Source organism: Malaclemys terrapin, chromosome 14, assembly GCF_027887155.1.
Source record: "Malaclemys terrapin pileata isolate rMalTer1 chromosome 14, rMalTer1.hap1, whole genome shotgun sequence".
Lineage (NCBI taxonomy): Eukaryota > Metazoa > Chordata > Testudines > Emydidae > Malaclemys > Malaclemys terrapin.
The window spans coordinates 39,004,788-39,251,319 of NC_071518.1; the positions used below are offsets into that span (position 1 = coordinate 39,004,788).

At 56.9% G+C, this 246,532-nt stretch overlaps 9 protein-coding genes across 16 annotated transcripts; 6 read left to right on the plus strand and 3 right to left on the minus strand.

Annotated features, from left to right (window-relative positions):
* The first annotated feature begins 3,583 nt into the window (after positions 1-3,583).
* Positions 3,584-21,438, plus strand: LOC128848884 (SNF-related serine/threonine-protein kinase-like). Its single transcript, XM_054049132.1, has 6 exons — positions 3,584-4,272; positions 7,365-7,994; positions 16,049-16,190; positions 16,629-16,841; positions 17,564-17,701; positions 18,279-21,438. The coding sequence occupies exons 2-6, from the start codon at positions 7,406-7,408 to the stop codon at positions 19,426-19,428; spliced, it is 2,232 nt and encodes a 743-aa protein (XP_053905107.1). The 5' UTR covers positions 3,584-4,272; positions 7,365-7,405; the 3' UTR covers positions 19,429-21,438.
* A 7,760-nt stretch (positions 21,439-29,198) lies between these two features.
* Positions 29,199-52,368, plus strand: LCAT (lecithin-cholesterol acyltransferase). Its single transcript, XM_054049097.1, has 6 exons — positions 29,199-29,415; positions 42,640-42,796; positions 47,812-47,927; positions 48,539-48,634; positions 49,043-49,267; positions 51,574-52,368. The coding sequence occupies exons 1-6, from the start codon at positions 29,262-29,264 to the stop codon at positions 52,209-52,211; spliced, it is 1,386 nt and encodes a 461-aa protein (XP_053905072.1). The 5' UTR covers positions 29,199-29,261; the 3' UTR covers positions 52,212-52,368.
* A 4,671-nt stretch (positions 52,369-57,039) lies between these two features.
* On the plus strand, positions 57,040-106,192 carry MATCAP1 (microtubule associated tyrosine carboxypeptidase 1). Of its 2 annotated transcripts, none has more exons than XM_054049094.1 (7): positions 57,040-57,122; positions 62,518-63,156; positions 74,892-75,035; positions 93,045-93,177; positions 95,355-95,660; positions 98,785-98,882; positions 105,031-106,192. In XM_054049094.1, exons 2-7 carry the CDS (start codon positions 62,587-62,589, stop codon positions 105,193-105,195), a joined length of 1,416 nt encoding a protein of 471 aa, XP_053905069.1. In that variant the 5' UTR covers positions 57,040-57,122; positions 62,518-62,586; the 3' UTR covers positions 105,196-106,192. The 2 variants fall into 2 exon arrangements, with proteins under 2 accessions (XP_053905069.1, XP_053905070.1); XM_054049095.1 differs by lacking the exon at positions 57,040-57,122 and adding an exon at positions 61,887-62,084.
* Positions 106,193-106,519: 327 nt separating this feature from the next.
* On the minus strand, positions 106,520-122,295 carry TMEM208 (transmembrane protein 208). Of its 2 annotated transcripts, none has more exons than XM_054049371.1 (6): positions 122,226-122,295; positions 119,774-119,869; positions 118,731-118,790; positions 118,162-118,298; positions 108,284-108,368; positions 106,520-106,985 (listed from the first exon to the last, which is right to left on the minus strand). In XM_054049371.1, the coding sequence occupies exons 1-6, from the start codon at positions 122,229-122,231 to the stop codon at positions 106,848-106,850; spliced, it is 522 nt and encodes a 173-aa protein (XP_053905346.1). In that variant the 5' UTR covers positions 122,232-122,295; the 3' UTR covers positions 106,520-106,847. The 2 variants fall into 2 exon arrangements, with proteins under 2 accessions (XP_053905346.1, XP_053905347.1); XM_054049372.1 differs by lacking the exon at positions 122,226-122,295 and adding an exon at positions 119,985-120,800.
* A 1,199-nt stretch (positions 122,296-123,494) lies between these two features.
* On the plus strand, positions 123,495-133,963 carry LOC128848966 (F-box/LRR-repeat protein 2-like). Of its 2 annotated transcripts, none has more exons than XM_054049275.1 (7): positions 123,495-123,696; positions 128,634-128,735; positions 129,609-130,592; positions 130,790-131,005; positions 131,299-131,511; positions 132,082-132,299; positions 132,410-133,963. In XM_054049275.1, the coding sequence occupies exons 1-7, from the start codon at positions 123,670-123,672 to the stop codon at positions 132,576-132,578; spliced, it is 1,929 nt and encodes a 642-aa protein (XP_053905250.1). In that variant the 5' UTR covers positions 123,495-123,669; the 3' UTR covers positions 132,579-133,963. The 2 variants fall into 2 exon arrangements, with proteins under 2 accessions (XP_053905250.1, XP_053905251.1); XM_054049276.1 differs by having other exon boundaries at positions 131,365-131,511.
* A 344-nt stretch (positions 133,964-134,307) lies between these two features.
* Positions 134,308-154,724, minus strand: ELMO3 (engulfment and cell motility 3). 3 transcript variants are annotated; one of them, XM_054049174.1, is made up of 21 exons: positions 154,660-154,724; positions 151,038-151,169; positions 150,836-150,876; positions 150,243-150,315; positions 150,088-150,138; positions 149,529-149,698; positions 148,468-148,567; positions 148,223-148,374; positions 146,453-146,531; positions 145,412-145,462; positions 144,985-145,107; positions 143,710-143,841; positions 142,452-142,556; positions 141,178-141,286; positions 140,773-140,909; positions 139,825-139,988; positions 139,393-139,505; positions 138,299-138,403; positions 137,516-137,598; positions 137,033-137,113; positions 134,308-135,947 (listed from the first exon to the last, which is right to left on the minus strand). In XM_054049174.1, exons 2-21 carry the CDS (start codon positions 151,113-151,115, stop codon positions 135,735-135,737), a joined length of 2,160 nt encoding a protein of 719 aa, XP_053905149.1. In that variant the 5' UTR covers positions 151,116-151,169; positions 154,660-154,724; the 3' UTR covers positions 134,308-135,734. The 3 variants fall into 3 exon arrangements, with proteins under 3 accessions (XP_053905149.1, XP_053905148.1, XP_053905150.1); XM_054049173.1 differs by lacking the exon at positions 154,660-154,724 and adding an exon at positions 154,063-154,122; XM_054049175.1 differs by lacking the exon at positions 154,660-154,724 and adding an exon at positions 152,707-152,730.
* Positions 154,725-156,118: 1,394 nt separating this feature from the next.
* E2F4 (E2F transcription factor 4) lies at positions 156,119-173,823 on the minus strand. Its single transcript, XM_054049252.1, has 10 exons — positions 173,669-173,823; positions 169,516-169,625; positions 168,565-168,753; positions 167,795-167,871; positions 164,592-164,653; positions 164,011-164,296; positions 163,159-163,350; positions 161,015-161,062; positions 158,423-158,467; positions 156,119-158,109 (listed from the first exon to the last, which is right to left on the minus strand). The coding sequence occupies exons 1-10, from the start codon at positions 173,792-173,794 to the stop codon at positions 157,994-157,996; spliced, it is 1,251 nt and encodes a 416-aa protein (XP_053905227.1). The 5' UTR covers positions 173,795-173,823; the 3' UTR covers positions 156,119-157,993.
* A 28,029-nt stretch (positions 173,824-201,852) lies between these two features.
* EXOC3L1 (exocyst complex component 3 like 1) lies at positions 201,853-222,939 on the plus strand. Of its 3 annotated transcripts, none has more exons than XM_054048533.1 (13): positions 201,853-201,960; positions 203,720-203,880; positions 206,535-206,754; positions 207,466-208,144; positions 208,324-208,441; positions 211,306-211,431; positions 212,383-212,483; positions 212,954-213,064; positions 213,394-213,535; positions 216,521-216,643; positions 217,929-218,084; positions 219,959-220,083; positions 222,653-222,939. In XM_054048533.1, exons 1-13 carry the CDS (start codon positions 201,915-201,917, stop codon positions 222,837-222,839), a joined length of 2,295 nt encoding a protein of 764 aa, XP_053904508.1. In that variant the 5' UTR covers positions 201,853-201,914; the 3' UTR covers positions 222,840-222,939. The 3 variants fall into 3 exon arrangements, with proteins under 3 accessions (XP_053904508.1, XP_053904510.1, XP_053904509.1); XM_054048534.1 differs by lacking the exon at positions 201,853-201,960 and adding an exon at positions 203,357-203,401; XM_054048535.1 differs by lacking the exon at positions 222,653-222,939 and having other exon boundaries at positions 217,929-218,128; positions 219,959-220,077.
* Positions 222,940-239,604: 16,665 nt separating this feature from the next.
* Positions 239,605-244,797, plus strand: CTRL (chymotrypsin like). Its single transcript, XM_054048520.1, has 7 exons — positions 239,605-239,715; positions 240,588-240,691; positions 242,020-242,099; positions 242,808-242,889; positions 243,517-243,697; positions 243,894-244,027; positions 244,489-244,797. Exons 1-7 carry the CDS (start codon positions 239,664-239,666, stop codon positions 244,648-244,650), a joined length of 795 nt encoding a protein of 264 aa, XP_053904495.1. The 5' UTR covers positions 239,605-239,663; the 3' UTR covers positions 244,651-244,797.
* Positions 244,798-246,532: the final 1,735 nt, after the last annotated feature.

Below are 246,532 nucleotides of genomic sequence, written 5' to 3' on the forward strand. Positions count from 1 at the left end.
GCTGCTCCAGATGGACAGTCTGCACCAACCATCACACACCCCGTTTGTATGGTGCATGCATGAGATGGTTTGGATTGAACAGGGGTGGGACTAGATGACCTCCTGAGGTCCCTTCCAACCCTGATATTCTGTGATTCTATGACGTGCTTTGGCAGATGTTCTGGAGCTGATAACAGCTTTTGGAAGATGGGCTCTATAGGTCTGTGGCCTGTGCCCACATGGCTTAGATCACAGCCCAGGAGGGACTGGTCAGACTTAGTGCATACAAAACCAATGGCTAGGCTTTCCTTGTCTGTGTGAGCAGAGTTTGGCTCTGGTACAAACAGTGTCCTAGTCGCAAAGGCTAGACTGGCCATCTTGTAATAACGCCTCTCCCAATCCATGTTCACTGCATCCCACGTGATAGTTACAGGTTCCTTTGCATCATACTCTTGCAGGACCAGTTGGCTAATCACTACCTTTTGGAGCTGTTCGAAATTCCCAACACCATCTAGCATTTTCATTGATCAGTCTCCTTGTGGATTCCCTGAGCAGGGAGGTGTGTCAGGTACTCGGACAGATCATTAGCAAATCCCCCAGAGCTGTGTGTGTCTTGCACATTGTGTGCACAGGGCACGTCCAGAACTGCTCAACCCTTCCCTCTCCTGGCAGGAGTCCGATGCACAGCACAGCTGACAGGCAGTCTCACGTGTTTCTTATTCGGTGTGGGATTCACATAGGGCACTCTGTTGTATCAGGTTAGGATCATGATCAGGAGCGTCTGCACAACCAAATGCTCAAGTGCAAATACACCAACCCCTCTAGTCCCATTAGTGCTGCATGGCAACATCTTGGGCACACTTCTGGGAAAGAGAAATGCCAAATGGCATCTGCAGTCATCTCTGCCTGCCAGAACAAGCCCAGAAAGTCACCCGAGTTTTCTTCAGCAAGTTTTACCTGCCTGAAACCACCTTTGGCACCTAAACCAGAACACACCTTAACTTTGTGAGTCTGGGCAGGATCTCTTCATCTATTGGTAAGGGGTAATGGAACATTGGAGAGCTTTGCAGAGGGGGAAGGGGTCAATACGTACACAGAAGAGACCTGTTTTTTAATAGCTACCATATTGCTGTGCCTGTCTGTTGGTCAAAAGAAGAACAGGAGTACTTGTGGCACCTTAGAGACTAACAAATTTATTAGAGCATAAGCTTTCGTGGACTACAGCCCACTTCTTCGGATGCATATAGAATGGAACATATAATGAGGAGATATATATACACACATACAGAGAGCATAAACAGGTGGGAGTTGTCTTACCAACTCTGAGAGGCCAATTAATTAAGAGAAAAAAAAAAACACTTTTGAAGTGATAATCAAGCTAGCCGAGTACAGACAGTGTGATAAGAAGTGTGAGAGTACTTACAAGGGGAGATAGAGTCAACGTTTGTAATGGCTCAGCCATTCCCAGTCCTTATTCAAACCGGAGTTGATTGTGTCTAGTTTGCATATCAATTCTAGCTCTGCAGTCTCTCTTTGGAGTCTGTTTTTGAAGTTTTTCTGTTGTAATATAGCCACCCGCAGGTCTGTCACTGAATGACCAGACAGGTTAAAGTGTTCTCCCACTGGTTTTTGAGTATTTTGATTCCTGATGTCAGATTTGTGTCCATTAATTCTTTTGCGTAGAGACTGTCCGGTTTGGCCAATGTACATGGCAGAGGGGCATTGCTGGCACATGATGGCATATATCACATTGGTAGATGTGCAGGTGAACGAGCCCCTGATGGTATGGCTGATGTGATTAGGTCCTATGATGATGTCACTTGAATAGATATGTGGACAGAGTTGGCATCGGGGTTTGTTACAAGGATAGGTTCCTGGGTTAGTGGTTTTGTTCAGTGATGTGTGGTTGCTGGTGAGTATTTGCTTTAGGTTGGGGGGTTGTCTGTAAGCGAGGACAGGTCTGTCTCCCAAGATCTGTGAGAGTAAAGGATCATCTTTCAGGATAGGTTGTAGATCTCTGATGATGCGCTGGAGAGGTTTTAGTTGGGGGCTGAAGATGACAGCTAGTGGTGTTCTGTTATTTTCTTTGTTGGGCCTGTCTTGTAGGAGGTGACTTCTGGGTACTCGTCTGGCTCTGTCAATCTGTTTTTTCACTTCAGCAGGTGGGTATTGTAGTTTTAAGAATGCTTGATAGAGATCTTGTAGGTGCTGGTCTCTATCCGAGGGATTGGAGCAAATGCGGTTATATCTTAGAGCTTGGCTGTAGACAATGGATCGTGTGGTGTGTCCTGGATGGAAGCTGGAGGCATGTAGGTAAGTGTAGCGGTCAGTAGGTTTCCGGTATAGGGTGGTATTGATGTGACCATCGCTTATTAGCACAGTAGTGTCCAGGAAATGGACCGCTTGTGTGGATTGATCTAGGCTGAGGTTGATGGTGGGATGGAAATTATTGAAATCATGGTGAAATTCCTCAAGGGCTTCTTTTCCATGGGTCCAGATGATTAATTAATTAATTAATTGGCCTCTCAGAGTTGGTAAGACAACTCCCACCTGTTTATGCTCTCTGTATGTGTGTATATATATCTCCTCATTATATGTTCCATTCTATATGCATCCGAAGAAGTGGGCTGTAGTCCACGAAAGCTTATGCTCTAATAAATTTGTTAGTCTCTAAGGTGCCACAAGTACTCCTGTTCTTCTTTTTGCTGATACAGACTAACACGGCTGTTACTCTGAAACTTGTCTGTTGGTCGTGTAACCTTTTTCAGAACTCCCATCTCCACGAGCTTGTCAATATGTTTTAAGTTTCTTCTTCAAAGGAATCACTACTCTGCCAGGTGGCTTTTGTAGCAGTTTCACCCCAGGGTTGATTTCCAAGTGATGTTCTCCAGGAAGGTATCCACACCCTTGAAAACCATCCCCAGATGGACTGTGCTCTTTGTCTCCTTGGGAGAGGCCTGTGGCTGGAACGGTCCACCGCGTCGTGTGTCAGTCCATCATCCGCCACCTGCAAAAGCCCCTATTTTCCACTCGATTCTGCTGAGCACAGAGGTGCTTGTGGCATTTCAGCGATTTCAGTCTAGTTCAGGGGTAGGCAACCGATGGCTGATTTTCAGTGGCACTCACACTGCCCGGGTCCTGGCCACCCGTCCGGGGGGCTCTGCATTTTCATTTAATTTTAAATGAGGCTTCTTAAACATTTTAAAAACCTTATTTACTTTACATACAACAATTGTTTAATTATATATTATAGATTTGGAGAAAGAGACCTTCTAAAAACGTTAAAATGTATTACTGGCACGCGAAACCTTAAATTAGAGTGAATAAATGAAGACTCGGCCCACCACTTCTGAAAGGTTGCCGACCCCTGCTCTAGTTTGTGGTGCTTGCCCTTGTCTGGACCTGTCAGTTCGAGCTGCTTGGAGATTTTCTGATTGAACAGATGCTGGCTGGAGAACGCTGGCTCGTCCAACCCAACATTTCTCATGAAAACAAGTTGGATTCAACGAACTTTTTCTGACTCCCAGGCAGGATCCCAACAGAACCTGGCTGGCTGCAGGGGAGCCAGGGACCGCAAGGTTCTAGGGGCCTTGGCTCCAGGGCAGCCCCCCTCTTTTCCGGCTCCTGGCTGTGGAGTTGGGAGCCTAGCAGCCCTGCGAGCCCCTGCAGCAGGGAGACTGGAAGCCCAGGGATCCCCAACTCTAGCTGGGGTTCAGCTCCTGGCTCTGCCGCAGGGAGTCTAGAAACCTTGGGGACTCTCGGGGCTTCCTGTCATGGAGGCTGAAAGTCCTGGGATGGGCTCCCAGCAACTGAGCCTCTGGGGCAGCCAGACCCCAGGCTTCCAGACTCCTGGCCCCTTGCTCTCTGGGCTGCCTGCCTGGCATCCAGGGGCATCCAGACGCGGTGCCGCTGCTCAGTGAAACTGACGCTCTTGAATGTGAAGGACAATGTCACTCAGCGGCGGCCCGTCCCCGGGGAGCGATCGGAGCCGCGGCCAGCCCGGGTCAGGCGCTGCGCGGATCTGTGCCGCGCCAGGCGCAGCGAGACAGACCCCCCGCCTCCTGCTCTGCGCAGCTCCGCGGCAGGGGCGGGCTCAGCTCTGCCCAGCCCGGGACTCCGCCGCCGCGGGCAGCTCGGAGGCGGCTCCCGCAGAGCGCCCGGCTCCAGCCCGGCCCTGTGCGCGCAGGGCCCCCCGGCCCCTTTAAGAGCCGCCGCCCGCCCGGTCCCGACGTCAGCGCGGGGACCCTGCCCAGCCTGCGGCGCGGGGCGCAGCCCGACCCGCCTGGGAGCCGGGTAAGTCGGGGGCTGCGCGGCCTGGGCCCCGGGTCCGGCAGGGGCTGCTGCCAGGGGGCACCTCTGCGCGGCCGGGCCCGGGGGCAGCTCCGGCCGGGGCCTGCGCGGCTGCTCTGCCCGGTGCGCCGGGACCTGCCAGCTGCTGCGCGGCCCTCGGGCTCTGCGCGGCTGCTATTTATAGCCCCGCTCCTTGCGGACCGTGCGCGGCCGGGGCTCCCTGCAGCCGGGGAGCGGGGGGGCCATGCCACAGCCGGGGCTCCCTGCAGCCGGGGAGCGGTGGGGGGGGGACATGCCGGGGCTCCCTGCAGCCGGGGAGCGGGGGGGACATGCCGCGGCCGGGGCTCCCTGCAGCCGGGGGAGCGGGGGGGGACATGCTGGGGCTCCCTGCAGCCGGAGGACGGGGGGGACATGCCGCGGCCGGGGCTCCCTGCAGCCGGGGAGCGGGGGGGGACATGCCGCGGCCGGGGCTCCCTGCAGCCGGGGGCATGCCACAGCCGGGGGACGGGGGGGGGTTATGCCGCGGGGCTCCCTGCCAGGCTGCCCGGCCCGCAGAGCAGGAAGCGCAGGAAGGGAGCCGGCTCCATGGGGAAGCTAGGCGGGGAAGGCGAGGCTGGGAGCCCGGCTCTTGGAGCCGTGCTCGGGGTGTGTCGCAGTGTCCGGGAGCCCTGTCCTGCTGCGAGGCTGGCTGGGCACTTGCTCAGAGAGAGGCGCAGCCCCCCGGAATCGCTGCCCCCCACCCCCAGGACCCAGGTTTTCCTAGCAAGGCCCTCGCCCAGGTCCTGACCCAGCTTGGCTATGCTTGTGTGATGCATTGGGTTGCTGACCCATGGCTGGGGGCGCCCAGGGCCCAGCCTGTCGGTCAGCCCATCCCAGAGGGTGCTGTGCCCTTGCCCTCCCCCTTAGAAGAACCCGGCCTGATTCCTGCCATGGGAGAGCCGCACTGCAGCCAGTGCTGGAGACGGAAATCGGCTGGCGGATGCCAGGAAGTCCCCCTCCCAGCAGCGTGTGCCGTGTGTACCAACACAATGCGCACAGGGAGCCCGCCAGCCAAACATGGGCACGCTGCCAGCCCGAGGAGCTGTGCTTGTTCTGCACTAGTGTCTCAGGGCGGCAGGCCCAACCCCACGCCTTGTTCCCAGGGCACGGCCCCCAGGCGATGCCCCTCCCATCCTGGGGAACCCCAGTTCCCTGACATGCAGCTGTAATGCCAGGGGTGGGTCAGAGCCCCAAGGCAGCGAGGGATTTCCACAGCCCCCTCCCCTCTGTCTGCGGGGTTACCCTGTGCTGGGCTCACTCCCCTTCATCTCCCAGTGACCCCAGAACCCCAAGTGACCCAGGCTGTGCCCAGGTGATGGCCATTGACAACAGCTATGGCTCAGGGTACCAATCAACTGGCCACATCCCCCACCTGCTAACCACTGGCTTCCAAGCGTAGGCCCTGGCCCTGTGAACACCCCCTGCTTAGTATGAAAGCCCTGGCTGGGATGATTTAGTTGGGGATTGGTCCTGCTTTGAGCAGGGGGTTGGACTAGATGACCTCCTGAGGTCCCTTCCAACCCTGATATTCTATGATGCCGGCCCTTGCTGTTGGCAGCCTGGCGTGACCTGTCTGGCACCAAGGTGCTCACTGCCTTTAGCCCTCAGTCTGAAACCACCTAGCTGCCCTGCACACCGAGGGGCCTGGCAGGACTGAGGGGTGTCAGCAGAGCTGTGAGCGTACATGAGGAGGGCATGGCTGGAGTAATGGGGGGGCTGCAGGTCGGGATTGAGGGGCATTGACCGGGGAGTGGGGGGCTAGGACTAAGAATAGTTGGGGTGGAATTAGGGGGATCCAAAGCGCTAGGATTGTGGGCAGAGCTGGGGGTGGGGGGCCCACTGCCAGGGTAGTAGGGGAGCTGCAGGTTGGCAGTGAGGGGCAGCGGCAGAGCTGCCACCCCCTGCCCCTCTGCTGCCAAAGGTCGCTCGCGCCAGTGGTTTGTTTTGGGAAAATATTGAAAGCCCCCAACCCTCACCGGTGTGACCAGGAATTGGAACCACGCGAACTGGGCCCCCTGCCCCCCGGGACAGCCTGCTGGAGCAAGAACATGCCTGGGTGCCTGGGTAGGGAAGCTCCTTTAAACACCCCACTCCATTGTAACCTGCAAAGGGGGAAGCTTCTTCTGCACACACACCCCTCCCCCAGTGGCACTGGGCCAGCACTGTGGCTCCCATAAATCAGTAACACCCCCATGGGGGGGCTGGGGCTGCCCCCCCGGCTTGGTGGGGAAGTCTCTGGGCTGACATGTTGTGCGGGTGCTGGAGACCCCATCCCAGCATGGCTACATGTACAGACTACTGGCTGGGGAGCTTGGGGCAGTTATAGGCTCAGCCCAGAGGGGAGAGGAGGCCCCGGCTCTGGGGGTCAAGGTGTGACCCCATAGGAACCCAGAGCAAGAACTCAGGCCTGGTCCAAGCTGGGCAGCAGCCCAATGCCCACAGCATGGGGGCACCTGGCCACATGCCATCCTGCACAGGCCATGGGCATGAGCACACAACGCACAGTCAACCTGTGGAACTCCTTGCCAGGGGATGTTGTGAAAGCCAGAAGTATGGGTTCAAAAAAGAACTAGATCAGGTCATGGAAGACAGGTCCAGCAATGGCTATTAGCCTAGATGATCTGGGACACAACCCTGTGCTCTGGGAGTTCCTCAACCTCTGACTGCCAGATGCTGGGACTGGGTGACAGGGGATGGGTCACTTGATGATTCCCTGTTCTGTTCATTCCCTCTGGGCACCTGGCATTGGCCGCTGTCAGTAGACAGGACACTGGGCTGGATGGACCCTTGGTCTGACCCAGTATGACCATTCTTATGGCCCCGGACAGCTCCTTGCACTGTGAGAGTCAGCGACCCGTGGCGTGTGTGAAGGAGAGCTGGGCTTTGTCTGGGCAAGTGTAGGCCAAGGGGGTGGCGTCCCTTTGCTCAGGGCACTCTGGGGTGTGGGACTGCGCACATGGATGGGTGTGGGGCTGGAAAGGTCAGGGTTCCCCCTGTGCAGGGCAGGGAGTGTGCCTGGTGTCCCCTGTGCTCAGTGGCTTCTCTATTGTGCCCAGCCTCCCTGATGCCCGGCCCCCTGTGACGCTCTGGTGCAGCCATGGCGGGGGCCAAGGGCTGCTACGAAGGGAAGATCGCCGGCCTGTACGACCTGGAGCGCACGCTGGGCAAGGGCCACTTCGCCGTGGTCAAGCTGGCGCGGCACGTCTTCACGGGGGAGAAGGTGGCGGTGAAGGTGATCGACAAGAGCAAACTGGACGTGAGCGCTGCGGGGCAGCTGCTGCAGGAGGTGCGCTGCATGAAGCTGGTGCAGCATCCCAACGTTGTGCGGCTCTACGAGGTCATCGACACCCACTCCAAGCTCTACCTCATCCTGGAGCTGGGGGACGGCGGCGACATGTTCGACCACATCATGCGGCATGACGGCGGGCTGGCCGAGGGGCGCGCCAAGCACTACTTTGCCCAGATCGTCCACGCCATCTCCTACTGCCACAAGCTGCACGTGGTGCACCGCGACCTCAAGCCCGAGAACGTGGTCTTCTTCCGGGAGCAGGGCGTGGTCAAGCTCACCGACTTTGGCTTCAGCAACCGCTTCCAGCCCGGCAAGATGCTCACCACCAGCTGCGGCTCGCTGGCCTACTCAGCACCCGAGATCCTGCTGGGGGATGAGTATGACGCCCCAGCCGTTGGTAAGTGACCAGGGCCGCCCGCTTCTGGCTCCTGCCGGGTTGTTTGGGCGAGGCTGGCACAGCCCGGAGCGCTGAGCGGGCACGTCTGTGAGCGTTGGTGATGGGAGGCTGGGGATAGGTCCTGCATTCTCATTACCAATGTGTGTATAAGGCTCCGGTCAGCCTGAGACCTGAGCATCTCATGCATGTTTATGGACATTCCCTCCCAATGTCCCTGCGAGGCGGGGGCAGGGGGAATGGGGGGGCCTGAGGCATGCAGAGGCTAATATAGCATGGGCAACAAGGGAGGAATTAGAGATTGGCTATGATTGGTGTCACTCAGCCCTGTGGGAGGAGTCACACGGCAGGGATGTTGATGTCACTGGATACACCCTGGTCAGGAAGGACAGAGTGAGCCGAAGGGGTGTGGCCTGGACATCACAGATCCTGCCCCCTGCACTAGTGACTGACAGCTCAGTTCAGAGGGACAAGAGTATTAACTAGGTCAGTGTATTAATGACGTGTCACAAGGCAGGATACTGGGTGGCGTCTGTTACAGAGACCAGTCGGACAAGGGAGCAGGATGAGCAGCTGCTTAAACATCCATCCCTAATGTGTAGAAAGAAAGACGCTGTTATGGGGGGGGGGAATTTCATTGTCCGGGGGAGACATGCTGGAGCTTTCGTGCTGCCTCTAGTAAGATATGCTTGAAAGGGTCTAAAAATTATAGATGACTTTGTAACCCAAGAATTCTTACAACCAACTTGGGGGTCGTTCCTCATACAGATGAATTAAGCATAGAATTAAATTGGATGGTTGCCTAGGTGTAAGCGATCATGACTTAATGTTATTGGCTAGGTGCAGACCGAATGTAGTCCCATCCAGGAAACTATAATATATATATATATATATATATATATATATATATATATATATATATATATACTTGGTTCTTTAAAAGGGCCAACTTCCCAAAACTGAAAACAATCATGAGCAAAACAGAGTAGGAGGAGATATTTGAATATGCAAATATGAATGATTGGGAGTTTCTAAAAATTATAGCTGATAATTTTCAGACTCAAAAGGTATTGCAACCAACTTGGGATGGTTCTGTATCTGACTTTCATTCTGACAGGTAAAGAATTGATCACTGAATTAAAAATTAGCAGTTGCCTAGGTGCAAATGATCATGATCTAATTTAATCTATTATGTTCAAGCAGAAACTAGTCTTCTCCAGGAATGTATGTACTTAGTGCTTGAAATGGCCAGTTTCCACAAACTGAAAATAATCATGAGCAAAACTGAGTGAGAAGAAAAATTGGAACAGAACATGAACAGTAATTGGGAGCTGTTAAATAATTTACTAGATGCCTAAAAAAACCACAATCCCAAAATCATGAAAGAAGGCTTCTTCAGATTAAAAACAAAAACAAAAAAACAGATTAAAAGGGTGAAAGCAGCAATAATTATATATATAATATGGGGAAAGTTGATGCAAGTACTATAAATTAGCAGTTATGAAATGCAGACAATTGATAAGGGAAGCTAAAAGTATCAATGAAAAATCTATGGCCAGTAGGTTAAGGACAATAAAAAGGAAATGTTTACTATATCAGGAACAACAGAATTCCTGGTAGTGTCTCGGTCTGATAGTAGGTGGGGATGGTACAGTTGTCAATAATGATGCAGAAAAAGCAGGAGTGTTCAGAAAATATTTGTGTTCTGTATTTGGGAAGAAGCTGGGTGATGTATTCATGGCTCACCGGGGTAATGAATTCTTTTTATTATAGTAGTAACTAAGGAGGATGTTTCACAGCAGCTGCTAAAGTAAAACCTTTTAAACCTGCAAGACCAGATAACTTACACCTAAAAATATAAAAAGCATTAGCTGAGAAGCTGTCTGGGACACTGATGTTCACTTTCACCCAAACTTGGAATGCTGGGGAAGTTCCAGAGGACGGGAGAAAAGCTATTGTTGTGCTGATGTTTAAAAAGGGTAAATATGGTGATCTGGTAAACTACAGTTCAGTTAGCCTGACACTGATCCCAGGCTAAATCACGAGGAGGCTGATCTGGGATGCAGTTTGTAAAGAATGGCAGCATAACTAATGCCAGTCAACATGGTTTTATGGAGGCTAGGTCTTGCCAAACCAAGTTGACATTTTTGTTTCTTGATGAGATCACAAGTTTGGTTGATCAGTAACTGTATACAACTGAATTGGGCTTCTGTAAAGCATTTGACTTAGTTCCACATGATTAAAAAATTAGCACTCTTCAAAACAAGTGTAGCCCATGGTAAATAGACTAAAAACTAGCTAACTGATAGATCTGAAAACAGAACTGTGACTGGGTCTCCCAGGGATCTGATCTTGGGCCAGTGCTGCTCTATACCTTTTATCAGCCGTCTGGAAGAAAACATAAAGTCGCTGCTGGCAGAGTATGGAGATGACCGCAGATATGTGCGTGGAGGGGAAGCGCCCATGTGTTTCGCCCTTGCTGCCCTGGCACAAAGCCATGCAGGGAACCCAAGTGCCGTGGGGTGCAGCCTGGCCAGGTGCTGTTGACTATGGGGGAGGGCAGAGGGGCATGTGGCTTTGAGGCCCACTTGGTTCAGTTCTCAAAGGCTCTTATCCCATGGTATCTGAACGTTCTCCAGTCCTGCATTAAGTGACATGGCTGACCCCGATCATCACTTGGGGCTTGTTCTCTCTACATGTGCCAGGGTAGAGCTGTGCGTGCTCTGTGGGGTTTGTTTGTAAGTGTCTGGGCTGATAGCGGAGCAGCACTGGGAGCGGGAGGTCTGGGATGGCCCTGGGGGAACTGAGGCTTGGGGCTGGCCCCTGAGGAAGCTGTTTCCTCCTGGTGGTGGAGAGTCCCTGGGCCTGAGGTGCAGGAACTGTCCACCCCAGACCTCATGCTCCTTTAGATCCGCTGGGCCCAGCCATGGAGCACATGAAGACCAGGAGCAAGCCCTTGGACTCTTCGATGCGGAGTGGCGGATGGGCTGGAGAGGTGGAGTGTGACACCGGATGGGTGCCCCCGCCCCGCCCCCCCCCAGTGGGGCCTGTCGTGCCGAAGAGCCGCGGCAGAGTTCTGGGCTAGCTGGAGTGCCTAGAGCCTGGGCTGGGGTGCGGAGGGGCCGGTGGAGCTGGGCTGAGGTGACAGGGCCCCCTGACAGGTTAGGTGGAGCTGGGCTGGGCTGCAAGGGAGAGGGTCAGGGCTGGAGCTCACCATGCACTTGCCCCGCCCTGTGGCAGGAGCTGGGGGGAGGAAGCAGAGCATGGCCATGCAGGGAGGGAACAGGATGGGACGGGGTGTGTGGGGAATGCCCAGGGAGTGGGGGGTGGGGCATGGTGAGGCAGGGCGGGGCAGTTTGTAGCCCAAGCCAACCAAGCAGCGAGTATGTGGAGCCCAGTGCGGGGCTGGCTTGGGGCGGAGGAAGCTGTGCTGGCACGGGGAGGCGTGTGGTACCCAGAAGGAGCAGGAGGAGATGGTCCCAGTGTCCCTCCTGCTCCAGGCTGCAGTGCCCAGGGTGGCATTGGCCCCTTGGGCTGTTGCTTCCCTGACGCAGGGGCTGGCTCCCGCTGGCCAGGCTGGGGCGAGAGCTTGCTGCCTGCTGAGGTCGGGTTCCTGCCCTGCATGGCTGGAGGCTGCACGCAACAGGTAGCAGCTGCGAGAGGGTCAAGCTGCCCTGGCCCCTCTCCAGCTAGTAACGCCCAGTCTCACAGGTGGGGGGCCCCGCCAGCCCCACCCCCAGCAGGAGGAGTCACACAACAGGCCCCACCCCCCATGTCAATACACCCCAGCTGCTAGGGTGCCTGTCCAGAGGGGCCCTGCTGCTGCCCCTGCCTCTGGGGGGAAGGCAGCCCTGTCACCACCCCCGAGGGGGGGCCTTGTAGCATGGTGTGCCAGGGCCCCCCTTTGCTGGCTGTAACGCAGAGCCTGGCCCAGCCTTCCGGCCTCCTTGAGCTGAAGCCCTGGCAGTCGTGGGGACATCCCCAGTGTCGCCAAAAGACCTGGTCTTGACTCCCCCTCCCTTCGGGGCAGGCAGCGTTTCCCTCTAGCCCTGCCTCTGCACCATCCCTGTGCCCCTGCCCCCATCTCTGTGTGGCACGGAGGTGTGGGCTGGGCCTGGGTAGAGCCCGGCACGGCTGCTGGGGCCGCTCGGGCGTGGGGTCACTGGGCCACAGGAAGTGCTCGGGAACAGTCTGTGCTGAGCTGAGCCCGGAGGGTTATGGCAGGAAGGGCCTTTCTTGTTCCAAGGAGCCTGGCCGGGCCCTGCCCTTCCCCAGCTCTGCTGATGTACAGGGAGCCCCCTGCCCTGGCCTCTGTGTGTGTGTGTGTGGGGGGGGGGGGCAGGAGTCAGCGCTGCTGGGCCAGCAAGGGCACTGCTGCTGGGGGGATGGATGGGGGACGAGCCCTGGCACAGAACTGCACAGCCGGCTCCAGCTTGTGGGGTCCCCATCTCTATTGACCTGCGGAAATATGGGGCCAGGCTGGTGTCCATAGGGGAAACAAACAGAGCCACTTTTCACCCAAGCCAGCCCCAGGCCATTGCCTCCAGGACAGCCAGGCCCTGCCCCCCTCTCATCTTTGCATCGCACAGGAACAACCCCCTGTCCCTCCTGAGCACCTTGAATGGTAATGGAAGCTCCAGTCCCCAACAGCCCCGCAAGCTCCCCAACGGCGGGATTTGGGCCCCTCGTGCTCCTGCACAGCCACCCCCACAGCCTCTGGGGTCCAGCGCTGCACCCCACACCCCCGACTGGCACGGAGCCTCCAGCCCCAATGTCCCCCTCACAGCCCCCCCCCCCCCCCGTAGCCCCTACTGGCACAGAGCCTCCCCCCCAATGTCCCCCTCACAGCCCCCCCCCTGCAGCCCCAACTGGCACGGAGCCTCCAGCCCCAATGTCCCCCTCACAGCCCCCCACCCCTGCAGCCCCGACTGGCACGGAGCCTCCCGCCCCAATGTCCCCCTCACAGTCCTCCCTCTGGCACCCCCGACTGGCACGGAGCCTCCAGCCCCAATGTACCCCTCACAGCCCCCATCCCCGACTGGCACGGAGCCTCCCGCCCCAATGTCCCCCTCACAGCCCCCACCCCCCGCAGCCCCGACTGGCACGGAGCCTCCAGCCCCAATGTCCCCCTCACAGTCCCCACCCCCCGCAGCCCTGACTGGCACGGAGCCTCCAGCCCCAATGTCCCCCTCACAGCCCCCACCCCCCGCAGCCCCGACTGGCACGGAGCCTCCAGCCCCAATGTCCCCCTCACAGTCCCCACCCCCCGCAGCCCTGACTGGCACGGAGCCTCCAGCCCCAATGTCCCCCTCACAGTCCCCACCCCCCGCAGCCCCGACTGGCACGGAGCCTCCAGCCCCAATGTCCCCCTCACAGTCCCCACCCCCCGCAGCCCTGACTGGCACGGAGCCTCCCGCCCCAATGTCCCCCTCACAGCCCCCACCCCCCGCAGCCCCGACTGGCACGGAGCCTCCAGCCCCAATGTCCCCCTCACAGCCCCCACCCCCCGCAGCCCCGACTGGCACGGAGCCTCCAGCCCCAATGTCCCCCTCACAGCCCCCCCCGTAGCCCCTACTGGCACAGAGCCTCCCCCCCAATGTCCCCCTCACAGCCCCCCACCCCTGCAGCCCCGACTGGCACAGAACCAAACAGCACCTGGGAGGCACAGATGCCCCTGAGCAGTGCTCCAATAGTGGGTGCCAGGATCCAGCCCGTGCTCCCCTGGGGGCCTGGCCCTGTCTGTGTGTGATGCTGCTGCCCTTCCCCCACCCCACCAGGCCTCACTCCCCCACCCCCTGGCTCTCCCGCCTGCAATCCGCTTTCCCAGAGAGCCTGAGCAGCTTAAGGCCCTGAGAGGCGCTGATGTAATCCCTGCTCCTTTATCCCTTTTCCCAGCTGTGGGGCACACACATGCTGCTCTGCCCCACAGCTCCCTGGATGCTCCCCCCCAGCAGTTCCCGCTGCACGCGCCCCTGCTCAGCAAAGCCTTCCACACGCTGAGCGTGAGCAGATGCACAAATCCCAGGGCCTGGACAGCTAAGCTGCCCCCGCCCCCTGGGAGAGACAGCCCCGTGCTATAAATAACCGGTAATCGCTTCAGCTGGAGGTTGGGTTCAGTAATAGTCAGTGTCCATGGAGCAGGGGGGGACATGGGACTGAAACACGCTGGCTGGAGACAGGCACAATGCAGTTAGGTGCAATGCAGGCTTTCCTCTCACTGCTCTGTTGGTGCCCCTCAATCCCCACCCGCAGCCCCCTGCTATCCCTGCCCTGGTTCCCCCCCTCCCCAGTCCTTCCATCCTGCTTTATCCCAGTCCTGGGTTTCCCACAAAGCTGGGTTACAGAGCAGGACCTGGTCAAGGAGCAGCAAACAAAGGGCAGGAAGATATCGTTTCCTCCTGGTGAAAGGCGGCAGGAAGTGCTCCCTGGTGTCACGCTGGCACTGGTTCAGTGTTTATGTGTGATCTGAGCGGGAGGGGGAATGAAAATACAGGCGTCACTGCGTTGGTTACACGCGGGGCAGCTCCCCCCTCTCAGAGCAATGGGTTCAGGCTCTCTGCAGACCCAGGCAGCGTCACTGCATCGGTTACACTCAGGGCGGCTCCCCCCTCTCAGAGCAATGGGTTCAGGCTCTCTGCAGACCCAGGCAGCGTCACTGCATCGGTTACACTCAGGGCGGCTCCCCCCTCTCAGAGCAATGGGTTCAGGCTCTCTGCAGACCCAGGCAGCGCCACTGCATCGGTTACACTCAGGGCGGCTCCCCCCTCTCAGAGCAATGGGTTCAGGCTCTCTGCAGACCCAGGCAGCGTCACTGCATCGGTTACACTCAGGGCGGCTCCCCCCTCTCAGAGCAATGGGTTCAGGCTCTCTGCAGACCCAGGCAGCGCCACTGCATCGGTTACACTCAGGGCGGCTCCCCCCTCTCAGAGCAATGGGTTCAGGCTCTCTGCAGACCCAGGCAGCGCCACTGCATCGGTTACACTCAGGGCGGCTCCCCCCGTCAGAGTGATGGGCTCAGGCTCTCTGCAGACTCAGGCAGTGTCGGTTGCACTTGGGGTAGCTCCCTCTTTTACCCCATCAAAGTGACAGCACCGGCTCTACCCTGTGAGCAACACCACCATGCCGCTGCAAAGCCCACTCATTCTGGACTTCCTGGCTCTTCCCTTTGGGGTTTCTGGAGCAGTGCACCAGGCTGCTGCTGGTATTTCCTGGGCACCCACCTCGCCTGGCATGAGCTGGTGAGGATGGAGGCTGCAGCAGCAACTCTGCTGAAGGGCTAATTTTCCAAATGCTTTCCTATTCCTAGGAGGACTCAGATCAGTTTGGAAATGGCTCGGCCAGCTGGGGGCCTGCACATTGGGGATACAGGTCTCGAGTCTTGGCTCAAGATGCAGCTCCCTGAAAGGACCGGCTGTGACTTTGCAAAGTGCTCTGAAATTAGGGAGACCAGACAGCAAGTGTGAAAAATCGGGACGGGGGTGGGGGGTAATAGGAGCCTATATAAGAAAAAAATCCAAAATTGGGACTGTCCCTATAAAATCGGGACATCTGGTCACCCTATCTGAAATGTCCGTGCAGAGCCCGATGGACTGGGAAGCCAGCAGGGCCAGGCCAGAGACGGAGACACGTGGTCACGCAGTCGTGGCCCAGGGCTCCCAAATTCCATCTTACAATACAGCAGGCGCTGTGTGGGGCGCAAGCAGCGTGCTGGTTGGAGGGAGGCAGAGCTGAGAATGGGCAGGCTCAAACCAGGCCACGGGCCAGGGCAGGGAGCCCCTCACTGGCCCCATCACATGCTCCTCACACAACTCACCTGTGCAGGTCAGGCCTGAGACCTCTCCAGGCCTCCGGGAAGCTTCCCTCCTCCCAGGGGTTGCCTGGTTCACACCTGTTGGTACTGCAGAGATGGGGCCGCGGCTGCAGGGGAGGAGACCTGGACATGTGTGTGCCTGTGGCTGGCTCCGTCCCCCCCTGCTGGAGCCTGTGCCCCATCCCAGCTGGACACCCTTGGCCCAATGCCGCAGTGGGCTGAGCTCTCTGTGTCCTTCTCTCTGCAGACGTCTGGAGCCTGGGGGTCATCCTGTATATGCTGGTGTGCGGCCAGCCGCCCTTCCAGGAGGCCAACGACAGCGAGACGCTGACCATGATCATGGACTGCCGCTACACCATCCCGCCCCACGTGTCCTCGCAGTGTTCTGAGTATGCACCCCCAGCCTCCTCCGCCCCCTCTCCTCCGGGCTTGCCCGGGTGCCACCGTCTGCAGGGGCATGCGGGGGGCATGGGGCAGGGTGTTCACACCCCTGCACAGCCCAGCTCCGTGCCAGGGAGATCTGAGGGCTAAGGGTCAGCAGGGAAGGAGGGTGCAGATTTTTACCAGGAAGGGGAACCAGTGGAACAATCGTCCCAGAGGCGTGGTGCGTTCTCCATCTCTTGGAGAAAGACCCCCAGTCTCCACAAGAGGCCTGGAGCTCCGGGCTGCCCCAGGGAGCGCTGGGTGGGTTCTCCAGCTCAGACTTCATGGTCCCATCTGGCCTTGGAGCCTGTGGCTCTGTGCATCTCCGCCGCGGGTGCTGCTGCGGGCCTGGGGCAGCGTCTCCCGGCTGGCTTGTGACCCTGCTCCCCTCTGCTCTCTGGCAGTCTGGTCAGCCGGATGCTGCAGCGGGACCCCAAGCAGCGGGCCTCCCTAGAGCAGATTGAGACGCACCCCTGGCTGCAGGGCGTGGACCCCTCCCCAGCCAGCCGCTGCCTGCTGCCCCTGACGTCGCACAAGCGGGTGTCCGAGGAGGAACATGACATCATCATCCAGGCCATGACGTGTGGGAACATAGCGGACCGGGACGCCATCCAGGAGTGAGTGCCGGCCGGGCGGGCGGGGGCGGGGGGAGGTGTGCAGCAGGGTCGCTGCACCAATCTCCTGTCTGTGTGGTGCCCTGGGCCTGGCATCTCCTCCCCATCCCTCATGGACAGTGGGCAGGGAGCTCTGCACAGGGCTGGGCTGGAGATCAGTCACTCAGCCCAGCCCTTGCATGCAGCGATGGAGACAGAGAGGGGCAGGTCCTCTGGCACCAGCAATCCCCTCCCCCCCTCCCCCCCCCCCCCCCCGGAAAGCAGGGCAGTTGCTCTTTTGGATGTGAGAGGGCATTTCCTTCAGGGCAGGGGGCAGGCCAGGGGGTTTCCTGCAGGCTGGGGGACAGGCCAGGAGAGCGGGGGGGGGGGGGAACGACAGAAGGCAGGCAGGCTGTTTTCTACAGACTAGAGCAGCAGGGTGGGGGGTGGGGCAGAGCAGGGGGTTCCCAGCAGACTGGAGGAGCAGGGTGGGGGGCGGAGGTTCTCTGCAGATCAGGGGAGCAGTGTGGGTGCAGGGGGAGGGCAGGCCAGGCCGTTCTCTGCAGACCAAGGGGCAGTGGGGTCATGCCCGGGGCTGGGAGCTCAGTGCTCTGGTGTGCCCCATGCCATGAGCAGCCAGCATGCCGCTCGCATACGCCGCTCTTTGGTAGCGCCCAGAGCCCTGTGCTGGGGCCTGCTGGGTTCCTCCGGGGTGCGGCTCTCACCTGTGCCTTGCATCCCCCCAGGGCCCTGGAGGCTGACCGCTACAACCACATCACGGCCACGTACTTCCTGCTGGCGGAGCGGATCCTCCGGGAGAAGCAGGAGAAACAAAGCCACAAACTCAGCTTGGTCTACAACCTGGCCCAGCAGGTGCAGAACAGGTGAGCCGGCGCCCTCCGGCTGGGACAGGCCACGGCTCAGCACCAGGCCACCGCCCCGGGGGCCACCGGCACAGCCGGCCCCGCCCGCCGGCGAGGTTCCCCGCAGGCGTGCTGTGCGGGGGGAGCCCGCGGCGCTGGCACCAGAGTGCTGTGCGTGGCACCACATCCCTTCACTGGAGCTGCCCAGGGATGTGGGAAGTGTCACCTCACTGGGGCCCAAACTCTCCCTGACTCCTGTCGGGGGGGGATGGCATCCAGCCTGGCATAGAGCCGGGTGGGGGGTACCCGACACCCAGGTTTTCCTGTCCATGGCCCTGGGGATCGTGCCAGGGCCTGGGAGGCCTGGCTGGGCAGCTGTAGTACCGATCCGCTGCTGGCTCCGGCCTGCTGCACCACCACGCCCGCAGTGCCACCCAGCTGCCACAGTGATGGGCTCTTCAGGCCAAGCCCCCCCCAACCCCAGCTCTGGATCCATGCTGCGGGTAGCCCAGGGTCACTCAGTGCCCCTGCCACAGCTACTCCCGGCTGGCAGCTCCCACCCTGGGCCTGATCCTGGGCACGCTCCCCTCTCTTTCAGCGCCAACCTGTCGGACCCATTCAGCACCATGGGCGACACCCGGGACCTCTCGCCCTTCGCAGAGATGCCGGATAGACTGGCAGCGTTCTCCAGTCCCCAGCCCCGGGCTGCCGCAGAGGATTCTGGGAAAAGAGATGGCAGACCCATTTCCTTTTCTGCCCTGGGGGAAGACGACGCGCCCCCCGGCCTCCATGGAAACGAGCAGCTGGTCCGAGCCCTGCTCAGTCCCGCTCTGGCGGATGCCCCCATGGCCAAGAGCACCCCAGCCCTGCAGCAGATCTGCGAGGAGGACGAGGAGGACGAGGAAGAGGAGGGGAAGGCCAACGCAATGGGAAGGAGAAGCTCTTCGCTAAACCAAGAGCAAATGCGAGATTTCCAGAGCTCCAAGGTCTCCCTATTGTTCTGCCGTGGTGCTGTGACCCACAGCAAGGGGGAGAGGAGCCTTGGAGCCACCAAGCCAGGCCTCTTGGAGCAGGGCCCGGGGAGCAGCTGGCAGCTGCCACCTCTCAGGGGGGCGCCGAGTCCCAGGAGCGAGCCGGGTCAGCCCCGAGAGGCGACAAGCCACGGTGCAGCGCGGGAGGCCACAGACCACCTCAGCGTGAGCGTTGGGGAGAGCGCCCCCAGCCCCCTCCCTGCAGGGACGCCAGCGGCACAGGGGGACGCAGAGCTCCGGGAGGGCGGGGGAGTGGGTCTGGAGAAGGGCCAGGCTGAAGGCAGCTCGGGGCCAGAGGAGGACACCACCACAACAGAAATGGAGGATGGGGGCAGTCTGGGGCAAGTGGGCAAGGCCCTGTATCCAGGTTGCTGCGAGGGCCCCGTCGCTGGCTCTGCCGGGAGCCTCCAAGCCACTTCACGTGGGACGACAGTTCCAGACGACAAGTCCAGGAAACTTGACAGGCCCCCTGAGACAGGCTCCTCCACCAGGCCCGCGCGCCCAGCTGAGAGCCCTCACTGCGGCAGCACCGCCGGCGGCGAAACCACGGCCGACAACGTGATCAAGTTAGACCCTGCTAAAAACAAGAGCACCCACCTGAAGGACAGGCTCCTGCAGTTCCCGCTGTGCGAGAAGGCTCTGGCCTTCAAGATCAGGCCCAGCTCCAAGGAGAGCCTGCTGTCCCTGGGGCAGTTCAACTGCTGTCACGTCATCTAGACGGGGCCCGGGCAGGAAAGTGGCGGCGCACGGCCCCAGGCCAGGGGCTGCTGGCAGGTGCAGGGCTAAGGAACACCATTCTCAGTCTCTTGCTCCCACAGAGCAGCCGTTCTCCTGGCTCCCTCGGGCCGGACTCTGAGACCCAGTCCTGCCCGCTCTCCCTTCCCTCGGCCCAGGGCCCTGCCGTGGGAGCACGTTGAGCACCCGGCTCCTCCCGTGGCCATGCGCGTGGGCCGTCGGACGGCGACGGAGCGCGCTGGCCGGGCGGGAGCCACCTGGCTGGCCGGTCTCACGGAGAGCGCCCCCCCTCGCCCACCCAGGATGGCTGCCGGTGCTCTGTCAGTTCCCCCCTGCAGCAGCGCATTGGGCTCCTGCAAAATTCCTGCCTTCGTGCTGACCCGCGAGCCCCCACAAAGGTAGGTCCGACATCAGCAGCTGGCAGAGGGCAGCCGCAGGCTGGGATCCGCACACGGTCTCCAAGAAGCCCTGTCCTGTCCTAAAGACCAGCGTGGTTGCAGCTGCACGGGCCAGCAGCCGTGCTCCTCTGCTCCTGAACCAGAGTCCGGGAGTCTGACTAGAACGTGGGACCCCAGGAAGCACAGCCACCCAGATCCCCAAGGGAACGCACCGAGGGCCAGCTGCACTGCTCCTCCCTGGGGCCGGCATCTGCTGGGGCAGAATCTGGGCCAGTTACCAAAGGGTTAACAGCGGAAGCCAATGCTCCTGTTCTGGGGAGGAACCCAGCCTCCCCTCCACTGCAGCCATGCACCAGAAGCAGCCCAGGGCCAGACTTCAGCTTCCCCCAGGACCTCTTCGCACCTGCTGGCTGAAAGGATGCAGAGGGGCTGCAAAGCACCCTGGGAAATGCCTCTCCAGCTGGCCCAAAGCCATCTCCCGCTGCTGGCGTGGCTCCGGGCTAGGGCAGGGCAATCCAACACCCTGGATAGGGCCACGGTGATTGGGGCGCAAGTTAGGGTGATCCTCTGAGCTGCTCTAACCTGCTCCACTGGCCCCAGCAGCCCCAGGACACAGCCATATTCCCCCGGCATCTGCACCAGGGACTCCATCACCACCACTCCTCGGGGGCAGCAAGGTCTGCGGGAGAGCCAAAGCCAGCGCAGAGTGCCACAGAGAGCAGCGGGAGCCGTGCCCATGCCACGCACAGCCTCTTCCCCGGCGCACCGCCGGCTCCAGGGCTCCCAGCCGGGTCAGCCCGTGGCTGCCTCTGCAAGCAAAGGAAGAAAGGTGCTGATGGAATCCAAATGGCGGCACCCCAAGCCACCTGCCAGTGTGTAGCAGTGATGCCAGCGTGCTGTGCGCTGGGCTCACAGGGTGGTACAAGGGCTGGAGAAGCCCCGCCTCGCTGGGGGAGGCCTGCCAGCCCTCGATGCACCCTCTTCCTTCTCTGACAGCCAGGCTGTGCCCCTGGAGCCTGACGTCCCGCTGGTCCTGGGGACGCATTGGTCGGCTCTGTGCCCAGGCAGCCAACAGCTGCCTCAGCCCGCCTGGCTCTGCCTGGGGTGTTTTTATAACTATTAGAAATAATTTTTTAAAATAGTCTATTTTAATGGAATTTAAATAGAGATTGCTATATCCCCCTCCCCTGCCCGCCGGGGCACCGCGCCGCGCTTCCAGCCCCAGCCATGCATGGCCCCAGAAGCATTTCCCATCCCCGTACTCACCCACCCTGGAGCCAGAGGGGCCATGCCACGGCCGACAGCTCCTCTGTCTGCAAAGTGGCCCCTGCTCTGGGGCCTCACCGAGGGGGACGTGGGGGAGGGTGTATGTCATGCACGCGCACACACGTATACAATCTAATCGGTTCCCTCCAGACCCCTGTAACAATAAGCTTTCTATTTATTAGCTCTTTGTTTTCTTGCTGGCAAGAAATGAATTGTGACTAGAGTCTGAAGCCAGAGCTCGCTGCTGAGTTCTGCATAATGTGCACTGAATGGATCAGGTCCAATTGGGAAGCAAAGCAAGTCGGTCCAGTAAAATAAGCTCTTGATTTCAAAACGGCGTCTCCGTTTCCTTCGCTGGGCTGCCAGAGAGAGAGGAGCAGAAACAACCAGGATTAATGTCCTATTTTATACTGCTGCCTTCTGCCAAGCGATAACAGTTGCCAGGGCTCTGCGGGTCGGCTTCTTGTTGGAGCAGATATGGGTGACGCTGAGTCTGGGTATAGTCTTAATGCAGTTTGATTATTTTTACTTTACACAGCAGGCTTGGAGCAGAGGTGGTCACAAACAGCATGCAGGCTGGGCACAATCCCCAGTTCCCAGAGAACGGCTCTGCCCCAAGAACTGACCCTAGTTAGATTAAGCAGAGACCAAACGTCACTGCTGCTTGCCAGAGCTCCCCGTAAAAGAAATTGCATCAAAAAAATTCCCAGTGCAGCATTTCATGAGAGGCTGGTTGGTGCCCAACCTCTGAGGAAACTACTGTGCCAGGCCATGTGTGCCAGCGCCCCTGCTGTTCACTAGAGGTTATTTTCAGGTTCCCAAAAGGAGAGAAACTGGGCAGGGGGAGAGAAACGCCCTGTTCTGAGGGCTTTAGAGCCCAAATTCAGGCAGGACCAACAAGCAGGGAATCCAGGCACTGAGGAAGGAGGTTCCCCTTAGAAGGGCAAAGGAGTGTGCCCAGTCATTGGGCAGGGTAATGGGGGGTCTGTTGCCTTTAAGGAGTAGTGGGGATGGGGCCAGTCAACCCCTGTTCTGGGACATCAGGGGTTCTTTAAGGGTTTAGGGGCAGCGGTGGGCTAGGCATGGCAGAGGCAGGTGCTGGGAGAGAGGAATGTGGGGGTGGGGGGTGGGATTGTTTGTGCCTGGGGCCCAGGAGCTGTGGCGCTCAGCTCCCCTCTCTCCTCAGAGCCAGGGAGACCCTTACCCAGCCCCGTCTGGGGGTGGTTTGCCCTGGCCTCCGAGGGGTGGAGGAGCTCCAGCAGCCAGCAGGGAGGGCAGAATGATGGGAGTGAGGGGGAGTCTCGCTGCGATGGGTACTGGGGTCAGACTGGAGACTGGGCAATGCAGGGAGCTGCCTGCACCACAGCCCAGGCCAAAGGATGTGCCATGGAGCTGGGCCAGGCGGGGAGCCGGGGGGGCGAGGACAGCACCTTGCCACAGTCAGAGCATATTTCATTTCCCTTTACTTTTTCTTACATTAATTTAAAAGCAAAGTGCTGCCCTCTCATGCCACAGTGGCTTGAGCACTGCCCCCCCTCCCCAGCCCAGGAACCCCCCCCGTCCACATGCCATACTGCATCAGGCCACTGCACCCCCAACCCAGGACATACACACCACCCACGTGCCATAGTGGATCAGGGCATTGCCCCCTCCAGCCATGGTCCGGCCTATCATTAGTGGTGCCATCTTTTGGACAAAAAATGGGAAGCTTTGTTGTCGCTGCACAAACACTTGAAGAAATCATTTCAGGAGCCTGAACATTGGCTGGGGCAGGGAGAGATCATGGCAATGGCTGATGCCCCTCTCTCCACAGCACCTCTCCCTCCCCAGTGTCACACCCTGCTGTGCCGTGCATGGCACTGGCCGAGGTAAAGGGGAGGGGACAGCTCCCCCACCTGGCGGGTAATACTGCCTGAGGGCGCGTGTCTAGCTCAGGCCAGGCCTGGGGTTCTAAGGGACAGCCCTGAGGGAGGGGGCACCCCCTCAGCTCGTGGGGCTGGGAGGGCCAGGCAGGCCAGAGGCCTGGGGAGCAGCAGCTGCAGGGAGTCTCAGACCCCTCTGAGCCAAGCCAGACGCAAGGCTGGGGCCTGGCTCAAAGAGCTGGAGCGAGAGCCAGAGGCCGGGCGGGGAGACGGCAGGGGCAGCTGCTCAGAGAGCGCGAAGAGCCAGGCCCTTGGGGAGGGTGGGCTGGACAAAGCTCAGTCCTGCCGGGCGGGGCAGGACGCAGCGACGCCCCGTCCGGGGTGTCCTGAGCACGAATCACCTGTTCTCCCCCTGCCCTGTGCCAGCCTCTCCCTCGGGCAGTTTCAAGGAGGCAAAAGTTTGGCTAGAGTGGGGCAGGGTCTTGCTGGCAGGAAGACCCTGGAGAGAGAGTCTCTCTTGCCAGACAGGACGGGGCGAGCTTCCCCTCTGAGCCAACACCCCGGGGCAGGGCCTGCTACCCCTTCTCAAAGGCATGATCACCCCGGGAGGGTCAGGGTGCAGGGGCCCATGGACAGTAGCCACCTGTCCTGGTGGGAGCATGAAGCCCAGGTGCGGAGAGCAGCCGGCCAGGCCAGCGGGAGTCACCTACACGCTAGGTCCCAGGGGCAGCTGTCGGGCCGAGGGGATGTTTCATTCCCAGTTCAGGAGTCACAGCCCAACGACGCAGAGGGGGGGTCACGCTCCAGAGGCTGGAACATCCCAGCCATCGGCAGCAACGGCTGGGGCGAGGAGAGGATTTGGGGAACGGTTTGAAAGCCCAGACAGCTGCACAAGAGTGGTCTTGAGGAACGCCCCTAACCCTCGGCCCTGGCCGAGCAGCTGCTTCCCGCCGACTTCCCCTGGCTGCGGTGCCACACCCAGGCCTGCGGCAGGAGGGTGGGTGGCTGCTGTCCTGCCTCTGGCTGCTGAGGGAGAGGCAGCGTCAGAGAAACAGGCACAAAATGCCCATTGGACAGACCTCCCAGCAGCCCTTTGCACCCCCCTCAAGCAGCCCCCCGGCTTGTCTGCCCTGGAAGCCTCAGCCGCGGGCACTGTCAGACCAAGAGATGCCCGGGTCTGGGCTTCGGCCTGCCCTCCTCACCTACACGGGTGCGGTAAGCGTGGCTGCCCAGGTCCCCGAGGGGGAAGGGGAGGGAGGTGGTCCTTGCTAGTAGACGCTGTTCACTTCATGTTAGCAAACGCCATCTAAAAAGCACCTTTTCTTCAGGCTGGTCCTGGTGCAGAGCAGACAGACCAAGCCACACACGGGATGGCCCGTGCCAGCTCCGTGTGCCCATAGAACTGCCCCTACTGGAGCAGGACCTGCCTGTGTCCCCCTCATGCACCCTCTGCTCGCTGCACCGCCGCGCTTACATCAGCCCAATCGCCCACTTTGCAACCAGCGTCACGCCTGGGGGAGCTACACTGGTTTTGTTGCTCATAAGATAGAACCACGCTGGGTCCAACCATCCTCCCGCCACTATCCCACGCGGCGGCAGCTCCTACCTGAACTGCCCTGTCCGGTGACCTTTCTGCACGCCGCTGCTCTGCTGTCACCTGGCCCACGTGCCTCCCCTCTGGAGCACACGCAGCCGCCCTGGGGCCAGGCCCCATGGCAATGCTGCACATTGGCCCCCTGCTCAAACGCAACCTGCAGGTGGCCCAAGGTTCCTATTGGAGCTCGCGTCCATTGCACGCTCACAACTCACACCCCCCTGCCGCCATGCGGTCCCCTGCTGTAGCCCTCTGGGGAAAGGGCTGCAGTCAGGCCCACTGCTAGGACGCTAAGATGGACCAGCGGCTCTCAGAACAATCAAGAGACATGGGGCACTCCCAGGGTGAGGCCTGGTGCCCGCGCAAAGAAGGCAGGGCCTGTGTCTTCTCCAGCTACTCAGAGCAGGAAGAGCCAGTCCCTCAAGGGGGTCGGGGGGGCACAGCTCAGTCCCGACGAGCTCGGCAGGGCAGGACACAGACACCACAGGCGGCAGCAGCTCCTCCATCCCTGCTGTGGTGAGAACACCCACCCGGCTCCCACTGCGCTGGCAGCCTGAGCCAGGGCTGTGCCCCGGCTGAAATCCCGGTGGGGGAGCAGGCCAGAGCCCGAACTAGCAGGCCCTCTTCGCCACACCTGGGTCCCGCTATCAGAGACCCTTCAAAGCCCCCCACACGCCTACTGGTGAGGCTGCTGCGTGGTCCACCAAGGTGGAAATAGCCCTTCCCGTGGACAAACTCCACAGCTCGGGGCAGGGCAGACGCCAGGCACCATCCACCGACCCAACCCTGGTCGCAGAGCAGCCGCTGGGCTGGGCAGAGCGGGGGCTGAGCAGGCTGTGAGTGGGGCAGGGAATAGATCCCTTGATGTTTGAAAACTAAACAAGACTCCAGGAGCAGCCTCCCCCCAAGCCTGGGGTCCACCCAGAGCACTCGTTCAACTCGCCACCTGGCCAGAACACAGCAGCGGCAGGTAACTGGCCTGGCCAGCCCATCCTTCGCCCAGTGCCTGGAGTCAGGGACTTGTGCTAAACTCCTGCTGGGGACCCTGCAGAGAGGAGAGGACAGGGACCGACCCCACTGAGAGAGCCAGTTCCCTGCAGCCAGGGGGCGGGCAGGTCTGCCACTGGCTCTCCTGCCCCATGTCTGCTAGAGGTAACTCAGAGTGCGGGGCTGCTGCTGACGGCCCTGGGTTAACGAGCGTGGTGAGACAGCTACAGACGCCTCCAGTGACTGCCATTCTCCTTCCCGGTGAACCCCGACATGGTCAGCCGAGGCTGGAATCTGTGAGCACCCCCCTCAGCCATTGCTTTACTCCTCAGCACCCCGAGAGATTCGGGGCTGCACCTCGGAGAGGAGGCCCTCGTGACCCCCCCAATCCTCGGCTGCCCCAGACAGCCCCGAGGGCCTGGCTAGATGCCAGCAGCCTCCAGGGGCTGCCCTGCAGGCCACAGCGCAGCATATGGCCACACTACCCCAGCATGCCCCTGTAACGGCCTCGGAAAGCAGCTGCACGTGTCTGCCACACAGCCTGGCCCAGGGACGCCTCCCCTGGTCAGATCCGGGCTTTCCAGGGCCCCTTTCCACCACTCCAGCCCCTTTACCAGCATAACAGGGCTGGAGCAGGGCTGGGAGCTTGCCGTCAGCCTCTCCTAGAACTTGGACGCCAAGCTCTCTTAACTCCCCCCCGGACATCTCCTGCGCGGTGAGCTGCACTCCACGGGTGGCTTGTTTTGTGACTGAGCCGCCTGGTGCCGGAGGCCTGCAGTCTGCAGGAGAGACACTGTCGTTTGCTGCACTGTCATTCTGTACACGCAATAAGCCTGCTCTGGTTTGAACTGTTCCTAGACTGCTCGGGGCTGGCCTAGATCCTCGTGTGCCTAGAACTGACGGGCTGGTTCTCCCTCATCCGCCACTGGATTGTCTGTGGGGAAAGAACCGGATTGAATTATTCATCAGAAAGAGTTTTGCTTTGGCATTATTGTCTCGGGAGTACAAAACTGCTCGATGAAGCCAACTCTGCATTAAAAATAAATGATTGCATCCTCTGTTCACGAGAAAGGGCGTGTCAGTATCACGTCTGCTATTCACACTGGTGAACCAACATTCTTAGACCTGGCAAATGTTCTTAAGCATCTTGACACGCGAGTGTAAATCCCGCCCGCTTCCATGTCCACCGCCGCCACACAGAGGGACCCCACCCACGCCACGTGGACCGGATTCGGTTCTGTTCGGCCCAGTAGCCTGCAGGAGCCCGGGTTAAGTCTGCAGTGAAGACGCCCTCAGAGTGAGAAGTAGCTGAAGCCAGGGACTGATGTGAGAAGTAATTTTGGGGGGGTCACCACGTGTCCCCTGCCCCTAGCAATAAACCATCGCTCAGGGAGAGGCTGGGAGATCACAGCAAGTTCCCACTCTCTCCCCCAAATGCCCCAGAAGGGGTGTTTGCTGTTCCCAGGAACTCCCCCTCGACCCCCCCTGCCGCTAGATGATGCCCAAACCAGCCCTTCCCCATTGGCAGGAGGTTGGAGCCCCGCCCACCGCTGCCCCCATTGGCAGGAGGTTGGAGCCCCGCCCACCGCTGCCCCCATTGGCAGGAGGTTGGAGCCCCACTCACCGCTGCCCCCATGGCAGGAATCCTAGGTGCAGTAGCTCACTCAGATGGTCCACACCAGAGCCAGCTGTCCCCACTCGTCCTGGTCCAGCCCCACACACCAGAGACAGGGCAGAGACTGATTTCCTCCCAGCCGCCCCGGCCCTTGGGCTGCAGACCTGCCCAGATAGCCACAGCTCGCATGCCCCACCACCACCAGCGCCACCCGCCCTCTGACTGGGCCCTGGCCTGGCCGGGGCATCCCAGCTGCCTGCCCCCAGGCCACCAGTCGTTAGCTGTAGGTAGCCTCGTGGCACTGTGTGGAACCCATCTCCTTGGCAGTGCAGGACCCATGAACACCCCACCCCAGGGTGCTCCATCTCTGGCTCCAGGGGGCTGTCCCAGCAGAGCTCTCGGGTCTGGCACTAAGAACTAGTTCCCAATCCCGTCACTCACGAGCGCTTGGTCCGCCAGCGTGGTGTGCCGGGGGATAGTGGGGCCGCCAGCCACTCAGCTTTACTGACCCATTATGTAAGTCCAACGGGAACGAAGCCACCGCCTGAGGGTGACCAGAGCGTGCAGCTCCTGCCTTTGGGCCCTCAGTATTGAGATGTCCCCCAGGGCAGGGCTACCCAGGGCAGAGTTAAGGTTATTTGGGAGGGGTCACCTTAGCTCTGCAGGCAGTGATTTGCCTGCTGGGGTCCTGGGAATTGCACTTTCCGGGTCTGGAAGGGAATGAGCAGCAAGGGCTGGGCCCTGGAAATGCCAACTCCATGGGAGGGACGGGTTGTTGTTTTTTTGCATGTGACTGCACAGAGCCACTCCAAGCAAAAGCTATTGTGATATATACGCACAGCCGAGGAACTGCCATGCAGGCATAACCCACTGGCGGCTCCAGCACTCCCAGCCCGCTGTTTTCTGCTCAGGACTGGTGCTCGTCAGCAGTTCCTGAGGGACCGGAGTTCAGCAGCAAACGCCTTGCCAACCAAAATGCAAATGTTTGTGGAAATTCTTCGTGTCGGTGCCATTTTCTGGTTTTGAACTATTTTGTTTTGGGGGGAGCATGGCCATCCCTCCTTCTCTGTTCTTTATTCTCCTCACTGCTGTGGGGTGGGAGGAAACATTAACAAGGGAGCAAAAGTGAGTTTTGCTAACTAACGTCACATGAATTGTTTAAAAATCTTGTGTGTCCAAATTTTTCATCCAAAATATTTACAGAAAATTTAGAACAACATGAAAAACATCCATTGTGTGTGTGTGTGTGTGTGTGTAGAAGGCTGGGTGGGTTTGGGTGGAGAAGGGGGGTGGAGAAGGCTGTGTGTATATGTGTGGAAGGGGGTGTGTGTAGAAGGGCGGTGTAGAAGACGTGTGTGTGTGTGTGTGTGTATATGATACACACACACACACACACACACACGAGTCTTCTTCACCTCCCTGACTTACCCGTTCTGGAGCAGCGCTGCTGGCTGTGGGCAGACTCACCCCAGCTGTGGGGGCCGTGGGGCCTGCCCCCCATGGGCAGTAGCAGCGTGGTCTGGCTGCTGTGTTGCAGAACAGTCCCTGCTGAGCTCCCAAGAGCCTGGGCTGTGCGGGACAAGTTAGTGCAAAGGCCACAGGCAGGGGCCCTGGGGAGTGACCCGTGGCCCAGAGACACCAGCACTGTGCAGGGCCAGATCCCTGCTGCCCCAGCGCCCTGCCCCATGGGGTAATGCTCGGTAGCACCAGCCTGCAGTCGCTGTGTTCCCATGGGCGTGACCCCGCGCGGGAGGCCTGTAGTGGGGCTGGCCAGGGCTGTCAGGGAAGGGGAGCTGTCCCCAGCCCTCAGTGGGGGTCAGCTCAGGGAGATGCAGGCGTCCACTCTGGGTGTCTCTGCCATTGGGAGGCTGAGGGCTGGTTTCCAGGCGAGCCGAGAGCCCTTGGCTGCAGCGGAAGACTGGGGACGGTGTGTGCAGTGCTGTCACTCTGCCCTCCGCTCTCCCTCCCCCTCCCAGCCGTCCCCCTGTGGCTCTCCCCTCCCCCCCTCCCGCGCCTCCTGGCCCGACCCGGTGCGCTGATAAAGGAAAAGGCTGTTTGCTCCGAGGTGCAGAGGGATCCCAGACGGACCTAACATGGGGCGCGCAGGCTTCAGGGCTCCGCTGCTCGCGCTGGCGCTGCTGCTGCTCCCGCAGCCCACGGCCCACTTCTGGCTCTTCAATGTGCTCTTCCCTCCCAGCACCACGCCAGAGGCAGCCCCCTCCAACAGCACCCCGCCCGTGGTACTCGGTAAGGTCACAGCAGCACGGAGACACCCCCCATTCCCTGGGGGCTCTGCTTGAGTGCTGGGGGCAGCCTGCACCCTGCGCGCGGAGAGCTTTGGGGGAGACAGAGCCGGCCAAGGAGCCCGGCCGGGCCAGCTCAGGACAATCCTTTGGAAGGATTGTGTCATTCGCGTGCCAGACGCTGCAGCCACAGAGCAGGCAGGTCTCTGCCCTGGGACCCAGCGTGGGGACAGGACAGAGAGCTGGTGCGGGGCCTTCCTTGTGCTTTCCTCTCTCTCCTGCTGTTCAGTTATTCATCGGTCCCTCTTCCTGCACTGCGCCCCCGGCCTGTCCCTCTTCCTGCACTGCGCCCCTGGCCTGTCCCTCTTCCTGAGCCGCTTCCTGCACTGCGCCCCCGGCCTGTCCCTCTTCCTGCACTGCGCCCTCTGCCTGTCTCTCTTCCTGAGCCGCTTCCTGCACTGCGCCCTCTGTCTGTCCCTCTTCCTGCGCCGCTTCCGCACTGCGCCCCCGGCCTGTCCCTCTTCCTGCACTGCGCCCTCTGCCTGTCCCTCTTCCTGCGCCGCTTCCTGCACTGCGCCCCCGGCCTGTCCCTCTTCCTGCGCCGCTTCCTGCACTGCGCCCCCGGCCTGTCCCTCTTCCTGCACCGCTTCCTGCACTGCGCCCCCGGCCTGTCCCTCTTCCTAAGCTGCGCCCTCGGCCTGTCCCGCTTCCTGCATTGCGCCCCCGGCCTCTCCCTCTTCCTGCGCCGCTTCCTGCATTGCGCCCTCGGCCTGTCACTCTTCCTGAGCCACTCCCTGCACTGCGCCCGCTGCCTGTCCTGCTTCCTGCACTGCGCCCCCGGCCTGTCCCACTTCCTGAGCCGCTCCCTGCACTGCGCCCTCTGCCTGTCCCTCTTCCTCCGCTGCGGCCTCGGCCTGTCCCTCTTCCTGCACCGCTTCCCGCACTGCGTCCTCTGCCTGTCTCTCTTCCTGAGTCGCTCCCTGCACTGCGCCCCCGGCCTGTCCCTCTTCCTGAGCCGCTTCCTGTACTGCGTCCTCTGCCTGTCCCTCTTCCTGCGCCGCTTCCTGCACTGCGCCCCCGGCCTGTCCCTCTTCCTGTGCCGCTTCCTGTACTGCGTCCTCTGCCTGTCCCTCTTCCTGCGCCGCTTCCTGCACTGCACCCTCTGCCTGTCCCTCTTCCTGTGCCGCTTCCTGCACTGCACCCTCTGCCTGTCCCTCTTCCTGCGCCGCTTCCTGCACTGCACCCTCTGCCTGTCCCTCTTCCTGAGCCGCTTCCTGCACTGCGCCCCCGGCCTGTCCCTCTTCCTGAGCCGCTTCCTGTACTGCGTCCTCTGCCTGTCCCTCTTCCTGCGCCGCTTCCTGCACTGCACCCCCGGCCTGTCCCTCTTCCTGAGCCGCTTCCTGTACTGCGTCCTCTGCCTGTCCCTCTTCCTGCGCCGCTTCCTGCACTGCGCCCCCGGCCTGTCCCTCTTCCTGTGCCGCTTCCTGCACTGCACCCTCTGCCTGTCCCTCTTCCTGCGCCGCTTCCTGCACTGCACCCTCTGCCTGTCCCTCTTCCTGCGCCGTTTCCTGCACTGCGTCCTCTGCCTGTCCCTCTTCCTCAGCTGCGCCCTCGGCCTGTCCCGCTTCCTGAGCCTCTTTCTGCACTGCGCCCCCTGCCTGTGCCTCTTCCTGAGCCAATCCCTGCACTACGCCCTCTGCCTGTCCCTCTTCCTGCGCCGCTTCCGCACTGCGCCCCCTGCCTGTCCCTCTTCCTAAGCTGCTTCCCACACTGCGCCCACTGCCTGTCCCTCTTCCTGCACCGCTCCCTGCACTGCGCCCCCGGCCTGTCCCTCTTCCTGAGCCGCTCCCTGCATTGCGCCCTCTGCCTGTACTTCTTCCTGAGCCGCTCCCTGCACTGCACCCACTGCCTGTCCCTCTTCCTGAGCCGCTACCCGCACTGCGCCCCCAGCCTGTCGCTCTTCCTGAGCCGCTCCCTGCACTGCGCCCTCTGCCTGTACTTCTTCCTGAGCCGCTCCCTGCACTGCACCCACTGCCTGTCCCTCTTCCTGAGCCGCTACCCGCACTGCGCCCCCAGCCTGTCGCTCTTCCTGAGCCGCTCCCTGCACTGCGCCCTCTGCCTGTCCCTCTTCCTGAGCCGCTTCCTGCCTGTGCCTCTTCCTGAGCCGCTTCCCACACTGCGCCCCCTGCCTGTCCCTCTTCCTGAACCGCTCCCTGCCATGCGGCCCCAGCCTGTCCCTCTTCCTGAGCCGTTCCCTGCACTGTGCCCCCAGCCTGTCCCTCTTCCTGAGCCGCTCCCTGCACTGCGCCCCCTGCCTGTCTCTGAGCTGCTCCCCGTGCCACGCCCCCTGCCTATCTCTGTCCCTCAGCCACTTATAGAATCATAGAATATCAGGGTTGGAAGGGACCTCAGGAGGTCATCTAGTCCAACCCCCTGCTCAAAGCAGGACCAACACCAATTAAATCATCCCAGCCAGGGCTTTGTCAAGCCAGGCCTTAAAAACCTCTAAGGAAGGAGATTTCACCACCTCCCTAGGGAACCCATTCCAGTGCTTCACCACCCTCCTAGTGAAATAGTGTTTACTAATACCCAACCTAGACCTCCCCCACTGCAACTTGAGATCATTACTCCTTGTTCTGTCATCTGCCACCACTGAGAACAGCCGAGAGCCATCCTCTTTGGAACCCCCTTGCAGGTAGTTGAAAGCAGCTATCAAATCCTCCCTCACTCTTCTCTTCTGCTGAATAAGTAAGCCCAGTTCCCTCAGCCTCTCCTCATAAGCCATGTGCCTCAGCCCCCTAATCATTTTCGTTGCCCTCCGCTGGACTCTCTCCAATTTGTCCACATCCCTTCTGTAGTGTGGGGACCAAAACTGGATGCAATACTCCAGATGTGGCCTCACCAGTGCCGAATACAGGGGAATAATCACTTCCCTCGATCTGCTGGCAATGCCCCTACTAATGCAGCCCAATATGCCATTGGCCTTCCTGGCAACAAGGGCACACTGCTGACTCATATCCAGCTTCTCATCCACTGTAACCCCCAGGTCCTTTTCTGCAGAACTGCTCCTTAGCCAGTCGGTCCCCAGCCTGTAGCGATGCATGGGATTCTTCCTTCCTACGTGCAGGACTCTGCACTTGTCCTTGTTGAACCACATCCGATTTCTTTAGCCCAATCCTCCAATTTGTCTAGGTCACTCTGGATCCTATCACTACCCTGCAGCGTATCTACCTCTCCCACTCTCCGTGCTATGCCATGCAGTAGAGAGAAAACAACACCAGCTCCGTTACTGACCTCCCTAGTGCACATGCCTGCCTGGTCAGTCACAACTGTGTTTATGTTTCAAAGTAGCAGCCGTTGTTAGTCTGTATCCACAAAAAGAACAGGAGTACTTGTGACACCTTAGAGACTAACAAATTTATTTCAGCATAAGCCCACTTCTTCGGATGCATAGAGTGGAACACACAGATAGAATATATTTATACATACTGTGACAGACCCAGACCAGTGGGGTACAGGAGTCTGGTAGAGGGCAAATATACTGGTCACTGGATGAGTAGTTTTCTGTTCCCTGAGTGACCAGAGCAGGTGCTGCACTAGAGTAATCAGGAACCTGCTAGAACCAGTTAAGGCAGGCAGGCTAATTAGGACACCTGGAGCCAATTAAGAAGAAACTGCTAGAATCAATTAAGGCAGGCTAATCGGGGCACCTGGGTTTTAAAAGGAGCTCACTTCAGTTTGTGGTGCGAGTGTGAGGAGCTGGGAGCAAGAGGCGCAAGGAGCTGAGAGTGAGAGGGTGTGCTGCTGGAGGACTGAGGAGCACAAGCGTTATCAGACACCAGGAGGAAGGTCCTGTGGTGAGAATAAGGAAGGTGTTTGGAGGAGGGAAAGTAGCCCTCCATGGAGAAGTAGCCCAGGGAGTTGTAGCTGTCATGCAGCTGTTACAGGAGGCACTATAGACAGCTGCAGTCCACAGGGCCCTGGGCTGGAACCTGGAGTAGAGGGTGGGCCCGGGTTCCCCCCAAACCTCCCAATTGACCTGGACTGTGGGTTCTTCCAGAGGGGAAGGTCTCTGGGCTGTTCCCCAACCCACATGGTGAATCTCTGAGGCAAGAAAATCCGCCTATAAGCGCAGGACCCATCAAGATAGAGGAGGAACTTTGTCACAATACAGAGAACATAGGAAGGTGGAAGTACGCATACCAACTGTACGATTAGCCTCTTACAGTTGGTATGTGTACTTCCACCTTTTCATGTTCTCTGTATGTATAAATATCTTCTTTCTGTGTGTTCCATTCTACGCATCCGATGAAGTGGGCTGCAGCCCACGAAAGCTTATGCTGAAATAAATTTGTTAGTCTCTAAGGTGCCACAAGTACTCCTGTTCTTTTAACTGTTTTTATGCCAGCATGAGCCCCACACTGACAGCGAGGCCACCGTTTCTTGACAGGAAAGGCGTTTGGCACCTGGGCCCAAATCCGCATAGGTATTTAGGCACCTTTGCGGCTCTGGGCCTTTCTGCCCCTCCACTCGCTCATCTGCACTAGTGGCACGTCCATTACAGGGCCGGTTTAGTGCCTCTGACTGGTTGGGATGAGGTTCCAGCTGTCACTGACACCAGGGATTGTATGTCTCCGGTTCATGTGAAGAAGAGCGTGTCTCGTCTCCAGATTTACAGCCCGGGTTCTCGGCTTAAAGCTGGAATTTTCTGTGGATTGTCAGCTACGTTGATTCCTTAATGAGTTACCATTAATTAATAATAGGAGTGTTAAGAAATCTTGGTGGCCATCTTTCCCCTTTTCCGACTTTCTTTTGCCAGCAAGTGGCTGCTTTCCTATTGACGTTGTTCAAACTCTTGGTGCGCTCGTGATGAAAGTGTGCTTGCAGAAATGATGGCGCAATTAAGCAATTAACTGATTAGCGGTTGTTTCCTGTCACTGGAAACCATTAAATTCAATTTTCCCTTACGCAAAAGTGGCTGCAATTTCACATAATTTACATGAGGCCCAACATTGTAGCTACTCAGGCTCTCAGTAGAAAGACAAGGTGGGTGGTGAGGTAAATTATCTTCTATTGGATCAACTTCTGTTGGTGAGAGAGACAAGCTTTCCAGCTTACTCAGCAGAGAGGGCTACTGGGGGCGAGTGCCCCCTAGTGGTTACTGTCTCCCATAGTTTCCAATGGAGCTGAAGCCATTGGCAACCTCAGGGAAGATGGCTGCCACGTCTCTAAACTACTTATAGGGCCTCTACTTCCACAGTGTCTGTGCACCTCATAATCGGGGGAGGGATGTCATTAGCCCCATTGTACAGATGGAGAACTGAGGCACACAGCAAGTGCCCTAGATCACCCAGAAAGTCTGTGGCAGAGAAGTGACTGAAACCCAGGACGCCTGAGTCCCAGGCACAGGCCCTACCACTGGGCCGTCCTACCTCTCCAGCTTCAACTCAGCCAACATGTGTCAAAAGTGCAGGACACGGTTGACCTAGGCGTCACTGTTCTTTGCTGTATCTTGCACCAGCACTGACCGTTTTAACTGTAAACGCTTTTAAATGCCATTTTTTCCATTTGTGAATTATACAGACGTTGGCGCTTTCGCTTGTTTGTTTTTAAGACAACAGGCAACCAGAAATTCCATCACGTGCAGCCAGCAGGGTTTGAACCCTCAATCGTCACATCCCCCATACAGAGCTCTTGCATGTGAACTAAAGGGGTACACTTCAGGTGGAGCCCAGGGGGTCTGGTCCCACAGTTTGCCAGCGGGTTACACAGGTATTTGATACCCAGCAGTAGAGTGCTGGGGCTCAGGGCCCCTGGGTTCCAGTCCTGGCTCTGTGTTCTAGTGGTTTGAAGTTACAGTGATTAAAGACAGCACTGCTGCTAGATCAAGGAGCCCTCTGGGTTCAGAAATCTCCTTCTCACATGAGTACTTACAGACCATGATCAAATCACCTCTTAACCTTCTCTTATAGATTGAAAGACTTGAGTCTCTCACCGTCAGGCAGGTTTTTCCAGACCTCAGATCATTCTTATGGCAATGTTCTGAACCCTTGCCAGTTTTTCAACATCCTTTTTGAAGTGTGGACAACCACTGGACACAGAATCCAGTAATGATCCCACCGGTGGCATATCCAGAGGTAACATCACCTCCCTACTCCGCCCTGCATGTGCGGCACTTACCCTCTTAGCCAAAGCCTTGCCCACCCCTAGCTTGGAAGGAGCATTCCCACGCTCCACAAGGGAAGCCAGCCAGAGAGGCCTGCCTGGTCATGTTGCCCAGTGGGACTGGGCTGGCGTTTTTCGTGGAAGCTGCTGCACTGTTTGTTCTCACACTGCTGCTGGACTCTGCCCTGTTTGTCTGACCCCATGCACAGCCGGGAGGGGCTGTGTTTGAGTCATGCTGTCCCAGGGCAGAGACCGGCCTCAGCTGGAGTGATGAGAACATCCGACTGGAAGAGACCTGCTGGGTCACTGAATCCAGTCCCTGTCATCATAGGCAGCCCCATCATATTATCCCACTCATAAAGCTCCAGCTTCAAACCAGCCCCTCTCAGCCCTCCTTTGCCTAGGCCAGCCGAGCTCTTCCAGTCTTCTCTCATACGACAGGCCCTGCACTCCCCTGATCATCCTAGTAGCTCTTCTCTGCACCTGTTCCAGTTTGAATTCATCCTCCTTGAACACAGGTGACCAGACCAGCACACACTATTCCAGATGAGGCCTTACCAGTGCCTTGTACAATGGCATTAATACTTCCCTATCTCTCCGGGAAATGCCTCACCTCGTACATCCTAGAACCGCCTGTCTCTGCAGTTAGGGTGTGGGAAGAAAGCCCTCAGTCTGTGGTCGTGTGTCCGAAAGGCCACCCCAGGGACGCTGTCATCTCCCCTGAGGGGATGGCATGTGGGTGGCATGTTCCGTGTATTTGATATGTACTGACATGCGAGCAAACACCATTCTGAGCTCCCTGTGTGAGTAGTATGTGGGAGGTGTGTTGGAAGCATATGATCAGCATATGGGAGGTGCCTGGGTGGCATGTGAAGGCCGTGTAGGGCATGTTTGGGCAACATGCCAGTGGTATGTGGATGGTGTGTGGGAAGCGTGTGGATGGCATGTGGACAGCATGTGGGAGGAGTGTGGATGGCATGCTGCCTCTGAGCAAGTCGTGTGTGTGTGTGTGTGTGTGTGTGTGTGTGTGTGTGTGTGTGTGTGTGTGTGTGGAGAAGGGTTGTGTGCTCTGCCCCCAGCGGGGATGCAGAGAGATGCAGTAACTGGGGGCCCGGCCTGCCCTAATGCGTCACTGGGTACAGGCTGGGCAGAAGGGTTGTGTGCCCATCGTGTACAGGTCAGAACTCACACTGCTGGCAGACTTGCTCAGAGGGGACGGGGGCAGCTGTTCGAGGCCGGCAGTGTGCTCCAGAAGGAAACTATTTTTAAATGCTATGGCCTGGTTGGAGCATTTGAGGAGACAGGTGAGAGGGGAAACTGAGGCAGCATGCTGCAGCGCCACCCCAAGCTACAAGGAGGGGCTTGGAAGGCAAGCACCCAGCCACACTGTCCAAGTGGGGGATAAGGATGCCCCACCCGGGTCGTATGCTGCGGCATGCATTGACGACATTATCATCTCCAGGCAGAGCTGGGAAGACCACCTGAGGCACGTATCAGCCATACTACAAGCCCTTCAGGAGGCAGGGCTCACAGCCAACCCGACCAAATGCTGGCTGGCCCAGCGAGAGGTGACTTACTTGGGCTACAAAGTAGGAGTGGGGGGTTGAGACGACTCACTGACAACGTGCAGGCCCTGGCGCAATGTGCCACCCCCATGACAAAACACCAGGTACGGCGCTTCCTCGGCCTCGCGGGCTACTACCAGCACTTCATACCCAACTTCGCTACCATCACAGTGCCCTTGAGAGACCTGGCAAGGAACACCACCCAAGGAAAGTCCCGTGGTCGGTGACCTGCGAGAGGACCTCCCAGGAGCTAAAGGAGAGCTGAGCTGAGAACCCATGCTCACCCACCCTGGCGTCACCAAGAAGTTTACATCCCAAACAGAGACCTCCGAGGTGGGCCTAGGCGCAGTGCTACCCCAAAACATTGATGGGGAAAAACACCCAGAGTGTGCCTCAGCAGGAAGTTGTTCCTCTGAGAAACCACCTACTCAGTCATCGAGAAGGAGGCCCTAGCAGTGAAATGGGCCATGGACACTCTGAGGTGCTACTTGCGGGGGAATGAATGCCTTTCGGCAAGTGACCAACCATGTGCCGCTACAATGGCTGAACACCACGAAAGACACCAACCCCTGGATTATGCGGTGGTACCTCTCCCGGCAGCCGTACAGCTTTGAAAGCCTTCACCGGGTAGGGTAGGATCATGAAAACACAGATTTTTTTCTCAAGAGATTGTGGGCACAAGAACCACAGGCCCATGCCCCAGCACCGATTCTGAGGGAGGGAGGTTTGACAAGGTGTATTAACCCCTCACTGGACAGGACGGGAGTAAGGAGCAACGCTGGGCTCAGAAGGCCCCACTTCTCCGCCCACGCTGAGCATGTGCTGGTTGGAGGCAAGGTTTAAAAGGCAGCTGGACAGCTCGGTCAGGGCTAGGTAGGAAGTGACTCAGGGAAGTTGATGCACGGTACCGTGGGGTGAGCAATAGCTTCCCAGAGCCCTGGGTCAGAACCCATGGAGTGGGAGGGCCCAGGTTCCCCTACCCCACCTGAGAACTGCACCCATAGGTGGAGCTGCTGCCTGTGAACTGAACCCACTAGGTGGGGTTGCTGCTGAGAACTGTACCCATTAGTCAGCGCTGCCCTCGAGAGCAGCATCTAGTAGGCAGCGCTGCCACCCGAGATGAGCCATCGGGTGTACCTGCCACCTTAGGCCCTAACTGCTAGGCAGGAGACGCTGCCTCCTGTCCACACCCCATAGTATGTGTCCATCTGCGGTGACAACCTCACATGACCACAGGGAAACCTCTTGGGACCCCACAGCTGTTTGCAACCTTTGTTTCCCTTCACAGAGAAGCACTGTATCATTTCTAATGAAGTGGTGGTAGCTTCTGTGACCCAAAATCATGCTGAGTTTTTTATTTTGCCTTAACTGTCTCTTCATACGTCAGAGTCACTGGGGACTACAAGTCCCCAGTGACTCTGACGTCCGTTTCTACCAGTGCAGGCACTCTTGCTTTCAGTTTTCTGTTGGATGAAATGTCAGCAGGTGACAGCCCATGCTTCCTGGCATTAGAAAAGGTTCAGAGAAGGGCAACTAAAATGATTAGGGGTTTGGAACAGGTCCCATATGAGGACAGATTAAAGAGGCTAGGACTTTTCAGCTTGGAAAAGAGGAGACTAAGGGGGGATATGATAGAGTTGTATAAAATCATGAGTGATGTGGAGAAAGTGAATAAGGAAAAGTTATTTACTTGTTCCCATAAATATAAGAACTAGGGGCCACGAAATGAAATTAATGGGCAGCAGGTTTAAAACAAATAAAAGGAAGTTCTTCTTCACACAGCGCACAGTCAACCTGTGGAACTCCTTGCCTGAGGAGGTTGTGAAGGCTAGGACTATAAAAGGGTTTAAAAGAGAACTAGATAAATTCATGGAGGTTAAGTCCATTAATGGCTATTAGCCAGGATGGGTAAGGAATGGTGTCCCTAGCCTCGGTTTGTCAGAGGGTGGAGATGGATGGCAGGAGAGAGATCACTTGATCATTGCCTGTTAGGTTCACTCCCTCTGGGGCACCTGGCATTGGCCACTGTCGGTAGACAGGACACTGGGCTGGATGGACCTTTGGTCTGACCCAGTCCAGCCGTTCTTATGTTCTTATGTTCCTTGGTGCCTTTCCATAATTTAACATATGGATCAGAGTCTGACTCTGCAGCCTTTTTCAGTAGGCACTTTATAATTCTGACACCATCTGCCACCTAAACCCCTGGATTAGGGACTGTGGGGACCAGCAGTTACACGTCTAAACCTGTACTTCGCTGCAAACTGCTTAAATTCATGCCCACTAAACCGCAGCCTGTTGTCAGATATTAGCATGTCAAGTATACCACGTCTAGCAAAAATAAATCTGATATGCACCATCACCTGCTTGCCTGTAGTATCTTCTAGTAAGGCTGTCTTAGGGAAGTGAGAATCATCGTCTAGAACAAGTACAAAGTTTTTTCCAGCCAACGTAAACAAATCTATGCCTGCCGTGCTCCAGGGGGGCCAGTTTTTCCTATGCCACAACATCGGCTCTTTTGCTTGACTTTGCTTGTATTTTTGGCATATGCAACAAGCCTTGACAGGTTTTTCAATGTCCCTGTTCATTTGAGGCTAGTGTAAAACATTTCTGGCCCTTCTCCTAGAGTTGTCAATCCCTAAATAATCTTCATGTATCCTTGTTAGCATATGTTTCTGTAACACCTTAGGAATCACCATCCTGGTGCCTCTAAACAGGCCCTAGTAGTGACAAACCCACTTCAACTGGAAATCGCCTTCATTACTTTCTGCAGGGTCTCATCCTGAGCCGTCAGCGCAGCAAGCACAGTCCGCACTGCATCTGAGAGTGGACAGTCTTTTGTCCCAGGTCCCGATCATGACCTGGTCTCTTATCAGGTGCTCAGTTAAAACGGCAAGACTGGCTCTTCAGTCTTAGCTCAGTCACAAACTTATAGACTCATAGACTCATAGACTTTAAGGTCAGAAGGGACCATTATGATCATCTGGTCTGACCCCCTGCATGATGCAGGCCGCAAGACCCTTCCCTGGACTCTGCCGTTAAAGTCCCCAATCCTGTGTTTTAGTGACTTCAATCGGCTGAGACCCTCCTCTCTTGGATTCACCTTCTTTTTGGTCTCTCTGCTTAAAAACCTCTCTCCTAGGTTTCATTTGGACTTGGAGTGCACCACTCCTCACCTTTCTGAGCTACAGTTCCATAGTTAGCCTCCCCTGCCTGAGCTAACAGCGCTTCAGAACCAGCTGCTGTGGGAAACAAGGCTACCTTCTTCTTTGCTGGTGCCCATCGCCCGCAGATAGAGTCAAGCCCGGTTTAAACCTTCTCCAGTTGTTTCAGCTCTGCTAGGGCTTTGGCCTGCTCCATTCTACTCAGGGTCTCGTCTCCGTTTGTTTTGTCGCTGGTACCACGTGGGGTTCAGTGATCACATGGTGCTTGTCAGAACTCTGCTATAGTCAGTGTCTGAGCTCTAGCTGCCCCGCACTGCATAACATGAGTCTCTGCACACTCCAACAATTGGCTCTTGCCAGAGCCTTTTAAAGGTACACTTCCCCACACGCTGGGTTTCACTCATGGCACTTCCCCGGCCCCAGGAGCATCAGCAGGGCCTGGCTTGGAGTTCAACTGCTGGATGTTACACCCTACAGAGCTAGAACTGAGGCCTGTGGAGGTTCTGGGTTTCTGACACTTCCACATTGCCATGGGAGGCTTAGGTAAGGTACCCACAGGAGGACCCTGTGAGGCTGAGCTCAACAGAAAGTACCGCCCAGTGGGACTGGAGTGGCAGCCCCTCACAGTCCCCTGATTGGCCGATACCAGTATATAAACCAGGAAGCCATGAACGGGAGCTGACTGAGTAACAACACAGACTGACTGCCTGCACTCCAGACCCTGTGCTCTCGTTTCTGGCCCTGGTTTGCCCTCGACTTTGCTATTCGATTGCTATCTGTAACCTGCAGCCCGATCTCCTGGTAATCCTCCTGATGCCTGACTCGTCCACCCTCTGACCCGCCTCACACTCTGACCTCCCGGTACCTGACCCCTGCTCTGATCGCCCTCGTCCCAGTGGTGACACTGTAACCAGAGCGGCCTCCTGCCTCGTCCCCTCCTGTGCCCGGGTCGGTCTCCCTGCGGCCCGGGTGTCCCAGCACCCTAAACCCCCCTGGATGAGTTGGTGTCCTAGGACAGTCCGTGAGTCTCTGAACAGGCCGGGAGCACAGAGCAAGCACTGGGGGTCCGACTCCGGACCGGAGTCTTCAGTCTTGTCAGCATCCCCAGGCACAGCTCCTCGGGTTGCCAGCCCATCCCCCCCGTCGGGCTGCTGGCAGAAGCTCTGCCCGGCCCGCCGCCCTTGAGCTCCGTGATAACCTTTGGAGTCCCAGTTACAAATTCCCTTAATAATTATCTAATGTTCCTGTGTGACATTGTGTCCCGGCGAGCCTGGGGCTCATGAGGGCCAGACACATAGCTAGAGGCCGGTGGGCTGGTGGCATAGCATACAGCTAGATCACCACCCACAGCTCTGCTGGTGCCCCTCAGTCCCAACTGCAGCCACCCAGCTCTGCCAACAGCCCTCGGTTCCCCCCCCCCCCAAGGACCCCCCTGCCTCAGCCCTGGGCTGCTTTCCTCCTGCCAGGCTGAACTGGGGGGGAGTCGATTCGCCATGGCAGGAGCCCCAGCTCCACTGACCAGTCACAGTCTCACTGCCAGCTTTGCGCCACTGGCTTTTCTGAAGTCCCCTCAACGATTGACTAGTCCCGACCCTCCCCCCGTGTTTTGGGGAGCCAGGGATGCTTGGCCTGCCGAAAACGACTTTGGGGCTCATCCGGGAGAGGATCAAAGTGACACCCAAGTGCTGCCAGGGGAGAGCAGGCCACCACAGTGCAGCAAGGGCCTGCGGCCTGCACCAGTGCCCAGAGAGATACACCCACGTAGGGTTTCAAACCAGGGTGAGCTGCACCCATGTAAGTCACCCATTATTATACCAGTGCTGCGTGTCTACACTGAGGAGCTGCAGGGGGGCAGCTACATTGGTGCGACCCCTGTGCAGCCATGCCCGTGGGGGCGGAGCCCCAGCCTGAGCACATCCCTGCCTGGCACCCATGTGGTCCCTGCCCCCCTACAGGTGTCCCAGCCTGAGCACGTCCCTGCCTGGCACCCGTGTGGTCCCTGCCCCCCTACAGGTGTCCCAGCCTGAGCACATCCCTGCCTAGCACCCGTGTGGTCCCTGCCCCCCCTACAGGTGTCCCATTCTGAACACGTCCCTGCCTGGCACCGTTCGGGCCCCACCCACCTACGAGAGCCCTAGCCTGAGGGAGCCCCATGGTGACACGAGGCAGCAGGGATGGGCTCTGGCAGGTGCAGCCCTCCGGGCACTGCCAATGCTTCCTGAGGGCTGCTGTGGAGCCAAGGCCGCCCGGCAGCCCCCAGGCAGCAGAGCCCAGGACCTGTCGTGCTGGGCGCTGGGCTCTGACTGGCTGCTTCCCCTCTGTCTCTGGTGCCTACAGTGCCCGCGTGCCTGGGGAACCAGCTGGAGGCCAAACTGGACAAGCCGAACGTGGTGAACTGGATGTGCCACCGCAAAACTGAGGACTACTTCACCCTCTGGATCAACATGCACATGTTCCTGCCGCTTGGCGTCGCCTGCTGGATTGACAACACCAGGTACCTGCCTGACCCCACCCTGGAGCTCCCCCTGCCAGCCCTAGCTCGCTGGTGCCGGGCCAGCTGGCCCCATAACCCACTGAGGACAAGGGGAGCCCTTCGACTGGCATCAGGGGCATTGGATAGACCCACTCACCCAGCGCCTTCCACCTCGCCATTGAGTGTCGCCCTCCCTCCACACTCGCAGCCACATCAGGCCAGGTCCATCCAAGGCTTTAGTCAGGGCTGCGGGGGACCCAGTAGCCAGGGCCGCCTGGAACTCCCAGCTACCTCAGTGAAGACAGGATTCTCCTGTGAGCACAGAGCTGTGACACCAGCTCAGAGCCCCGGGACGAGAGCCCTGGCCATGGCAGCCTGCTCGGCCCCCAAGCTGTGCAGGCTCCTTGCCCTGGGGACTGAGCCCCATGAACGCAGAGAAGCGGCATGGAAGGAGGTCAAAGTGCAAATAAAGAGCTTTGCTGCACTGGGAGCGGTGGGAATCTGGAGAGTCCCTTGAGGACTCGGCTAGTGCTGGGGGTAAAAGCCCTGCTCCCGGAGGGACAGAGGAGCTGGGAGAGCCACAGTGAGACACAGCACCCCAAAGAGCGGCAGCTCTGCCCCATCCCTCTGTAGGGCCCTGGTGCAGCCATGCCTGAAATGCTGCATCCTCTTCTGGGCACCTCCGTCCCAGAAAGCCATCCCCAGGTGGGAGCGATGGAGAGGGAAGCAGAGGAGGTTCATGGGCCAGGAGGGATGGGCTCTGGGGAAGGGCAAAGTGTGGCCACTTGGCTGGGACTGGGGGCTCCTCAGAGGGACATGGTGAGGGTCTGCAAATACCTGAAGAGCAGGGAGAAGGTCTGTAGAGTGAGACAGGGTGTGGCGAGGCCTAGAAATGAGCACTAGGAAAATGGAAGTGGAATTAAGGAAAGCTCCTGGCCAGTGAGAGCTCCCATAGATCTAGCTCTTATAAATCTAGAGCCATGGGCTTGCAAAGGCAGGCCACTGAACTCTGACTAGCCCACCTCATTGAATGGTTTCTTAACCTCCGTAGGTGTTATATTCACAGCATACAAACTGAAGTTAGACATGGCTTTATTTCTTAGCCCCCAGAACCCCACCACACCAAAACCAGAGAGAGACAAAGCAGGCTGCTCCCTAAGGCAGAGGGACCCAAATTACTCTAGGTCAGCTCTTTGCAGTCTGGCTGCTGAAGACTCTGATCACACACTTCCCGATTGTGCCCCCTAGCCTGCAAGCAGGCTGGGGAAAACCCCTGAGAACATAATGTGATAGCTTATAATTTTAACAGTTTCCAATAGACCATTTCAGGCCCCGATTCTGTGTCCTTCCATCTGCATCCAGTGCGGGGTTGGGAGGACTGAGGGGCTGTAAGCAGGATCCTTGTTCCCATGCAGCAGAGATTCAAGCTCTCAATTTGCATGGAGAATACACTGCCTCTTCACCAGCTTCCATTACACCACCTGGGAGCGAGGTGCATTTCCTGGAGATCTGCAAGTGACCCATTACCTTGTTAAAATGGGCCTTTTAAGAAATGTTCTCTATCTGACCCTTTTCCCATAACCCTCTAGTTCCCAAATGGCTGGTTTGTTTTCGGTCAGTTTCCATGCCACTAAAATTTACCACCAACATTCCTTCACTGTTCATCTAAGGAAGTTAGACTGTAATTAAGCAACGTCAATCGGTGCTTTTCCTATCTTGGTCACCATTTTCCCTTACTCCCATTCCTGGCAACAGGTCTGTCTCTGCATTCATTCCCCGAGGCACGCTCTAGCCCAGGCTTTGCACGCTCCCAGCCTCTGCCCTGTGCTGTGTGGGTGTTCCACCCCGCTGGTGCAGCTTCTGGGGCTATCAACAAAGACAAAAGACATGGACAGACATGAGCTGCCCCAAGGGGGGCTAAGGCTCTCTCTTCAGCTCCTTCTGGGAAGTTCTGGCCCCAACTGGGCTCACAGGCTAATACGAAAGAATAGTCCCATCAAAAGTGGACCCTCCTTTTCTTCAGGGAGGAGTTGTAGGGCAGTGGTCAGCTGAGGAGCTCCTGCCTTACTCCAGGGGCTGAGGACCAAAGATCTGCTCTCCCACCAGCTGTGCTGGGTTTGCCCTTTTTAAGCTCCTCCCTCCAACTCTGATGCTTCTCACAGGTGTGATGGGGTGGGGCCACTCGAGCCCACAAGAACTCATTAACCCTGTGCTACCCAGTGTGGGGTCTGTATACCCCCATCACAGGAACCAAAGCTACCAAATAGGATTGAAGATTTAAAAACTAGAACGATGTAAAATGAACATGGACCACATTACATGGATTAAAAACTGGCTAACTGATTGTTTCTAAATGTAACTGTAAATGGAGACTTGTCATTGAGGAGTATGTTTCCAGGGGGTCCAGCAGGGATCAGCTCTTGGACCTACGCTATTTAAAATTTTATCAATGGCCTGGCAGAAAACATAAAATCATCACTGATCAAGTTTGCAGGTGACCCAAAAATCAGGGAAGTGGTCAATAATTACTAGGACAGGTCACTGAATCAGAGCGATCTGAATCTCTTAGTAAACTGACAAATAAACTTAGTCGTATTAAAACACATACATTAAAACATATGTTTTAATACAGCTAAATATAAATGTATACATCCAGGACAAAGAATGTAGGCCACACTTATAGGATGGGGGACTCTATCTTGGGAAGCAGAGTCTCTGAAAAAGATTTGGGAGTTGTGTAGATGATCAGCTGAACATGAGCTCCCAGTGTGAAGCTGTGGTCAAAACAGCTAATGCGGGCCTGGGATGCATCAACAGGGGAATTCTGAGTATGAGCAGAGGTTATTTTACCTCTGTATTTGGGACTGGTACGACCGCTGCTGGAATCCTCTGTCCAGTTCTGGTAGCCACAGTTCAAGAAGCATGTTGATAAATTAGAGAGAGGTCCAAAAAGAGCCATGAGAATGATTAAAAGATAAGAAGCTGCCTTGTGATAGACTCAAAGAGCTCAATCTATTTAGCCTGACAAAGAGAAGGGAACAACGATTTAATAATGTAGCAGGGAAAGGTCTAACTCGATCCGATGGCTGGAAGTGGAAGCCAGACAAATTCAGACTGGAAATAAGATGTCAATTTTTGACAGTGAGGGTAATTAACCGTTGGAACGATTTAGCAAGAGGCATGGTGGATTCTCCATCACTGGCAATTTTTAAATCAAGATTTGATATTTGTCTAAAAGACCTGCTCTAGGAGTTATTTTGGGCCAGTTTCTGGCCTGTGCTCTACAGGGGGTCAGACTAGATGATCCAAGTGGTCCCTTCTGGCCTTGGGATCTCGGAGTCTGTGATGATGCTCGTGCCCGCAGTAAAGACGGACACTATGTGGCTAGTGGAAGAGGCGTCCCTAGCAGATAGCTGCTGTTTCCCTTTGTTTCCAACGGGACTGGTGCCACAAGCTGCCTTTGGGAAAATGGCTCCCATTCCTCAGAGGTTTTGCTGGTGTTGCTCTCGGCCTTCAGTCTCTGCACTCTCAGCGTTGGACAAGCCAATATTTCAGAGGGTCACCGTAGCTCCTCTAGCTCAGGTGATAGAGGTCTGGGCTGGGATCTATTCCTGGCTCTGGGAGCGGGTGTGGGCTAGTGATTCGCGACAGTATTCTGAATGGTAACATGTCTGCGACTGGGGTCTGCTGTTAGAGACCTGGGTTCTATTCCCAGAGTGACCAGAGATCGCCTCAGTTACCTCATTTGTACAACAGGGAGGCTGGCTCTTACCTATCCCCAGCCCCAGGCGTTGCTCAGGACTCAGGGCTGTGACACACATGCAAATATAAACAGACGTGAGTAGACGAGGTGAGAATTGACCTCATGGGCTCCTGGCTCCCACCACAGTGCACCTTCCCCGAGGCTGTTTTAATGAGGACTGCTCCCCCCGATTCGGTTAGGCTGTGGTACACTTGAGGGCTCTGCTAGCCGTGTGAACATGGGGGCAGCCCTGAGGCTGCCGCTGAGTCGAGATTGCCAGATTGTTTCCAGTGGGTCTGAAGCCGCAGACTGTGCTCAGGGAAGAGGGCTGCCCCCTGTGTTCTAGGGTCAGGAAGCTGTGAGAAGAGGGCTCATGTGACGGAGCTCAGCTCGGCTGGGAAGAGACGGCCAAGGTTCCCGGGTTGAGACGCTCTGAGTTCCAGGGCCGGGGGCTCTCCAGCTTCTGTTAAAGCTGTGCAGCTTGGACGGAGACTCCTCTGCTCTGAGAGCCAGGCCTGGCCTGGCGGGCACAGGTCAGAGGTCAGCACTCGACAGGCTCTGTTGTGCTGGAGTTGGGAAGGGTAGAGATGGATTCACCAGGCCTCTCCATGCAAGTAATTAACCCCCTCTTCCCTGCAACCTCAGACATGAGTGCTCCCTCCTTGTCCCCACACACCAGAGGGGGGGTCTGGAGGGCATCCCTGCCCCCCCCCCCCCCGACCTGAAATCCTCCTACATAAACAAAACAAAATCTTTACCTTGGAGGGGTCAGGCTGGTCAGCATGGCAAACCCTGAAAAGCCAGGAAAGGCCAAGTTATGGGGCACCTCTTCCCCATCCCCTAACCCCTCACAGCAGGTCTCCTGCATTGTCACCAGGGATTTCTGCCTCTAGCTGACCAGGACTCATCTCTGCCCATTGCAACGCACCTGACCCGCTCTAGTTCACCTGGGGGGGGGGGGGCAGGGGCAGATGCAGGGATCCCTGGGTGAGATCCTCTGGCCCATGATATACAGATTGGTCACAATGCGCTCCTCGAGCCTTAATACCCATGAATAACACAAAATATTAACAGCCACCTCATCGGCTATTCAGGGCTGACACGTGCCCTGCGGTGAGCAATGGGCCATAGAAACAAGCCCTCTTCACAACTCCCATCCTGAATTCCCAAGCAGGGTGTTTCCCATGCGGGATGGGGGTGGCCTGGATTTCTGTCCCCACCCAGAGGCCTCGCCTTTGTGCCCTGGCAGGGTGGATCTGCCACCCACCTGCCATCTCCTGTCCTGTCCCTGCAGAGTGGTGTATAACCGCAGCACCGGCAAGATGTCCAACGCGCCTGGGGTGCAAATCCGCGTGCCCGGCTTTGGCAAGACCTACTCCGTGGAGTACCTGGACAACAGCAAGCTGGCAGGTGAGGGGCGCCCTTCTTGGTGTCCAAGGCGAGGGGTCCCCGTGGTCTGGGAGGAGCTCCCGAGGGTGCTGATCCTACTGCTGGTGCCCAGCAGTAGAAAAGGGTCCCTGGCTGCTGCAGGATTTGCCCAGGCCTGGCTTTGCAGGGATCTCTGAAGCCCAGGACCGTTACCCTTTATCCCTGAGTCTGTCCCAGCTCTGGGACCCTGGCACATCCAGACCCCAGAGCTGGGAGGGGGTGGCGGGAAGCTGAGGGTCAGGGGAGGCAAGATCTCTGCAAAGCCCACGGTGCAGTGACCCGTGTCTGAGAGGAGAGGGCTGTACAATGCCACTAGGCATAACCATCCCAGGGAATGAGGGGACCCAGAGCACAATGCCCAGAATGCACTGAGCCAACGCCTCTGGCCAGAGGAACCCAGACACTGGGCAGGCCAGGCACAGCCAGGAAGCAGGGAGGAATGTAGTCTGCCCCCAACTCCCATGCTATGTCTCTAGAGTCTCCCAACCCCCACCCTGTACCTCCCCAATCCTTGCCCTGTATCTCTGGGGGTCCCCCTACCTCCATGCTGTCTCTTTTGGGGTCCCCCCAATCTCTGTGCTGTCTCTCTGTAGGTTACCTACACACCCTGGTGCAGAACCTGGTGAACAACGGCTACGTGCGGGACAAGACGGTACGGGCTGCCCCCTACGACTGGAGGATTGGGCCCAGTAAGTGCAGTGTTGGGACCAGCTTCCACCTCAGCCCAGACAGCCAGGGAGTGAGGCAGAAGGGCACCCACACAGGCAGCTTGGTGCCCAGGGAGAGCCCCGTGCCCAGGAGGGAGACCAGGCCAGAAAGCCTGACAGGGAGCAGGGTGAGAGAGCCTGAAAGAGAGACACCCTTGAGGGGAGGGGGGGCCATGCTGGCAGAGATGTGGGAGGAGGAACTCTGCAGGGAGTGATTCTCTCGTGGGGGGGGGGCTGTATGAGTGCCCCCCAGTGCGTTTCCTCTTCTGCCTCCACTGGAGGGTCCTGGTTCCTGTGTCTCACTGTGCCGAGGTCTGGGGACCTGTCCCCGGCTGGGCTCCTGCTGGCCATGACTGGCCTGCCCATGGCACGCTGCCCCTCTCTCCCCAGACCAGCAGCCCGAGTATTTCCAGAACCTGAAGGCGCTGATTGAGGAGATGCACGACACCTACCAGAAACGAGTCTTCCTGCTCGGGCATAGCATGGGCAACCTCAACATCCTCTACTTCCTGCTGCAGCAGTCCCAGGCCTGGAAAGATCGGTTCATCGCGGGCTTCATCTCCCTCGGTGCCCCCTGGGGCGGGGCCGTCAAGTCCATGCTTGTCCTGGCCTCCGGTGGGTGATGGCTCCCACTGTCTGCTTCCTGCCTTCCTTTCATGCAGTAATGGGGAGGTGTGAATCTGTTGTAGAGTCCCCAGGGCGGGCAAAGGACCCCTTCGGGACCTCCATCAGGAGCTCGCCAACCACCTGGTGTCTGACGGCAGTGCCCCTGAGGGAGCACAAGTCCAGTCACAGGGAGCCCGCCCAGGGTTTGCTGTGGGTAGCATTGCCGCACTGGCTAGGGACGAGCACTTCAAAGCAGGCAGGGGAGGAAATGCCTGTCGTAGAAAGGGAACAACAGTAAAAAGACTCCCACTGAAGCTCTACCTGCTATTGCCCGCACGTACCACGCACACCCTCCTCCCAATTCACTCCACTTACAGCTCCTTGGGAAACAGTTCCCTCCCCCCAGAATAGCCCCTCGCCTGGGGGTTAGGGCACTCAGCTAGGATGCAGGAGACCCAGCTTCAAGACCCTGCTTTGCGTGATTTGAGGGCATTTGAACTAAGCTCTCCCTCCTCCTAGGTGAGAGCCCTAATCAGCAGGCAAGGGGCTATTCTGGGGCAGGACTCTCTCAGGCTCTCCTGTTGAAGTTCTTCCACTTAGTTTCTCTGGCCCAGGGATTATTTATACAGACTCTATAACCCTGCATCAGGGCACTCCCCTAGAATGGCAGAACGTGAACCTGTGTCTCCTACAGCCCAGGTGCACACCCACCCCAGTGGCCTACAGAGTCTGGTTGTTTTGTTCTCTGGCCTGATGACTTGTAGTTATACAACGGGGCCCATTGGCTGGTCTGGGGTAGGTCTCTCTCCCCACCAGAAATTCCATCGTGACCAGCGTCCTCTCCTGATGAAAGCTGCATCGCAGCCAATATGTTCCTGCAAAGAGTCCCCATCGAAACAAATCAACGTTTCCCAACAAAAAACATTTGGTCAAGAGTTTTTTTGACCAGCCCTATGCCCACCCTCACTCACCAACTGGCTCCATTCCCCCACACCCCACCCTGCCAACACAGCCGGTCCCCTCTCCATTGTGTCTGTACTCTCTTTACACCACGTTCCAACGATGAGGAAACCAACAGCTACAGCTAGGGTCCAAAGAACGAACTAAGCAAGGACTAGCTCTGTGTATACACTGCTGCTCTGGCAGGGCTCTGGTGGCTTCTGCTGCAGAAGACAGGGGGGTCTTTTAAACTATTTCCTCTACATTACAGCTCCCCACTCTAATCCTCCCCCTAGCCCTACCCCCGCAAGTTCAGAAACACCCCCCCACGCACCTTCTTCCCTGAGACACAGAACCCCTCAACTTCCTACCCAGTCTCTCCCCCATTCAGAACACCACTGAGCCCTCACCCAGTATTGTCAACCCCAAACATTCAAAAATCATGAGTTGGGCTTAACAATCATGACATTTTGAAAAAAAAAAGACATTGTGGGTGCTTTTCCTTTGCCTTCTGCTCTCTGAGCCTTTAGGACTGCGTTAGAGTCACGTTTCCATGCCTTTCTCCACAGCAAGGAGGGTCAGAAACTTACTTTTGGTTTAAAGGACGCTGATATTCTCTGGAATAATCACAGGACTCCAGGAGCAGGGTCTTTCCAAAATACACCAAATATGGCAAGATTCACAGGAAACCCAGGAGAGTTGGCAGTTCTGACCAACACTCTTGGAAACACCCTCTCCCCGCAACACCCACACAGAGCCGGCTTAGAAAACCTAACACAGGCTTAGGACCGTTTCCCTTCCTGACGGACACCCAGCACCACCAGCTGAGAAACTTCCCCATCCCCAAACCTTGTCCCCATCCCCCTCAACACACATACTTCTGGTTGGGCTTAGAGAAGTAGGGACAGATGCCCAGCAGGGAAGGACTGTGGCTGTAAGGAGTGGTGTGGGGGATTCATAGGGAGCGCTCTCCCCTTAGAGTTAGTGCTGACCCCAATGCCCCAGTGCGGTGCTACAGGGTGCTGTGCTGCAGCAGGGCAGGGTGCTCTGCAGGGGGTGCCCTCCCCACGCAGTCAGGACTGACCCCAGTGCTACAAGGCGCTGAGGGCTGTGCTGCTGGATGTTCCATCATTTGGATTAGCCCATAATCCAATAGTTTTACCTCAAAACAACATTTCTCTTGGGCTCCTGCCCTGAATTCCAGCACATCTGTTGAGCAGCAGCCTTGCCCCCCCCTCCAGCCCCCCCAGTGCTGGCAGCATTTCAGCAGGGAATGATCTCTGTAGATATAGTCTGTACACTGCTTTGGGACCCTTGGGACATCTGTTAATTTTGCTAGAGCTGCTGTTCCTGATGAGTGCCCGTGTGAATTGCAGGAGATAACCAGGGCATCCCGATGGTCACAAACATCAAGCTGCGTGAGGAACAGCGCATGGCCACCACAAGCCCCTGGATGTTCCCGACCAACATGGCCTGGCCCGACTCACACGTCTTTATCTCCACGCCGTCCTACAACTACACGTACCGGGACTACCGGCGCTTCTTCCTCAACGTCAACTTTGAGGATGGCTGGTACATGTGGAACGACACCAAGGACCTGCTGAAGGGGCTGCCTCCTCCTGGCGTGGAGACCTACTGCCTCTACGGCACAGGCTTCCCGACAGTGGAAACCTACATCTACGATGAGCGCTTCCCCTATGAGGACCCCGTGGACGTGGTCTATGGGGACGGGGACGACACCGTCAGCACCCGCAGCATGAAGCTGTGCAGCCGCTGGGCCAAGCAGCAGAAGCAGCGAGTGCATGTGATGGAGCTGCCGGGAGTGGAACACCTCAATATGGTTTTCAGCAACCAAACACTGAGCTACATCAACAAGATACTGCTGGGCAGCTTCCAGGCCAGTGCGGAGGAGCAGGGAGGGCAAAAGACCCTCTTCCCACCCAACCCAGAGCCAACACGGGCCAGGAAGAACCTCTCTGGTCAGAGGGCCACTAAGAACCCCAAAATGAACTGAAGACAGCGGGGGTCAGCTTTGCTCCCGACCGACTGCCCTCCAGCAAAGGGTTCAAATCCGAGTGCGTGTGGAGGGCAAAGCAGCACCCACTCCTGCTTTGACGGGTTTTTGTGTTGTGAATGGTGATTAATTACACATTAGAGGCTTGTTACTTGCATATTAGCAGATGGGTAATTAACTACATTGCCAGCTAATTCCATCACGCTGGCAGGTGTCACCATGACACTGCCATCACTGGCCAGCTAGTGTAACGCCGACAGACCCTGGTTGTTGGCAGGCGGGATCGAACTTGGGACCTCTGAAGTAGATGAGTCTCTACTGCATGAGCTAAAAGCCACGTGGCTCTTAGCCAAGACTGTAGCAGACTCATTAATCTCTAGATGCCACTAGCCAGAGACAGACCACCACACTCACCAGGCCACTCAGACCACCACACTCACCAGGCCACTTTGGCCACAGGGCAATCCCAGCCTGTGCTAGGTCTGAGCTGTGCCCCCTTGGTCCCTGTGCTGGGCTCTGCCGCAGGCAGGCTTGGATTTGCACCCAAGAAATCTGAGCCCAAGGGGCGCTGCAAAGCAGGGGCCTTTGTGGGGCCTCACTGAGAAGCTGAGCTGTTCAGCTCAAAGAGAACGAATCCTGCCCCCATCCTAGAGCCGGAGAGCCACAGGTAACGGAGTGCCTGTGACAGGCCCTTTAAGGCCTGTGAATGAGGCTGACTGCAGTGAGGGGCCAGTGCCCCACGTCTGGGGTCCCACCAGGCTGTGCACAGGGACCAAAGGGAGCACGTTCAGACAGCATCTGCCATTGCACACATGGTCTCTGTTCTCTGCAGTAACTGTGCAAAGTGCTCCGCTTCCCGGCACGCCCTCATTGCCGGCTGCCGCGGGCACACACCTCTGGGGCCGGGCCTTTGCTAACTGCTGCCATCACCAGCCCATGAGCACTAGGCCTAGTGGGAAGCATTGCTGCGGCAGACTGAGAGCTGCCTCTGGCCTGTGAGAGAAGCACCTGCCTGGAAGTATGCGCTGGAGCCGGGGGCTAGCCCCTGCATAAAGCACTATGAGCCCAGGCTAGGATCACTCCAGCCAGCCCAGGCCGGGGCTTGCAGAGCATGCATGGCCTTGCCGTGCTTGCCCAGGGCCCTGAGGAACACTGTGCTAACACCTCTTTGCCGGAGGCGCCCTGTTTCTCTCTCCGAAGGTGGCGGAGTCCCAGGAGAGCCTGTTGAGCATACTGCTGAGAGGATCCAAATGCGGAATCCCAGAGTGCTTTAAGCCGCTGGAGTCTGAACAGAGCCCCGGCACTGCCCTTACTGGGGGTCTCTAGACCCCTCTTGGGGTGCAGATCCTCTGTCTGAGCACCCCCTCCCCATTGCTCTTTACTAAATCGCACAAGAAATGCACAGGTCTATGCAAAAACACTAAACCTCCACGCTGTTCCCTGCCTCAGGATAATCACCACTCCCGAGCATTCTTTGAGCTGGGGTCAGAGTCCTCTAGAGGCACCCAGGGTCCTTCTCCGGCAGTGCAGGGCTGGTCTCGCTCCCCTGCAGGTCAGCGTGCTCTGACCTTAGTGGGTCCTGCACCTAAACTGGGCTCCCGTCCCACTGCTCTGAGCCTGCCCATCTCTCTCTCTCTCCTGGCCAGAACTCCCTGTGCAGCTCTGTAACTCTTCCCCTGACACACTCCAAACATTGTGGGTATTAAGTTCCAGCATCCATACCTTAGGGGCTTTCTTCTGGACTGGGGGGTCTTCCACCCTTCACATGCAAGCCCCCTCTTACAGGGTTGGGGGAAATTGATTTTCCAGCTTCAGCCAAGCTCCTTAGCATACCCTGTCATGCGGTCCCACGACCTGTAACCAGTCTGCTGGCAGTGGGCCGGGCCCCGAGGTCCCACACCGTTCCACCAGGGCAGGCCTGTGACCTCCAAGACTCTGTGGGCACCAGTGACCCCGTCTCTCTTCGTGGCTCCCTGCACTGAATCCAGCCCAGCCAGACTCCTGTGGGAGATCTGTGCTGTCCCCCGTCAGGGTGCAGTGCTCTCAGTGAGTATCCACAGCGACACAGGCAGCCTCTCCAAACCACGCACCATCCATTGGTCACCTGGCTACAGAATCTGAACGCACCGGGGTTAGCTCAGAGAGGCAGAAGTTAAGTCATAGTTCACCCTGGCTAAGCCATGATGGGCCAGCCAAGCTGTGGTGGACTCATCTCTGGTGCTAGTCTCTGTCCTTGTTCCTGAGTCCCTCCAAAACGGCCACCCCAATTCCAGCCTTCTGACACCCTCTCTCCAGCTCAGTTCCCAAGCCCCACCTGCTGGGTTTCATGTGTTAGGTGTTGATCATTCAGTCCTTGGGGCGTCTCTCTGTCTTGTTGGACCCCTGAATTGAGCCAGTTCTTCAATGACTCTCTTCATTCCAGAGACAGCGAGGTGACACTCACACCTCCTGCCCTGTTCCAAGAGCAGTGTTGGCCATTTTACACCCACGGGGTAGCAATGCAACATAGAGGGAAAGTGAGGCACGCATAGTATTTATAAAAATATTACAGAAAATTCCCACTTTGTCATATCTCTTCCCCCTTCCAAGACTGAACTGAGCAGGGTTACTTTAACCAGTGAGCTGGGGAAGTTTGAACACACAAACATTATTCATAGATGCCACAGCCTATTTCCAGTATTGCCAAATGTTCAAAAATCATGAGTCAGGCGCACCAAAAATCATGAGATTGATTTTAAAATCATTCGATTATGTAAAAATAATAGATTGGGTGTTCTTTTTATTGCCTCTTGCTTTTTGAGCCTTTAGGTTGCACTGGGGTCACATTTGGAAGCTCTCTCTACAGCCACGAGGGCTAGAAAGTTACTTTTTCTTTAAGAATGAAGGCTGAAATCATCACACCTCCACTTGACCTCAGGAGGCGGGGCTTTAAGGAAAACAATAATTATCATGAGACGCATGACAAAATCATGAGAGTTGGAAACACTGTATTTCCGATCCCTTGGTAGCTGTCCTACCAGGCACTTTCGTGATTCTTACAGCACAGTTTCTAATCAATCAAACTTTCAATACACAATCCAAAGCAGTTTCACATCCTCCCTTAGGTCTGGTCTGTTGGATGGCACCAGCAGGATGCACATGGGGAGTTTTCATTCTTTTGCCACCCCAAAGCTGTTGGGTTTGAAACTGGGATGGAGCCCTGCCACCGCCTCCTTGCCCTCGTCTGCCAGGGAGCGAGGAGGGCAGTAAACCCACATTCCTGCATGTGTCAGCCATCTTGGCTGTACCCTGGGGTGTTCTTATCTTATCCCTTGCTTGGGGTAGGAAGTGACCCCTTGAGCATTTGCGGGCGAGGATGGGGGATCAGTGTAGATTTGTCCCTCTGCAAGGTAGGTCTTAACCCAGCCATATGTCTGTGGCTCTGGTGATGCAGAGTGCCCTCCACATTGGCAGGCCCCCTCTGGAGTTGTGTTCCAACCCCAGGGCTGTGTGTATGCAAGGGACCCATTTCCCATTTTGGGGTTAATGTGTTGCCCTCACCCCCAGGACAGAGTCCTCCCCACCCCCCGGGTGGGCTGTGATTCAGGGTCTCTTGGTTAAGAGAACCCACCATGGCCACGACCACACTGTGATGATGTGTCTGTTACCAGCAATGGCCTTCCGGCTGCTTTAACTTTCTATGGGGCTTCTCTTACCTGTGGACAGGACAAGCATGTTTGGCAATCCCCCTTCCCTGCCTGTGTCTCCCCACACTCAACGGGGGGCTCAGTGACCGCAGGGCTCAACACTGCTTCTGCTTTCCCAGTTGCTCCCGTGGTCACAGCATCAGGCTTGAGGCAATTATGCCTCAGCCAGTGGAGAGGGGTTCAGGTCATTCTTCTGCCCCATTCAGACTCAGGTGTCTAGCTACAGACAGAGCAACAGAGGGTCCTGTGGCACCTTTAAGACTAACAGAAGTATTGGGAGCATAAGCTTTCGTGGGTAAGAACCTCACTTCTTCAGATGCAAGGTTCTTACCCACGAAAGCTTATGCTCCCAGTACTTCTGTTAGTCTCAAAGGTGCCACAGGACCCTCTGTTGCTTTTTACAGATTCAGACTAACACGGCTACCCCTCCGATACTAGCTACAGACAGAACGTTGTCTTGAGCGTCACAGCCTTTCCTTTGTGTTGCAAGCAAGCGGGGCAGGAATCGAGTCCTGTATCAACCGCTCCATTATATTGCCCAGGATCAATGTCAGACCACCTGGCCGTCCCATTTACGCTTTTGAAATAGTGGCACAACATTCGCTTTCTTCCAGTCTTTTGGCATTTCCCTGGTTTCCCAAGACTTATTGGAAAGCAACACGAATGGTGCAGTGCGCGCCTCAGCCAGCTCTTTTAAACTCTTGGGTACAAGTTATCCAGACTTGCACTCTCAACATCTCTAACTTTAGTGGCCCTGGTTTAACATCCTGCCGACCCACTAGCGAGGGGAGAGAGTGACCACAGCATACAGTCTGTAGGGCCACTGCACAGCGTCTATAGGGTACTTAGATGGGGCTAGGGTGGGTTGGGTCTCCAGGGGGCAAAGCGCCTATAGGCTCTATACAGGGCTGGGCAGAGTCTCTGGGAGGGGGCTGCCGCCCCTCCCCTCAGGAGGTCCCGGGGACAGGCGCGCGCGCGCGCACTGAAGCAAGCCAGGGGCAGGAGCGCGCGCCGGAGCCCCCCTCCGCAGGACAAGCATCGCGCGCGGCCCCGGTGGGAGGGGGCGCCCCGCGGCTGTGGCTGGCCAATGGGAAGGAGGGGCGGGGCGATCTCCCCCTGAGTCGTTCCGATTGGCTCTCCATTCGAGCTCGGCCCGCCATTGGCGGGAGGCGGTGAGAGGGGCCGGAATGTAGGACAGCTGCGGGCTGCGCGAGGCCTGCCCGGGGTGAGACGCGGGGCTGGGCTGTGACCGGGGCGGGGCGCGGCGGGGGTAGCGGGGCCAGGCCGTGACCCGGGGCCGGACCGAGTCTCGCTCCCACCCGGGCCGCTGCCCCAGCCCGTCCCCCGCGCGGTGGGCGCGGCCGGCTCGGTGCGAGGGATGAGGCGGGGGGCGGTGTGCCCGGCGCCGCGCGCTCTGGCGCCCCCTGGCGGGAGGGGGAGGCTGGGGCGGGGCAGAGCGGCCCTGGGGGCGGGGCGGGGCGGGGCGGGGCCTGTTGTCTCGGGGCGGGTCCGCGCGGGCCCCGGCAAGCACGTGACAGGCCTTTGTGCCCCGCCCCCGCCCCCCCCGTGGCCGCCCCGCAGCGCCCCAGTATCTCCCGCCATCCCCGCCCCGCAGCGCCCCCTGCTGTCCTCCCCCCGTCCCCGCAACGCCCCCAGTACCTCCCGCCATCCCCGCCCCGCAGCGCCCCCTGCTGTCCTCCCCCCGTCCCCGCAACGCCCCCAGTACCTCCCGCCATCCCCGCCCCGCAGCGCCCCCTGCTGTCCTCCCCCCGTCCCCGCAACGCCCCCAGTACCTCCCGCCATCCCCACCCCGCAGCGCCCCCTGCTGTCCTCCCCCCGTCCCCGCAGCGCCCCCAGTACCTCCCGTCATCCCCGTCCCGCAGCGCCCCCTGCTGTCCTCCCCCCGTCCCCGCAACGCCCCCCGTACCTCCCGCCATCCCCGCCCCGCAGCGCCCCCTGCTGTCCTCCCCCCGTCCCCGCAGCGCCCCCAGTACCTCCCGTCATCCCCGTCCCGCAGCGCCCTCTGCTGTCCTCCCCCCGTCCCCGCAGCGCCCCCAGTACCTCCCGTCATCCCCGTCCCGCAGCGCCCCCTGCTGTCCTCCCCCCGTCCCCGCAGCGCCCCCAGTACCTCCCGCCATCCCCGCCCTGCAGCGCCCCCTGCTGTCCTCCCCCCGTCCCCGCAACGCCCCCAGTACCTCCCGCCATCCCCGCCCTGCAGCGCCCCCTGCTGTCCTCCCCCCGTCCCCGCAACGCCCCCAGTACCTCCCGCCATCCTCACCCCGCAGCGCCCCCTGCTGTCCTCCCCCCGTCCCCGCAACGCCCCCAGTACCTCCCGCCATCCCCACCCCGCAGCGCCCCCTGCTGTCCTCCCCCCGTCCCCGCAGCGCCCCCAGTACCTCCCGTCATCCCCGTCCCGCAGCGCCCCCTGCTGTCCTCCCCCCGTCCCCGCAGCGCCCCAGTACCTCCCGCCATCCCCACCCCACAGCGCCCCCTGCCGCCCACGGCCCGCAGCGCCCCCGTACCTCCCGCCATCCCCGCCCCGCAGCGCCCCCTGCTGTCCTCCCCCCGTCCCCGTATCGCCCCCCAGTACCTCCCGCCATCCCCACCCCGCAGCGCCCCCTGCTGTCCTCCCCCCGTCCCCGCAACGCCCCCAGTACCTCCCGCCATCCCCGCCCCGCAGCGCCCCCTGCTGTCCTCCCCCCGTCCCCGCAGCGCCCCCAGTACCTCCCGCCATCCCCGCCCCGCAGCGCCCCCTGCTGTCCTCCCCCCGTCCCCGCAACGCCCCCCGTACCTCCCGCCATCCCCACCCCGCAGCGCCCCCTGCTGTCCTCCCCCCGTCCCCGCAGCGCCCCCAGTACCTCCCGTCATCCCCGTCCCGCAGCGCCCCCTGCTGTCCTCCCCCCGTCCCCGCAGCGCCCCAGTACCTCCCGCCATCCCCACCCCACAGCGCCCCCTGCCGCCCACGGCCCGCAGCGCCCCCGTACCTCCCGCCATCCCCGCCCCGCAGCGCCCCCTGCTGTCCTCCCCCCGTCCCCGCAGCGCCCCAGTACCTCCCGCCATCCCCACCCCGCAGCGCCCCCTGCTGTCCTCCCCCCGTCCCCGCAACGCCCCCCGTACCTCCCGCCATCCCCGCCCCGCAGCGCCCCCTGCTGTCCTCCCCCCGTCCCCGCAGCGCCCCAGTACCTCCCGCCATCCCCACCCCGCAGCGCCCCCTGCTGTCCTCCCCCCGTCCCCGCAACGCCCCCCGTACCTCCCGCCATCCCCGCCCCGCAGCGCCCCCTGCTGTCCTCCCCCCGTCCCCGCAGCGCCCCAGTACCTCCCGCCATCCCCACCCCGCAGCGCCCCCTGCTGTCCTCCCCCCGTCCCCGTATCGCCCCCCAGTACCTCCCGCCATCCCCGCCCCGCAGCGCCCCCTGCTGTCCTCCCCCCGTCCCCGTATCGCCCCCCAGTACCTCCCGCCATCCCCGCCCCGCAGCGCCCCCTGCTGTCCTCCCCCCGTCCCCGCAACGCCCCCCGTACCTCCCGCCATCCCCGCCCCGCAGCGCCCCCTGCTGTCCTCCCCCCGTCCCCGCAGCGCCCCAGTACCTCCCGCCATCCCCACCCCGCAGCGCCCCCTGCTGTCCTCCCCCCGTCCCCGCAACGCCCCCCGTACCTCCCGCCATCCCCACCCCGCAGCGCCCCCTGCTGTCCTCCCCCCGTCCCCGCAACGCCCCCCGTACCTCCCGCCATCCCCGCCCTGCAGCGCCCCCGCTGTCCTCCCCCCGTCCCCGCAACGCCCCCCGTACCTCCCGCCATCCCCACCCCACAGCGCCCCCTGCCGCCCACGGCCCGCAGCGCCCCCGTACCTCCCGCCATCCCCGCCCCGCAGCGCCCCCTGCTGTCCTCCCCCCGTCCCCGCAACGCCCCCCGTACCTCCCGCCATCCCCACCCCGCAGCGCCCCCGCTGTCCTCCCCCCGTCCCCGCATCGCCCCCAGTACCTCCCGCCATCCCCGCCCCGCAGCGCCCCCTGCTGTCCTCCCCCCGTCCCCGTATCGCCCCCCAGTACCTCCCGCCATCCCCACCCCGCAGCGCCCCCTGCTGTCCTCCCCCCGTCCCCGTATCGCCCCCCAGTACCTCCCGCCATCCCCGCCCCGCAGCGCCCCCTGCTGTCCTCCCCCCGTCCCCGCAACGCCCCCCGTACCTCCCGCCATCCCCGCCCCGCAGCGCCCCCGTACCTCCCGCCATCCCCGCCCCGCAGCGCCCCCTGCTGTCCTCCCCCCGTCCCCGCAGCGCCCCAGTACCTCCCGCCATCCCCACCCCGCAGCGCCCCCTGCTGTCCTCCCCCCGTCCCCGCAACGCCCCCCGTACCTCCCGCCATCCCCGCCCCGCAGCGCCCCCTGCTGTCCTCCCCCCGTCCCCGCAGCGCCCCAGTACCTCCCGCCATCCCCACCCCGCAGCGCCCCCTGCTGTCCTCCCCCCGTCCCCGCAACGCCCCCCGTACCTCCCGCCATCCCCGCCCCGCAGCGCCCCCTGCTGTCCTCCCCCCGTCCCCGCAGCGCCCCAGTACCTCCCGCCATCCCCACCCCGCAGCGCCCCCTGCTGTCCTCCCCCCGTCCCCGTATCGCCCCCCAGTACCTCCCGCCATCCCCGCCCCGCAGCGCCCCCTGCTGTCCTCCCCCCGTCCCCGTATCGCCCCCCAGTACCTCCCGCCATCCCCGCCCCGCAGCGCCCCCTGCTGTCCTCCCCCCGTCCCCGCAACGCCCCCCGTACCTCCCGCCATCCCCGCCCCGCAGCGCCCCCTGCTGTCCTCCCCCCGTCCCCGCAGCGCCCCAGTACCTCCCGCCATCCCCACCCCGCAGCGCCCCCTGCTGTCCTCCCCCCGTCCCCGCAACGCCCCCCGTACCTCCCGCCATCCCCGCCCCGCAGCGCCCCCTGCTGTCCTCCCCCCGTCCCCGCAGCGCCCCAGTACCTCCCGCCATCCCCACCCCGCAGCGCCCCCTGCTGTCCTCCCCCCGTCCCCGTATCGCCCCCCAGTACCTCCCGCCATCCCCGCCCCGCAGCGCCCCCTGCTGTCCTCCCCCCGTCCCCGTATCGCCCCCCAGTACCTCCCGCCATCCCCGCCCCGCAGCGCCCCCTGCTGTCCTCCCCCCGTCCCCGCAACGCCCCCCGTACCTCCCGCCATCCCCGCCCCGCAGCGCCCCCTGCTGTCCTCCCCCCGTCCCCGCAGCGCCCCAGTACCTCCCGCCATCCCCACCCCGCAGCGCCCCCTGCTGTCCTCCCCCCGTCCCCGCAACGCCCCCCGTACCTCCCGCCATCCCCACCCCGCAGCGCCCCCTGCTGTCCTCCCCCCGTCCCCGCAGCGCCCCAGTACCTCCCGCCATCCCCGCCCCGCAGCGCCCCCTGCTGTCCTCCCCCCGTCCCCGCAACGCCCCCCGTACCTCCCGCCATCCCCACCCCGCAGCGCCCCCTGCTGTCCTCCCCCCGTCCCCGCAACGCCCCCCGTACCTCCCGTCATCCCCACCCCTGAAGTAAGTTTCTTAGACCTGAAGAAGAGCTCTGGATAAACTCCAAAGCTTCTCTCTCTCACCAGCAGAAGTTGGTCCAGTGAAAGATATTACCTCACCTACCTTGTCCTGCTAATATCCTGGGACCGATGTGGCTACAACACCACTGCATATAAAAATATTATGGCATGCCATTGTTCAGTTCTCATTAATGTGGGAACTGTAACTTCTGCACTTCGTGACTTGGTTTTAACTCTGCAATCTTAACACTGCAGTAAGGCAGACCTCTGCACCTTATAGTTTTATTTTATTCTATTCTTCATTTTTCCTTTAAACCAAACCAAATCCATGCTCCTCATTGAGAACTCTGTCAGGGCCAAGTTAGCTCTAGTTATATTGAAATACTGGGTTTTTTTAACAATAGGAAAATCACATTTCCTCCACTCCCATAACTCACACGTAGGGCTTGTATCTGTGCAGTGTGTGCACTGATTTAATTAAATCAGCAAACCCTTTCTGTGGACACTTAAACCCTCAATGGGGTTGGGGGCATGGTTTGCACTGATTTAATAAGGTGCATTTAGAAACTAGATTGGTGCACAAGCTGTGCATATACTTGTGCTGACTGTGGAAATGACCTCTCGGTACATAACAAGCACAGAAAACTTTAGATCCAAAGCTACAATTTTGAGAGAAAATGAAGGTGAGGCTGTAAATCACCTGGTGCTTTTTGGTCTAATCTCTTCTGGAGAGTTGGTGGCTGTGCTGGGCTTGCCTCCACGTCTGGGGTTACTGAACTTCTGGATGTGGGGAATTTACCTGCAGATGTATGTAAGAGCCAACCTACTTGGGAAATTCAAAGAAGAGAGCAACAGACTTGCATCTGAAGAAGTGAGGTTCTTACCCACGAAAGCTTATGCTCCCAATACTTCTGTTAGTCTTAAAGGTGCCACAGGACCCTCTGTTGCTTTTTACAGATTCAGACTAACACGGCTACCCCCCTGATACTCAAAGAAGAGAGGTATATTGTTCCTCATAACTGCGGTGTCATCACAGTTGCAGCATCCTGGTGTCTAGGAGACTTCTCTTTTGAGGTTGTTTGTGCAGTTCCTGCATCTCTTTGTGTGTGTCTCTAGGTACAAGGCTGAGATGAGAGGAGAGCGCCCGGTTTGATGTAATCTCGACAAGGATTTTGGTCAAGGAAGATGGTGCTGGACTCGGGGACACAGTCATATGAGCGGCATCGCAATGTCCTGAGCGCCAGCCCCCAGCGCGAGAGGGGCGGGAAAAAGTTCTCTGAACATAATGGGCTGCGACTCTATTCCTACCTCTCCCCTTCACCATCTCCAGATTCAGACCCTACCCACCTGGGCCAAAGGCTCAAAACGCCTACCAAGCTCAAGTGCTCCAAGGTCTCAGAAGCAAGGCCCGAGGTCAGGCGGCTGTTGGAAATCTGCCCTGCTTTCCCAAGCCCCTGCAGCTGGATGCGCCGTAGCGAGAGCACCTGCACTGTGAATAGTAGTGGCCGGGCACGTGCACAGATCCGCAGTGCAGCTTCCCTGCCTCATATTGCCAGGCCAAAGGCTGAGGAGATCAACGTCAGCAGGAGGAGTCCTTGCCTGCTGGTGGCCCTTAGGCCCTTGAATGTTGACGAGGAGAGAGAGAAGTTCTTCCAGTCTCGTTATACTTACAACCCACAGTTTGAGTATGAGGAGCCTGTCCCCACGGCTGTGTTGGAGAAATACAGAGATGCATCAGACCAGTTCATTACACAGGTAAAAAACCAGTCCCTCGAGCCCCCCTCCCACAGGCAGGTTGGCTCTTTACCCTAAGGGACGGACACACAAACCCACCCACCCCTTACAGCAAAACGCCAGACTGTCTTCTTGCCCTGAGACTAAAGCCGCCACACAGCAAGGGGCCAGATTAGGTCAACACCCAGGGGATAACCCTGTCCCCCATCTAGTAAGGAGGTGGGCTGGTTTGACACCTGGGAGATAGCTTTCCCCTAAGTACAGCCAGGGCTGGAACCAGGGAATAATGCTCCTCCAGCATTGGTGGGGGAGGGGATATCCTTCTGTCAGAGCAATTCCCTGATGTCAAGGAGTCTATCACATACTGCAACAGTTAAATAATCGTTTGACTGGTTTTCTGGAACATGTCTTCATTTGAAGGACTCATACTAAGGCTTTGTCTACATTGGCAAATGAAAGACAAAACTTTTGTGAGAGGTGTTAAAAAAACTACACCCCCCTGAAAGACAAAAGTTTTGCCGACGACAAGCGGTGTGAACAGCATTTTGTCGGCAGGAGAGCTAATGTGCCGCTTGTTGGGAGTGGAAGCTTTTTGTCCTCTCGACAAACAGCAGGTGCACTGTGCGCCTTTTAGCAGCACAGCTGTGTTGCTAAAAGCTGCGTAGTGTAGACATAGCCTAAGAAACCCACCTTGTTGAATGGAATAACTGATGCCCTTGTTTTTATATTTCAGATATTTCTGTTCCGTCTCCAAGCTTGTTGGGCTTTATCTTGTCACAGAGTGCTCTTGTACACTGATGCATAGTGGTCATTACCCCACATTATAGATTGTGAAAAGTTGGTATGTTAGAATAAATAAAATGGAAAAAAGAAAGGATACGTTGGTGTGAAACTGTATGAGCCCAAAACCTCAAATTCAGAATTAAAGCGGCTAGAACAACATTAACTCTGACTTTGAGCTTCTGTTTTATGGAGCAACTGCTAATCCCTCCATAGTTAAGACTGCAACGTGTTTCTTGTTTAAAGCAGAATTTTGAATCTTCTCTAAAATCTACATGCAGTCGGATTAGGCTGGAAAATTGGAGTTATCTTTTATTGGCTCAACAACTGTTGGTGAGAGAACAAGCTTTGAAGCTTACAAAGAGCTCTCCTCCAGGTCTTTGAAAGGTACTCCCGGTGTCCCAGCTAAATGTAAAATGGAACAAATTGTTTGGCATATGTAGTTAGCACATATTCTAAGGGACCATTCAAGGTAGTAGGACAAAAAGAGGAGTTAGTCCGTTACAAATCTTTGTGATAAGCCATATATCCAGTGTCTCTGTTCAGTCCATGATAGTGTCTAGCACAAAGGTGGGTAAACTAGGGCCCGCAGGCCCGTCCTGCCCGGCCCTTGAGCTCCCGGCCGGGGAGGCTAGTCCCCAGCCCCTCCCCTGCTGTCCCCCCTCTCCCACAGCCTCAGCTCACGGTGCTGCCAGCGCTCTGGGCGGTGGGGCTGCGAGCTCCTGCCGGGCAGCATGGCTGCGAGAGCTGCCGGCCTGCCCCAGTGCTCTAGATTGCGCGGCAGCGTGGCTTGCTCCAGCCGGGCAGTGCAGCTGCCCGTCCTGGTGCTCTGAGCAGCATGGTAAGGGGGCGGGGAGCAGGGGGGCTGGATAAGGGGCAGAGGATCCCAGGGGGCAGTCAGGGGACAGGGAGCAGGGGGGTTGGATGGGGGTGGGGTCCCGGGGGGTGGCTAGGGGCGGGGGGTCCTGGGATGAGTTGGGAGTTCTGAGGGGGCAGTCGGGATGAGAAGTGATAGGGGGCGGGGCAGGCTGTTTGGGGAGCCACAGCCTTCCCTACCCGTCCCTCCATACAGTTTCGGAACCCTGATGTGGCCCTCAGGCCAAAAAGTTTGCTCGCCCCGGTCTAGCAGAGTTATGAATTTAAGCTCCTAGGCTCATCATTTGAAAGCGATTTGCAGGTTTCCTTTGAGGATGAGTGCTCATAGGTCAGGCATAGAGTGATTGCTTTGTGAAAGGTGTTCACCCACAGGTGACAGGGTGTTTTGTCTTTTATCATTTTCCTGTGTGAGTTCATGGAGAGTACAGTGAGTGTCTGGTTTCACACACGCAGTTGTTTGTGGGGCATTGAGTGCACTGGATGGGGTACCCCACATGTTGTGATAGGCATGTGCAGGGCCCACGGATCTTGGAAGGTGTGTTGTGAGAGTGTTGATCATTGTAGCAATGTTGTGAGAGCGTTGATCATTGTAGCAGTGGAGATATGTCAGCAGGTTTTGCAGCTGTTGTTCTGGAAGCGTCCAGTGCTGCTTTGAGCTGGTGTATTCTGGTCTGTGGGGAGCTTGCTTCTGATGATGAGCTTGGAGGGTTGGGGTTGTTTGAAGGCCAGAAGTGTGAATTCAGGATTCTTCCTTTCAGGATGGGGTGACCATCAAGTATTGGTTGTTGTTGTTTGATAATATCCTGTATAGGTTCCAGTGTGGGGTGGTAGGTGACAACTAGGGGTGTGTGGTTGGAAGGGGTTTTATTTCTGTACAGAAGCAGGTTCTCTCAGGGTGTTTGGGTGGCCCGTTCCATGACGCAATCTACTTCTCTGGTGGAGCATCCTTGTTTGATGAAGGTGTTTTCAAGTGTGTTAAGGTGTATATCCCAGACTTTCTCCTTGGAGCACATTCTGTGGTATCTTAGCAACTGGCTGTAGATAAGATTTCTTGGTGTATTTGGGGATCTATGAAGGTAAGTGTGGTGATCTGTGGGTTTCTTGTATATAATTGTCTGTAGGGTTCCATTGTTGAAGCTGGTGGGGGTGTCCAGGAAGTTGATGCTGGTGTGGGAGTGTTCTAGAGTTTAATTGACTGGTGGTGATTGTTGGAATTGTGATGGAAATCCATGAGCGAGTTTAAGCCATCTGTCCAGAGGATGAAAATATCATCAATGTGTCTCAGGTATATCATTGGTTTCATGGTGCATTTGTCCAGAAATTCTTCTTCAAGAAGAGGTTGATATATTGGGGAGCCATCCTAGTGTAGTACCCATGGCTGTTCCCCTGGTTTGGACAAAGTGTTTGTTGAATGTAAAATTGTTATGGGTTAGGCTGAAATGGATGAGTTCAGCCATGTATCTGGGGTGGTATCTGAGGGATGTCCATTGTTGTGTAAATATTTGAGGCAGGCAGCGATGCTGTCATTTTGAGGGATGTTGGTGTTTAGGGAAGTGGCATCCATGGTGGCGAGGATGGTGTTCTGAGGGAGGCTGTTAATGTTGTGGAGTTGTGGAGGAAGTCATTTGTGTCTTGGAGGAAGCTGGTCTTTTATGTGGTAAGTGGTCAAGATGATTTCTGTCCATTCTGGTATGCCTTCAGTAAGAGTGCTATGGCAAGATATGATGTGTCTGCCTGGGTTCCCTTGTTTGTGTATCTGCTACTGCAATACAAATAATAAATAAGAACTCCTTACTTGATATGGGGAGCGATTGCTGCTGGCTGACAGATCACACTGCACACAACAAGTTACCTCTCCTACTGTTTCCAGTGGCACAGTCGCTGTTAAAGACTAACCATGCATTAGGGGATTTCTTACAATGATTTCTGTGTAGTTTAAGTAAATATGCTCGGCACCCAAAAGAATGAATGGTGCATCTAGGAGCTGGAGGGAGATGTGGTTGTCTTGTGTGTGAAGCAGCACCTTAACAGTGCGTCTCCTGGGGAAAGATATTAAGAGCAGAAGGCTCCACTGGGTGGCAGCAACCTTAACTCTGCTATTTTTTCTCAGTAAGTATTCTAGCAGCTGATGGTTGTGACCTGCTGTAGTTAAGGTTGTATAACAGTTTCCAGCCTAGCCTCCTGTTTTGATTGCTTGTAACTTTCTGAAACTTTCACTTTATGGGCTGAAATTTTCTAGGCTTGGTCTCTACCACGCATGGTGATTGAGTATATAAGTTTGAGCAAATAACATTCAATCATTTGAATGAGAGGAGACTGAGGTAAAAATGTGCTGTGTACACGTACGCACTCTTAACTTTCTGTGTGCCTTAGTGCTGAGATGCTGGGGATCAAGGGCTGATAATTGATATGCAAATAGCCCTCCCTAAAAGAGAGGTTAAGTGTTCCTGTGAGAACTGGTTGCAAATTGACCAAGTTATGAGGATTTGAAAATGTATACTTTGTATCTGAAATACAATTAATACCTCTTTCAGAGCAGAAGATAGGTGGTTGCATTGCGCACATGTAATTTCAAACTATAGTCCCTGGAATCACCCAGAACCTGGAACGACTAATTTCCAAAAGGTTCAGGACCATCTAGGTTCTAGTGAAAGGAGGGCAAGAGTGGCTTCTGAGTTCTTCCCCACACTATCTCCTAGTCCAGGAGGCCATGCACTGGTCTGGGATCCAGGAGGTCCTGAGATCTATTCTTCCGTCTTATGAACTGCAATACTGGACCAGACCATCTAGTCTGGCATCCTGTCTCAAACAATGGCCAGTTCCAGGTACTTCAGAGGAAGAAGGTGGAAGAAACTCTGTAACAACAGACAATTATATAATCTGCACATAAGAGACGTTTCTTCCCAATTCAGAGCAGTTAGTGGATGATCTATAGGCTGAAGCAGGGTGGGTTTGATCCCTAAATATTTTTAAATGTGTCTGTCTGTGGATGTTCTCGTTATACATATCTCATCCTCTTTGAATCTTACACTGGCTCTTCTCCTCAATCGTATTTTTGTGGCAGTAAGTGCCACAGATTGGCTAGGTGTTGGGTTTTTAAAAAGTCATTTTTGATTTAATATGTTGCCTTTGGATAAGTCTACTCTAGCACTTTTGTCGGTAAAACTTTTCTTGTTCAGGGGAGTGAAAAAAACCCCACCCCTGACCAACATAAGCTTCACCGACAGAAGCGCCGGTGTGGACGGTGCTTTGTCAGTGGGAGATGCTCTCCCGCCGACATAGCTACCGCCGCTCTTTGGGGATCGTTTAATTATGCCGACGGGAGAGCTCTCTCCCATCGGCACAGGGCGGCTACACGGGAGACCTTACAGTGGTGCAGCTGCAGCGGTACAGGTGTGCCATTGTAAGGTCTGTAGTGTAGACATAACCTTTAAATGTCCTTGAATATCCCTTTGTTATTATGTGAGAGGGTGAATAGGAACTGCTGAGACCATCTGTGTCCTACTCATTTTGTTATATCTCTCCTATATCTCTTGTTCCTCTTCTATTGAAACTAATAAGTCCCAGTCTTTTCTATCTTCCTTATACAAGCAACTTTCCTCAGGCTTTGTCTACACTGCACTTTCGTTTGTAAAACTTTTGCCATTCAGGGACGTGAAAAAAACGACAGAAATTCTCCCCAAATGACAGTAGTTTTACTGACGAAAAGTGCCAGTGTGGACAGCGGTTTGTCGGCGGGAGAGCTTTCCCATCGACAAAGCTACCGCCTCTCACTGGGGGTGGATTAATTTTGTTGGCGGGAGAGCTCTCTCCTGCCAACAAAGAGCGGCTGCACTGCGCACCTTTTAGCGGCACGGCTGTAGCGGCACAGCTGTGTCGCTGAAAGGTGTGTAGTGTAGATATAGACTCACAGACTCATAGACTTTAAGGTCAGAAGGGACCATTATGATCATCTGGTCTGACCCCCTGCATGCTGCAGGCCACAGAACCGTCCCTACCCCTTCCCTTGACTCTGCTGTTGAAGTCCCCAAATCCTGTGGCTTGGTGACTTCAATTGGCAGAGAACCCTCCTGCTAGTGATCCCCGCCCCATGCTGCGGAGGAAGGCGAAAAACCTCCAGGGCCTCTGCCAATCTACCCTGGAGGAAAATTCCTTCCCGACCCCAGATATGGCGATCAGCAATACCCCGAGCATGTAGACAAGAGTCTCCAGCCTGACCCTTGTTAGCCATTATACTATTTACCTGCCATGGTAAATATATATAGCCTAAACTAATAAGCCCCAGTCTTTTCTATCTTCCTTATACAGACAACTTTTCAGCCTCTCGTCATTTCCACCACTCCTATTTCTGCTATAGCTTTGTGACAGGGAGACCAGTATCCCAAGGGAGGATGTGTTGATTTATGACATGGCATTGTGAGATCTTCAGTTTTATTTTCTCTCATTCTTCCTGCATCTAAATGTTTTGTTTGCTTCTTTTGACGGATGCTGCAGATTGAGCTGTTTGCAGTGACACACACGTCTCTTTCCTGGATGATTACCGTTAACTTACAACCCAGTAAAGTGTATGAATAATTCAGATTATTCCATCCAGTGCGCATAACTTTGCATTGTAAGACTGAATTTTAAGTGTTCAATTCAATCCGAATTTTCTAGTCTTGACTGACCTATATACCTTTGTTATCTGAAACTTTAGCCACCTCATTTCTCTCCCATTATTCCAGATAATAAATATTAAACACCTGTTCTAGTACAGAACCTTGAGATATCCTAGTGATCACTTTCAATATTGAAAATTGACCATCTGTTCCTACTCCTGAGAATCTTTGTCACTCAGCCAAGTTCTTAAGCATGAGTAGTTGCCTCTCACCTCGTGACTATGTAATTTGCTTCTTTGTCATTTTTTTTTATATCTTGTAAACTGGTTCTTTATCCACACAACAGAAGTAAAAATAGTTCAGACACAGACTGTCATTTGCAGCTGAAGCTGTGCCATCTCTACCATGTGTTATTTATGTGGTTTTATAATTCTCTTTAAGTGTAGTTTTAACCAGTTTTCCTTGCACTGAATTAAGGCTCCCAAGCCTATAATTCATAGGATCTCCTCCAGTACTATTTTTCAAGATAGGTATAATGTTTGTTTCCCTGCAGTCTTCTGGTATAAGCTGCTGGTTTTTAGGATATTGCATATTTTTGGTAGTACCTCAGAAGCTAATTCCACTTTCCTGGATTAATACATTCTGGTCCTGGTGACTCGCTGCTCTGTAATTTTTGTTTCAGAACCTCCTCTTTTGATAACTTAATATTTATTACTTGAAAAGAATAGGTAACTCCCCAACATACAAAACTACTCAAGATAGTTAAGTCCCAGGCAGACTGCGAAGAAGTACGAAAGGATCTCTCAAAATTAGGTGACTGGGCAACAAAATGGCAGATGAAATTCAATTTTGATAAATGCAAAGTAATGCACATTGGAAAACATAATCCCAACTATGCATATAAAATAATGGGGTCTGAATTAGCTGTTACCACTCAAGAAAGAGGTTTTGGATTGTGGATAGTTCTCTGAAAACATCCACTCAATGTGCAGCAGCCGTCAAAAAAGCGAACAGAATGTTGGGCATCGTTAAGAAAGGGATAGATAATAAGACAGAAATTATCATATCGCCTCTATATAAATCCATGGTACGCCCACATCTTGAATACGGTGTGCAGATGTGGTTGCCCCATCTCAAAAAAGATATATTGGAATTGGAAAAGGTTCAGAAAAGGGCAACAAAAATTATTAGGGGTATAGAACGGCTTCCATATGAGGAGAAATTAATAAGATTGGGACTTTTCAGCTTGGAAAAGAGATGACTAAGGGGGGATATGATTGAGGTCTATAAAATCGTGACTGGTGTAGAGAAAGTAAATAAGGAAGTGTTATTTACTCCTTCTCATAACACGAGAACTAGGGGTCACCAAATGAAATTAATAGCCAGCAGGTTTAAAATAAACATAAGGAAGTATTTCTTCACACAATGCACAGTCAACCTGTGGAACTCTTTGCCAGAGGAAGTTGTGAAGGCGAAGACTATAACAGGGTTCAAAAAAGAACTAGATAAATTCATGGAGGATAGGTCCATCAATGGCTATTAGCCAGGATGGGCAGGGATGGTGTCCCTAGCCTCTGTTTGCTAGAGGCTGGGAATGAGCGACAGGGAAAGGATCACTTGATGATAACCTGTTCTGTTCATTCCCTCTGGGGTACCCAGCATCGGCCACTGTCGGAAGACAGGATACTGGGCTAGATGGACCTTTGGTCTGACCCAGTATTGCCGTTCTTATGTTCTTAACGTCATCTGTGGTGAAGACTGATGTAAAATAAATCCTTTAGCTTGTCTGCAATATTCCTAACCCCTTAATTGCTTTCTTTACCTCTGGTGGTCAACAAGACTTCTAATACACTTCAAGAATTTCTTGTTCTTATGTCTCTGGGTGTTTGCTCTTCAAATTCCCTATTAGTCCTCTGACTTTCCATTTTAGCTGTTATAGTTTACGTTCTCTTTTTCCATTGCTTCACTTGGGCTGGATATCCACCTTTAGAAGGTAACCTGTTTGGCTCAGATAACCTCTCCAACCTTACCAATTAAGCATGTTGTTTATTCTTCTCTTGCCTCCTTTTCAGTGAGAGATCCACATGCCTCTTGTGGTTATGGTTGTAGAATTTGTTTACATGCTCAAACCGTGTTTTTTTTAATTCCTTCATTTTGGCTTTAAAAAGAACCACAGCTAGTCAATAGGATCATACATTCCATCTTCCTAAAGTTTTACGATCCCTTCCCTGAGGATGTTGATTTTACTAATAGTTAAATAATATAATTGCCACTTCAAGTAATCTGCGGTCCTGTGTGTTGCTTAGGCCTAATGGAAGAATAGCCTCTCCTCTTTTGGTGTAAAACTAACTGTTCCAAGAAGCAATCATTTGTAATGTTGATCAGTTGCTTCTTTAATTCTTGTTCCAGTGTGACAGATGTGACACATATGCATAACTGAAGTCACCCGTTATCGCTGTATTGTTGGAGATGGTTGCCTCTCTGGTCTCCTACAACAGTATGCTCTCCCTTTTCCTCATCAGGAGGCCACTAGTATATGTGAATTGTTAGGACTTGGGGTTGGTAGGTCCTGTCAGTTCAAAACATTTCTTTTTCATTTCTATTAAATCTGCTAGGTGCTACTCCCCACCTTTGACCTGACCTGTCCTTCCTATATAGTTTAGGGTTCCACTGGCTGGCCTTAATCATTCTCTGCCGTTCAAACCTCTTCCGTGGAGGTTGGTAAAATATGCTGCTTACGCTTTTCAGATGAAGTAGTAACTGAGGCACAAAAAGGTTAAGACCAACACTTTCAAAAGAGGCCACTAATTGGGGGCCCTTCACTATTTACGTAGCCAATTGTAACAGCTTGGGCCTGATTTTTTCAGAGTTACTGAACAATCGTAGTTCTCATTGACTTCAGCTGGAGTTGTGGGTACTTGGCACTTCCAGAAATCAGGTCCCTGGTAGACACCTTGGGTACATCTACACTGATATGGGCTTGCAGGGCTGGTGCTACAAGGCTCCTTTAGCAGTGTAGATGGTCCCGCTTGGGCTAGAGACCAGGCTCTGAGACCCGGGAAGGGGAGAGGGTCTCAGAGCCCAGGTTCCCACTTGAGCGGGAATGAATAAACATCTATTTTTAGCCTCAGAGTGTGAGCCACACAAGGCCAAGTCTGCTGCTCAGGCTCTGAGACTTGTTGCCATGGGGTTTATTTTGCAGTGCAGATGTATCCTTGAGACCGAGTTAGACTCTGAATGTCAGCAGCCTTGTGGCCTGTGGTTTGCACAAGGTCACACAAAGTTTATGGCAGATCTGAGAACAGAACCAAGATCACTGCATTAATAGACCCATAGCTGATCCACCAGATGACATTGCTTGAGCAAAAGCACTTCACATGTGAGTGGTTGGATATGCTGTCTATAAAGTGGGGCTATTTGTGTCTGTTCGTCAACTGCTTTGAGATCTACAAGTGGGAGAGCTAAGCGTGAAGGGCATGTGGCTGATCTGTAATAACTTCTCAATACTACAAATGAGCTGAAAGAACAAGGAGTACTTGTGGCACCTTAGAGACTAACAAATTTATTTGGGCATAGGCTTTCGTGGGTAAAACCCACTTCATCAGATGCAGGGAGAATCATAGAATATCAGGGTTAGAAGGGACCTCAGGAGGTCATCTAGTCCAACCCCCTGCTCAAAGCAGGTCTAATCCCCAAACAGATTTTTACCCCAGTACCCTAAGTGGCCCCCTCAAGGATTGAACTCATAACCCTGGGTTTAGTAGGCCAATGCTCAAACCACTGAGCTATATGTCCCCCCTACACTCTCCTGATTGCAGTGGAGTGGAAAATACAGTAGGCAGAAATACACTTCTACCTCAATATAACGCTGTCCTCGGGAGCCAAAAATCGTACCGCATTATATTGAACTTGCTTTGATCCACCGGAGTGCGCAGCCCCGCCCCTCCGGAGCACTGCTTTACCGCGTTATAGCCAAATTCGTGTTGTATCGGGTGGTGTTATATTGAGGTAGCGGTGTATATACACAATACAAGAAAAGATGGGAGTTGCCTTACCAAGTGGGGGGTCAGTTCTACCACCGCTACCACTCTGAAACCTGTCACAGATGAGCTGGTTAGTGGGATAGTTACTGTGGGGCTATATTGAGTGATTGGATTGTTCACTGTATGCTTGAGTGGACTTAATTTAATAGTGGAGCAGGGCTGTTAGGAAACTAGCAGGAAGGCAACCTCCTGGTAAGCATTTCCTAGCTAACCTCCTGGTAAGCATTTCCTAGCTAACCTCCTGGTAAGCATTTCCTAACTAACCTCCTGGTAAGCATTTCCTAACTAACCTCCTGGTAAGCATTTCCTAACTAACCTCCTGGTAAGCATTTCCTAGCTAACCTCCTGGTAAGCATTTCCTAACTAACCTCCTGGTAAGCATTTCAAGGGAGCTAAAAAAACGATGCTTGTGCTATTAAGCTGTGAAGACGTTCTTTCCAAGCACCAGTAAAGTTAAGAGTTTTTGGCCAAGGCTCGGGACTAGCATGTCAGAAGGACACTAAACAGTTAGTCATGCCCTAGAGCAGGGGTCGGCAACCTTTCAGAAGTGCTGTGCCGAGTCTTCATTTAGTCACTCTGATTTAAGGTTTCGAATGCCAGTAATACATGTTAACGTTTTTAGAAGGTCTCTTTCGATAAGTCTAGAACTAAACGATTGTTGTATGTAAAGTAAATAAGTAAATAACATTTTTTAAATGTTTAGGAAGCTTCATTTCAAATTAAATTAAAATGTACGGCCCCCTGGACCAGTGGCCAGGAACCAGGCAGTGTGAGTGCCGCTGAAAATCAGCTCGTGTGCCGCCTTCGGCACCTGTGCCATAGGTTGCCTACCCCTGCTCTAGAGTGAGGGGGATGGCAGGTACCGCCCATCGTGATGATTTTTGTCTATTGGCTGCAACAAAATTCCATTTGCGATTGAATTTGTTTTCTTTCAAATGCAGGATGAACCTGAGCCATTTGGAAATTGTTCATGAAAAGATGTAGGGAGGGAGCGGGAGACCCGTTATAGTCACTAGTCCACTGGTATTAGGCACTCACCAGGGATGTGGGAGACCCAGGTTCAAGTCCTTGCTCTGAATCAGACTTGAACCTGGGTCTCCCTCGTCCCAGGTGAGTGCCCTAACCTCGGGGCTATTGGCTATTCTAGAAGCTTGCTTTCTCTCTGGTTTTGACCAGAAATTCCATCCTGGACCTGAGAAACCTTCCAAAAGAATCGGCATTTTCTGACCAAAAACCCCCAAAATTGTTGAAAAATCTGTTATTCCTTTATCAGATAACATACAAAAATATATACAATGTCTTTGTGTATCAAAAGCAGTCAACTGTTTGATTCTTTTATCAGGTATTCCTTTAACGGGGCGTAGCCCAAGGAAATCTGTGTAGAGCTATGGAGGCTGCACTTGAAACTGTAGGAGATAGCTTGGGGAAAGACTGACTCTCTTTTATGTGTGTGTGGCAGGCAACTGGGATCATTCATGCCGTCCTGGAGAAGTACGGCTCTTATGAGAGCTTTGAAGTGGCCACTGGTGGAAGACTGCTGAGCAAGTGCCAAATCTGGTCTATTATCCGGAAGTACATGCAGAAAGAGGGCTGTGTGGGAGAGGTAATAATTGTCTTCATTTTGTTTATGAACACCTTCACCACAACCACTGCTAGCACAGATCAGTAGGGATAATAGAGAAAAGGAGAGTTGGACTCAAAAGTACGATGTATACTGTGATGGGTTGGATCACAGAAACCCCATTGGAAGCTGCCAACTGATGTGCCAAGACTACTTCTGCCCCTGCTTTCCTTGCCAAGCTCAGGACCCCAGCACCCTGTCTTGCTGAGTCAGACACGCCCGTCTGCTCCAACACAGACCCAGGGTCTGAATTACTTGCCCCAAAGCTGCAGACTTAACTGAAAGCAGCTAAAATAAGTGTTCTTGACTTTAACACTCAGATGCCCAACACCCAATGGGGTCTAAACCCAAGTAAATGCATTTTGCCCTATAAAGCTTATACAGGGTAAACTCATGAATTGTTCGCCCTCTATAACATTGATAGAGAGGTATGCACAGCTGTTTGCCCCACCCCCAGGTATTAATACATACTCTGGGTGAATTAATAAGTAAAAAGTGATTTTATTAGATACAGAAAGTAGGATTTAAGTGGTTCCAAGTAGTAACAGACAGAACAAAGTGAATTACTAAGTAAAATAAAATAAAACACGCAAATCTAAGCCTAATACAGTAATAAAATTGAGAACAGATAATATCTCACCCTGGAAGATGTTTTAATAAGTTTCTTTCACATACTGGACGCCTTCCTAGTCTGGGCACAGTCCTTTCCCCTGGTACAGCCCTTGTTCCAGCTCAAGTGGTAGCTAGGGGATTCCTCATGATGGCTCTCCCTCTTTGTTCTGTTCCACCCCTTTATATATCTTTTGCATAAGGCGAGAATCCTTTGTCCCTCTGGGTTCCTACTCCCCCCCTTCTCAATGGAAACACACCAGGTTAAAGATGGATTTCAGTTCAGGTGACATGATCACATGTCACTGTAAGAGTTCATTACCCACTTGCCAGCACACAGGTATACAGGAAGACTTACAGGTAAAACAGAGCCATCTGCAGTCAATTGTCCTGGTTAATGGGAGTCATCAAGATTCCAAACCACCATTAATGGCCCACACTTTGCATAATTACAATAGGCCCTCAGAGTTCTATTTCATATTTCTAGTTTCCAATACAAGAGTGGTACATTTATACAAATAGGATGATCACACTCAGTAGATTATAAGCTTTGTAGTGATACCTTACAAGAGACCTTTTGCATGAAGCATGTTCCAGTTACAATTTGCATATTTTCATAAAATCATAGAATCATAAAATCATAGAATATCAGGGTTGGAAGAGACCTCAGGAGGTCATCTAGTCCCACCTCCTGCTCAAAGCAGGACCAATCCCCATCTAAATCATCCCAGCCAGGGCTTTGTCAAGCCAGGCCTTAAAAACCTCCAAAGAAGGAGACTCCACCACCTCCCTAGGTAACGCATTCCAGTGCTTCACCACCCTCCTAGTGAAATAGTGTTTCCTAATATCCAACCTGGACCTCCCCCACTGCAACTTGAGACCATTGCTCCTTGTTCTGTCAAATAGAGTGCAATGTCACATATACCGACAAAGCCAAAATTAAACATAGCTATTGATTGAGAGGAAGCAATTTGGGAACCCATGATTCTTAGAACCCAGCAGTGAGAGTGGGTAAGTAAGTATGAGCTTGCAACACGAAGTTGCTGCAAACAAATCGGATGTAATTTTGTGCTGCAGGAGAGTCACCTAGAGTAGCAGGGTTTTAATAGCACTTCTCTATATGGCTCTGATGTCTGCAGCTGGAAATATTGTTTTCACTTCTGAGCACTTCGGAACCAGGAAGATGTTAACAAACTGTAGCACAAACAGTTCTAGGAATGTGGCACAGGAAAGACTCAAGGCATTTTGGCGTAAAAGTGATATCCAGAGTGACTACATAAATCAGACATGTTGATTCCAAAACACAGTGTTACCAAGCTGAGTTTTCACCCTTTGTGGACTAAATCCAGTTCTCGTGGAAACAAGCACTCTTGTCTTGACTACAGTGGAGTTACACCAGAGCACCACTGAGCCCAGTGGCAGCTGTAAAACATGTGCAAAAAAAATACACATTTATCTTAGTTTATACAGCTGCTCCTCTTATTAAATGTGGGAGCCAAAGATCTAACCAAATGTAGCCAATACAGGCCCGTCTTGAGCGCTAGTCATGGCTCGCAGGGTGCAGAAAGCTGCCCTAAAAGGACTGCTGAGGATTCAGCTAGCTCAGCTCTGCGCCACTCCTTCCTGGCCCCATACCGTAGGGGGCACAGATTCACAGATTTTTAAGGACAGAAAGGACCACTGTGGTCATCTCGTCTGATCTGTATAACACAGGCCAGAGAAGTTCCCTGAATTAATTCCTGTTTGATTCCAGGAATTTAGATTTTCTAAAATTAATTCCTGGAATCAAACATCCAATATTAATTAAAACATGTCTAGTGACAGAGAATCCATCACAGCCCATAGTAAGTTGTTCCAATGCTTAATTACTCTCGCTGTTAAACATTTGAGCCTTGATTTCTAGTCTGGGTTTGTCTGGCTTCAGCTTCCAGCCACTGTTATAACTTTATCTGCTAGATTGAAGAACCTTCTATCAAATTTCAGTTCCCTACGTAGGCACTTGGACTGTAATCAAGTCACCCCTGGACCGCTGTTTGGTAAGCTAAATAGACTGAGCTCCTTGCCTATTGCTGTGAGGCATGGTTTCCAATCCTTTAATCATTCTTGTGGGTCTTCTGTGAACCCGCTCTAGTTTTTCAACATTCTTCTTGAATTAGGGACACCAGAACTGAACACAGTATTCCAGCAGCAGTCGCTCCAGTGCTAAATACAAAGGTAAAATAATCTCCTTTTTCCTTCTTGAGAGTCCCCGGTGTACACATCCACGGTTCACATTAGCCCTTTCGGCCACAGTGTCACACTGGGAACTCACGAGCAGGCATGCACCAGCAATCGCCATCAGGGTAAGAGCCCCTTTGGGGCCATTACAGAGCAGGACATATGTATGAGCAGCCCTTACTGCCATAATTTGTGCCGGGATCAGAATCTGCCCTCTGGAAGCCCTGGAATTGGTCATGTACCAAGACGGCATAAAGCTGCTTTTGTCTTTACCCCACTCCGAGTCCTGCACTGAGCACAGCTTGACTGGCCCATTGTAGCCGAGCGTGTATATTGTATCAGACATGCCATATACAAAACCTATGAGGAGCTGCTATCTTTAGGCACCAGGGCCCCCTCAGTGTGATATCTTATGGTCATGTGTTTCATCTGTGATGCTGTAATTAACACCAGTTAGTGGTCAGGCTAGCTAGGGCCTGAGGTCAGTGAGTCACTGTGCTGGAAGCTAGAGAAATGTCGGAGTGTGACAGCTGCAGCGCTGCACGAGACTGCTGGTGTGGGGGGGCAGTGAGCTGCAGCTCATCGTGAATGGATTGGAAATTAGAGAGAAAAGCAACTTCAGCATCAAGGGGCAGGGGCCTAAAAGCACTGCGGGAGGAAACTCATTTCAATAAATACAAGTCTCAGCTGGGGTTTGTTCAGTGGGCTGATTGTTAACTTTAAGACGTGACGTTATGAATGTAATTCATGTTCCAATACGCAGAAGTGACACAACTCACCTAAAAAGATTTTACAGAGCTCTAAATGAAGTAACACCGCTGCATGTGCCCCCAGAGATAACATTGGCGAAGCTTTATCTCACTTCTGTGGGGAAATTCAAACAATTTGTAATATTTTATAAAGAATTTGCAGACCAACAGCAGCGTTTGATTGTGCGGACATCGGCATAGGCTGATTGAAGGGTGTAGCCAGCTGACAGGGTCTGGACGTGCTAGAATTCTTCCTGGTATGACAAGAGTGTTTGCTTCATAGTTGATCAGGCAGTATGTAGCTTGGTGTTGAAGATTTGGGTGTAAGAGGATTTTGGATTAGACATGACTCCCATTCCTCTGTTTGGCACTGGCCAACCATCAAGAATGTGATTGGGCAAGATAAGATTTACTCTCACTCCTTAAAAAGCAACAGAGAGTCCTGTGGCACCTTTAAGACTAACAGATGTCAAAACATATATACTCCAAGCATAGGCGCCAACTCTGTGGGTGCTCCAGGAAAAATTGATGGGCGCTGAGCACCCACGGGCAGCTCCCCGCCCCGCCTCCCCGCCTCTGCCTCCTCCCCTGAGCATGCTGCCGGGACCTGCTTCTCCCCCCTCCCCAGTGCTTGCGCCACGAAACAGCTGTTTCGCGCGGCAAGCCTGGGAGGGAGGGGGGAGGAGGAGGAACGCGGCTGGCTTGGGGAAAGAGATGGGGCCGGGGCGGGGATTTGGGGAGGGGTCCAATAGGGGCAGGGAGGGGCAGGGCCGGAGGGGGGGCACAAGCATCCACCGGCACCAACAAAAGTTGGTGCTTGTGACTCCAAGCTCATTTCTCTGTCCTTGTTCGTCAAAGCAGTGTGTAAAGCCAGGACTCTTAGCACCACTGCATAGACTTCTGCTGTTTGAGCCAAAGAGGTAACGCTTTTACCTAGAAGGTTTCTATCGACTCAACATGAACATCCAACACAAACTGAATCATTGGTTCACTAATCACCCGCACCCTGCCAAAAAAGCAACCAACTCAAAATCAAGCAAGTATCATTCAGCCCCTTTTTCCAGATGGTGAAAATGAGAACAGAGATTCTGCAAGCTCGTGTCCTCTTTGCCAAGATGGGTTTTTAACTGAAGAAGTATGTTTTCATAGCTGCAGAGTTTAGGAGCTCCTCACATCGCTCAGTTCTCTGGCATCCTACTACCCTTCCCTGTGGAATTGGACAGTTAAGGTTGTGAACAGACCATCTGGGATATGCCACTCCGGCAGGGTGTAGGAAGCATACACAGCTTGCAAGGGCTCCGTGGAGTATCTCCTTCTCCCACCCCCCAGTGCAGGCACTGCATTGCTCTGCCTTAGATAGCCCTACACTGGCACCCCTCCAACAGCTGAGGTGGAGTCAGGGTGGAGCCATATTGCCCATTGCTATACCCTGCTGAGGATTCCTGGAAGGCTGCCATAACTTAAAGAAGCCTCCAGGGTTGCCTGAGTTACACCGAGGGTGGGATGGGGAGTGCTCCCAGAACAGATCAGAATCGGGAGGCCACCCTACCTTTGGCCTGGGCCAGGCATGCTGGGTCTCCGCCAGTGGCAGCACAGAATCTCAGCCACACCATTTAATTTAAAACGTTGTAGTGAAAATTCAAGTACTTGAAAGCCAGGAAACAGGGAACTAATGTGGTGCGGACACAATTTCAGTGTCCTCTAGCTGCCTGTCCCCAGCCAGATCCCCCCCCTGCAGTTCTGGGGTCTCCTGTGGAGCTGCATTCAATAGCAGTAGTATATACAGTAAGAAGTGTTGATGAAGCACCACTGATCGTATCTTAGAGACAAAGCCCAGCCTCACCCAACAGCCTGGTCTGACTCCACAGCGATGGACGGCAAGTGGGCTGCAAAGGGGGCTCCTCCCCACCTAGGCTGTGTCTAAACTGAAGTTTGGGCCTGCTGGAACTCAAGGTGATTGGCAGTTAACACCTTTGCAAATGCTAATCTAGACTAAACCAGAGCAAAGTCTGGGTTTAAATCCTGGACCACGCACTTGTGAGTGTCTAGATTAGCATTTGCAAAGCCAGATTGAGTTAGTTACTGGGCGCAATCGCTCCAGTATAGCTGGTGGCAGAGCAGCAGCCCAGCTCTCTCACCTCCCCCACCCGTGCCCTGACCAGTGAGAAGCTGACTGCAGAGAACCCTAATGGCTGCTTGGGCCAAGCAGTGGTAGTGGCTTCCAGAGCAGTGAGGGCGCAGCTCCCATCCTCCCTCTATCCCTGGTCTCTGGGCATCAAGGGATATACTGATCTGGGAAGGCAGAGTACCACGGGTTCCTGCACATCGAGGAGCATTCCACTGGTAAGTCTTTTTGCATTACAATTGATGCTGAGTATTAAAGACTTCCTTCAGGATGGTTCAGGCCATAGATCCTGACCCTGTCTGGCTCTGTTCTGGCTCAGGGCGGAGGTGATGTTGCAAGAGCTCATAGAGACCTCCCCACACTGCCCATGACTCTTCTAGCTGCTCCCACTCCCTGCAGCAAAGGAACTCCTCGCCTATACTGGTGAGTACTGCACTGTTATGAAATACAACTAAAGTGGTCTTTGACGTGGCTTCAGTCAGGTTCCATTCTGCACTGTGCTGGCCTTGCCCATGGAGACAGTTGGTGTATGAGGGACAGGACTGACTGGGTGTGTCTGCCCTGCAGCTGGGAGCGTGCCTCCAAGCCCCCGTAGACAGACTCGAGCTAGCTCTGCTCAAGGCAGCACGCTAAAAATAGCAGTCTGTACACTGCAACATGGGCTAACCACCTGAGCTCAGAGCCGGGCAGGCTTGGACTCAAGCCACCACCTGAGCTGCAACCCTCCTCTCAGCTCCTGAAAGGTGCGGTGGTGAAATATCCTTCCTGTATCAGCCCTGATTGGCTGCTCCTGCCCATAAGGTGGGGCAGTGGGGAAGGCAGCCAGTCAGAGGAGGGTTTCTCTCAGGCAGGGCTGATATTCGTAAGGAGGTGGAGCTTCTTGCAGCATTGCCGACTGGCTCCAGGCTGGCTGAAATCCTGTCACTCGAAATTGTGAGAGCTGGTGACTCTATCAGCCCTGCTTTGTTAACACTTGTGTGATCCTCCCACTGTTCTGTGGTACCTTGGAAAAAATCTCATGTGGCCCAAACTTTCCAGGATAGGGGCCTGAGATAGGGACAGTTCTGTACAGTCTACAGAAAGTAGGGATTCCCCCCTTGGGGACTGATCAGCCAGGACTCCTGACAAAATACACTCAGACATGTTAGTATCTAGAATTGTGTCCTGCGTTCCTAGCCCTCAGCAGTCAGTAACTCCCCAGCACATCTTTATAGGTAGCAGCCACCCCTTTGCTACATACCCAGAACATGGAGTATCAAAGAATGCTTCACTCTTGGCTTTAGCCCCTGGTGGATTGGTCAAAGGAGGTATCTTTGTGCTGTTTGATAACCAAGGTGATTTCAGCTGTAAATATTGCACCCTCAAATGCCACTGATTGTCCAGCTGTTTCTTAAAAACAATGAGGAGTCCGGTGGCACCTTAAAGACTAACAGATTTATTTGGGCATAAGCTTTCGTAACCTCCCTCCAGTCTGATAGTTCATTTTTTAGCACAACCTGTTGTCATTTCCCCTTTAGCCAGCTCCTTAGTCACCTCACAATTCTGTACTAATCACCATCTTCTCCAATTTAACTAATAGTTTCCCACATGGTGCTATGTCAGCGCTTTACTGAAGTCCAGGTATATTAGATTTACTGCATTTCCCTTTGTCTAAAAACTCAGTTATCAAAAAAAGGCATCAGACTAGTCTGGCACGAAGCAGGTAATGAGTTATCTTTACAAGTTCCATTTAAACACCATAGTTTGCATGAACCACATTTGTGTGGAGAAGAGTCGGCTAAGCTAGAGCGGGCTGTAAAGGGCATGAGTATCCTGCAGTTTGTAGGGAAAAATTCAAAGAAGCGTTGTTCTCCTACTCAGAAAGAAATCTTTTCATTTCCTGTGGTGCAGCCCACAAAGGTGGGTTGTTTGAAAGTGGAAAATATGTCACACGGAATAATGTAAATCACAATCTCTTGTATTAGAGCTGATCAGAAATGTTCCAGTAGAATGTTTTTGACAGATTGCCCTCCCATCTCCTCAGGAGCCCACCTGGCCGGCTGCTGGTGCCACCAGAGCTCCCGGGATCCTGGGTCCTTCTGACTCCCTGGGAAGCCAGTTGCCCAGCTACACGGGGAACTTGTCAAAAAAATTGGTTCCTTGTTCCCCACACAGCCCAGCCAGAGCCATCCTGGGCTCACTCAGATAACGAGGATTTTCAGCGGTGCCCTGGGTTTTGTGGAGGAGTCATGCTCTTTGATCTAGGAAAGGTGTGAACTGCAGCTGCTCATCCAACAACAGAGAATTCAGCAGGCAAAGAAGACTGGCACAGAGGTGAGCTCTTGTCCCACCATAGACTGCACGGCCGGGGGAAAGCACTTCTTTTTAGAACAGGAGAACTTTGATCCTGGGTGGGGAGTTTGTATTCTCCTGCACGTTCCCAGGATTTAATGCTCTAAATTCAATCCTCCTTGTTTCCTTCATACAGGGGCAACTGCGAGTGACAAGATAGCACATGTGCACTTTGCCCAGCCCTCCCTGCCAGCGGAGGATTGTGCATTCGTTTATGGCCTGACAATGGAGATCTGCAGGCTGATGAGAGAATGTCATGCTCGTTCCCCCTACAAAAACAGCGGATCATAAGTGTCAGAAATACGGTGTATGTCTGGGCAGTGCACTGGACTCCAGATGGGCAGGAGAGCAGGCTAGGACTGAGTCTGGCATCAGAGTCAACAGCTGCATTGCAGGCACCAAGTTTCCTTAGAAGGTCACTGCTGCTGGCATCGAACTGGGACATCCCTGCATGGGCAGCAGGAGAACAACCTTGGTGATGCAGTGTCCTCTGGCTCCATTCCGTTTAACTCTGGCCGATCTTACCTCAACCTCAGCCCCAGGTGGAACACACCCTCACCATCACACAGACCTGGCATGAGACACTGGGTTATCAAACAGAAACTTGGTGAAATTATGTTAAGATTGCAAAGTGAATCCTTTACAAATCAGGAAATAGCTACAATAAGTTTGCATGTGCACCCTTAACTCGGTCCTCTTGTGCATATACAGTCTAATACACTGCCCTCCACCTTGTCTAACCACTTAGACATGTGCAAAATAAATACAAAGGGGAGTGAAACATTGCCAGATCAGAACTGTCCACTCGCCCCGTGGGAGTGTTTTACAGCCATTTAGCACAGGTGTCAATGATGACATGCAGGGAAGACAGTGGGGGATCAGGCAGTCTTTACCTGTACAACAACATGCTGCTATTTCTGCGGAATCACAGGTTCATTCAAGCCCCGATTCAGGAAAGCATCCCTAGTGAGGGCGGCACTTAAGGACATGCATAAGTCTTATTGCACATGCTTAAAGTGCTGTCCTGAGACACTGCTTTAGTGTGCAGGTTGGACATTGCACAGTGTGAACAGGAAGTTGCTACATTTATTTTTAAGTAACTCAGTAGAGCAGAGATGCACACAGAACACTTGTGGCCAAACCAAACTGAAATCAACGCTTTTTGCTGTGAAAGTTCCAGGCACTATTTTTCACTCTGTCATTCCGCAACCGATGATTTTTAGTCTATTAAATGAGTGCAGCCCAGCCTCGTCACAGCTCACTGTCCTGCCTGCACGCCTGAAGTAGATTATGCTCTCAGCGAGCCTGGTGCAGATTTGAAGCTCATTGACTTTAATGGATTTACTTCAGATTTGTCCTGCCTTAACAAATTTGGATTAGAACAAGTCAGGGATCCATGAGACCCTTGCCTCATTCCCAGAGCCCCATCCATCCTGTGCACTGAATGAGATAGGACTCTTGGGGGAAACAATAGCGTGTGATCATGTAATTAAAGACTGCACTGTAGTACTATAACGCACACGCATACATGGGTCAGAATTAAGGTTACTTGGGCAACCTTAAGTTTGGCATTTCTAAACTTTTGAGTGTTCCACTTTGTAACCTTAAAGTTCTTTTATCTAGATGGTTTGGCTAGCCCAGGGGTCGGCAACCTCTGGCACACGGCTCGCCATGGTAAGCACCATGGTGGGCCGGGCCAGTTTGTTTACTTGCCGCGTTGGCAGGTTCGGCCGATCGTGGCTCCCACTGGCCGCGGTTCACCGTCCCAGGCCAATGGGGACGGCGGGAACCCGTGGCCAGCACATCCCTCGGCCCGCAGCAGGTAAACAAACTGGCCCGGCCCGCCAGGGTGCTTACCCTGGCGAGCTGCGTGCCAGAGGTTGGCGACCCCTGGGCTAGACCAACACAAGAACTCAGAAAGCAAGCCAAGATTGGAATTCATCTCAAAATATCCTATTGGTTAAGGCAGAGTGCCAATTCACACTTGCACATTGAATGAAACCTGGCTCACAGTGTTTTTTGTAGGACTTGGAATTCCACATGCATGTGCAGACCAGCTCTGCTTTGCTGTGAAACACAGAGACTCACAGAGCAGGTGCAAAGAATCATTACAGCCTCATAGCTCAGCTGAATTGAAATTGATTTTTTGCTGGAAAACTGAAAGGCGCTTCTCCTCACTAAGGACTATGGCAAGCTTTGACTTTCCAACCTGAAAAGCTTCACCCCAAAATAAAACTAGTGGAAAGGGGATTTTTAATGGAAATGGTCAGCAACCTTCACTGTAAGTGTCTTGCAGCTCCAGCCATCACTGCAATCCAAAGTGCTGAGTTCACCTGGTGCGTCACTGGGCACTGACATTTGGGACACCCTGGTGGGTTTGCTGTCGGTTCTTTTCATCAGAATATGTTTTACTGTTATCATTCCCTTTGTATCATTCCCAGTGTCTGTCAAACCATTGCTTGTTCAACACGGGATTTCCAATAAATCGCCATTAGTTGAAATAACAACTTTGCCTCTCTAGTTCCTTTCCCCGTCTGACGCGCTCAGTGGTTCCGTGAGCTCACCCACAGAAAGATGTGGACTATCGTGCTGAAAGCGCCAACCCTCATTTACTCAGTTGAGCCAGGCTGTACTGGAGAAACCTGTGGCAAAGAGACCCATAGTCCGTACTGGGCTTTGACCCCACTGCAGCCAGTGGAGCGTACGACAGTGTAAAACAGCTGCCGGTCGAGAGCCAGCCCAAAGAGTGGAAGACCATGCTCTGAAAAATGGCTTTACACAATTGTGCTTGATCCATGTGGCTCCCAGGGCCTCGGTGTGATGGTTTTTTTCAAGTTCCCAGGATTGTCAGTCCCCTTGTTACCCCTCTGCCTGCAAGTCAGAGACTTGCAGGTGCTTAAAGGGATGTCAGTTCCCTGACGCCACTAGCTTGCTAGCCACCCACACAATCTTGGGGCTGTGTCAGCCCTTACTTTGCCTTAACAGTAGGTGAACCCCTTGGAAGCATTCCCCTGTGATATCCAGCCCATCACAGAAATATCAGGTTTGCTATCCCCAAGGGGACTGCGTACACACCAGCTTGTTTGAGTCAACTGAGGATCAGTTCCTATATAACATCACAGCACTGAGATATATTTATAGTGAAAACAAGTTTTTTATCAAAGATAAAGATTTAAGAGATACTGAGTAAGGCTAATTGAAACAGAAAGGTTATATATAAAACAAAACCCATACACGCTTTCTAGAGACTAAACCTAACCTTTACAGCCTAACCACTTGTCTAAAAGGAGCCTTACCTCACTTGTATGTCCTTCACAGTGCTCCCAAGCAGGGCAGGTTGGCATCCTGTTTTCAGGAATGTGATCACTCTGTCCAATTCCTTCCTCAGGTGCAGGATAAAGAGGTGTCCTTTTGCCTTCTCCTTATAACCCCCAAAATTCATTGTTTCGTCCCCAGGGTAAAGGGACTTACAATGCTTCATTTACATGTGACCCGAGGCAGAGAGGTGAACATATAACCTTTGTCTGGCCGAAACCTGTTTCTCAATCCTCCCTTGATTCAGACTTTCTTAGGAATATATTTTTGGTACACACACACACACACACACACACACACACACACACAACATTGTACATGGTATTTGTACATATATGTCACAACAATGTTAATGACCAATGTGACCCTTGCTTTTATTGAAGACCCCACCTGTATGGAGAAATACTATGTAAGCCATGTGCTAGGGGTGGTGAGATTGTGAGGCCTGTGTGATGTTAGGAGTGTGATATAATATCTCATTGGAAGGTGACAGGGCCAGAAAGAGTTAATTACCTCAGACTGACCTGCCCCAGGGCCGAACTGTAGAGACTGGTTAGGAAGATCTGTAAATGAACAGAGCTTTGAAATGCAAGTCTGCATTGTTAGAGATAGAAGGGGAGCTGTTTGCTCAGGGCTTGTGGTATAAGCAAACAAGTCTTGTCTATCGCTATAGCTTTGATTCAAAGATCAAAAAGGAATATTAACATTTAGGAAGGTACTTGAGTGAAATAGTATTATTGTCTCTATGTCTCTTTGAAGGTTGTGGTAACCTGTCTCTGAACTGTGTAATGGGTAAATGACCCTGTGCTAATTGCCATGATGTTTAGGAGAAGGAGACTTAAGCCTATTGTTTTCTCAGGCCCAAAGGCTGCAGGAAATGTATAAAAACCCTGGGACACAATCCTTCTTCATCTCAGATCTACTTTGGGTTTCAAGAGGGGGAAACCTTAAGCCATAAGGATTGAGATCCCTAGTCATTGGAGTCACCCTGAATATGGACATTGGACTATAACCTCTGGACTATTTCTAAAAGAACTTTTGGCAACTACAAGCTCACCTCTGCTATGCATCTGAACCTCAAGAATTGAATTCAAGTCTGTGTATTGATCTTTTCACCAACTCTCTCTCTTTTCTCTTTTAATAAATTGTAGCTTAGTTAATAAGAATTGGCTCTAAGTGTGTATTTTGGGTAAGATCTAAGTTATAATTGGACCTGGGTATGTGGCTGACCCTTTGGGATTGGAAGAACCTTTTCTTTTATATGATGAGATAAGATTTTCAGTCATCATCATCATATCTGACATGTGTGTCTGGATGGAGGCCTGAGGCTGGGCACTTTAAGGGAACTGCGTTGTTTGAACTTCTGAGTAACCAGTGAGGTACTACAGAAGCTGTTCTGTGCTGGTTGGTAAATCTAAGTATTGGAATATCCACCAGCGTTTGGGGTTTGTCTGCCCCGTTTTGTTTGCAGTTCACCCTAATTGAGTGACCTCAGCTGGCTCCCACAGGCAGCATCGTCACAGCCTGTCAGGAGTTGCTGTTACAGAACAGTGAACCCTTTGCCAGTTGGCAGTGAGGGGCTCTTAGGGTCACACTTGGTAGTCTCGTTTTCCCCAAGAAACTGCTTTGCCCTTTATGAAGGTGTTAAAATACCGTGTGCCTGCAGGCTTCAGAGAGCAGCCCCTCCATTGCAGACCCCAGAAAGAAGAGCATAGGAGAGACAAACATTAGCAAGAGCCCAGAGCATCCCACACAAATCTCCTTCGGTCCCCAAACCAATCTTTATAAATGTACCACGAGGGTACGTTCCTCCCTAAGTCCCCAACAGTAAGTCCTGCCATGCTGGTGCCTCATCACAGGCAAGGCCAAAGGGAACTCAGCCTGCAGGTCTCGGCCCTCATTGCTCCTAAACGAGAGATGGAAGACAGTATGGATAAAAGTGGGTCTCAAGGCGGCAGTCCCTGCCTGGGACGTGTTACTGCAGGGGAATCTGCAGGTTTGGGACCATGACACGCACAGTGAATAAGAAATAAATATTAAAGCAGAAGCAAAACTTGAATGAGCAGAGGACTTCCTTCCTGCGGCATTGTGTTGTGGCGCTGGTCTAGGTGTAGCCACTGGCACAAGTGCCAGAGGGCACTGGAGGAGGAGGAGTTCTTTGCGTATGTGAAGTTGGGCCGTGCACTGGCACATACATGACTGCTTGGGAAGGAGAGACCCAAATCCTCCACTTGGGGCACTTCCCATATTGCCCCCTCGCTCTGCATAGTTCATTAGGACAGGGAACAACCCCACGTGTTCATGAGTTAGGCCTCAAAAAGTCATTTCCACATACCCGGAGAATGTAAAGAAAATGGCAGGTGGGAGGTGTGTGGGGAAATTAAGGTAAAGGAAGAATAATAAGGTGAACAGTATTACTATGTTCATTGTAACAGGTCTATCATTGGGGCTTATGCTTAAATCAGGCAAAGGCAAATACACTATCTGATGTCCTTGAAAGTTCATCTTAGATCTGCCACACTGTTCACCCCGTGTTGGCCTTTCGATGAGGCTGAGACCACTGGGCCAAAGTTAACCTGTGTAAGTTCTGACCCAGGAGCTGGTGAGCCAAAGTGCCCGGTCAGCTATGGAATATTTGGAGTGGGCGGCACCAGAGAGTACGTTTCAGTATAGGTTAGCCATGTCTCTGGCTGTGGGGACTGTAAGGTAATTGGGAATCTCTGGCTGGACTTAGAACAAAAGTTCCCCAAGCGAGGTGAACCAATGCTGCTGCTCCTATCAGAGAGAGCAGGAATGGGCCACCTGGTTGTTTCAAGTTCACCAGCAGATGGCGCACAAACAAGAATCTAAAAATCTTGTAATGCATTCTCATCATGGATTGGCCATTGTACCAGGCTGCCGTATGAGGCAGCCAACATTCTGGCTGTGGTTTCACACAGAAAGGACCCAATGTGACAGAGTTCTACTGGCTGCCTGGATGAAATACTTATTACAGGTGTAAATGCGGCAGCTAATTTGAGAGACCTAGTCCTGTGCTGCAGTGGTTTGAAGGGTCTGTGTTTCTGGGAAAGAAGGGTTTTTTCACAAGTGGGTCATATTGATTAGCCTCTAAGGCCTCTACCAGAGAAAATAGAGTTACTAAGAATGTCACAAGTCACCACTGAGATCCTAGTGAGCTCTGGTTACTTCATTAACGGGAAAACTTCTTCTGTCCTGTCTACAGTAAAAATCCCACAAACCAAAACCCAGCGCTGTGGTTGTTCAGAATGGATAAGAGTGAAGAATGTCACAAGGCATTTGATGCAGACCAATATCCTCATTTCTTTGAAGGTGCTAGTAGAGTTTGATGTCCAGGTGGAGCCTCACCTGTGGGGAGAAGTGGGTTTGGTCACAAATGGCAGATGGGACCAAAAGGCCAGCCAGTCACTTTCAGAACCGCAAGTCAAGCAGATAAAAAAAATGTGCTCAGATGTAACACAGCGTTCTGTTAGGAGTGAAGAAATTCCAGGAGTTTCTATAGGAGAGAAATTCTACTTTAATCACAGACACAGAATCACTGGTCAAAATTCTTGACTCCAAAATGGGATGGCTGGTTTTAGCAGCTTCGGAATTACAGAAATGTGTTCTGAAGCTAACATCTTATCACTGTGCCACCTGGAACAAACCGCCTGAAAACTTCAAAAGCACTTCTGCTGTTAAAGATTAGAAAGACCCAAATCCCATTCCCAAATCCCTGTTGCTGCAAAGACTGAATGACACTTTCTGCTTATGACACATAGCAAACGTCATTACCAACTCCCAGAGTACTTTATAGATTTGTCATCACCCTCCATTTGCAGAGTGGAAAACTGAGGCACAGCAGAGGGAGGAAGGGAGCTGTCTGAGGTTACGCAGCCAAGTCCAGGGCACTTGGAGAGAACTCTGATCCTAGCAGGTGATTTGACTATTGTCAGTGAAGAATGATGTAAGCTAGAAGCAGCTCAAAAAGAGAATTCAGAGAGGGACTATAATGCGGGGTTTCCATGCAGTGACACAAGAATCCATGCCAGCTTTCAGAATTCCACTGTGAATTCAAGCCCCATTGGCAAAGCTTGAGTAAGAACTGGTGGCCAGTTCTACTGCTCTTCCCCTCCCCCACCCCATCCATAAAGCTTGTCAACCTGTCAAAGAAAGCTATTCGTTTGGTTTGACGTGATTTATTCTTGACAAATCCATGCTGACTGTTACTTATCACCTTATTGTCTTCTAGGTATTTGCAAATTGATTGCTTGATTATCTGCTCCATTATCATTCCGGACTGAAGTTAAGCTGACTGGTCTGTAATTCCCTGGGTTGTCCTTATTCTTCTTTTTATAGATTGACACTGTATTTGCCCTCTTCCAGTCCCCTGGAATCTTGCCTGTCCTCCATGAGTTTTTGAAGATAATCTGTGGCTGGCTCAGATATCTCCTGTCAGCTCCTTGAGTATTCAAGGATGTATTTCATCAGGCCCTACCGATTTGAAGACATCTAACTTGTCTAAGTAATTTTTTTAACTTGTTCTTTCCCTAATTTAGCCTCAGATCCTATCTTACTTTCACTGGCATTCACTATGTTAGATGTTCAATCGCTACTAACCTTTTTGGCAAAAACTGAAACAAACAAGTCATTTAGCTCTTCCGCCATTTCCACGTTTTCTGTTATTGTCTTTCCTCTCTCATTGAGTAATGGGCCTACCCTGTCCTTGATCTTCCTCTTGCTTCTACTGTATTTGTAGAATGTTTTCTTGTTACTCCTTATGTCTCTAGCTAGTTTAATCTAGTCCTGGTGATTTATTACTGTTTAATTTTTCCTCAAACCTCCTCTGTTGATGCCTCAATCTGGGACAGTTCCTCAGATTTGTCACCTAAAAAGATTGGCTCAGTTGTGGGAATCTTCCTCACACCCTCTGCTGTGAAGAGTGATACAAAGAATTCATTTAGCTTCTCTGCAAGGGCTTTGTCTTCTTTGAGTGCTCCTTTAGCACCTCAATCATCCAGTGTCCCATGGATTGTTTGGTAGCTTTCTGCTTCTGATGTACTTTAAACATTTGTTAGTTTTTGTATCTTTTGCTAGTTGCTCTTCCGATTCTGTTTTTGGCCTACCTACACTTGACTTTCCAGAATTTATGTTCCTTTCTGTTTTCCTCAGTAAGATTTGACTTCCAATTTTGAAAGGATGTCTTTTTGTCTCTAATCTCCTCTTTTACTCTATTGTTTAGTGGTGAAGATTTTTCAGTCCTGTTACTGTTTTGTTTTTATTTGGGCTATACATATACACCTCTACCCCGATATAACGCTGTCCTTGGGAGCCAAAAAATCTTACCGCGTTATAGGTGAAACCATGTTATATCGAACTTGCTTTGATCCTCCGGAGCTCACAGCCCCGCCCCCCCGGAGCACTGCTTTACTGCATTCTATCCAAATTCGTGTTATATCGGGTCATGTTATATCAGGGTAGAGGTGTAGTTTGAGCTTCTACTATGTGTTTTTAAAAAGTTTCCAAGCAGCTTGCAAGGATTTCACTCTTGTGACTGTTCCTTTTAATTTCCATGCAACTAGATTCTTCGTTTTTGTGTAGTTCCCCTTTTTGAAGTTCAGTGCTACGGTGGTGGGTTTCTTTGGTATTTTCCTCCCTACAAGACTGTTAAATTTAATTACATTGTGGTTGCTATTACTGAGCAGTTCCAGCTATGTTCACCTCTTGGACCAGATCCTGTGCCACTCAGGACTAAATCCAGAACTCCCCCCCCCCCCGCCCCCGCCCCTTGTGGACTCCAGGACTAACGGCTCCAAGAAGAAGTTGTCACACTGCCTGGAGTGGCTCACGACTGTGAGTGCCTCCCTCAAGGCAGACTGTCAAAAACAGGGCAAACACCCCAAACTGCTAGTATGTTCTATAATTAGATTTCACCGACTCAGTACCAAATGTGAACTCCTGGATCACCATACCAGTCTTCCCATGGGGGCACAGACAGTCCTGTGAGACTCTCCAGTCTATTTTGCCACCCAGACAAACTGAACTTAGTGATAAATGGTCACTTACACCCAAAATTATACCACATTCAGGCTGCTTCCAGTCCCAAGAGACCAGTCACTTAGCCCAGATAAATTGGTACCTAGATCTTACACCAAAGACAATGCCTGTCTCAATCCTGTAATAAACTATCTAAAGGTTTATGAACTAGGAAAAAGAAATGAGTTACATACAGGTTAAAGCAAGCAAACAACACACAGAAATGAGTTATCATCTAGATTCTGAGAGTGACAGAATTGTAGTGATCTGTCAATTCCAAGTGCCTTTCAGGGCAGACCCAGGATGTAGCCCCTGGGGATCTCTGGCTTCAGTTTGTCTTCTCTGGTCCTGTGAGAGTTCAAACAGCAAAGAGATGAAAAATCTCCCCATCAACTATTTCTGTTTCCCGCTCCCAGCATTCAAAGCCAATGGACAAGGCCGGCACGTACTGCTCCATGAGTGGACTGGGCAATTAACAAAGCTTTTGTCTTATAATGGCCCACCTAAATTTTGATAGTCCTTCTGGGAGTGCACAGTATCACCTAGGTGTGCATGGGGCTGCCAGTTGTGACCATGCCATCATCCTGACCCTTATTCTCCATCTGCCCCCAGGTGGTCGTTCATCTGACTGAGGATCTGCTGTCCCAAGCCGTGATGATGGTGGAGAACAGCCGGCCCACCCTGGCGATTAACCTGGCCGGAGCCCGGCAATACTGGCTGGAGGGCATGCTGCGCCATGAAATAGGTCAGAGCCGGGCTGGAGGCATGGGCCATGCGGGGCGCCGGGGATGTGGAGCCGCACAGGGACTCGCCTGGAACTAACGCTCCTGCTGTTGAAAGGGAATAAAATGGAGCCGCATGTTGCATGGCCTTTGTGGGGTGGGGTAGGCAGAAGGAGGCTGGAGCCTATCATGTCACAGAGCCGGGAGGCAGTCGTCCTTCCCTATAGGCCTCTGGGGTAACCACCCTGGAAATAACACCCTGAGCTGGGAGCACCTCAACCTCTCAGAGCTACTGACGATAGGAGGGAGGGAGGAGAAGAGCCAGAGGTGGTGAGGGGCTGCAGAGCCTGACCGGATCCAGTGCCAGGACCCCTTGGAGCTGGCTCTGCACAACGGCGGGTTGAGGACTCGGCACTACATGGAGAATGCCGAGGGAGGGAGGCACAGAGGGGATCGGTTAGGGCAGCAGGCGGGGGTAGGACGCCAAGAAAAACTGCTCAGAATTTTTCACAGTGGACATTTTTTTCATTGCAAAATGGCCCTTTCTTCTTCAAAGGCCTCTGTGATCCCCATGGGGGAGTTGCCCGTTGGCAGCAAGCACAGAGCCCTCTTCGAAGCCGTGTCCATTGGGGAGCAGGACCTCCCCCCAGGTGGCACTGAACACATGGCACTGATGGCTGGAAGAGCCGAAGCACTCTCGGCCGTGCCCATTGCTGTGAGGGAGGGTTAACGCGAGTGCTGGAATTAGTTGAAAAGGTGTTAGTGTAGTATTAGGACAGGGCAGGATGGTGTTAGGGCGGTGTTAGCGCAGCGTAGGAGCACTACCACTATAGTTACACACAGTTACACATGGGGGAGGGATAGCTCAGTGGTTTGAGCATTGGCCTGCTAAACCCCAGGTTGTGAGTTCAATCCTTGAGGGGGCCATTTAGGGATCTAGGGCAAAAATCTGGGGATTGGTCTTGCTTTGAGCAGGGGGTTGGACTAGGTGACCTCCTGAAGTCCCTTCTAACCCTGATAATCTATGATTCATTAAACTAGGGTTGCAAAATCAAGGCTTCAGAAGCACCAGAGTTAGGGCTCCCCCTCCAACCTCCCTTTGATCTCCTTGTGCATATGCATTAGGATACAGGCTTTAATTACAGGAGCACATGCTACTTTTTCCATAGGACCCTGCCTCATTCAGTGCCCACTGAAAGACCATTCAGAGTTCTCAGACAAAGGTGTCCCCTCCCAGGAGGTGCTTTCGCAGGGCTAGGATGGGAGATGGCAAGGAGAAACCTGACGATCAAGGAGGAGACACACATTGGAAGGGATGCCAGTGCCACCTCGACGTCCCAAGTGTGGGTGGGGGGCTCTAGCAGGGATTCCCAACCTTTTTCTGTCTGAGGCCTCCCCCAATATGCTATAAAAACTCCGTGGCCCACCAATGCCATATAAAAGCCAGAGCCAGCGTTAGAGAGGAGTAAGCAGGATAATTGCCCAGTGCCCCAAACCCCGGTGGGCCCCGCAGAGCTACGTTGCTCAGGCTTCAGCTTCAGCCGCAGGTGGCGGGGCTCGGGGCACCGGGCTTCAGCCCTGCACAGTGGTGCTTCAGCTTTCTGCCCTGGGCCCCAGCACGTCTAACACTGGCCCTGCTTGGCGGAGCCCCTGAAACCTGCTCACTGCCCTCCCCGGGGGCCCCGGATCCCTGCTTGAGAAGCACTGCTCTAGAGAGAGGCCTGAGGGAGGCTTGTTCATTTCTAGTTATTGAACCGTGGAGCCTAGAGTTTGTAAAAGTTTGTTGAACCCAGCAGTGAAGCCACCTGGCCCCGGGGGACAGTTTAGATATCAAAGGATTAATTGAGTATTATTCCAGCCCTCCTGCCACCAGTCCTAGAGCATAGCTAGCGGCTGCTGTACCTCTCAGCTCTGAGGGAGAAGATCAAATGTCAGAGGTTTTGTCAGAGAGACAAGGTGGGGGAGGTAATACCTTCTATCGGACCGACTTCTGTTGGTAAGAGAGACCAGCTTTTCTTAGACTTTTATCTGCTGAAAGAGCAGCTGTGGGGTAGGGGGAGTTTGCCATGTCCCTTATCAATGTGGGGAATGATTTCCCCCCAATGCTCCTGATTTCTTAGCCCCATTGCCCAGGGGATTTGCACAGGGTGCGTGAGACACGGGTTGTAGCTGACTAATTTCTCTCCCTCGTCTTCTCTAGGCACTCACTACATCCGTGGGGTGAACAATGCCCGCCAGCCTTGGCACAGCATGGAGGGCCGTAAGCGGTACGGCCTGAAGCCTGCTAACCCCACAGAAGAAGGCCTGGCTAGTCTGCACAGTGTCCTCTTCCGTAAGCAGCCCTTTCTGTGGCGGGCAGCACTGCTGTACTACACCGTCCACCAGGCCAGTCACATGTCCTTCAGCGCGCTCTTCCAGCACTTGGAGCAGTACGTCCAAGACGCCCGGGTCCGGTGGGACTACTGCGTGCGGGCAAAACGAGGCCAGACTGACACCTCACAGCCAGGTGGGCAGATAGCGCCACGGCAGAGCCAGGCCCGTGGGTGGGGATGGGACTTGGTGGTTAAGACACTGGGCTGGGAGGTTGGGGTTTGTTCCCAGCTCTGCTACTGCCCAGGGGTGAGTCTCTGTTCCTCTTTTCTCCTGCCCTATGTTCCAGCTTTTCTCATCCGAGCATAGAGGGTCTCTTGCTGGGTGTGTGCAGGGCTGGGGACTTGCTGTTTTAGGTGGGGATTGGCAGGAAAGGGAGGGTGAACGTGGAGGGCAGGTGGCAGGAGGGGGATGGTACAGACACCCATCAGCACAGGGTCCAGCATGAGAACTGTACAAGGCTGTGGTGTCACAGCTGGGCCCTGCTCTGGCTGGTGGAGTCCGTGGTGGCCCCTGCCAGCAGCAACTTTCTAACCTGAGCGCATGTGGCTGGGGAAGGGGGCATCCTGAACGGGGGCAGGGGGGTGTCTTCCCTGAAGAGTTCTCCCTTTTTTGTGTTGCTCTGACTAGCTTTGAAGGTGACCCTTTAAGTCCTCTGCAAAAATGAGTTTAAAAAGTAGCCTCAGGTCCTAGCCCAGCCCCTGTCGTTTGGCTGTGAGAGACCCCCATGAGCCAGAGGAGAAACTGGCTGTCTGTAGAGGGGTAACAGGGAAACTGACTAGATGGAATGTGGGATATGGGGTCTCTGTGCACAACTCATCTGAAAACCCCACGCCGGCACCTTTTTGCTGTAGCACTTGTAGAGTTGGGTCTGTCCAGGGCTTTTCAGGAAGCGTTACGCAGAGTACAAGGCAGCGCTACGGTAGCCGGAGCCCTGAACTTGGGTGATAGTAACAGCTCCCAGTCGTTGTCACAGACGGGGGAACCAGCCTGTGTGTTTATCAGACAGATACTTACACTTAACCCTCAAAACCCTTGTAGACAGTTGTTGAAATACTGTGATTACAAAGAGCACTGCCGCTGCTCATGCTTTTCATAGATTTAAGGGCTAGGAGGGGTCACTGTGACCATCCCTTCTGCCCTCCTGCATACATAGCTGGAGAATGTCACCAGGGATCCCTGTAGCAGCCCCATCACTCAGAGGGACTTAGGCGCTTGACTCCCATTGGTTTCACTGGGAGATAGGCACTGGAATACTTTTGAGCAGCTGCCCCTGTCTTTGTTTAAAGACTTAGGTGACAGTGAATCCACCACACCTCTGTGTCAGTTTTTTCAACGGTTACTCATAGAACCATAGAATATCAGGGTTGGAAGGGACCTCAGGAGATCATCTAGTCCCACCCCCTGCTCAAAGCAGGACCAATCCCCAGACTGATTTTTGCCCCAGCTCCCTAAATGGCCCCCTCAAGGATTGAGCTCACAACCCTGGGTTTAGCAGGCCAATGCTCAAACCATTGAGCTATCCCTCCCTGAGTTAATTACCCTCATCTAGTTTCAACTCCCAGGCCTTGGATTTTGTTCTGACTTTATTTGCTAGATTAAAGAGTCCTCTACTAGTGCGTCACTTGTGGGGTATTGAAAACTGTTACCATTACCAGCGCTACCACTTTAAATTATAACAGGTTTCCTGCTCCTGCTTGCAGGCTAGGGGGCTCGGTAGGGAAGTGTGTGATCTGGGCATAGCAGCAGTCAGTCTGTGGAAAGCCAGCCTAGAGCAAAGTGGGGTGAGTTAGGCCTCTCTCTGTCTTAGGGAGCAGCCTGCTTCGTCTCTCTCTGGGTTTTTTTGGTTGTTTTGGGTTTGGGATCTGAACTCTACGGGTACATCTACACGTGCAGCTAGGGGTGTGATTCCCAGCTCGAGGTAGCTCTCACCCAGCTAGCGCACTACAAATCAACTGTAGCCATGAGCTAGGCATGCTGAGTATGCGCCAGACTTTCAGCCAGGTACATACTCAGGGGTGGCTGGTCCGGCCTGCAGCTCGCACTGCCACAGCTACGCTCTGGTTTTAGCACCGTCTCTCCTCAAGCTGCGCCCCAGCTCCAAGTGTAGACAGTCTAAGAAATGACGTAGCACTACATGGCAGCCTGCAGAAAGAGTATTTCTGGTGGGTGGGTGGGTGTGCGCGCGCTGTGAACATAACAGAGAATGCTGGGACGGCTTCTTTAGGAAAGAAAAATAAAAGAGGATGACGAAGAGTAGAGATAAAATGGCTGCCTACTGCAGTCTGGAGAGTTTCCAATTTAATGGGGGGGGGGAAGGAAGATTTTGCAACATTCAGAGACTTGAGCAGTATTTTTACACGTATGCTATAGAGGATACTGATAAACAGAGGGCTGTTTTCCTAACGTTGGTGGGAAAAACGACATTTACCATGCTTAAGCTTGTGTTCTCCACAGAAACCTGCCGAGCTGGAGTATAAAGGAGAGTCTAGAACAGTGGTTTTCAACCTTTTTTCATTTGTAGACCCCCTAAAAATTTCAAATGGAGGTGCGGACCCCTTTGGAGATCTTAGCCATAGTCTGCGGACCCCTAGGGGTCCCTGGACCACAAGTTGAGAACCACTGGTCTGAAGAAACCAGACCACACAGCTTCTTTCAGAGCCCCCTAACCTGCAAGCAGGCCCAGGAAACCCCTTATAGTTTATAGTGATAGCTTTAATTTTCTCCTACGCAGATTTCATCTCCTCACTCTTCACCCCCTTTTCCAGGTCAGTAATGGACATATTGGAGACCACTGGTCCTAGTACTGACCCCAGCCCATTGGACTTGCTTCTGACCTCACACCAGCTCTGTCCTAGTCTAACTCTAAGGGCTGCCTACCCTTGGAGCGAGGGCTGCAGTGCTGAGCGTGTGTAGACGTACTCATGGAGCCAGCGCATTACAAGCAGGAGTGAAGCCACAGCAGCACTGGCTACCCATGTACAAACCCAGGGGGCCTGGGCGGGTTTGTACTTGGGGCGGCCAGCCCGTGCCGCTGCTGTGCTACTGCGGCTGCACTGTGATCCTTTTAGCTGACGAGAGCCAGCACGGTATGTCTGTGCGAGCTGGGCACTGCTCCCCTCGCGCCAGGTGCAGACACACCCCAGCTGACGTCTGTTGAAATGCTGTTGATTTGCACCAGAGTGGGATGAAAATTAGGTCCCCAGCAGTCAGCGTGTTGGGAGGTGGCTGGGCTCCCACTTCTCCTTACTCTCTTCCAGGCTGTTTCAGTAAGGATCAAGTGTATCTGGATGGAATTCTCCGGATCCTGAGGCATCGGCAGACTATTGACTTCCGGTTGCTGGCAGCACTGGGCAAGGTAACAGCCTGGAGTGATGGACAGAACCTGTTTCCTGATGTGAAATCAGTACATGGGAACGGTTCTGCTGCAGGATGGGCCATGGTTTATGGATTATTTATGTGATGTTTTTACACCCCCAGCCAGTGCGATAACCAGGGTTCTTCCCCTTGGTCTCAGGGATGTAATCGTAAACTTTGCTATTTGATTAATGTAAATACTCAGGAGATTAACATGAAAAACCCAGCTTTGGTCATTAACCCTGTTCTTAAATGATGGAATTTAGCACAAATACCGAATAGGAAATTACTGCGGAAAGGGATCTGGGGATTATAGTGAATCACAAACTGAATTTGAGGCAACAGTGTAACACTGTTGGGAAAATGCAAACAGCATTCTGGGATGTATTAGCAGGAGTGGGGAAGTGGGATACTGTGAGGAAACACAAGGAGAAAGGTACAAGATGGGAAGCCTCCTGATTCATACTGAGAAGGTAGGGCAATTGGCTAGTTATCTTAGGTGCATGTACATGGACGCAAAAAGGCTGGGAAAAAAGCAGCAAGAATTGGAAGTCCTGGCACAATCAAGGACTGGAATAACAGAAACTTGGTGGGGCAGTTCACATGACTGGAGCATTGTCATGGATGGATATAAACTGTTCAGGAAGGAGAGGTACAGGAGGAAAGGTGGAGGAGTTGCACTGTATGTAAGAGAGCCTGTTCAGAGTCTTTGGGTTAAGTTTAGAGGCGAGAGCAACAAAGGTGATGTCATGGTGGGCATGTGCTATAGACCACTGGATCAGAAGGATGAGGTAGACGAGGCTTTCTTCGGACAACTAACTGAAGTTTCCAGATCACAGGCCCTGGTTCTAATGGGGGACTTCAATCACCCTGACATCTGCTGAGAGAGCAATACAGCAATGCACAGAAAATCCAGAAACTTTTTGGAGAGTGTTGGGGACAACTTCCTGGTACAAGTGCTGGAGGAACCAACTAGGGGCCGTGCTCCTCTTGACCTGCTGCTTACAAACAGGGAGGAATTGGTAGGGGAAGTAGAAGTTGGTGGCAACCTGGGCAGCAGTGACCATGAGATGGTTGAGTTCAGGATCCTCACAAAAGGAAGAAAGGAGAGGAGCAAAGTATGGACTCTGGACTTCAGAAAAGCAGACTTTGACTCCCTCAGGGAACTTATGGACAGGATCCCCGGGGAGGCTAATATAAGGGGGGAAAGTTGTCCAGGAGATCTGGCTATATTTTAAAGAAGCCTTATTGAGGGCGCAGGAACAAACCATCCCGATGTGCAGAAAGAATAGCAAATATGGCAGGTGACCAGCTTGGCTTAACAGTGAAATCTTTGGTGAGCTTAAACTCAAAAAGGAAGCTTACAAGAAGTGGAAATTTGGACAGATGACTAGGGAGGAGTATAAAAACATTGCTCGAGCATGCAGGCGTGTAATCAGGAAGGCCAAGACACAATTGGAGTTGCAGGTAGCAAGGGATGTGAAGGATAACAAGAAGGGTTTCTACAGGTATGTTAGCAACAAGGTGGTGGTCAGGGAAAGTGTGGAACCCTTACTGAATGGGGGAGGCAACCTAGTGACACATGATGAGGAAAAAGCTGAAGTACTCAATGCTTTTTTTGCCTCGGTCTTCACAGACAAGGTCAGCTCCCAGACTGCTGCACTGGGCAACACAGTGTGGGGAGGAGGTGAGCAGCCCTCAGTGGAGAAAGAACAGGTTAAGGACCATTTAGAAAAGCTGGACATGCACTAGTCCATGGGTCCAGATCTAATGTATCCAAGGGTGCTGAAGGAGTTGGCTGACGTGATTGCAGAGGCAGTGGCCATGATCTTTGAAAATTCATGGCGATCAGGGGAGGTCCCGGACAATTGGAAAAAGGCAAATATAGTGCCCCAGGAAAGAAAGAGAACCCGGGGAACTACAGACGAGTCAGCCTCACTTCAGTCCCTGGCAAAATCATGGAGCAGGTCCTCAAGGAATCCATTTTGAAGGACTTGGAGGAGAGGAAAGTGATCAGGAACAGTCAGTATGGATTCACCAAGGGCAAGTTATGCCTGACCAACCTGATTGCCTTCTATGATGAGATAACTGGCTCTGTGGATATGGGGAAAGTGGTGGATGTGATATATCTTGACTTTAGCAAAGCTTTTGATTCAGTCTCCCACAGTATTCTTGCCAGCAAGTTAAAGAAGTATGGGCTGGATGAATGGACTATAAGGTGGATAGAAAGCTGGTTAGATCGTCGGGCTTAAGAAGTAGCGATCAACGGCTTGATGTGTAGTTGGCAGCTGGTAGCAAGCAGAGTGCCCCAAGGGTCAGTCCTGGGGCCGGTTTTGTTCAACATCTTTATTAATGATCTGGATGATGGGATTAATTGCACCCTCAGCAAGTTCGCAGACGACACTAAGCTGGGGGGAGAAGTATATATGCTGGAGGGTAGGGATAGGGTCCAGTATGACCTAGACAAATTGGAGGATTGGACCAAAAGAAATCAGATGAGGTTCAACAAGGACAAGTGCAGAGTCCTGCACGTAGGAAGGAAGAATCCCATGCATCGCTACAGGCTGGGGACGGCTGGCTAAGCAGCAGTTCTGCAGAAAAGGACCGGGGGATTACAGTGGACGAGAAGCTGGATATGAGTCAGCAGTGTGCCCTTGTTGCCAAGAAGGCCAACGGCATATTGGGCTGCATTAATAGGAACATTGGCAGCAGATCGAGGAAAGTGATTATTCCCCTGTATTCGGCACTGGTGAGGCCATATCTGGAGTATTGCATCCAGTTTTGGTCCCCCCACTATAGAAGGGATGTGGACAAATTGGAGAGAGTCCAATGGAGGGCAACAAAAATTATTAGGGGGCTGGGGCACATGACTTACGAGGACAGGCTGAGGGAAGAGTGAGGGGGGATTTGATAGCAGCCTTCAACTACCTGAAGGAGGGGTTCCAAAGAGGATGGAGCTCAGCTGTTCTCAGTGGTGGCAGATGACAGAACAAGGAGCAATGGTCTCAAGTTGCAGTGGGGGAGGTTTAGGTTGGATATTGGGAAACACTATTTCACTAGGAGGGTGGTGAAGCACTGGAATGGGTCACCTAGGGAGGTGGTGGAATCTCCATCCTTAGAGGTTTTTAAGGCCCAGCTTGACAAAGCCCTGGCTGGGATGATTTAGTTGGTGTTGGTTCTGCTTTGAGCAGGGGATTGGACTAGATGACCTCCTGAGGTCCCTTCCAACCCTGATATTCCATGATTCTATGAGTGTTGTTAAGCAAGACACAAAAAGTAATTCTTCCACTCTACTCTACACTGGTAAGGCTTCAAGTGGAGTATTGTCTACATCTGGACACCACATCGGGAAAGATGTGGACAGATTGGAGAAAGTCCAGAGAAGAGCCACAAAAATGATGAATGGTCTAGAAAACATGACCTGTGAGGAAAGACTGAAAAAATTGGGTTTGTTTAGTCTGGAGAAGAGAACACTGCGGGGATGGGAGGGGCATGAGAACAGTCTTCAAGTACATAAAAGGTTGCTATAAAGAGGAGGGTGAAAAATTGTTCTCCTTAACCACTGAGGACAGGACAAAAAGTAATGGACTTAAACTGCAGTAAGGGAGGTTTGGGTTGGACATTAGGAAATACTTCCTAACTTCAGGGTAGCTAAGCACTGGAGCAGATAACCTAGGGAGGTGGTGGAATCTCTGTTGTCTGAGGTTTTTAAGAGCAGGTTGGACAAACACCTGCCAGGGATGCCTAGATAGTCCTGCCTCAGTGCAGGGGACTGGACTAGAGACCTATCCAGGTCCCTTCCTGGCCTGAATTTCTATGAAAAAGAGAATGGATACAAGTGTGAGTGAGGGAAACAAATGGTTACATATAAAACAACCATAAAACACCAACTAGGGCTGACACTTATTACTAGTGACCTTTCCGAGCCAATCAGGTAGATTCTCTCCTGACAGTTCAGTCTTTTGCAGCATTTGCTAGTCCCCAGGAGCTAGGCCAGCATCTTCCTTGCAGCACCGCCACTCCCCCAGGTTCTTTCTCAGTGGCTGGATGCTGCAGCATGTCTCTCTCCACCCTGTGAGACACTGATCAGTCCTTTGCCTTTCTGCGGAGGGCTGTCCCCTCGCTGCCATAGCAGCCCGTCTCACTTCAGTGGGCTGATAGTTTATCGGTGATGATTTGCCACTGACCGTTTGGGCTGCTGCAGTGGTGGACAACAGCACTATAGGGTATGTAATTGGCTAGCCAGCGAGGGGGGGTGGCAATCACTTCCCACTTCAGTGGGCTTTCCTCAAGACCCATAACGGCCTAGTTTTCACTCTAGTTACATTAGCCCTTAAATATAACCCGTGCACACAGCTTGCAATGACTGAGCATCGATACATTACAAGCTTTCAGCAGAGACCTCACAAGCTGCCCTTCATGGATAAATACCTTGGACCCAGTGTATTAGGCACAGTGAGTTTGTCAGGTCTGAGCCAGGCAGTGACCCCTTTGCTGGCGCCAATGGGTCTCAGTGTCACAGTAAGTAACTCTTCTCCCTGTCCAGAGAGTTGAATTCCCAGGAGTGTCTCTTGAGCAGATCACACCGAGCCCCTCTGTACCTCAGGCCAGGTTTCAGGCAGTATCGGTCTCATACAAAGCCTGCAAAGCGTATGCTCGTGTGACAGTGAGGAGTTCCCTGAGATGTCTCGGTCACGTGGCAGCTTGCACGTACATGGCTCAGAGTGCCAGACTTCTCCGCAGAGTCCTGCCGAGGTGGTTGAAGGCTGCCTGCTGTCCCACTCGGCATCCACAGGACGTGATGACTCCCATACATGCAAGTTTCCTCTCATCCCTGGACTGTTGGCTGGACCTTGCCAGTGTACACAACGGGTTCCCTTTTCCCCAACCCTCCCCTCAGTGACCCTAGTCACAGATGCTTCATCTATTGGCCGGGGAGGACTTTCAGACTCAGGATCTCTGGTCAGCTCAGTTGGGGTGGGGACTTTGGGGAAGCGGTTGGAATGGGGGTGAGGAAGAGGCAGGGCCTCATGGAAGGGGCAGAGTGGGGTTGGGGGCAGGGAAGGGGCTGGGTGGGGTGGGGTCCCACGGAAAAGAGGGGAAGTCGGCGCCTATGCCCTCCCCCTCTGTATGGTGCTGAGATTTGAGCAGACTCGGAGGCTCACCCCGTGCTAATGGCCGTGTCAGCATTGATTCTCGCCCAGTGGAATCGGTCATGTCGCGCTCCCGTATCTCTACCGCACAGAAGAGCTTTTAGACACAGGTGTCACTTGCTACCCTGGGCCTGCGTTTTTCCTGATCACAAAGATGAGGTACCAGCAGTGTGAGGTGACAAAAAACAGCAAATTAACCAGCCTACCTGGGGAGTCTCCCAAGAACGTCACCACACCCGAGAGACTCTGTGGGTCCTTCTTTGGTTTAGCTTGGCCTGGGCAATCAGAGGCTAATATGTATTTCTGAAGCTTTGGCCTGACCCATTTCTCACTGCACGGCTCACGTCGATACATTTGCTGATGTAGGCCTAGGGTAGGTGCTCTGGTCCCTGTCATGGTGATAAGGGTGTGCTTATTTCTGTTTGTTCTATGGCTGAGCAAGGGGGTGCCGGCCCACCCTGTACTTGGCCCTCGCTGCAGCCCCACCAGGTGCACGCTGAGTTCCTGTCAGTCCAAATGAGCCGCTGTTTGTTGGGCCTGAGAGAAGGTGCCTGTGCTCTGTGTCACCTGCCTCCATATCAGCAATTTCTGCTCCAGATGGGAACCTGACCTGCCAGGCTCCACTATCTGCACAGCCCGTTGGGTCTCATGCACTGCAGCGAGAAATCAGAGTATCTGTTGGAAGCCTCTCTGTGACCCCTCCACGTCACCCCGACCCTAGAGTCTGGAGCTGGTGGGTCACAGCCCCCCATCCCTCCTGGCCAGAGCAACCATGTAGCTCAGGGTGCCTGGAATTCCTGGGAACGTTCCAGCCATTCTTGCTACCATGTGGTGCCCTCTCAGTAAGGCTCGGGCTGGTGCAGTTACATTAGCAGCCCTCCCCCAGATGCTCTAGCAGGAGGTGAGTGAATCAGAAAGCATGCGGGGCTGCGTGTGTGCAGAGATCCCTTGGATGGCTGGCCTGAGGGCCTGAAACATCTGTTTTCTTTCCACCAGGTCTCCTACGAAGATGTGAATCAGCTGAAGAAATTTGGGGTTCTGGAGAAGGCGCGAATCCCCCATTTCATGCAGGACATGGAACGGTACAGGCAGCAGCTTGACCATATCATCGCCACCAACAGACTGAATGAGGAGGAGCTAGAGCAGTTGCTGCCGGACTGACCAGGTCTGCGGGGTCCTGACCTGCCTGCCCCGTGGCAGAGTCCCATTTCCCAGGCCACACGGCCTTGTGGACGGGAAGCCTTCGGCACAAAAGGGAGTTGTCTTGTGTGCGTGTCTGACTGCAGCCGTCCAAAGCATTTAGGGTGCCCAGGGGTCTGCGTATTTATTATTCATTTTGTGACTGGTCGGCAGGTCAGTCCTCACCTGGAGGAGGCAGGCTGCCATTTCAGAGCTTCCTCCCATCCATTCAGCATCAGGTCCTGCAAAGGGAGAGCCGGTTGGGTGGATTCCTGCAGCAGGACATGGCTTAGCAGGATGGAATGCAGCAGTGAGGGTGGGGGGAGGGGACGATGGCTAAGATGCATGCAATGCCACGGGAGGGAACTAGCACCAGAGGTGCTTTGGGGGTTGTGTTTTTTAAATGCTGTTGCAGGGGGAGGGCGCTACACTGGGGGAAGGAAGGATGATGGAAGATAGTTAAACAGCCCAAATCCAAGATGGAGAAGAGAAATGTTGCTCTAGGAATCACTGAGAGGACTGTGAAGTCTGCAGATCATAGATTAAAACCCTTGGAGGGAGCGGTGGCTTGGTCAGGGAGGGTGGAAGGGCGTGAGGTGTTGGAGGAGCAGAGCTGGACGAGAGGATGAAGGAGCACCAGGTCTGTTCTAGTCTAGATTGGTTCTTATACTGTGCTCATCACTGTAGTACCTGGGGAGAGGGGAAGCCAGACAGCTCGGAGTGACTTCTCTAGTTGGTGAGAGGGAACTGGATATTATTAAAGAAATCCAATTTGGGCTGCACGCCATGAAAAGCTATTGACAGCGTGATATTTCCTCATCAGCAGGCGCTCTGGTCAGCACAGTCTGCACCAGAACTCAATCAACTGCTTATTTGCTTCCCACTCTTGTTCTAGACATTGCCTGTAAAAATGCCTTTGCCCTTAACCATTCCTCAGCTGTAAGAAGGATTTTAATTCCCACAATAAAGATTTTTTCCCACTCGTGTTTACATGGGAAGTGTCAGTGACGCTGGAGGCCTCACTAGGGGACTAGCGAAAAAATGGGGGAAGGTGTCACCCAAGAACTTGAAATCTGAGCACCAGCTTCTGGCAGTGCTGGGGGACTATTGTGAACGGTCCCAGCCTGTCAGGGATAGTTCAGTGAGAGTAGCCAGCTCCACTCTGAACATCCTTTCTCCATTGCTTAGAACTTTGTCAAACTTTCACTTGGCGGCATGACATTTTCCAGCTCTCGTCTCCACCTGCTGGTAATTTTTTTGTTGTTGCAAAGTTTGACCCTGAAGCAAACATCGGCCACCAGTCCCATCGCTTAGATTCTCCTCTTTAATATATTTCCTCCAACAAGGCAATTCCCAATCCCCAAACTCATTACACCATTGCTTGAAAAAGCTATTTACACATATCCCATCGTAACCTCCCTCCCCCTTGTCAAGTAAGGCCCCAAGTGGTGGAGCAGCCCCTGACGTGACCATCAGAAGCAGTCAAGGGAAGTCTCTGGCAGCCTTTAGAGTGGAATGGATTGATGAGAGGGTGACAGACACTGTGATGGTTTCTGATTGGTTTAAATCGCATCCCTGATGAAGTAACCAGGTGGAGATGGTGAATTAGATCGAATCCACCCCCACGTGTGTAGCTAGAAACGCTTCATCTGGCGGCGCTCCTGGCGGCGTTGCTTCTTCTCATTTGGCTCCTGGGTGGCAGCTGAAGAGTCGGCCGTGAGCCAGGGCCCCAGGATGTTCACCCACAGGAGATAGAGAGCCCGTCCTGGCACCTACGAAGCACAACAGGCAGCAGACTCAGTTACTGTAGGACGCCGCTCGGCTACCAGGGACCGCAGAGCTCTGGAGAAGCTGATTCTACATCCAGACCTGGGTCTAGTCTTTAACGACGTCAGTGCGGGTGAAAGGTGCCCCTAGATACGGGCCGCAGTCAATGGGAGCTGCAGGGGCTCCGCACTTTTGAGAACCACCCGCTTCTTTAGGGGCCTAAATATAGACTTGAGGCCTCACGATCGGAGCCTAGTCATGAAAATCTTGGCTTCAGTTCCTAAGATCTCCACAGACCAGGCCCCACTTCCCACCAACGGGCTCGCCCCCATTCCAGGAGGACTGCTCCTCGGAACAGGAGAATATGGGCTACTCCATTTCAATGCTTATTCAATTCAGTCTATTCCTCCTGACAAGACGCCCAGTACAGGGGTCAGACACGAGGCCGCTCCGCTGACAAAGGAAAATATTCTGAGTTATGTTTTAGTCAGCCAGCCATTTATAACGGGTGGCTTCTGCCACACAGACCCACTGGTGACAAAGCTAGGTAATAATCAGGTTGCGGTTTATAATCAGTCTATGCAGGAAGTTGTGTTTTGATGTACGTCTACCTGTGCCAGGTGTTAAAGTCTGATAAGTCAGAAGGGGAAAAAAATAAAAATAAAAATTGATTTTCAGGGGTGCTGAGGACTCAGCAGCTCCCCAGTTCAGTCAGGGTTGCCCCTGCACCGACATGGGCAAGGCAAGGCAGGTAAGTACTCACAGCTCACCCCTCACCACGCACATGTAAAGTATCAATGCGCATCCCAAGACATCCTGGACTCTGCCCCAAATGCCCCTCCCCCATCTCTCATGGCCCGCTGGGCCTCTCACTGTCCAAGGGCTTTCAGAGAGGTGGCACCCAAACCCCGGCAGGCCTCAGCGTTCCCGTGCATAACGGCACTCTCTTCTGGAGAAGACTGGGGGAGGGCTGCATGGTTTACCAAAAACCAGCTCTAGGCTGGGAAGGGAGGGTGAGAAATGAAATGGAAATAAGGTGTAAACAGCGAGAGTAATTAACCACTGGGACAATTTACCAAGGGCCGTGGTGGCTTCTCCATCCCTGGCCATTTTTAAACCAAGACTGGCGGGTTTTCTAAAATCTGCTCTGGGAATTCTGCTGGGGCAGGTCTCTGGCCTGTGCCATACAGGTGGGCAGCCTTGGTCCTTCTGGCTGTGGAGTCTATGAACTGGAGCAGAGCTGGAAGGGAGAGCAAGGCAAGGTTTGAATCTGGGGGTAGGGAGAAGGGCCCCAAAGACTTACCAAGAGCCAGAAGTACCAGACATAGAGGGAGACGCAGCTGAGCACTTGGACAATGGCTGTCAGTAGGATCACATCCTTGAGGTGCCTGAGAGGGACGGGAAAAGCAACAGGTTAATTGCACTGAGCCAGGGCCCGTTTTCTGTACTGAACATCTGCAGTCCAAACCCTGTCGTCAACACTACAATTCTGCTGCCACTACAAAGCTACTGGGCTCCCCTCTAGCCCTTCCCAGTTCTCCTTTGGGCAGGAACAGTCCCATGGCTTTGGGAAACCATGTGTTCAATTCCCCATTCTGCCATGTGAGTTAGGGCCTCGGAGAAATAGTGTCTTCTGAAGACTCAAATAGGGCTTTAGGCTCCCCAGCGGAGGGGCAGGGCAGGCCTGTCTGAATGGGAGAAAAAATGATCAACGCCATTACAGGCAGCTACGTATGAATTTTGGCCTGTGTTCTGCATGAAGCCTGCTCGCTCACAGGACCCTGACTGGCAGCATTAGGAGAGGTGTTAAACTTCACGGTGCAGTCCCATGCCACAGCAGCTAGCCCCTCCGCATACACACAGCTGCTGAGCTAACACGACACAGCATCCCATGGATAAACATACCCCAAGGGGCACAAACAGCCGGAGGGTCAACTGCCCATTACTCATCTGACCCCAGGCCAGGTTCCCCCCCACCACCACCCCTTTGATTTCCCACACACAAAACCATTGAGGTAACACACAAACAGCGAGAGCCATTGGCAGGGGTGGGCTGAATTGCAGCTCTCACAACAGCATGATACGTTTGTCTTCTACACAGCTCAGACACACCCAGACCGTTGTAATGTGCACAGAAGAGAAACACGACCCCCGGCACTCACGTGAAACAACACGTACTAGAGTAAGAAATCAGTAGGCTGGCATACAGACACTGCACCAGCGGAAATGAGCATATCTCACTGTATGTGCCGCACCAAGCTACCCAGCATTTGGAAACAGCTTCTCTGGGTAGTGATCTGGACCTGACCACACAGCACGTGAGCACCTCGCAAACAGGAATGAATTTCTCCTCACCACAGTCCACGGGGACTGAACCTAGATCTCCCAAGTAACAACTGCCTATACCACATCCTCAAAGAACGTACAAAATCCTCTTTGGGGTTAGACGGGACGCTGGAAATACATTCCAATCAGTACTGTACAGAAAGCAGTTTCAAGTCAGCATTTGTTCCTGTGGCAAAGTAAAACGTGACAGGACTGTCAGGTGAAAGGGAAGTGTAACAATGCTTCTTGGAGTGTTTCAAATGGCAAACTGACATGAACTGAACAGCTGAGAGTACAGCACATTAGTCCTAACACACTGCACACCTATTCTGACTCTGCTGGAAAAAAGTGCGCAGTAAAATACGGGAAAACCCAGAGATCACATCACTGGAGACTATTCCAATGCACAAACACAAGGGGGCAGAGTGGAGCAGTAAACCATAACTTTGCATTTGGTGACTTCGGTGTCTCCGGTGTCTCTTAGCACATCTATGCTGCATTAATAGTGGGTTTTTGCATGCACTATTATTCATCTTGGACAAAAATTATTCTAGGCAGTGAATTGTAGTATATCAGGCAAGTAAAAACTCTCTCTACTGCCAGGCAAAAGTAACTCAGGACAGTTGTAACAGGAGAGAGAGAACTTATATGAGCTGTGGATTCAAGGGACATATACAATCCTTTACCTTCACTTTTTAGAACAAGCCAATAAAAATCCCATCCCTGCCAATCACACAGCTTGTATTGTGAAGCACCAGGCCATGTGTCACATCTGGAGCACTATCATTATCCAGCCAAACAATTTCCGATCGTACTAGGAGGATTTCAGGAAAGATCAGGTGGTTCCGTTGTTTCACTACCGCTCTGCCCTGTACCGTGTGCGTCACACAAAGGCCCCAGCAAGCTTTCCAGAGGTAAGTGGCCAATGAGAGCGAGAGAGACACTAAGTAGTAAGGAGACAAGGGAGAAACCAAGTGGGTGAGGTGGCGATACCCAGGCCAGTTGCACCAGAAGCTATAGTGCAAGCAGCCCTTGCACCAACACATGAGCAGTTTCTTTTTCTGGTGGTAGCCAACTTCCTCCTCTTCCCCCACCTCTCCTTGCCTGAGTCCTCCCTTGCCCAGAAAGTTTGAGAAAGTCTTTGGTTTAGCTGCAATGTCAACTTTGCCAACATGTGCAACAGACACAGACGGCAACAGGAGGAGTCGCAGAGTTGGGATGGCCACAGTGCAGTCAGGTTGGGATGGTTCTGCAGTTCTAAGCCCCTGGTTCCCACCCATCAGCAGAGCCTTAACATTCAATGCTGCAGACATGCCTTCAGGGAGGGGATGCCACCCTGGGCCTCCCAGTGGAATTCAGTTTTTCCCCTCAACGTTTTCCACAGAATTTTAGTTCCAGGTTTAAAAAGGTGCCATTTCTTGCCTGTCTGTCAGAAGGGGGCCTCCTGAACATACAGCAACGCGGCGCCATCTGCCCAAGCCTGCACGTTAACCCCCCCGATTTTCCTGGCACCAGCTGACACGCCGCGACAGACCACTATGGCGACATCACCGTACCGTACAGGGTGTTGCGGATTGTGGGGGAGTTAGGGCCCTGCACCCCTCTTCCCGAGATTCACTGTGACTCTCAGCCAGCCAGTAAAGCAGAAGGTTTATTTAAGGACAGGAACACAGTCTCAAGCAGAGCGTGTAGGTACGACCAGACCCCCTCAATTAGGTCCCTCGGGGAGGTTCAGGGAGCTTGGACCCCAGCTTGGGGTTCCCTGCGTTGCACCACCCAGCCCCAACCGAAAACTAAACTCCAAACTCCTCCCGCTGCTCCTCTCCTTTGTTCAGTCTCCCGGGCAGAAGGTGTTAATTCTCCCCCCCACCCCCGTTCCTGGCTCAGGTTACAGCTCAGGTAGCTTCCTTCAAGGGAAGTCCCACATCCCCACTGCAACCCCCCTGCAACATTCCCAGGTCAAATCTGCCCTGCTCCCTGCTCCGTCACATCTCTCCCCCCTTCGAGACTGAACTGAGCGGGGTCACTCTGACCAGTGACCTGGGGAAGTTCAGGGCTCCCTCTCCGGGACAACGCGTCCGCTATCAGGTTGTCACGTCCCTTCACATGGACCACGTCCATGTCATAATCCTGCAGGAGCAGGCTCCATCTCAGGAGCTTGGCGTTGGCTCCTTTCATCTGGTGCAGCCAGGTCAGGGGAGAGTGGTCGGTGTGCACGGTGAAGTGACGCCCAAAGAGATATGGCTCTAGTTTCTTGAGGGCCCACACCATGGCCAGGCATTCCTTCTCGATGGCCGCGTAGTTCTGCTCCCGGGGTAGCAACTTTTTGCTCAGGTACACGATGGGGTATCTCTCCCCCTTTTCATCCTCCTGCATTAACACCGCCCCCAGTCCTGTGTCTGAGGCGTCGGTGAACACCATAAAGGGCTTGTCAAAGTCTGGGTTTGCCAGAACTGGGCCACTGACCAGAGCCTCCTTCAGCGCCCGGAGAGCCTCCTGGCACTCCTCGGTCCAGACCACTTTGTCTGGCTTCCCCTTCTTGCACAGCTCAGTGATGGGGGCGGCTATGGCGCTAAAGTGGGGCACGAACCTCCGATAGTACCCTGCCATCCCAATAAAGGCTTGGACCTGCTTTTTGGTTTGAGGAGCGGGCCAGTCTCTGATCACCTCCACTTTGGCTGGTTCCGGCTTTAGGCAGCCGCTTCCCACCCGGTGGCCTAGGTAGGATACCTCAGCCATCCCCACCTTGCACTTCTCCGGTTTTACGGTCAGCCCAGCCTTCTGGAGTCGGTCCAGCACTTGTCTAACCTGGGATATGTGGTCCTCCCAGGTCTGGCTAAAGACACAGATGTCATCGATATACGCCACGGCAAAACTCTCCATCCCCCTCAGTAGCTGATCCACCAGGCGCTGGAAGGTGGCCGGCGCTCCCTTGAGGCCGAAGGGCAGGGTCAGGAACTCATAGAGCCCCAGAGGGGTGACAAAGGCCGATTTCAGCCTGGCATCTGCATCCAGCGGCACTTGCCAATAGCCCTTTGTAAGATCCATGGTGGTAAGGTACCGAGCACCTCCCAGCTTGTCTAGGAGCTCGTCCGGCCTGGGCATGGGGTAGGCATCGGCTACAGTGATGGCATTGAGCTTCCGATAGTCCACACAGAACCGGATCGACCCGTCCTTTTTGGGGACCAGCACCACCGGCGAGGCCCAAGGGCTGGAAGACGGCTGGATCACCCCCAAAGCCAGCATGTCATTGACCTCTCTTTCCAGGTCCTGAGCAGTTTTCCCTGTGGCTCGGAAGGGGGAGCATTTTATAGGCGGGTGCGATCCTGTCTGCACCCGGTGGACAGTCAGATTAGTGCGTCCAGGCTGGTTGGAAAACAGCCGCTGGTACAGATGCAGCACCCCTCCGATCTCAGCTCGCTGGGCAGGGGTTAGCCGATCAGAGAGGGGAATTGCTTCCAGGGGGAAGCCAACTCTTGTCCCAGGGAATAGATCTACTAAAGGGTCATCTCCCTGCCCCTCCCACTGTCCACACACGGCCAACACCATATTCCCCCTGTCATAATATGGCTTCATCATATTCACATGGTACACCCGGTGGTGGTGTGCCCGGTTCGACAGCTCCACCACATAGTTTACCTCGTTTAGTTGCTTGACAACCTTGAAGGGCCCTTCCCAGGCGGCCTGGAGTTTGTTTTTCCTCACGGGGATGAGGACCATCACCTGATCCCCAGTGGCGAAGGTGCGGGCCCGTGCTGTGCGGTCATACCAGACCTTCTGCTTCCTCTGGGCTCTGGCCAGATTCTCCCTGGCCAGGCCCATGAGCTCGGCAAGTCGTTCCTGGAAGGTCAGGACATACTCCACCACCGACTCTCCGTCAGGAGTGGCCTTCCCCTCTCATTCGTCTTTCACCAGGTCCAGGGGCCCCCTTACCCGCCTTCCATATAGCAGTTCGAAAGGCGAAAACCCGGTAGACTCCTGGGGTACCTCCCTGTACGCAAACAGCAGGTGAGGTAAGTACTTGTCCCAGTCCTGCGGGTGCTGATTCATAAATGTTTTCAGCATCATTTTTAGCGTCCCATTGAACCTCTCCACCAGCCCGTTGGATTGGGGGTGATATGCTGAGGCCCAGTTGTGTCGGACCCCACATCTCTCCCACAAGCACCGGAGTAGGGCCGACATGAAGTTGGACCCTTGGTCCGTCAAGACTTCCTTGGGGAACCCCACTCGGCTGAAAATGGTCAGCAGCGCATCCGCCACAGTGTCTGCTTCAATGGACGATAAGGGCACTGCCTCGGGGTAGCGGGTGGCGAAATCGACCACCACCAGGATGTATTTCTTCCCAGACCGGGTCGTCTTGCTGAGAGGTCCCACTATGTCCATGGCCACCTTCTGGAAAGGCTCCTCTATGATGGGCAAAGGTCTCAATGCTGCCTTCCCCTTGTCCCGGGCCTTCCCCACCCTCTGGCAGGGGTCACAGGATCGGCAGTACTGACGGACGTTGGTGAAGACCCCGGGCCAGTAAAAGTTCTGTAGCAGCCTCTGCCTGGTGCGCCGGATCCCCTGGTGCCCTGCGAGAGGGATGTCATGGGCCAGGTACAGTAGCTTGTGGCGAAACTTCTGGGGAACCACCAGCTGCCTCCTGATCCCCCACGACTCCACTTCCCCCGGGGGAGCCCACTCTCGGTACAGGAACCCCTTCTCCCACAGGAACCTCTCCTTGCATCCTCTCCTCATGGTCTGTACCACACTGAGGTCAGCCAGGCCCCTTAGCTTCCGCAGGGAGGGGTCCTTCTGCAACTCGGCCTGGAACTCGGCGGCTGGGGAAGGGATGGGGACCTGCTCCCTCTCGTCGGCTGGGTCGGAAGCCCCAGCCACCCCGCGGCCTGTCCTTGGGTGTTCCCTCCCCACCCGGGAAGGGTTCGGTGCCTCCGGTGGGACATCCTTCCCAAGGTCAGGGCGTAGTGCCCCTCGCCGGCTCTGGCTACGGGTCACGACTAAGGCGGTCTGGGGGCTGCTTGGCCAGTCCTCTAGGTCCCCCCCCATCAACACCTCAGTGGGCAAATGGTGGTGCACTCCCACGTCCTTGGGGCCCTCCTTGGCCCCCCATTTCAGGTGTACCCTCGCTACGGGAACCTTGAATGGGGTCCCGCCCACCCCGGTCAGGGTCAGGAAGGTGTTGGGCACCACCCGATCTGGGGCCACCACCTCGGGCCGGGCCAGTGTCACCTCTGCGCCCGTGTCCCAGTATCCATAAACTTTCTTCCCATCCACCTCCAGGGGAACAAGGCACTCGCTCCGCAGGGACAGCCCCGCGCCAACCCTGTAAACGGAGAACTTTGAATCCGGAGCATCTGGCCCCCCAGAGAAGCTGGCCGGGGGCCCTTCTCTCTCTTGAGCAGTTGATAAGCTGCCAGCCCCTCTTGCGTGGGAAGCCTGCCCCTCGTCCGTCTGGGCCTCTACCAAGTTAACCCGGTGCGGGTTCGGTCTGCTCAGTCTGTCCTTGAGCTTGGGGCACTGGGCCCGAACGTGGCCTCTTCGGCCGCAGTAATAGCAGCTCAGGTCCCGTGGGTCCCCTCGAGCCGGTCGGTTGTCCCTGATGCTGGGCCTTCCCCGTGGGAGGGGATTCCCCATATTCCCCCTTTGGGAGGTCCCAGGGTGACTCTCTCTCTGCATCGCGGCGGGCCTGTTCCTTTGGGGCTCCTCCCTGCCACCCCCTGACCGGCTCTTTACAAACTCATCAGCCAGCTGCCCGGCGTGTTGCGGGTTCTCTGGCTTTCTGTCCACCAACCACAGCCTCAGGTCGGATGGGCACCGCTCATATAGTTGCTCCAGTACCAGCAGTTTAATCAGGTCCTCCTTCGTCTGGGCCCCACCAGCCCACTTGCTGCCGTATCCCTCCATGCGGACGGCTAGTTGCAGATATGAGATCTCAGGGGTTTTATCTTGACTCCGGAACCTTTCCCGGTACATCTCAGGAGTCAGCCCAAACTCTCGTAGCAGGGCCTTTTTGAATAGTTCGTAGTCCCCTTTCTCTGCCTCTCCCAGTTGGCGGTACAATGCCACGGATTTGGGGTCCAGTAAGGGGGTAAGGACCCGGAGTCTGTCCGCGGGATCCACCCGGTGCAGCTCGCAGGCCGTCTCAAAGGCCTCCAGGAAGTCATCCATGTCCTCCCCCTCCTTGTATGGGGCCATGATGCACTTATCAAAGCTCCGTGCAGTCCTGGGTCCCCCCTCACTCACCGCAGCCGGGGGTTCGCTGCCCTTCAATCTCGCCAGTTCCAGGTCATGCTGACGCTGTCTCTCATTCTCCTGTCTCTGTCTCTCATTCTCCTCCCATTCCTGCTGACGCTGTCTCTCTTCACGCTGATGCTGTCTCTCTTTCTCCTCCCGTTCACGCTGATGCTGTCTCTCTTTCTCCTCCCGTTCATGCTGACGCTGTCTCTCTTCATGCTGTCTCTGTTGTTCACGATCCTCCAGCTCTCTCAGTTTTAGCTCTTTCTCCCATTCCAGCCAATTCCGCTCCCCGGATGCCGAACGTCGCCGGGAGGATCCTCTGCTGGCCGGCGAGCTTCGCCGGGGGGACCCCCTGCTGGCCGGGGGGGTCACGGCGCCTTCGGTATTTGCTGGGCTCCTCCCCACCCTTCCCCTAGGCATAGGAAGGAGGGGTCTCGGGAAGCCCTCAGCAGCCGGCTGACCAGTCCCAGCTGGGACAGACACTGGTGCCTGCGCTGCATTTGCCAGGCTGCTTCCCTGAGACACAGGGATCAGTTCATTCGCGCGATCTTCTGCCTCCAGCTGGGCAATGAGCTGTTCTTTGGTGAGCCTCCCAATGCGCAGCCGCCTCTGCTTGCACAGCTCCACCAGGTCGCTCTTAAGCCGCTTGGCATACATCTTCCTGCTGGCCACTTACCGGCCTGTGTGCTCACAGCTCCCCACAGTTCCCAGGGGGCCCCCTAGTGTGCCAGCCCTTCTCAAGGTCACCACCTCTCTGCCAGGGTCGAGCTGCAGACTCCTCCGCCCCTGGGACCACTCGCTGCGATCCCCTCGGGGGACCCTGTTACTGCAAAAGTCCTTCTCGCTGGTCACACACTCCCAGGGGTAATAACCATCTCTCTCTCACTCTTCAGCGCGCCTGGTCCCCGTCAATCCCCCTTCGTTTTACTGTTCCCCAGTCACTTACTGCAGGAAGCGCCGTCCACGGGGTGCAGTAGATCCCGCCGCTGCCACCAGTTGTTGCGGATTGTGGGGGAGTTAGGGCCCTGCACCCCTCTTCCCGAGATTCACTGTGACTCTCAGCCAGCCAGTAAAGCAGAAGGTTTATTTAAGGACAGGAACACAGTCTCAAGCAGAGCGTGTAGGTACGACCAGACCCCCTCAATTAGGTCCCTCGGGGAGGTTCAGGGAGCTTGGACCCCAGCTTGGGGTTCCCTGCGTTGCACCACCCAGCCCCAACCGAAAACTAAACTCCAAACTCCTCCCGCTGCTCCTCTCCTTTGTTCAGTCTCCCGGGCAGAAGGTGTTAATTCTCCTCACCCCCCGTTCCTGGCTCAGGTTACAGCTCAGGTAGCTTCCTTCAAGGGAAGTCCCACATCGCCACTGCAACCCCCCTGCAACATTCCCAGGTCAAATCTGCCCTGCTCCCTGCTCCGTCACACAGGGCATCGTGGGAAGGAGTCAGGGATGTAAAAGGTTAAACGGTTAACATTAGGCTTACCGTTAACCAACCGTAACCATTAACACTCAGCCCCCGGCCCCGCTAGAGCCACCTTGGTTAACCGGTTCAATGATATAATTTTAATTGTTTAACTGGTTAACTTTTTAAACGATATTTCCATCCCTAGAAGTGAGACTTTGTGTGTACTCCCCTCACTCGGATACTTACCCAGCTCACCCCTGGAGCAGACTGCCTGCCCCACCAGCGCCTCCTACTGCCTGGCTCTCTTCCTCCTGGGAGCGCCCCGGGCCCGAGAACAGGGCTGGGCACTGAACACACACAGACACACTCAGTCCCTGCCCCAGACAGCTGACAATCGAAACACAGCAGACAGATGCAGGATGGGGAAAGGGACAGACACACAACCAGAATGCCTCACCTCGGATGGTGAGGACCTTTAACAAAGATTTGACAAATAGGTGGAGGGGACTGACTCTCTCTGGAAAGCGTGGGCTGGATCTCCGAGGAGAGGCCAGAGAGCAAGGACTTGCTCTTGACTACACACAATCGTCTGGTCTTTCCTGTAAGCAAGCTGAGGGTGCCTGAATTAGCTTAGCTCAGACATCTAATTCAAGGTCTGTTAAGTAAGCTTGCTTTTCTTTTAATTCCATTGTGTCTCTTTTTAATAGGTCTTACTTTGTTCTAAGGAAACAACTCTTGTGTAGGTGCTTCAGGCAGCCAATCCAAGGAAAAGAACTTTGGAGAGCCCTAAACATCCCCCTCAGTCAAAGGGCAGGGGAAGAGCTGTCCTCTGCTAGAGAATGTAACACCCCAGGAGAGAAGCCAAAGGGCAAAGGAGGAGTTGGCGGAGCAGCTGGGTACGGTCACCCATCCAGCCTAGTGAAGGCCCTAAGCAAGTCACTATCTCGGCCTAGCACACTTCCTGGGGTGTCCCGTTACTCACTTCCTGGAGGCGGAGCTAGACGTTCAAGCAACGAGGACAGTTCGACGGATTCTTGGGAAATGACAAGAATGATTAGAAAGTTTCCCACTGGGGAGAGCAAGTGAACTCTGTGGGATGGTCTCCGAGCTGAGGCTCTGCTATGCTTCTTCCCACGCTCTCAGGGGTAAATGGGTCTGTGTACGCGCTCAGGCAGCAGGTCCTGCTCACCTGGACTCGTGTGGGTGTGGACACTCACTCTGCCATCCCCTGCTCCATATTCAGGTCAATTCCCCCGTCAGCAAGGTTGCCATCGTCCGTGAAAGACGCCTTTGCCATGGAGCTCATGGAGCGGTAACTGGCACCGTAGATCACCATGCTAAACACAAACGCAACCTGCAACAAGCAAAGAAAGATCAGCCATGAAAGCGACCAGCCCATAGGGTAAAGCAGCAGGAGCGGAGCAGAGCCCCACAGCAATTATTTGTACTGACATTTCTGATCAGTGAAGATGTTCTCGTCTCAGCTGGGTAAAAGCCCCTCACGGGGTCTGTGTGTCCAGGGAAACATGGCTTATGCACTGCCTATCAGAGCAACCTGGAAACAATGAGGGGGCAGCAGGCCCAAGACAGTGTGAGTGAATGCCAAACTCCACACTAACCCCAACAGGAGATCTGAGGGGCGCTGTTTGAACAGCCAGTAAAGATTCCTCACAGCCCCAGGGAGAAGCAGAAGGAAGGGCGAGAGACTGGAACAAATACCCCAGCAGGTGTTACCCCCTCGCTTTCTCCATCCTGAACAGGGAAGGGTCAGAGATCAGGGACTTACCCAGGTCCAGAAGGAGGCTGTTGTGTAGAAGATCACCAGGTTCACAACTGCATAAATGGCCTGAAGACATGGGAAATAAAGCCAAGCAGTCAGAATGAGCGAGTGTGAGGGGAAGGAACACCTCAGGGACGGGACAGCTTTGGGCCTTCTCCCAATATGCTATCATGAAAAATGGCCTGAGTCTCAGACGGTCACCCCCGCTTGCACCTTGCCTTCTTCTCCAAGATCTATTGCCCTACGACGCTGGAAAAGGAACGCTCCAGAGAGCTCCCTGGCGTCAGAAAGCTGAAGCTGGATCCAGACAGTTTTCAGAGCCAGGCAAGCCACAAGCCTATGAGCTGGCTCCAGCAGAGCAGAAATGTTAGTCTGACTAGGAGTGAAAGCTTTAAGGCGAAGGAGAGCTCCTTGCTTTCCTAGTGCTAGTTCTTAGCTCCTTCATACCTCCTAGCCACACCTGCCTTTACAGTACGCAATAGGCCAATACACATATGGAGTTTGGGGGATTGTTTCTGTCATGTGGGGCTGTACATTTCTCCTCCTCCCCACAAAATAAAAACCCAAAGAAAGTCTTCCCCACCCCCGAGCTTTCAGAGCGCTGGGTGGGAGAAGGTGCACTTCCCAACCTGCAATCCCTCACTACAGGCCAGGTTTGGGTCAGCTCCCTCCCTGCTAACCCATTCCTGGAAGTTAAAACCATTCCACCTCCACTGAGAGACAGAGGTGTCAGCTCTTTCCCCAGGTCTCTGGGGACTCAGCAAGGTGTATCACTGCTCCTCCTACAGCCCCTACGTGCAGAAGTTACGTGAGGCCATACGGCCCTTTTCATGTTCGCCCTGACTGAAATGGAGCTGCCAGCCAGAGAAGGAATCCCTTCTTCAAGTCCCCCAACCCTTCGACCCCTAAGGCCCCACAAAAGGATGGGACAAAATAGGCATCTGGGAAGGAAGCAGTTTCCTGACCAATATGCTTGGATTTGCCTTTGCAGCCAATAGCCGTAGACTGGAATTCATAGCCCTGGAAGACTGATGGGGAGAGACACTCACATTAGCACCAAGGATGATCCGCAGGTAGAATTTCAGAGTCTCCTTGTTCTCTTCAAAAATCTGCTTTTTGCCTTTGGTTCCCACCTTCCCCTTTGGCTAGAAAAAGAGCGCAGCCTTTAACACATACATCCTTGCCCCCCTCTGCTCACATCTCCATCCCTTCTCCAAAGCTCCTCCTGTCTACACCCCTCCACAACCCACTGTCACTGACCCCAAAGGCAGCGCTGTTGAAGCCTGGAGTGATTCTATAGCGTAGTCATTTAGCTGCTTTGAGTGTGGAGACACCAGAAACCGAGTGCTCTTTTCATATGATCTAAAGAGAAAAAAAAATCTCCGTTCTGTCCAGCCGTCGTTGGGCGAATTCTTGTACACATGTATAATTTGCTGGCGGGACTGTAGGTTTCTTGCCCCAGCTGTTGTAGATGGCCGTTAAGGTCAGGCCCCTGGCTTTGCTTCCATATTCCAGGACGGGTGGGATTATGCTGTCAGGTCATTTTCATAGTAGTTTTCTGGTGGTCGATATTTAGCCTGTGGCTTTTGTTAATGCCACTTAAGCCCTACAGGCTTCTTCTGCTCCTGTGGTTGTCAGCAGTCTGCACTTCCGAGGCCCATCTAGGTAGAGCTCCGTGTGGGTTCTACCCCAGCATTTATAAAGCATAGTTTAGTCGGCTGGTCTTTGGGCATTTTGTAGATGAACATTTTTTGTTTATCCTAAGTTGACTTGCAAAGTCCAAGCATTGCCATATGCGTCTAACTGTTGTCAGTTTCTCTGGAGGCCAGCTTATGTGGGTGAGCATATCATCCCCAGTTTCTACCTCTGTTGTTCAGTCGGAGCCCTGGTTTGGAGAACTGTTTCAAGAGAGTTGGTCAGTCATTGATGTCTACAGGCTGGACAGGGCAAGGCGACATCTCTGTCACTCCCCTTTCTTTCCTGAAGGTCTCTATCTGCATGTTGTCTATTATAACCCTACCCTTGAGGGATCCATACACAGCTCTAAAGAGACAGTCAATCGAAGTCATGTCAATTAAATAAATGAGCATCACGTTCTACATCCACCCCCAAGATCCCCTCACCATTTTCTGTGGTTTTACAATCACCCCCCCCCCACTCCCGCTGTGCAGCCCTCGTGGGGGAGCAGAGATAGGGTCTCGCGCAGGGAAACACCCTCCTGTTTTGCTCTCAGGAGTGTAGAGGCTGAGGGCCTAGGCCAGGCCCGGGAGGGGGAAGCTAGGGGCGGACTGGGGGCACAGACCAGGCCAGAGGAGGGCAGGGGGGCGGGTGGGAGGCACAGGCCAAGCCCGGGACGGGCGGGCGGACTCAGACCAGGCCATGGCCGGACGGGGGGGCTCAGGTCAGGTCCGGACGAGGTGGACAGGAGAGCTCAGGCCAGGCATATGTGGGGGGAGAGGGCTGGGCAGGGGGGGCACTGGCCAAGCCCAGGGGAGGGGGCCGGACAGGGGGCTCAGGCCACATCCAGGAGGGCTCAGGCCAGGCCATGGGGGGTGCACTGGCCAAGCCCGGGGGGAGGGGGCCGGGGGGGGCACTGGCAAAGCCCGAGGGAGGGGACCGGACGGGGGGGCTCAGGCCATGGGGGAGAGGGGACCAGGGGGGGGCACTGGCCGAGCCCGGGGGGAGGGGGCCGGGGGGGCACTGGCCGAGCCCGGGGGGAGGGGGCCGGGGGGGCTCAGGCCAGGCCATGGGGGGAGGCTGGGCGGGGGGGGGCACTGGCCGAGCCCGGGGGGGGACCGGGGGGGGGCTCAGGCCAGGCCATGGGGGGAGGCTGGGCGGGGGGGGGCACTGGCCGAGCCCGGGGAGGGGGCCGGGGGGGGCTCAGGCCAGGCCATGGGGGGAGGCTGGGCGGGGGGGGGCACTGGACGAGCCCGGGGGCAGGGGGCCGGGGGGGGCACTGGCAAAGCCCGAGGGAGGGGGCCGGACGGGGGCTCAGGCCAGGCCATGGGGGGAGGCTGGGCGGGGGGGGGCACTGGCCGAGCCCGGGGGGGGACCGGGGGGGGGGGCTCAGGCCAGGCCGCGGGGGGGGGGCACTGGCCGAGCCCGAGGGGAGGAGGCCGGAGGGGGGGGGCACTGGCCGAGCCCGGGGGGGGGCTCGGGGGGGGCTCAGGCCAGGCCATGGGGGGAGGCTGGGCGGGGGGGGGCACTGGCCGAGCCCGGGGGGGGGGACCGGGGGGGGGGGCACTGGCCGAGCCCGGGGGGGGGGGACCGGGGGGGGGGGCACTGGCCGAGCCCGGGGGGGGACCGGGGGGGGGCTCAGGCCAGGCCGCGGGGGGGGGGCACTGGCCGAGCCCGGGGGGGGGCTCGGGGGGGGCTCAGGCCAGGCCATGGGGGGAGGCTGGGCGGGGGGGGGCACTGGCCGAGCCCGGGGGGGGACCGGGGGGGGGCTCAGGCCGCCCCCGGCGCTTTGCGGGAGTCCCCAGGCGCCCCGCAGCCCCTCACCGCCATTGCGGCTCCAGCTCCCCGGCAGCAGCGACACCAACTCAGCACTAGCGCAGCTTCCGGCGCCGGGTCCGCGTCACCGGAAACGGAAGGGACGAGAGAGCGCTCTGGGAAAGGGGCGGGGTGCTGACCCCTCACCGGACTACAATGCCCAGCAGCCTTTGCGGCGTTGCCATGGTGAACCCGGAAGTGCGGGCGCAGAGACCGGCAGTGAGTGGGACTGACGGACACAGGGGTGGGGGCGGTAGGGCCAGGGGAGAGGCGTGAGTGACAGACAGACAGACAGGGGTGGGGGCGGTAGGACAGGCAGACAGATGGGGTGGGGGCGGTAGGACAGGCAGACAGACAGGGGTGGGGGCGGTAGGACAGACAGACAGATGGGGTGGGGGCGGTAGGACAGGCAGACAGACAGGGGTGGGGGCAGTAGGACAGGCAGACAGGGGTGGGGGCGGTAGGACAGACAGACAGGGGTGGGGGCAGTAGGACAGGCAGACAGGGGGGGGCGGTAGGACAGACAGACAGGGGTGGGGGCAGTAGGACAGGCAGACAGATGGGGTGGGGGCGGTAGGACAGGCAGACCGGGGTGGGGGCGGTAGGACAGGCAGACAGGGGGGGGCGGTAGGACAGACAGACAGGGGTGGGGGCAGTAGGACAGGCAGACAGATGGGGTGGGGGCGGTAGGACAGGCAGACCGGGGTGGGGGCGGTAGGACAGGCAGACCGGGGTGGGGGCGGTAGGACAGGCAGACAGGGGTGGGGCGGTAGGACAGGCAGACAGACAGGGGTGGGGGCGGTAGGACAGACAGACAGATGGGGTGGGGGCGGTAGGACAGGCAGACAGGGGTGGGGGCGGTAGGACAGACAGACAGATGGGGTGGGGGCGGTAGGACAGGCAGACAGGGGTGGGGGCGGTAGGACAGGCAGACAGGGGTGGGGGCGGTAGGACAGGCAGACAGGGGTGGGGGCAGTAGGACAGGCAGACAGATGGGGTGGGGGCGGTAGGACAGGCAGACAGACAGGGGTGGGGGCAGTAGGACAGGCAGACAGGGGTGGGGGCGGTAGGACAGACAGACAGGGGTGGGGGCAGTAGGACAGGCAGACAGGGGGGGGCGGTAGGACAGACAGACAGGGGTGGGGGCAGTAGGACAGGCAGACAGATGGGGTGGGGGCGGTAGGACAGGCAGACCGGGGTGGGGGCGGTAGGACAGGCAGACAGGGGTGGGGCGGTAGGACAGGCAGACAGGGGTGGGGGCGGTAGGACAGACAGACGGATAGACAGGATGGGGGCATTGGGGAGGGCCAGGTGTTGATCGCTCTCTGTCTGGACTCCAGAGACTGAGGCACTCGCCTGGACGAACCGAGGGGAGCAGCCGGGCCTGAGCAGGAGCAATCCGTGCTGGGGATCCCAAGAAGGGGCAGATGCAGCTGCTGTCTCCTGGACCGGCATGGAGACGCGAAGGCTCCCAGTGGAGGTAACACCTTCTGATAGCTCAGGCTGGATGGCAGCGGGCTGGATGGGGGACCCCTGGGGCACTTCCAAGACCCGTCAGTGTCTGGAGGGTCACAAGAGTGCGTATGACTAGAACTGGGATTCAGATGAGGACAACACTCCTGTGTTTCCTTGGGCTCTAGGTTGGTAGCAGGGCCCAGCCTGCATCATCTAAATGGGCTACTAGAATGTTATTGCTGGTGTCTGTGTGACCAGTGTCGGCCCTGCTCTCCAGGGACAGGGACTCACTCCACCAGAGATGCTGCTCCCTCATGGCTTCAGAGAGGGCAGTGGTTCTTTAGGGCTCATCACATCTTTACCACACGTTATAGGATGGATGTGTATGCCTCTGTGGCCACAGCCTGCAATAAAAACACTCCAAGTGCAGTGCTTGAAGGGATGCTGATGTTCACAGCCAACTGCTATAATCCCCAGTAAGTTGTTCACTTGGAGAAGACAATGTTATAACCTGGCACAGGGCCCTTCTCTATGATCACTAGGTCTCTTGCGAGCAGGGTCCCACATGCTTCCCAGCCGGCTGGCTCTGCTTCTAGCTCAGACAGCTTACCCTCCTGGGCTCAGACCTCCTGGCTGAGGCCCTTGTTGGGATGTGGGATGCTGCCCCCCCTCATCCCTGAGATCTCCTGAGTCCCCCAGGATTCCCATTACCAAAACTCCAAATCAGCCAGCACCTCTCTCCTTGGCTTTTTTTCTTGTAAAGAGCCTCATTTATATTAAGAAACATAAAACTCTATACACACGCAGGCCCCGAGCCCCACCGTAGCTGTGGGTACTCTGGCTTCTGGTTTAACCCCTTCGGGGACAATGTGACGGGAAAGCAGGGAACACAGGCTGAGCCAAGGAATCTTTAGCCACGGTACCTCGAGAGGTGCAGATCTTTGAACTAAGGAGAAGTCCTGAGACACCCTCCTCTGTGGTCCAAACTTACCGTTGGTCTGACCCAGCATGGCCATTCTTATGTTTGTTGGTTGTGGACATGAGGGGGGACTGTAGGAGTTCTACCAACGAAGGGAGCTGTGAAACGGAGCTGGCACTCTGCTCCTGACAACACCCCTCTCCCCACTGGGGTGCTCAGCTTTGTGCCAGCACTTTCACCTGCCCTGGCATCTGGTGATAGATCCTGGTGCTTAGCCCTGAGAATGCCAGGTCTGTCTGTCTGGTTCCTTAGCCACCCAACAATCAATGGAAGCACTTTTGTGTGTAACACTAGGTATATTTCAATCATCCAAGGGAGAGCAAATGTTCCTTGTCACAGTAAAGAGCCAATCCTGCAAGGTGCTGCCTGCCTTCTATTGGGTGTTGAGCACCCTCAGTTTCCTTTTGATTTCACTGGGATAACTTTGACTTCAGTGGGAGCTGAGAGTGCTCCGCCGGCTGCAGGACGTGGCTCTATGTTAGAAACCTTTGCATCAAGAGGTTGGTGTAAGTTTGAAAAGCACATAAAGTATTCAGCCGTCTTCTGTACAGTGCGTCTAGTGCTGCTGTGGAAACACCCTTTGCTGATAAGAGGAGCTAACGTACAGCTCTGCTATGATCCAGAGTCCAAAGTACCTAACAGTAACAAGCAATAGATTTGTTAGGCAGAACTGCTTCACTAGAATTCTCCAGACTGCTTATCTGCCTTTAATACCTGTCCTCCCTCAGCTTCCCTCAATGCCTTTGATCCCCTGTGGGACTTGGTGATGATACTGTCACTCGTAGACCAGGCCCTGGGCGGCAGGCCCCTGTGGACTGACCATGCTCACCCTACCGGTGTGATGGGGTTCGGCACTTGTGGGTCTTCCCTTGGGGAGCTAGTGACCAGACAGCCTTCTCTCAGACCAAAGCAGTGTTCGTGTGACCTCAAGATCCAAGCAGAGCATAAGAGAAAAAGGGATTTTACAACAAAAGTCTACAGGTCTAGAGTCCTTACCTGTGGGGGGACAGACTGTTCCCCATAACATTTCCCCCCAGCACGCCCCCTGTCCTTAGAGCCAGCCAAAGGCCTTGCTTGGCAGTTTCCTGGGTTTGGCAGTTTGGTGAGCTCTGCCGGCGGTCAGGCTGGAACAGCCACGCGAGGGGCTCTTGCCTCCCCCCTCTTCTTAGGGCATTTCTGACAATGCTGCTATTGAACTAGCTCAGCGACCTGGCCTGCTGCAGTGCTCAGGTGTGGCAAAGTGGGACTGGTCTGTAATATCTGTAGGAAGGACACGCATGGCAGTAACTTACTGAGCGCGGGATTGCCACCCCGTGCTGCAAAAGGGTTAACTCTACACCTAGGGCAGAGCAGGAGCGTGAGGTGTGTGTGTCACAGGGGTGGGATGAATGGGGCCTTAAAGGACTGGCTGAAGCTGACCCATCTCAGTGGAGGATCTAGAATGACAATGGGAGGCCCGAGGTGGCATCTCTGGCAGGTGGAACATGTGACCTCACCTCAGCATGGGTTGGCAGGAGGGGGATCAGAGCTGGCTTTTGGAGAGACTCGGCAGCTCTCACCTGGGACTGACAAAGGTGACAGAGGGAGAGGGCCAGAAAAGGATTCCAGGCAGCATGGCTGGGTGAACACTGGCTTGGCCAGGATGGACCATGTCTTAACCTTTGCTTGACTGTACTAACCTAAGGACTTCCCGATGCTGTCTTCTGGGGGACTAACAAACCCGCCTCTGCCTGGTGTCACTGCAAACAGTGGCTGAGGTGTGCTGGTCCCAGAAGAGTGTAACGGTCTCTGACCAGGAGTCTGTCTCAGTTGGACTCGCTGGGCGGAGTTCATGGTGTGACACAGGAGTGCTGGAACCCAAAGCTTCAGTCTTGGAAGCGTTGAGGCGGCCGGGTCTACCCTAGAGGAACAGTGAGACCCCTTGCGGGTCTGGCCCAGTGAAGGGCTCCTTCAAGGAGCTGTTTAAAAGCTGGAGTGGATCCATGAAAACAGGCAGCTCCAAATCCATCCCAGGCCACGTAGGTTTGTTCGTCCTGTAAGCAGGCCACGCTGTTTTTACTTAGGCTTTTCTGACCACTCTTGGGCCTCTCTGTCCTTTAGTGTGGAGTCACGAGGTTCTGATCAAGGAATGAAAACAACACGGATGTTTCAGACTCAGTAACTACAACTTCTCTGCTGGAGCCAAACAAAATCCTAATCCCAACTGGCCTTGCTCCCACTACAAATGTAGTATTCCTCCAGTCCTGTCAGTTAGTGCCCACCCTTGAGACAGCACCTGGCCAAAGTGGACATGAAATATTACAGGGTGCAAAGGAGGTTGGGAACTGTGCCTGCAAGCATACTAGGATAAAGCATTCCTCACTTCCTGTCCTAAATGCTTGGGGAGCGTCTCTGTGCATGCCCAGCTGCTGTGTCCCACCACAGAAGTGGTCACACTTCAGGGTGGGGTGAGGTAATCCGCATTTCTCCTCAGGGCCATGTCCCTGGCAAACTTGATCTGAATTCTTCCGCCCTCCCATGCAGCAGCCTGGGAATTGGGCTGAAGCTTCAGAGAAATTAAAACAGGAAGGTGGTCTATTGATTCATTAAACAGGACTGTCATAACTATAAAGGGAAGGGTAACAGCTGTCCTGTGTACAGTACTATAAAATCCCTCCTGGCCAGAAACTCCAAAATCCTTTTCCCTGTAAAGGGTTAAGAAGCTCAGGTAACCTGGCTGGCATCTGACCTAAAGGACCAATAAGGGGACAAGATACTTTCAAATCTTGGGGGGGGGGGGAGGCTTTTGTTTGTGTTCTTTGTTGGTGAGTGTGTTCGTTCTCGGGACTGAGAGGGACCAGACATCAATCCAGGTTCTCCACATCTTTCTAAACAAGTCTCTCCTATTTCAAACTTGTAAGTAAATAGCCAGGCAAAGCGTGTTAGTTTTCCTTTGTTTTTCTCAACTTGTAAATGTACCTTTTACTAGAGTGTTTATCTTTGTTTGCTGTACTTTGAACCTAAGACTAGAGGGGAGTCCTCTGAGCTCTTTAAGTTTGATTACCCTGTAAGGTTAATTTCCATACTGATTTTACAGAGATGATTTTTACTTTTTTTCTTTAATTAAAAGCCTTCTTTTTAAGAACCTGATTGATTTTTCCTTGTTTTAAGATCCAAGGGGTTTGGACCTTGATTCACCAGGAGTTGGTGGGAGGAAGGAGGGGGGATGGTTAATTTCTCCTTGTTTTAAAATCCAAGGGGTTTGGATCTGTATTCACCAGGGAATTGGTGAAGGTTTTTCAAGGCTTCCCAGGAAGGGAATCCATTGAAATGGTGGCAGTGGAGCCAGAGCTAAGCTGGTAGTTAAGCTTAGAAGTTTTCATGCAGGCCCCTACATTTGTACCCTAAAGTTCAAAGTGGGGATCCAGCCTTGACAAGGACAATGAATCATGGAACCAGTGCAGCGTCTCTGGGTTGTTGAATTTGATCATTTGATTTTGCGCTGTCTCTAAGTTGACAGCATACTCAGAGTTTTGTGTTGACCGTATAGCATGACATTGTGGAAGTTGTCTGGGGGAAGCTGGCACCAGAGTCGGGAACAGCTGGGGCTTTTGCCTCCTGGGAAGGAGGGAGAGGCACTTTGGGATTGTGCGATACAAACGTGAGCTGGAAGTTTCAGCTGAAATTGTTTGGAGTGAGACAGTTCACCATGCTGACGTTAGATTAGCACATTTCAGAGCTCACACCATCCGCACAAAGAAGGTAGTTCGCACCTCTGAGCTATTGCTTCAGGCTGGCTGCAGACACAGGCAGACATCACGGCATCAGTTACGCTGTGTTCTTATTTTAAAGAAGACTGTACAGCAGCATCTCAGAAACGGGAGCAAGTCAGGCACTGCTGTTCTTCTCCAATCACGGCTTCCCCAGCAAATGCCCTAGTTCTTCTGTGCTGCGCAAGTCCTGCTCTGGGGCCCTTCCCCATGTGTCTCCCATTCTCTTCCCAGGTCATCACCTACATCCTCAGCTTCTTGCCCATTGCCGACAGGAAGGAGGCCTCTCTGGTGAATCACACCTGGTACTTTGCAGCCCAGGACTCCCTGCGGCAGGTAAAGCCCACCCCTCATCCATGTGGCGACGGCGTGCCCACTGGCCCAGTCCTGCTGAGTCCCCTGTGTTAATCGGCCCCCACCTTTGGATCCCACATGTGCCCAGGCAGCCGGCTCTGGGCCGAGTCCAGTCCCTGCTTCAAGCGGCAGGACTTGTAGGGCATCATCCTCGGGGAAGACCTGTCATGTGGCCCCCTTCCTGGGACGAAGGACTCCCACAGCCAACTGCCCCAGGCCCCAAAGCTAGTGCTGATTGTTCCCAAGCCTCTGCAGCCACTCGGCACATTCCCTCACCTGTAGGCTCTCTGGGTGGCAGTTCAATCCCTGGGCACCAGGTGGCTGTTAAAACAAGGGCAGTGGCTTTGCAAGGAACTTCTTAACACCCCCTCTTTACTCCTAGACAGCACAGGAGAGTTACAGAGCCAGGCCAAGCACATACCTGAATGCAGTCCCCCGCCCCCCACCCCCTCAGCTCACTGCAGCACTCAGACCCCCCCAGGCTCACTCTGCAGTTCCCCTCTCCCCCCTCCCCCCCCCCCAGCTCTCGGGCAGTGCACAGGCTTGCACTCCCTGGGATCTGCATTCACCGCCTCATTCTGCACATGCTCAGTCTGCTCCCAGCGAAGGGGCGGAGGGGAAGACAGCTGTTCCCTGGCTGTGTCTCTGGAGCCTAGGGCACCTCCATTGTTGTCCCCAGACCCAGGGTTTGGAGCCTCAAGGCCTGTGCTAGCCTGTGTCTCCAATGCTTCCCCCAAGCATCTCCCTGGAGTCCTGCCTCCCCTCCCGGGGGCATTGCTAGTGGCCTGGATGGGTGAGCGCCTTTGCTCTGCATTCCCCCGTTTGTGACGACAGCCTCTCCCCTGTCGGTTCCAGGAGAACATCCTGTACAACATCCCAGCCACCTCCGCCTCCCTGGCTGCCATTGAGAGCCTGGCCAGACGGTGCGTGAGCTGCGTCAGCCTGACCAGCCTCGACAGCTCCACTGTCTCCCGGGACGTGATCCAGGCTGTCTCCTGTCACCTGGGGCCACATCTGCAGAGCTTGTGTCTGCGTGGGAGCAGCCTGCCCGAGACGGCCTTCGTTCACCTCCTCCTTGCCTGCCCCTGCCTCTCCGCGCTGGATCTGACTGGCTGCAACAGCCTCTTCATGTCCGGGACGCTGCTCTCCAAGCCAGAGACCATCAGCCAAGCCCGAGGAGCGCTGACCAACCTCCAGGAGCTGAACCTGGCCGGCCTGCGCTACCTGTCGGATCTCAGTTTCAACCGGCTGACAGGCTGTGCGCCACACCTGGCCCGACTCTCACTGGCTCGCTGCCACCTCACCTTTGAGTTTGACCCCTACCGCGGGTCCAGCAACTACAACTCCTCTGCCCTGCTGTCCTTCCGCAACCTCCTGCGCTTCCTGAAGGAGCGGGCCAGCAGCCTCAGGGCCTTGGACTTGAGCGGCACCAGCATCACCTCGCCGGCGATGAGGTCCCTGGTGCAAGTGGAGGGGCTGCGCCTGCGGGAACTCGTGCTGCAGAACTGCAGGGACCTCTCCAACGAGGCCATCGGCCTCCTCTGTACGCACCAGCCCCACCTGACCGTGCTGGACCTCACTGGGTGCTCGGAGCTGTCCGACCGGGCCGCCCTCACTGTGTCCGCGGGGCTGCGAGCCCTGCAGAGCCTGGGCCTGGGGAAGCTCCAGCGCCTGACGGACGGGGGTTTCCTGGGCATTGCTGAGCTCCGGAGCCTGCAGAGGCTGGACCTGTCTGAGTGTAGCCTCGTGAGCGGCAGTGAGCTGGTGAAAGTGTGCTCCACCCCAGAGCTGCGGCCTAGCCTGGCCTCCCTCAGCTTCGCCTTCTGCTCTCTGCTCAGAGTAAGTGCCCCAATTCCTGCTATTGGCAGAAGGGGCAGGGCCCTGCCTTTCAGTCCCATACCCCTTCACCTGCAGCTGGGCCGCCAGGCTCTGCCCCACCGGGACTCTCTCCTGCACAGAGCCTTGGCCAACAGGGCACGTTTGGCATTGCTCAGTGCAGCTCTTTGGCTTCTCACTCATTCCCTTCTCCTCCCCAGGACAGCTCTGTCCTCTCGCTGGCCAGGTCCCTCAGCCCCAGTCTGCGGGTATTAGACCTCTCCTCCTGCGTCTCCATCACCAACGTGAGCATCCAAGCGATTTCCTCCCACCTTCCCCGGCTGACTGTCCTCCGACTGGCCTGGTGCAAGGAGCTGACGGACTGGGGCCTCCTGGACGTAGAGGAGCCCAGAGAGGAGCGTCACCATCGCAGAGAGGTGAGAGCCCGCTCCGGAGCCTGGCTGATGCCCGTGGAGCAAAAGCCGAGGCAGCAGGGGCTCTCTGAGTGCTGCCAAGGGCCAGCCTGTGCCCAGGCAGGAGGATGCATGGAGGTGGTGGCAGCGCAGTCCCAGGTCGGCACCTTGGTTTCCTGCAGGGGGCCAGCATGGAACGGGAACGTCTGTGGGGCTGTTCCTTCTCTCTGGGACCCCAGGCCCAGTCCCTGCCACAGCTCAGAGGATGGGAGGCCGAGAGCCCCCCGGGCTCAGCAACATGTCCCTTTTCTTGGCAGAAGGACGCAGGGCCACAGTTCAGCAGGAATTTCGGTAACATGGGATTCTTCCTGCCACCCCTGCAGAACCTGGAGCAGGATCCCAAGGTCCTCAGCGACTCCGCCTGGAACGAGTCCCAGAAGCGGCACCGGGCCTCCCTGCAGGCGCTAAAACAGCTGCAAGAGCTCGACCTCATGGCCTGCAGCAAGCTGACTGACAGCAGCATCACCAAGGTATGGAGAGCCCGGCCGTGGATTGGGGTCAGCCCAGCCCAGCGGCTGTCCAGTGAAATCCTCCTGGGCTGCGTGTTCCTGTGCACGTACCAGGGGAAACGGCGCCGGGTGCTAACGGCTCCCTCAGCACTGCCCACCAGGTGCCCACGTGACGCAGGGCGCTGAGGCGGAGGAATCAGGCTCTGATCTGCTTCTCCAGCTGGGGAGCTGCCGTGCGGCTGGGTGGGCAGTGTGCAGACACCAGGCTGGCTGGGTTAGAAGCTGCCCTGCCAGCAGAAAGCAACCCCCTCCTGCGCAGTGCCAGCAGCGGTACTGACCCAGGGCGAGATCGGGGGTAAGACCTCATTCCTCAGAACTCCCGGTGCCACGGCTCTGGGGGGAGCTGGGCTGAGGACGCCTTTTCTCTCCTTCCTAATACTTTATGCTCTGAAGTTTTCTGGGCAAGCCTTGCCCAGGCCGTGAGCCGGTGGTGAAGATGTGCCCACCTGAGTGCCAGCACAACGGCTGTAATACTCTGGAAAGGTTCAGGCCAGCTCTGCCCGATGGGCTCTCATCCGTCTGTCCATCTAGGTTATCCGCTTCCCTGCCCTGAGGCGGCTGTCCCTCGGCTTGCTACCGGAGATCACCGACGCCAGCCTGGTAGCAGTGGCCAGGGGTTGCCAGAGCCTGGAGCAGCTGTCCATGAGTCACTGCGGAAAGCTGACTGATAAAGGCTTCCTGGAGGCCGCTAGCTCTCTACGGAGACTCCAGCACTTAGTCATCTCTGGCTGCAGCCAGCTCACAGGCCAGTAAGTATCGCAAGGCCTTCCTCTACTGCTGGCCTTCAATGGGGGAGTCGCCCTGCCTGTCGCAGGCCGGGAGGAAGGGGGAAGAGAGCCCTGATTTGTCTCCTTTGCAGGACACTGATGGCCCTCAGCAGGGAGTGCAGACAGCTGAAGAGCCTGGATGTCTCCATGTGCCATGGGATCAGCATGGCCGACATTGAGCTTTTCCAGGCCCAGCTGCCCCTGCAGACGTGTGTCCAGTCGCGCTTTGTGGGTGGAGCAGACCTTTCCTTCACCCTGTGAGCGGGGCCAAGCGGGAGGCTCAGATCCCTCCGGTCTGGGGCAGCTCAGAGAATGGCTGATGCTACAGCTCAGGCCCTTCCCCATGGGTGCGCTGCTGTTCCCCGCGTCCCGCTCCCAGCTGGGACACGCGCTCCACGGCGTCTTGGCCTGGGCTGGGGGGCGAGTGGTGACACCCCTTGGCCAGAGAGTTCTAGTGTCTAACACTACGTGCAGCTGGGCCGCTGCCAAGGTCCAGCTGGGTGTGCGAAGACCCAGGCCAGGCCCTGAACTCCCGCCCTGGCACACCCCCAGGGTGCCTTTGGGAGATGCTGGTATGCAGAGCTGTTTGGAGCCTGGCACCTCCAGAGTGAGTTCCAGGGGTCCCCGGCTGCTCACGCAGGGCTGAGACAGTGGGAAAAGCCGAAAGCCAGGGCACCTGCCCAGGGCTGCGTTCACCCAGGGGGAGAGGGTGATAAAGCCCCTTGAAGGGGTTGGGTGCTTCCTTCCTCAGCAGTATTGGGCAGTGAGAGCTGCTGTTCCATGCAGTCGGCAGCGCTCGAGGCCGAGGCCAGCGACGACTCCAAGGCCCCTGCCCCGTCTCCCCAGCACAGTTTGCAGCTTGGGCCTAAGCCTAGTGCTGCAAAGCGGGGGGGAACTTCGCTGCCTAAGCCCACCCCCTGCTCTCTGGGAGGCAGAGTGGCATGGGAGATGGCTCACTGCCCGCTCTCCCCCTCCAGTGGTGGTGGGGGGTGTCTTACTGCCCGCTCTCCACCCTCCAGTGGTGTGGGGGGGATGGCTCACTGCCCGCTCTCCACCCTCCAGTGGTGGGGGGATGGGGATGGCTCACTGCCCGCTCTCCACCCTCCAGTGGTGGGGGGATGGGGATGGCTCACTGCCCGCTCTCCCCCATCCAGTGGTGGGGGGATGGGGATGGCTCACTGCCCGCTCTCCCCCATCCAGTGGTGGGGGGATGGGGATGGCTCACTGCCCGCTCTCCCCCCTCCAGTGGTGGGGGGATGGGGATGGCTCACTGCCCACTCTCCCCCTCCAGCGGTGGGGGATGGGGATGGCTCACTGCCCACTCTCCCCCTCCAGCGGTGAGGGGATGGGGATGGCTCACTGCCCGCTCTCCCCCTCCAGCGGTGAGGGATGGGGATGGCTCAGCACCCGCTCTCCTGTGCCAGGACAAAGCTCTGTGCTGCCAGCCTGTACCTGCCCCCACCGCACCAGCAGCCAAGGCCGCATCAGCTGCTTCCAGAGCACACTGGTCTCCGTTTCACGCGTTCCTCACCACCCACCACGACCCTCCTGGGAACCCGCCCCGTTTGACTCCTCCAAAGTGACGCGTGGTGCCTTTACCCGGCGATGGGCCAGTGCTCTAATAAAAGCCTCTAATTTAAACAGCCCCACTGACCTGTGCTATTGTGAAAAGCAGGAGAGCCTGGGGCCCCAGCCCCCCCTCTGCCAGGGAGGGCTAGCTCAGTGATTTGAGCTTTGGCCTCCTAAACTCATAGTTGTGAGTTCAATCCTTGAGGGGGCCATTTGGGGTTGGTCCTGCTTTGAGCAGGGGGTGGGACTAGATGACCTCCTGAGGGCCCTTCCAACCCTGAGATTCTATGAAACAGCACAGTCCACGGGGGCTGCAGTCACTGCCTTGCAGCTTCTGCAGATAAGCAGGGTCCAGCCCAGGGTGGCCGGAGGAATCGAGCTGGAAACCCCAAACTCCCCTCGTAAGAAAACAGACCGCGGGTTTCTCCGTACAAGTGTTTATTGTCCAAACGCTGGGGGGTGGAAGGGCTTTGTTCTCAGCCCTCTCCAGCCCCAGGGCAGGGGACAGTGCAGATCCAGTGTGAGACAATCAGGCAGGTTAGTCCCTTAGTATTATTAGAGTCCCATATAGAGGTGGGGGGAAGGGCCTGGTGCCACGGGGTACCTCTCTCAGTAGAAGCACCAGGCTGGAGTGGTACAGAGCAGGGTGAGGGGCAAGGGAAACGGGCTGGCCAGTTAGTAAGTGCAGCATTCTGGCGAAGGGGGACAGGGTAGACGGTAGGAGGGGCGAGGCAGTCAGTGCTGGGCTGTGACCAGGGATGGCTCGGCTCGAGCCACAGGCCCGGTGGGACGTTGGCAGCCTGGCTGGGATTCCCGGGGTGCAGACTTCAGCCCCGAGTGACAGTGGAGCCTGCAGCAGGCGCCCGCCCATGCCCAGCCTCAGCTCCCCCCAGCCAGGCGCCAGCAGGCCCAGCTCAGGGAGGCTCGCAGAGGGGACTGTAAGTGACTCCCTTTCTCCTTGTGCTCAGAGTCGCTCAGCCATTTGGCCCCAGCAGCTTTAACACCTTAGCTGCTGGAAGGCAGATTCTCCCCAGAACGCCCTCTTGTCCATAAAGAATAAGGGGGGCTGCTGGCACCACGTCAAAGCTCAGGGCGACAGCTGGGCCCTGCCCTGCAATGTGACAGTTTAACTTCCTCCTGCGGGGCTGAGCCCACCCTTGCCAGGCATTCGGCTAACGAGCCGGCAGCAGAGAGATCCTCAGCAGGTACCGGGTCCCCCCCCCCCGGCTGTCACTTATCACTGTGTGTCCCGTGCCCAGAGAGCGGCAGGGCGAGCGCGGGGCAGCACAGAATCGTACCTTCTTGGGTGCCACCTTGGCGTCTTTCCCTGGGGTGTGCCCAGGTGCCCCGTATCGTACCAGCACAGCAGGTGAGGACTCCTGGGGGAGGATGGTGCCAGCTCCGAGGGGTCCGGCAGCTTGCCAAAGGCTCTGTCACCCGAGGAGCAGCCTGCCGTGGGGAGCGGAGCGCCCCAGGCCACCCCCCATGGCGCAGTAACAGCAGCACCAGTGCAGTGTGGGGCAATGAGGCACTTGGGTGAGCCCTGCTCGGTCAGGGCAGCAAGTGGCAGGGGTGGGAGGCTGCCCTAGGGGGAAGGGGGGAGTGGAGCCAGGGCTCGGCAGCTCCCCCGGGGCAGAACCAGGACGAGGGGGGACAGGAGATCATGGCCCTCACCCACCAGCCCTTCCCCCACTCGCTCTCTGCCCAGCAGGAGGGGCCACAGCGGGGAGCCAGGTTTTCCCTTCCTCCCCCTTCCAGCGCAGCCTCTGGGCCAGACTTGCGGCGAGCAGGGCCGGGAGCTGGGGCTGGCTCGGGGGAGCGAGAGCGCCATGGTGGGGGGGAAGGCCCTCACTGTTCACTGGGGCTGAAGTCATAGCAGAAGTTTAAGTTGCTGGGGGGCTTGGGGAGGGGGGGAGGGGCGTCGGGGATGGAAATGTTCTCCAGGTCCAGGAGGCGCAGCTTGAGCTCCATGGAGAGCAGGATGTCGAGCTCGCTCTGGGTTCGCTCGCTCGTCATCTCCCGGCCCAGCAGCACGTTCAGGCCGTCCGTCCACAGGCAGAACTGAGGGGCAACCGAAAGCTGGCCTCAGCCTTGGGGTAGTCGCTCCCGCCGGCTGGGCCACGCTGCCTCCCGCCCACCCCACTCCACCCAACACCACAGGGGTGCCCCTCGCCCACGCTTCTCCGACAGGTCCGGGGGAAGCAGCAGGCTTTGTGCAGCACAGCTCAGTCCCCGGCCCCCAGTGTCGGTGTGGAGGTCTGACCCCCCCGGCCCTTGGCTAGGAGCAAAGTCACACTGGTTCAACCTCAGCCAGCTGTGTGTAGTGTCTTCTCCAGGCAGGGACAGTGCTAACGCCTTGTTCCCGCCCACGCCTGTCCCCCAATGCGCCCCCCTCGCTGCATTCCTGTCTCTCCACCCAGTCCACCAGGCACCCTCCCCCCGTTCAGAGGCATCTGGCATCTCATACGCCGCCTCCTAGCTCCACGTCCATCCACCACACTCCCCTGGCATCCATCACCACCCCTTTTCCTCCATCCCTTCCCGATCCAGGGCCAGGCCCTGTGCCATCCCAATCTGATCTAAGCCATGCGCATCCCCCCAATCGATCCTACAACACCCCTCGCCCTTGGATGTCTGTTCAAGCCCATCCCCAAGGGCCCTCACCTCTGTCCCGGGCTGAGGGAAATTGTAACTTCCCATTCATCCAGGCTGGTCTGAGCGCCTCTGAGGACGCCTGGGCAGTGAACTGCAGAACCTGCCTTCCCCAAGGCACAGCCACACCGACGTACAAAGGCACAACTGCCCGCAGCCCTGGCCAACAACTGGCAGTGGGGTGGGCCTGACCAGAGCGGCGTGGGCACTGCTGGCTCACCCGGAGAGTTACGGCTTGGAACACCGTGTCCGGGGAACAAGCTCTGGGCCACGTGCCCACCTTGCTTTCTGCTGTCCGTCCGCACGGACCCCACCAGCCCTGCCACGCACACTCCACTCCCAGAGCCTGAAGGGTTTGCCAAGGGGGAGCCGCCTCCCTCTTTCACCGATGGGGAAACAGACAAAGGGGCAGAGACTCCGCCAAGGTCACCCACCAAGCCAACGGCAGAGTCCGAGCTAGAACCCGGCCCAATGGGCCTCAGGCAGAGGCTCACCTCGTAGCGAGTGGGGGCGATGAAGTTCAGGTAGTACTCCTCCACGTCATAGCTAATGGAGAAGGCCAGGTCCAGGACATCCTGTGGGGAAACGGCAGACACATCTCAATCTCTCGGCAGCCGGTCCTGGGTGCGGCCGCAGCGAGGACAGGAAGGGCTGTGCAGAGCACGGGGCCCAGGCAAGGCAGCGGACAGGGCTGTACCCTGCGGTGACAGGTCACCGGGCTGGGCTGCCACACCGGGACGGCGCCATGCAGCAAGCTGGGGTGCTATTTGGCTGCCCAGTAACGCCCGTGTAGACAAGCCCCTGGAGAGTTGCCAGGCCTACACGTGGTGTCAGCAACCCCCAATCTCCAGGCAGGGAAAACCCGGGGCAAGGAGCTGGTGAGCTCGCAGGGCTGTGGGGGAGCACCCGGCTCAGCGTTCGCTCTCAGCTCCCCCGTGCTGGGGGGATGAGTGGCCAGGCAGGGAGCAGCTGCTGACCTTGTTGTGCTTCCCGGAGCCCTTCTCCTTCATGTGCGGGCACTCCCTGCCAACCAGCAGCTCCTTGATATCGGCCACGGGAACTGGGGGGACAGAGGCATGGCAGAGGCGCTCAGCAGAGCCCAGCATGTTCCCCCCACCCCCACCCCAGGGGGGTCAGGAGTCCCTGATAGCCCAAGCCCCTGCACACTCGCGCCCTGAGGGAGCCCAGCCCAGCTCTCTTGGCAAGACAAGCACAGGAGGAAAGGCAGCCTCCTTTGGTGCTGGGCATGGCGAGTACATGCCAGCAGTATGGGGTTATTCAGCAGCCCAGGCCCCACCAGGCAGGCTCAGAGCCAAGGCCCATCTACCCAGAGTCCCATCTCCCTCAGTAGCCAACGCCAGCTGCTTCAGAGGGCAGTGCCCGAACCCCAGGAGCAGATGGGGACGCTCTGGCCCCACTCTCTAACAGAGACCAGCTGAAGCCCAAAAGCAGGACAGTTAATATCCTGTCTAGGCTGAGGGTTGGCATGAACGATGCCAGTTCTGGCCGCTCCATAGTCGCTCTCTCTGGGAATCTTGCTAAATTCTTGGCCTCAGCAGCTTCCTGTGGCCAAGAATTCCCCAGGCTAACCGCCCCCTGTGGGAAGAGCATCGGTTTGGACTTTCCCAAGTCACCAAGCGTCCCCTGCTCCGTGTTAGAGAGAGAACAGAAGCCCCCGATCGCCGCTCCCCCATTTGTTACTTGGCACCCCGCGATCACATCCCCTCTGAGGGACGATCCCCCTCTTGGCTGTCACGTACTCTTCTCCGGCAGGCTCTCGATGGGGGGGCTCTGCACCCCCTGCTCCACATCTCCGTAGTGCAGCACCTTGTGGTTGGGGGACAGGCGGCAGTACCACAGCTTATCTGGGATGGGAAGGGAGTGGCAGTCAGGGCCCTCAGCTCACCCACAGACGGACGTCTCCTCCTGCCCTGAGGGATATCTTTGTCCGAACCATGTGCTCCTCCACACTTATTGGCTTTCCCCCAGCCCTTAGTTTAAAAACTGCTCTACGACCTTTTTAGTTTTACATGCTGGCAATCTGGTTCTGTTCTGGCTTAGGTGAAGCCCATCCTTCTGCATATGCTCCTCCTTTCTCAAAAGGTTCCCTGGTTGCTAATAAATCTAAATCCCTCCTCCCTACACCGTCGTCTCATCCACACATTGAGACCCTGCGGTTCTGCCTGCCTTACCGTCCCTGCGCGTGGAACTGGAAGCATTTCAGACAATGTTGCTATGGAGACCCTGGACTGTAGTCTCTCACCTAGCAACCCAAATTTGACCTCCAGGACCTCTCTCCTACCTTTCCGTGTCATCGGTACTGACACGTACCATGACCACCGGCTCCTCCCCAGCACTGCACGCAAGTCTGTCTAGATCCAGGAGTCTCAAACTTTTTTTGCTGGGAGCCCCCCTCTGGAACTATTTCAGGCTGTGATGACCTCCCCGCACCATGCCACCCTTACTGGTGCGCTGCTGCAGGGTATCCTCAGGGCAAGAGGACACCGTGACATCATCTGGAGGGAGGGCCCCAATTCTGGGATCGTTTCCCACATTCCTGCTTGAAGTTCTCCTACCCTGAGACTTTCATCCTCCTCAACAGCCCAGGGGCTGCCAGCCCGGGGGTGGGACCGTCCCAGGGGTCTCCCTTAGCTCCTCCAGTTCAGCCACGCTGGTCTCCAGAGTTTAGCGAACGTACTTCAGTGCCCACTGTCTGCCCCCCCGCAGGCACCTCGGACCCCTCCCCCACCACCTGAGGGACACTGACTACTCCCCCCACAGTGCCAAGCGCCCCCTCCAGCCCCCGGGTGTCAGGGCCCAGCGCGCCAGGACGTGGCGCTGCCCCTGACCTCACCCTGTCTGCGGCGGCTGCTGATCTTGCGGAAGAGGGTCCCCTCGCAGAGCCGCAGGAGCCGCTGCTGGCGGATCAGCTCCAGGAGCTCGGGCTTCAGCCTCTCTCGCAGTTCCCTGGGGAGCGGGCGAGATGGGACATGGGCAGGTCCACCCCGAGCGCAGCGCTGAGCCCCGGCGGGCTGGCAGGGCTCCCCGCACCGCCCCTCCCCTGCAGCGCTCAGCGCAGGGACCCCGCCCCGCCCCCACAGTGCTCGGCGCAGGGACCGCAGACCCTCCCCAGCACTTGGAGCAGACCCCCAAACCTCCCCCCAATGCTCAGAGCAGGGACCCCAGACCTACAAGGCCCCAACTGGCAGAGTAGGGGGCTCCCCCTGCAGCTCCTGATACAGAGCCAGGGTCCCTTTCCCTGTGCCCCGGCCCCTCTCCCACTCACAGCACAGGCACGGCCAGCGTCTCCTCCTGGTGCATCCTCTCCGTCTGCCGCAGTCTCAGGATCTCGCTGTAGTTAAGCGCGTTCACTCGGGTCTTGAACAGCTCCAAGGAGGTGGGTTTGAGAGACAGGGTCCGGGTGATCTGCTCCCGGACCACCTGCAGCACCTGCAGGCACAAGGCATTGCCACGGGACCCCGCTCCACAGCCCCCCACGCCTCCCGCGGAGCACACGCCACCACCCGCCAGCACGGGACCCCGCTCCACAGCCCCCCACACCCCCCGCGGAGCACACGGCACAACCCCGCCAGCACGAGACCCCGCTCCACTGCCCCCCCACGGGGCACACGGCACCATCCCACCGGCATGGGACCCCGCTCCATTGCCCCCCATGCCCCCCCGCGGGGCACACGGGACCCCGCTCCACAGCCCCCCAAGGGGCACACGGCACCATCCCACTGGCACAGAACCCCACTCCACAGCCCCGCACACCCCCCGTGGAGCACACGGCACCACCCCGCCAGCACAGGACCCCGCTCCACTGCCCCCCCATGGGGCACACGGCACCACCCCGCCGGCATGGGACCCCGCTCCATAGCCCCCCATACCCCCCCGCAGGGCACACGGAACCCCGCTCCACAGCCCCTGCGGGGCACACGGCACCACCCCTCCGGCACGGGACCCCGATCCAAAGCCCCCCCCACGCCCCCTGCGGGGCACACGGCACCGCCACGCCGGCACGGGACCCTGCTCCACAGCCCCCCCACACCCCCTGCGGGGCACACGGCACTGCCCCACCGGCACGGGACCTTGCTCCACAGCCCCCCACGCCCTCTGTGGGGCACATGGCACCAGCACATGGCACCATCCCGCTCCACAGTGCAGATCTGTCCAGATCCCATCTGCCCAGTGAGACCCTGGACACCCCGCTCCATGGCAGCATGGGGCTCACCTTGTCGAAGTCCTCCTGCGTGGCACGCATCTCCTTCCAGGTCTTGTTCTGCAGCTGGATGCAGATACAGAAGAGCTCCTGGAAGAAGTGGTCCTGACCGAAGAACATGAGGTAGAAGGCCTGGGCCGTCTCCGAGCCTGAGGCAAGAAGGACACAATGGGACTAGGTTTCCCTGCTCTTTTGGAAAACCTCAACAACCAGGAGGTCCCAGAAATGGGGACCATGATGCCTGCAGGGTATGGCTGCACCCATCCGCCTCCCCCCACCCCAGCCAGGACACCCACAAGGTTTCAGCTGTGCCCACCCCCTAACCCAGCCGGGATCTGTGATGCCCCCCGGTTTCATCCGGGAGTCGTGGGGCTCTGGACGGGCTACGTGAGCAGACGCAAGGGGCCGGGCACTCACATGGCTCCCCGACGTGCAGGATCTCGCAGAGGGCCAGGGTGAGCTGGATGCTGCTCCGGGCAAACGGGCACTCGTGTTTATCGTCACGGCTGCTGTTCTCAAGGACAAACTGAGAGACACGGGCCCCGTCACAGCTCCCCGAGCGCACACGCCCCGGGCAGGCAGAGCCGCCAAAGAGCTCTCCCAAGCAGGGCTAGCGAGGGCAGTGACGGGTAGGGTCCGCGTACCCCCTCCAAGCCCAAAGGCTCCCACCAGCTGCACCGCGGTCAGGAAGCTCGGGGTTCGGGTGCCCCCCGGGGCGGGCGGGTTAGAATTTAGTGGCAGTGAGAAATCAATGAGGAAGCGTCATGCCCCGAAGCAGCCGGGCTCGCTTGGAAACCAAAAGGAGACGCTGCCGGAGATGTGTGGAGAAGGGACGGGCAGACCAGTCCCCGTCGGTATTTTTCAGGGACACAATGTTTTTACTGGCATCGCGGCCAGCTCCAGAAGCAGGGCACTACGGTACCATCCATACTACGTCCCAGCCCCCAGCGACGGCAGCGCCCGGGGGGACGGCGTGCTGCTAACAGGACCCGAGCTGCAGTTATTTGTAGGTTTTTCATAGACGCACAGAAAGGACCCTTGTTCTCAGCTAGTCTGACCCCCGTACAGCACAAACCGGAGAACCCAGCGCTTTGCGTCAGGGAATTTTCCCGTGTTTCCCACCCTGTGTCCTGATGAGTCCAGGATCCTGAGTGCTCTTACTCCACGCGTGTGAAGATGATATTTACACTGTTCTATTTCGGCCAAACCGGAGACGGTTTTTAGCAGCGCTGAAAACACCTCTGGTTCCCCAAGGGCCATGGGAAATTTCAGCTGCCCGCCTGCTTCAGCACGAGAGCGGGACAAAAACGCAGCCAATATCTGTACCCAAAGTGTAGCTGCTGCTTTCCTTCCACTCCAAAATAGCCTGGCTCAACACCCCCCTCCCCGAACCCGCCAGCCTCAGGCAGAGATAAAGATCAGCGTGAACGTTGGCCGAACAGCTGAGGATGTTACGAATAACTGACAAAATGGCCTTAGGATAGGAAGGCCCAGGCAGACCTACTGCTAGGGGGCGCTGGCTCTCCAGCTACAAGAAATAAAGGCTCGTCTACACTGGAAAGTTAATTCAAATTAAGGTAGGGAGGGAATTTGAAGTGAAATAACTATTTCTGAATAGCTCCGGCGAGATGGGAGAAACCTCCCAGGGCTGTGCATGGGGCGCAGCTCACAAGCCGGGAACATCCACTCACTCTGCTATAGGCGCTCGGGCAGTGTCTGGAGAAGTAGACCATGTTGTCCAGGGCCAGCAGTCCCGGGGGCGCGCGGTGCAGGTCCTGGGCAGGGTTACTGTGGTTCTGGGAGGACACAAGAGGATGCAGCTTTCGTGACTGACCCCAGCGCAAAGGAGAGGGCTGCCGTTTAGACGCCGATAGGAACAGTCAGTATGTATCGGTCACGGTCCCATGGGCTCACTACGGCTCCAGAGACCCCGGGATTACCAGCGCGCTGGGGAATGAGGGGCTGAGATGAAGCCAGGCGGCCCAGTGAGAACCCAATGAGATTTCTGCAGCTCTTCGTGGGGACGCACAGCCTGAGCAGGACGCAGGCTCCCCAAGCCAGCAGCGCGTCCTGAAGGCCCCTAACGGGGCCTGCTGAGCTCAGATAGGATTGGCTACATGCAGCGCACAGAAGCAAGGCTATCAGACATGGGAAAAGCTGCCATTTGTATGGGCTCCTGGCTGTGCTGGGGGCCCAGGCTGGCCCCAGAGCCCCAGTCCTCCAACCACCTCTTGGCTGACAAAGGATCCTGCAATCTCACATGGTGCAAGGCCAAGGTCCAGGTAGGGGCTCTCCAGTGACTGGGGTCTGGCCCAGGGCCAGCAGTGGGGATGGAGCCGGGAGGGCGCTGCTGAAGTGTCCCGTGGAAGGGGCAGGGAGGCAGGCAGGACAAGGGAGGACGTAGCCCTGGGGAGCAGGGACAGCGGAGTCTGGAGAGGACAGTCGTGCCACTGCCTGGTCCAGGCCCAAAGCCCACGCTCGAGGGATGGGCACTGAGCTGCCCTCTAGAGGGGTTGGGGTCAGACCCGGTACCCAAGGGCAAGGGCTCTGGGAGAAGGGGACACTGCTGCTGGGCTCTCGAGATTCCTTCTCACCCCCTCCCCCTTTCCCAGCATGCACTGCTTCCTGCCCACAACTCCCACCTTCCACCTGCACAGCGCCTCTCCCCGAAGGGCCAAAACAGGGTGCGAAGGCTTCCCTTAAGGGGCCAGCACACCCTGGTGCAATCCCAACGCCGACAGAAGCCAAGTGCTGGTCGCGGTTCTCCTGCCAAGGCAAGAGACGTGGGGAAGCGGGGGAGAAACGGCGCGTGCCACACTTCCGCACGGCTCCTGCCTTGACCCGCTCTTAGCTCCTGACCGCCGCCAGCCGAGGCGGAAATGACCCCTGCAGCTCTCCGGGCACAGCGGTTCGGAGCCTGCCCCGCGGAAGGTCTGGGTGGCAACTCACCTGGAAGCCCAACTTGCGGAACTCCGTGACACACACCGAACGCCGGCGCTCCGCGCTGACGGTGCCGGAAGAAGCCTCGCTCTCCGACTCGAAGGCGCTGTGACGCAGGAACTGGAGAAGCTCCCGTTGCTCCTGCAGAGAGAGCAGGGCCCGGCCGATGCCTCAGTCCGGCCCTAGCGAGGCCAGGAAAGGGCTGCCGCCCCGAGCCCCACCCCACAGGCAAAGCTCAGACCCTGCTGGGAAAGAAATGGGCCCCACCAGGCCTCCCCATCTAGCGCCCCTGGGACCACAGCCCCCCAGCTAGCAAACAAAAACACCAGAGCTTTGCGAGGTCCCAACCCAGGAGAGGGGAGGGAGCCCAGCTGAACAAACCCATGGACAGGGGAGGGACCAGGCCGCCTGGCTCAGAGGTATAAGTACATAAGAACACAAGACCAGCCATACTGGGTCAGACTAAAGGTCCATCTAGCCCAGTATCCTGTCTTCCGACAGTGGCCAATGCCAGGTGCCCCAGAGGGAATGAACAGAACAGGGCAATTATCAAGTGACATCTCGTCATCCAGTCTCACCCTTAGCTAGTTCTTTTATGAACCCAGTTATACTTCTGGACTTTGCAACATCCCCTGGCAAGGAGTTCCACAGGTTGACTGTGCATTGTGTGAAGAAATACCTCCTTTTGTTTGTTTTAAACCTGCTGCCTCTTGTCTTGTGTGAAGGGGTAAATAACACTTCCCTATTCACTTTCTCCACATCAGTCACGATTTTAGAGACCTCCATCATATCCCCCCTCAGTTGTCTTTTTTCTAAGCCGAACAGTCCCAGTCTTGTTCATCTCTCCTCGTACAGAAGCTGCTCCATCCCCCACATCATTTGCGCTGCACTCTGCACCTTTCCAGCTGTAACGATCTCTTCGGAGATGGGTTCCCACCCCAGGGAGCTGAGCCCTTGGAAAGGCCAGTTCCAGCTGTGGGTGCCGAGCACTCAGAAACGCAGCCCTACGTGACCTGGGCACACCTGGAACAGCACCGCCCTGCCTCCCTCCACCAGCAGGGGGCGGTGGCTCCATCCCCTCCAGCCAACTCTCAGCAGGACGGGAAGCAAAGAGGACTGGTGTAATGGCAGAGGGGCCGGCGCTCTCTGGGGTGGGGGGAGGAGTGGCAGGGGCAAGAAAGGTGGGAGGGGGACACTTTGCAGAGGAGAGCACCCAGGGCAGACCCAGGAGAGCTCACCCGACAGGCCCGCAGGGGGGATAAGGGGGAGAAGAGCCCGGCAGACCTGCGAGTAGGGGTCCATGGGGGTCCGCATCCTCCGCTCCAGCAGGTTGAGGGTGATGGACTGCAGCACGTAGAGGTAATGGGCCATCTCATCCCCCATCGGCTCCGAGGCATGGATAATGTTCTACAGGAGCCCGCAAACGAAGGCTGTCAGTGACCCCAGCCTGGATCCCATCTTTCCGTGCCCGCTCCCAGAGCTGCTGGGGCCAGCACTAGACAGAGGCAGCTGCAGGCACCCAGGTGCCAGGGCGGGGAGCGGGAGGGCACGGCAGCATTGGCAGGAGGCTGGCACAAAGCGGGGGAAGGGGACAGAAATGCTGCAGGTGGAGGCTCTGGGCGCACAGACACCTGGCCTAGGGGGCAGACCGCAGGGGAGGGGCGGGGCGGCCAGGGAGGGGCGTGAGGCCAGGAGCTCTCTGCGTTCCCACCTTGTGAATGAACTGCCGGATGTTCCTCTCGCCCAGATAGCCCATCATGTCCTAGGAAGGGAGAGAGCTGGTGAGACACGCGCCTCCCAGCCCAGCCCCACCCGCTCCGGGAAGCGGCGGGCCTGAGCTCCCTGCAGCCGCTGGCCGGCTTCCTCCAGCAGCCGCTCTCCCCACCGATCCACTGGGCGAGGCCAGCTGCCCGGGCAGGCTCTGAACGTTACATGGGCGTGCAGGGAACGAAAGGATCTAGCGCCCGGGCACCTCCTGCTCGGGTGGAAGAGTCCAGCCCAGATCAGCACCCAGCGGAGCAGAGAGCCGAGGGGTGGGCACAGGGCAGGCCCGTGCGGGGCTCTGCGCAGGGCACAGAGGGCGATAAAGCAGCTGGCCAGTTGGTCCCGGCCCGTTCTCGGCGCCACGCAGGGCAATGGAAGTGCTGCTGTTCGAAGGGGAGAGGTGGGGCAGGCAGAGTCAAAGCTCAGCCACACGCGTCTCCCTCTGCAGCAGCCGGGCGGAGCAGGGACGCGGTGCTGGGAGCTCAGTGCAACTCAGCAGGACACTCCAGGCAAGCAGCCAGCACCCCAGGCTGCAATCGTCCGTGGAGCTCTGCCGGCCGGAGCCCTAGTGTAGACAGGCACCAGCTACTGCGGTTAGGCCCTGCGTCTTCTCGACCTGCCCGAGGAGGGTCCGACAGCACGGTAGTTAAAACGCCGGCTTGTCTCTACGCCAGGGCTCCGGCATCGCCCCCTCCAGGGAGCTGGGCCGGCGCTAGCACCATTGGGACATTCCTAGGCAAAGCGCCTCATGGAGCAGCCCAGGGAACCCAGCAGGGTGACACCCCTGGCCGGCAGGCAGGCAGCAAGCCGGGCCTGGCACAGCTCCCCTGACCTGAGCACTGTCTTTTCCAACACGGACAGGCAGCCCCCCTCCTCCCCTGCCCCAGCCCCAAACAGCCCTTCCCAGTGACTGCCCCCCACTCTCTGGGCAGACAGACTGCATTCCCTCCTCGCCCCCGGCCTCCCAGTGACCCCCAGGGGCCCTTACCCTCCTCTCCGCGTCGCTGGCATTCAGCAGCAGGGCGATGAGCAGCGCCATGGCTTTGAGCTGCAGCTGCTGGTTGGTCCTAGGGGAAGGAAATGAACCACTCGCGTGACTAGCCTGGAGGGTGGGCCTGAGCCGCCCACCCCCAGCTCTTCTCCCAGCCCAGCTGTCCCCACCAGCCCCACACCACCAGGCTGCACACAGCTCTCAGCTCCCAGTGGGGAAGCCAGCCGGAGGCATCTGTGAGCCAGGTACAGATCAGGGGATGTTCCGTTGGCGCCCGGTGCCAGGGCACAGGTGGGCACATAAGGGCAGCGGGCTCCCTGCAGGGAGTGGGCACAAAGATACTGAAGGGCATTCAAGGGCCTGGAGAGAGACCTGGGGTGAGGAAGCCCAAGGCAGAGCCCTGCTGGGCCCATGACCCAGCCGACGGTGCAGAGAGAAGAGGGCCTGGGGCGGGCCGGGCGAGGCGAATGCCTGCATTTGACAGGCTGTGCGTCAGCAGACGAGCGCCTGCTCCATGCTGGCAGGGCTTATCAGGAGGGATTTAAACCCAGGCAGGAGGGGGAGCTCTCCCCCACCCAGACGCTAGGGCATGAACTTCCTGCCGCCCAGCCAGGCCGACGGGGGCTGTTCCAGAACCAGCGAGGGACAGCAGGGCAAGGAGTGGTCACGGGTGCCAGGCCTGCCCCCCCAGCTCGTGTCGGGGGAGGCTGGCGGAGCTGAGCCCTGGCCGGGCTCACCAAGGGGCAGGAGAGGCGATGCCACGTGCCCAGCGTTCCCAAAGCCACATGGAGTCGGGCTGGCCGGGGCAGGACCGGAGAAAAGGAGAAACCAGAGAGTGTTCGCTACAGACCCAGCCAGACCAAGAGTGAGAACAAGTCAGGACCAGCTCAGGGGCCACTGGGACCCCCAGACTCTGCTCTCCTGCGGGGCTGTAACTGCCCAGAGGCTGCGGCTCATTTCAGAGCTGGCACACGGCTCCGCCAGCTCAGATTCCCCCCCAGATCGGCCAGGCGTGCGGTTCCAACAGCACCCCAATGCTGAGAGTTACTGGCGCCAGAGATTCAGCGGGAGAGCGAAGTCGTAGAGCAGCAATGCGGAGGGACCCAGCAAAGGAGCAGAGGGGCGAACAGGCCTGTCTCTAAATGGCCACAGTGCACGCACAGCCGGCGTGCTGGGGGTTACCGGGGAGCTCATTCCCAGCCGGAGCTAGATGGGAAGCCTGGAGAAGCAACATAACTTGGGAGGCAACATGGAGCGAGCCAGGCGGACGGAGATAAAGAGCTACACGGAGCTAAGCCGGGACGCGGTGACAGCAAACATCCGAGGGGCGAGTCCCCCCCATAGCCAAGCGTGACGGGCTGAAATCATAGTGGAAAAGGAAGGCGGAGGAGGCTGCGGATTGCTCTCCCCAGGGAAGCGGGGCAGGCCGAGGAGATGGAGGCTGGCAGAGGCAGGATGCGCTGTACTCATAGGCGCCAACTCCATGGGTGCTCCGGGGCTGGAGCACCCACGAGAAAAAGAAAAAGGGTGATCAGCAGCCACCCACCGATCAGCTGTTCGGCAGGCCCCACCCATTAGCTCCACACCCTCCACCCAGCACCTCCCGCCCACTGCCAATCAGCTGTTCGGTGGCAGTTAGGAGGCGCTGGGGGGAAAGGGAGGAGCGGGGCTGGGAAGAGGCGGGGCAGGGGTGGAGCCTCAGGGGAGGGGGCGGGGCCAAAGCACCCTCGGGGAACGCTGAAAGTCGGCGCCTGTGGCTGTACTTACACCTGCAGGTGGGTGAGGAGGCGATCCAGGGTCACTTCACGTTTGACTAGCTCAAAGAGGGGGCGGCTGCTCGGGACCATGTTCTCCAGGATGGACAGGGAGAGCTGCTGGATGGAGGTGTCCATCCCACCCGTGTTGACGTACCTCACTATCTGGAACAACGGGAGCAACGGGAGGTCAGGGACATGCCTAGCTCAGCCACCACAGCACGGCGGGGGGCGCAAAGGCTCCGGGGAGGCACCTACTTTTTTGATGAAGGCCGGACTCAGCGTCTCCCAGGAGACAAAATCGTGCTCCATCAGCTCCATGAATGCCTTCAGGGTGTGAGCTAGAATCTCCCCTGTACTGGAGCAACAGAACAGCAAACATGGTGAGAGGGGGCCCGGGAACCCCACAGAAACGCCACTCAATAGGCCAGGGCAGCAGGGACAAAGCCACCCAGACACCACAGCGATGGGCACATTAGAAACACCTAGAGAGACAGAAAACAGGGAGAGGGCGAGAGAAAGAGACAGGAGATGAGCAATGGAGGGAGAACACTCGGTACAAGAAATCAGCCTCTCGCTTAGCCCAAGGAGGAGCGTGGAGACCCGGAAAGCGCCGAGGAGGACACAGGACGTTACAGTTGCACAGTGAAGCATACAAGCGTCAAGGAAATCCAGGGGAACACCTGAATTCTCAGGCATATGCTCTACAATGGAGTCTAACGACACGCACGTGCAGCGCTGCCAGACAACACAACACACGCCCCGGAGCCAGGAAAGTGCAGGCTGCCCGGCGGGACCCCGGGGAAAACTAACACGTGCTGAAAGAAAAGCCGAGACCGAGGAAGAAGCCAAAGAGCGACGCCCGTGTGGCCTGGCCAAGCGACGATGGAGAGGGACACAGCCAATATCCAGGGGGTCACACTGAAGGAGGGCGAGGGATCAGTTAGGGGGGTACATGTGGGAGGCAGTGACTACAGCAATGGGGCGCGGAACAACGCAGGCTGATCCTCAGGTGATTTCCTGGCAGTGAGATCCAGGCTCCCCAGGGGAGGGATGGAACATCTGGGATGGACAAACCTACAAGGGACAAGTCCTGCCTTGCCAGGGCCCCAGGCGGAGGCCTTTCCATCCCGGTCCTCTAGACTTCCAGAGCACAACGGTGCGTGCCAATGCATGCAGAGCGCGTCCTACCTCCCCGGGCTGCACAGCCTCGCCGGGGAGGGGGCTGGGGAAAGGACAAGCCAGGCACGTGTGTACGTGGGGGCAGAGAGGGGAACTCATCGGACGCTGGGAGGGGCAAAGAGGAGCGACTCACTCACTCGTTCCCCTCTTCCACAATAAGGAAGAGCTGTTTCAGGCCGTTCCTATTGATGAACTCCTGGGCAAAGGTGATGTCTCGGGAGAGGTCCGCCAGCTTCTTCAGGGAGTCTGCCTTCACGTCCTGGTTGTGACTCCGGATCCCACTGTGCAGCCGTTCTGCCTCCTGATCCTGCCAGCCAGGAAGGAGTCGGACCAGCGTCAGACCACCGCATGAGAGGGGACGTCAGGGACTGGGAATCCCAACAGGGTGAAGGGACAATCCCATAGGGAGAGACTGGGTGAAGAGGGGTCAGGCCAGAGCAGTCCCACGGTGGGAGCTGAAGCGGGACGCCAGACCTGAGCAATAGCAATACTGCTTGGCACCAGGGATCTCCAAACACTTTACTAGTCAAACCTCAAATTCCCCTGGAATTGTACGGAGATAGGTCAGTATCCTTATCCCCACGTTACTACCGGGGAAACCGAGGCACGGGGGATTGACAGGGAGTCAGCGGCAGGATCTGTGTCTAGCTGACTCTCCAGTCACAAGGAGGGGAGGAGGATACGGGCGGGACGTACCGGAGAAGTGGTCAGCCGCAGAATGCTCCCATTCTTAATCTCCGCGCGGTTCTACAACGAGACAGACAAGGAAACGGGATGAAGAATCTGTAGGTCAGAACCGGCCAACAGGCTCCAGGAGCCAGCGAGAGCCTCACGCACTGCCGGCCACTCACCGACTCAGTGATGTACGTCTGCTGCCCGTCCACATACTGCAGGGCGTAGTGCTCGGCGTTGCCCAGGTTCCACCTGCAGCGGGAGAGAGAGTCAGGTCTCCCCCTTCCGCCCACGCTCATCGCCTGCTGACTGCCCGGCGTGCCACACGGCTGCGCCGGGGTGGGGAGCAGAGGGGCCAGCCAAGAGCTGGGGGAGGGGCGAGACATCCCCCAAAGGGCCTGCTCATTCTCAGAGATGGTCCGCCAACAAAGGCGGATTAAGCTTTATTGGGGCCCTCCACACCACTACCCCTGCCACAGGGCCCTGCCCCCTGCTCCTCCCCTTCCCCCAAGGCTCCACCCCCCTGGCCTGGCCAGAAACTGGGGCTGGGGTCAGAGCTGCCTGGGCCACTGTGGGGAACCCTGGACTCTCCATCTGCCCTGGCGACACACCCTGGGGGGCAGGGACACGGGCCAGGGGCTGCTCTCGGTTCCCCCCCAGGGCAGGTGGAGGGCCATGGACTCCCCACAGCTACCCAGGCGGTTTTTACCACAGCCTAGGACAGAGGCCCCCACACTGCCAAGGCTATCGAGCAGACAGAAGAGTTACTCACACGTCACAAACCTCCTTCACAACCGCAGCCAGGGGCTTGGTCTGAAAACAAAGAGAAACAACGTGTGGGGAGCGTGGCCCGGGCGTCGCCCCCTGGCACGGCACCCGAGTACACAGCATGAGACGCATCCCTGCCCTGCCAGCCCCTCCAGTGGCAGGAGCCCCCCCACGCCAGCTGGGCCTTCCAGGGGGCAGGATATTACCTGGTTGAGTTCAATGAGCTGCGGGATGGCTCCCATCATCTGAATGGCGATTTTCACCACGTCTTTGGGGGGCAGCATGGTCCTGGTTCTCCAGCTCCTGCTCGGAGCCTTCCCCGCCCCACACAGCAACTCCTGAAAGAGAAAGGGGGGGCACTCAGTCGCAATGACCGCTCAGAAGTCACCTGCCTGCATCACGCTCGTGGGACTGGCACGCCCTCGAGTGCGCCAGGTGGCACCACGCCTACCGCTGGGAATGCACATGGGCAGGGTGAAGATGAACAAGGGCTTAATGAATGCACCACAGAATTACAGTCCTCCAGAGGCCCCCCACACCGGGCCGGAGACCAGTGGGATCCCGGTCAGATGGGAGCAGCCGTGAGCCATCAGCACACGGGGCAACATGCAGAGGCCGACGCTAAGGGCCATCAGGTGCTACGGCCGGGGCACAGCCTGAAAACCGCACCCAGCCAGGGTGAGGAGAACGCTCTCTCGGCCGAGTCCCGTCACCTCCTGCACAATCCAAGCCTGCGTTTGATCACGCAGGAGAACAGCACTTCTGTCGGCATTGCTACCGTCGTTCGGGGAGGCAAATCACTGTGCAGGCAGAAAAACCCCTTCCATGGACGTATGCCACGTCTTGGGGGCCATTCTCGGCATCAGCTCAGTAGTGTCAACATGCGCTCCATCTCCCCGCCTCAGCAGTGGCTCCAGAGAGTCCACAAGCTGCAGCCAAGTAGAAACTGACCCTCAAGCAGCCCGTCAGTTTCATTCAGAGGCCACTTGGGAAGCAGGCCCCAAAACCTACTGGCAGCGGCAGGGAACTCAAAAAGAAAGGCTGGAGAAGGGGTAAAGCAGCAGCAAAGGCAGCGGCCAGAGAGAGGGCAGAGAATTGCCCCGATCAATGCTCCCCCCGGCTTTGCCATCACCCTGCAGCTAGCAGAGTTAGTCATCTGCTCAGCAGGGCTCTGGAGCTGGTAGGATTTGACAGGGGGGTGAGAGAGAGAGAGAAAATACCTGGAAGGTAGGAAGTGGACTGAGTGGGAAGGGAAGAGGCAGAGAAAGAGAAAAGAGGAAGCCGGCGCTGAAGACTGCAAGAAAAGAGACCCCTGGCTATTTCAGGAAAGAGAAAGAAAAAGCGGAGGGCAGCCAGGAAGGAAAAAAAGGAAGAGCGACAGCAAAAACGAAGTAGGAACCCACAATGACTGTCCAACACGGCTCGGCAAAGCCAGGCTGCTCGTCATCGCACTGCGAACCGCCGCTCGATGGATTCGATACGTGGTTTTTTGTGGTGTTTGACAAGATAGTAAAATCCTCTCCATCAAAGAGCCTGCTAGCGTAGGTCTACACAGAGCTGAAAGTCCCACAGCTCGGCCGCAGCTGGCCCAGACTCGCAAGGCTCAGGAGTGGAGCTAAAATTTGCTGTGTAGTGGTTCGGGCTCAGGCCAGCCCATTGCAGGCCCTAAGCAGGAATATTTCCCCCCCTAACACATATTTGAAAAGCAAACGGGGGCCCCCTGGAGCTGCTCGGGGCCCTAAGCAATTGCTTAGTCTGCTTATTCCTAGTGGCGGCTTTGCCCTCCATCCTCGCAGGGTCCCAGAGCGCCAGCCGAAGCATCTACACAGCTGAGCTGGGGCCAGCAGCGGGTTCTTTATCCCTGTGTAGACATACCCTTCGTTTCCTACCAGCGGTACTGAAATCGGCCGAGCAGCCAGCCTGAGGAGGGGGCTAGAGTTAGGGGTTTTTTTAATCCCCCACGCCCCCGGAGCGTCCGCCGGCATTCGCTGTGCGTTTTGGTCTCGGGCTGGCGTGTCCAGGCTTCCGAGCGGCTGGTTGATGGATGTGGCTTCTTCTCTGCAGCGTTCTGTGTAATGTTTCTCTAGGTCGCCGCATTGTCTCCTCCCGGGGGGCGGCTGGATTATCCTGGAAGCGTGGCCTCAACGTACCCATTGTCGTCCTCGGACCACGCTGGATGCGGCAGGTTGGTTTGCTCGCCTTCGAGCGTCTGGGGGGGCCAGACTCTCTTTGCAGTGAGCTCTGCAGCTCACCTGCAGGCCCTTTGGAATGAGTTGATGAGCTGAGGGCGGCTCTGGCTGAATGACTGGCACGTTTGCAATGCAGAGCAGAGCCACAGCGGGCAGGGAAAGGGCAGCCCAGGAACGTGTCACGGGGCTGACAGGCCCAGCTAGTCCCAACACCTGGCCGGGAGCGTGGGGCTGGCACAGAGCCAGGCTGAACCTGCCAGAGCATGTGTGCCCTGGGCCGGGCAGCGCCAGGCAGGATAACCGAGCCTCGGGCTGCCAGCTCAGCTACACCCACCAACCCCGAAAGGGAGAGGGGCGGAGGGGGCACCAGGACCCGCCAGGGAGCAGGGAGCCGGAGGGAAGAAACAGCTGGTGTGCCCGATGCCAAGGGCCACCCAGCCCACCCCTGGGACCTAGCACCCGGCCCACCCCCACCCCCGCCCCTGGGACCTAGCACCCGGCCCACCCCCACCCCCGGGACCTAGCACCCGGCCCACCCCCACCCCCGCCCCTGGGACCTAGCACCCGGCCCACCCCCACCCCCGGGACCTAGCACCCGGCCCACCCCCACCCCCGCCCCTGGGACCTAGCACCCGGCCCACCCCCACCCCCGGGACCTAGCACCCGGCCCACTCCCACCCCCGCCCCTGGGACTTAGCACCCGGCCCATCCCCAGGCCCTAGCACCCGGCCCACCCCCACCCCCGCCCCTGGGACCTAGCACCTGGCCCACCCCCACCCCCGGGACCTAGCACCCGGCCCACCCCCACCCCCGCCCCTGGGACCTAGCACCTGGCCCACCCCCACCCCCGGGACCTAGCACCCGGCCCACCCCCACCCCCGCCCCTGGGACCTAGCACCCGGCCCATCCCCAGGCCCTAGCACCCGGCCCACCCCCACCCCTGGGGCCCTAGCACCCCGCCCACCCCCGCCTTCATCGGCCACCCCTGGGGGGCCCCCACGGCCCCCGGGGCAGGGCTCAGAGGCCGCCCCGCCGAACTCACCGGCCCGGGCACCCCGCGGAGCCGCCGCCGCCGCCTGCAGTTCCGGGTCGGGGCCGCGGGTCTCCGCCCTCGGGGCGGGGCAGGAGCCGCTCGGCGGGGGAGAGACCCGGGGAGCCGAACCCGGCCGCGCCTGCTGCGGGAGCGGGGCCGGGGGCAGGAGCCGGCGTGGGGGGATCCGGGGGGGCAGTTACAGAACTGGGGGGCGGGGGCCCCCCCGCGGGCCCCTCCGCTCCTGGACACGGCGGAGGCGGGGGTCCCTGGAGCCCTTCGCACCCCCCGGCCAGGGAGTCCCGCGTTACTCCGAGCACGTCCCCACGGCCCTGCCTTAGCCCGGGCAGCGCTGAACGTGTTAACTCGCCCGTCGCTTCAGCTACCGAGCCCCTGCCAGACACAGACCGGCTCCCTGGCTTGTCCCAAGCGGCTAATCCCCTTTGCGTCCTGCCTGCAGGGTGTTAACAGGCCCCCACCCTGCCTCGAACCCGGGCCTGAGCATCTGTACTAAACTGCCCCCCCCGCCTGGAGCCGGGACCCTGCGAGCCCGTCTCAGCCCTGGGGCTCAGTGGTGTCTCTCGCAGATGGTTCGAGACGAGGCATTACCTCACCCCCCTTGTGGCGCCGGTAGCTCCAGCCGTCCCATCTCACGGGGTTTAGTCCAGCACTTCCTAGGCGTAGGGCAATGGTCGTTTTCAATACTACATTCTTGTGTGTGTTGTTTTCAATACCAAAGTTTATTCTTTGAGATCATGTGCCTAAGGCAGACCGAGTTCTGCTGGTCCTCTCAAAACTTCTTCGGTTTCCTTTGATCCACCAACGTTACCTTTCTCTCCAGCAGCCCCTCCTGGTTTTTCACCTCCTCACGTGTGTGCAAACCGCGGTTCTCAAATATTCACTAAAGCAGGGCGGCTCCAGGCACCAGGGGAGGAAGCACAGGCCTGGGGCGGCACACGCTAAGGGGCGGCATTTGTCCATTCTTGGGGTGGCACAGTCCGGGCAGCTTTTGTTTTTGCTTGGGGCAGCAAAAATGGTAGAGCCGGCCCTGCCTAAAGGCCCCTATATTCTCTTATATGACGTGCTTCTCAATGGCAAATTTCTACTGGAATATTTACTTTAGATATACAACCCCATGATGGAGTAACCACAAGACTGCAAGTCTCAGGAGCTATGCACCTGAAAGTAATTCAATGAAATAAATACATTTTGGGTTCTTTTACTGTGCCCTTTTGTTTCTGAGACTAAACAGATTTATTTGTGCATAAGCTTTCGTGGGTAAAAAACCCACTTCTTCAGATGCAGATCTTTGTGCATCCTGGGGCACTTAGGCCAAGCCCTGGCTCCCTCCTGGGCTGGTCTGTGGCTCAGTCCTCCCTCTATGGCAGCAGGACTAGTTCTAAGTCAGGGTCCCATTTTTTCATGGCCACCTGTGCATGCCAGTTGCTGCCTGCTCCCGCTGCCCAGCCCTCGTCGGGGAAGGGGGAACAGGTTCCCCGGGGCCCAGGACCAAGGTCTGCTCTCAGCTCGGAAGGGAGGGCGGATCCATACCCAGTTAGTTACCTGCACACGGTTCTTCAGCATAAAGCAGGCCAGTGAACTCTGGCTTCAACTGGTTAAGAGCCAGGAGACGCTAAACCCAGATAAGCCGCTCTTAAACCGAATGTTTTCGAGCCCCCTCCCCCTGCCATCACGGCCAGGCACAGAGCAGACTGCACCTCCGCACGGGTATGCGGGGCACAGCACATGCACAGGAGATGGCCCTGCTGGCCTCTGTCCCTAGTGGTTAGAGCTCCAGGGACACAGGCCCCAGCCAAGGATTTCCTCACTTCTTGGTCCGAGCAGTGGATATGTCCCCACACACAAACTGACAACTGTAAAATGCTCACACTAACCCCAACTATAGACCGGCCACAGCTGGTGAACAGCAGCAGGTCCAGGAGCCCCCCGGAAGTGAGGGTATCCCGTCTCGAGGCCTGCAGGCCGCCAAGCCCAGCACTCAGAGGGCAGCTAATGCAGAAATGGCCAACTGGACGACGCTTGGTTGTGCCAAGGGTTGACAGGCGGCTCTGAAAGGTTCAGTTTATTCACTCCGAGAACACTGTACAAATATTACAGGCAATTTTCTTTTGCTGCAAAAGGTATAAAAATAATCTTTATATACGAATCCAAGTTCATTTGTTACTGTAAATTCTCACTAAATATCTTTTCCAAACATCATCTAACTGATGGCAAGAGATCAACAGCTTGAAGGAGAGAGCAAGGCCAGGCAGTACACAGAGAACTCTAGCTACTCACAAAGGCCATGGAGTCTAGGCTAATGCACACGCTGGCCCCCCAGGTTCCAAGCAGCTCCCATGCAAAAGAGGAGCGAGGTTTAGGAACTGGATTTGGAGGCCTATTGTCCCTCTGGGACCTTCATCTCTCTCTCCAGTACTAGCTGCTCACTGCTGGCAGCGGAACCGGGAAAAGAGACACCCCAGCCCCCACCTGCTCCTCTAGGGTTTCCAATACCTGTTCTCTAAGGGCGCATTCCCCGCCGGATCTCCTGACTGGGCAGCAGTCAGAGCTGGCTCTATCCTCCAGACAGACCAGGCAGCTAATGGGAGCAGTCGACCGTTTGGGGGGGGGCTTAGAGCTGCTAGAGGATAGCCAGTTTGCTGAGGGCAGTGGCACTGCTAGATCCAGCCCCAGCAGCTCTGCGGCCAGCAGAAGCAGGAGAGCTGCTGCAGCCGGATGTTCCAGAAAAAAGTGCAAAGCTCAGATTTTCTCAAATCCCGAATCGGGGGAGGTGGAGCCTGGCAAACAGTGCAAACTCAGAGACCTGCAGAGGGGCTTTCTACTCCAATGGCCAACATTCAGAGGCATGCAAGGCAGAGAGCGCCTCAAATCGCCAACAATTACAGGAGACCTTTCATTAACAAGGGATGAGGAAAAGCTGGGCGGGAGGGGGGAGACGCAGAGAGAGCATCACACCAGGTAGCACCCTGCCACCAGATCAGGAATGGAAAGCAAAGGCATCCGGCCCCAGGGGAAGAACCCCTAACACACTGGCGAGCCCCGCCCTGGAGCAGATGCTTGGTCTGCCTCAGAGGACGTTGCTGTCTGTGCTTCATTAAAACAGACCCAACTTGTCATGGCAAAGTGCTACCGAATGGGTCCACGCCAACCCAGGCTCGAGCGCAAGGCGGGGAGGACAGACTGATTCCCAGACGTCAGAAAAAACGGCCCCTCAGCACAGCTCCAGGAGAGGGAGTGGGAATGGAGCCTCTTCATGCATCAGCACAGAGGTTTAACTAACAAGGCCTGATGCAGGATCGCCAACTCTGCGGGGCGGGGGGAGGGGGGGCAGAGCGAGGGGAATGCAGGACTTAGCTCAGCTCCTGGACCCCAGGAGCAGCACGGCCAGCAGCTGCCAATTGCTTGTCACTTGTCAAATGAACTGGAGTCACTGCGGACCAGAGCTCACAGCCGAGCATGGCCACCCTAATCGGAGAGGGGCCGAGGCTGCTGCCCACTGACGGGTTCAGCTAACTACTTCTGGCCATCAGACTAAGACGCTGTCTAGCAGCTGATGCCTAGGAGACGCAAAGTGCCTGTGGAAGTGCAGGAAATCCAAGGCATGCGGATGGGAAGAAGCTCTGAGAGGCACATGGGCAAAGCTGTACGGGGAAGGTTCAAACACGGAGCCTTTCGAAAGAGGCCTGGGATCCAGTGGAGACACAGATGCAGCAGGGTGAGGTAACTCGAGGACCTGGCATGTGCAACACGGGAAGAGAAGCTACGGGGAGGCTCCCAGTCCACAAGTCCATGTCTTGGTTCTAGTCCGGCCAAGAGCCCCTCTGACTCTCCTCCAGCACTAGCACAAAAGGAATCCGAAGGAGACTTTCCAAAGCCAGCTACAAACCAGTCCGTTCACCAGCCCGGCCGCTGCACCAGGCAGTCAGAGGTTGAGGATAGGCACGTCAAAGAGGTCGCAGACGCCTTCACTCTCGTCCAGGTTGTAGATGTAGTCGTGGTCTCCGGGGGGAGGGGAGAGGCGGAGCAAGGGAGCAAATACTGTTGAAGAGAAAGCAGGGTCCTGCTGTTCACAAGCCCAGGAACCATCCCACCTACCACCCCCGATTGGAGCCTCCGAGTCCTGTCACAGGGAGACCTCAGCTCACACTCATCCCACTCCTCCTTCGCAGGAGAGGAAACGGAGGGCAGAGTCTGTCCTCAGAGTTCTTCTGCCTGAGGCGAGGGGGGACCGAGTGCCAGACAGTGTGGGGCTGCCCCCCGAATGCCAGACGTCGTACAAACGACAGCCACTCCCACCCCCACCCCCCAAAAGAGAGAGAGAGTCCGGAGGCAACAAAACCCAGCAACTCACCTTCGGACGACATCAGCTCTTCCAGCAGCTCGGAGTTCATACATTCTGGGGGGAGACAGCAGGGTGAGGGGCGCACTCTGCTTTCCAAGCGCCTAGTCTCGCTTTTCCTCAATACCCTTCCCCTCCCCCAAGTTCTTTCCTCCCAGTATCACGGAAGCCAAGTCTCAGACCTGAACTACAGGTAGCTCTGGAGCAAATAGGAGCGCAGGACTCGAGCCATTAACTCCGTGGCAGAGGGAAACTGGGCCAAGAAATCCTGCAAGATTCTTGTGCCTGCTCCAGCATGACAAACCCTGTGACCGCGCCCCCAGCTGGCCCAGGTCTGGGACTGAGCCTCGTCCCTGGGACAGCGCCCCCAGCTGGCCCAGGTCGGGGACAGTACCAGAAATGCACATTTTCCCCAGCCTAAACATATTCCAAACACTTCTTTAGCCATTTTTGCTGCAGTGTCTTTTTAAAGTAGGCCCACTGAAACTTGGCAAGTTCGCAGTCCTCACTGAGGACAAGTGACTGCTTGCATGTGTGGGGGCAGGGGATTTACTGGGGAGGGAGAGAAAAATAAAAACTAAGCAATTAAAAACACGCGTCTGATCACGGTCTCTCTCTCTCCATTAACCAAGACAGTCGTCAAAATGTGAACAGGTTTCGACCTAAGCTGTGCCCATGTGCACCTACAAAGAGATTTTACCAACTAGCTCCTAGGACAATCAATACTCCTGGACAGCCACATCCACGATGCGTTGCTTCCCCGCTCCCCAGAAGATGGTCTGCAAACAGCCACAGAAGCACTGCCCCTCCCCCAGCCGATTCAGCATAGCAAAGAGGGAATTGCAAAACAAAAACCATGCAGTATTTTTTCCTTTTTCTTAAAAAAGGGGAAATTAAATACAAAATCCACGTTGTTAAGTCTCCTACAGCAATGGTAACACGGGCACTGCCGAGATCCTGCTTGCTTGGTGGGATGACTGAAAACCAAACGGTAAGCTATGAAGCTACACATATAAAATGAAAAACAGGACGCCTCCTGGCCTTCCTGCACGCCAGTGGGCAGGAACTTTAACTGCCCAGCCATCAGTACCAACCCAGCACCCAGGCCATGTTACTGCTAGAACGCAGAGACGCGAAGGTCGGAGGGAGATTTGCTGCAGGCCCCATCTCTCTGGGTCCAGTAGTCACTGCGCATGTCAAACCTATGCTTTAGCACTGCACAAACCAGTTGTTTTAAAGAGACTGTTCTACGGACGTCTCACCAGCAGCCCCCGAGGTAAACTGCACCTTTCCCCTGCTGCTGCATTTACCGTCCCTGCAGGATCTGGGGCATTCCCTCTCCACATCATGGAAAACATCGCACAGAACAGGGAGTATTTATCTCCTGCGGGCACTGGCATGGCGCTCGCTAGTGTACCGGCACAGCGCATCTGCCAGCAGTGGGCTAGGAAGGGCAGGCTGGGGTGCTACAGCTGTTTATCCGGCCCATACAGAATAGCCTGATTTGCTGCCTGGTTGCATTTCACCAGTGTCACACACGCATGCTCTGGCGGCGGGAGCCCAAAGCACAGAGGGGTGCTGGACATGTGGATTTGGCACAGAGGGTTTCATGGGCCACCAGCGGAGTCTATTCTGGGAGCTCACAACATGTGACTGAAGCCCGCCCGGCAGGCCCGGCAGGGTGAGTGGAGCGCTTCACGGAGACCGCTCTTGTGCGGCGACCTGCCGAACGGCAGCGGGACACACTATGTGCTGCACTTGGTTGACGTGCCCCAGTGCTGCAAAGCAACGGCATGTGCTCAGCTTGTTCTCTGGAGGCAGCCAGGCCAGCTGGCATCTTCACAGCAAGGCCAGGAAACACCGTGCCAGGGGCTCAAGAGAGCAGCTCCGGTGAGAAGAACCAGCAACAGGAAGCCCATGTTGCCTACATTAGACTGACTTCCTTAGCATTCCTCACCCTTGGTACCAGTGTTCAGCTGCATCACTCAGCGCTGCGGGGGATTAGCCAACGGCCCCAGGCTTTTTAACCCATGGTGCCAACGGGACAGTCTCTGGGCGAGACGAGAGCCACAACCCGCCATGGCCAGTCTCCGGCAGCACCAGTACAAGCACTGTGGGAGACTGCAGAGAGCAGAGACTAGTCTAGGCCGGTCCCCCACTCCACTAGCCCTGTGTGCACAACTGAAACAATACCAGCAGGGTCTGACTTATCACCTTAGTCCAGACGCGGGCAGGCAGGAGGGGAGGCTAGGGCACCATTTTATGTTAGTATGGGGGTTGAGGGGGAGATTCGGTCCATGTCTGATGCGCTGGCAATACCCGTTTGTTGGCAGCACTGGTCACCAGTATAGACGGCGGCAGTCTGAACAGATTAACCGCTGTCACCCCAGAAGCCTCCAGCAGAGGTCGCTCAGCATCTAGTAAGCACAGAGACTGCAGGTGCCTTATACAACCAGGTCCCGAGAGGAACCTGAAAGGACTCCTGTGCACGGCCTCCTTCTTGTGCCAAGGACCAATAGAGGAGAGCTGAGAAAAGGAGGGAGAACAGAGCCCTTCTCCCCTGAGCACAGGGAGGGCAGCAGGGGTGGGGAGGGATCAGTGTACCTCGTGTTGGATCAAACATCTCCGAGAGTTCTTTGGGAAGTTCCAGCACTGTGTAAAGACAATGAACCAGATTAGTTGGCATTGCACCATCCAAGGTCTGAAATACAACAGCACACGCCAGCCCCGCCTAGAGCCCCCGTCCTCAGTCACCCACACTGTGGCCCAGCACACTTCCCAGCGCACGTTCTCCCAGCAACGGCTTGCCATCCATCCGAGTCCCCACAACTCTGCAGAGGGAGGGTCCCAGACTCAGAGAAACGAGAGAGGAAGTGACCCAGAAGAGCTCGCCCCCCTGCCTGCCTGGACAGCTTGCTCCCAGACAGTGAGCCTGCCAGACAACATGGCAAGCTGAAAGTAAAGTAGGCACCAGGCGCCCTGCATTCCATCCCCCGCTGGTGCTGCCAGCTGAAAATTCTGCAGCAGCTTCATTTATACTAAGAAGCTGGAGGTTTACTACTCTCGGAGCTGTTTCAGGCTGTCTGCAGACTCAGGAACACAAAACTGCAGCAGTGACACCTGGGTCATGTTTTCAAGGCTCTCTTCACAACCAGGAGGGCAAGTGCGTTTTCCCCCCTGAACATCAGCTCAGATTCGGGAGTACAAGACTAGGTCAAAGGAAGGAGGAGCACACAGATAGGGTGACCAGACAGCAAGTGTGAAAAATCAGGACAGGGGTTGGGGGGTAATAGGAGCCTATAGAAGAAAAAGACCCAAAAATCGGGACTATCCCTATAAAATCAAGACATCAGGTCACTCTACACACACAGTTCTGCTCACCTAGTGCTCTGTCCAGCCTGGCCTTCAGCAAACCAAGCAGCTCCCTGGAGACTATTCCACAGCCAGACACTGGACCCATTCCTTATCTCAGTCTCCTCATTCTTCCTTGGGATACTGTTCTCCCCTGGCCCTCCTTCTGCCCTATGTCCTAGTCTGTCTGATGCTTCTCACCACAGCCACTTCAATTAGTCGCCAGGACACACCACAAGACCAAGTCAGCAAGGCCCAAACCTTGAGGAGCTCTCACAGCTGTGGCCTGCGGAGCCATCAGTTAACATGGTGCAACCCCAACCCTGGGAATCCCTCCCTTGGTCCCTCTTGTGCTCCTGGACCTGCAGCCCAGAGTTCTTCCTATCTACGGGCCACTCCGTGAGCCCCCTGAGCCCCTCACATTCTTTAACGAACGTGTCGTCAACCCCAGCGTGGCCGGGCCAAGCTATCACACAGGTGTGGGAACTGAGGCTGAGTGACTGGCTCAGGGTCACACACGCAGTCTTTAGTGTAGCGGGGAACTGAACCCAGACCCCCAGAGTCCCAGGCAAGCACCCTCACAACTGGCCTCCCCACCCTCTCTGGCCACAGCGTGGAATACCAACACTGCGGGGTGGGGTCCATGCAATGGCCTGTCTCTCCTGACCAGGCCCAACAATGGAAGAGCCCCCAGCCCTTCCCCACAGAGCCAGGCTGTTTGCAGTGCTGGGCTGTAGTCCAGCTCGGCTTCTCTCACGTCCCTAGAGGGATACGGCTCCACTTCCGGCTTACGCTGCCGCACTGCGTGAAACAGCCGGCAGGTCCCATCCCGGAGCAGGCTGCGCTCCTGGGGCGGCAAAGTGATGCCCATGGATCTCTCAGCAGAGCAGTGTGAATACGTTAGATGAATGTCCCTACAGAGAGACTCAGTGCGACTGTAATCCTGAGGACTGGGATGAAATTAAGAGGAGAGGGAGGCTAGTTATCAGGAGAACCCTCCCAACAGACTAGGGAACAGTCCCAAGGGAACGGCTGAATGCCTCAGTCCAGGGGGGCTCTCAACTGGACAAAGCACTGCAGAAGGTAACGGGAGGGATAGATGGGTATCCAGAAGGAACCTCTCAGGTCAGAGCGTCTGCTACCAGCCTCAGAACGCAGACAGTAAACAGCGTCTCACCAGAGAGCCATCTCCGCCAGCTTTTTCACCCTCGCCACTGCCGTGCACACAGCTCCCCCAGGGGTGCAGGGATCTGCCTGCCCCTGCCTTGAGATCCCAGCTTGCAAGGCTTGACTGAAGCCTCTCAGCAGAAAGCAAAGCAGAACTCAGCCCTGTCTGGGCAGCGCCAACAGCACTTCAGCCCCTTGGCTGCGGCAGAGTCCCCCAAGGCCATACTCACTCTCTGTGGGATCTGGCTTGATTGGCTCAAAGGAGGTAGAGGGATTGGGCAGGACGGAGCTGCTGTCTAGCGAGGCAGATGACTGGAGCGGCTGCGTATCTAACACCGGCGGCTGGCTGGTTGGCGCGGCCACTGAGCTGAGAGGGTCGAAGTCGCTGCTGCTCTTGGACTCTGCTGCCGAAACGCTGGATTCTGTTACATACATGGGGGGGAGGCAGATTTCAGGGGACTCCAGAATACGTGACCCCAAAGCAGCAGCCACAGCCCCCAGCAAATCCAGCCGCTGCCCCCTCGTTAACAAACCTGGCCTAAGTGCAACAGACACTGGCACGTCCACAGACGGACGGCTTTCTGCCTGGTTCTCTCTCCCCCGGACGAGCCTGCGTCCCTAGCACACAGACTCGCTGTCCTAAACTCTCCTACTGCCCCCAGAGGCAGTCACTGCCCCCAGCACCTGCTGGCATCTTGCTGGCTGAGAGCACTGTCTCCATCACACTCCCAGCCGGCTGGCTGGGAGGTAGCAGAGGGGTCACTGCAGTGAGGGGACGGCCAGCCTGGCCCCAACCAGAACAGGAGGTAAGGGCTGGAATTTACTGACTCAGTGCTCTAGTCATTGCACTTCAGCTCCCATATATGCCCACAGCCCATTGGTCATGGAAGACGTAGGGCGGAGCTGGGAGGATCCAATGGACTACAGAACAACTCTGGCAGGGACGGGGGAGATCCACGTTCAGCTGTATCTGGACATTCGGAAGCATTCCCATATGAACTCCAAAGTGCTTCTAAAAACCCTCCCCCATTCCTAGCTGGTACCTTCCCACTCGCCTGGCCACCAGCCCACTCCTTGCTCACCTGGGCTCGTTGTTTTCTGTGCAGCGGGGCTGTGGTCCTGAGTGCTGGTCGGTGTGGGCGTGGACGGGTGCGTACTGCTGGGGACAGATGCCTCCTGGAAGTGGGCAACAGGCGATCTCTGTGGTTTAGCGGGCACGACTGGCTGGCACTGAATGAGGTCTTCAGGGGGAGGGACAGGGAGCACCACAGGGGGGGAGCTCAAAGCATCTTTGTTTACAAGGAGGACATCAATTGGACCACTAGTGCTTTTCAGATGGATCTGATATTTCTTCTGTCCATTCAGGCCCTGAGGAAATCAGGAAGCAAAGTACCCAGATACAATTAACAGCAGTCCTCAAACCAGGACTTCAGCTTCCCGGGGCAATATCCGTGCTCTGGAATGGCTCAGCATGCTACAGGAGCTCCTCCCTCCCTCAGACAGCTGCTCCCTCTCCTCCCACAGCTACCCCTGCTCCAGCACACTCGGAATGATCCTCCTCCCCCCCCCAACAGCACAGCAAGCAAGCCATGCCCACATCCTTCCAGTAACTCCAGCCAACCCAGGCTACCTCCATCCCAGCCTGATCGAACACAGCACCCACCTCCGGAATGGGAACCTCCAACCGAGTGCCTGACGGGGCTCGAATTGCTAGGAGGGTGTCTCCTGTGAAAACAAACTGGTCAGCGCGCGAAGGGATACCTCTGGCTGCTGGGCCCACTGTGGGTTGTCATTCACCCAGCCCCTCCCGGGAGAACTCCTGCGCACTCCCACCAACCAGGGCTGGGCCACCCTGCCTTCCTGGGGAATCACCATCCATCCTTCACAATGCACCCCTGGCCCAACACACTAAACAAACACAGAAAACAGAGCGCTACGGGCAGGAGCGCACGCACTCTGACGTCATGGAGGTCCCTCCCAGGGCAGGACCAGGATGATCCGAGAACACTTAGTATGGGCATCCTGAGTGGCATGCCCTTCCTCCTCCCTGGAGATTCCCCCTCTTGCCCCAGCACTGCAGCTCAGCCCTCTGACACAGCCGGATTCCCGAGGAAGGGCTAGTCTCTGCACCAGGCCCCAGTTCAGTTTCCACAGTCACCAAGCGCTGAGCCAAAGGAACAGGGAGTTATGTGGATTAACACTGTTTGCACTGTTTTTTAAACGTGCCCCATAGCCACTAATGAAACGGCCAACAGGACAGCAAGCAGGCAGGGAGCGAAGCTCAGAAATCAGACAGACGCTGAGTCCAGCAATAGCTGTCAGTAGGGCCAACACAGGATCGCAGACACTTGACTCCAAAGCTTTCATCCTTTGAGAGAGAGAGAGAGAGAGAGAGAGCGAGCGCGCACTCAGATATGATCTCCAGGTAGCTGTCCTAGGACCCTGCCAGCGATTCAGAGCTCTTATGTCGAGTGCTAGGACTCTGGTAGCAAGAAAAGAGGGTTTGAGCGTCTCCAGAGGAAAAGGGAGCTAGGGGCAGGGATAGAGACCTGGGCAGGGAGTGACCACAGAAACAGCCAAGTTCAGGTCAAAGTTTATGTGAGTTATTGAAGTTAGCAAGAAAGGGAGCAGTTGGGGCCCATACCCAGCATGTGCCGAGCTGAGCTGGGAATGCCACCGCCTTGGAGGATCTTTGATGTTTAACACCTTTCTTTCCAAAGATGTGCACGTAGTCATAGGAACTGAAAACAAGTCAGCTTTGTGCAATATCGAGCCACCAGTAAGCAGGAAATTCCCAGCATTCCTGCTCCTCCTGTAGTACTAATTTAGCTACACTGCACACCTTCCGTCAGCTCTGGCTGGCACCAACACCACATGAGTTCACGTTTAACACAGAAAACAAGACTAGAACTATCATACCCACGCAGCACAGCTGCACTCATGCTGGCCTCTGTGTGACTGACATTTCAGCCTTTACATGGCACGAATTCGTTTTTTGCCTTTAACTTCTCATGGTTTATTAATAAAAATAGGTAAAAGGGAGGAAAATCCCAAAAGTCACAAAAAAGGAAGAACAGTGGGAGAGAAAGTTCTTTGATCTCAGCCCAGTAGCTAACGGCTCTCCTTGTAAATTCCCTGGCCCAAAGCAACCTGGCTTACAAAAGTTATTGCCAAATCTTGTGGCGTTTGAAAAGTGAAGAATCTTCAGCAATTTATCCTTACCAAATACATCTTTAAAACACATTAAAATATGGACAGAAGAGTCCTAAAGTACAGGCTTAAATTCCAAACTTTCAATGTTACTACAACTATTGAAACAGGTTTCAAATTTGCCTTGAACTTTAAATCTCAAGAAACAAGCCAAGTCTGATGTTTGTGCCTTGATCTTTTTCGAGTTTGAGTGAAAATTTTAAGCTAGCAACATAAGGTAAATCGGTATTTTTTCCACTCAGTCTAAGAAACCGCGCAGCCTATTTTCATTCAGTTTTTCAAAACAAATTCACATTTGAGATAGGGCCAAACATGGGAAACTTCAGCCCACAAGTCATTTCCTGAGAAAAGGAGGCAAGGTGGAATGGAAGTTGGAATTCAGCCTGAAGTACAAGGCTGTGATACAAGAGACCCAGCAAAACAGCTTTCCAAAGATCACCAAGAGTGGAAAGTCAGATCTCCTACACAGAGATCAGCTTCACCCCGGGAGGCCAGCTGGGATCATCCTGTAATACCACGAGGAGACAGGCTGAGATGTCTGTTTTAAAACAGTCGAATAATTCAGATCCGCTCCCAAAAAGACAATCGGTGACCTCGAGTCCAGCTGCGAGGCCTTCCCACTGCAGAGTGAGGTTTGGCTTCAGATGTAAATCTGCTCTGAAGAGCAGGAGTGACAAGCAACCGCTGGACTCTCTTAGACTCTCTTGCAGCTCAATTGCCTCCCACGCATAATGGCTACCACACAACATTTGTCTACTTCTGTCCCCTCACATCCTCCCATGCGATTACAAGTTATTTGGTGCCTTACACAATCCCTGCCCCAAGGAGTCAGAGACCAGACATGGCACAGCAGGAAGCTGAGGGTTGCTGTGCACAAGTTACTGGAAGGAAAACGAGAGAAGATTCCTGGAAGAAGGTGGCTCCTGAGGAGGAGAGAGAGAGTTTGGTGAGTAGGTAGAGAAACTGTTGCAAGCCCAGGAAGCGACATGAGGTCAGGCGCAGAGTCAAGAGAGGGGAGGACAACGGAAGGTGCACTAAGGAAAGAGGACTGGGAGGAACGCTGAAAGAAATAGGAGCAAACAGTCAGGGGGAGGCGAAATCACGTAGGGCCTTGGATCTACCAGGGCCTTTGAAATAAAGGCATTTATTTGTACAAATGAGGCAAAGAAAAAGGAATGCTGGCTCTTCTCAGTCATATGCAAAGACCTCCAGCTGGCAAGCAGCGCATCTTGGGCCTGGGGAGGGTTTTCCTATGGCTTCCCTAGGAAGGGCTGACCTGCCAAGGAAAGCTGAAATCCTGCAATTAAAAACTTGCCCCATGGGATAACATGGCCCCAGATACAAAGGGACAGAGCAGACAGCCCCCTACTACAAGTGTGCTCTTGGAATTCTATGGTCTACACCTTGCACAGAACAGTCCCACTCCCAGATAGGACTCCTCTGAATGCAAAGATGCAGCTTGAATTTAGTGGCAGCTGATCCCTGGGGTTGTGGGAGAAGATGCAGGACTGTCTCTTCACGGAGGACACAGAGAGCACATCTTGGGGACCAGCCATCTCCCTCCTGGGAAATGGGGGAGCACAGCTGGGACAGCCAGGTAGGTCTGCTGCCTCAGGCCATGGGAGATCAGTCAGGGGCCCAGCACCATCTCCTCACCTGTGAAGCACTTGCAGATATCTTCGTGCGTCACATAGGCTAACGTTCCTGTGGTTAAGGAGAAAAGGTGCAGCTTCCTGTGGGGACACAGAATTCAAAGAGCACCTGGTGTAGTGTCTCCTTCCTGCATGCAGACAATGGAATTCCTAGAAGCTAAATGCCCGCACCAGAGCCTCTGAAGTGGTCTGCAGAGGAGGTCTACCTGCAGCAGGGTTAGCGCTCACAGAGACCACCTGCCTGAGAATGTAGCACTGATGAGTCAGAAAGAGGCATTTCTGTCCTGAGTCTGTACTGAAGCGATGCCTCAACATGGTGCTAGGGGACACCACAGGGCCAGAAGTGATCTCTGAACCTCCTAACACACCTTCCCCAAAGGTGGAGCAGTCCCCAGTGGTCCTGGGGAAATTCCAACCCAGCTGATTACATTTGCCTCCCCAAACATTCCCTGCAGGGGCACATGGATAGTTTGCTTTACTTGTTGCTGGGTCATGTTACAGCACGCTGTTAATCAGCTGCTGTGTGCTACCCCAGATGTGGATGCATTCAGGGCTGGCTATTATTACGAATTATTTGTCCGAGCGTACTCCCAGGAGCCCATCCTGCTAGGTGCTGTGCAAGTTACATTTGTGCAATGCTTTGCGGGATTTGATGAGAAAGTGCTATAGACATGTAAGCTCATTAGTACTGGAGGGAGAGGCAACCGTCCCTTCAGGCCCAGCCAGCCTGCAGCCAGCCTGGGGGGAGAAGAGGGAGAGCAGCAGGAACCGAACCGGGAGCTGGGGGGGCTGAAAGGATATCTGCTGTTCTGTACGTCTTCGGTGACGTTTTTGATGCTCTGCTGGACCCACATCTTCTGCTGCTCCAGCTCCTGTTCGCGCTGCTCCAGGTCCTCTATCTCCGCCTTCAGCTCAATGAGTTTGTGGGCTATCTCGCGGGTGTTGCAGCCCGGGCCCACACCTCTGTGCAGACAGAGAGAGGAATGAGTGGCCCAGCCTCATTAAAGGAGAAAATAAAAAACTTGCAGAGGGCACTGACTGCACCGCCTTGGAACGAGGAGCCACTCCCAGCCCTCTCCTGACACACAGAGGTTGGAGCCCAGCTCTTTCACACTTCCCCAGCTCCCAGCAGTGCCAAACCCATTCTCCAGCACCACAGCTAGAGCCCCCAGCTCCCCTCACCTTCTCCCATCGTACACCAGGGTCAGAGGCCCCAGACCTCCCATGTCCCCACCAAAGCCTCCTTCCAGTACAAGAGGGTCAAAGCCTACCCTCCTACTGGGGGCAGAATCCTTCCTCTCTCAACACCAGGGTAAGGGTGGAGGCATCTGTTCTGGTCAAAGCCCCTGCAAGTAGCTAGCATGCACCCGAAGCAAGACCTACATACCTCAGCCGCTGGAGAAATGGCTCCCGTGTGTACACTAGCATTTCCCCCTCAAATTCCCCACAGCCACTACTGGCGCGGCTCAGCTAGGGGCGCGCTAGCGTAGACCAGCTGGCAGACACTGCACTCAGCATGCCAACCGATGCTTGAAGCCATGGCTCTACTACCTCTGCCACCATTCCCGCCGCAGGTGGAGCTGCGCAGGCGGTAGCAAGGGTGGGAAATTTCAGAGTGGGAAACAGGGAGTGGATTGTGGGCAAGGCCTCAAAGTGAGAGGAGCATTGAGAGGAACTCTTCTCCCAGAATCCCCCCACACTTCTCAGAGCATCTCAGTCACTCACTTCCACTGGATACTGTTCTTGGATTTCTTCTCGATCAGCCCAATGCCCTCCAGAACATTTGTGATGTCGTAGATTCGCCGTTTCTGCCGCACCGCCAAGGTATCTGCTGCCTGGGGGTTAGAGGTGGACGGCTGACTCCAGAAATTCCCAGTTACACTCTGCCCCCCACGGCCACGGACATTACATCACCCCAATTACAGATCCGCCCCCGCTGCTTCCCACCGCATGCCCTTTGTGCCCCCACTTCTCAAATTACAGATCAGACACTGTTCCCAGGGACATCGAAACTATCACTGATCTGACCCAGTTACTGACTCTACCTGCCCCACAATCCAATTTCTCAACCCACTAACACCTCATCAGTCACACACCAAACCCAGCCACCTCCCCAGCTCCTTTGGACTCCATGCAGATGGCTCATCTCCAGGACAATGCCATGTTGGGAGGGGAATACACGTTACACCCATCTGGGGCTAGACGTTCTAGGGAAGCTTTGTGTGGTGACCTGCAAACTGGATGCATGCTCTTGACTGGTCAAACCCAGAGGGTACGAAGGAAGGGAATGGGGAGGTGTGGGGGAGAGAGAAGAAAGTGGGTCTACTAAAGGCAACAGTTCTGCACTGTCAGGGAGATGGGCTAGATAATCCCACAGGCCTTTTCCACCTGACTTCCATGACGCTGGGTGGAAAGTGTCACCACCTCCCTCAGGTGAGCCGCCAGCATCTCTCAAATGGGCATTGTTCAGCCCATGCACAAAAAGCCACCCCTTGGCCCTCAAAATTTCAGCCCCGGCTCTATTCTTTTTTTAAGCAGATTAGGGAGGCTGTGACGAGGCAGCTCTTGTACTACCCAAAGTTCTCCGATTTCCTTGACTCTCTTGGATGTAAGGCCCAGTGTCCATACAAGAAGGTTCCACTGGTGGAACTGTCCTTCGGTTGGCAGGAACTGCTGCACGTTAACACACGAGTCCCTTGACTCCAGCTCCCATCCCAAGTAACCCCACATAAGCGGGTATTACATCGGTGCTGGGCCAATGTGGACGCATCACCTGTCTGTACTAACAAACCCAGTGCCACACTGCACTGGATCTTGCCGAACAGACATGTCTGGCCACCTTTCTACACAGCAGTGCTCCCGAAGCCACTCATCTGTTCCAATGATGCTGACAAACGTGACTCCCATTTGCCAGCCATTTCTGAAGCAAACACACACCACTTTTCTGACAGAATGTAAACATATGTGGTCACCTCCTGCATATGCCTGAAGCCAGACAGAGGTCACCAGTGTGAACACACACAGCTGGTGTGATATATATGGGTGTAACTCCACTGATGCATGTTGCACTGGTAGAACTTTCATGTGTAGACAAGACCTAGGTTTAGGCACAGGTAGGAGATGGAGACTGTGTTGCTTACTCTGAACAAAGATTTCCAATGGACAAGGATAAAGCGTCTATGCCAATTCTCTACCCATAGGCTACCTTCAATACCACACAGTACAAGGCACGGATGACTCCTCCGCAGGCCACAGGCGAGGTAGGTATGGCTGTGTTTGCTTAGCTCGGTTATTTTCCCTCCCAGGACAGAAAGGCAGTAATGAGTAACTGTTGATCTGTCTCAAGGGCTCCCTGATGGAGGTACCACAGAATTCTGGGGAGAGAGCGACAGCCTTTGGACTGTATTTGATAGCAGGATACAGAAGACAGGTCACTCTGCATCTCTGATTCACTGGACCTGGACTGCACAGGCACTTGGACTTCCCACTATCTGCCCATGAGTGGAGCCTCAGTGAGAGCAAGATCCAAATATGACTGAAGGGTGACGCAGCAGAGAGGATCTGTTGGAGCTGTTCCATTTGGGGCTGGGTGGCGTGGTGGCCTGTGCTGTACAGGGCTCAGATGAAATGACCTAGTGGTCCCTTCTGGCCTTAAACGCCATGAAATATTCACTGGGCCAAAGAAAGAGAGAATGACTCTGTAGCCCAGTGGTTCAGGCATCACCTCAGTCCTAACCACCATGCTATTGGCTACGCTGAGGTCTCCCTCTCGGACTGGTTCTGAAAAACCTGCCTGACAACAGTTTCCTCACAACGGACAGGTTCTGTGAAAAGCTTCACTTCTGACAAATCAGCATGTTCCAGAAAAACCAAAGCAAAACCCACATTTGATCAACGAAATTCTGACCAGCTTGAGAGGAGTTCTGCTGCATCCTAGCCATGCCTGGATGCAAAAGGGCTTCCTTCGATCGGCACTCAGCCAGCAGGCCACAGCCCTTCCCAGATCTATTAAGCCTCCTGTTTTCAGTCATCCCTCCCTGAGCTCCCAAGTGGATGACTACATCCATGCCTTCTGCCTAGAGCAGCAATCGCAGCACTGCAGATCCCAGGGAGATTCATCCAGCTCCCTAGAGTGCCTCTGCCCAGACAGACGACCCCAGAGAGAGACCCAGGTCTGAAGAGCGAGCATTCATTCCACTGGCTTAGTTCTCTGGACAGTGACGCAGCTGGGAGCTTCTCCCCATGGCCACCACCTGAGGTAAATGACATCACCTCTACTGACCTGGAGGATGCCAGTAGCCTCTCATAGGTGCCAACAGTTCTGGGAGGCAGATGCCCACCTCAAATGTCACTTCAGCACCCTACTCCTCCCTCCCCACCACACACCCCAACGTGATAAGCAGCAGCTCCCAGGCGTAGAGGCTGCAGCCCAGCACCATGGAAGGACATTCAGCTTAACCCCCTCCAATCTGCCCCTCGCAGCCCCATTCTACCTCTCTCCAGGCCCCATCCTAGCTTCAGTTTATCCAAAGCAACTTTTTTCATATTGAATCTCCTTCTCTGCCCCCCAAAATCATCCACGTTGAAAAGGCTGCTCATCAGGGTGTTGTGAGCTGCACATCCGTGATCTTGGACGTGGTGGGGTGAGCCAGCTTTGGGGACAGACTGTGCAGTGCGCTTTTGTGATGCATAAACATGCAGCTTGGTGTCAGTGATGTGAGAGAATGCATGTTCATCTCATCACGTACATGCACTCTCCAGCGCTTCAGCCAGAAATGGTCTGATTTCCTGTCTGCTCCTCACCTCCCCAAGCATACAGGCCTTTGCCTCCTCCAGACTGGAGCTGATAGAGTGCTCTACGAGGGGCTAACCCTAAAGATCATTTGGAAACTTCAGCTAGTGGAGAACTGCATGCCCCGCTTGCTTAGCGGCGCCTTCCCTGCGCCCTGCAGATTGCACTGGTTTCCTGTCAGGTCCCGGATACAACGCAAGGGGTTGATTTTGATCTATGTATCCCTTTCAAGTTGGGGTCCTGCTTAATTTAGTGCTGTTTCTCTGTGTTGCAACCTGAGACGAGCCACCGTGCTAGGGCTGGCAGGTCCTGGATTTGATCCGGGATATTATGTTCGCAGCGATGGGAACTTTGACTCTGGAAATTGCTTCCCTTGTAGGGGACACAGACCGGGTGTGTTGGCCTTCAGGGCACACTGGAAGAGTTTTTCTGGGGCAGGGTTTCGGCTCTTTTGCAAGGGTGGGGGCAACTCCTTTCACGCTGTGTCACTATGCATTCATGATAGGGAAATTTACATATTTACAAATACTTACTCCCTAGAAATATGGCTGATACTGAGGGCTCCACCCAGGCCCTGGACCCCTCCCCTCTGCCCCACACCCAGCCCCATGGCACTAAGTACTACTTCCCCCAGTGCACATCCTCCAGCCTAGCACCCAAGGGCACCAAACAGGGCACCCCTCATCCTGGCCTCACAACAGCTTGGGCCAAACACAGCCCCCACTTGGCAACCCAGGTAACCACTTCACACCCTACAGATACCCCCCGCCCCTCCGCAACCTCCCAGGGACAGATATCCCCTGTCCGCTGATGGACAGATAGCCTCCTGCCCCCTCTCGATGCCCCCCACCATGGATTGATACCCCTGCCTTGTCACAAATAGCTACCCTATCCCCTGCGGCCCCCCCAGACACCCCATGGAGAGTTACCCCCCAGCTAGCCTCTCCCCCCGGGACAGCCCCCTCCGCCTGCCATAGCCCCCTCCCCCCGGCTCTCGCCCCCCGGGACAGCCCCCTCCCCCTGCCATAGCCCCCTCCCCCCGCTCTCGCCCCCCGGGACAGCCCCCCCTCCCCCGCCGGGCCGCACCAGCTTGAGGTCCAACACGCCGTCCTTGGCCTCCTGCAGCAGCGACACGAACTTGGTGGTGAGCAGCCCCAGGCTCTTCTCGTGCCGGCTCGGGGCCCCCAGGGGCTGCGGCCCGGACTCCGCCATCTGCCTCCCCGCGCCGGCTCCTCCGGTCAGCCCGGCCGCTTCCGCTTCCGCCCGCGGGGCACGACGGGAGCCCGCCGGAAGAGCCCCGCCGCCGGGGCGGGTCCGGCCCGTTGCCATGGCGAGGGCCGCCCCTCCCCCCCCCCCGCGCGCGGAACCTCCCTCGGGCCACGCGGCGACACGGGCCGAAGCCCGGCGCCGGGGCCGCCCCACGCGTGTCCGTCTCACCCCGCCCGTGCGGAACCCGGGGCCGCTGCCCCCCCACCCTCCCGCGGGGTCTGGTTTGCCCCCTGCGCCCCCACGTTTCACCCCCTGTGAGCTGATCGCCCGCCGGGCTCGCCGGGGCCGGGGTCAGCCGGTGTCGGCCGTCAGCGTAACAGGCCCCGGCCCTGACCCCCGGGCCGGTGTCAGCCGTCAGCGTAACAGGCCCCGGCCCTGACCCCCGGGCCGGTGCCGGCCGTCAGCGTAACAGGCCCCGGCCCTGACCCCCGGGCCGGTGTCGGCCGTCAGCGTAACAGGCCCCGGCGCTGACCCCCGGGCCGGTGCCGGCCGTCAGCGTAACAGGCCCCGGCGCTGACCCCCGGGCCGGTGCCGGCCCTCAGCGTAACAGGCCCCGGCGCTGACCCCCGGGCCGGTGCCGGCCGTCAGCGTAACAGGCCCCGGCCCTGACCCCCGGGCCGGTGCCGGCCGTCAGCGTAACAGGCCCCGGCCCTGACCCCCGGGCCGGTGTCGGCCGTCAGCGTAACAGGCCCCGGCCCTGACCCCCGGGCCGGTGTCGGCCGTCAGCGTAACAGGCCCCGGCGCTGACCCCCGGGCCGGTGCCGGCCCTCAGCGTAACAGGCCCCGGCGCTGACCCCCGGGCCGGTGCCGGCCCTCAGCGTAACAGGCCCCGGCCCTGACCCCCGGGCCGGTGTCGGCCGTCAGCGTAACAGGCCCCGGCCCTGACCCCCGGGCCGGTGTCGGCCGTCAGCGTAACAGGCCCCGGCCCTGACCCCCGGGCCGGTGTCGGCCGTCAGCGTAACAGGCCCCGGCCCTGACCCCCGGGCCGGTGTCGGCCGTCAGCGTAACAGGCCCCGGCCCTGACCCCCGGGCCGGTGTCGGCCGTCAGCGTAACAGGCCCCGGCCCTGACCCCCGGGCCGGTGCCGGCCGTCAGCGTAACAGGCCCCGGCCCTGACCCCCGGGCCGGTGCCGGCCGTCAGCGTAACAGGCCCCGGCCCTGACCCCCGGGCCGGTGCCGGCCGTCAGCGTAACAGGCCCCGGCCCTGACCCCCGGGCCGGTGCCGGCCGTCAGCGTAACAGTCCCCGGCCCTGACCCCCGGGCCGGTGCCGGCCGTCAGCGTAACAGGCCCCGGCCCTGACCCCCGGGCCGGTGTCGGCCGTCAGCGTAACAGGCCCCGGCCCTGACCCCCGGGCCGGTGCCGGCCGTCAGCGTAACAGGCCCCGGCCCTGACCCCCGGGCCGGTGTCGGCCGTCAGCGTAACAGGCCCCGGCGCTGACCCCCGGGCCGGTGCCGGCCGTCAGCGTAACAGGCCCCGGCGCTGACCCCCGGGCCGGTGCCGGCCCTCAGCGTAACAGGCCCCGGCGCTGACCCCCGGGCCGGTGCCGGCCCTCAGCGTAACAGGCCCCGGCCCTGACCCCCGGGCCGGTGTCGGCCGTCAGCGTAACAGGCCCCGGCCCTGACCCCCGGGCCGGTGTCGGCCGTCAGCGTAACAGGCCCCGGCCCTGACCCCCGGGCCGGTGTCGGCCGTCAGCGTAACAGGCCCCGGCCCTGACCCCCGGGCCGGTGTCGGCCGTCAGCGTAACAGGCCCCGGCCCTGACCCCCGGGCCGGTGCCGGCCGTCAGCGTAACAGGCCCCGGCCCTGACCCCCGGGCCGGTGCCGGCCGTCAGCGTAACAGGCCCCGGCCCTGACCCCCGGGCCGGTGCCGGCCGTCAGCGTAACAGTCCCCGGCCCTGACCCCCGGGCCGGTGCCGGCCGTCAGCGTAACAGTCCCCGGCCCTGACCCCCGGGCCGGTGCCGGCCGTCAGCGTAACAGTCCCCGGCCCTGACCCCCGGGCCGGTGCCGGCCGTCAGCGTAACAGGCCCCGGCCCTGACCCCCGGGCCGGTGTCGGCCGTCAGCGTAACAGTCCCCGGCCCTGACCCCCGGGCCGGTGTCGGCCGTCAGCGTAACAGTCCCCGGCCCTGACCCCCGGGCCGGTGTCGGCCGTCAGCGTAACAGGCCCCGGCCCTGACCCCCGGGCCGGTGTCGGCCGTCAGCGTAACAGTCCCCGGCCCTGACCCCCGGGCCGGTGTCGGCCGTCAGCGTAACAGTCCCCGGCCCTGACCCCCGGGCCGGTGTCGGCCGTCAGCGTAACAGTCCCCGGCCCTGACCCCCGGGCCGGTGTCGGCCGTCAGCGTAACAGGCCCCGGCCCTGACCCCCGGGCCGGTGTCGGCCGTCAGCGTAACAGTCCCCGGCGCTGACCCCCGGGCCGGTGCCGGCCGTCAGCGTAACAGTCCCCGGCCCTGACCCCCGGGCCGGTGCCGGCCGTCAGCGTAACAGGCCCCGGCGCTGACCCCCGGGCCGGTGCCGGCCGTCAGCGTAACAGGCCCCGGCGCTGACCCCCGGGCCGGTGTCGGCCGTCAGCGTAACAGGCCCCGGCCCTGACCCCCGGGCCGGTGTCGGCCGTCAGCATAACAGGCCCCGGCCCTGACCCCCGGGCCGGTGCCGGCCCTCAGCGTAACAGGCCCCGGCCCTGACCCCCGGGCCGGTGCCAGCCCTCAGCGTAACAGGCCCCGGCGCTGACCCCCGGGCCGGTGTCGGCCGTCAGCGTAACAGGCCCCGGCGCTGACCCCCGGGCCGGTGTCGGCCGTCAGCGTAACAGGCCCCGGCCCTGACCCCCGGGCCGGTGTCAGCCGTCAGCGTAACAGTCCCCGGCGCTGACCCCCGGGCCGGTGTCAGCCCTCAGCGTAACAGGCCCCGGCGCTGACCCCCGGGCCGGTGTCGGCCGTCAGCGTAACTGGCCCCGGCGCTGACCCCCGGGCCGGTGTCGGCCGTCAGCGTAACTGGCCCCGGCCCTGACCCCCGGGCCAGTGTCGGCCGTCAGCGTAACAGGCCCCGGCGCTGACCCCCGGGCCGGTGTCAGCCGTCAGCGTAACAGTCCCCGGCCCTGACCCCCGGGCCGGTGTCAGCCGTCAGCGTAACAGGCCCCGGCGCTGACCCCCGGGCCGGTGTCAGCCGTCAGCGTAACAGTCCCCAGCACTAACCCCCGGGCCGGTGCCAGCCGTCAGCGTAACAGTCCCCGGCCCTGACCCCCGGGCCGGTGTCGGCCGTCAGCGTAACAGGCCCCGGCCCTGACCCCCGGGCCGGTGCCGGCCGTCAGCGTAACAGGCCCCGGCCCTGACCCCCGGGCCGGTGCCAGCAGTCAGCATAACAGTCCCCAGCACTAACCCCCGGGCCGGTGCCGGCCGTCAGCGTAACAGGCCCCGGCCCTGACCCCCGGGCCGGCGCCAGCCGTCAGCGTAACAGGCCCCGGCCCTGACCCCCGGGCCGGCGCCAGCCGTCAGCGTAACAGTCCCCGGCACTGACCCCCGGGCCGGCGCCAGCCCTCAGCGTAACAGGCCCCGGCACTGACCCCCGGGCCGGTGCCAGCCGCCAGCGTAACAGGCCCCGGCCCTGACCCCCGGGCCGGTGTCAGCCGCCAGCGTAACAGCCGCCAGCGTAACAGGCCCCGGCCCTGACCCCCGGGCCGATGCCAGCCCTCAGTGTAACAGTCCCCGGCCCTGACCCTCGGGCCGGTGCCGGCCGTCAGCGTAACAGGCCCCGGCCCTGACCCCCGGGCCGGTGCCGGCCGTCAGCGTAACAGGCCCCGGCCCTGACCCCCGGGCTGGCGCCAGCCGTCAGCATAACAGGCCCCGGCGCTGACCCCCGGGCCGGTGTCAGCCGTCAGCGTAACAGTCCCTGGCACTGACCCCCGGGCCGGTGTCAGCCGGTGCCGGCCGTCAGCGTAACAGGCCCCGGCGCTGACCCCCGGGCCGGCGCAAGCCGTCAGCGTAACAGTCCCCGGCCCTGACCCCCGGGCCGGTGCCAGCCGTCAGCGTAACAGTCCCCGGCCCTGACCCCCGGGCCGGTGCCAGCCGTCAGCGTAACAGGCCCCGGCCCTGACCCCCGGGCCAGTGCCGGCCGTCAGCGTAACAGTCCCCAGCACTAACCCCCGGGCCGGTGCCAGCCGTCAGCGTAACAGGCCCCGGCCCTGACCCCCGGGCCGGCGCCAGCCGTCAGCGTAACAGTCCCCAGCACTAACCCCCGGGCCGGTGCCAGCCGTCAGCGTAACAGGCCCCGGCCCTGACCCCCGGGCCGGCGCCAGCCGTCAGCGTAACAGTCCCCGGCACTGACCCCCGGGCCGGTGCCAGCCCTCAGCGTAACAGGCCCCGGCGCTGACCCCCGGGCCGGTGTCGGCCGTCAGCGTAACAGGCCCCGGCCCTGACCCCCGGGCCGGTGTCAGCCGTCAGCGTAACAGTCCCCGGCCCTGACCCCCGGGCCGGTGTCGGCCGTCAGCGTAACTGGCCCCGGCCCTGACCCCCGGGCCGGTGTCGGCCGTCAGCGTAACAGGCCCCGGCGCTGACCCCCGGGCCGGTGTCAGCCGTCAGCGTAACAGTCCCCGGCCCTGACCCCCGGGCCGGTGTCAGCCGTCAGCGTAACAGGCCCCGGCGCTGACCCCCGGGCCGGTGCCGGCCGTCAGCGTAACAGTCCCCGGCCCTGACCCCCGGGCCGGTGTCAGCCGTCAGCGTAACAGTCCCCAGCACTAACCCCCGGGCCGGTGCCAGCCGTCAGCGTAACAGTCCCCGGCCCTGACCCCCGGGCCGGTGTCGGCCGTCAGCGTAACAGGCCCCGGCCCTGACCCCCGGGCCGGTGCCGGCCGTCAGCGTAACAGGCCCCGGCCCTGACCCCCGGGCCGGTGCCGGCCGTCAGCGTAACAGGCCCCGGCCCTGACCCCCGGGCCGGTGCCGGCCGTCAGCGTAACAGGCCCCGGCCCTGACCCCCGGGCCGGTGCCAGCAGTCAGCATAACAGTCCCCAGCACTAACCCCCGGGCCGGTGCCGGCCGTCAGCGTAACAGGCCCCGGCCCTGACCCCCGGGCCGGCGCCAGCCGTCAGCGTAACAGGCCCCGGCCCTGACCCCCGGGCCGGCGCCAGCCGTCAGCGTAACAGTCCCCGGCACTGACCCCCGGGCCGGCGCCAGCCCTCAGCGTAACAGGCCCCGGCACTGACCCCCGGGCCGGTGCCAGCCGCCAGCGTAACAGGCCCCGGCCCTGACCCCCGGGCCGGTGTCAGCCGCCAGCGTAACAGCCGCCAGCGTAACAGGCCCCGGCCCTGACCCCCGGGCCGATGCCAGCCCTCAGTGTAACAGTCCCCGGCCCTGACCCCCGGGCCGGTGCCGGCCGTCAGCGTAACAGGCCCCGGCCCTGACCCCCGGGCCGGTGCCGGCCGTCAGCGTAACAGGCCCCGGCCCTGACCCCCGGGCTGGCGCCAGCCGTCACCATAACAGGCCCCGGCGCTGACCCCCGGGCCGGTGTCAGCCGTCAGCGTAACAGTCCCTGGCACTGACCCCCGGGCCGGTGTCAGCCGGTGCCGGCCGTCAGCGTAACAGGCCCCGGCGCTGACCCCCGGGCCGGCGCAAGCCGTCAGCGTAACAGTCCCCGGCCCTGACCCCCGGGCCGGTGCCAGCCGTCAGCGTAACAGTCCCCGGCCCTGACCCCCGGGCCGGAGCCAGCCGTCAGCGTAACAGGCCCCGGCCCTGACCCCCGGGCCAGTGCCGGCCGTCAGCGTAACAGTCCCCAGCACTAACCCCCGGGCCGGTGCCAGCCGTCAGCGTAACAGGCCCCGGCCCTGACCCCCGGGCCGGCGCCAGCCGTCAGCGTAACAGTCCCCGGCACTGACCCCCGGGCCGGCGCCAGCCCTCAGCGTAACAGGCCCCGGCACTGACCCCCGGGCCGGTGCCAGCCGTCAGCGTAACAGGCCCCGGCCCTGACCCCCGGGCCGGTGCCGGCCGTCAGCGTAACAGTCCCCAGCACTAACCCCCGGGCCGGCGCCAGCCGTCAGCGTAACAGGCCCCGGCCCTGACCCCCGGGCCGGCGCCAGCCGTCAGCGTAACAGTCCCTGGCACTGACCCCCGGGCCGGCGCCAGCCCTCAGCGTAACAGGCCCCGGCACTGACCCCCGGGCCGGTGCCAGCCGCCAGCGTAACAGGCCCCGGCCCTGACCCCCGGGCCGGCGCCAGCCCTCAGCGTAACAGGCCCCGGCACTGACCCCCGGGCCGGCGCCAGCCGTCAGCGTAACAGGCCCCGGCCCTGACCCCCGGGCCGGTGTCAGCCGCCAGCGTAACAGGCCCCGGCCCTGACCCCCGGGCCGGCGCCAGCCCTCAGCGTAACAGGCCCCGGCGCTGGCCCCCGGGCCGGGGCCAGCCGTCAGCGTAACAGTCCCCGGCCCTGACCCCCGGCCAGTGTCAGCCGGTGTCAGCCGTCAGCGTAACAGGCCCCGGCGCTGATCCCCGGGCCGGTGTCAGCCGTCAGCGTAACAGGCCCCGGCCCTGACCCCCGGGCCGGTGCCAGCCCTCAGCGTAACAGGCCCCGGCCCTGACCCCCGGGCTGGTGTCAGCCGTCAGCGTAACAGTCCCTGGCGCTGACCCCCGGGCCGGCGCCAGCCGTCAGCGTAACAGGCCCCGGCGCTGACCCCCGGGCCGGCGCCAGCCGTCAGCGTAACAGGCCCCGGCTCTGACCCCCGGGCCGGGGCCAGCCGTCAGCGTAACAGTCCCTGGCGCTGACCCCCGGGCCGGTGTCAGCCGTCAGCGTAACCGTCCCTGGCGCTGACCCCCGGGCCGGGGCCAGCCGTCAGCGTAACAGTCCCCAGCACTAACCCCCGGGCCGGCGCCAGCCGTCAGCGTAACAGGCCCCGGCCCTGACCCCCGGGCCGGCGCCAGCCGTCAGCGTAACAGTCCCCGGCACTGACCCCCGGGCCGGCGCCAGCCCTCAGCGTAACAGGCCCCGGCACTGACCCCCGGGCCGGTGCCAGCCGCCAGCGTAACAGGCCCCGGCCCTGACCCCCGGGCCGGTGCCAGCCCTCAGCGTAACAGGCCCCGGCGCTGACCCCCGGGCCGGCGCCAGCCGTCAGCGTAACAGGCCCCGGCACTGACCCCCGGGCCGGCGCCAGCCCTCAGCGTAACAGGCCCCGGCGCTGACCCCCGGGCCGGCGCCAGCCCTCAGCGTAACAGGCCCCGGCGCTGACCCCCGGGCCGGGGCCAGCCCTCAGCGTAACAGGCCCCGGCCCTGACCCCCGGGCCGGCGCCAGCCCTCAGCGTAACAGGCCCCGGCACTGACCCCCGGGCCGGCGCCAGCCGTCAGCGTAACAGGCCCCGGCCCTGACCCCCGGGCCGGTGTCAGCCGCCAGCGTAACAGGCCCCGGCCCTGACCCCCGGGCCGGCGCCAGCCCTCAGCGTAACAGGCCCCGGCGCTGGCCCCCGGGCCGGGGCCAGCCGTCAGCGTAACAGTCCCCGGCCCTGACCCCCGGCCAGTGTCAGCCGGTGTCAGCCGTCAGCGTAACAGGCCCCGGCGCTGATCCCCGGGCCGGTGTCAGCCGTCAGCGTAACAGGCCCCGGCCCTGACCCCCGGGCCGGTGCCAGCCCTCAGCGTAACAGGCCCCGGCCCTGACCCCCGGGCTGGTGTCAGCCGTCAGCGTAACAGTCCCTGGCGCTGACCCCCGGGCCGGCGCCAGCCGTCAGCGTAACAGGCCCCGGCGCTGACCCCCGGGCCGGCGCCAGCCGTCAGCGTAACAGGCCCCGGCTCTGACCCCCGGGCCGGGGCCAGCCGTCAGCGTAACAGTCCCTGGCGCTGACCCCCGGGCCAGTGTCAGCCGTCAGCGTAACCGTCCCTGGCGCTGACCCCCGGGCCGGGGCCAGCCGTCAGCGTAACAGGCCCCGGCTCTGACCCCGGGGCCGGGGCCAGCCGTCAGCGTAACAGGCCCTGGCTCTGACCCCCGGGCCGGGGCCAGCCGTCAGCGTAACAGGCCCCGGCCCTGACCCCCGGGCCGGTGTCAGCCGTCAGCATAACAGGCCCCGGCCCTGACCCCCGGGCTGGTGTCAGCCGTCAACGTAACAGTCCCCGGCACTGACCCCCGGGCCGGTGTCAGCCGTCAGCGTAACAGTCCCCGGCACTGACCCCCGGGCCGGTGTCAGCCGTCAACGTAACAGTCCCCGGCCCTGACCCCCGGGCCGGTGCCAGCCGTCAGCGTAACAGTCCCCGGCACTGACCCCCGGGCCGGTGTCAGCCGTCAGCGTAACAGTCCCCGGCACTGACCCCCGGGCCGGTGCCAGCCGTCAGCGTAACAGGCCCCGGCACTGACCCCCGGGCCGGTGTCAGCCGTCAACGTAACAGTCCCCGGCACTGACCCCCGGGCCGGTGTCAGCCGTCAGCGTAACAGGCCCCGGCACTGACCCCCGGGCCGGTGTCAGCCGTCAGCGTAACAGTCCTTGGCACTGACCCCCAGGCCCTGGCACTGACCTCGCTGGTGCTTTCTGTGCGGCCTGGTGTAAAACCAGGCACATCTCTAGCCGAGCCATGACCCCCCGGGGTACCCCGGCCTGGGAACCACTGCGCTAGGTTATTGGTGCCGGTGCCTGAACTGCCCCAGTGCCTCCAAAGAGCAAAACCCGCTGATATTTCTCCTGTCCTTCCCCGCTGGCCCGAGGCCTGGTTAGATGAGTGTAGCCGCGCTGCTGAGTCCGGACCCCACGGACCTCTCGCCATGGCGGGATCCACTTGGGGACGGCGAGAGGCGCCTGTGCGTGTTTCCAACATGCCTGTGTCTGGTCCTGGGAATTCCTTGCTAAAGTTTTCCACCGTTGCTGCCTCTAGTTTAGTTTGGCTGCTGCTAAGGATGGTGAGAGTGCTGGTGTACCGGCTCCAGGGACTGCTGGCACTTCTGTCTGTGATTAATTCAGGGAAGTCCTGTGGCCTGAGCTATGCAGGAGATCAAACAAGATGATCACAATGGTCCCATGGGCCTTGGAATCTCTGAATTACTTCAATCACCAGGTCATCTAACCTTGCTCAGAGCAGGCCTACATGATTTCGGGTACGTCTACACCAGGGGTAGGCAACCTATGGCACGAGTGCCGAAGGCGGCACACGAGCTGATTTTCAGTGGCACTCACACTGCCCGGGTCCTGCCCACCGGTCTCGGGGGCTCTGCATTTTAATTTAATTTGAAATGAAGCTGCTTAAACATTTTAAAAACCTTATTTACTTTACATACAACAATAGTTTAGTTCTATATTATAGACTTATCGAAAGACCTTCTAAAAACGTTAACATATATGACTGGCACGCGAAACCTTAAATTAGAGTGAATAAATGAAGACTCGGCACATCACTTCTGAAAGGTTGCCGACCCCTGGTCTACACTATAAGAGCTACTGCTGCTGTGCTGCAGTTTCCCCACTGTAGCGTAGACACTTGCTAGTGTTACAAAAGGGGGTTTTCCACCCCTTCGAGAGGTGGTAGCGAGGTTTATGGAAGAATTTTTCCCTTGGCCTAGTAGTGTCTATACTGGGGGCTTAACTACGTCTCTTGTGGGGTGAATGTTTCACATTCCTGAGCAATGTTGCTACATCAACCTACGTTTTAGATATAGACCACACCGTAGTGCTTAACATGCCAGGAGCCACCAATATCTTGTCTGCCTTAGGACTCCCACCAGTTCTTCCAGCAGTGAGTGGTAAGGACTGTGAGAAATTTTAGCAAAATACCCCAGTGCAGCTAAGGCCTGTGCATCTGGGAGAAGGAGGATCAATGTGGGAGGTGGTGGAGCATGAGAGAAGGAGTATGCATCTGTGGGAGTCACTGAGGGCTCAGTGCAAAGCCCACTGAAGTGAATGGGGGTCTTCGCATTGATGGTGATGGGCACTGGACTAGGCCCTAAGAGGGATACAGAGCGTGGTATATTGAATACACGGGATTTTGTCTGTAAGAAAAGATGCGGAGCTTGAATTTTGCTCTTATGAAACTACCTTTGTATCAGAGGGGTAGCCGTGTTAGTCTGAATCTCTAAAAAGCAACAGAGGGTCCTGTGGCACCTTAAAGACTAACAGAAATATTGGGAGCATAAGCTTTCGTGGGTAAGAACCTCACTTCTTCAGATGCAAGTAATGGAAATCTCCAGAGGCAGATATAAATCAGTATGGAGATAACGAGGTTAGTTCAATCAGGGAGAGTGAGGTGCTCTGCTAGCAGTTGAGGTGTGAACACCAAGGGAGGAGAAACTGCTTCTGTAGTTGGCTAGCCATTCACAGTCTTTGTTTAATCCTGATCTGATGGTGTCAAATTTGCAAATGAACTGGAGCTCAGCAGTTTCTCTTTGGAGTCTGGTCCTGAAGTTTTTTTGCTGTAAGATGGCTACCTTTACATCTGCTATTGTGTGGCCAGGGAGGTTGAAGTGTTCTCCTACAGCTTTTTGTATATTGCCATTCCTGATATCTGACTTGTGTCCATTTATCCTCTTGCGTAGTGACTGTCCAGTTTGGCCAATGTACATAGCAGAGGGGCATTGCTGGCATATGATGACATATATAACATTGGTGGACGTGCAGGTGAATGAGCCGGTGATGTTGTAGCTGATCTGGTTAGGTCCAGTGATGGTGTTGCTGGTGTAGATATGTGGGCAGAGTTGGAATCGAGGTTTGTTGCATGGGTTGGTTCCTGAGTTAGAGTTGTTATGGTGCGGTGCGTGGTTGCTGGTGAGAATATGCTTAAGGTTGGTGGGTTGTCTGTGGGCGAGGACTGGCCTGCCTCCCAAGGTCTGTGAAAGTGAGGGATCATTGTCCGGGATGGGTTGTAGATCACTGATGATGCGTTGGAGAGGTTTAAGCTGAGGACTGTAGGTGATGACCAGTGGAGTTCTGTTGGTTTCTTTTTTGGGCCTGTCTTGTAGCAGGAGGCTTCTGGGTACCGTGCTTTATTATTCCTCCAAATACAGAAATACCAAACTTTCTGCTAAGGTTTCTAGCTAGTGTAGTCCATCAGTCCTGTGGTTCTCAGCTTTTGCCACACGAGGAACCCTCCTCCAAAACCTCCCTGGACCCTCTCTCAGGCCAGGACCCACCACCCATTTAGAAATATAGGAAGGGCAGAGTGGGCCCAGCCCCTGTTTCTGACTCCCATGTTGGGCCTTGTCCTGTACTGAGTGGTATTGCCATAAAGTTAGAACTCCCATCAGAGAACATTCAAAACAGTACGTGTACCTATGACTTCCTTCCTCCTCCCCATCGTGTTATAAACACCTTACCATTTCTACACAGAGTAAACCATAAAATCCGACTTCTAGAGCTCTTCTAGATGATATTCACTGAAGATTAATAGTCTGATTTGGGCAATTTTGTAAAAAAAAATGAGGATTGTCGATTAACTGCAGTTAACTCACGTGGCTAACTCAAAAAAATTAATCTCGATTAAAAAATAAATTGTGATTAATCGCACGGTTAAACAATAGAATACCAATTTAAATGTATTAAAGATTTTTGGATGGTTTTCTACATTTTCAAATATATCAATTTCAATTACAACACAGAATACAAAATGTACAGTGCTCACTTTATATTTTTTATTACAGATATTTGCTCTGTAAAAATGATAAAAGCAATAGTATTTTTCAGTTCACCTCATACAAGTACCATAGTGCAATCTCTTTATCATGAAAGTGCAACTTACAAATGTAGATTTTTTTTTGTTACCGTAACTGCTCTCAAAAACAAAACAATGTAAAACTTTAGAGCCTACAAGTCCACTCAGTCCTGCTTCTTGTTCAGCCAATCGCTCAGACAAAGAAGTCTGTTTACATTTGCAGGAGATAACGCTGCCTGCTTCTTGTTTACAATATCACCTGAAAGTGAGAACAGGTGTTTGCATGGCACTCTTGTAGCCGGTGTTGCAAGATATTTACGTGCCAGATGCGCTAAAGATTCACATGCCTTTTCATGCTTTGGCCACCATTCCAGAGAACATGCTTCCATGCTGATGATGCTCGTTAAAAAAATAACGTGGTAATTAAATTTGTGACTGAACCGGTATTCCCTCTAATTTTTCCCATGCATTTGTGCGGAATGAATTTGGTTATGTGCACCAATATGGAGGTGATGTGTCACACATCACCTCCATATTGGTGCATATAACAAAATCCATGTGGCGGGGGTGGCACCGAAGGGTTCAGAGTACGGGAGGGGGCTCAGGGCTGGGGCAGGGGGTTGGGGTGCGGGGGGGGTGAGGGCTCTGGCTGGGGGTGTGGGTTCTGGCATGGGGCCAGGGATGAGGAGTTTGGGGTGCAGGCTGCCCCAAGACTACAGCAGGGAGAGAGGACTCTCCCCAGCTCTCTCGCCGCAGCAGCACCTGGGCTGGGTTGGGTGGGAGCTGCAGGAGAGGTGCCTCTCCCCCGGCTGTGGCAGGTCTGGGGCTGGGGGAGAGGCATTTCTCCCCGCTGCAGCCCTGAGCGCCTGCGTGGTGCTTAATAGGCTGCTGCGTAGCCACCCGCCCTCACAGCTTAGAGGGAATTTAGGAGTGAACTCCTTGCGGGGGAATTGTATGTCTCCTGCTCTGTTTTACCCACATTCTGCCATATATTTCATGTTGTAGCAGTCTCGGACGATGACCCAGCACATACTGTTCATTTTAAGAACACTTGCACTGCAGATTTGACAAAACACAAAGAAGGTACGAATGTGAGATTTCTAAAGATAGCTACAGCACTCGACCCAAGGGTTTAAGAATCTGAAGTGCCTTCCAAAATCTGAGAGGGACGAGGTGCAGCACATGCTTTCAGAAGTCTTGAAAGTCCACTCTGATGTGGAAACTACAGAACCCAAACCACCAAAAGAGAAAATCAGCCTGCTGGTGGCATCTGACTAAGATGATGAAAATGAACATGCGTCAGTCTGCACTGCTTCGGATCATTATTGAGCAGAACCCATCATCAGCGTGGATGCATGTCCTCTGGAATGGTGGTTGAAGTATCAAGGGACATATGAATCTTTAGTGCATCTGGCACATAAATATTGTGACAAAGTTCCTCCTCTATCTTGGTGGGTCCTGCGCTTATTGGCGGATTTTCTTGCCTCAGAGATTCACCATGTGGGTTGGGGAACAGCCCAGAGACCTTCCCCTCTGGGAGAACCCACAGTCCAGGTCAATTGGGAGGTTTGGGGGGAACCCAGGCCCGACCTCTACTCCGGGTTCCAGCCCAGGGCCCTGTGGACTGCAGCTGTCTATAGTGCCTCCTGTAACAGCTGCATGACAGCTACAACTCTCTGGGCTACTTCCCCATGGCCTCCTCCTCCAAACACCTTCCTTATTCTCACCACAGGACCTTCCTCCTGGTGTCTGATAACGCTTGTGCGCCTCAGTCCTCCAGCAGCACAGCACACCCTCTCACTCTCAGCTCCTTGCACCTCTTGCTCCCAGCTCCTCACACTCGCACCACAAACTGAAGTGAGCTCCTTTTTAAATCCCAGGTGCTCTGATTAGCCTGCCTTAATTGATTCTAGAAGTTTCTTCTTAATTGGCTCCAGGTGTCCTAATTAGCCTGCCTGCCTTAACTGGTTCTAGCAGGTTCCTGATTACTCTAGTGCAGCCCCTGCTCTGGTCACTCAGGGAACAGAAAACTACTCATCCAGTGACCAGTATATTTGCCCTCTACCAGACTCCTGTACCCAATGGTCTGGGTCTGTCACAATATCTTGCAACACCGGCTACAACAGTGCCATGCAAACACCTTTTCTCACTTTCAGGTGACATTGTAAACAAGAAGCGGGCAGTATTATCTCCTGTAAATATAAACAAACTTGTTTGTCTGAGCGATTGGCTGAACAAGAAGTAGGACTGAGTGGACTTGTAGGTTCTAAAATTTTACGTTCTTTTATTTTTGAATGCAGGTTTTTTTTAATACATAATTCTACATTTGTAAGTTCAACTTTCATGTTAAAGAGATTGCACTACAGTATTTGTATTAGGTGAATTGAAAAATACTATTTCTTTTGTTTTTTACAGTGCAACTATTTGTATTAAAAATAAATATAAAGTGAGCACTGTACGCTTTGTATCCTGTGTTGTAATGGATATCAATATATTTGAAAATGTGGAAAACATCGAAAAATATTTAAATAGATGGTATTCTATTATTCGCTAACAGTGCAATTAATCGCGCGGTTAATTTTTTTAATCGCTTGACAGCCCTACAAAAAATATTTAACACTTTTGTAAATTATGCCTCTGTCTTATACAAGCTGAGGGGGAATTCACAAATAGAAACAGATCTCATGACATTTTTCAAATAAAATAAATACATTGGAATCAATGGGGCTTTTCTGATGTACACCAGCTGAAGATCTGGCCCAGTATTTGGAAATACAGTTTTCGTTGTTTTCCCAGCCCAGCCCTGGTACATGATTCTTTTCACTAATCATTATATACCTAGAGGCAAAATGCTTTGGTTTTTCTGGCCATCTTCCATCAGCTGTGATCTCACAGCCCCATTAAGCACTGTGATGCTTCCCATTGTAGGCAGGGTGCTTTGTGAGTATTGCAGTTGATCAACACATTATCACCTAATAGCTGTCATCTGTATTTCTCATAAACACCCCACAGTCCTTAGACCATTTCCAGCACCAGTCTCCCCAGAATAACTAGCAAGACGTAAACAACAAGGAGTCTGGTGGCACCTTAAAGACTAACAGATTTATTTGGGCATAAGCTTTCGTGAGTAAAAAAACCTCACTTCTTCAGATGCATAGAGTGAAAGTTACAGATGCAGGCATTATATACTGACACATGGAGAGCAGGGAGTTACTTCGCAAGTGGAGAACCAGTGTTGACAGGGCCAATTCAATCAGGGTGGATGTAGTCCACTCCCAATAATGGATGAGGAGGTGTCAATTCCAGGAGAGGAAAAGCTGCTTCTGTAATGAGCCAGCCACTCCCAGTCCCTATTCAAGCCCAGATTAATGGTGTTGAATTTGCAAATGAATTTTAGTTCTGCTGTTTCTCTTTGAAGTCTGTTTCTGAAGTTTTTTTGTTCAATGATAGTGACTTTTAAATCTGTAATAGAATGACCAGGGAGATTGAAGTGTTCACTTACTGGCTTATGTATGTTACCCATCTTGCTCTGTCACTATAGTACAAATAAGTGATGGTCACATAAACACCACCCTACACCGGAAACCTACTGACCGCTATACGTACCTACATGCCTCCAGCTTCCATCCAAGACACATCACACGATCCATTGTCTACAGCCAAGCCCTAAGATACAACCGAATTTGCTCCAACCCCTCAGACAGAGACAAACACCTACAAGATCTTTATCAAGCATTCGTAAAACTACAATACCCACCTGGGGAAGTGAGGAAACAGATTGACAGAGCAAGACGGGTACCCAGAAATCACCTACTACAGGACAGGCCCAACAAGGACAATAACAGAACACCACTGGCCATCACATACAGCCCCCAGCTAAAACCTCTCCAGCGCATTATCCACGATCTACAACCTATCCTGGAAAATGATCCCTCACTCTCACAGACCTTGGGAGGCAGGCCAGTCCTCGCTTACAGACAACCCCCCAACCTGAAGCAAATACTCACCAGCAACTACACACCACACCACAGAAACACCAACCCAGGAACCTATCCCTGTAGCAAACCTCGTTGCCTACTCTGTCCCCATATCTACTCTGGTAACAGCATCAGAGGACCCAACCACATCAGCCACACCATCAAGGGCTCATTCACCTGCACATCCACTAATGTTATATATGCCATCATGTGCCAGCAATGCCCCTCTGCCATGTACATTGGCCAAACCGGACAGTCCCTCCGCAAAAGAATAAATGGACACAAATCGGATATCAAGAATGGTAACATACATAAGCCAGTAAGTGAACACTTCAATCTCCCTGGTCATTCTATTACAGATTTAAAAGTCACTATCATTGAACAAAAAAACTTCAGAAACAGACTTCAAAGAGAAACAGCAGAACTAAAATTCATTTGCAAATTCAACACCATTAATCTGGGCTTGACTAGGGACTGGGAGTGGCTGGCTCATTACAGAAGCAGCTTTTCCTCTCCTGGAATTGACACCTCCTCATCTATTATTGGGAGTGGACTACATCCACCCTGATTGAATTGGCCCTGTCAACACTGGTTCTCCACTTGCGAAGTAACTCCCTGCTCTCCATGTGTCAGTATATAATGCCTGCATCTGTAACTTTCACTCTATGCATCCGAAGAATCATAGAATCATAGAATATCAGAGTTGGAAGGGACCTCAAGAGGTCATCTAGTCCAACCCCCTGCTCAAAGCAGGACCAATTCCCAGCTAAATCATCCCAGCCAGGGCTTTGTCAAGCCGGGCCTTAAAAACCTCCAAGGAAGGAGACTCCACCACCTCCCTAGGTAACGCATTCCAGTGTTTCACCACCCTCCTAGTGAAATAGTTTTTCCTGATATCCAACCTGGACCTCCCCCACTGCAACTTGAGACCATTGCTCCTTGTTCTGTCGTCTGCCACCACTGAGAACAGCCGAGCTCCATCCTCTTTGGAACCCCCCTTCAGGTAGTTGAAGCTTGCTATCAAATCCCCCCTCATTCTTCTCTTCTGGAGACTAAACAATCCCAGTTCCCTCAGCCTCTCCTCATAAGTCATGTGCTCCAGACCCCTAATCATTTTTGTTGCCCTCCGCTGGACTCTTTCCAATTTTTCCACATCCTTCTTGTAGTGTGGGGCCCAAAACTGGACACAGTATTCCAGATGAGGCCTCACCAATGTCGAATAAAGGGGAACGATCACGTCCCTCGATCTGCTGGCAATGCCCCTACTTATACAGCCCAAAATGCCGTTAGCCTTCTTGGCAACAAGAGCACACTGTTGACTCATATCCAGCTTCTCGTCCACTGTGACCCCTAGGTCCTTTTCTGCAGAACTGCTACCTAGCCATTCGGTCCCTAGTCTGTAGCAGTGCATGGGATTCTTCCGTCCTAAGTGCAGGACTCTGCACTTGTCCTTGTTGAACCTCATCAGGTTTTTTTCGGCCCAATCTTCTAATTTGTCTAGGTCCCTCTGTATCCGATCCCTACCCTCTAGTGTATCTACCACGCCTCCTAGTTTAGTGTCATCTGCAAACTCGCTGAGAGTGTGTAGATCAATCTCTGATAATTTTCATATGTCTTTACATTGTGCCTCTTCATATAACCTTGTGGTGGGTCTACCCACGTGTGACCTCTGTTTTCATGGAACTTTGTATCAAAGCCTCATTTAAAAACTTTGCATTGCCCTTGGTATAATATTATAGCCCCTAAGGATAGAATAAGATAGAAGAAAAATTTCTGTTTGCTAGCAGTAGAACAAGAGCTCTTCCCCCACCCCCCACTCTTAATCAATTGCCCTGTTGAATGAATGAGGTGTGGATGAGCAAGGCATGGAAGGCAGCACCTCCAGACAGCCTCAACTGTTGGAGAGGGGCTGGGAGCCAGACCCAAGAACAATAAAACGTGTCAAGTGGGCTCATTAAAAACAAGCAGACATACCGACGGCCTCGGGGGTTAGAAGCAAGCACCTTCTTTTGGAAACACCCTCTTTGCAGCATTGGGACAACACTCAAAAGAAAGCAGCACAAAGGACCAATGGACACAGACACAGAGTTTGAATCTGGTCTAGATTTGCATAAGAGGAAAGTTGCTATAAAAGTGAGGTGTCTTGCAGAGGACCCCGGGTCTCGTCTTGTCAACATGGGAGCATCGATCCGGATCGGCAGAAGCCCGGCTCCACCCCCTCCCCCATCTAACTCACCTGGCCAGTGAAGTTAAGGGGAGCAACTAATTGGTAACAACAAGACAGAGTGTGTTTGTGTGTGTGTGTGTGAGTGTAAGTGTAATATATTATATGCATATAATACAGTGTTAATAAATACATGTATTACTAATAAATGTGGCGTTTTGTCTTATTCCCCCTGAAAAGATCCTGTGCAGTACTTTAAGTACAACAAGTGCAGTCCACACCATCCTCCAGATCATTAATAAAGATATTAAACAAGTGAGGTTTTTACTCACGAAAGCTTATGCCCAAATAAATCTGTTAGTCTTTAAGGTGCCACCAGACTCCTTGTTGTTTTTGTAGATTCAGACTAACATGGCTACCCCTTGATACTTGACACCATGCAAGGCACTAAATTTAGCTGTATGGAGTGGAAATCCATCAACCTCAACAAAAAACTTGCACAGATACAGACAGACATCATCTTCCTCTCCAAATGCAAACAGATGGACATCATACCAAAAGGACTGAAGGTAAAAAATCCATTGCAATCAACATACTACACTGAGTATGGTGAGAGACTGTGCCACACACTCTCAAAGAAACTGAGGAACCACCTGATCAGCATCCTGTACAGCAGACAGGAGAAGATCAAGAATGAGCTCTCAGAACTGGAGACTCTCATACAATACCAACCTTCCACACAAACTTCCACGTGGCTGGACTTTACAAAAATGAGACAAGCCATTTACAATGCACACTTCACTTCTCTACAGAGGAAAAAGGACAGTAAGCTATGTAAACTAATACCTGCCACTGGGGGCTATAACAATGGTACCCTCAACTCATCTAACAACATTGTCAATCTTTCCAACCACACACTTAGCCCAGCAGAAGAGTCTGTCCTATCTCGGGGACTTTCTTTCTGTCCCACCATCCCCACGAACATGATACAGTTCTGCGGTGATCTGGAAGCCTACTTTCGTCGTCTCCGACTCAAGGAATATTTTCAACGCACCACTGAACAGTGCACTGACCCACAGGAACCCTCCTACCAACACTACAAGAGGAAGAACTCTGCGTGGACTCCTCCTGACGGTCAAAATGACAGACTGGACCTCTACATAGAGCATTTCCGCAGACGTGCACAGGCTGAAATTGTGGACAAACAACATCACTTGTCCCATAACCTCAGCCGTACAGAACGCAATGCCATCCACAGCCTCAGAAACAACTCTGACATTATCATCAAAGGGGCTGACAAAGGAGGTGCTGTAGTCATAATGAACAGGTCGGATTATGAACAGGAGGCTGCCAGGCAACTCTCCAAGACCACATTCTACAGGCCACTATCCTCTGATCCCACTGAGGAATACCAAAAGAAACTACACCATCTGCTCAAGAAATTCCCAGCTACAATACGGGAACAAATCTACATGGACACACCCCCAGAACCCCGACCAGGGGTATTCTATCTGCTACCCAAGATCCATAAACCCGGAAACCCCGGACGCCCCATCATCTCAGGCATTGGCACTCTGACAGCAGGATTATCTGGCTATTTGGACTCTCTCCTCAGACCCTACGCTACCAGCACTCCCAGCTATCTTCGAGACACCACCGACTTCCTGAGGAAACTACAATGCATTGATGTTCTTCCTGAAAACGCTATCCTGGCCACCATGGATGTAGAAGCACTTTACACCAATATTCCACATGAGGATGGACTACAAGCTGTCAGGAACAGTATCCCTGATGAGGCCACAGCAAGCCTGGTGGCTGAGCTTTGTGACTTTGTCCTCACCCACAACCACTTCAGATTTGGGGACAACTTATACCTTCAAGTCAGGTTTCAGAGTAGCAGCCGTGTTAGTCTGTATCCGCAAAAAGAAGAACATGAGTACTTGTGGCACCTTAGAGACTAACAAATTTATTAGAGCATAAGCTTTATATAAGCATATATGCATCCGAAGAAGTGGGCTGTAGCCCACGAAAGCTTATGCTCTAATAAATTTGTTAGTCTCTAAGGTGCCACAAGTACTCCTGTTCTTCTTTTTACCTTCAAGTCAGTGGCACTGCTATGGGTACCTGCATGGCCCCACAGTATGCCAACATTTTTATGGCTGACTTAGAACAACGCTTCCTCAGCTCTCGTCCCCTAGTGCCCCTCCTCTACTTGCGCTACATTGATGACATCTTCATCATATGGACCCACGGAAAGGAGGCCCTTGAAGAATTCCACCTGGACTTCAACAATTTCCACCCCACCATCAACCTCAGCCTGGACCAGTCCACACAAGAGATCCACTTCCTGGACACTACAGTACAAATAAGTGATGGTCACATAAACACCACCCTATACCGGAAACCTACTGACCGCTATACGTACCTACATGCCTCCAGCTTCCATCCAAGACACATCACACGATCCATTGTCTACAGCCAAGCCCTAAGATACAACCGAATTTGCTCCAACCCCTCAGACAGAGACAAACACCTACAAGATCTTTATCAAGCATTCGTAAAACTACAATACCCACCTGGGGAAGTGAGGAAACAGATTGACAGAGCAAGACGGATACCCAGAAATCACCTACTACAGGACAGGCCCAACAAGGACAATAACAGAACACCACTGGCCATCACATACAGCCCCCAGCTAAAACCTCTCCAGCGCATTATCCACGATCTACAACCTATCCTGGAAAATGATCCCTCACTCTCACAGACCTTGGGAGGCAGGCCAGTCCTTGCTTACATACAACCCCCCAACCTGAAGCAAATACTCACCAGCAATTACACACCACACCACAGAAACACCAACCCAGGAACCTATCCCTGTAGCAAACCTCGTTGCCTACTCTGTCCCCATATCTACTCTGGCAACAGCATCAGAGGACCCAATCAAATCACCCACACCATCAAGGGCTCATTCACCTGCACATCCACTAATGTTATATATGCCATCATGTGCCAGCAATGCCTCTCTGCCATGTACATTGGCCAAACCGGACAGTCTCTACACAAAAGAATAAATGGACACAAATCGGACATCAGGAATGGTAACATTCACAAGCCAGTAAGTGAACACTTCAATCTCCCTGGTCATTCTATTACAGATTTAAAAGTCACTATCATTGAACAAAAAAACTTCAGAAACAGACTTCAAAGAGAAACAGCAGAACTAAAATTCATTTGCAAATTCAACACCATTAATCTGGGCTTGAATAGGGACTGGGAGTGGCTGGCTCATTACAGAAGCAGCTTTTCCTCTCCTGGAATTGACACCTCCTCCTCTGTTATTGGGAGTGGACTACATCCACCCTGATTGAATTGGCCCTGTCAACACTGGTTCTCCACTTGCGAAGTAACTCCCTGCTCTCCATGTGTCAGTATGTAATGCCTGCATCTGTAACTTTCACTCTATGCATCCGAAGAAGTGAGGTTTTTACTCACGAAAGCTTATGCCCAAATAAATGTTAGTCTATAAGGTGCCACCAGACTCCTTGTTGTTTTTGTAGATACAGACTAACACGGCTACCCCCTGATACTTAGCAAGACGTAGTTAAAGGGCTTTCCAAAAAGTAATTTATTGGACATAAAAATCATCAAAGTTCAGGGAGTTTTTTCAGGTGCCTGAACCAGAGTGGAATCCTGTCAGCATTTGGGTGCCGTGCAACACATAAGCCTCTAGGTGTGTCTCAGATATTCAATGCACCGTTAGCCTGCTTCCCTCCGACCCTATGCGCTGTTCTAGACGACTAAGCACAGCTGCCAGCCTGAGCAGGTGTTTCGCCACGGTATTGTGATCTAGCTGGTACCAAGCCAAACAACCTTCACGGTTGAGTCCCTGCAAAGTTTAGTCTGTCACGGTTGAACCAGAGCCTGGAGGCAGCAGTGCTACCCTCACAGCTCCTCAGCAGCGTATCGTCGCCTAGGGTGGCAAATTTGCAGGGGCGGCAAATTTATAATAGCAGCATTTTTGTAATCGCGGTGTCACTGACCAGTCCTAGCGCGTATTGAAACCACCAATGACGGCGCAACGCCATGTAGTGAACATATGTGCGAGAATCCTAAACGTTAATAATATGACTGGAAGGAAGAAATTAAGCGGTTCTCAGTTTTGGATCCATGCGCGGTCCCGGGCTACACGCGAAATCGCGCTATCCAGACACGCGTTCAAGCGAGGGGCCGCTGTACTTGTAATTTTATTTATAATAAAACTTGTAAATGTTCAATTATTTTAATGCTATTTAGATTCATTTTAGTTCAAACGAATTTGTAAAAAAACTAAAACAAGTTCATATGGGGCCGGGGGCGGCAATTATTTCAGGGCCTAGGGGCGGCAAAATCATTAATCCGCCACTGCTCCTGAGTGGGTATGTATAACCAAGTCCCCTCAGAGTCCAGATCTGGCTCCAGTCACTGGGAAGTATTTGACAAACCAAGCTTATTGAAACAAGTGCATGCTACCAAGATCACAAATAAGTCTTCCCCATGGATCCAGGGTAGCTTTTGTCATCTCTGTACTGGTTTTTGTGACCTCACAGCCACTGCATATTCGGATTGACACCTTTGGGATTAGGGCTAGTGATGTCCTCCTTGGATATTTCATGTTTGGTCTCATGTCAGCTGTTGGTCCTGGAGCACATCTGGCACCTGGCAAAGTTTTGGAAGTACAAGCTGAGCTCCAGGGTGTGATTTACTCTGATAAAAGTTTCCTGTATGAAGCAAACTGTTTTGCTGAATACAGCTTTACGGCTAGCCAGACTCGTCGTTTTTACTGGGTTTTTCCCTGGGCAAATCCGGCTCGTGCACATGAAAAATACTGGATCCATTATGTACATCTCCTTGGATGAAGTTGTGTCCAGTGAGGTTAGTGATTCCCTTTGGCCAAAATTCCTAACGAGCACAAAATATACAAATACTGTAAGTCCTGAGTTAAGTTTTCTTTCACAAACTTTAGAAAGCATTTCCCCTTTCAGACATACTATTTTAAGTATTACACTCACATAAATACAAAGGAGAAATCAAATTTCAAATACCTTCAACTGTGATTAAAAACCAGTATAATACAAAACCTATTGTAGCACCCGTTAAAAGGATTAGAAACCTGCTAACTGATAGACCTCAGACTTGAATTGTTCAAGGGAACCCTCCCCAAATGGGAGTCAAGTATCAGGGGGGTAGCCGTGTTAGTCTGAATCTGTAAAAAGCAACAGAGGGTCCTGTGGCACCTTTGAGACTAACAGAAGTACTGGGAGCATAACCTTTCGTGGGTCAGAACCTCACTTCTTCAGATGCAAGTAATGGAAATCTCCAGAGGCAGGTATATATCAGTGTGGAGATAACGAGGTTAGTTCAATCAGGGAGGGTGAGGTGCTCTGCTAGCAGTTGAGGTGTGAACACCAAGGGAGGAGAAACTGTTTCTGTAGTTGGATAGCCATTCACAGTCTTTGTTTAATCCTGATCTGATGGTGTCAAATTTGCAGATGAACTGAAGCTCAGCAGTTTCTCTTTGGAGTCTGGTCCTGAAGTTTTTTTGCTGTAAGATGGCTACCTTTACATCTGCTATTGTGTGGCCAGGGAGGTTGAAGTGTTCTCCTACAGGTTTTTGTATATTGCCATTCCTGATATCTGACTTGTGTCCATTTATCCTCTTGCGTAGTGACTGTCCAGTTTGGCCAATGTACATAGCAGAGGGGCATTGCTGGCATATGATGGCATATATCACATTGGTGGACGTGCAGGTGAATGAGCCGGTGATGTTGTAGCTGATCTGGTTAGGTCCAGTGATGGTGTTGCAGGTGTAGATATGTGGGCAGAGTTGGCATCGAGGTTTGTTGCATGGGTTGGTTCCTGAGTTAGAGTTGTTATGGTGCGATGCGTGGTTGCTGGTGAGAACGTGCTTAAGGTTGGCAGGTTGTCTGTGGGCGAGGACTGGCCTGCCTCCCAAGGTCTGTGAAAGTGAGGGATCATTGTCCAGGATGGGTTGTAGATCACTGATGATGCGTTGGAGAGGTTTAAGCTGAGGACTGTAGGTGATGGCCAGTGGAGTTCTGTTGGTTTCTCTTCTGGGCCTGTCTTGTAGCAGGAGTCTTCTGGGTACACGTCTGGCTCTGTTGATTTATTTCTTTATTTCCTTGTGTGGGTATCGTAGTTTTGAGAATGCTTGGTGAAGATCTTGTAGGTGTTGGTCTCTGTCTGAGGGGTTGGAGCAGATGCGATTGTACCTCAGTGCTTGGCTGTAGACGATGGATCGTGTGGTGTGACCGGGGTGGAAGCTGGAGGCATGAAGGTAGGCGTAGCGGTCGGTGGGTTTTCGGTATAGGGTGGTGTTAATGTGGCCATCGCTTATTTGTACGGTGGTGTCCAGGAAGTGGACCTCCCGTGTAGATTGGTCCAGGCTGAGGTTGATGGTGGGGTGGAAGCTGTTGAAAGCATGGTGGAATTCTTCCAGGGCCTCCTTCCCATGGGTCCAGATGATGAAGATGTCATCAATATAGCGTAGGTAGAGAAGGGGCATGAGTGGACGAGAGCTGAGGAAGCGTTGTTCCAGGTCAGCCATAAAAATGTTGGCATATTGTGGGGCCATGCGGGTGCCCATAGCGGTGCCACTGGTCTGGAGGTATATATTGTCACCAAATTTGAAATAATTGTGCGTGAGGATAAAGTCACAGAGCTCAGCAATAAGTTGTGCTGTGTCATCATCAGGGATACTGTTCCTGACAGCTTGTATTCCATCTGTATGTGGGATGTTTGTGTAGAGAGCCTCTACATCCATGGTGGCTAGGATGGTGTTTTCTGGGAGGTCACCAATGCATTGTAGTTTTCTCAGGAAATCTGTGGTGTCACGGAGATAGCTGGGAGTGCTGGTGGCGTAGGGTCTGAGTAGGGAGTCCACATATCCAGACAGTCCTTCAGTGAGAGTGCCAATGCCCGAGATGATGGGGCGTCCAGGATTTCCAGGTTTGTGGATCTTAGGTAGTAGATAGAATAACCCCGGTCGGGGCTCTAAGGGTATGTTGATTTGTTCCTGTGTTAGTGTAGGGAGTGTCCTGAGTAGATGGTGCAGTTTCTTAGTGTATTCCTCAGTGGGATCTGAGGAAAGCGGCCTGTAGAATTTGGTATTGGAGTGGAGTGTTTTTAGAACCTCAGGGATCAGTTCTCGGCCCAATGCTATTTGTTACTTTTATAGATTATTTAGAAGAAAATATACAATCATCGCTGATAAAGATAGGGTTACCATATGTCCGGTTTTTCCTGGACATGTCCGGCTTTTCGGCAATCAAACCCCTGTCCGGGGGGAATTGCCAAAAAGCCGAACATGTCCAGGAAAAATACCATCCGGGCACTTCCCCTTCCGCGGCTGCTCTGCGAGTCCTCCCCTCTCAGACTTCGGCTCTGTTTAAGAGCCAAGCTGCCCGAGCCAGCGCTACCGGCTTCGGGCAGCCCCCATGCCTCCGGACACTGCTCCGCCGGAGCCCGGGAGGGGAAGTGCCCGGCCGGCGGCTGGGGTCCGGAGGTATGGGGGCTGCCTGAAGCCCATAGCGTTCGGGCAGCTCGGCTCTTAAACAGAGCCGAAAAGTCAGGGGAGGAGCAGAGCCGCCATTTTCGACTTTTTGGCAATTCCCCCCGGATGGGGGTTTGAGTGCCGAAAAGCCGGACATGTCAGGGAAAAAGAGGACGTATGGTAACCCTAGGTGAGACTAAAGAAGGTGTTTGGAGAAGGCCATGGGGAAGTAGCCCAGGGAGTTGTAGCTGTCATGCAGCTGTTACAGGAGGCACTATAGACAGCTGCAGTCCACAGGGCCCTGGGCTGGAACCCGGAGTAGAGGGTGGGCCCGGGTTGCCCCCAAACCTCCCAATTGACCTGGACTGTGGGTTCTCCCAGAGGGGAAGGTCTCTGGGCTGTTTCCCAACCCACATGGTGAATCTCTGAGGCAAGAAAATCCACCAATAAGTGCAGGACCCACCAAGATAGAGGAGGAACTTTCTCACAGGCTATACCTGTAAACCTTCATACAGTGTGATCTGGTTCGTTTAGCTGGGTGCAATCAAACTATACACATTTCCATACAGTCAAATGCAAAGTCCAACCTGTAGGAACAAAGAATGCCGGCCATGCTTACAGGATGGGAGGCTGTATCCCGCAAAGCAGTGGCTCTGAAAAGGACTTAGGGGTCACGGTGGAGACCAACCAAGCATGAGCTCCCAGGGTGACGCTGTGGCCAAAAGGACGAAGGTGATTCTTGGATGTATAAACAGGACTATCAAGCAGGAGTATTACCTATGTGTGTAGCACGGGGAGACCACTGCTGGAACATGGTGTCCAGTTCTGGTGTCCATATTTCAAGAAGGGTTCAGAAAAAGCTGCAAAAATCATTAGAGTACTGGAAACATGTCTTATAGTGAGAGGCTTAAGGCGCTTGGTCTATGTATCTTATCAAAAAGCAGATGAAGAGGTGACGTGCTCATGGTCTGTCAGTACTTACATGGGGAGATTTCGGAAAGCAAGGGGCTCATTAATCTAGCAGATAAATGCAGAACGAAATCCAGTGGCTGGAAGTGAAACTAGACCAATTCAAACTGGACATAAGACACACAACAGTGAAGGGAATTAATAATTAGAACTACCTGCCATTTCAGTGGTGGATTCTCCATCACTGAAAACATTTCCATCAAAACTCATTGTCTTCCTGAGAGGACCACAAATTCTTGGGCTTAATGCAGGAATTACAAGTTACATTTTTGTTTTGTTTTTTGCCTTGTTTGATGCAGGAAAGACAACAAGGGGACCCCATGTGATCCTTTCTGCTCCTAAGATCTATGAATCTAGGAACTGTGCCCAGTTTTATATTTTGTAAAATAATATTGCACTTTAAGGTCTGGTTGACAAGTTTCTGTGTCAGATGTAGAGTTGGGCAATTATCCTAACGAGCGCTGTTTGCTCCAGAGGAATACTGGATTGTGTTTGGGTGACGCTATGTATTTAGTGGGATAGCTCGAAATACAATCTCTGATGTATAAAGGTATCTTTACAGTTCATGCAAAAAGTGTAAGTCAGATATTTCTGGTTGGCATTGTTGTACATATTTGCAATAGGCCTTCTACATTTCTTCTTTCCCTTTCTGTAATTATTTTGGGCGGTGATCTAGATAGATTTTCACCATTACTTTGGTGTAATTCTCCAGAATTGCCTGAAACACCGTGCCCAGTTAGCAGGGGTTCTGGGAAAGGGTTAAATGCATCCTGCTGACTCACAGAGGTAGGTGACTCATTGCTCCATCCAGGAGATGGGAGTGGCTCAGTGGGGACAGAGGATCTAGGGTGCGAGCTGAGCAGTTTTGATTGAGGGAGGAACTCTAGAAGCATCCCAGCCTGGGGAGAAGGTTGTATTGTTGTTCATTTCCGTGTTCATAAAACCAAACCCTGGGAAGGGGGTGAGTTTGGACTCTGAGAGCAGGTTGGGAACAGCTCCTGTTCCCAAAGTGACTTCTCAAGCTGGTGAAAGACCCTTACCTTGGGATTCCCTGTATCTTTGTTATTTTGGGATGAATGTCAGCAACCTGAACTCCATGCTAGGCAGGTTTTTGTAGTGGACTACAATATACACACAAGCAGCCAGTGGTGCAGACACATGCCCATAGAGTACGAACGCAGGCCCGCTCCAAGACACCGCACATGTGGTATGAACAGAGGCAGCCACACGCAGACAGATGCACACATGTTGTACACTCAGGCAACCACATACACAAGCATATGGCAACAGCATGTAGCAGACATAGGGGAACTGGAGAGACATCCACCACGGACTTACACACACAGGAACACAGATCCATGCACAAAAATATACAGGTGCACATGGTACATGACGGGAAACACGCCTCTGCAAAGGCAGCCACAACACCCTGCACACCCAGACATGCACACACAGCCAAGCACACGTGGTGTGCACACCCACCGCCATGCGCACATGACAGGCACACATTGCCATGCAAAGACATGTACACCCAGACATGCACACACAGGCATGCGCAAACAGCTATGCACACAAGTACGCACCCAGAGAGACACTGTGCATGGAACGATTTCCATTCACAAAGAATGAAAAATGTCAAGAGCATTAGCTGCCTCCCCCTTCCCCGCTCCCCCCTCCAACATCCTGAGTGTGTCTGCAGTAACACAATGAGCCCCTGAGGAGCTGTGAGTGGAATCACTGAAGGAAACTGCTGGCTGTGTTTCCTCTCTTCAGCCCAGCCCTGTCCTCTGAACCCTGCACACAGCGGCTGGAGCCATGGGCATGTCTGCAGAGCAGGAGGAGGACTCCCGCAGCCCCAGAGGTAATGAGAACTGCAGCTCGAGGGAGGGCAGCGGGGCGCAGGGCTCACGCAGGGACCGGGGTGACTCCCTGCACTGGGATGAAGCCTGGCTCCAAGTCTGGGGGGGGTTCTCAGTCATCTGTCCCTGGCCAGGATCCTTTTACAGCCAGGGTGGGGTGGGCTCTCCTGCCCCTTTGCAGTGAGGATGGGGGTGATCCCCTGCCCCTGGGGGGAGGGGTACATCTCCCCTGCCGGCCAGCTGGGTACGTTTAGGATCGCTGCCTGTGCCCTGGCCTTGGGAAGAGAGTGATGGAATGGGGCAGGGGGCTCATATGGCAAAGCATCTATTCCTACAGTGCAGTGTCGAGGTGTTAGGCCAGTGTTATTGAAATGTCCCAGGACTGGGGCTCCCCTGGGAAGCTACTCCACAGCCCGGCACCCCCTCACTGGCAAGCAGCTTTCCTCAGTAGCCAGCCTGTGTCCTCCCTTCCCGTCATCCCAGCCCCGCGACCCTGTGAATAACCCCTCGGCCTGCGCGGCGCTCCCACCCGGCAGCAAGCTGCCGCCACCTCTGCCCCGTGTTAGCCAGTTTGTCCCAAAGCTCTTTCACTTTCCTCACAAATCCATCTCCTCCTGCCCCCAGGCCCGTGGGCTGCCATTCTCCCAGGCCAGAACCCAGCCCCGGGGAGCCCTGCCGCTAGGCGTGGGCACTGTGTCAATAACTACTGACAATCCCACAGCCGCAGCGTGGGGGGAGCTGCTGGCGAATGGGGGGGCCTGGAAGTGACGGCAGAGCCAGCACCGAGTCTGGGGAAGAAGAGGGCAGGTGCCAGGCAGCGTCCCCAGCTGGGGCTGCGCTGCTCCACAGACGAGGGTGCTAGGACCTGGGGAGGGCTGCTCTGGTCCACAGACCCCGTCTGAGTCAGGCACAGAGAACCAGGGTCGTTAGGAGACACCCGGGGCCATGCGCCCTCCAACCTGCATCTTGGCCGATTTGGGGAACTGCATTTCTCCCCCACTGGAGCTGGAGCTGGGGGTGGGCAGTGTTCAGGGCACGCCTTGTTCCTAGCTCAGGTGAGCTGCCCCTCCCTGGCACAGGTGCTCAGGGGAGAGGCTATAACCAGCTGTTGGGGAGGCAGCGGTGGGCGATGCCGGGGGAGGGACAGGCTCCATGCCCGGTGGGTAGGACTGGACTGACCCCAGCCTGCCACGTTCCATGCTTGGGCACTACGTCCTTGCCAGCCGCGGCTGTATCTTTCCTGCTGAGTCACTGCCCTGCTCACGGGCCCCTATCAGCAGCTCCCAGACGGCAAACCCCCGGCACAGGGCACCGCCACGCTCTGTGCAGCCATCACATGGGGAGCACGAGCTCTGGGGCAGCCTCGGGGGGCTGTGTGGAGTAGGGCTGTGCACACAGGCAGGCTGAAGGACACCTGACAACTCCGTCTGGCTGTCCCCATGTGTATGTGTCCATCCCTCCTAGAGTGTGCCTGTCCACACGTGTGTCTGTCTGTCCCCGTCCCCTGCTGTGCGTCTGGCTGGCCTTACACGCACTTTTCTAGGATTTTATAAGGTCTCTCACCATGGTGGTAGCTGGGCGCTCGTGTGTGTCTGCCTGTCTGTCCCTGTCCCCATGTCCGTGTGTACAGGCGTGTGTACGTTCACACCCTGCTTCCTGTGCCTCCGTCCTGGGGAAGCAGCTGGAGTGGAAATGCTCTTCCTGTCTGCGAAGGAGACGCTGCCTCCGGTTTGTTTTCTTAACGGATAACGTTGCCCCTAGATGAGGAATGGCCAGAAGCGGAGAAGGCTGAGAAGTTAGCAAGAGGGGCTGCTTTGAAATGGGCCTCGGGGGTGTTTTACCGCCCGGACAAGTTGGAGGGTCTGGGACACTACCGGAGCCGGGAGGCCCAGCGGAACATCTCGATCCAGTCCCGGCTAAAGGTGGGTGCTCATTGCAGGGGGCCTCCTAAGGCCCGGGATTCCTTGGCCAGGGGAGCGTATGCCGTTTTCTAACACTTCGTCCATTCGAAACCTATTCTCAGCTGGTGCTGTGCAGGGTAGGTTGGAATTGTTCGCATAGGGAGCCCAGATACATACCGGAGCCATTTCTCAGCACGAAAACACACTAGGACCCTGCTCGGCTTTCCCAGAACCCAGGCCTGGGCTTTTTCTGGTTCTTTCAGGAAACTTGCCTTTAGTGTGAGGAATTTGCAGGCCTAAAGCCAGCGGCGTTTTGGGAAGGCGCCGAGGCTTGTGGGAAAAGGCTGGAACCTCTCCCGCCACACCAAGGGCAGGCTGCAGGGATAGCACTGAGCTGGGGCCACGTCTGCCCCAAATCACAATGACCCTACAGAGGCCGAGGCGTTCTGATCACATGCCCATGACTTGACTTCCTGGCCTGTGAGCTCAACTTTTCAATGTAAAAAAAGGGGGGGGGGGGCTTAACTGACCCATAAGCCTCACTCCCACCACCAGCTCCAGTGGAGACCCGAGCTTCATGCCCGGGCCCGGGCAGCAGGGCTCACAGCACTTCCTGTGCTGGGGCAGCGGGCGAGGGGGATGTAGCTGCTGTTCTCGGAGACGATTTCCTGGCTGGACTGGGTCTAATGTCTAAACCCAGTAGCCATGCGGAGGAGAGTGGGTACGGAACGGTGCCGCCACGCACGGCAAACTCCCCCGGGGCAACGGCGGCTGTGGCTGCGACGTGCACCTCATGATTAACATCCGAAGGGGGCAGCCTCCTCCCCAGCCCCCCAAATAGTCATCCTCCCCCCGCCTACACGTCCGTCCCCCCCCCATGGACATACCCCTCCCTCGCAGTACCACGGCCACCTGCCCCTCCCCCCAGTATTACACGGACCCTCCCTGTACCAACCTGCCCCTCCCCCAGTATTATGCCCACCACCCCACAACTGCTGCCCCACCAGTATTTCTTCCTTGCTCCCCACACCCACATTATACTCCCACTACCAGTTACCATCAAGAAGTCCCTGGATCAGAGAGTAATTATGAGTTGGCGGTTGTCTGGAGGGGCTGTGTAGGGTGGGGTTAGGGGAGGGGGATCCAAAGGGGTGTGTAGGGTGGGGTTAGGGGAGTGGGGGAGTCTGGAGGGGCTGTGTAGGGTGGATCGAGGGGAGGGGGGGACTGGAGGGGCTGTGGAGGAAGGGGTTATGGGAGTGAGGGTCTGGAGAGGCTGTGTAGGGTGAGGTTAGGGGAGGGGGATCCAAAGGGGTGTGTAGGTGGGGTGAGGGGAGGGGGGGTCTGGAAGGACTGTGTAAGGTGGGGTTGGGGGAGTGGGGGGGTCTGGAGGAGCTGTGTAGGGTGGGGTCAGGGGAGTGGGGGATCTGGAGGGGCTGTGTAGGGTGGGGTCGGGAGTGAGGGGGGTCTGGAGAGGCTGTGTAGGGTGCGGTCAGGGGAGTGGAGTCTGGAGGGGCTGTGTAGGGTGGGTCAGGGAAGTGAGGGGGTCTGGAGGGGCTGTGTAGGGTGGGGTGAGGGAAGTGGGGGGGATCTGGAGGGGCTGTGTAGGGTGGGTTAGGGGCGTGAGGGGGTCTGGAGGGGCTGTGTAGGGTGGGGATAGGGGAGTGGGTTGGGGGGGCTGTGTGGGGTGGATTGAGGGGAGTGAGGGGGTCTGGAGGGGCTGTGTAGGGTGGGATTAGGGAAGGGGGGTCTGGAGGGGTTGTGTACGGTGGGGTTAACTGAGTAAGGGGGTCTTGAGGGGCTGTGTAGGGTGGGGCTAAGAGAGTGGAGGGGCTGTGTAGGGTGGGATCAGGGGAGTGAGAGGCGTCTGGAGGGGCTGTGTAGGGTGTGGTTAGGAGAGTGGGGGATCTGGAGGGGCTGTGTAGGGTGGGGTCAGGGGAGTGGGGGATCTGGAGGGGCTGTGTAGGGTGGGGTCGGGAGTGAGGGGGGTCTGGAGAGGCTGTGTAGGGTGCGGTCAGGGGAGTGGAGTCTGGAGGGGCTGTGTAGGGTGGGGTAAGGGAAGTGGGGGGGTCTGGAGGGGCTGTGTAGGGTGGGGTTAGGGGAGTGGGGGGTCTGGAGAGGCTGTGAAGGGTGGAGTTAGGGGAAGGGGGTCTGGAGGGGCTGTGAAGGGTGGGTTAGGGGATTGAGGGGCTCTGGGGGGGCTGTGTAGGGTGGGGTTAGGGGAGTGAGGGGGGTCTGGAGAGGCTGTGTAGGGTGGGGTTAGGGAAGTGGGGGGTCTGGAGAGGCTGTGTAGGGTGGAGTTAGGGGAAGGGGGTCTGGAGGGGCTGTGTAGGGTGGCGTTAGGGGAGTGAGGGGGGTCTGAAGGGGCTGTGAAGGGTGGGTTAGGGGATTGAGGGTCTTGGGGGGGCTGTGTAGGGTGGGGTTAGGGGAGTGAGGGGCTCTGGAAGGGCTGTGTAGGGTGGGGCTGGGGGACAAGGGGGGTCTGGAGGGGCTGTGTAGGGTGGGGATAGGGGAGTGGGGGGTCTGGAGGGGCTGTGTAGGGTGGGGTTAGGGGAGTGGGGGGCTCTGGAGGGGCTGTGTCTAGGATAAGGCTGGGGGAGCGTGGTGGGGGTGGGTTGGTTCTCCCCATATCTCTGGGGCTGGGCATTGCTCACCATCCCTGCCCTGTGTGTTGCCAGTCGACCGTGCAGTCGCACCTGGAGGGGGTGAGCTCGGGGCTGGAGCAGCTGCGCTCGGCAGCAGGGGACGTGCGGAGCGTGCGCCGGGACCTCTGCGCCGTGCGATGGCACCTGCTGGGCAGTGCCGAGGGCTTCCAGAGGCTGGCGCCGCTGCGGGCTGTGGTGACAGAGCACGCGCAGCTGGCTGCCGTCGTGCGGGCTCTGCCCCAGCTCTCCTCAGGTAAGGGGCACCGAGCCAGGCCTCAGCGTGCACTGGTGTGCGGCACGGCTCCTGCGCGGGCACTGGGCCCGGCTGCCCTGCCAGCTTCGAGCCCCACGGCTGGCTGAAGGAGCCAGGTCCCGGGACGCTGTCAGGCAGGGGCTGGAGGAAAGGCCCAGCCGTGCTCCTAATCGCACGGGCAGCCAGCCCCACGAGGGCATCCCCAACCCCAAGGCTTCCCAGGGCTCCGCAGTCACCCCACAACGGCGTAAGCCTGGCTATGCCCCGTAGCCACGTGGTCCCCAGCAGATGGACGCAGATCTATGAACAAGGTCCCTGTTGGCAGGGAGAGGGGCATGGGCACGTCCTGCTCCCACAGAGCCCTTTTGGCCAAGCACGTCCTGGGAGCGCAGCTGCCTGTCTGGCAACAGTAGGACCCAGGCTTTCTAGCCAGGAGCTCCCTGCTCAGGGACTGCCAGTCCTGTCCTGTGCCCACCCCACCACCTGAGCAGCTGCCCAGCATGGTGCCGGGCACAGGCAGGCAGTTCACACTGCCTGTGAGGGGCCGCAGGAGGTTTCCAGGGGGCCTGCTCAGAGGGTGTGTCTCCTTCTCACCTGCGCTGCGCATGGGATCCCGTGTTCCCGGTGCTGGGCCCTGCTGCTGTCCATGCAGGGCAGCCGGGCGCCGGCTCCCGTGGGGTCCAGGCTGTTGGATCTCTCCTCTCCACACAGTACACGAGCTCCTTGCCCAGTCCCTCCATCTCCTCCATGGCCAGCAGCTCCTGGAGGCCCACGCCGGGCTCATGGCGCTGGAGCGCCTGCGGGACGACATCTTCTCCCAGCTGCACGGCGGCAGCAGCCTCCCAAGCGACCAGGCCCTGGGCGTGGTGGAGTCCTTCTTCGGTGGCCTGCAGGAGCTGAGCGATGCACTGGCCCAGCAGCTGTGGCGTGTCGTGGGCGGCGGCGTGAGGCTGGTGCAGGAGGACCCGGCCCTCTTCGTCTCTGCCATGCGGATCATTGAGAGAGAAGAGAGTGTCGATGATGCCCTGCTGCTGGGTCCCCATGCCCACCGCTTCCCCGCCCCCGGGCGCCCCAAAGCCTGGAGGCAGCGGTTCTACCAGGTCATTCAGGAGACCATCGCTGCTGCCCACTTCAAGGCCGCCCACGTGGACGTGAAGGGCCCGGGACTGGGCCGGCACCTGGCCACGCTGCAGAGCGACATCCTGGCGGAGCTGCGTGTGGTGAAAGACCTGATGGTGCAGTGCTGCCCGCCTCACTATGACATCCTCCGCATCTGCACCCGCATGTACCACCAGGGCCTCTCCGACCACCTGCAGGACATCCTCAGCGGGGACCTGGACAAGCAAGAGATCTTCATGCTCCTCAGCTGGGTTCTGCATGTGTACCAGAGGTCAGTGCCGGGCCGGGGGGAGCTCGGGGTGTGTGTGAGGAGCCCTGGGCTGGCGGGGAGAGAGAGAGTGTGTGTGTGTGTGTGTACACCTGCAGGCGTGTGGAAGTTCGAGTTGGAAGTCATCCATCCACCTGGAGCATGTGGTGTTACTCACTGGCTCCTCTTGTTCCTACCCGCAGCCCAGAAATGATGGGTCACCCAGACCTTCTCCCCGAGGTGGACGTGTCAACTCTGGCCCCCCTGGTGTCGCCAGAGGTGGTGGAGCAGATGGAAAGGAAATATGTGGGGAAAGTCAAGGTGAGTGAGCTAAGGAGAATGTGTTAGCAAGCGTCCCACGCCGGGCTGGAGTTACCCATTTCGGGGAAGGGGTGGCGAGGGCCCAGCAAAACCTGAGAGTCAAGCCATGACAGTGTGTCTCTCCGCCCCCACCCCCACCCCACACACACAGCACTGCGTGCTCTGCTGGGCCCCTCCTCCCCCGTTCATTCGCCCTCTGCCCCGTGCCAAGCTCCCTGCAGTGGCGGAGCCAGGAAGAGCCCATTCCGCGGCCCCCAGGTTCAGCTGTGTTAATATCAGTCTTAGACAGCCAGGGCCGGCTCCAGCATTTCTGCCGCGATCGGCGGCGGCGGTTCGGCAGCAGGTCCTTCGCTCCTAGAGGGAGTGAGGGACCTGCCGCCCCCGAATTGCTGCAGGTGCCACCCCTCTCCCTTGACCGCCCCAAGCACCTGCTTGTTAAGCTGGTGCCTAGAGCCGGCCCTGTAGACAGCGTTACGCAAGGCTCGGGGGCTGGCACACAGAGACCTCGGCCAGCTTAGGGCAAACTCAGCAGTAACAACCGTTGTAACCATTGGTTAAAGGTACAGACGAGAAGGAAAGGTGGAAAGATGGGAATAACTGTCCTTCCGGGCAGGGCCGGCTCCAGGCACCAGCTTCTCAAGCAGGTGCTTAGGGCGGCCGCTCCGGAGAGGGGCGGCACGTCCAGGTATTCGGCGGCAATTCGGCAGACGGTCCCTCACTCCGCCTGGGAGTGAAGGACCTCCCGCCGAATTGCCGCCGCAGATCACGATCGCGGCTTTTTTGTTTGTTTGTTTTGGCTGCTTGGGGCGGCCAAAACCCTGGACCGGCCCTGCTTCCGGGGCAAAGAGCAGAAGTTAGTAGGGACGGGCTGGAGCTATTGCTGCTGCTGGTAAAGTCCGATCCTGTTTGCAAGAAGACCAAGCAAGACACACACAAGGGGAGAGGACAGAACAGCACAGAGACAATGCAGCATCTGTCTCTGGTGCCGATTCTCACTGGTAGCCTGGCTGCTGGAGAAACACGGGCCCAGCCCATGGGCCGCTCAGCCGCTCCAAGAGCTGGCAAGCTCGTACCAGCGTCGGGCTGTGCAGGGCTTTGCTTTTACCTGCCTCGCTGGTCCCCGGCTAACAGCAGTGTTGCAAACTATACCGTGTCGGCTGGCTAAGCCAGACTCTATTGGACAGAAGGGAAAAGGAGAGCGGTAGGGAAGAGGGAAGGAAAAGGGGGGTGACAAAGTCTCCCCTCCCAGCTGGTGTTGGGGATTGATCTGGGTCCCTCCCTCTGGCCCGGTCAGGTCAGGACCTCTGGCACAACGACGTCACGATGAATCCCGGGGGCCCAGGAGACAGCAGGGGTGGCAGCCTTGATGGTGAAGCCCACTCCCTCCATTTCTTTCTGTTGCCAGCTTCCCCCCAGCGTCTTTCAGAGGCCCCCAAGGGAGCAGTGGATGGAACAGCCCAGCCCCTCATTATTCTGGCCACTAATTAGGCTTCGTTTCCGACAAGGCCATTTTGGTTAATTGATTACCCGGATCTCTTGTTTACCCGGCCTGAGCACGACACGGGCCTTGAGCTCCCTGAGCCGGGCGCTTGGGTTGGGCGGCGTCAGGCTCCAGCTCGCTTTCGCGCCGTTCCCCACCACCACGGGTTCTTGTGACCCTTCAGGAGGGTTCTGCCAGCTCCCAGCTAAGGCAAACGTGGAGTTTCCCCAGCAGCTCTCGCTGCTGAGAGTTTTCCTCCTTAGTCTCCACTGTGGCCTCTTCCCCGGCTGCCCCCCGTGGGCACAGCCTCTCTGTCACTGCAGCCGTGCCCTGCTCCGGAACTGCTTCTGTGCCCTGCCAGCCCACAGCCTCACTCCCCAGGCTGGAGCGACTGAGGGGGAACAGAGACAAACGCTGCTGCCCCCTGAGCTGTGCCAGCTAACGAACATGGCCCTGACCTTGCCTGCCCTGTGCCCACTCCCTCCGCACCACGTCAGCGGGATGCCTTCCTTTCCCAGCACATGGTGGTGCTGCCTGGAGAGACAGACCTACCCACCAGCGTGAGCCGTCCTCTCCTCTCTCCTGCTGTGCCCCCATCCCCTGGCTTCCCCCGTGGGCACAGGCCCCTGTGGTGGGAGATACCCTGGTGTTCCACTAGCGGGCGCTAGGGCACGCAGGGAGGCACATCGGCGAGCTCCGCCAGGTGTGGCACCAGGAGGTTCGTGCTCTTCTGCTTTGAATCCAGCCGGCTGCCCCATGGGCACTGGCACCCAGACAGCGCTGGCTGTGAGGAGAGGCCTGTGCCAGCCGCCAGCCGTCGTCTCTGGGCTCAGGCTGCTCCACGCTTCGCCTAGGGATGGCCCGGCCACCGTAGCTAGGGGTGCCAAGGCTGAGATCCCCTGGGCTGCCCTGCGCTGGCGCTCCAGGCCTGGCTCACCGCAGCCCTGCACACCACTCCCTAGAACCGGGCAGGGGGTCCGATAGCGTCGAGTGCACGGCGCTGGGAGCCGGGTCTGGGCCCCAGGCAAGGGGGCTCTGCGGAGGCAGCGCCGGGAGCGTAGCTGGACGTGGCTCCCGCCTGGAGCTTTTCCTCTAGTTCTGCAAACCAAGGCTTATAGATCAAGTTGGGGGAGAGGGGGATGGGCCGTATCTCAGGAGCCCCGTGAGCAAATAATCCCAAATGTTCACCCTGCCCCTGAGGGGGCAGCCCGGTCTGCAGCCCCATCTCACGGCGCACGTGTTTGTAGAGCGGCTCGGCGTTAAACATAAGCCCCGTTGCAGTCTCGGCAGTAGGGCGGCTGTGGCCACTCCAGGGCGTTCAGAGCATCTACTGTAGAGCAGGGTCCCGGCCTCCCGTCTCACCTCTTCGTCCTCCCGTCGGCAGGCCAGCGTGACTGAGTGGATGCGGCGCACGCTGGAGGTGGAGTTCAAGGAGTGGTTCCGAGAGGAGGAGCCAGAAATGGATCATCTGGGCTTCTTCCAGTCTGCCCTGCCCGTCATCGTCATGCAGGTGGGCAGGGCAGGGGGCTGGGAGTGCCCTGTGAGGGGACGGCCAGGGCATTGGGGCTGGGAATGCCCAGTGAGGGGACGGGCAGGGCATTGGGGCTGGGAGTGCCCTGTGAGGGGATGGGCAGGGCATTGGGGCTGGAAATGCCCTATGAGGCCAGGCAGGGCAGGGCAGGGAAGGGGAGCTGGGAATGCCCTGTGAGGCCAGGCAGGGCAGGGCAGGGAAGGGGAGCTGGGAATGCCCTGTGAGGCCAGGCAGGGCGGGGCAGGGAAGGGGAGCTGGGAATGCCCTGTGAGGGGGTTGGGCAGGGCAGGTCATTGGGGCTGGGAATGCCCTGTGAGTCTAGGCAGGGCGGGGCAGGAGGCTGGGTGTGCCCTGTGAGGGGGCAGAGGAGGGCAAGGGGCCTGGCAGTGCCCTGTGAGGAGCTGGGCAGGGCACAGCGTGCTGCCCCCAGCCGTGGTTCATTACCGGAGCACTCTCGGCACGTCAGGCTTTCCGCCTGCAGAGCTGTTCTGTGCCTCGGGCCTGTATCGCTAGGGGTCACCTGGAACCCTGGGGCACCTGCTCCTCCATCCATGCTCGTGCCCTAGACCTTGCACTGGGCTGGCCCAGTTCTGGGCTCCCCGGAGGATCTGCCTTCCCGCCTCGGGAGGTGACTCTGCCCGGAGGGTCAGTCCTGCCGCTCCTGTACTGATTGGGCTGGGGGGTCTCCCCTGTGGTAGCTGGGGTGTGCTGGGCTAGGGAGGTTGCCCTCACGGCGTCTCAGATCCCTGGAGCACCAACCTGCCCTGCCCTGCCTGGCACTGGGGCAGCACAGGAGCGAGGCCAGCCAGCCCAGAGCTGGGGGCCGAGGCGTCCAGCCTCACTGAGCAAGCAGTGCCGGAGCCCCAGACAGGGACGTGGGGGGAGCCTACGGACAGGGCAGTGACCCCGTGTCCTGCTCTCCCTGCCCAGATGCTGGATGAGAACATCCGGGTGGCCTCCCTGGTCACGGCCTCTCTGCAGCAGAAGGTTTACGCTATGGCCATGGACGAGCTGGAGGCCTTTCTGATCAGGTCAGTGGTGTCCTTGGGGTGCCCCCGCCCCAGCTTCCTGAGGCCGGCCTTCCAGGGCAGGATGGCAAAGGCTGGCGGAATCCCGTGCCGCCCATCTCGGCCGGGGTAGGGGTGCGGCAGGCCAGGGTACTGCCGTGTGTTGGCGCGCCTGGCCGTTCCAGGGTCAGGCACCCAGGGGCCGGGACCCCCTGCACTGGGACACTCCACGCCAGGAGCTTCCAGACAGCACCACGGAGGCTGGAACGCCCAGGCTGAGCAGAGGCCAAGCCGTGCAATGCCCAACGGGCGCCAGGGTGATCTGCCCAGCCGCGGGGCTCCGTTTCACAGCCTCGCCCACCCAGGGAAGCCCAGGCCTTCCAGCGGCTGCTGCCAGGGAGAGAGGGCTCCCATGGACAGAGTCCCCAGTGCCCTCCAGCTCCAGGGCCGGTCCCCTCTCTCCAACCCTCACGGTCCCATGTGCTGCATCCTAGGCTGCGAGAGGCCCTGGGGGACTGCGGGAAGGAGCACCAGAAGGACCGAGCCATGCCCAAGCATTACATCTCCTACCTGCTGGCCCTGATCAACAACAACTTGGCGCTGAGGTAACCTGGCAGGGGACTGGCAGCTCTTTCCCTACGACCCACTGCTTCCCCAGAGCACGCGGCCCCCACACTGGGCACAGATCCCCCTCACTGCTACCCTAGAGCCCCCGCCCCCAAGGACACGAGACCCACTGATCCCCAAAGCCCCTGCACTCCCGTATTGGCTCTGACCCCTTCCCCAGAGCCCAAGTCCCCACCATTAGGCCAGATTCCTGGCCCTCCACTCCCTGTTCTCCAGAGCTCCCCCCCCCTTCCCCAGAGCCCATGCTCCCCTTCTCCCAGGCCGTCTGCCCCAGCTGTCCATCCCTAGCTCCTTCTTCTCCTTCCAGCTCGTCCATCTCCACTTTGCACCCCGGCAGTGCATCTCTTGCCAAGCCCGCTGAAATCCCCTCCTCCCTGAAGACTGCACTGGACAGGACCCAGAAGAAGGCCTGCCGGCTGCTGCTGGAGGAGCTGCTGCTGGATTTGCAGGTACACATGTCCAAGAGGGGCTGCAGGGAATAGCGCAGGGCCAAGAACTGATTCCCTGCAGGACCCCCCTGGAGACACTCCTGCTTAGGGTTACCATATTTCAGCGAGCAAAAAAGAGGACGGGAGAAGCCCCGCCCTAGCCCCGCCCCTGCCCCTCCCACTTCCCGCCCCCCCTGACCTCCCAACCCTCCCCCCGTTCCTTGTCCCCTGACTACCCCCTCCTGGGACCCCTGCCCCTAACTGCCCCCCAGGACTATCTAAGCCTCCCTGCCTCTTGTCCCCTGACTGCCCCAACCTTTATCCACACCCCCACCCCCAGACAGACCCCTGGGACTCCCACGCCCCATCCAACCACTCCCCACCCCCTGACAGCCCCCCCCAGAACTGCCAACCCATCTAAACCCCTCTGCTCCCTGTCCCGACTGCTCCGATCCCTCTCCCCACTCCTGCCCCCTGACAGTTCCCCCCCAGAACTCCCAACCCATCTAAACCCCTCTGCTCCCTGTCCCCTGACTGCTCCGATCCCTCTCCGCACTCCTGCCCCCTGACAGCCCCCCCCAGAACTCCCAACCCATCTAAACCCCTCTGCTCCCTGTCCCCTGACTGCTCCGATCCCTCTCCCCACTCCTGCCCCCTGACAGCTCCCCCCCAGAACTCCCAGCCCCCTACCCCCCCGCTCCTTGTCCCCTGACTGCCCCCTCCTGGGACCCCTGCTCCTAACTTCCCTCCAGAACCCCACCCCCTACCTAAGACTCCCTGTTCCTTGTCCCCTAACTGCCCCCTCCTAAGACCCCCCCCCCAACTGCCCACCAGGACCCTACCCCCTACCTGTACCCTGACTGCCCAAAACTTTCTCCACTCCCCCCAAAAAGCCCCCCCCCGTTTCTTGACTGCCCCCTCCAGAACCTCCCTGCCCCTTCTCCTGCCCCCCTTACCCTGCTGCTCAGAACAGGGTGTTGGGCTCTGTGCGAGCCGGACACGTGGCTAAGCTCCCCAGCACAACAAAACCCGGTCCCTGGCCCCGCACAACAAAACCCGGTCCCTGGCCCGGACCGGGTTGCAGGGGAGAGCTGCCCTTGTATCAGCACAAAGTGCTCTCGCTCCCGTTTTGCTACGCTGCATGGCAGTAACCGCTCCCAGTTGCAAAAGGGGAGGGCTGCACTTTGTGCTGAGACACTTGCTCAGAATGCAGGGCGGAGCTCCTCTCCAGCTGCTCCGGAGTCCAGCCCGGGACTTTCCTGCAGCCCTCCCAGCCGCTCCGGGGGAGGGGGGAAATCCCGGACATTGTGAGTGCTTTACAAATTCCCCCCGGACGCTATTTTTAGCACAAAAAGGAGGACATGTCCGGGTAAATCCGGACGAATGGTAACCCTACTCCTGCTAGACAAGGCTTCCCTGTTTACAGCTCCATTTGGAGTTAGCCAGTTTTCAACCCGTTTAATGTGGGCCCTGTTAATGTTACATCATTCTAGTTTATTCATCAAAACGTTATGCAGTACCACATCGAACACCTCACAAAAGTCCAAGTATATTACGTCACCGCCATTACCTTCGTCAACCAAATGTGTAACCACATCAACAAAAGAGCTCAAGTTAGTGTTGATAGGATCTATTTTCCGTAAGCCCATTAATGACATTACCCTCCTTCCATTCTCTATTGAGTCCTGTATCAGCTGCTCTGTTATCTCGCCTAGGAATTGATGGCTGACTATAGCAACCCAGGTCAGCCCCTTTACCCTTTCTAAAATAGGGCCCAACTATAGCTTTCTTCTGGACCGTTCCCACTGCTCCAAACTTACAGAAAATCAACGCTAATGTGCTGCCCCACAGACCCAGCTAGGCTACGCTGTGAGGAGAGGCCGTCAACCAAGACAAAAGGGATTCTTTTAAATTTGTAGGACTTTATAAGGCAAAACTCCCATCTTGTACCAGGAGCATAAATAATATAGACTATTGCAAAGACTTACTACTTATACTACACCACAGGCGACCCACTCATTAACCTCCGTGAGCTCGTACGCGCTGTGCCGCTAGTACCAAATGCATTGTTGTCAACAAGAACAAAAGCGATTTCTTACCAATACCCCGTGTCACTTCATAGAACTTTTCCTCTCCTTGGCTGTAAGTCCAGCTCCGCTCCTGCTGTCCTGTTCTTTGTTCTCTTCGGCTTGAAGTGCTCTGTAGATTCGATATTCCTGTGGCAGGACCTCTTTCCACTGAGTTTATCCACAGGGGGAGGCTCTTCACCTCGCCGGCCCTCACTGGTCCATTAGGCCCCTTTGAACTGTATCCCTCAATAGAAGTTCAAACAGTCCCTCTCTCCGTTCATGTCCTTTAGGGCCCTTGTGGGTGGGCTTCTCGTTTACTGCTTCCAGGGTCTGTTTGCGCAGCACAGCTTCCACCACTTCCATTTCCTTTGTTTCCCTTGATTCTCTCTCTCCAGTGGGGCCGTAGATTTGATTTCCCTCCACGGCCCTGCTCTCATAGGGCTGCTCACGTACCCAGCTCTATTTTTTTCTGCTTCTTCCGACCTGAAACCTTTCCTCTTTTCCTTCTTTCCTCCTCCTCACGTCCCAGTTCCCTGCGTTTGTTCTCCTGTTATTTTATCACTTCCCCTCCTACCCAGGTTCCGGTTCTCCCGCTAGCTCAGCGCCTCAAGTCGTCTCCTTCTCAAACAGCTTTTTCCAGTTGACCCTTTGGGTGGATTCCAAGCCCCCTCCCCAGCTCGAGCTGCCCTCGTCTTGGCTGTCTCTTTCCCCAGGGCAGCATTCTGTCCTGCTGCATCGCAGCTGCTAGTGCAGGGATGGGGGTTACTACACTGACAGGCCAGCAAGCTCCTCGGCCAGCTCTTTAAAACTCTTGGATGCAAGTTATCTGGACCTGCTGTTTAACATCCCACTGAGATACTAGTGGAACGGAAGCGAGCCGATCCGCATGGGCTTGGAGCCTCCACCTGACACCTTGTGGGTGCTGTGTATGTTTCAGCCCCTGTACATGCAGCTGCCATCCCGCAAGTGGCTGTCCGGGGCCCAGCTGGTGAACAGCATGTGCGAGGTGATCGACAAGTACACGAGAGACTTCTCCCACGTCAGGAACCCCGTCTTCACGGTACAGTGCTCCAGAGGCGCCGGGCGCCTCTCCTTGTAGAGCCGTTGGTGTGGCTGGCTCCCCTTGGGCGGGGTGCATGCTGTACCCTGGGAGGGGCGTGGTGCTGACTATGCATCCTGGGGGAGCTCCAGGAGACATGGTGCCTCCCACTGGGATCGCGCCCTCTGCATTAGCCCTGGGCCCGTTGGTGGGATGGGAGCAGGGCCAGTGGGACCCGGGGAGGCTGATTGGGGGAGGGGGGGGTCAGAGCAGTTGGTTTTCAGACTGGAGCTGCCCCTCTGCGGGGGCCGGGCGAGGTAGAACATTCCTGGCTACTTTCCAAGGCGCAGGTGACAGTGGAGACAGCAGCCCTCCGCAGGCAGGAGCAGCAGTGGCACAAGGGGTGGCCCCAGAGGGATGGGCTGGAGAGCAAGCCAGCCCCACCCCCCCCCACCCTCAGACCCTGCCCCACGGGGCCCAGCCACTGGCGTGGGTAATGGAGTCTGCTGGCACAGCCCGGCCACGGGGAAGGGAGCAGGGCTGGAGAGTGAGAGCAAGGAGGCTGGGAGGAGCAGGGCGGGGCTGGAGAGAGGAGGGGAGAAAGCCGGGGGGAGAGGGGGCAGAGCACTGGAATAATCTGCCCCAGCTGCTCCTGCCTGGCCCCAGCAGTGCCCGGCTGCCGGAGGGCTCTCTCCCCACACCCCACAAATGCAGGCACGGACGCTGTCTGTAACCTTCAGGAGGCCTGCTGGGCTCCTGGCCTGTCCCAGCTGATGGGAAGATGGGGCTGGGGGGGCGGATCATATCTGTTATTGGACTCGCTTCTGGAAGTGAGCGAGACGAGCTCTCCAGCTCCCCAGAGCTCTTCGTCGGGTCTTCAGCTTTGGGAGACAGCTCGGTTCACTGCCAGGAGACACCCCCGGCGCTCAGCCGCCCGTTCCTGTCCCGAATCGCACCCCAGTGCTGCCGGCGCCACCCCCGGGGGTGCCCTACGCGCTCCTTCCCCCTCCTGCTGGGATCACCCTGCAGATTCTTCCCTCCCCCATAGGCCACCCAGCCAAGGTGCCGTAGACACATAGCCGGGCCCGTCCGCCCTCGTCACGCTCCCTCCTGCGGAGATGCCCAGGCTGCTGCGGTGCTGCCGAGCAGTGCCAGGGGCTGCCGTGGCTCCCTGCCCTGTGCTGCCATGTTGCCCGGCAGGAATCCCACTCAGTCCACGTTATTCCCCTGTTTGGCTGCTGCTGGCTACGGCTGCCCCAGGTCCCCCTCTCCCCTTTGTGTCTCACTGTCTCCTGCCGGGGTCTAGTTCCTGCTGGCCGAGAGCGAGCACCTAGTCATGACTCACTACGTGCGGGCGCTCATGGAGAAGAAGATGGTGTGCCGGAGCGCCGAGGAGCGGAGCCAGCTCGCCACCCGGCTGCTCCAGGACGCCGCCCAGCTGCGGGAGCTTTTCCACAACCTGGTGAGGGAAGCTGCACTCCCAGAGACGCGAGGTCAGCCCTGTGGGTCAGTACCGCCGGTGGGCAGTGGAGGCAGACGGAAACGTTTCAGCCACACGGGGCGAGGGAGAGGGAATTGTCTGCTGCTGTCCCCAGTGGCAATTCATAGTCGTTCACGCTGGCAATGAGTGATCATGGGGCCAGGGAAAGCATGTGAGAACAACTCTCGCCTGGTGGATCTAGGACGGATCGAGGTGGGCAAACTACGGGCCACAGGCTGGATCCGGCTCACCAGCCATCTTAATCCGGCCCTTGAGCTTCTGCTGCGGAGCGGGGTCTGGGTCTTGTCCCGCTCCGGCGCTCCAGCTGGGAGCAGGGTTGGGGGTCCACTTCGTGCGGCTCCCAGAAGCAACGACATGGCCTCCCTCTGGCTCCTACGAGCTGCCCCCACCCCAAGCGCCGCCCCCACATCTCCCATTGGCCAGGAATCGTGGCCAATGGGAGCTGCAGGGGCGGTGCCTGTGGACGGGGCAGCATGCAGAGCCGCCTGGCTGCGCCTCCACGTAGGAGCTGGAGAAGGGACATGCTGCTGCTTCCGGGAGCCACTTGAGGTAAGTGCCGCCCAGAGCCTGCACCCCTGAACCTCCCTCCCACCCCAATCCCCTGACCCAGCCCTGATCCCCTTCCCACCCTCCAACCCCCTCCATCCCAGCCTGAAGCACCCTCCTGCACCCCAAACCCCTCATCCTCAGCCCCACCCCAGAGCCCACACCCTCAGCCCCCTGCACCCTATTTCCCCCACCCCCGCCCGGAGCCCCCTCCTGCACTCTGAACTCCTCATTTCTGGCCCTGACCCCCTCCCGCACCCCAATCCCAATTTCGTGAGCATTCATGGCCCCCCCCCCCATACAATTTCTATTCCCAGATGTGGCCCTCGGGTCAAAAACTTTGCCCAGCCCTGATCTGGGATGTGGGAGCCCCAAGTCCCTGCTCCATTGGCTACTGAAATATACAAAGTAACACAGGTTCAGCAGGAGAGTTTGAGACAGCCCTGCTCCAGACTATCCCATAGCCCCCTGGATAGGGCACTCCTGCAACCTGGCAGACCCCAGTTCAAACCCCTCCTGGGGGAACTGAAACTGGCTCTCCCATGTGCTAGGGGAGGATGCTACCCACCGGGCCTAAGCTGATACGCCCACCTCTGGCCGCCACCTCCTCCGGCTGTTTTGTGACGCGTGTCCTGCTTTCCTTTGCCTTTTATCAAAATGCCCGAAATCGAAACCAGTTTTTCTCAGCGGGTCGAAACGTTGCCTTTCGACATGCCTGGAACCTTTCCATCGGTTCGGTTCGGTCGAAACTCTTCGGTGACCATGAAGCAGATTCACGAATCCAAACCTGCGTTGGTTGGCCGCGAACTGTTTTGCCCAGCTCGGGTTAGGCGGTGCCCTTCTCAACGCTAGGCCGAGCCAAGCGCTGGCTGCCGGAGTTTGGATCGCCCCTCTCTTAGGCCTGGGGGGGGTCGGGCCTGGGCACATCAGCCCAGAGGGTGCTGGAGGATTCTTTGCACCTTGAGGTCTTTAAACCACGAGCTGAGGACTTCAGTAGCTCAGACATAGGTCAGGGGTTTGTTACAGGAGTGGGTGGGTGAGATTCTGTGGCTTGCGTTGTGCAGGGGGTCAGACTAGACGATCAGAATGGTCCCTTCTGACCTTAAAGTCTCTGAGTCTATGACAGACACTGAGCTGCACATGTGGGCGTCGGGCCTGGCCGCTGGGCGTGTCTGGTGAGTTCTCTCCGGCCGGTGCTGCGGGCCAGCCTGCCGGCACAATGCTGCTCCGCGGCTCCCTGGGGCAGCCTGCTCCTGACGCTCCCTGTGCTGGCTGGTTCCTTCCTGCAGGGCCTGGCCGAGAGCGAGCAGACCCTCGAGGTGATATTCGCCCTCCAGGAGCTCATCCGCCTCCAGGACCCGGCCTTGCTCAGCCTGGAGGTCCTGGGATTCATGACGAAATACCCCGACATCAGGTAGCAAACCCAGCGCGGCGGGAAAGGCCCGTTACACGGGGGGCCATGGGGAGGTCCTGCCCTGCCAGTAGGGGGAGCTGCCTTCACACAGGCTGTCTCCCGTGTAAGCCTGAACCCCCACCCCATGGCATGCGCCTGGAGCACCTCTCCAGAGGTATTCGCAATCCTGTTCATCCCCGATCGCCACGGGGCAGAGCTCTTAGGCACTGCAAGGGACAGGCCGGCTGGCGCTGGCCGCTCCACCCAGGCTCGCCTGTGGGCAGCACAGAGGAGAGTCACCGAATCGGAGCGGCACAGACTGGCAGAGAGCAGCTCCTGGGGAGATTGTTTCCCCGACGCTGAGCCCAGCCCAGAGCCAGGTGCCCGTTGTGCAAGGATTTTCACAAGAGTTTGGTTTTATTTCCAAATGTTGAACTTTTGGGCTCCCCGCGCCCTTTTGTTCGTTTTGGCCACGGAGCGAGATAAAGCAATGACTGGTGGCCAGGGGTGGGGGGCAGTGGATCCCACCCTCTCTTTCCTTGTGCTACGCTCTGACTCTTCCAGCGGCAAGGGTGGTTTGAAAACTCCCAGCACGGCTGAACGAAAAGAAAAGAAAAGAGGTTTCCCTGAAGAGCCCCCACTCCTTTCATTCGCTTGTGCTCAGGGGCCAAAGGGCTGAAAGGAGAGAAGTGAAATGGCCAACATTCGATATTCCAAATCAGCCCAAACGAGAACATTTGGAAGAAAGAAAAAAGGGTTTTTTGCTTTTGAACAAAGTCTATTATTTAGCGACACATGCTCGAGCTTCGGTTTGTGGCTTTGCTGGCCAGGCGCGTCTCAGCCTGCCCCACACCAGACCCAGAAGGAGGGATGCAGCCTCATGACTAGGGCCTTAGCAATTCATGGTCCATTTTGGTAAATTTCACGGTCAGAGCCTTTCAAAACACTTGAATTTCACGGTTTGAGATATTGAAATTGTAAATTTCAGTGTTTGTAACCATGGGGGGGCCCGACCCAGAAGAGGGTCACGTGGGGGGTTGCAAGGTTAGTGGGGGAGTGAGGGGTTTGCACTATTGCCACCTTTACTTCTGTGCTGCCTTCAGAATAGGCGGCTGGAGAGCGGCAGCTGCTGGCCAGGAATCCAGCTCTGAAGGCAGCGCCGTTGTCAGCAGCAGCGGAGAAGTCAGGATGGCGATGCCATCCCATGCCATCCTTACTTCTGTGCTGCTGCTGGCAAAAACAACAAGGAGTCTGGTGGCACCTTAAAGACTAACAGATTCATTTGGGCATAAGCTTTCGTGGGTAAAAACCTCACTTCTTCAGGTGCATAGAGTGAAAGTTACAGATGCAGGCATTATATACTGACACATGGAGAGCAGGGAGTTACTTCGCAAGTGGAGAACCAGTGTTGACAGGGCCAATTCAATCAGGGTGGATGAAGTCCACTCCCAATAACAGATGAGGAGGTGTCAATTCCAGGAGAGGCAAAGCTGCTTCTGTAGTGAGCCAGCCACTCCCAGTCCCTATTCAAGCCCAGATTAATGGTGTTGAATTTGCAAATGAATTTTAGTTCTGCTGTTTCTCTTTGAAGTCTGTTTCTGAAGTTTTTTTTGTTCAATGATAGTGACTTTTAAATCTGTAATAGAATGACCAGGGAGACTGAAGTGTTCACTTACTGGCTTTTGTATGTTACCATTCCTGATGTCCGATTTGTGTCCATTTATTCTTTTGCGGAGGGACTGTCCGGTTTGGCCAATGTACATAGCAGAGGGGCATTGCTGGCACGTGATGGCATATATAACATTAGTGGATGTGCAGGTGAATGAGCCCTTGATGGTGTGGCTGATGTGGTTGGGTCATCTGATGGTGTCGCCAGAGTAGATATGGGGACAGAGTAGGCAACGAGGTTTGCTACAGGGATTGGTTCCTGGGTTGGTGTTTCTGTGGTGTGGTGTGTAGTTGCTGCTGGCAGACGCTCTGGCTTCTGGGCTGGGTGCCTGGCCAGCAACCACTGCTCTCCCGCTGCCCAGCTCTGAAGGCAGCACAGAAGTAAGGGTGGCAATACCATGGCTCCCCCACAATCAGGGCCAGATTTACACCTTATGCGCCCCTAGGTACAGCATCTTCAGAGCGCGCCCCCCCCCCCCCCACACACTGACCTTTGTGTTTTCCACAAAAACTGAAACTTTTAACCCACTTTTAACTTTTAGGCACCCCTAGAACGCTGGTGCCCCTAGGCACGTACCTACTGTACCTTACTGGAAATCCGCCCTTGCCTACAGTAGCCAGATTTCACAGGGGAGACCAGATTTCATGAGCCGTGACATGTTTTTCATGGCCGTGAATTTTATAGGTCCCTGCACAGGACACCTGGAGGAAAGAGACGATGCTGTGGGGTTCTCCTCTCAGTGCAGTACCCGTCACTGCAGGCTCTCCAGTGTGCTGTCAGCCCCTTCAGGGGGACCTCAGAGGTGTGTGGGCTTGAGAGGCGGTCCCGCGTGTGAGCAGCGGGGGTGAGCCCCCGGGGCCGAGGAGGTAGCAGCAGGTAAGGGGTTGGGCGTCTCAGTCTCTGCTTTCCTGTTCCCCACAGCGACGAGCACGTCTCCATCCTGCTGGATCTGCGGGGCGACGTCTCCAAGGAGGTCCGGAACGTGGTGCTGGAAATGATGGCGCAGAATCCACAGTCCCTGCCCGAAAACTACCAGCCCATCTTCAGCAACATCCTGGTCCCAGCTCCGGAGCTTCCCTTCTGCCTTCGCAAGAGCAAGTGTGCCTGAGACACGCACGCCGCAGCCCAGCTGTCTGCAGCCCGCCCTGGCCAGTGGTGTCTCCGAACGACGGACCTCCGAGAAGCCCTGGGTGGGGCTGGGCAGAGACGCTGGGTCTCTGCTGTGTGTGAGGGGCTGTCTGGGCTCCAGAGACGGGGCAGGGAAAGCCTGGGCATCAGCCCTGCTGTGCAGGGAGGAGAGGGGAGGCTTCCACACCCATTCCCCAGTGGCTGACACCTCAGCACCTGCTTTGCTGGCACCAGGGACCCTCAGCCCACTGATCCCCCTGGCCACGTAACCCTGGATGAGCTGAACCCAGCTGTAGGGCTGGCCCTAAACTGCTAAACCACCAGATTCAGCTCTGCCCATTCGGGTCTCCGGGCCTCTGCTCCGTGCTGCTTCCCAACTGCCCCCTCTGCTCAGCCCTCCCAGGGGATGTGCAGCCCAGAGCCTGCGGAGGGGACAGGCCAACCAAGCGTGGCAGCATCACAGAGCTGGGGGAGCAGAAGGGAATTTCCCCAGGATTCCTTCCCCAGATCCAGCCACAAACGTCCCCTCCCCTGCTCCTGAGCGTGCCCAGGGCAGTCTGTTACCAAGCTGAGAGCAGGGCCTGACGGGTTCTAACTGGGCTGGGCAGAGTTCAGTTACTGGTTGATAATTTTGACCGATAACATTGATGTTTAAGCATTTTTTTATTTTGATCTATTTAAATAGTCACTGCTGCAGAAAATGAGGGGGAGTCAGACAATGGGGGGGGGGTCAGATAATAATTATTTACTGACAACGGATGTTGAGATTCCACAAGTTAAAGCTTTAATACCGTTATAAGACAAACCATCAACATCCCATGTCAGAATATACCCAGTAAAGACCCTTCAATCAAACGCAAAGAAGAACTTCAGCAGCGTTGTTCTTCCTTTGCCGATCGGTGCATTTCTGTGATTATCAAGGGAAATATTTTTCATTGGGGCGGGGGGGCAGTGAAATCAATAAAAAGAAGAACAGGAGTACTTGTGGCACCTTAGAGACTAACATCCGAAGAAGTGGGCTGTAGTCCACGAAAGCTTATGCTCTAATAAATTTGTTAGTCTCTAAGGTGCCACAAGTACTCCTGTTCTTCTTTTTGCTGATACAGACTAACACGGCTGCTAAGTGAAAACAATGTGTACTGACATTTACCAATTCAAATCAATTCCTTCCCGGCCTAGTTATAACACAGACAAATCCAAACTGTCTTGTAACTAAGGTTGCCAACTTTGTAATAGTTAAATCAGACACTCCAGCTGGAGTGCTGGAACCTCCCCTGCCCCGCCTCTTCCCTGAGGCCCCACCCCCTTCACTTCTCTTCCTCCGTCACTCACTGCTACTCCCCTGCCCGGGATCATGGGAATTGCAGTAATCAGAGCCCAGTGCAGAGGTTGGATGATCCATCCTGAACTAGGCAGTGTCCAGAATGTCGTTCTGCTACTCGCCACAGTCAGGGTAGGTGTCTCAGCAATGCGGCAGGGCAGGGGAAAGGAAAGAGTCCCACTACATGGAGTAAAAGAAGGAAGTTTTCCCCGATGGACGTGTTGGGTTTTCGTAGGGCGCCGAAATACCATTGCCAGGAGCATAGGCGCCGACTCTGGGGGGTGCTCCGGGGCTGGAGCATCCATGGGGAAAAATTAGTGGGTGCTCTGCACCCACCGGCAGCCAAACTCCCCTTCCTCCTTGTGACAATGCAGTTCTGGCGGAACCCAACTGAGAGTGCCAACTCAGGACAAATTGCTCAAATAGGGCAGTTACAGCCCAAGGCTGGGGTTTTTTCCACCTCTAAGGCAAACCAAACCAGACAGACTAGGAGGACTTCGGTCTCACCCCACTGGCTAACCGCAAGTTTCACAAGCAATCTCCTTAGACACTCCAGTTTCCCAGTATTACCACCAATGCCACTCGTTATGGGGACAAATGGTTATGAAAACCAATATCCCAGTAAAAGAAAAAAGGTTCTCCTGATCCCAAAGGACCAAGCCCCAGACCCAGGTCAATATACAAATCAGATTTTACCCACAAATCACGCTGTTGCCAATCCTTTAGAATCTAAAATCTAAAGGTTTATTCATAAAAGGAAAAAGATAGAGATGAGAGTTAGAATTGGTTAAATGGAATCAATTACATACAGTAATAGCAAAGTTCTTGGTTTAGGCTTGCAGCAGTGATGAAATAAACTGCAGGTTCAAATCAAGTCTCTGGAATACATCCCCCGCTGGGATGGGTCCTTAGTCCTTTATTCAAAGCTTCAGTGTAGCAAAGTTTCTCCAGAGGTATGAAGCAGGATTGAAGACAAGATGGAGATGAGGCATCAGCCTTATATAGTCTTTTCCAGGTGTAAGAACACCTCTTTGTTCTTACTGTGGAAAATTACAGCAAAATGGAGTCTGGAGTCACATGGGCCAGTCCCTGCATACTTTGCTGAGTCTCAAGGCATATTTGCCTTCTCTCAATGGGTCCATTGTATAGCTGATGGTCCTTAATGGGCCATCAAGCAGGCTAGGCAGAGCTAACACCAGTTTGTCTGGGATGTCTCCCAGAAGCATAGCATAAGTTTGAAATACAGACAGTATAGAGCCAATATTTATAACTTCAACTACAAAATTGATACACACATATAGACAGCATAATCATAACCAGTAAACCATAACCTTGTCTTAGACACCCCATTTGACCCCCTTTATACAAGATTTGGTGCCACTACAGGACTTTGGTTGCAACAATGATCTATATGGTCCCAGATTATATTAATAACGTCACACCCCTGGCCCCACCTCCTCCTCTGCCTCCTCCCCTGAGCACGCCACCTCCCTGCTCCTCCGCCTACCTCCCAGCTGTTTGGCGGCGTAGCAAGCTCCGGGAGGGAGGGGGAGGAGCGGGAACATGGCCTGCTCCGGGGAGGAGGTGGGGCTGGGGCGGGGATTTGGGGAAGGAGTCAGAATAGGGCAGGGAGGGGGCAGAGTTGGGTCAGGGGTTGGAATGGGGTGGGGCAGGGGCGGGGCCAGGGGTAGAGGTGGGGTCGAGCACTCACCGGGGTGAGTAGAAGTCGGCGCCTAGGGCCAGGAGGCAGATTTTTAAACACGAGTGATGCTCACTGGACTCCTACAGGTTTGTCGACATGTTAACTGTCTTGTGGGCCAGCTTGAGAGGCTTTGCGTTACAAGGCCGGGGAGCCAGGAACAACCAACAGGCTTTGTTGCAAGTCCCCCAGCATGTTAAGGTGTGTTCTCAAACCCCTGCTGAGCTCACCTGTAGCAAAGCAGCGAGCGGTGCCCTGCCGGACCCCACTGGTCTGCTGGCTGCCTGGCTCACCTGGCGGCTGCCTGGGGGCCTCTATTGCTCTCGGGGCCTCCTCGCTGGATGTCGCCTCGCCACTGCCATGGTCGCGCGCAGCCGGGGGCGATTCCGGCTCCTGAGGAGTTCCCGTCCCCGCGTCTCTGACTCCTGATTACTCCCCAGTCGGGCCTCGTGCTGCGCCCCGTGGGGAGATCCCGAGGGGGAGAGCAGGTCTCCTGGGTCTGTAAGAGCGTAGCTGGCCCCTTAAATGAACTGGGGGCTCAGCTCTCCTGTTCCCATCCAGCGGCTCCCGGCTGAGCCAGGTGAGAGGCTGGGGCAGCACCTGGGGCGTATCTGAAGTCCGGCAGGAGCCAGCAGGGAGAAGGGCAGGAGTGGAGAACTGCCAGAGGCAGAAGGCAGTTCTGGGAGAAAGCTGAAGCCAGGAGAGCAGAGAGGGGTTTGCAGGCTGGCTGGCATCCCCAAGCCAGAGAAGGCTGGCTCTAGGCCGGGCAGCAGGCACCAAGGGCCAGGGCTGAAGGAAGGGGAGGGCCTTACCCACTGATGTCTCCTTGCCACAGAGCTAGGCTCTGAGGGACAGTAGGAGAGCCGGGGGCCGGAGGACAGCTCCCCTGGCAAGGATACTCCCAGCAGAGCGGCTGTCACAGTGCCTGGCCTGGGTCACAGGTGAGAGGGCCAATCTCAGGTCAGACTGTCGAGAAACTGGGCAGACGCCCTCCCGGGGGGCATGTTCTATAATTAGATGTAACCAAACGTGCGCTCCCGGATCGCTATACTAGCTTACCATGGAGCCACAGCCAGTTCCCAGAGACACTCCAGCCTATCTCAGCACCCAGACAGACCGGACTTCTGCGCTGAAAGCCCCAAATCCCCACCCCTTAGGTTCGTCCAGCCCCAGGGAGCCAGTCACTTACCCCACGTCAATGGATGCTCAGAATCTCACACCAAAGACAATGCTGACAGCCAATTTCTTTGGGCAACTAGCTAGAGATTTATTAGCTAAGAAAAAGAAAGAAAAGTTAGTCAAAGGTTAAAGCAGGTAAAATACGTTACCGGTGAATTCAAGTTTAAAAGTCCAAAATGATAGCAGGGGTGGGAAATCTGCTAGTTTTCTATACGTCTCCCTGGGTGGCCCAAAGAGTCTGGGGGATCTCAGTCCTTTTGTTCAAAATCTCCCGTCAGAATTCACCAGTCCAGAGATGGGTTAGGAGAGAGGGGCCTTTGTTCTCCCTTTTTATACCTTGACCCTTTTGGCTGGAAAAATCTTGGTTGTGTCATGGGCTCAGACAGTTCCAGGGTCTCTGTGCTTTGCCCTCAGGCCTTCATATGAATTGCAAATTTTTGCTTGCACCGTCTGCATACATCCCATTTGAGGTGTCTCCGGGAGTGACACGCAGAGGCTTTTGTTTACAGTTCCTTTGTTATTCCTGAAGAGAGAACCTATGGGCATGTCTCAGACTCACAACATGTTTGAGCTCCAGACAAATAGCACCATTTAATAACTCCACCCACAATGTCAATACACATGTTATAACAAGATAATAATACTCAGCAGATTATAACTTTTCCAGTGATGCTTCACAAGGCATACTTTGTACAAGAAGTATCACAATTTTCTCAAAGTGGTGACCATGTTAGTGTAGATGGTCAGTGCACCTGAGAAAAGATGGACGAGGTCAGATAAGGAGCTTGGCTGCGATGGAGGACGTTGGGGTATGGTGAGAACAAGAACTATAGGCATTGAGCTGACAGGGACTACGCTCTGGGACTTTTGTTAGACTATTTGCACAAGGTTTGTGTAATAAACTGGCCCCAGGAGGGGTATTTGTTGAAGTCAAAGCCTGAAATGGAGTCCTTTGGGTTACTCAAGAGGAAACTGAGGCAAGGGGCCACTTGTGGGGGCCGGGAGGAGGCCACTCATTACAGTGCTCATCCATCCATCAGTATCTTGGCACAGGGACACGAGGGATCATCTCCAGTGCTCAGGAAGGACACAGCTGGGACACTCCAGGGAGATGTGGCTGGCCAGCAGACACGCCGAGCACAATTTGACTGCCAGATTGGGACCTCGGTCTGCTCTGACTATGAGGAGCGTAACCGTATCGTTGGTAAATGTGCCACCACTGCCGTTTGTTGTGGCCACCCCGACTGAACCGCAAGGCTAGGATGTGGACGACCCAGAGCCAGACAGAGCCACAGTGTCCCCAGACCACGTCCTTCCAGAGCCGGAGGATGAGTCTGAACCTCTGTAGACGACCCAACCCAGGGCTGATCCGAATGCCGGTAAGAATTGAAATGATGCATTGAACTACACTGGGGTGGGGATTATACCTGCCCGGGTACTGTACAGACACCATCATGTTGGTCTAACTGTTCTCTGCCTCATGGCTTTTACTCCCGCCCCTGGTGCTCAAAGGCCACGTCAGAGACTATCCAAGCTCTCCAGTCCTCCTCTTCATGGTCACATGGAAACAGAGCCAGCCCGTAACCTCGCTACGTCCTGCCCCACACACCCTGACCCTGCTCCGCCTGGTCGGCTCCCCCACCCGCCAGAAAATGGTGCCATCGCATAGCTTAACATGGAAGAAGAGCGTTTTAGGTACAGGCAGGGGCGGCTCTAGGCACCAGCAAAGCAAGCACGTACTTGGGGCAGCCCATTTGCAGGGGCAGCAGGGATCCAGCCTGGGAGCTGAGAACCAACAGGGGTCCCTGGGTAGGGTTACCATACGTCCGGATTTTCCCGGACATGTCCGGCTTTTGGGGGCTCAAATCCCCGTCCGGGGGGAAATCCCCAAAAGCCGGGCATGTCCGGGAAAATCGGGAGGGCTCGGTGGTGCTCGGCCGGGCCGGCGGTGCGGGTCCGGGGGCATGGTGCCGGGCCGGGAACCAGGGTCACAGTGCCGGGCCGGGCGCGGGGCCGGAGGGAGAGCCAGGGGCGCGGTGCCGAGCTGGGAGCCGGTCAGCCGGGCCGGCGGGGAGCCCGGTCAGCCGGGCCGGCGGGGAGCCGGGCCGGCGGGGAGCCCGGTCAGCCAGGCCGGCGGGGAGCCGGGCTGGCGGGGAGCCGGTCAGCCGGGCCGGCGGGGAGCCGGGCCGGCGGGGAGCCGGTCAGCCGGGCCGGCGGGGAGCCGAGCCCGCGGGGAGCCGGTCAGCCGGGCCGGCGGGGAGCCGGGCCCGCGGGGAGCCCGGTCAGCCGGGCCGGCGGGGAGCCGGGCCCGCGGGGAGCCGGGCCCGCGGGGAGCCCGGTCAGCCGGGCCAGCGGGGAGCCGGGCCGGCGGGGAGCCGGTCAGCTGGGCCGGCGGGGAGCCCGGTCAGCCGGGCCGGCGGGGAGCCGGGCCGGCGGGGAGCCGGTCAGCCGGGCCGGCGGGGAGCCGGTCAGCCGGGCCCGCGGGGAGCCGGGCCCGCGGGGAGCCGGTCAGCCGGGCCCGCGGGGAGCCGAGCCCGCGGGGAGCCGGTCAGCCGGGCCGGCGGGGCCGGGGAGCCGGTCAGCCGGGCCCGCGGGGAGCCGAGCCCGCGGGGAGCCGGTCAGCCGGGCCGGCGGGGAGCCGGGCCCGCGGGGAGCCCGGTCAGCCGGGCCGGCGGGGAGCCGGGCCCGCGGGGAGCCCGGTCAGCCGGGGAGCTGGGGGGTGCGCCGGGCCGCCGGGGGCCGGCAGTGCTGGGCGGGCCGGGGGTGGTCGGCCGGGGGCCGGGGCCGGCACCCCAGGACCCGAGCCGACCCAGGCTGGAGCCGCCGGGGGGCCAGCCTGGGCCGCGCCTCCTCCCCCCCACATCCCCCTTACCTGCTTCAGGCTTCCCGCGAATTAAATGTTCGCGGGAAGCAGGGGAGGGGGCGGAGACTTTGGGGAGGGGGCGGGGTTGGGGCGGGGGTATGGGCGGGGCTGGGGGCGGGGCCGGGGGCCGTGGAGTGTCCTCCATTTGGAGGCACAGAATATGGTAACCCTATCCCTGGGAGCTGTAGTTCCTTGGTTAGCTCCCTGCCTATAGAGCCAGCCCTGGAGCAGGGAAAGAACTACATTTCCCAGCATTCCCTTGGCCGCTGTCAACAGGGAAGAGGGGAAGGGAGTGAGGTAGCTGAGACCTCATGCTGCTGTGAATGGAGAGCTGCGCTGGGAAGGGCAGGGAGACCATATTTTAACATTCAAAAAATAGGACACTCCACGGGGAGGGAGGGTAGCCCCACCCTGCCCCCATCCACTCCCTCCGACTGCCCCCCACAGAAACCCCAACCCATCCAACCCCCCTGCTCCCTGTCCCCTGATCACCCCATCCTGGGACCCCTGCCCCTAACTGCTCCCCAGGATCCCACCCCCTATCTAAGCTTCCCTTCTCCTTGTCCCCAACTGCCCCCTCCTGAGACCCCTCCCAACTTCCCCCCAGGACCCCACCCCCTACCTGTCCCCTGAGAAACTCCTGGGACTCCCATGCCTATTCAACTGCTGCCTGTCCCCTGACTGCCCCCCCAACCTCTGACCCATCCAACCCCCCAGTCCCCTTACCGTGCCACTCAGACCAGCGTGTCTGGCTCCACGCAACGCCAGACACACTGCTGCATGCATGCTGCCGTGCTCCCCCGCAGAGCCACAGCCCCTTCCCCCCGCCAGCACCTGCCTTCCAGATTTGAATTCAGGCGTGCTCAAGCTCAGTTTGGGCAGCTGTTACTTCATTTCTCCCAAATCAAATCTACTGATCCACTGGAACTTGCAGTAGAAAAAGTAGATAAAATTGAGCAAGAAATGCTTCCCAGTGGTTATTAGGACTGGAATTGCTATTTTCAACAGCCATTGCTTTTTGATTTGTTTGTTTGTTTAAAAGGAAGACAGTGATATCGCATTGGCAAATTCCCCATAGAAAGAAAGAATGGAACAAAAGAATAATAAAGGCACCTCAACTTTTCCTCATTTATGGAGGACGGTCTTATAATATGCATCCAGATATCCTCCAATCACACAAGCTGAAAATTGTTCCACTTTACTGCAGTTCTGTAACCATACGGGAACCAATCCTGTCTGTGTTCTGTGCACATCCAAAATTCCTGCTGAATGACCTGCCGTGGGAGCGACTTACCAGTGACCCAGGGCTGCGGCGGAAGGAGGGTGCGGTGGCGGGTGCAGGTGGTGGGGGAGAGAGCCCAGGGCTGGGGCGGCAGGAGGTGTGTGTGTGGGGCAATGGTGGGGGGGAATGAGGGAGCCCAGAGCTGGGGCGGCAGGGGGTGTGGGTGTTGGGGAAGAGCCCAGGGCTGGGGCAACAGGGGGGTCCAGCGAGGAGCTCAGGGCTGGGACGGGGGGCAGCCAAATTTTTTTTTGCTTGGGGCGGCAAAAAACCTAGAGCCGGCCCTGGGTACAGGCACTTTTCTTGTAAATTACCTTCACCCCTCCCCTTAGTCTTAATTTTTCATTAAACCGGCATCGTAAGGCCGAGGAGAGAACGCCAGAGCTGGAAGGCCATTGGGCTAGCAAGAGGTAGACCATGTTTCTGGAGCACCCGGCCTGCTGCTAAGCCCGCACAGCAGTGTGGTGGGTCAATCTTTTTTTTTTTTTTTTCAGCGTTAACAAAGTTCATCTTGGTGTCTGACTCTGTACTAGACACAAGAGACACATGAGTCGCAGTCGTGGGTCTGGGTCTTGGGCCCTCCCTTCTATGGGGAAGCGTCACTGACCTACCATCCACGCAGACACAATAACAGCATCAACACAAGCGCAGGTACATCAGTGTGGGGGGGGTCGGAGCATGGTTGTGCGTGTAGGTGGGTGTGGATCTGTCTGTCTGCCAAGCAGTGTGGCCAGTGCTCCCAGATGGATTGAGTGAGGTGATTTGGGCCCCTGCGGCAGGAGCTGTCACCTCACCTGTGCCCATCTCCTGCCCAGCAGCTGCTCCTGTCCTCAGGGCCGGCTCCAGCATTTCTGTCGCCCCAAGCAAAAAAAAAAAAAGCCGCGATCGGCGGCGGCAGTTCAGTGACAGGTCCTTCGCTCCTAGAGGGGGTGAGGGACCTGCTGCCCCCGAATTGCCGCAGGTGCCGCCCCTCTCCCTTGGCCGCCCCAAGCACCTGCTTGTTAAGCTGGTGCCTGGAGCCGGCCCTTCCTGTCCTCCAGCCTCCAAATCAGTCCTACCCCTCCCGTTCCCACATCAACTCTGCCCCCCCAGACCCATCTTTGCTCCTCCTGGGGCTCTTTACCCCTTCCCCAGGCTGGGGGGGCTGCAGCAGAGCCCCCGGCCCTATTCCGAAGCCAGGGGCTGTGGGAGGGAGAAGGGGCAGAAGCGCCGTCCCATCCCCATTGCTCACAGGGGGGGAAGGGGCAGCGCCACCCTTAGCTGCTGGGCTCTTTAGCTCTCCCCCCCACCCAATGAGAACAGTGTGGGCTCCTGAGGGGCAGGGAGAGAACTCTGCCTGCCTCCTGCAGCAGCCCTGATTGGCTGCTCTGCCCCAGGAGGCGGGACGGTGGGGAGGGCTGAAATCCCATCACTGCCAGGCATTGTGAGACCTGGGGATGCGGCTACAGCTCATCCCCCGGCTTCGCCGTGATCCCAGGCTGCTCCAGGGTCGCTCCCTTCTAAAGCCAGAGGGTTAAATGTCTAGGGCCCAAACCTGGGTGAAGATCAGCCCCAAATCTCTGGGGGGAAATGGAGCACATGAAGGCCCCTGCATCCCTCTGTCTGCTGGGGAAGGGGGGGGCAGGTGCAGGGCTGCACAGCTGGCTGCAAATGGGATTGCAGAGGGTGAAAACCCACTGGATGCACTGGAGATCAACAGGCCATCTTTCCTGGCCATTGCAAGGCCACCAGGAACATTGTGCTCAGCTAGTCTGACCTCCTGTAGAGCCCAGGCCAGAGACCTGCCCCATAATCATTCCTGGAGCAGAGCTTTGAGAAAACCAGCCCGTCCTGATTTTAAAATGGAGAATCCAACACTTGGTGAATTGTTCCAATGGTTAATTACTCTCACGGTTACTAATTGACACCTTGTTTCCAGTCTGAATTCATCTAGCTTCAGCTTCCAGCCCCTGATCGTGTTAGACCTTTCTCTGCTGGACTGAAGAGCCCATTATTAAATGTTTTCCCCCCGTAGGTACCTATTAAACACACACATCAGAAGCAGGAGTGGCAAAAGTTCTGTAAAAGTGGGGGGGGCCACCGGTGCCCGAACTACGGCCCCCTGTGCCTCTCCCTTGTCCCCAAGGCCCTGCCCGTCCTGCTCCTTCTCCCTGAGCCCCTTCCCCTGAGGCCCCCCCACCTCTTCCCCCCAAGACCGCCCCCCCCACTCGCTTTGCTCTTCCCCCTCTCCCCTGTTGCTCGCCCTTATGGCTGGTAAAAAGTAAAAGTGACGGGGCCATGGACCCCGGGCGGTGCCCTGATCACAAGTTATTCTCAGCCAATACTTGTGCATAGGTACTGTCAGCGACGGAGCATTCTGGAGGTGGTTCTTGCTCTGGTTGTTGAAACCCTGGAGATGAAGCTAGATGCGGAGGAGCTCTGAAAAGAAATCGCTCTGGCCAATTCCGAACTACCCCTTTGAGCATCACTTACCCGCTCTGGTTCGTTTCTTTAGGGCACTGTCCTGGGCATTATAGCAAGGTTCCTACATCATGTCAGTGACAGCACCGGTGTCTAGTGATGGCCGGGTGGACAGCCGTAGCCTTCAGTTGGGAAAGGTTAGAAAACGTCTCAGAAATACGATGAACTCCCCAAAGGTGCCATAGATCCATTGGGCAGATACGGGTCTGAGAGCATTCGATCAACTCCTTTTGGGGGGAAGGACTGTGGGGGGAGTGTGCAGTCCGCAGCCTGGAGGAGGAAGAAGCCGCAGTATTAGGGTTACCATTCGTCCGGATTGCCCCGGACATGTCCGGCTTTTTGAGCTAAAAATAGCATCCGGAGGGAATTTGTAAATGTCCGGACTTCCCGCCCCCATGCAGAGCGCGCGCGGCTGACAGGGCAGCCGGCCGGATGGTGTCACTTACATAGGGCTCCAACAGCCAGAGAGAGCCCCTCCTCCGCTTCCCCTGCAGCAGAGATCACTCCCTCCCTCCTTCCCTCCCTCCCTGCATGCGCAGAGCGCCTCCGGCAGTCTGGAGCTCCTCCCCCGCACCTCCTCCCCTGCTCCCCAGCGTGCCGGGACGGGCGGGAGGGATAGCTCAGTGGTTTGAGCATTGGCCTGCTAAACCCAGGGTTGTGAGTTCAATCCTTGAGGGGGCCACTTGGGAATCTGGGGCAAAATCAGTACTTGGTCCTGCTAGTGAAGGCAGGGGGCTGGACTCGATGACCTTTCAAGGTCCCTTCCAGTTCTAGGAGATGGGATATCTCCATTAAAAAAAAAAAAAAAAAAAAAAAAAAGTTCACAGAGACGTTAGGCGAAGGCCAACAACAAGGGGGCCAGGGGGCCAGAGAAGGGGCAGGGAGGTTTTGGAGGGGGCAGTCAAGAGACTGGGGGGGGTTGGGAGTTGGGGGGGGCTTTCTGGGGGTGTGGATAAGGTTTTGGGCAGTCAGGGTACAGGTAGGGGGTAGGGTCCTAGGGGGCCAGTTAGGATGGGGGGAGGGTCTCAGGAGGGGGCAGTCAGGGGACAAGAGGCAGGGAGGCTTAGGGAGGGGATGGAGTCCTGGGGGGCAGTTAGGGGCAGGGGTCCCAGGAGGGGGCAGTCAGAGGACAAGGAGCAGGGGGAGGGTTGGGGGTTCTGAGGGGGGGAGTGGGAGGGGCAGGGCGGGGCTAGGGCAGGATGGGGCGGTGCTAGGGCAGGACAGGGGCAGGGCTCCTCCCGTCCTCTTTTTTGCTTGCTGAAATATGGTAAGCCTACGCAGTATCCAGGGCCCAGCAATCTACCCCCGTCCCCTCCCCAGGAAAGTCCAGCGAAGTAGCAGCCTGGGGTAGTGCAAGCCCAGGGCATGGCAGGGAGCGCCCACCAGGCACAGAACGGGGGTGTGAGCCGGGCAGCGGAGCCCCAGCCACGGGCTGTCGACAGCAAAGGAGCTCAGGGGAGGGGCTGTGTGACTACACACACACACACACACACACACGGGGAGGGGCTGTGTGACACCACACACACACACACACACGGGGAGGGGCTGTGTGACACCACACACACACACACACACACTGAGGCAGCTGGAGCCCAGGGGATCGCTTGATGACCACGGGGGGAGCCCTCAGCCCTTTAGAGACACACTGATAAATCCATTGGCAAACTTTGTACAATTATTTGTAAAATGATAACATGGTACACAACTCGGGAGGGGGGAGGAGGAGGTGCCCCACCCTCCCTAAATGGCACCCCTCATCAACAGCCTTCTTGAATCGGGACCCCAGAACTGGCCACAGGATCCCAGCGGCGGTGGCACCAGTGCCGAAGACAGAGGTCCAATAACCGCTTTGCTCCTGCCCGACACTGCCCTGGTCATGCAGCCAAGGCGCTTTTCCCCACAGCATCTCTCTGGGAGCTCCTGGTCAACAGCTTATCAAACCCCCCCCCCCCAAATCTTTGTCAGGGTCACTGCGTCCCAGGATACAGGCCCCCATCTGTGGGTCTGGCTACGTCCTTTTGTCCTAGATGGACACATTCACATTGAGCCATGTCCAAATGCATCTCGTTTGCTTGCACCCAGCATCCCAGACGACCCGAACTGCTTTGAATCAGTGCCCCGGCCTCTTCTTATTTGCCACTCCCCCAGTTTGTGTGTCATCGGGACACTTCACCAGTGATGATTTTGTTTTCTTCCAGGTCCTGGGGCACCCTGGCAGGGGCTGTGTGAAACGGACCTCGCAGAACAGCCCCTGCACGTGCTAGCAGGGATCTACCCCGCCCGAGGCCTGCCCAAAGCCCACCCATCGGGGGCCAGCATGGGGCAGAGGAATAGCAAAGGGAGCTGCGTCCAGCCGGGGCGCCAGCAATGGCAGAGGGCCTGGCGCGCTGGATCGGTTCCTTGATTTGGGCTGGTTGCCCTGGCCCCAGTGGGAATCCTGGAATGCCCCCAGGGTGACAGTCACTGACGGCAGTGGGAGCCGGCCCGTGGAACCCTGCACCTCATGTAACGGGCCCGTCACACCCTCCTCTGAGCCGGCCCAGCTGTCACGCTGTCCTGCAGGGCTCAGGCGCACCCCCTCAGGGCAGGCTGGTGTGAGCCAGGGCACAAACCCCGACTGGTTGGGAGTTCGATGCACAGGCAGCAGGTATAAAAGGCCAGGGAAGGCAAAACCTCCCCACACAGCACGCCCGCAGCCCGTCCGCTGCCCTTGGCACGCACCATCGCCGAAAGGGTGGGAGCCCCGACTGGGGTCCCACTCGCACTTCCCCCCCGAGAGCCCGGCCCCACTTGTCCTCTTCCCATCCCAGCTCCGCCCCGCATGGGAGCCTCGCGGGGGAGGGTGAAGAGGCCCGTGTGAGCGGCAGGCGGCCGGGGGAGGAGGCCAAGAGGTGCGAGCACATGAGTGGCTGGGCTGGGGGAGGGCCTAGGGGAGGGGGGAAAAGAGGCTTGTGAGTGGCCGGCTGGCATGCGAGGGGGGTTGGGGTGAGAGGAATGCCCGGGTGAGTGGCTGGCCGTCTGGCTGACGGCCGGTGGACGGGGAGGTCTGGGGGGAGGAGGTGCAGAGGCGTGAGCAGTGGGTGGAGGGGGTCTGGGGAAGGGGGTGAATAGGCGCGAGGCATGGGCAAGGGGGCCAAGCGGGGCTGGGGGTGGAATGTGGGCAGGGCTTCTGGGGGAGGAGGCTGAGCGGGGTGTGGGCCTTGGGGGTCTGTAACATGTGTAAATGTCTCAGGCACTTTAACAGCCTTACCTTGGGCACTCCGTCTTTTTGCCACCCAGGTGAGCCCACCTTTGTGAGAGATGGGCCCCTACACCAAAGATCACAGCAATATTTAGGTTACTTCCAGTCTCAAAGGACTAGTAACTTACCCCAGGACAGTTGCATCTTAGATCTCAGACCAAAGACAACGCTTGTAGCCAATCCTATAACAAACCATCTACAGAGTTCTTAACTAGGGGAAGGAAATGCGAGAGTTCTTTACAAGATTAAAGCAGGTCAATACACACACAAATGAGTTACACTCTTAATTGGCAAAGGGTAACAAAGCTTCTATAATAAGCAAGCTGTATATGTCTCTTAGGGCTAACCCAAGCTAAACACTGGGGATCTCTTGCTTATGCCTAGAAACCCTGGTCCCCAGAGTCCAAGCAGCATTGAGATACAGTTTCCCCTTGTCAGGGAATAATTCATTAGCACATCTCCGCTGCATGGGGTGAGAGCCAGCAACAGCGTCTTTTGGCCTCTGATGTTCCTCGGTGGTCTGGTGGCGCTGGGCTGGCTCGGCTGGGCAGAAGATCACACCTTTTGTTGGCAGGCAGCACTTCATACTCACTCACATCTCTCTCCTGGCTGGTGACTCCCAGCAGGCAGCAACTCACAAGTGCTCGATGACATCCAAACCCAACACTTGTTTTCACACTGCCAATGCCATTGACACACGGGTGAGCTGGAGTAATGCCTGCCTGGATTTGTCACTAGCCAAGTGAGGCATGGGCAGCGGCAGATTAGAGATTTGTGGGGCCCTGGGCCCAGGGCCGGCTCTAGGCACCAGCAAACCAAGCAGGTGCTTGGGGCGGCACATTTTCAGGGGCGGCATTCTGGCCGTCTTTTTTTTTTTTTTGCTTCCAGCGGCAAAAGCCTAGAGCCGGCCCTGGCAGCAGCAGCGTGTCGTGTGGGGGGGGCGCCCTGGGGCCGCTGCGGTTCGCACTGTGAGGGAGCAGCGCCCACACCTTGTGGCTGGGCCGGGCAGGGTCTGAGCGGGGGACACTTGGGCTGGGGGCTGCCCTGCGGGGCACACGGAGCCGCCTGCAGGTGCCGCAGGGCGGCCGCCCCCCAGCGCTGCAGCCGGGGCTGGGCGAAGCGGCCAGAGCCGCCCAGGGACTGTGGCAGGGTGGCCAGAAGCAGCAGCAGCGGGGCCACAGAGGGCGGGGCGCTGCTGTGCGCGGCCTGCATCCCGCTCTCTGGGGCTCCACTGCCTCTGGGGCTACCCTGCCCCGGCTCCTCAGCCCCCTGCTTGGCGGTCCCCCGGCTCTGCCCTCCCGGGTCCCAGCCAGTCCTGGAGGCGGGAGCCCTGGCTGGAGGGACCCTGCGCTGAGGCGCGGCCCGGGAGCCCCGTTGCTTACCCCAGTCCTGCCAGCGCCAGACCGGCTGGAGGTGAGGGGGGAGCGGGTGGAGTCAGCACTGGTGGGGGGCAGCCCAGGGCTGGGGCGGCAGAGGATGCGGGTGGGGGGGGAGAGAGAGACCAGGGCTGGGGTGGCAGGGGGTGTGGGTGGGGAGGGCACTGGTGTGTGGGGGGGTGAGAGCCCAGGCTGGGGTGGGGGGCAGCCAAATATTTTTTTGCTTGGGGCGGCAAAAAACCTAGAGCCGGTTCTGCCTGGGCCAGAGCAAGTGGGGGCCCCCTCTCACCCCTTCCACCAGCAGTCCCCCCCGCTCTGCCCAGACCCCACTCCCTGACAGAAGCACCAGGTGGGTGGGTCAGGGCGTGGGGTTGCCCATTTTTTTGGGCCCCCCAAATTGACCAAGGCCCCTGGGCACAGGCCCCGTTGGCCCAGTGGCTAATGCGCCACGGGGCATGGAGCCTTTGGCATACGCTGGTGCCTGCTTTGCCAGCGACGCACCAGGTCCCTGAGCGCTCAAACCCAACAGAGCTGCCTCGGCCTTGAGAGCTCGCAGCCCTGGGAAGAAGGCGCCACCACCACCTGCTCCCGCTGGCCAGCGTGAGACCCCCCACAGGTGCACTGGACATGAGCCAGGGAAAACCAGCCCAACGCCAAGGCTGCTCTGACCTGTCCTGTGCCAGAGACGCTGCGCCACTCTCCACCTGCCAGGGGCCAAACCGGGGACGGGGGGGGGGGGGGTTTGAGAGAGCAGAGCAGTAACTGTCCTGGTGGACGAGCTCTGTGCTTGTGCCAGGACGATGTGCCAGGCCCAGTCAGGGCAGGGGCTGGCCAGGCTCCCCCATGCATGAGCCCTGCCCCAACACCCACAGACCTGCAGCTCTCCCTCGGTCCCAGCCCCCTGCTCGTCCAGCCCTGGGCGCCCTCACATCTCTGCCAACACCCCTTGGACCCAGCCTGCCCCCCCCCCCCGCTAGTCCAGCCCTGGGCGCCCCTGGTGAGACTCTGCCAGTCAGACCCCATGTGCCAAACTGAGGGCTAGGCTGAGACTCCACCAACTCATTTCACGTGTCCCAACCCCCATGTGAGGTGGCAGGAGGGGTGGGGCTGGGAAGGGGCAGCCTGCCGCCAGCTGTGAGTAGCTGCACACTCTCCCCTGGACGCCCGCCCCCAGCCAGCCGATGCCTGCTCCTAGCAGCGCACATAAGGCAGTGGGGGCAAGGAGATGCTATATTTGACCTGTCGCTATCAGCTCAAGGCCTGGGCGGAGCAGTTGGGGCAGACGCCCAGCCCTGCTCCGTGCATGACTGGCGCTCACAGGGCGCCCAGCGGGTATAAAGCGTCTGGTTCTGGGCAGCCTGACACAGCTGTGAGCACTGACCCAGCATGGCTTTCCTGCACGCGGCTCTCTGCCTGGCCCTCCTGGCAAGCGCCTCCGGTAAGCGATGCCCATCTGCGGGCGCTGCGGCTGGAGCCTGGCTGAGCGCAGGGGCAGTCCCTGGGGCAGAACCCTGCCGCTGGGCCTCTCCGGCTTGGACCTGGTGGAAGCTAAAGGAGATGCTGGGAGCTGGGTGTAGCCACTGAGCAGGGACACCGGCCCTGGGCTACGTGGGCAAACGGCCAGCGAACTGCCAGCTTGCCCCTTTGGGCTGTGTGGAGACAGCAACATGGGACCCCTGTACTGCTGCCCTGTTAGCGCCAAGGGCCTGTGCATCCCCGGGCAGCACCTGTTCACACAGACAGGGCGCCCTCAGCCTGGCACTGCCTGGGTGCCAGAGCCCCCCCAAGCTGCACTCCTGTCCAAGAGGACACTGCCACAGGGGCTCCCTCGCTCTGCTCAGCCCGCTGCCAAGGGGACCAGCCTTCCTGGTGTGCCAGCAATGCCTCCTGTGCACTGAGCCCCACGGCTGGAGAGACTGGCACGGCCTCTCTGACCCAGCCAGGACCCCCACCACCCATGGGCGGCTCACCCAGACCCCTCGGTGACCGCCAGCCCCACGGGCGGCTCGCCCAGACCCCTCGGTGACCTCCAGCCCCACGGGCGGCTCGCCCAGACCCCTCGGTGACCGCCAGCCCCACGGGCGGCTCGCCCAGACCCCTCGGTGACCTCCAGCCCCACGGGCGGCTCGCCCAGACCCCTCGGTGACCTCCAGCCCCACGGGCGGCTCGCCCAGACCCCTCGGTGACCGCCAGCCCCACGGGCGGCTCACCCCTGCAGATTGGGCCTGGCTGAGCCCTGCAGTGGTGCGGGGGACGGGGCTGCTGAGTGCGCTCCCTGCACACTGAGCAGGGCTGGTTTTCGATTTCCAGGCTGTGGGGTCCCCGCGATCAGACCAGTCGTGAACAGCTTGCAGAGAATCGTCAATGGGGAGAACGCGGTGCCCGGTTCCTGGCCTTGGCAAGTGTCCCTGCAGGTAACGCTCGCTCCTCATGGCGGCCCTGGGGACGGGGGCCTGGGCGCCAGCTCAGAGCCCAGCTGCCCAGCCTGACGTGCTGCGCAGCACACACCTCGCCCAGGGCCCTGCTGGGCAGCGCTGGCTCGCAGGGGCTGAGCTGGGTCCGTGGGCAGGGAGCCCCCAGGCTGGGCTGCCCTGGCACTGTTCTAAGGGCATGGGCCAGCGGGGAGGGCCCGAGCCCCCCATCCCGCATGGGGCTGGCATTGCTGCTTGCTTGAGCTCTGCCTGTGGGCATCACTGCTTGCTTGAGTCCTGCCCCCCCTGCGGGGGCTGGTATCACCGCCCCCCCCCCCCCGACATTCCTCTGCATCCCATGTGTTTGGCAAAAGTGGGCATTTGTCCTGTCTGCGCTTGGCGACTGAGCGAGTTGGCAAGAGCTAATGGGACCAATGCCCACTTTTGCCAAAAATAGTTTGGACGGCCAGGACAGGGCTTAAAAACGGGACTGTCCCAGCCAAAAGGGGCCGTATGGTCACCCTAGAAAAGACACGTTCAAAGGGTGGGAAATTCCAGCAGTCAGGGTCTCTGCCCCGGGCTCAGCACAGGCCGCCTCCCCATCCCGGGGATGTTCTGATGTTGTGTTCAACGGCCTGGCTAATCCACGAGCCAGTTCGTCCCCTGGAATGAGAGCTAAAGAGTGCTGCCCAGGGCCCCTGGAGCAGGAGCAGCCCGTGCGTGGGGAATCCCCCAGCGTTTCGTCGCCCTGGCCGCGGCTCAGGAAGAAATCCAAAGCGATTTGGCTCATGCAGACGCCCGAGCCTGGGAAGAGGGACCCCAAGGGCCATCGCTTGCAAAGCCCCAAGCGTGCGGGGCCGGGACCTGACTCACACACCCATTGCATTGTGCGCTACAGCTGGGCACGCCCAGCCTGGCTGGGACTGACAAGTGCTGAGCTGGCAGGCGGCCCTGGGTCTGGCGGGGTCTGCGATGGCTGGAGTGGGATCCTCAGGGACCCCCATGCCCTGTGGGCACCGGGCCGTGATCCCAGGGACAGCCAGGAAGGAGGAATAATGGAGGGAGCTGGGCCCCACACCCAGGGGCCGGACGCTGCTCCCAGCCTGCGGATCAGGAGGGGGAGCAGGGCACAGAGCGCAGGAGGCTCTGGGTGGCATTTCGGCTTGTGGTGGTGCCAGCCACCCAGAGGCAGAGGCTGCCAATGCCAGGCTAAGTGCCAACCTGCAGTCAGGCAGCTCAGGGTCCCCCGGGCCCGGAGCGCTGGGCACATGCCAGGGTTGGTCCCTCAGCCCGTCCCAGGCTCCCTCTTCTCCCCGCCATTCTCATTCCAGGACAGCACCGGCTTCCACTTCTGCGGCGGCTCCCTGATCAACCAGAACTGGGTGGTGACGGCTGCCCACTGCCAAGTCAGGTAAGGAGACAGTGCCGCAGGCCAGGCCGGTCACTGGAGCCGCTCTGCATTGGCTGGCGCCGTGGCTCCACCTGGGCACAGGGATAGCTCCAGCGAGCGACATCCTCACCCCGCAGCTGCCCCACACCCAGCCCCAGATTGGCAGCGGGGCACCGTGGGCTGAGCAGAGCAGAGCATGCCTGGGGCACAGGGGAGCTGGGCGCAGAGGTAAGGTCATGGCTCTGCTCCCCAGGTGAGCAGAGGGTTCGAGATCCTGGGCATTGCCTAGGGCCTGGAGGGCCGGGGGGAGGGGGAAGCTGGCCGCTACCCAGCGCTGAGGTTCTTCTCCTGGGAAGAATGGAGCCGAAGAGCCAACCTGCCCCTTGCCCTGGGGCTGCCCCAGCCCCAGCCCTTCCTGCCAGTTCCCTGCTGCCAACCTGGGGCCTGAGACCCGGACGCTGCTGCTCCACCCGCCGTTAACAAACACCCCTGCTAAGGAGGGGCTGTGAGGGGGCCACCCTGTCCCACCACAGCTGAGCCTCCCTGGAGCCGTCTCCCCTGGCTGGAGCCTGGCCCCTCTGGGGCTCAGAGGAGGAGACACTGTTGCTTGTGCCACAGGGCAGCTCCACTGAGGTGCAGCAGGGCAGGCAGAGGGGTCACACTGGAGGGCATAGGGGCTCCTAGGGTGAATCCCTGGGTGCCCAGCCCCACTGGCTCTCTCCCTTGCAGAGCCAGGACTCACTTTGCCATCCTTGGGGAGTACGACAGGAGCTCCGGAGCTGAGCCAATCCAGGTCAAGTCCATTGCCAAGGTGAGTCGCCCCCGAACGCCATCCGGGGCGCTGCAGAGAGGGGGGAAAGATGCTGGGCAGTCCCACAGAGCCCAGGAGCGGGGGGCAGGCACCCAGCTCTGTGCCTGGGGCTGTGCCCTGGTGGGGGAAGAGAAGGGGCTGGCAGAGGCAAACCCCCTTCTCAGCACCGCTTGGCGGTGGCATGGCCGGGCATGGGGACCCGTTCTCCACACAGCAGGGATGGGTGCAGGGACAAGCCCTGGGCTGGGACTTGCCCAGCTCTGCCCGGGGCTCCCTGGGCCAGGCTCCCTGCCCCTCCTGGAGATGGGCACATTCCCATGGCGATGGGAACCATGGAGGCCTGGCCTGGAGTGAGCCCTTGGGGAGTATGGCCCAGTCCCTTGTGCTCCCCCAGGTCGGCGCCACGGGAGCCCCGGGAACGGGCAGTTAGTGAGGCGAGGCCCCGTGCCCAGCTCAGCACTGTCCCTCGGGGCAGCGCCAGGGCAGGCAGGATCCAACGAGCAAGTAGGGTGGCACGGCATCGCACCTAGGGGAGCAACGAGGGCAAGGCTGCACTCCCCTGGGGTGACACCAGCCTCCCCCCACCCTCCCCCGGTGCTAAGGGCTGCTTGTCCCGCCCCCATGCAGGCGATCACCCACCCCTACTGGAACGCCAACACCATGAACAACGACATTACCCTGCTGAAGCTCGCCTCCCCCGCCCAGCTGGGCGCCCGCGTGTCCCCCGTCTGCCTGGCAACAGCCAGTGAGTCGCTCGCAGCCAACCCCACCTGCGTCACCACCGGCTGGGGGCGGACCAGCGGCACCGGTATGTACCCACAGCCCGATGCCAGCTCTGGGGGGGGGCAGCCTGGACCTCGCCCACTCGTATGGGCTCAATGCGGCACCCAGCACTGGGGCACCAGGCCAATGCATAGCAGTGCAACCAGCGGGCAGCTAGCAAGTACTTCTCTGGGTGTCTGGCTGTCTCCACCCTTGGCACTGATCAGGGATTTCTTTCCCAGCGAGCGGTGGGGCCGTCCGGCTGCAGCAGGTGGCCCTGCCCCTGGTCACGGTGAGCCAGTGCCAGCAATACTGGGGCAGCCGCATCACCAGCTCCATGATCTGTGCTGGGGGGGCCGGCGCCTCCTCCTGCCAGGTAACGATCTGTAACGTCACCCACCCAACGGGTGTCGGGCACAGGGCAGGGTGGGCGGGGGAGGGGAAGGGACACAGCAGGGTGTGCAGGCGAGGGACACAAGGCAGGGGCACAGGGCAGGGCAGGTAGAGATGGGGAGGGGCACTGGGTGGATGGGCGGAGGGAGGGGCACAGGGCAGGGTAGGCAGAGGAGGTGGGAGGGGCACAGGGCAAGGTGGATGGGTGGGGGAAGGGGCACAAGGCAGGGTGGGTAGAGGAGGCGGGAGGGGCACAGGACAGGGTGGATGGGCAGGGGGAGGGGCATGGCAGGCTGGGCCAGAGAGGGGGAGGATCTCTCTGGAGCCCCTCACCCCCACTCAGCTAGCGCCCCAGGGAGCCCTCCCCCTGCCAGTGCCCAGGCACTGCCTCCCTCTTGCCCTGGGCCCTGGCATGGTGCCACATCAGCCCCACTCTCTTGCCAGGGGGACTCGGGCGGCCCACTCGTGTACCTGAAAGGGGGGGCCTGGACCCTGATCGGGATCGTCTCCTGGGGGACTAGCAACTGCAACGTCCGGACGCCCGCCATGTACGGCCGAGTCAGCGCCTTCCGCACCTGGATCGACAGCGTCCTGGCCTCCAACTAGCGCCCGGCTGGGCAGAGACGCGGAGCGCCAGGGAGAGTGAGCAGTGGTGGCCTGGGCCCGCGGGCAGCTGCTCGGGGCCCTGGGCTGAGAGCCCGGGACTTCCCCCTGCAGGCTCTGTGCAAGGGAATAAAAGGCCTGTTCTGTGCAGCCGGTGTTTTGTCCAGCTCCTCTGTGCTCAGCCCCTGCAGCGCCAGGGGGTCCTGGCTACCCACGCCCAGCCCCGCGCTGTGCCAGGAGGGACCAGGTGTGAGGAGCCTGGCGCAATGGAGCCAGCTGGGGGGGTTCAGGTGAGACCTGATCCTCTGCCCTCGCTGACAGTCCCAGCGTGTCACCACCCCGGGGATCCGACAGTCCCAGCGCGTCGCCCGCCTGCCCATCCCCAGGGGTCCGTCAGTCCCAGCACGTCACCCACGTGCCCATCCCCAGGGGTCCGTCAGTCCCAGTGTGTCGCCGCCCCGGGGGTCCGTCAGTCCCAGCACATCACCCATATGCCCATCCCCAGGGGTCCTCCAGTCCCAGCATGTCGCCCGCCCCGGGGGTCCGTCAGTCCCAGTGCATCGTCCGCCCGGGGGGTCCGTCAGTCCCAGCACATCACCCATATGCCCATCCCCAGGGGTCCGTCAGTCCCAGCACGTCACCCACGTGCCCATCCCCAGGGGTCCTCCAGTCCCAGCGTGTCGCCCGCCCCGGGGGTCCATCAGTCCCAGCGCGTCGCCCATCTGCCCATCCCTGGGGGTCCGTTGGTCCCAGTGCATCACCCACATGCCCTTCCCCGGGGGTCCGTCAATCGGCTGTGCCCTACAGCTGCCCCCACAGATGCTAGGGGCCAGCCCAATGGGCCCTGCTCATGCTAGAGTTAACCCCCTACAAGCCTGCAGAGGCATTTCCCACGTCCTGCTGGCCTGTTCTGCCCCCATCCTGCCATGCCAGGGAAGCTCCGGCACAGGGTGCTCCCCAGGGGCTCAGAGGAATGGTCCCTGGAAAGGCTGCGTTGCCCACTGCCCAGAGTGGGATGGGGGCACTCTGTGGGGCAGTCACGTTGGCAGCTGTTCATCTGCAGGCCCAGCCGGGCGCAGCAGAGCACCAAAGTGGGGGTGCATGGGCAGAGCTGGCTGAAGGACGTGGGCCCTGGGCCAGGCTCTGAGGCTGAAACTCCAGGCTGCCCCTAGGGGGTGGGGGGCTACACAGGCCTTCTTGCCCCACCCCTGACCCCCGAGCCTCTGGCCACCTCACCGGTACCGGCCGCCCTTGCCCCAGCTCTGCTGAGCTGCTGCCTGGCTCGTGAGCCACCCTCACCCCTCCGTTCACAGCGCGGGTGCAAGTGGGGGGCCCAGGGCAGGGAGGTCACAGTGCCGTGTAGATCCCCAGGCAGTGCCCGGCCCGGCTCCGGGCAGCTCGGCCTATATGGACGCGCTGGAGAAAGAGAAAACAGGAGTCCAGGATCCCACGTGGCTGCCACGTACACACAGACAGCCCCAGGGCATCAGCTCGGTACAGGCAAACAGAGCCCCCCAGCTAGCTCCACCATGCACCTCGTGCAGTGCCACCGGGGGTCTGCCTTGCAGCCCCGGGACACAGCGCAGAGCAGGGGGGGCTGGTTCTCCATAGGCCCCTGGTTCCTGCAGTCCAGGGGCTTCTCCAGTCCCAGCTGGCAGGGGAGGTGGCTTCCAAGACAGGGGGCTGGTGGTCACCACAGGAGAATGCCCTGAGCCTGGGGTGGGTGCTCTGAGCCTGCAGGTGGTTGGGGGCCTTGTGGGAGTGGGTGCAGGCCAGGTGGGTGACTCAGAGGAATTAGGCAGGAAGTGAGAGGGTGGGGGGCTTGGAGCTGGGGTGGGGAGGGTTGAGCCAAGTGGAGGCTGGGCAGACTAGAAGAGGGAGGGAG

What these genes read in the sequence shown, in the direction of transcription:
- ELMO3 (XM_054049174.1), bottom strand. Translation starts at nt 151,115, where the DNA reads ATGCTGCCCCCCAAAGACGTGGTGAAAATCGCCATTCAGATGATGGGA. An exon ending in AGCTCATTGAACTCAACCAG is followed by an intron (nt 150,877 to 151,037) that starts GTAATATCCTGC and finishes CTTTGTTTTCAG; the next exon opens with ACCAAGCCCCTGGCTGCGGT. An exon ending in CGCAGGAGGACTTCGACAAG is followed by an intron (nt 139,989 to 140,772) that starts GTGAGCCCCATG and finishes TTGTGCCTGCAG; the next exon opens with GTGCTGCAGGTGGTCCGGGA.
- LOC128848966 (XM_054049275.1), top strand. Translation starts at nt 123,670, where the DNA reads ATGGAGACGCGAAGGCTCCCAGTGGAG. An exon ending in CGCGAAGGCTCCCAGTGGAG is followed by an intron (nt 123,697 to 128,633) that starts GTAACACCTTCT and finishes TTCTCTTCCCAG; the next exon opens with GTCATCACCTACATCCTCAG. An exon ending in CTGACAGCAGCATCACCAAG is followed by an intron (nt 131,512 to 132,081) that starts GTATGGAGAGCC and finishes CTGTCCATCTAG; the next exon opens with GTTATCCGCTTCCCTGCCCT.
- LOC128848884 (XM_054049132.1), top strand. Translation starts at nt 7,406, where the DNA reads ATGGCGGGGGCCAAGGGCTGCTACGAAGGGAAGATCGCCGGCCTGTAC. An exon ending in GTATGACGCCCCAGCCGTTG is followed by an intron (nt 7,995 to 16,048) that starts GTAAGTGACCAG and finishes TTCTCTCTGCAG; the next exon opens with ACGTCTGGAGCCTGGGGGTC. An exon ending in GACCGGGACGCCATCCAGGA is followed by an intron (nt 16,842 to 17,563) that starts GTGAGTGCCGGC and finishes GCATCCCCCCAG; the next exon opens with GGCCCTGGAGGCTGACCGCT.
- EXOC3L1 (XM_054048533.1), top strand. Translation starts at nt 201,915, where the DNA reads ATGGGCATGTCTGCAGAGCAGGAGGAGGACTCCCGCAGCCCCAGAG. An exon ending in AATATGTGGGGAAAGTCAAG is followed by an intron (nt 208,442 to 211,305) that starts GTGAGTGAGCTA and finishes TCCCGTCGGCAG; the next exon opens with GCCAGCGTGACTGAGTGGAT. An exon ending in AACAACAACTTGGCGCTGAG is followed by an intron (nt 213,065 to 213,393) that starts GTAACCTGGCAG and finishes TTCTCCTTCCAG; the next exon opens with CTCGTCCATCTCCACTTTGC.
- TMEM208 (XM_054049371.1), bottom strand. An exon ending in CAGCCTCCTTCTGGACCTGG is followed by an intron (nt 118,299 to 118,730) that starts GTAAGTCCCTGA and finishes TGCTTGTTGCAG; the next exon opens with GTTGCGTTTGTGTTTAGCAT. An exon ending in TCTGGTACTTCTGGCTCTTG is followed by an intron (nt 106,986 to 108,283) that starts GTAAGTCTTTGG and finishes TGTGCTTCGTAG; the next exon opens with GTGCCAGGACGGGCTCTCTA.
- E2F4 (XM_054049252.1), bottom strand. Translation starts at nt 173,794, where the DNA reads ATGGCGGAGTCCGGGCCGCAGCCCCTGGGGGCCCCGAGCCGGCACGAG. An exon ending in ACAGAAAACAACGAGCCCAG is followed by an intron (nt 163,351 to 164,010) that starts GTGAGCAAGGAG and finishes TGTATGTAACAG; the next exon opens with AATCCAGCGTTTCGGCAGCA. An exon ending in GATGTTTGATCCAACACGAG is followed by an intron (nt 158,468 to 161,014) that starts GTACACTGATCC and finishes GTCTCCCCCCAG; the next exon opens with AATGTATGAACTCCGAGCTG.
- MATCAP1 (XM_054049094.1), top strand. Translation starts at nt 62,587, where the DNA reads ATGGTGCTGGACTCGGGGACACAGTCATATGAGCGGCATCGCAATGTC. An exon ending in CAGACCAGTTCATTACACAG is followed by an intron (nt 63,157 to 74,891) that starts GTAAAAAACCAG and finishes TGTGTGTGGCAG; the next exon opens with GCAACTGGGATCATTCATGC. An exon ending in CATGCTGCGCCATGAAATAG is followed by an intron (nt 93,178 to 95,354) that starts GTCAGAGCCGGG and finishes CGTCTTCTCTAG; the next exon opens with GCACTCACTACATCCGTGGG.
- LCAT (XM_054049097.1), top strand. Translation starts at nt 29,262, where the DNA reads ATGGGGCGCGCAGGCTTCAGGGCTCCGCTGCTCGCGCTGGCGCTGCTG. An exon ending in GGACAACAGCAAGCTGGCAG is followed by an intron (nt 47,928 to 48,538) that starts GTGAGGGGCGCC and finishes GTCTCTCTGTAG; the next exon opens with GTTACCTACACACCCTGGTG. An exon ending in CATGCTTGTCCTGGCCTCCG is followed by an intron (nt 49,268 to 51,573) that starts GTGGGTGATGGC and finishes TGTGAATTGCAG; the next exon opens with GAGATAACCAGGGCATCCCG.
- CTRL (XM_054048520.1), top strand. Translation starts at nt 239,664, where the DNA reads ATGGCTTTCCTGCACGCGGCTCTCTGCCTGGCCCTCCTGGCAAGCGCC. An exon ending in GCTGCCCACTGCCAAGTCAG is followed by an intron (nt 242,100 to 242,807) that starts GTAAGGAGACAG and finishes TCTCCCTTGCAG; the next exon opens with AGCCAGGACTCACTTTGCCA. An exon ending in AGGTCAAGTCCATTGCCAAG is followed by an intron (nt 242,890 to 243,516) that starts GTGAGTCGCCCC and finishes GCCCCCATGCAG; the next exon opens with GCGATCACCCACCCCTACTG.